The 288,358-nt window shown below is 35.4% G+C and overlaps 1 protein-coding gene, 2 long non-coding RNA genes and 1 pseudogene across 8 annotated transcripts in view; 3 read left to right on the top strand and 1 right to left on the bottom strand.

Moving 5' to 3' along the window:
- Positions 1 to 76,035: 76,035 nt before the first annotated feature.
- On the bottom strand, positions 76,036 to 127,535 carry LOC131383178 (uncharacterized). Its single transcript, XR_009212993.1, has 4 exons — positions 127,465 to 127,535; positions 127,136 to 127,323; positions 79,164 to 79,303; positions 76,036 to 76,474 (listed from the first exon to the last, which is right to left on the bottom strand). It is a non-coding gene; the product is annotated as an uncharacterized LOC131383178 (long non-coding RNA).
- Positions 127,536 to 127,632: 97 nt separating this feature from the next.
- On the top strand, positions 127,633 to 196,913 carry LOC131383404 (uncharacterized). Of its 2 annotated transcripts, none has more exons than XR_009213398.1 (4): positions 127,633 to 127,743; positions 165,985 to 166,123; positions 167,327 to 167,437; positions 196,887 to 196,913. It is a non-coding gene; the product is annotated as an uncharacterized LOC131383404 (long non-coding RNA). The 2 variants fall into 2 exon arrangements; XR_009213399.1 differs by lacking the exon at positions 196,887 to 196,913 and adding an exon at positions 168,504 to 168,662.
- Positions 186,058 to 186,929, top strand: LOC116466442 (small ribosomal subunit protein uS2-like; annotated as a pseudogene).
- Positions 196,914 to 225,879: 28,966 nt separating the features above from the next.
- PCDH9 (protocadherin 9) overlaps positions 225,880 to 288,358 on the top strand; it is a 907,898-nt gene continuing 845,419 nt past the window's right edge. For 4 of the 5 annotated variants that reach the window (XM_032150999.2, XM_032150997.2, XM_032150998.2 and 1 more), the window contains exons 1-2: positions 225,880 to 226,440; positions 227,648 to 230,818. In XM_032150999.2, coding sequence (XP_032006890.1) covers positions 227,783 to 230,818 — 3,036 coding nt within the window. In that variant the 5' untranslated portion in view covers positions 225,880 to 226,440; positions 227,648 to 227,782. Of the gene's footprint in view, positions 226,441 to 227,647; positions 230,819 to 241,568; positions 242,828 to 288,358 lie in introns of those variants that run through there. The other variant, XM_058437968.1, reaches the window with a different exon arrangement.

Raw genomic sequence — 288,358 nt, 5'->3', positions numbered from 1 at the left:
GTTTTCTAGATATACAATCATGTCATCTGCAGACAGGGACAATTTGACTTCCTCTTTTCTGAAGTGAATACCCTTTATTTCTTTCTCTTGCCTGATTGCCCTGGCCAGAACTTCCAACACTATGTTGAATAGGAGTGGTGAGAGAGGGCATCCCTGTCTTGTGCCAGTTTTCAAAGGGAATGCTTCCAGTTTTTGCCCATTCAGTATGATATTGGCTGTGGGTTTGTCATAGAGAGCTCTTATTAGTTTAAGATACATTCAGTCAATACCTAGTTTATTGAGAATTTTTAGCATGAAGCACTATTGAATTTTGTCAAAGGCCTTTTCTGCGTCTATTGAGATAATCGTGTATTTTTTGTCTTTGGTTCTTTTTATGTGATGGATTACATTTATTGATTTGTATATGTTGAACCAGCCTTGCATCCCAGGGATAAAGCCAATGTGATCTTGGTGGATAAGCTTTTTGATGTGCTGCTGGATTCAGTTTGCTGGTATTTTATTGAGGATTTTTGCGTCGATGCTTATCAGGGATATTCGTCTAAAATTCTCTTTTTTTGTTGTGTCTCTGCCAGGCTTTGGTATCAGGATGATGCTGGCCTCATAAAATGAGTTAGGGAGGATTCCCTCTTTTTCTATTGATTGGAATAGTTTCAGAAGGAATGGTACCATCTCCTCTTTGTACCTCTGGTAGAATTCAGCTGTGAATCTGTCTGGTCCTAGATTTTTTTTGGTTGGTAGGCTATTAATTATTGCCTCAATTTCAGAGCCTGTTATTGGTCTATTCAGGGATTCGACTTCTTCCTGGTTTAGTCTTGGGAGAGTGTATGTGTTTAGGAATTTATCCATTTCTTCTAGATTTTCTAGTTTATTTGCATAGAGGTGTTTATAGTATTCTCTGATGGTAGTTTGTATTTCTGTGGGATTGGTGATGATATCCCCTTTATCATTTTTTTATTGCATCTCTTTGATTCTTCTCTCTTTTCTTCTTTATTAGTCTTGCTAGAGGTCTATCTATTTTGTTGATCTTTTCAAAAACCAGCTCCTGGATTCATTGATTTTTTTGAAGGGTTTTTTGTGTCTCTATTTCCTTCGGTTCTGCTCTGATCTTAGTTATTTCTTGCCTTCTGCTAGCTTTTGAATGTGTTTGCTCTTGCTTCTCTAGTTCTTTTAATTGTGATGTTAAGGTGTTGATTTTAGATCTTTCCTGCTTTCTTTGGTGGGCATTTAGTGCTATAAATTTCCCTCTACACACTGCTTTAAATGTGTCCCAGAGATTCTGGTGCATTGTGTCTTTGTTCTCATTGGTTTCAAAGAACAACTTTATTTCTGCCTTCATTTTGTCATTTACCCAGTAGTCATCCAGGAGCAGGTTGTTCAGTTTCCATGTAGTTTTGTGGTTTTGAGTGAGTTTCTTAATCCTGAGTTCTAGTTTGATTGCACTGTGGTCTGAGAGACAGTTTGTTGTGATTTCTGTTCCTTTATATTTGCTGAGGAGTGCTTTACTTCCAACTATGTGTCCAATTTTGGAATAAGTGTGATGTTGTGCTGAGAAGAATGTATATTCTGTTGATTTGGGGTGGAGAGTTCTGTGGATGTCTATTAGGTCCACTTGGTGCAGAGCTGAGATCAAGTCCTGCATATCCTTGTTAACCTTCTGTCCCATTGATCTGTCTAATATTGATAGTGGGGTGTTAAAGTCTCCCAATATTATTGTATGGGAGTCTAAGTCTCTTTGTAGCTCTCTAAGGACTTGCTTTATGAATCTGGATGCTGCTGTATTGGGTGCATATATATTTAGGATAGTTAGCTCTTTTTGTTGAATTGATCCCTTTACATTATGTAGTGGCCTTCTTTGTCTCTTTTGATCTTTGTTGGTTTAAAATTTGTCTTAACAAAGACTAGGATTGCAACCCTGGTTTTTTTTTTTTTTTTTTTTTTTTGGCTTTTCATTTGCTTGGTAGATCTTCCTCCATCCCTTTATTTTGAGCCTATGTGTGTCTCTGCACATGAGATGGGTCTCCTGAATCAGCACCCTGATGGGTCTTGACTCTTTATCCAATCTGCCAGTCTGTGTCTTTTAATTGGAGCATTTAGCCCATTTACACTTAAGGTTAATATTGTTATGTGTGAATTTGATCCTGTCATTATGATGTTAGCTGGTTGTTTTGCCCGTTAGTTGATGCAGTTTCTTTCTAGCATTGATGTTCTTTATAATTTGACATGTTTTTGCAGTGGCTGGTACTGGTTGTTCCTTTCCAAGTTTAGTGCTTCCTTCAGGAGCTCTTGTAAGGCAAGCCTGGTGGTGACAAAATCTATTAGCATTTGCTTGTCTGTAAAGAATTTTGTTTTTCCTTCACTTATGAAGCTTAGTTTGACTGGATATGAAATTCTGGATTGAAAATTCTTTTCTTTGAGAATGTTGAATATTGGCCCCCACTCTCTTTTGGCTTGTAGAGTTTCTGCCGAGAGATCCGCTGTTAGTCTGATGGGCTTCCCTTTGTGGGTAACCCGACCTTTCTCTCTGGCTGCCCTTAACACTTTTTCCTTCATTTCAACCTTGGTGAATCTGACGATTATGTGTCTTGGGGTTGCTCTTTTCAAGGAGTATCTTTGTGGTGTTCTCTGTATTTCCTAGATTTGAATATTGGCCTGCCTTGCTAGATTGGCGAAGTTCTCCTGGATAATATACTGAAGAATGTTTTCCAGCTTGGTTCCATTCTTCCCATCACTTTAAGGTACACTAATCAGACGTAGATTTTGTCTTTTCACATAGTCCCATATTTCTTGGAGGCTTTGTTTATTTCTTTTTACTCTTTCTTTCTCTAAACTTCTCTTCTTTCTTCATTTCGTTAATTTGATCTCCAATCACTGATACCCTTTCTTCCACTTGATCAAATTGACTACTGAAGCTTGTGCATGTGTCATGTTGTCCTTGTGCCACGGTTTTCAGCTCCGTCAGGTCATTTAAGGTCTTCTCTACACGTTTATTCTAGTTAGCCATTCGTCCAAAGTTTTTAGCTTCCTTGCGATGGGTTCAAACATCCTCCTTTAGCTCGGAGGTTTGTTATTACTGACCTGAAGCCTACTTCTGTCAACTCATCAAAGTCGGTCTCCATCCAGCTTTGTTCCATTGCTGGCAAGGAGCTGCAATCCTTTGGAGGAGAAGAGGCGCTCTGGTTTTCAGAATTTTCAGCTTTTCTGCTCGGTTTCTCCCCATCTTTGTGGTTTTATCTACCTTTGGTCTTTGCTGATGGTGACCTACAGATGGAGTTTTGGTGTGGATGTCCTTTTTGTTGATGTTCATGCTATTCCTTTCCATTTGTTAGTTTTCCTTCTAATAGTCAGGTCCCTCAGCTGCAGGTCTGTTGGAGTTTGCTGGAGGTCCACTCCAGATCCTGTTTGCCTGGGTATCACCAGCAGAGGTTGCAGAACAGCAAATATTGCTGCCTGATCCTTCCACTGGAAGCTTTGTCTCAGAAGGGCACCCAGCTGTATGAGGTGTCAGTCAGCCCCCTACTGGGAGGTGTCTCCCAGTTAGGCTACACGAGGGTCAGGGACCCACTTGAGGAGGCAGCCTGTCTATTCTCAGAGCTCAAACACCATGCTGGGAGAACCACTATTCTCTTCAAAGCTGTCAGACAGGAATGTTTAAGTCTGCAGAAGTTTCTGCTGCTTTTTTTTCAGCTATGCCCTGCTCCCAGAAGTGGAGTCTACAGAGACAGGCAGGCCTTGTTGAGCTGGCCTTGTTGAGCTGCGATGGGCTCCACCCAGTTCGAGCTTCCAGGCCTCTTTGTTTACCTACTCAAGCCTCAGCAATGGTGGATGCCCCTCCCCCAGCCAGGCTGCCACCTCGCAGTTTGATCTTGGACTGCTGTGCTAGCAGTGAGCAAGGCTCCATGGGTGTGGGACCCACTGAGCCAGGTGCGGAATATAATCTCCTGGTGTGCCATTTGCTAAGACCGTTGGAAAAGTGCAGTATTTGGGTGGCAATGTCCCAATTTTCCAGGTACAGTCTGTCATGGCTTCCCTTGGCTAGGAAAGGGAAATCCCCTGACCCCTTGCACTTCCTGGGTGAGGCAATGCCCCACCCTGCTTCAGCTCGCCCTGCATGGGCTGCACTGACTGTCCAACCAGTCCTAATGAGATGAACTAGGTACCTCAGTTGGAAATGCAGAAATCACCCATCTTCTGCATTGATCGCACTGGGAGCTGCAGACCAAAGCTGTTCCTATTCGGCCATCTTGGGATGGACCCCTCAAAGTTATAGTTTTGATATACAGTTACACTTTAATATATATTCAGGTAAATATAATATGTATAAAAGTGCACCTATGAATTTTTAAATGTATGTCTACACAGCACCTAAAACATCTTGCATTATTGTATTATAGTAGTTGTGAAGGGAGGTGACTAATTCTTCAGAAACTGATTTCCATGTATTTGAGAAATAATCAGTTAACAGTTTCAGCAGCAATGAAATTTAGTATTTTTTCTCATCCTAATATTAAAAATCATGTAATATCATATTTTAAATTTAATTAATTAATTAATTATTTTTAGGTAGAGTCTCACTTTGTCACCCAGGCTGGAGTGCAGTGGCATGATCTCAACTCACTGCAACCTCTGCCTCCCAGGTTCCAGCGATTCTTGTGCCACAGCCTTCCAAGTAGCTGGAATTACAGACATGGGCCACCATGGCCTGATAATTTTTAATAGAGATGAGGTTTCACCATGTTGGCCAGGCTGGTGTCCAACTACTGGCCTCAAGCAATCCACCCACCTCAGCCTCCCAAAGCTCTGGGGTTACAGGCGTGAACTGTGCCTGGCTCTAAAATTTAATTTTTGATATTTAAAAATCTATGCCCAGGTATGCCCTTTATTTATGCTTATTATTTATCAAATAAGCTTATTCATGCTTTTTATCAAAAGTGTTATCTCTCAGAGGACACAAAATATCTGTGGTTAGCTCATGATATTTAAAAATCTATAGCCAAGTGACAAGTAGAATTTGGTGGATTACCCAATTTTTTCATTACTTATGAATTACCCTTCATTTCAAATGACTTCTAATGTTCTAATCTCTGTCATCATTCACATTCTAATATCTGTCACCACTGATAATATTGTTGAATTAGCAAATGATTCTTAACATCTAGTAATGGAATACAATCCAAATATTTTACCAAATTATCCCAATATGTTTATAAGCTGAAAAGGTCTACCATACGTGACTTAACTTTTCAATAATGGGGGATGGTGGTGGGGTGTGAAATGAACTAGAAACAAGCACATCATGCCATGAAAGAAAGTGGGGACAAATAAATTACATGAAACTATTAAAAACAAAATATTACCAAAAGTGTTCCATAAAGCAAGATTTTTTTAAGTCAACTTAGATATAATTTATATGAAATAAAACTCATCCATTTTAAGTCTGAGATGTTTGGGAAAATGTATGCACCCATGTTAACTACAATTCCAGTCAACAAATATAAATGTTTACATTCAGGTCTAATATCCAGAATTTACAAGGAACTTAAACATATTTACAAGAAAAAAATGAACAACCCCATCAAAAAGTGGGAAAAGGATATGAACAGAGACTTCTCAAAAGAAGACATTTTTGCAGCCAACAAATGTATGAAAAAAAGCTCAACATCACTGATCGTCAGAAAATGCACATCAAAACCACAATGAGATGTCATCTCATGTCAGTCAGAATGGTGATTATTAAAATGTTAGGAAACAATAGATGCTGGCGAGCCTGTGGAGAAATACAAATGCTTTTACATTGTTGATGGGACTGTAAATTAGTTCAACACTTGTGGAAGACAGTACAGTGATTCCTCAGGGATCAAGAACCAGAAATACCTTTTGACCCAGCAATCCCATTACTGGGTATATACTCAAAGGAATAGAAATCATTCTACTATAAGTACACATGCGCATATATGTTTATTGCAGCACTATTTACAATACCAAAGACATGGAACCAACCCAAATGCCCATCAATGATAGACTAGATAAAGAAAATGTGGTACATATATGCCATGGAATACTTTGCAGCCATAAAAAGGAAGATCATGTCCTTTGCAGCAACAAGGATGAAGCTAGAAACCATCATCCTCAGCAAACTAACACAGAAAGAGAAAACCAAACATCACATGTTCTGACTCACAAGTGACAGCTGAACACTGAGATCACATGGACATAGAGAGGGGAACAACACACACTAGGGCCTGTTGCGGGGGTGGGAGGTGAGGGGAGGGAACTCATAGGATGGGTCAATAGGTGCAGCAAACCACCATGGCACACATATACTTATGTGACAAACCTTCATGTTCTGCACAAGGTTTTTTTTAGAAGAAATAAAATAAATAAATAAATAAATAAACAAACAAATAAATGTTTTCTTTCTTCATCCCTTCTCTGTCAAACCTCTCACCTATTGCTACACTTTGTCTGTCCTGGAATTTCACATAAATGAAATTATATAGAATAAAGACTTTGGTGTCTGGTCTTTCATTTTCACCTTAAAGGTTTTGAGATTTACCCACTGTGTTTGCATATCAGGTTAATAATCTATTAACTAACTGCATAGGTTGATAATCTATTTGGACTTAAGTTTTGTATATTTTGTGAGATATAAAAATACAGGCCAGGCGGGGTGGCTCACGCCTGTAATCCCAGCACTTTGGGAGGCCAAGGCAAGTGGATCGCCTGAGGTCAGGAGTTCCAGACCAGCCTGGCCAACGTGTTAAAACCCCATCGCTACTAAAAATACAAAAATTAGCCAGGCATGGTGGCATGCACCTGTAATCCCAGCTACTCAAGAGGCTAAAGCAAGAGAATCGCTTGAACCCAGGAGGCAGAGGTTGCAGTGAGCCAAGATTGCACCATTTCACTCCAGCCTGGGTGAGAAAGCGAGACTCTGTCTCAAAATAAATAATAATAAAATAAAAATACACGCATATGTCTAAAATTAAATCATATGTTTCAAAATTATTTCTTAATTTGAGTGTTCTTTTCCTATTTCATTCCTTAGCACCTTTTCAAAAGTCAATTCATCATATACATAGGAGTGTATTTCTGTGATCTCTGTGTGTCCATCTTATTAGTAGTACCATAATTACCTGTTTATTTTAACTTTGTAGTAAATCTTAAAACTAGGATGTTTAAATTCTCTAACAGTTCTTTGCATTCGAAATTATGCTTGCTGTACTAGTTCATTTTCAAATACTTACAGGTTTAAATAGCATCTTGTACATTTCTACCAAAAAAAAAAAAAGCCCACAGGCATTTTTACTGAGATCACATAAAATATGTAGATTAATTTAAGGATATCATTTCAAGAATATTGAGTATCCCATTCTATGAACATGGTATATATCTTTCTGTGATGGTTAATTTTATGAGTCAACTTGGCTAGACTATGCTGCCTGATCGTTAGTCAAACACCACTGAAGATGTTGCTATAAAGGTATTTTTAAAATGTGATTAATATTAATATAACAGACTTTGAGTAAAGTAGACTAACTTCCATAATGTGTATGCATTTTATCCAATCAGTTGGAGGCCTTAAGAGAGAAGATGGAGGTTCCCTGAAAAGGAAGAACTCAGACTGCTTTCAGACTCGACAGCAACATCAACTCCTCTCAGGACTTCCAAAGAGCTTCCCTACTCTAGAGATTTTGGATATGGCATCCCCCACAACTATGGGAGCCATTTTCTTAAAATTAGTCTCTCTCTTTATTTAAGTACCTTTTATTGGTTCTGTTTCTCTGCAGAACCCTGGCTAACTCATTCTCTCTCATTTTACAACTCCTCTAATTTCTTTTAGAAATATATATATTTTTAGTTTTCACTATAAAATATTGCACATAGAATTTTAAGTTTACCAAGTATTTTATGTTTTGATCTTATTGTAAACCATATGTTTAATTTTATTTTTCATTTGTTTGTTCCTAGCATGTAGTTAAAATTAACTTTTATTACTTTCAACTAAAATTATTCAACTTTTCTAAATTCATATAGTAGTCTAGTGTATTCTAATAGATGCTTTAGGATTATTTATAGACATGAATATTTTATCTGCAAAAGACAGAATTCTTATTTCCAATTTGTACACCTTTAATTGCTTTTTCTTGCCTAATTTCCTTAATCCAGAAAGGAAAGGGTTATAAAAAATTATCAAATTCATATGTTGCTGTGGGAAATGACCTATGGAAATGAAAACAGAATTAATATTGAGGGAGGGAAGAATTGTATTAAAAAACTGATGGCTACATTTGGGTTCTATAAATAATTATGACTTGTTTTCATTTTTTTTGTATACCTAAAATTTTTTTAAAACCACAAATTCAATACATCTGCAATAATTTCAAGCAACTTGATTATATGTTCACATATATTTTAGATATGTATTTTTATCCGTATTAGAAATAAAATATTTACTAACACGAAATATTTACCAAACACAGACAAGCATTCAAAAAAGGTGCTTTTTCAGCTTCTGAGAATGTTCTAAAAATAACGTACCAGTTTGATAAAAGGTGGTTATAAAGAAAGCAAAGTCTTTTCAGGTGTGATTTATTTCCAAAGCTGATCAGTCATTATTACGCATGCAAAAAACACAGGGTGCAACAACTCAAAAAATGACCAATGTTTTAAAAGGGAGGTAATGTTGATTGTGTACTGTGCAGCGTATTCTGGTCTGGGTCCTAGGTGTTGCCTATGTCTTGCCATGGGCAGTATAGCATAAAAGACAATGCCACAAACCCTGGAGGCAAGCAATCTGGGTTCAAATTCTGTCTCACTCTTTGATCACTTTGCGATCTTCATATTTAACTTCTCTGCGCCTCAAGTTTCCTCATCTGTAAAATGCAGATAATTATTGTAGCAGCCTAATGGGATTATTACAAGGATTAAATGAGTCATTATTTGGAAATGATTTATAACTTTGCCAGCCACTTATTAAGCTGTGTGTATGTGTGTGTGTGTGTGTGTGAGAGAGAGAGAGAGAGAAAGAGAGAGAGATAAAATTTTAAACATATTGCACTTAGGGAAGAAGGCATATTATTCACATGCCTCAAGGCAAAAGTATAATAGTTGTCTGAAAAATTATTCCCATGATTAGTTCAAGAAGTTACACATTTAATTGTAAAATAGATTGCAGATTTTACTAAACAGAAAAATTTCTGTGTCCATTTTATATGGTATAATACTTTTTTAAAGCTATTAATATTTTTCATGAGTTAACAAAAAGCTAAGATTCTCCATAATCACTCTATGTTCTCTCTTCCTGTCTCTAGTCATAATTCCTTGGTCTTCAAATGGCAGCTTAAATATGACTTTCTCAGGGAAATCTCCTTTTCTTCTTTCTAGGTTGTATTCCTGATACATGGCTTAATGAACCCTATTTTCTTGCTTTTATAGCACTCATTTGTAATTAAATACTTATTTCTGTGGTTATTCTTTTTATGTCTCTTTCACAATAGGACTTTAAGCAGCTCAAGTATGAGTCTTTCTTATCTGTAACTGCATCTTTTTTTTCTAACAAAGTGTCTGACACAAAGTATCTATAAGTTCTCTGAGAGCAGGAATCTATACATACTCTTTTTATGGCCATCTGTTGAGCATATTCAGGGTGCAATAAATATCTATTTCATGAATGAATGATGAACCGAACATTTAATAAAAATAATAAATTACTATTTTTTGTGTAATAAATCAGTCAAAAATATGTTCCACAAAGTTATGATGTTGATTTTTGGTGCTGCATTCTGAAAATACTACCTAAAGTCACTATGCAGCAATATAATTCTATCAGGTTCTCCTGCATTTTTCGATAGTTTGAGCATGTGTTTGCAATAATGACTAAGTGATGTGCGGAATTGAATGGTGGTCTCTAATATTCTGACACTCTAACTTCTAGTATACACATACCTTCTTCCAGTGATCCAACAAAACACTAATGTAGGTACTACTGTAAAGGGATTTTGCAGATGTAATTAAGGTCCCAACTCAGTTCACTTTGCAATAGAAAGATTATATGGGTGAGCCATATGACCTTTTGAATCTAGGCCTAGAGGTTAGATACAGGGAAAGTCAGAAAAATTTGAAGTGTGAAAGGAAACCCATGCAAGGGAAGTTCTCTGTTGCTGGCTTTGAAGATAATAGACACCAAGTGGCAAAAAGTAAAAACAGCTTCTAGAAGCTGGAAGGGATCCCCAGTGGACAGCCAGCAAGGAAATAGGGACTTGTGTGCTTTTAGTGCAAGTAACTGAAATTAGCCAACCATCTGAATGAGTCTGGAAATATTCTTCCCCGGATGATCAAGACAAGAGCACAGCCTCGCCAACATCTTCAATGGTACCCCTTTTGAGACACTGAGTACAGAACCTAGCCACACTGTAATCAGACTTCTAACCCACAGACTTGTAGCTAATGAGATTTTTTAAATTGTTTTTATTGTTTTGTTTGAGACAGATTCTCACTCTGTTGCCCAGGCTGGAGTGCAGTGGCACGATCTCAGCTCACTGCAACCTCTGCCTCCCTGGTTCAAGCAATTCTCCTGCTTCAGCCTCTTGAATAGCTGGGATTACAGGTGCCCATGACCACACCCAGCTAATTTTTTTTGTGTGTGTGTATTTTTAGTAGAGACAAGGTTTCACCATGTTGGCCAGGGTGGTCTTGAACTCCTGACCTCAAGTGATCCACTGGCCTAGGCATCCCAAATTGGCATGAGCTACCGCGGGCAGCCTAATGAAGTGCTTTTTGAGCTACTAAATTCATGATCATTTGTTACATAGCAATAAAAAAACATATAATTCCGTCTATAGAAACCAGTATACTTGATTTGCATGTCCCAAGAAAAGTTTTATAGGGCTTGAATGAATTTATTTGACCATAACTTTTTAAAATTGTCTAATCATAAAATATAGACAAAACAAAGCAAATGTATTAAATTACCTTATTACAAATGTCCTATAAACAGTCAACAAGACAATGTCAACGGCAATGAAGGAGGTTTTAAACAAGAGTTTTCAAACAGACATTGATATTTGGCAGGGATTTTGCTATTTATGCTTCAGTACAAAACACATGCTGACTTGTTTGTATACGCCAGAGAGATAATCCAGATTTATACATCTCAAGAGTTGGTTTCCTTCAACATCCATTGACCTTCATCACTTCTGTTTCATGTGCTTGTTTGAACCCTGTCACTTCATGTAGAAATCACACAGGGAAGAGAAAAATTACAACCCCCATTGTGTTTGAAGATTAAATCTGCACCATTTCTCTGTGTCCTCCTATTAAAGAAGTGAGCCTGCAACCTTGAGGCCACAATGAGAATAATTTTTCTGTGTTGCTGAAACAATTCATATATTCTCAGGAAAACTGCAAATGGAAGAACCAAGCAGAGAAGAGGCAAGGTGAAGAGGACCTTCTGATGTTTTTCAGTAGTGAGACAGCTGCTACTAGATTGTATACAATTCCCAGCCCTTCTTAGTTCTTCTTCACAATGTGTTGGCAGCAATATTGTGCATTCCTTGATTATCTGAGTCCCTAGTATTACTGTGTCGTGTTGCTTTATTATCATAATAAACTTGTGAATCATAGCAGCTAACTCGGTAGGGCTCCTATGGCAAATTCATTTTCATAACCTCTTTTGTTGTCTCAAATGCCATCCAAAAGTGTGCCAAGTCAGCAGTTCCTTGCTGCATATTAGTGTAGCACATTACAGAGATTCATTTAAAATGTCAACAGATGTAATATAATGAAATACTCTACTTATAATTACAATTATGCTAACAGTTAATAATAATTGGGTCTCTGTGCCTATATTTCACTTTGCTCTAAAGACAATTGGTTCTTTTCAAAAGTAGATAACCCCTTAGCAGGTGTTCTGCTTATAACACCAGCATAATGAAGTGAGCATGAAAAAGTGGTTATGGCATAAGCAACAAGGTGCAACTGAGAGGGTAGAAATTGGAGAGATTTGGAAATTAGTTATTCTTAAAGAGAAAGCAGAATTGCAAAATAAAGGAGGCTTAATGATAGTACATAAACACATGAAAGTACGAAGTAGGGAAAATATGTCTTGATGTGATTAACAAAACATTTTGCCATTAAATTAAAATGTAGGATTATATGTCAAGTCAAACGTAAGCAAGGTGTCATCAATAGCTCATCTGATTCTTGACAGTTTAGTAAAGGCAGTGACTAGAAATATCTCTTCTAGTACTGATTATAATATCTATTTTCTATCATACCATACTTACCTCCATTCTATCTACATACTACCACAAATATAACTGCAACATAAATATTATGCACCAGATACTATGAGACATTTCATAACAAATAATCAAGCTCCCCTGAATACAAAGTATGTGTTTTAGGTCCCATTGACTCGAAAATTCTCCATAATGAAAGGGCTTTGATTTCACATGAAATGTGTAGTTTTAAATGGATTCCACTGAATGTTGCTATCACATCCACATGCTTAATTTTAATTGTAAGTAAATAATTGTGTAAATATAGATGAGTTTTGAATTAATGGTGAAACAAAGGCATAAATAATAAAAAGGTATTTGTAATATAGGTTTTAGGAAAATGTATTTGAAAGTACCCAAGGTTGTGTTTTAATTACAAAAGCTAAGTGATATCTAATAGGAACTAAATAAAGAGTTATAAGCAATTGGATATTCTTCCTTCCTTCAGAGAATTTACAGTCTAGAAAAATACATACAATAAACAAATATCTGACTATAAATTGTGAAAACTGCTGTAGTTGAAATAAAAGTAGCATTGTGGAAGAGAAAAGTCCAGGAGACATAGTTGAGAATGAATGATCTGGAGTGTTATTTCTCACAAGGAACCATTTTAGATGACACCAGATTGCTTAGAAGGATATTTTTGAGTGGAGGGGACGGGATGAGGCTGAAAATATACACCTAAAATGTCTGAGGTGTAGGTCAATGTAAATTAGTAGGCTGTGCGTGTTCCCAGGTAAGTTGATGAAGAATCGTTTAGGGTAAGCTAAGAAACTTGAGATTTTATTTTAACTTCATTGCAAGATCATGAAAGTATTTTAAGTATATGGAGGATGGTGACAAATTAATTTTAATTTTTCAAAACATTCCTTGGATGCTTTGTGGAGAAAGTACTGTGAGTAGGAGACATGAGCTGCAGCGAAGAGATCAATTTGGAAACTACTGCAATCATCTAGGTGAGTGATGATGATGGCTTAGGCTAAGCATTCGAAATTAGGTCTTCGAAAAAATTAAACTCCTGGAGATATCAGAATGATGGCAAAGGCTGGAAAACGTAATGGGGAGGGGAAATAAAGAGGGAAGTGGCTAATGTGGGTAAAAATACTGTTACATAGAAGGAATAAAATATAGTGTTTTGTAGCACAATGTGGTGACTACAGTTAACAATAATTTATTGTATATTTCAAAATAGCTTGAAGAGTGGCATTGGAATGTTCCTAACACAAAGAAATGATAAATGCTTGAAGTGATGGATATTCCAATTGCTCTGATTAGATCATTACACATTGTATGTTTGTATCAAAATATCACAGGTACCCCATAAATATGTACAACTATTATATATCCATAACAATTAAAACTAAAAAAATTTATAAAATTTTGTAATGACAGAAATTAGGCCTTTGGGAATGATAATCATGCATTGAGTCTCTAAAATTTTGTTTTTTGTTTTTTGTTTTTTGAGACAGAGTCTCGCTCTGTGACCCAGGCTGGAGTGCAGTGGCACGCTCTCGGCTCACTACAACCTCTACCTCCCAGGTTCAAGCGGTTCTCCTGCCTCAGCCTCCTGAGTAGCTGGGATTACAGGCACATGCCATCATGCCCGGCTAATTTTTGTATTTTTAATAGAGATGGGGTTTCACCATGTTGGTCAGGCTGGTCTGGAACTCCTGACCTCATGGTCCACTCACCTTGGCCTCCCAAAGTGCTGAGATTACAGGTGTGAGCCACCGCACCAGGTCGAGTCTCTAAAGTTTTACAAGGCACAAAATCATTATCCTGTTAGTGGTTCAGGGTTGTATTTATTCATTTGTTTTCGAGGTTTTTATGCCCCAACTTGTTGCATAAGGTTTTAATGTGTAGTTTTATTAAGGTTACAATTAAATAACTGTAACCTGTGGTGAATCCCAGTAAAATAAATATTGAGCAAAAAGACAAGAGGTAAATAACAAAAGTGAGGTAAATCCATTAAACTGTAAACTATAATAGCTTGTGTATTAACTATAGGAGCCCACAGTTTACTTATCAAATTTCTATACTAATAAAAGAAAGGAAATATAATTTCAGTTAAAAAAAATTCAAACAAGTTAAACTGTTTCTCAGTTGAAATAAAACAATTCCTATACAGATATTCAATGAGATGTATATTCAAATGAAATACCCCACTGTAAATTTTACATATTTTAAAAAAATAACCTCCACAACTCTTTAGTACTTGTTCTGAGGTGCTATGCCCAGGTTGAGGCCAATTCTTTTTGAGACTAAATCTTTGGCTTGTTCCACCTGCTATGTCAAATGCTGGCTGACTCTTAATGCAGCATCAAGTCCAGGCTCTGTGTAAGCTTGCACCTTAGCCTATTACAAGTTCAAGCAAATAATCCAATATTGAGGAAAGGTCATTTAAAAGTATGAACAGAATTATTATTCCAAACAGCTTTTTCCATACTGTACTGAAGAATGTAACTAGTAATTTTTAATGAAATAATCTCATGCAAGCCTATCTGTTAATGAGGTACAACAATGGCCCGAACATCAGAAAGGAAAACTACAGAGGTAAATGGCAGCTGGCCACATTAGAGAGTTCAAGGATTTTGCTCTCAAAGGGTTTGGGTTTGAATGTTGTCACTGTACTGAGCAATGTTTTAAGCTCTCTGAGCTTTACTTACCTGGTTATAAAATTCTGATAGGACTGACTGAACGTAGTCGTTGTGAGGATGAAATGAGATGACACATGAAAAGCATCATTACAGTGTCTGATGCATGATAAGCACTTAACACATCGTGACTATTTTTCTTTACTTGTTTTAAACAGAAAATAAAGCTTATTTAATGTTGCTTCCAAAAGTTTAATGCTTGCAAAAATAATGCCAGTAAAGTTGCTGATCTAATGAAATTTGTATGTGGCAAGATGTTTTATTTCACTATAAAATACCAGGGACCAGGAAGGTATTTTAGACGGTAACTTAGCATATTATATAGAATATACACTGATCACTGCACCAATTTCTGAAAAGCAGCTCTCAAAACAGAAACAATTTCAGCTGTTCTTACCACTAAAGGAAAGTCTGGCAAGGAGATATCCGGCTGTGTGGGGTATGGAGGCCTGTCACGTCAAGGAAGTGACGTCAAGGAAGTGTTAAGGAGGGGACACATAAAAATAGAATAGTGATACTTCATCCACTTTACTAGAAAGCATAGTCTTCATTTCAGATCAAATTATGTGCTAATCGTCTAGCCTGAGAGTGAAATGTCTATTTACAAATCAGCCTTTTACCTTCTTTTTCTTTCTCTGTAGATGTTTTAACATTGATTGAATTTAGATATCTGAGAATTTCATATATTTACCTGTTAATCATATAAAATGAATGTATAAGGTAATAATCATGCTCTATCAAAATATCTTTTGTGAGCATTCTCAACGATCTTGGATCACTTATCATTAGCTCTGAATAACTAAAAGTCCTTGGTCCCAAGAGCTGACAATCAGCTCTCTCAATGTGTCTTATAATCTAGAATACCTGATAACAAATTTTGTAAGATGGTCTCACTCTTCAGTTACCTTTCAGGCTTTCTTTACAAATGTAAAGATATGAAGGATAATGTAACATGGAATTCTTAAATTCCATCTTTCAATGTGTTTTCCTGAAATAGGAGTAATTTGGAAAATATATAAACTAATAGTCCGTAAGTGCATTTGGGAACAATAATCTGAGTGTTGCTTATTCTTTTGCCTGTTATCATCATTTAACTATATGTTATATAATACACAGACATAAATATGGCCTCAATTCTAAGGATTTTTCCCCCAGTCACAATGAGTCAGATAAACATCAAGTATATTAATAATAGACCTTTATACAAGTGTGCATTGTAACATTATTTTTGAAATTAATCTTGTACAGAGAGGACTGGAAGCAAGCGTCTCTAAGAAGATACTTTGATATGAAATAGAGTCTGGCAAGAAGCTATTGGTTTCCAATTTTCTAGTAAATACTCATGGAAAGTCAAAAACATCCAATAAATTGTTTGAATGCAGAACAATAGGATTGGCAGTCAATCTGTTATAATCTGGGACAAAGTTTCTCCAAGTGCAAGGCCTAGAGAACTGGATTGAATAATGTAATAAGGAAAAATTGGTTAGAGGATATTTTTCTAATCCCCTTCTTCTATTCCCTGATTTAGAAGCACAACATAAAAAGTAAGCAAGCACTTCGGCAGCCAACCATTGGTACCTTCCTGGAGGCAACCACACTACTACTGTTATCTCAAATCCCACTCAGAAATTGCTGTTGTCATGCAACAATAGGCCACAATATTTTGGTAGGAAAATTAGAGATGTATATTGAATTCTGAGACGTTTATTGTCCAGATGTAATTTGCTGTTGGCAGACAGAGTGAGAGCTTTGGTAAATTAATCACTGTGATTTCCCATATGCTTTATCCATACCAGGATCAGAGGGGCAAGAAAAATGGGCAGATGAAAAGAATCAGTTTATCAGAGCATTATGTATAAAGTCCTCAGATAGTAGAAATTGAGCCATATGCTGATACATATTGACCTCATGTCCAAAGTTTGGTTTAGAAAGAGGTCTCAATCATCAGCCAAGAGGCTGAGATTTAATCCGAGTGAACACTAAATATTAATTTGGTAAGCACCCTACTGTTTCATATCATTCTCAATTCAAGGATCAGTAAACCAAGAATAACCTATGATTGAAAAATGGGCTCCCATTCTTTGTCTCCGAATTGCATAGCATCGTGCTTGAAGCAATCAGTATCTATGCTGTACTGTCACATTCTCTTAGTGCCCTCTACTGCCTTTCCGGGAAGCTTGGTGACAACAGGTTGGATGACAGCTAAAGGGTATACTTTCAGGTTCCAGAGGCCAGTAAGAGAAAGAAAAAATAGCAAGTGAAGATTTTCTTCTTAGAAGTTTTAATTACTAGAAGACATATTTTTAAGCCATCCTAAGTTCCTTGTAAGAAGTATTTGTCCTTCAGTCTCAGGTCAAAGATCTGACATGAATATTTTTCAGAATATTCTATCCACAGAAATGAAGAGAAATTGTATTTTAATTGGATCATTATTAACTTATTAAGAAAAATGCTTTTTAATATATTAAATAGTCCTTTAATTGATGATGATTTAACAATTGGTAAGTTAAATTATTGCTTTAAAATCTTCACTACATAAAAATGAATTGTTTATACTGCAGATTAGGAACTCAGAAAAGCAGTACTTCCTTCCACTAGTTGTTGACATTGTGATTTTATAAGCCACTAAATGATGCTAAAATGCTTTTACAATTGAGAAAGTCCAGTTCTACAGAAGAAATTGAGAATCATCCTTTTAAATGCCAGTGTTGATAAAGAGAGCAAATTATACAAAATAAAATTTTCAGGAAATTGCAAAGACAAATGAAACAAATGAGAATTGATTTAGAGCAAGGTTCATAAAGTGGTAGCAGACCTTTTTTCACATTACCACAATTACACCTTTAAAAACTCAACTAGTAGGTCTCAGAGGAATCTAGAATGGCATAGCAAAACTGTTTAGAACACAAAAAAAGAAATTATTCTGCACAAATTAGCACAGCATAAATAAATTTTGTACAAAGTTAATATAAAATGGAATTTAAGAGATATCAACATGTAGGTATAAAATTATGTTCATACATTCAGTATCACAAACCAATTTTATAATACAAAAATACATCAGAAGATAGTTTTGCTTTGAAGTTTGTTTTATGTCAAGTCACATTTTGATACTTCTTTTTATAATAAATAAAAGTAAAAACAAATGTCAAAATGAAAAATAATGTATTTTGTACCTGGTTTGTGTTAATAGTGCAAATTGATCAATGAATATTAAAACTAAAAGAAAAAAAAACTACAATTTGTTCTCTTTCCAAAACAGAAACAGCAAATCACGCAAACACATAATTTGTTCTGTTATATATTGTAAAGGTTATGTTTATACTACGAGCTGTGAATAAGATTAATGAGTTTTCTCAGCACAGTAAACCTCGTCCACAGAAACAAAGCTAAATTGCAATAAATCATGGGTTTATGTTCACGTATTTATGGGATAGGAAAGATTTAGAGTTCCTCTGTGGAGAAAACCATCCCAAAGTAAAAGAGAAAATTATGGCTTCCGTAACATAAAGGTAGATAAACTGGGCAAGCTCAAACTTGTGCATTCAATACAATTTAATAACGTCAGTAATTTATTAAAAGTAATTATCATGGCACAGTTTCATGCTCATACTTCACCAGAAGTGACAAAATACTAGTTCAGTATGTTAGTTACCTTCATATAATTATGTATCAAGACCAATTAAATTAGAGCTGTGATTTTTCTACATTTCCTTTAAAACTCAATACCACTTTTTCTTCCAAAGGTGTGTCTGCATTATTACAGATGATACGGTGCAAATCATTCACTATAAAATATCTCATATTATCATTTCAGGCAAGAACTCAATCTTACATCACTTACTAAATATGTTTTTTTTCTTTGATTTTAGGGGAAAAACTACTAATTATATTTGACTCTAGTGAGAGTATAATTCATGCAATTTATTTATATGCATAAAGTAGTTTCAAATACAAATTTTGTGGACAAACAGATCTTGAATAAAATCTAATATCATTTTTAAATGAGTAGTGTCTCTGTCTCTTCTGTTTGTTTCATCTTACTGGAAAAATTAACTAAAGTCAAACGCATAAATACAATTACAGCAACAGTAACCCAGATGCCAGGATCCTTGTAAATGTTCTTCACCCATATCTTTAAATGAAAGATTCATTATGGGAAACAGTAGAGTGGTCTTTCTACTCAATATCTTGAAAAGAAAAAATATATATATAATCTGATATTTTTTGCTTCTGAGGAGTCATTCAATCTGCTTCAATCACAATGTAATGCTAATAAAAAGGGAAATCATATTGTTCAAAAAAATCAAGATTATTTCAAGTGAAAGATTACAAAGTTTTAAAATACCCATGAGAGGATCAAGAAAATAATTTCATTCCCTGCAAATATCAGTACAGTAATGAAGTTGAGCAAATATTGTAAGGTCCAGAATGTCATATTTAGACATTTTAAATGGACTGCCTTTCTCTTCCATCTTCAGAAAGAGAAAGATCAGACAAGCCATGTAGCTATACTTAGATCACTTACGCTTACAAGAGAGTAAAAAGTCTTTGCTAAAATTACACAGCCTCAATTAATTCTTCATGGAAAAGAGACTTTTGATGGAGGAACAAGACATTACTCAGATCTGAGAAATGTAACTTTTCTAACAGATTTTATCAGGTCTTTTGAGAAATGTGTGTCCAGTAGTAGATGAACAATAACTTTCATATTCTTAAAATACTTGAATTCATCCAGTTTAAATATTTCCAAATAATAGATATTTAACGAGCAGTAGTTAACAAAGAACCAGAAGTACAAACATTAACAATGCAAAGTATTACCCTTAAAGGGGTGATGAATAATCCATGGGTAGAAATAAGACAAAATTAATAATGTAATATAATATAATGTAATATAATATAATATAATATATGATATAATATAATATAATATATGATATAATATAATAAAGATTTTGATATCTTCGGGAATAAAGACATAACTTTTTAAAACAATATGCAACTTCAAAAAAAGAGCATACTATAATTTTTAGTGATTTCTAAATGAATAGCAAATTTACAAAAGATAAACTGTTTCTGATTTGGCACCTTTATAGATAGCATGGTGTTATCAAACAGCTCAGTCCATATACAGGTTTAATGAATATCCCTTATCTGAAATGCTTAGGGCCAGAATTGTTTTGGATTTCTGGTTTTCTTCGATTTTGGAATACTTGCATATACATAATGAGATATCTTGGGGGTGGGACCCAAGTCTAAACATAAAATACATTTGTGAATTACACTTATAGCCTGAAGGTGATTTTATAGAATATTCTTAATAATTTTGTGCATGAAACGAAATTTGTGTGAATAATTTTTATCTGGAATTTTCCACTTGTGGTGTCACATCAGTGCTCAAAATGTTTTTGATTTTGGAGCATTTTGGATTTCAGATTTTCAAATTGAGAATGCTCAACTTGTAGTACTGAAATTCTCATATGACACCTTCCGTGTACAGTCTGTGCTCACGTTTTGACCCTTCTAGTGTTGTCAGACTATTCGTTATCAATAATCAGCAAGTAAGATAGATATATTATTTTTATTTCATTACAGAAACCAATAAAGTAATTTGTCTTATTCCTAGACAAATTGCTTCACTTCTATCTGAACATGGGAAACTATAAAAAGGTTAACTGCATTCGCACTGTGTTAACTGTGTTCACACTTCTTCAGAAATTTCGTATTGGTTTGACAGAAATTATATTTTATAAAAAATTATAAAACACCATACTTTAACAAAGTATGCCAATCAATATACTTAAAGTTGTACTATGTAAGATGAGGTTCAGAAGTAAGGGTGTACTAACTTCAGCACTTTCTTAAAACTTACTCATTTACTGCCAGGTGCGGTGGTTCACGCCTGTAATCCCAGCACTTTGGGCTGAGGCGGGCGGATCACCAGGTCAGGAGATCGAGACCATCCTGGCTAATACGGTGAAACTCCATCTCCACTAAAAATACAAAAAACTAGCCAGGCGTGGTGGTGGGCGCCTGTAGTCCCAGCTACTCAGGAGGCTGAGGCAGGAGAATGGCGTGAACCCGGGAGGCGGAGCTTGCAGTGAGGGGAGATAGCGCCACTGCACTCCTGCCTGGGCGACAGAGCAAGACTCCGTCTCAAAAATGAACAAACAAACAAACAAAAACCAAGCAAAAAAGCCCTACTCATTTACAATCAGCTTTATGTATAAACGTTTTAAATCTTTTCAATGTCAAGAAAATTAGTATGTTAAAGAAGTACATAAATTTATTTTGTAATAACGTTAGTGAATAAAATTTTATAAATGAAAATAAAGTTATTCCCACAGCAAAATAACTCTTTCCCCTCATTTATATATGGCACAGAGTCTTGCATAATTAAAAATTAGTTCCAGAATGCAAAAGCTCAGGTTGACTAAAATGTTGTTAATGAAGAGTTGGGGAGAAGCAAACAAATGTTTAACGGGTTCAACATGCATTAAGATCTGTATAACATCCAAAGCTAGTAAAATTATATCAAGTTTAGTGTATAATAAATAGGCAGATAAACCAGACTAACATGAAACTGCTAGTAGAGATATTTATTTTTCATTAACCTTCAAAAGAATTCATATTTTTCAATAACTAAAACTCTAGGCACATAATTCTACTAGTGAAATTTATCAAACATAAAAACAAGAAATAATACTAAATATACTCAAATCTTGCTAAAATATAGAGCAAGTAGAAATATGCTCCAACTTATCTCAGGAGACCAATATAATCTTAATACCTAAACATGAAAACATTACAAAGAAAATTACAGATATCAATAATATAGAGAAAAAAAGCCCTTGAAAATATAAACAAATACAATTAACCAATGTATAATAAAATATAATATAGCACATGTCTAGATTATGTTTACCTCAGGAATGTAGGAATAGTTAACTCAAAAATTAATCAATCACTACAATAACAGAAAAAAATGAGCACAATTATATAATCATCTCAATAGACGTAAAAAACGTGTTCCACAAAATTAAACACCTGCTTTTACTTAAAAGACTCAGCAAATGGCCAGTGGTGGTGGCTCATGCCTGTAATCCCAGAATTTGGGAGACTGAGGTTGGATGATTGCTTGAGGCCAGGAATTAGAGACCGGACTGGACAACATAACAACACCCTGTCTCTACTCATTTAAAAAAAAAAAAAAAAAAAAAAAAACCTCAGTAAATGAGAAATGAATACAGAGCATCTGTAAAAATCTATATCTAACATACTTAATTCTGTAGAACTTATTGCTTTCTCTGAAATATTTTAAACATGGGAAGGAAATACACTGTCAGAATTTCTATTTGAATTTATACTGAGGACCAAGTCAGAATATTAAAAGGCAAAAAAGAAAGAAATAAAAAAACTAAAGGGAAGAAAGACTGTAGTAAAAAAATGTATATAACTGCCTCTATTCACTGACAGAATTGTTTATATAGGCTCCTAATATGTAAAATCCTAAAGAAACTGCAAAATAACTAAAACTGCAAGTGAATACTGAAAGTTTATGAGATACAAAATAAATATACACTAATTTAACTTCTACATATTTTGAGCAAAATTGGCAGTTTGAAACTAATTCACAACAGTGTTAAAAACATAAATATCTTAGGAAAAATCAGGCTGTAGATGGGCAAGTCTTCTATACTGGAATCTATAAAATACTGTTAAGAGGAGTTTTTAAAGACCTGAAAAATGGAGGGAAATATTCATGGAATGGAAAGATTAATATGGTAAAAATGTAACTTCTTCAAGTTGATCTATAATTTCATTTTAATTTCCATCATAATCTCAAAAAAATTTTGGGTTTTCCTTTTGTTTTATTAAATAGTAAATTACAAGCAGGTATTAAAATTTACTTGTAAATATTAAGAGCTTAGTACACTTAGACAAATCTTGAAAAAGAACAAGTTTAAAAGACCTGACTTAAATATTTAGTATAAAGCTAAAGCAAAACCAAATAAATAAATGAAAGAGCAGAGAGCCCAGAAATAGACTCAAGCATTGATTTTTCTACATTGGCACCCAAGCAATTCAATAAATAAGAACAAATATTTTTAACAAATTGTGTTATAAAAACTGAATATATACATATGGGAGGAAATCCTAGACGCCTATCTTTCATCACACACAAAATTATTTTTAAAACTTTGCAACTTTGAGTAAGCAAAGAATTTAGATACAGAAAAAATAAAAATGAAATGATAAAAAGGACAATTAAACGTCACAGAAGTTAAACACTCTTGCTCAGTAAAGTATACTATTAAGAAAATAAACAGAAAAACCACAAACTGGGTGAAAATGTTTACAAAACATGGAAAAAATGGAAAAAAAAGTCTTGTCAGTTCATAAGAAACTTACACATACATCTGTATATGATCCAGCAATTCCACTTATATTTGTCCAAGAGAAATAAACTATTTATATTTACACAAAAACATTGCACAAGAATGTTTATTCCAATTGTATTTATAATAGCCCCAAACTGGAAACAACCTAAATTTTCAACATCAGGAGGATGGAGTAAAGTAATATGATATAATCACACATTGAAATGTTACTAAGCAATAAAAAGGAACAAACCACTGATACTTGCAAACACATTAATAAACCTCATGAATGCTACATAGCCATAGAGATGCATTCAAAATAGCATATACAGTGCAATTTCATTCATAGAAATGCAAAGAAGCCCAGAATTACTTTTTAAAGTGGGGCAGTTACTGTGTATCTTGATAAGGGTATCTGTGTATTTGTTTAAACTTATTGAAATGAGTATGTGTATTTCACAGTAAAAAACTTTTTCTCAAAAAACAATTATTTAATTCCAGCTAATGGGTTTGCTTTTCACAGTGATGTTATTTAGCAATTTTGAAATTACTTCCTTTGTTTTTTAAACTTGAGCAAATGAGTAAATAAATATATCGAGGATAACTGGAGACAGGATTCTAACTATTGGAGAAGAGAGTTACTCATATGAAAAGAGAAAAAGCTACAGTGTTTCTTGTGATAGTGGATTGAAATGTATGTATATATATATGCACATATGTGTATATATAAGTATATGTACTTATATAAAGCAGCAGCAGTTTATTCTTTGTAGTGACTGATTTTATATATAGATATATATATATATACACATCTATATATATAGATAGAGACAGAGACAGATAAAAATAAATATACATATTGTATCTTCTGACAGCCTGTAAACAATTATATCCCAGTAACAAAGGACAAATTGTGCTTAGATTTTTATTTCTAAACATCATCCTCTACTCTAAGGAAACAGGGACTCTTGGAATGAAAGCTTGATTCCAGTGTTCGGGTAGTAGAAGCACAAGGTAAATTGGAAACATCTTGTCTAGGATGTTAGGAAATAAAGAAAGAATGAAGCACAGAAATCACACTGAGGTGGCTCCCACTGGCTAAACCTGGGACAATTTGAGCATGAAAATAATTATCATAATGGATAGATAAATAAGTTACAGTAGAATGCCCAGTAATGAAAAATATATATACAAAGTTAAGGTATCATCAGTAGGTGCTAAAACAAGTAGGTGGCAGGTGAATGAAGAACAGAATAATTACACACTCTCACAATATATCCCCAAGAATTACTTATTAATAGCAAACCAAAAGGAGTTAACTTACTGGAGAAACAGCTTATACCAATTTCAAAAAGTGATCAAATTTAACATTACTAATATTCAGACAAACTGACATCAGGTGCCACCTGATATGAAGCACTGAAAGGTCATCATACCATTTCTGTGGTATTCCTGCCAAAAATGCATAGGATGGCTCTAATAATAAGGAAACATCAATCCCAATTGAGGCACTATGGTCTTCAAAAATGTCAACATCAAGAATAACAAAGGCTGAGCCTATGTTGCAAACATAAGAAATCTGAAGAGAGAGGACAATTAAATACAAGAACACATAATCCTGGATTGAGTTTTGAAGCAAAACAAAATAGCTATGAAAGACATTACTGGGGCAATCGATGAAATTTGAATGTGCACTGGGTAATGCAATACCAATTTTCCAGATTTTGATAACGTCCTTTGGTTATGTAAGACAATGTCCTTATTTTGAAAAAAAGAGACATTAGAATATTTAGGAAAAAAGAATACAACATATTTCAAATGGCCATAAAAATATATGTGTATATAAGAAAGAATAATACTGAAAGAAATGGAGCAAAAAGTAAGCCAGTTGTGAATTGCATAAAGGACACATAGAAATTTCTTTTACTATTTTTGCATATTTTCTCAAATTTAACATATCAAAACAAAAATCATACACATACAAATCTAGGAGCAATATGAGATTGAAAATGGAAATGTTTCGAGGGTGATGTAAGGCTAGGAGATAATACTGCAGAAAATATATAGTTCTTGTTTTAAGAATGCATAATTTCTTCAGTTTTAAAAGACACAATTGTTATCCAGATGAAGGACATTGGAAGAAAGTCTTGGAAAAAACAATGAGAGAAAAAGAAAAAAAAAGAACTCATTAGTGATAGGATAACTGTCTTTACAGGAAGGAACACTTGCTTATGAGTTTTATTAGCAGAATGATGTCTACTAGAAGGACAAAAAATAGAGAATCTCAAAGGCCTAACTTACAAAGGATTTTTTTAATGCCATATGTCACATTCAAAACACAATGACAAAGATTTACTTTTAGTTCTATATATGCTACTTTACTTAGTAGTTGTCTATATGGTGTAAACCCCAAATATCTGAGACAGGTCTGAGTCGATGTAAAAAGTTTATTTTGCCAAGGTTAAGAACGTACCCGTGACATAGCCTCAGAAGGTACTGAAGATATAGGCCCAAGGTCGTCGGGGGTGCAGCTTGCTTTTTTACATTTTAGGGAGATATAATACATCAATCAGTTCATGTAAGATTTATACTGGTTCAGCCAGGTGCAGTGCTCACACCTGTAATCCCTGCACTTTGGGAGACTGAGACGGGCGGATCACGAGGTCAGGAGATGGAGACCATCCTGGCTAACACGGTGAAACCCCGTCTCTACTAAAAATACAAAAAATTAGCCAGGCGTAGTGGTGGGCGCCTGCAGTCCCAGCTACTCAGGAGGCTGAGGCAGGAGAATGGCATAAGTTAACCCAGAAGGCGTAGCTTGCAGTGAGCCGAGATCGCACCACTGCACTCCAGCCTGGGTGACAGAGCGAGACTCCGTCTCAAAAAAAATAATAATAATAAAAAAATAAGATTTATGCTGGTTCAATCTGGAAGGGTGGGACAACTCAAAGCAGGGGGCTTCCAGGCCATAGGTAGATTTAAACATATCCTGATTGGCAATTGGTTGAAAGAGTTATTATCTGTAGAGAGGAATATCTGGATTATGATAAGGGGTTGTGGATACCTAGGTTTTATTATGCCAATGAAGCCTCCAAGTAGCAGGCTTTAGAGAGAATAGACTGTAAATGTTTCTTTTTCAGGCATAAGGTCTGTGTTGATTTTAATGCTGGAGGGGTATAATGAAGCATGTCCAACTCCCTCTTCCCTTCATGGCCTGAACCAGTCTTTCAGGTTAAATTTTAGAGCGCCTGGCTGAAAAGGGAGTTTATTCAGGTGGTTACAGAGGGCCTTTGAATTTTATTTTTGATTTACAATAGTTGAAAGGTATTAATGCTTAAATTTTCTCATTTGTAAAAAAGAAAAAAGCAATGATGATGACCAATTCATGATATTTTTATGAAAATGTAATGTCAATTCTATGAAAAATTTTAAAACACTAAACATATTTAACAATTAATTAAATAATATATGAAAAAATTGTTGTGTACATGTATAAATATAAAAGTTATGCCATTTCTCCATATTAGTAGGTACAAATGATATCATGTTTCACCAGATTCCATATTATGTGCTGTAAATAATTGCAAAAAGGAAATATCAATTGCTAAAGTGAATTTTCAGTAAAAGTTTGGACTTAATGTATGATCTTTGGACATAATATATAATCATTAAGACATATCATCATTATGGGTTTTCTTCTCAGACCGGGCATGTTGGCTCATACTTGTAATTCCAGCACTTTGGGAAGCGGAGGCAGGCAGATCACTTGGGGTCAGGAGTTCTAGACCAGCCTGGCCCACATAGTGAAACCCCGTCTCTACTGAAAATACAAAAATTAGCCGGGTATGGTGGTGGGTGCCAGTCATCCCAGCTACTCAGGAGGCTGAGGCAGGAGAATCATTTAAACTCGGGAGGTGGAGGTTGCAGTGAGCCGAGATCACTCCACTGCACTCCAGCCTGGGTGACAGACTCAGTCTCAAAAAAAAAAAAACCAACAGATTGGAAAAAACTATTTTCCAACTATCCATGTGACAAAGGATTAACAACTAGAATAAATAAGTAGCTCAAACAACTCTATATGAAAAAAATCTAATAATCTGATCAATAAATGGGCAAAACATTTGAATAGACATTCCTCAAAAGATGATCTAAAAATGGTAAACAGGCATATGAAATGGTGCTCAACATAATTGATCATCAGAGAAATGCAAATCAAAACTGCAATGAGATATAATCTCACCCCACTTAAAATGGTTTTTATCCAAAAGACAGGCCATAACAAATGCTGACGAGGATATGGAGAAAAGGGAATTCTCACGCACTGTTGGTTGGAATGTAAATTAGTACAACCACTATTGAGAACAGTTTCAAGATTTCTCAGAAAACTGAAAATAGAGCTATCATATTACCCAGCAATCTCACTGCCGGGTATATACACAGAAGAAAGGAAATCAGTATATTGAAGAATTATCTGCAATCCCTGTGTCTTGCAGCGGTATTCACAATAACTAAGATTTTTGAAATAACCTACATTTCCATTAACAGATAAATAGATAAAGAACATCTGGTGCATATACATGATGGAGTACTATTCAGCCATAAAAAAGAATGAGATCTAGTCATTTGCAACAATATGGATGGAACTGGAGGTCATTATATTAAGTGAAATAAGCCAGGGACAGAAAGACAAACTGCATGTTCTCATTTGTGAAATCTAAGAATCAAAACAATTGAACTCATGGACAGAGAGAGTCGAAAGATGGTTCACAGATGCTGGGAAGGGTAGTGGGGGGTAGTATAGTCAATAATAACTTAATGGCACATTTCAAAATAACTAAATATGTAATTGGATTGTTTGTAACACAAAGGAAAAATGTTTGAGGGGATGGGTCCTCATTCTTCATGTTGTGATTATTTTACACTGCATGCCTATATCAAAACATCTCATATACCCCATAAATATATTCACCTACTAAGTACCCACAAAAACTAAAAATTAAAAATAATCAATTTTTTCTGTCTTTTAGGAATATCTTGTATTTTGAATAGTTCTATCTGTGTTTCACTGGTAAACACAAAATTTTCCAAAAATCAAGCAGCTTCAGCAGATGTTTCTAAAGTTTATCTGAGCTACTGTCTTGGAATCTAGGACATTTCTGATACAATGAGTTGCTACACATACTTTAAATGTCAAGACATGCTCTCAAGATAATACAGGTTTTTCATGAAGTCTAGCTAAGAATACTGTCATATTTTTAATTCTACACACTCTGATTTATGAACAATCCCAGTAGATTTTCTTGACAATTTTTTTCTTACTTTTAAAGTTTGATCTAGCATTTCTATTAAGTACATTTTCTATTGTCTTCATGGGATGCTCACAGTTCTAAAACTAATAAAAATTGCAATCATTACATATATTTGCAAAAGTTATTTAATGTAAAATATTAAAATTGAGTCATGATATTGAATATATAAGCACATTTGTGTATGTAGATATCGTATATGCATACATAATAAAATTCACAAATGTCATACAATTTCAGTAGATTAAGAAAGTCACTTTAGGCCAGATGCAGTGGTTCATGCCTGTAATCTCAGCACTTTGGAAGGCCGAGGCAGGAGGAACACTTGAGACCAGGGATTCAAGACCGCCTAGGCAACATAGAAACACCTCTGTCTCTGTAAAAAATTAACCAAGTGTGATGGCACACACTCCTAGCTACCTGGGAGGCTGAAGTAGGAGGATCACTTGAATGGAGGAGTTTGAGGCTGCCTGTAGTGAGCTATGCTTGTGCCATTGCACTCCAGCCTCAGCAACAGAGCAGGATCCTGTCTCTAAAAAGAGAAAGAAATAAAGAAAGAAAAGAAAGAAAGAAAGAAAAGAAGAAAGAAAGAAAGAAAAAGAAAGAAAGAAAAGAAAGAAAGAAAGAAAAGAAAGAAGGAAAGAAAGAAAGGAAAAGAAAAGAAAGAAATTCACAAAAAAGCTTTATAAATCATTGACGATAATATATCTAGCTTATAACATAAAATGGAATTTCAGAATCAAGCAAATACATATAAAATTTAAAAAAACTTTAAAAATAATGTTCCTTATAATTGTGACAAAGAATACTGACCTAAAATTTCTGGTTTTCAACTTTCTGTATATTCAGAATTAAGTATTTGTTGTCTTAACCTTCTTTGATAATGTATATTATTATCTCATTGTTTTCTCTTTAAAGTCATTGTGTTTATTTGGTAATAGATTTTGACTGTATGATGTAGTTTGGTGGTGTCCCACCCAAATCACATGTTGAATTATAGTTTCCCAAATCCCCACATGTCATGGGAGAGACCTGGTAGGAGGTAACTGAATCATGGGAATGGTTTCCCCAGCTCTGTTCTCATGGTAGTAAGCTCTCACGAGAACTGATGGTTTCATAAGGGGCTTCCCCCTTCCCTTGGCTGTCATTCTTTTTCTTCCTGCCACCATGTGAAGAAGGATATGTTTGCCTGTCCTTCCATCATGATTGTAAGTTTCCTGAGGCCTTCCTAGCCATGCAGAACTGTGGGTCAATTAAACCTCATTTTTAAATAAATTACCCAGTCTCAGGCAGTTCTTTATAGCAGCGCGAGAATGGACTAATACACTATACTATACAACACACACACAAAATCTGTTGATTATTTAAATTAAAGTGACTCACAGAATATGCATTGATATTATGCCTAGGATATTTGTACATGTATCTAATTTTTAAAGGTTAATAAATTTATTTATCATCCCACACTGGCTTTCTCTACTTTCACTTATTCAAATAAAAAATAACCCAAACAAATAATTGAAGGCTGATTCTACAGCTACATATTGTATGTACATTATGCAGATATGCACTATACAATGTAATCTAAGTTTGCAAATAAACAAGAAAGGTAAGGAAAGGAGAAAATAATGAAACCTAAATTTAAAATTGCTAATGATGATGCTAATACAGATATTAGATGAAGTGGATGGGATTGCCTGCATTTTTTAGTGTAATCCAGGAAACCAACACAGTAAAATGATCTTTAATCATCCATCAACTAAATACAAACTACTTACTCATCAGAAGTTTGACTTCTTTTTATTTAAATCAGAATTTTTTTTCTTTTGTCGAAGACATTTTAAAAAGGAATTTGTGATTCCCAAAATAGATCAAATCACCATGCAGTGAAAACGTTTTACAAAGGATCTACTTCTTTGCTCTCATACTCCTGGACCGTTCTCTCTCTTCTTGCCTGTCAGAGAGGTCTTTATAAGATATTAATCAAATCCTTTCTTCCCCAAATCCTCTGATGGTATTTTACAGAAATTGGAATAAAGTCTAACCTCCTGATTTCTACAAGGCCCTATATAAACTAGTCCTTGGCTAAGTCTCAGGTAGCATCTTACAGCTGTAATAGCATCTTCTCTATTTTTCTTACCAGGCTTCTTAAATGCTACCTGGTTTCTGACTTTCCAATGAGCCGAACTCAGTATAGGTTAGTATTGTTGCAAGTGTTTCCTCTTCTTTACTGCGGGATCTTCACATGCATGACTAATTCAGCATATATATATGTGTATATATATATATAATTGATACATACAAAATTGATATATATAAAAAATTGATATATATATAATTGATAAATATATATAGAGAGAGAGAGAGAGAGCAAAAAAGAGAGAGAGGCAGTAGGGGGCAGGGTGGACTGCAGTTCCATATAAGAAGACTTGATTGAATATACATGGTCTCCTCCTCTTTGTTGGAAAGTTAGATGAAGAAGTACAAGCTGGTAGGATCAACTTCTGCTTTCATACTGAGATAAATTATAATTAATGACTCAAATTTCTTCCTCATGTCATGGTATTAGTTAACATTTTCTTCAGGCCATCAGATGATGGATAATCTTTAAGAACTATCATTTCATTTAGTCCTCACAATAATTGTGTGAAAGAGACACTATTATTATTACCATTTTGGAGATAACTCATATAATTTGGCTCTGGAGACCTTGCTCCTGACCAATTTGCTATGATTCAGGCAACATTTTAAAACATTTTTTCACCCAGATAACTAAAGTACTGAACTTGCTTAGTAATTACTAGCTACAAACTTATTAAAAATTTGGACAATAGCTTCTCCAGAAGCTCTCTTTAACTCTAACGTAAATAAGTTAGATACCATATATGATAATTAGTAACAGGAACATTCAATTAATCCAACTGCTATAATTAAGGGAAGTCACAAAAATTTATACATATGCACAAGCATACACACACACTATATATATGTAATCATTTATATATATATGATTACTTTTCAGGATGGCCTACTTAGACATAGTTCTTGGGCAATCTGTAATTTTAAATCATGGAGAAGCACATTAAATAGTATCATCCGACTCACAAGTATTTTTGAAACAATTCATCAAGAGGCAATTCTATAGAACTGCATTCTCGTGGCAGCAAAGAGGGATGTGATTCTAATGATAATCAATAACTGGAAGTCTCTAATGTGTGTGTGGCTATGAGGGTTGCTTTAGTAATATCTGTCTATAAAAACAAGGGCTGAAGAAAGGTCACTCTAAAATGTATTTATGACCAATTTCTCCTGTTAAATACTGGTATGAGAAACTCAGACTTCCACTGAAACCCTAGCATAGATTTTGGATAAAATTATAATAAATCCACATATGTGTAATTTAGATGAGTGATATGAATTTATGTCTCTATTCCCCCAAATTCTATATTTTTCCTAGATATTTTCATAGCCGGAACAAAGAGGATTTCTATAGATCAGGCTACAGCTGAATGGGAATCTCTGCCGAATGCCAGAAGGGTCTTCTGTGACAGCAGAAACTGAAGTGAAGCCAAGAAAGATCAGCTCATAAATTACAGCTGCTGAGGTTTTTAGTTGCAATTGCCAACATATCTAGCAACAACTTGGTGGCCAACAGATAGTCCTAGAGAGAAAGAGGTGCAGATGTCCCCACCCTGCCAAGTACTCTGCTCATCCCCCATCACAAAGCTGCATAAGCCAAGGAGCTCCTCTAATATACCCAAACATTGAAGCAGAATGTATCTAGGGAGGACAAGTGAAAGACAAAGAAATCCAGGATACAACCTTTATTTCCTTTTCATATAAAATTGTTTTAGAAATTAGTTCACTATGTTTCAAACCGTATGAGACTAAAATTTAAATCTTTTTCTTCTAAATGATATTTATGGACTTAGAAAAATGATAAGATTACTTAAGTCAAAAATTTAAAAGCCACGGTTTCTTTGTATAAATAAAAACTTACACTCATCTATTAGATCTTTTATAAGTTCATTTTGCAGTTTTACATTGTGAGTTCAACCTCAAACTTTAACCTGAAATATTTACATTGGTTACGGATATTTTGTAAAACTTTAGTGGAATTTTCAATTCATTTCTGCAGGCCAGTGCCATAACAAAACATAAAAAGTAAAATTAGGTCATACAGAGTGCTTTTCAATGAGTTTAAATTTTTTTGTAATGGACATATAGGAAAGATTTCCTAATACATCTTTCTAATCTTAGGATATTTTATTTATCCTCCAGTTTCCAACACATAAGCCACCAAATATAACATTCATTCTTTTTTATGCGACCAAAAATTTTTAATTTTATATTATATACAAAACACTCTCCTTGTAGCCTGAAAATACAGAAATAAATATAATACTATTATTAATCACAAAGGGGCATATATCACTGGGTATGTGGTTACAAAATCATGTAAATAAGAATAATGAAATGAAATAAGTTTTGCTATAGAGTCAATTTCTAAGTGCCCTGAGAGGAGAATGGGGAATTAATAATATTGCTTTGGCTACTTAGAAGTACTTCAAAATGTAGGTAGTCATTGAGTTGTATCTGAAAGATAAATAATATTTTGTTAATCAAGTAATGGGAACAATTTTATTTCAAGTAATTAGAGAGCTTGTGTAAAGGCACAATACTGTTAAGAAAATGTGTATTTATATCATATTAAATAATTTCAATGTGGCCAATGCAGAGGAGGCATAGTAGTGAGGGACGGAAGACACTACTGGGATGGAATCTGATGATAAGACAGGTCCAGTCATCAAATGATATCAAATAAGGAATTGCCAATTACTTAATACTAAACAAAAAAGTAGCATTATCCCATTGATAGAGAGATTTGCACTCTAATTGGATCTCTAAAGTACCTCCATTCTTTTATAAGTAGGCACTTCGTGAAATAGCTATTAATAATAGGCGCATTTACTCTATATCTTATTACCCTTAGGTGAAAAGTGTCCCCAGACTCCCTAAAACCTAAGAGACAAGTCAATGCTCCTTTGTATGGTATGTAAGACACTTCACAATCTGGCTAGGCTAGCTTTTCCAGCAAACCTCCCACTTTACTTTCTCCCACACATTACACCCCAGCCTTAGGGAAATCTGCTGTTCTTGTCCATGTTTCAACTCAGTCTAATTATCACTTCCTCTTTTAAACCTTTCCCTGGCGCCGTTAGGCAGTCAGTCATAGCCCTCTGTCTGCTCCCATGAAAGGAAGTAATTGGCTGTCCTTCAAGGATCTTATGGAGAATATTCCAGTACTGAGACAGGTGCTAGATTAAATAACCTCAAAGGTCACTCCAACTCTTCATTACTTTTCTACGAACAGTTATGTTTGCATAAACATTACCCACATCAACAAGACCAGTTACAACTGACATTTTTGCATTTAAGGTATTTAAATACGATAAAGCTCTGCCTAATTTACCAACTACATTTTTTTTTCTAGTTTAGAATGTCTTGTGTCTTTCAGAATGGGGGCACTACATTTTATATTAGATAGGTAGATAGATGCATTAGTATATTAGGTAAATACATTACCTATCGTCTGTAGCATGGTATTATACAGTATTTTAATTTGCTAGGGCTGCTAACAAAGTTCCACAAACTGGGTGCCTTAAACAACAGAAATTTATTGTCTCACAGTTCTGGAGGCTTAAAGTCCAAAATCAAAGTATCAGTAGGGTTGGTTCCTTCTAAGGGCTGTGAGGGAGAACCTGTTCCCTCCCTCTCCCAAAGCTTCTGGTAGTATGCTGGCCACCTCTGGCATAATTTCACTTCAAGAAACATCCCCCAATCTCTCCCTTCATTTTCACATAGGATTACCCTTGTGTGCATATTCAGATCCAGATATCCCTTTTTTATAAGTATACCAGTCATACTAGATTAGGAAGCATACTCCAGTAAGACCTCATCTTAAGTAATTACATCGCAATGACCGTATTGCCATATAAGGTCACATTTTGAGGTACTAGGGTTTAGGACTTAAATATAGAAATTTGGGGACACAATTCAACTCATAGCATATAGATATTATTATAATATTGATGTATTGTATTATCCATTATATTATATTGTACAATATTGCAGCTATATTGTATTCTATTATAGATTGTTGTAATCTATTATATTATAATCTATACTATATTATCTATAATATTGTATGTTGCTATATTAGATAGTATATATATTATTGTAACAATATATGCATATAAGTATAATACATAGATAGTATGTACTATACTGTTAGCATGTCGTCATATTAGATAGCTGTATTAATATATTTTATATTACATGAGTAAAAATGTATTATTTATACTGTGTTCTCTTCTTTTTATTGTTAAGGTAATTAACCCTACAATAGCAGTTGGAAATACAGGCACTATGAATCAATATTGTGTCTTATATTAATATGCTTTTCAATATGCTTTTCAGTGTGCATGTGTGGGAGTGTAATTGTCATTTGCTAAAACCTATTTTAGCTTGATATTCAAAAATAACTAGTTACGTGGTAGTTGGTGAAGTAAATAGCACCATCTAAGATAAAATGGGTGTTACAAAGTGACAATGCTTTTAGTGAAACAGCTCTTCTGTGTTATCTTTTTTAATAGGCTGGACTCCTCTCTCCTACTATTACATCCAACAATTCTCTGTTTCAATCAGTTTGGAGAAGTATCTTTGTAGCAGAATCCTCGGTAATTCATACAAGAACAAACCCTTTGTTAACTGAGGCAAGATTTTAATGATTCTCTGGCAAGGTGGCATTAATTGTTTGCAAGGAACATATAGTCATTTCTAAGCTCCAGTCTAGGTTCTAGCTGGGATTCCTGCTATGTCAAGACTGACTGGTTTCTAGTCTATTCTGCTACATATTAACTTCATGCCTCTATCTCTTCATTTATATGAAAGGAAAAATAATATTATTGAGAGTATTAGTAGAACATGTGTCAAACAGTCACTCGTCTCATACTTAGTGTAGGAATTCAATGAGAATTACAATCATCATTATAATTTTCATCATCATCATCATGTTTGAAAGAACATAAGCCAAAGTAATAACAATGTTTTATCTCTATATGTTGGGGTTCAGTCTGATCATTTTATATAATACTTTTAATATGTTTTCCACTACTTCAAAAAACCATGAATCGTAGGAGTAATAAGTAAAACAGTGTTTTAAAGTGAAACTCAAAAAAATCCAACAATATTAACCCAACAGGATTAATAAACTCTGAGTTCTTTATTGTATAAAATAATGTAAGCAAACAGTGTAGTACTGGTACCAAAATAAATATACAGACCAATGGAACAGAACAGAGGCCTCAGGAATAATGCCACACATCTACAACCATCTGATCTTTGACAAACCTGACAAAAGCAAGCAATGGCGAAAAGATTCCCTATTTAATAAATGGTGTTGGGAAAAATGGCTAGCCATATGCAGAAAACTGAAACTGGACACCTTCCTTAAGCCTTATACAGAAACTAACTCAAGATGGATTAAAGACTTAAACATAAGACCTAATACCATAAAAACCCTAGAAGAAAACCTAGGCAATACCATTCAGGACATAGGCATGGGCAAAGACTTCATGACTAAAACACCAAAAGCAATGGCAACAAAAGTCACAATTGACAAATGGGATCTAATTAAACGAGAGAGCTTCTGCACAGCAAAAAAAACTATCATCAGAGCAAACAGGCAACCTACAGAACAGGAGAAAATTTTTGCAGTCTGTCCATCTAACAAAGGGCTAATATCCAGAATCTATAAGGAACTTAAACAAATTTACAAGAAAAAAGCAAACAAACCCATCAAAAAGTGGGCAAAGAATATGAACAGACACTTCTCAAAAGAAGACATTTATGCAGCCAACAAACATATGAAAAAAAGCTCATCATCACTGGTCATTAGAGAAATGCAAATCAAAACCACAATGAGATACCATCTCACACCAGTTAGAATGACAGAATGACGATCATTAGAAAGTCAGGAAACAACAGATGCTGGAGAGGATGAGGAAAAATAGGAACACTTTTACACTGTTGGTGGGACCATAAACTAGTTCAACCATTGTGGAAGACAGTGTGGCGATTCCTCAAGGATCTAGAACCAGAAATACCATTTGACCCAACAATCCCATTACTGGGATATACCCAAAAGATTATAAATCACTCTACTATAAAGATACATGCACACGTATGTTTATTGAGGCACTGTTTACAATAGTAAAGAATTGGAACCAACCCAAATGCCCATCAATGATAGACTGGATGAAGAACATGTGGCACATATACACCATGGAATACTAAGCAGCCATAAAAAAGGATGCTTTCACGTCCTTTCCAGGGACATGGATGAAGCTGGAAACCATAATTCTCAGCAAACTAAGACAGGAACAGAAAACCAAATAATACCACATGTTCTCACTCATAAGTGGGAGTTGAACAATAAGAATACATGGACACAGGGAGGGGAACATCACACACCAGGGCCTGTCGGTGGTAAGAGTCTAGGGGCGGGATTGCATTAGGAGAAGTACCTAATGTAGATGATGGGTTGATGGGTGCAGCAAACCATCATGGCACGTGTACACCTGTGTAACAAACCTGCACGTCCTGCACATGTATCCCAGAACTTAAGGTATAATTTAAAAAAAAACTGGCAAAATGTTAATGATTAGTAAATTTTAAAAAAAGAGTATAAAGAAGTTTTTTTGTATTATCCTACATTTCTGTATATTAGATATGATTTTAAAATTAAGTTTTTGAGTGTCTGCTCTGAAAAAATAAGTAGCTCAAATATCTAAGGAACAGAGAGTTTGTGAGGTCTAGGGTCCTACTCAATTGTGGGAACTTCATCTCAAGTCTCTTTACTTCCTTACCGTTTCTGAAATCATTCTTCAAAGTTGGAAGGCACTCAATAAATGTATAAACACTGAACAAAAAATATTGTAACAATAACTCTATATCAAACCAAACTGTATAAAGTATTTATTACACTAAAACACATATTAATAATTTTAACAAATTTGAAAAGAACACAGACAAACACAAATTGCTACTTGTTTTCATCTCATTTGTTGACAATGGAGACTTAGAGCCATCTAATAGGTTTCAATTGTTATTTTTCATCTCCTTTTAATTTTGTACATTTTGCCCTTTAAAAACATATTTAGGAGAGACTATCTTTGCCCTTTTTTGCACTATTTACCTTGCATTGTCAATCGTCCAAGCTTAACTTTGCTTCACCAGGATTTACAGATAGTATTTTCTGGCTTGCATTTTTCTGTCCCTTTGCATTCAACTTTGTTGTGTCCTCTGATTTAGGTATTTATCTTAAAACAACAGGCCGGGCGTGGTGGCTCACGCTTGTAATCCCAGCACTTTGGGAGGCCGAGGCAGGTGGATCACGAGATCAGGAGATCGAGACCACGGTGAAACCCCGTCTCTACTAAAAAATACAAAAAATTAGCCGGGCGTGGTAGCGGGTGCCTGTAGTCCCAGCTACTCGGAGAGGCTGAGGCAGGAGAATGGCGTGAACCTGGGAGGCGGAGCGTGCAGTGAGCCAAGATTGCACCACTGCAAAACTCTGTCTCAAAAAAAAAAAAAAAAAGGCAATAAAAAACCATACATCTAAATTATAGCTTCTACCTGATCAAAGATGTTTAAATTATCTAATTAGAACTCTTTCATGGTGTTTTGACATAATTATATTTGTTCTTGCCCTCTTTTCTGACTTTTTTAAGTTAATTGATTTTTCTTTATTCCCTTAATTTTCATCTTCAGAGATACATATTACAAATTTCTTTCTAATATTCCCTTTAACTGTTAATATTTAAAAATCTACTTTTTTCCTAAATATGAATCAATGCTGGCTTTTTTATCCAGAACACAACAAATAACATGGTATATTCTAGTTTCTTTGAAATTTTCCTCTCCTGATTCCCATGTTATTGTTGCATAATGTTTAGTAGAAATGTATTAACAATAAACACTCTGTCAATTTTTTCTTTTTCTTATTTCCTATTGTTAATATTTAGTAAATTTATTACTATGCTTACCAATATTCATCCTTGTTAACTTTTTGTCCTTTTTTTGCATTCTTTTTTTTCTTTACTTGCAGAAGCCCATGCTTTGATAGCTCCTTTATGGGAATAATCTAAGAAATATAAATTTCCCTTTTCAGATACTGTAGCCAAAAGAAAACTTTGTTGTCTTGATATTATTCTTCTGTAGATAACCTTACTTTGCATATCTGGTAGATTCCAGGATTTTCTCTCTGCCCAAAGAGCTGCAATTTTACTACAATGTATCCATTCCACACTCAGAGGGCTTCTCAGTTAGACAACTTATAAGTTTCTTCACTTCAGAATAATCTCAGATAATTTTTTTTTCAAATATTGTCTCTCCACCATTACTTTATTTCCTTCTGCTTTTTCTTTTTTGGACAAAATGTTACAGGATTCCTTTGGTGCTGCATTGCCAGCTGGAAATCTCTGTGGCCGTAGCCACCTCTGCTCAGGCCTCACTCAACCCACTGGGCTTGCTCCACTCACTCAGCCCAGCAGGCGGCACTGTGCCCACACTCCAGCCTGGATCCCTCACCTACTGTGGCTCCGAGCTCAGCCCATGGATGGACAGGGCATGCCTCAAGCAGCTTCTACATTGGGTGCAGGTTTCTAGAAGAGAGGAATGTGGTGGCACCCAAAAACTAGGAGATGCCAGCAATTGTGTGGCCCCAAGAGGTGTTACAGCTCTTGCTCGAGGAGTCCTGAGGTCTGAGCCCCCAGGAAATGTTGCAGCTCTTCACTCCCATAGCTCAGCGAGTGGGAGCATCTTACAGCTTCCTCACTCATAGTCTGCGGAGCTGAGCATGTTACAGCTCTTTTATTCCCACTCTCTGCAGCTCAGCAAGCCAGACAGGAGTGTTACAGCTTTTTTCACATCTGCCATTTGGTGGATTCTGGGTTCTTGTCCTGAGACCAAGAGAAATGAGGTATGTGGACACTGGAGAGTGAGCAAGGCAGAGAATAATTTTATCGAGCAACAGAAAAGCTCTTGACAAAGAGAGGGGACCTGAAATGGGTAGCCCTCTGTGTGGCTGAGTCTAGGGTTTTTATGGGTTTAGAATAGGGGAGTGCATGCTGATTGGTCAATGGGTGGTCCTGGAAAAAGCACCATTCCATTGGTTAAAAGGCATCATCCAGAAGGAACCGATTGAGAGAGAGAGTTAGACAGGGATAGAAGTTCTCACTCGGGTCATGGACTCTAACCATAAGCAGCAGCTCAGTTTTCAAGCTTTATATTTGGCTTGAAGATCGGGTGTTTCACCAGGGACCTGTCCCTGTCTGCCTAGGAATTTCTCTGTGTTCTATCACTATCAGTATGCTACAGGGCCTCCTTGTATCTCCATGCCCCCTATTCTCTGTTTCTTGTCTGCCATCTTTTTACCCCTCTGTCTTGCATTTTGGTGCATGCTTTTGCTTTACCTTTTAATTCATTAAGTATTGGCGCAGAAATTTTAATCTTAGTGTTTCCAAGTCTTCATCTCATCATAGAATATATAGAAAACATTAATACTTAGAGGGCACCCTTGAGTAAATGGCAAGTCTGCTCACTCCAGTTGTTTGTTTTAAATTTAGTAGGATAATTTATGTTCTTTCGGTAATGTCTCCAGGATTTATAGCTAGTGTTATCCATCAAGCACGGTCATTAATATCTTCAGATTCACCAGTTTCTAATGAAAATATTTTTTCTTCAACAATCGGTTTTTGTGGTTTATATATATCAACTGACATGTTATCGTTGTAGTTATTAATCATAGTCTTCAGCAACCATATCCTTCTATTTCTCTTGTTTTATTAACATCAAATGATGTTGATAAGTGCCTTACAAGCTAGGTAAGAGAATCATTCTGCACTTATGAATGTTACTTTGTCTTCAGATGTTAGCTGCAAGACATTGTAATTAGCTTATTGAGTTCAGTGTGATTCTTTGGTTATGTCCTCATAAAAGGTTATAGTTTCAATATTATTTCTGCCCATGATGAATATTTTTGTAGTAATTTCTAAGTATAATAGTATAATTCTTAGCGGCATTGCTGATATAACTATTCAATCCATTACATCATTGCTTAATTTTATAAATTTTTGGTAACTTTTTTAGCTTAAGAATAAGAAGAATTATTGAGGCACACTAAAATACACTTGTGTATGTTAATGTTTTTTTTCCCCTTTCTTCCCTCCTTGTTTTTTTTTTTACTTTCTTCATTTTTGTCTCTTTCTTTCATTCTTTCTTCCTTTCTTTCTTTTCTGTTTCTTTATTTTAAAATCATATTTATGTATGACTTTGAGGACTGAAATAAAAAACATCATTTACTATACTTGGACCATAAAGTACGTACATATCAAATTATTTTAAATGTCAAACACTTAAGTACAAACATTTTAACTTCAAAAATCATTTTTTAAATAATGTTTTAAAAATTGCAATGAAAATGTTGGAAAAAATCTAGCGTCTTTTAAATAAAGTAGAGAATATTAAAACAGACATTTTGTTTAATGCAGTAAGTAGAGTCCTATGAAATAATAAAAGTTATATGATAATTTAATAGACAAATGATATAATTATATATAATAATTTATATGTGACAAAGTACTTAGAAAATCAATTTGAAGATGCTTCTTTTATATACTAATAGCTAGTTTTTAAATAAATAATGTTTTCAATTTGTTAAAAAACAGTTCATTATGACATTTCATCAAATTTCAAACTGTGGGTGAGATTAGATGATGAGAATCACAATTTCTAGAAAAATTCAACAATAATCCTAGATTATAGAAAAATATGTACAGAATTAAATATACTTTATATGTTTACAAAACAAGAAATGCCATTGAAAAGGAAAATTGTAATAAATAATCATCTAAGTAGAATATTTAACTACAATGTGGTCTGTATATGTGTGTCCTGCCAAAATTTATATATTGAAAGAAATCACCGATGTGATGGTATTAGGAGATGGGGCCTTTGGGGGATGATTATGTCATGAGAGCAGAGCCTTCAGCAGTGAGATTAGCGCCTCATAGGAAAGGTCCCAGAGCTGTCTTGCCTCTCTTACCATGTGAGAACATGAGAAGGTCCAACCTATGAACCAGGAGGAACACCCATATCAGGCTCTGAATTTGCCAGAAATTTGACTGTGGACTTCTCAGCCTCCAGAACTATGGGAAATAATTTTTTGTTGTTTATAAACCACCCACTTAATGGTACCTTGTCATAGCAGCCAAAACTAAGACAAACTGGAAGGTTGGAGAGGGGATCATGTAATGTGGCCAGTACCAAGCTTTTTCTAGTGGCAGGGACTAAGTATAAAGTCACACAATTATACATGTACATTGAATTCAGAAATTTTAGAAGAGAAACACAAAAATGTTCCACATTAACTTCAACTATAGGCTTTTTAATGGTTTTAAAGTCATTTGAAATTAAAATTTGTGATAATTTATATCTCGCAGTAAACTATAACATACTCAAAGAACAATGGTGTTAGGAAGCTCTGAGCTCCTTTACTCTAAAAATATGACAAATGTTTAAATTAAAATAACCATATTTTTTATTTTCAGATTTTTATAATCTTTTATGGTCATTTCATGGAATCTATGTTTCCCAAAACTTTTTGAATATTAAAAACCACTGGCAGTATCTTAGAGTCAACTTACAAACTCAGATTCTACTAAAACCTCTAAGCATGTCACCTGGATAACTCTAGTTTTCAAACACTTTGCCAAAGATTCTAATAAAGATTAAAAGCCACAATTTCAATACAGACTTTTTACAACCCCTCTCAGCCTGCTATGCATTCTTTACAAACTCTATTGTGAACTGCCATAGCTTGAGTCTGTAGATGGTTTTCCATATATATATATGGTTCCATATATATAGAGAGAGAACATATATATATAGAACATATATATATATATATATGTTCTATAGCTTTTGCTTATTAATTTACCCTCAGCAGTAATCATCTTCCACCTTTTCTCTGTAGGGTGCATCCACTGTTACCCTTTTCTGGTAAATTCCAGACCAGTGCTCACCTATGTGAATCTACAAGAAGTTCAAATGCCATTGTGAATCAAAGTGACTTTTGTCTTAAATTTAACTCCCATTTTCTTTTTGCTAAAGCTGACACCTAGTGAGATTTAGGTTTTTGATCTTTTAATGGTTGATTCTCCTATATTTCAGGTTGGATAGGGTACTATCTTTACCTGAGCCCCAAGAGAGCAGACACATATATTCTGGTCCTTATTCATAGGCAATGTAATACCTTTCTGGCTTCAGGCTTTATTTAGGCTGGTTTTAACGATGAGTTCTCTGTGAGTTTTAAGTCCTGCTTTTTAAGTTTCGTATTTGCTCCTTGTCCTTTTGTGGGCCCTGTGAATTTAACACCTGCTCACAATTCTGGATATCCATACTATTTCTGATCACTTGGAGATTTCCTTTTCTTATTTTTGAATGTGGCTTTCTAGGAAAAATTCAATGAATATTCCTCTACAACAGAAAGTAGGATTTCCTAGATGTCATTAATTCATCATCTTGACTGAAAATCTTAAACAATGACTCTTTAAATATAATAATATACTTCTCTGAAACAATGTTGTTTAGATTAGAAAAATATATATATTTTTATTATATTTTTGAAAGTCATAGCTTTTCTTGACAAATGAACTAAAACCTCAATGTTATCCTAAAAGGGATAAGCCAGATTCTTAATAAAACTGAAAATAAATTAACACATTTTACTCAGAAATATATGTTAATATATTGCTGGAAATTTCAAAACACTACAATGTTCTCCTAAAATGTGATCCAACTTTTATCTAAAGTCCAAAATATAAAATTGGATGTTCTTCACATTTTAATTGTGACTTATTAGTGGTTTAATACAGCAATCAGAAATTTACTAGGCTCTCAGGATACTTCTAACTTTAAATATTTAAGCTTATTTTTATAGTACAAAACAGGCCCTGATATTGCTATAGCAATGGTCAAATGACAACCACAGAAAATGGTATTTTTGAGGCAGAATAACAAAACAGACTTAATTTGCTCAGAATGATTATATTTCCACCTTTGTTCTAGTTAAAAGTCAAATCCTAATTGCTCTATTCCTGTTTGTAAAATATTAGAATAGCCTTAATAATTCTAAATTATAGACTATGTAAAGATTTCAAAAAACTTGACCTGTTAGAATTTTTACTACCAATCTTAAATTAACTTCCATCTTCTTGTTGCTAGAATCTTTTCTGTGCCTTAGGTTATTGTATGTAATACATTTGCAGGTAGTTGAAATCATAAAAATTTTATAAATTTGCCATGAGAATGCTTGTTCCTCTGTATACATTCTCTCTACGAAAGATTTTTGATATTAGTCTTTCTCTCAGAAAGAACTATTCCTAGCCAATACTATTTTCTTTAATTCATAAACCTTTTTCTACCATTGCACAGCCTTGTTTTTTTTACTTTCTATATATGATTTCTTTACACATTTATTATTTTTCTGTGACACAATACTGTACTTCTATCTTCAATATTTCTTCTTCCCAATAATAGAAAGTAAACTTATTCAGCAACAAAGCACTGATAATTTTTAAATGCAAGGGTAATGTTTCAAAAACCAAGTATTAGTTTGAAAATTTAAAACTTGGCAGGCATGCATTATAGTTCTGATATTCTATCAAATTTTAATAGTTTTAATTGCCTAATTATCTGCTCCAGTGCAATAATAAAGCCTTTTAGTATTTCATTTTCTACTACAGAGAAAGGTACTCCAGTCTGTGCTAGAGAAACTTCTAACCCTTTGTTGAATGCTAAGTTGAAGTTCTTTAGTATAATCTTCTACTTTGATAAGCTAGCTCCATCTGTCATCTCACTTTTGTCCTCTCCACCACCCTCCTTATCCAAATGTTACTTGTTTATTCAAAGAACACCTCGTTTTCTTTTTTCTTTCTTTTTCTTTTTAGTTTTTTTTTTGTCAAAAAAACTAAGCAGCTATGCTTTTTTATATCCATTTTTATATTCTTCAATAAATTTCTATTTCTATGTGTGTGTTCTTTAACACAGGCAATAAGTTCATTTCTGAATCTTATATGCCTCTCCATGTCTCTGAATTCTTTTTCTCCCTACTCCCGATCTTGCCATTAGCACCTGCCTTATTCTGCTGGTCTGTGCTGTACTGAATAGTTAGGAGAGAATCAATGCTTCTTTTCAGGCACTGACAGGAAGAACTGCCTTGGGCACACTCAGCAGAACAAGGGACCATGAGGTCAACAACAATAAGAAGATTTAAAGACAACTTCTAGGCACTGAATTCTTACTTAGGAAATTCTGTGATCTATTTTGTGTCTCCTTTATTGAACTGATCAATCTAAAAAGAAATAATACATACGAAAAATGCATTTATTAACAATTTCAAGAATTTACTTCTCATACCATCATCACACAAGACATTCTAGGGTTTTATGCACAGAAATACTGTCATGCATGTTCAAATTAGTACTACTTTTGTATTCAAGATCAGAACACTCTGTTTTTGTTTTCCACACTGATCTCAGCCTTGTAGCCCATCAAGTTGTTCAGCCTTGTTTTTTTATTTTGCTGCTACCTACTCGTTCTGAAATTTTTGACATCTCATAAATGAAAATGTTTAAGTTTAGTTATAAGGTAACAATAGGATTAACCAACAGAAATCAGGGCTTTAACATACTTCAGTGATGATGCTTATCAGCTTGGGAAATACTTAAAATCATTTTCTTTCCCTGGGGAAAAGATGAAGCTCAATCGAGAAAATTGATGGAAAGCCAAAACAGCCAATTTTTGAAAATGATTTATCTCTAATATAGTTTTTTTCTTCATAAAGAAGTCAATTCATTGCAATTCAATGGAAAATATTAAACCTAAAAAAAGTTTTCATGAGTAATACAACTACTCCCATATTAAACACAATGCATTTCAGTAACACATCTATTAGATATTAACTATAACTATCTTCACTTAATTAGTGATTAAGGGGAAAAACCAAAGATACCTTTATGATGTAAGGCAACAAACTGGACTGTAAGACTTATAACGTAAACCCATAATTTGTCTCAAAATTTAATTAGTTTTATGTATAGCAGGAATACAAAATAGAGATTAGATGCCTCCTCAATAATATATCAAAAATCTTTTACAAGAAATAATATTTATATGCTAGCAATATATTAATCTAGGTTTAGATGTTTTTGCACCATATCTGGCCCATCATTTTACAGGTATGTTAGAAACAGGTAAGAATATGTTTCATTTGTTTTTTGAAAACAAAGAAAATCCTTGATGATAATTTTTGTGACATGCTTAAGATGAAAATTATAAATATAAATGATCCAAAATAGAACACCAATCAAATAAAGATTTGGTTGTAAACTGAAGTAAGACATTTGAAGAAGAACCATTTCCATTACAGTTTTAGAGATCACAACTCTTGTTAGTCATATTCATGACACTCATGATATGACCAAAGAATGAAAACCATAAACAATGTATTTTAAAGAATAGCAATGTATAGAGTGTTTTGCATTTTCTTTGAAAATGTTTTAAGTTCATAATCTTCATATAATCTAAACATCTAAACTTTGTTTCCAAACCATATCTCTTCCCCTCACAAACATACAAAAAATTCTGAATTAAAATATTTACTTGTTTAACATGTTTATTGATGTCTTCGTAAGTCACCTTACATATATAGACTATCTTAAGGTGAACCCTTTTAAATCAGTGACAATAAATCTTTTTAAAAAACAATAGGTAGACATTCAATCAATTCTGTAATTATGTATACAGAGCTTTTAGAAATCAAATTTATGAAAAAGAAAATAGAGCTAATATTAAGGAGTAAACTCCATTTATCCTGACAAAAGACATGCCAAATGATTTTTGCAGGTATGTTATTACATTTGTTTGTATGTTCACTTGTATTCCAGTAAGTGTTGCGATAGTTAACTTCACACCTAACCCACAGTGTAAGCTGCAGGGTGGAGTGGTCGCTAAGCAACCTAACCAGGAGAACATTAAGTACCAGACTTTCCTCATTTAAATCTGTTTGAGAGCTAGAGAAGTGAGAGATTTTTATGGGCAGAACTTTTCAAGTTGATTTGGCTAAACTAAGCAGACTGCAATTTGTATGCCTGAAATCTTGTCTGGTTGGCAGAGGCCAAAACAACAGAAATTGCTTTAAGAAAATACTATTACTGCTGTAAGGAGGATTTTTCTTTAAGGAGTAGACTCAGCTGTGTTCTTAAACCAAAAAACATATTTTTCACATACTTTATAAATTTCATATTTGCTATATCTTTATTCCTGTCCCACTTGATGTCTTGAAAATAATTATTTTTAAGGCAATTTATTTTGCCATTAAACTTAACCCAAATCCATCTTAGACATTACTAAATAGAAAATCTTTACTGTGTTTTGTAGATGTAAGCAGAGAAAATTTCAGTTCCTAAAAAGTTCCTGACATGAACTCAAGCTAAGTGGGAAGATGGGGTTGGAAGGAAAGTGTATAGGTCTGTAATTTTAAAAGCCCACAAAATATTGTATGTTTTTCTATTATGTCTTCAAAAATAGTTTCTTGTTTTAATAAATTATTTTTTTCTTTTTTTGAGACAGAGTCCTCACTATGTTGCCCAGGCTGGAGTCCAGTGGCGTGATCTTGGCTCACTGCAACCTCTGCCCCCTGGGTTCAAGCGATTCTCACACACGGCGTCCTGAGTAGCTGGAGTTACAGACATACCTGGCTAATTTTTGTATTTTTAGTAGAGATGGGGTTTTGCCATGTTGGCCAGGCTGGTCTCGAACTCCTGGCCTCCAGCAATCCACCTGCCTCGGCCTCCCAAAGTGCTGGAATTATAGGCCTGTGCCACCACTCCCAGCCTGAATAAATGATTTTATTAACTATATACACATCCTTATAATTACTATACAAACTAATGTAATTATAATTACAAAAAATAGTTTATAATGGTTTATTTTGAGTTTTATATTAATTGAATCATGTCATATATTTATTTATGAATTATATTTTTTCATTACATAGTAAGTTTGGTAAAAACATCTGTGATTTTATGTGAGCTATAGTTTATACATTTTACTATTATGTATTACTTTATTAAAGGAATGAAACCTATATAATTATTTGGGCCACATTAATAAGGAAAACAAATAAATATATTATTTGCCCATTTTATTAATACAAATTTAAGATGTTTTTAATTTAGTAGTATTAAAAATTATTTATTTATACAAAAAATAATTTTGCCACGATATTCCTGTATATGGCTCCTAGAGTACTTGTGATGGTGTTCCACAGGGTATATTCCAAGGAATAGAGGACTAGGTCATAGGGATGCTAAACTTTAACTTTACTAGGTAATAATTGTTTTCCACAGTGTTTTTAGAAATTAACACTGCCACCACGATATATGAGGATCCCGTTAGTTCTTCCAAATCACCAAATTTGTCAGCATCTTTTTTTTTCATTTTTCCAACACAACAAATCAATGTATATTTTACTATGGCTTTGATTGCCTTCTTCATGACTGGTAGTGAGAATGAGTGTCATTTAATATGTTTCTTGTCTGTGACATGCCCCCTGAGAGATTGTATGAATGTTTAAAATCTCCATCCCTTTCTAAGATTGACCTCCAAGTGATATTCCTCCCTGTAGGAGAATTATACTGTTCTGTTCTATGGCACTCAGGAGTGGTCAGTTACTTACTGTCACCAATGAAACATGAGTGGAAAAGGTGTGTGTCATGTCTGTGCACAATATTTAAGAGCCAGTTTGTGAATTTTATGATTCCTTATCATCTGTCCTGAGATCAGTAATATTTCAGATAGGTTTGCTTCAGGAACCTGGTCCCCTAAGTGAGACCACAAAGCAGAGATACAGCCCACCTGTGACAGGCATGCAGTGTGAGTGAGAAGCTAATTTTTGCTGTATTCATACCCTAATAATTTTTAGTGTTACTGCATCAAACTAGGGTCTGTTTGCCCAGTGCAGTAAGGCAAAACATCCATACCACGGTTTTGCAGCAGGAGAAATGAGTGTGTTTATTTGCAGTGTGCCAAGCGAGTAGAATCAGGCAGCTCATGTTTAAGACTCAACCTCTCCAAAGGCTTACAAGCAAGGGTTTTTAAAGGCAGGAGTAAATTTCAGGGAAAAGGATGTTACAGGCAAAATCTTAAATCACTATATGGAGGTTATACATTGGTTTGGCCTAAAAAGGCAGGATACCTTGAAGCAGGGTCTCATAGGCCAGAGGTGGACTAAAAGATTTCCTGATCTGCAATTGGTTAAGGAAGGAAAGCTTTGTCTAAACACTGGGGTCAGTCAAAAGGAATATTAGGCCTGGCCTGTGGGTGTGACTTCCTCCAGGATCCTCAGGAATAAACTTAGAATGAAGAATGGCTGTCAGAATTTACTCCTCAGCTGTCCTGTGTCTGAAGTCTATGTGCTAGAGGATTCCTTTTCGGTAAGGGATCCAAGTTTCTGAAAAACAACTCAGGGACATATGTTAAGATATTATCCTTTGTTTCTGTATGAAACCAAATATTGCATGACTAACTTCTTTGGCTATTGTTTTAAGCTACTATCACCTCTTGCTTATCAAGTGGCTCGTTTACTTCTCAGGGCCAGCTCAGTGCCTAAAATTTCCCTTGAAAAAACTGAAGATTTTCCTTTATGTCCATGTTTTGGGGGAGCCAACAGGCCCCTAAGGATGGTTTCTGCTTCAGAATTCTTAAACTATATTCTGAGCACTAGATTTTGTAAGATTAAAGTGTTGAAAATACTATTCCCTGTGCTATGATTTGTTTTCTATTTTTTCGGTGTTATAGTTTGATGAAAAAAGAATCTTAAATAGAGCTTATGTGAATCTATCAATCTTTGCCCTTTTGGTAAACTCTGTTTAAGAAATCCTTTCTGTCTCCTGAGAACATTATATTCCACAACAATCTAAGTTTTCCTTTAACATTTCAGGAGAACTTCTCTGTGAGCATATGAGGTCTTGGGGTCTGTTGCTTGTTTGTTTTGAGAAATGTTTAACTATTAATTTTTAATTATAGATCTTGCTATAGTGTTTATAGAAATTTGTCTGTAGCAGGAGGAGCCATGGACAAAACCCCTCAGACATCGAGTTAAAGAAGGAAGGGCTTTATTCGGCTGGGAGCATTGGCAAGACTTATATCTCAAAAACCGAGCTCCCCTAGTGAGCAATTCCTGTCCCTCTTAAGGGCTTACAACTCTAAGGGGGTGCTCATGAGAGGGTCATGATCGATTGAGCAAGCAGAGGGTATGTGAGTGGGGGCTGCATGCATCGGTAATTAGAAAAGAACAGAACAGGACAGGGATTTTCACAGTGCTTTTCTATACAATGTCTGTAATCTATAGATAACATAACCGATTAGGTCAGGGATCAATCTTTAACTACCAGGCCAGGGCATGGCACCAGGCTGTCTGCCTGTGGATTTCATTTCTGCCTTTTAGTTTTTATTTCTTCTTTCTTTGGAGGCAGAAATTGGGTATAAGACAATATGAGGGGTGGTCTCCTCCCTTATTCCCCCCACGCTTTGAGAACTTCACTCATTAGTGGGAGTTCTCACTTTCATCCTCATTACCCATGTCTTCTTGCAAGACAGATCGATGGTGATTTATATAGTACACTTTTGCTGAAGCATTTTGGTGAACTAAGGTAGCAATGAAGCTTTTTATCATTTGAAGAAGTACAGGTAGCAAACAAGGGAGCAGTAAACAGGTTCCTATTACTATTATAAGTCCTATTAAAAGAATTTTAAATCCTCCTAGTGCTGGGAACCATTTTCCAAACATGGCCCCAGGATCAAGTTCATGCCACACTTGCACAGGCACATGTGCCAGTTTTGTCATATCTCTATGTCTTCAACTACTTGCCCTTGATTATCTATGTGTAGACAGCAATTAGTAAGGTTACATTTCCCACAGACCCCACCTTCAGCTGCTAGCAAGTAGTCGAGAGCCAATCTATTTTGATAGATAGCATTTCTCATCTGAGTTTCTTGCCAGGCCAGAATAGTCAAGGCTCTGCCAGTTTTATTAGTGATTAGTTCTAAGACAGCTTATAACCGTATGATTTGTTTCATCATGTAAATAGGGGTCTGGTATCCCTACAAGCTGTCTTGTTCCCAAGTAGCAGACCCATAATATTGTATGATTCTCTCAGGGGGCCATTCATCATCTTTCCAATTTCCTATAGCTATACTTCTCTTTTCGGGGGAAGCATAGACAGTGACGCCCAGGAGTTCACCTGCTTTTATGGGCAGTAGGAAGAAACATAGTTTTATAGCGCCAATAACACAACTACCTGCCCACTGGTCGGGTAATGTGGTGTAAGCTCTATGCCCACATATACAAAATAATCCAGTGGGGGCTGTCGAGTCCCAGTGGGACTCCAGGTGGGTCCACACTGTTTGCAACTTTGGGAATTTACTAAATGGATTCCTCTCTGTGTGACTTGAACTCCACCAAGTGACTGTTTATGTGGTACCATTATACAGTTTCTATCCCAGACAACTAAGTTGTCCTGCGGGGTGAGTGAATTATTTTCCTTCTCTAGCTATGTAATATTATCCAATAATTGAGGCTTTTAGGACCAGAAATTATCAGGGTGATTCTTTTGAGCAGAGAATTTGTCAGGAATTGGGTCTGTAGGTACTAATTCTCGGGCTTCCCATGGCCATTGATCTCCCTTTACAGTTCCTCCACATACATAACATGAAGTGACATTGAGAGACTGGGCTACATGCTCGGCTAACTGCAAAAACAAATTTCTTGTTTTTCCTGGAATTTCTGGTACTGGCACATTTAGTTCATCATAGAAAGTTTGAAACACTGGCTCAGGAGAGTGTTTGTAAACTTCTCCTCAAACTAAGATATTTACTCCAGGATCCAGTCCGGCCCCATCGATTCTTAAGGTCACACACTCCCCTTTTTTTCCAGTGAGCATCAAGGGGATTGGTTATCACTAGCTCTAAGGGGTTATATTGTCCCTTAGTACAGGAAGGGCCATTTTTTCCATTCTAAAGGTGGACTGGATCCTTTTCATTTTTTATCCAAGTGGCCCAAATGACACAAGACCAGTATCCACATTCATTTCCACACAGTCCTAATTCATCACAAATGTACTTATTTTCAGTCATGTAGCCTTTTTCGCAATTAAAAAAGCCACATCTCTTTCCTAACTTATTGCTATTAATGACAGCACAGGCATTAAATTTCAAGATTATGCGTTTGGGCACCCCATTTTCTTCTGTTCTGGCTAATACTTTACTTGTATCATTTATGAGTCCCCACCAGTCTTCAGTCCTTAATCTTATTTCAAAAACTGTGGACATGGGAGGCTCAGAGGGGTTATAACACATATCTGGCTGGTCGTTTCCTGGGCTACATACCTTGTACTGAGTGTCATTATATAAACATGTTCCTTTTAAACTTCCTAGGCATTCTGTAACTATAGAACAGAAAGACCGTTTTAACTTGTTGCCCTACCTCGGTAACCTGATGCATACACTGAGAGCAGTCCGTCATGTGGGGAAAATCAGTGGAAGTTTTTACTGTACAAGTCCAAATTATAAGGAAAATGAGTCCCACGATGATCCTCCTCATGCTTCGGCCATGCGTGGACCAGTCAGCTTAGAGGTGTGACTGGAGCAGGGCTTGTCATCCTCCTCAGAGTCACTTTGCAGGGGTTGTCCAGGCTCGGTTTTGCCTCCCAGGTTTCAGCGGCTGCAGATTTCACACGGCTGTGGTGGATCCAGGCGGGGATTCCTTCTACCTTTACAGCCATGAGGGTGGTCAGGATGACGGTCTGAGGTCTTTCTCACCATGGCCGCAAAGGGGTTACGTTCCAGTCCTTGATCCACACGTGATCACCTGGAGAGAAAGGGTGAACTGGGGAGCATAAGCTGATGGGACATCTCTCATTTACCCAAGTTGAGATTATCTGTGTAATTTTTCCTAAAGCCTATAGCTGTTGCTGTAATTCAATTTCACCTAACTCTCGGGGAGTGCCTGGAAGCCTCCGTATGATAGGAGGAGGCCTAACATACAGTATTTCATAAGGGGAGGATCCTGTTTTCTTAGAAGGAGTGCATCTAATTTTAAACAATACCATAAGAAGGGCCTGATCTACTTTAATCCTGTTTCCTGACATACTTTCCCTAAACTATTTTTGATAGTCTGATTCATTCACTCCACCTTTCCAGAACTCTGAGGTCGGCAGGCAGCCTGTAGCTTCCAAGTGATTCCTAATGCCTTTGCTGACTTCTGTACCAAGTCAGCCACAAATGCCGGCCCGTTATCTGAGCCGATTTGTAAGGGCAGTCCAAACCTGGGAATAAGATCTCAGAGAAGCACATGGGTTACCTCGTAGGACTTTTCAGTTCATGTTGGATAAGCCTCCACCCACCCAGAGTAAGTACACACAAGAACGAGCAAATACTTGTTACCTCCACATTTTGGCATTTCTGTGAAATCTACCTGAAGATCCACAAAAGGAGATGCTCCATAAGCTTGTATGCCAGGCAGAACAGAGGTGCCTTGTCTCGCATTGTGCTGTTGGCAAGTAATGCACCATTGTGCTACTGCTTTGGCAAGGACTGAGAAGTGTGAGATGTAGAAGTCCTAGCCTAACAAATTTTCAAGTGACTCAACCTAGATGAGTGGTTTTGTGCATGGCCAATACTATTGTGGCTCCCAGCAACTGCGGCACAGCTACCCTCCCATCTGGCAATCTGATCCATCCTCCTTTTATTACTTGCCCCACTTCTGCGTGGAAGAAATCTTTTTCTTCCTTAGAATAGGTAGGTACCAGGTCAGGTGTTTGAGGGAGTAAGGGGGCTGCTACCAATGCACGGAAAGGGGTAGATGCTGCTTTTCGAGCTTCTGAATCAGCTCGAGAGTTTCCTAAGGCCACTGAGGTGGAGGCTTGCTGGTATCCCCTGCAGTGCATGACTGCCACCTTTTGAGGTTTCCACACTGCCTCTAATAATTGTAGAATTTCTTGTTGATATTTTATGTCCTTTTCCCCCAGAGTTTAACAGGCCCTTTTCCTTATATAATGCTCCATGCACTTGGAGGGTTAGAAAGGCATATCAAGTGTCCGTGTAGATGTTTACAGTCTTACCTTCACTGAATTCTAGAGCCTGAGTTAAAGCAATGAGCTCAGCCTTCTGGGCTGAAGTGCCCTGTGGAAACAGTTTGGCTTCGATGACAGCATCCAAAGTTACCACTGCATATCCTGCACATCTTTCTCCTTGTGGGTTGATGAAGCTGCTCCCGTCCTCGTATAACTCCCAGTCTACTGATGCCCATGGCTGGTCCCGAAGGTCAGGTCTGCTAGAATAAACTGAGTCCAACACCTCTACACAGTTATACTCGACCAGGCTCTCTGATACTGGGAGTAGAGTGGCAGGATTTAGGGTGTTAGAGATTTCAATGGTTATGCAGGGATTTTCACATAGCAAGCTTTGGTACTTGATTAATCTAGCATTTGTTAGCCAATGATGCCCTTTGGTATTCATCAAGGTTACCACAGTCAGGTTTTGCCCAACGTTAGTTTATCTGCTTCTTGTGCTAACAACAGGGCCATTGCTGCCAGGGCCCTTAGACACGAGGCCAGCCTTTGGAAGCCCCGTCTAGTTGTTTTGAGAGATAGGCCACTGGCCTTGGCCAGCGCCTGACAGTCTTGGTTAAAACTCCAACTGCTATTTTTTCTCTTTCTGACACACAGAGTGTAAACGGCTTTGTCAAATCTGACAGTCCTAGGGCTGGGGCCGACATAAGTTTTTCCTTTAACTTACAAAAGGCTTGCTGTTGTAGGGGCCCCCATTCAAAAACCTCCCAGTTGTCCCCCTTTGTACAAAGGTTTGGCTAGTACTGAAAAGTTTGGAATCCATAATCTGCAAAACCGCACAGCTCCTAGGAATTCTTTTACTTGCCTTCTGGTTTTAGGTTCCAGTAGGCTGGAGATGACCTGCTTTCTTTCTGACCCCAGGCTGTGCTCCTCTTTCTGAATAGTGAATCCCAGGTAGCATACCTGCTATCTGCAGATCTGAGCTTTCTTCTTGGACATATTATACCCACAATCCTCAAGGTGCAGAAGCAGGGCATCTGTCCCTCTTGCACACCCTACTGCCATGGAGTGTCCCAGTAGAAGGTCGCCCACATACAGGAGCAAGATGCAGCCTAGGTCTTTAGCAGGAAACTTTTGCAGATCTTGAGCCAGAGCCTTCCTGAAGATAATAGGGGAGTTCTTGAACCCTTGGAGAAGCCGGGTCCAAGTGTACGGAGTAGTGACACCTGACTCTGGGTCTTCCCACTGATAGGCAAACAGCTTCTGGCTCTCAGGATCTAGTCTGATGCTAAAGAAGGCATCTTTTAAGTCCAGACAGGTAAGCCAGCTGTCCTCAGCTGGTAGCAGCCCTAACAATGTGTAAGGGTTAGGAACTGTTGGGTGCAGAGTCACTGTAGCTTGATTGACCAAGCACAAGTCCTATACTGGCCGGTGGTCCTTGGTCCCTGGCTTGGGGGAAGGCAGGAAACGGGTGTTCCATGGAGACTGGCAAGGAACTATAATTCCATAGGCTTTCAAGCACCTGAGATGAACCTGGATTCCTTCAAGAGCTTCTCTGGGAACCGGATACTGCTTTTGTCTAATTGGTTGGGCCCCAGGCTTAACTTCTATAAGTACAGGGTCTTGGTTGACCGCCAGTCCCAGAGCATTATCCTCCGCCCATACTCGGGGCCATTGCTTAGCTAGAGCTGGTTTTATCTCTTGGCCTGGCTCGGTTAGAAAAAGTCTCCATTCTTCTTCCTGGGGGACCGTAAGGGCCATGATAACTCCTGTTCCTGGTAACTTTAGCTGTAAAGAGCCCTGTTTTGTAAAGGAGATGGTGGCTCTCAGCTTTTGCTAAACAAGTCTGTTCCCAGCAAGGCCACGGGACAGTCAAGCCTGTACAAGAACTGGTTAAATATTTCATGTCCCCCCACCGAGCAGGTCCGTGATAGACAGAGAGCCTGCTTAGTGGAAACTCCTGTTGCTCTGATTATATCAATGGTTTCCTTGGATAAGGGGGCGACCAGGGTGGTCACTACTGAATGTTCAGTACCAATATCGACCAAAAACTTAATGTCCTTGCCCCCAGTTGTAAATCTGACCATGAGTTCCTTGGGGGCACTTGAGCCCAGTCCTCTTCAGTCTAATAGCCCTTCAGCCAGATTGAACAGAGCTCCCTCATCTTTATCTGAGGTCTTTTGTTCTGAATTACCTTGCTTTTCCTTCAGATGGCGACACTTATCTTTCCAATGTCCTATTTCCTTACAATAGGCACATTGGTTACATTACAAGCATGGGCGATTAGACTGGGTGTTCTTCCCAGAACCCCCCTTTCCCTCTCCTTTCAGGGGAATTCCCTTAATGGCCATGGCCAGTAAGTCAGCGTTTCACCTGGCCTGGCGTTTGCCTTCCTTATGGCTTTCTCTGTGGCTTGTTGCATCTCTATTCACAAACACTTGCTTGGCTATTTCCAGTAACTGCGAGGTATTCATACCCACAAACCCAGCATATTTCTGCAATTTTCTCCTGATGTCTTCAGTGCTTTGACTAACTAAGGCCATGTTAATCATGTGCTCATTTTCAGGGCTATCTGGATCAAAAGGAGTGTACATATGGTAAGTCTCACACAGTCTTTCATAGAATAGCACTGAACCCTCCTCTTTTCCTTGGATGACCTCAGAAACCGTATTTACATTTGTAGCCTTTTGAACCCCTTATTTCAGACCTTCTATTAATGCCTCACGGTACTGTCTTAGCCTCTCCATGTCTGGTCCCTAATTTGGGTCCCACTGGGGGTCTGTTCCTGGCAGCTGAATTCTTATATATTCTTGTGGGTTTTGGTAATTGGCTGGGACGTGCTCCTCTAACCACTTAGTTGCTGCCTAGAGCACCCTTTGCCTTTCATCTGTTTTAAAGAGGTACATGAGCAGCTGAAGGCAACCAGCCCAAGTAGGATTATGAGTCCGTATAATAGATTGGAGCAAGTCAATTAAAGCTTGAGGCTTTTTGGTGTAAGATGGAGTATTATTTTTCCAATTGAGGAGGTCAGCAGAGGTGAAAGGTTGATACACAAAAGCACACCTTTCCACCATGTGTCCCTCCTCATCTACCCCAGTATATTGCTGCTCTCTCAGGGGCATTTGGATTCCAGTCTTGGGCCATAAGCGAGCTGCCAAAGGAGGAGTTTCGACTATGGCTTCACTTCCTCTTTTGTCTACCCGGGTGGTCTAGGAGTGTGGATATCTGGTGGAGGTGGAGTTGTAGGTGCTGTGGGCTCAGGAATGGGGAGCCCTTCCTCTCGCTAAGGAGGGGGCACTGCTGGTACCAATTCCTGCCATGATTCTTCTAGTGTTGGGTCAGACAGGACTTTTGGTGCCAACTTCCCTTGGCAGGTGAAGCGAGAACTTTCCTTAACTAACTGTCCCTTTGCCACTAGTACTGCTGCTGCCTGTCCTCTTAACCACTGTGGGGGATCTAAAACTAGCTGTAACCAAGAAGCTATATATGGGAACTGATCTGGGTGCCCTGGCTTACAGGCTACCCTGTGCCATACCTTTGAGACAAGGGACCTGTCCAGACTTCCTTCTGATGGCCAACCCACCTCTAATGCTGGCTGGTCTATCTCACACAAAGTTCTAAGTTTTCCTGGAGTCATAGTAACTCCATAGTCTCCCTTAAATCCCCTTTTGAAATTTTTCAACACAGTTCCTAGTAGGGTGGGCTTACTTTGTGCCTGACCCACGTTTCCTTGAGAAAAAAACACCACACTCTCACCACATGCACACCACAAAACAAAGAACGGGTAAAGAGGGCACATACACACTTTTATAGTTTACACCAAACCAGAATCAAAACCAAAATCAGAGTATCCAGAAATCCAAGCCAGATCAAAAGCAAAACCAAAGTATCAAGCAATCCAAGTCAAGTCAAAAACAAAAACCAAAGTGCTGGTACAGGCACGTTGTGGGTGATCAGGCCAAACTTCCACTCAAATGGAGTGGGCAAGTTCCAAAGACCAGTCTTCCAAGTTTCAGATATCTGGACTCCAGGTGCCAGTTTCTTCCCAGTGTCCAGCCACGGCCTTGATCTTCCATGGGGGCCTTCCATTCGCTGCTCTGGCAAGGCGTTCCACCGGGGCAGTTGCCTACCTGGGAGCACTCTTAGGATCTGTGTCACTCAAGCTGGCCAGAGTCCCCTGCAGGGATGCTCCACAGGGCAGGTCTAAGTCACCTAACGGGCTGCCTCGACCCTCCATTAATCACCTTGCTTCCCGGTCAGGGAACTAAGAAATGTAGCAGGATGAGCTGCAGACAAAATCCCTCAGACATCGAGTTAAAGAAGGAAGGGTTTTATTCTGCTGGGAGCATCAGCAAGACTCACGTCTCAAAAACCAAGCTCCCTGGGTGAGCAATTCCTGTCGATCTTAAGGGCTTACAACTCTAAAGGGGTCCATGTGAGAGGGTCGTGATCAATTGAACAAGCAGGGGGTACGTGACTGGGGGCTGCATGCACCAGTAATTAGAATGGAACAGAACAGGACAGGAATTTTCACAGTGCTTTTCTATACAATGTCTGTAATCTATAGATAACATAACCGATTAGGTCAGGGATCAATCTTTAACTACCAAACCCAGGTTGTGGCACCAGGCTGTCTGCCTGTGGATTTCATTTCTGCCTTTTAGTTTTTACTTCTTCTTTCATTGGGCATAAGACAATGTGAGGAGTGGTCTCCTCTCTTATTCTGACATTTTTCAATTTATAGGCATAAAATTATTTTATATCATTCAGCATTTTTACATGTGAAATATCTATAGTTTGTTAAATGTATTTGTGTTTTCCATATTTTTATATCAATTTTACTATGTGTATCATTCTTATTAGATGTTTGCATAATCAAATGTCTCTTTGTCAATAAGTCTTTGCATACTTTTTAATTAATTTCTGCTTTTATGTTTACCATCCTTTTCATTTTAAATTTAATGGTGATTGATGTTCTTTTTCTTATAGCTTAAAATGAATTCTAAGCTATTAATTGTCAATTTTATTCCTTCTCCATTTAAGTAGTTATATCTCTACTTACAAGTTTTATGTATAATATTTTCAGTATAATTCAGTTTTAAATAATACTTTTTTTAATTTTGAGGGTTTTTTCTAACACATGAGTCATTTAGAGGCAAATTTACTCATTGTCAACATTTTTTATTCTTTTGGCTAGTACTTGATAGTTTTTTAGCATTTGGTAACAAAATTTCAGTTACTTGAAACATTTTACATGGACAATATCTGGTCAAATTTGGGAAATATTCAAGGAGCACTTAAGTAAATATTTATTACACATTTGTGTGCAAGGACAATATAGATGAATTGATACATAAATCAATTTCTATTACTTCGTGAGTCTTATTGTTCAAAATATCCATATTTCCTGGCATTTTTTGCGTGTTCTGCCAATTATTGATAATAGTACTGATAATAGTATATTACAATTTTCAATACTAAATTGATATCTGTTTATTTCTTTTTATATTTCTCTCAATGTTCATTTCATTTATTTCAATGCTATATTATTAGTTTCATTATTAGGTGTAAAATCTCTTATTAGTTCTCTAGATGTTCTGTCTTAAAATTTGTTTTCAAATATTACTACCCTAATCACTTATAAAAGAAAAAATTAATATGGCAGCATGCATGCCAAAAATAATAATGAAATAACATTTTATAAGTTCAAAAGTGTAAAATTGTCAGCCTAGGATTGAATACAGAGCAAAGCAATTATTCATGAATATCAACACAAAACTTTGAGAGTTTACCATCAAGAGACCTTCACTAAGGAATTATTAAGGTTTTAATTAAAGACTAAGGAAAGCGAACCAAGATAGTAGAAAGTAGGTGAAAAAATTGAAGAGGTAATGATAAAAAATAGCAAATACGTAGGCAACTTTTACAAATTAACAATCTCTAATTCATAGCATTAAAACACAATTTTTCATTTAAATTAATATTGTTATACATGTTCTTTTATCTTTACCTCCTACTAGCTTATACATAGTAGTAGCTCAAAACTATCCCCTGAATTTATTGAGAAAGCGGATGGCAATAATATCTTTCTTTCAGTACAATAAGTTTTGTTGTGATGTAGTAGTTGCTTAATTTTGTGAGCTCTTCACACACACACAAAACATATACATATACACACACTCCTTATGTTTCTCACAACTAAGCTTTTTCTGACGTGCAGCGTGTTCTTCATGGCTATTTGAATAAATGAGTGATTTAACAAATGAAGTATAACTGTACATTCTTGGCCCAGGGATTTGCAGTTTACTCCCTCCAAAATGCACACATTTATAAGATGCCTTCTGTAACAACCCATGCAACATGAAGAAGGCTAGGACACAGCAGTGAGGCTGCCAACCAGGGAATACAGATTCTTCAAATAGAGAAAGGCTGAAGGCATAATATCACACACATAGTAAGTGAGATAATGCCTGGCAATAACTATCAGAATCTTGTTTTGCTTTTTTTTTTTTTTAGGCGGAGTCTTGCTCTGTCGCCCAGGCTGGAGTGCAGTGGCACAATCTAGGCTCACTGCAAGCTCCGCCTCCTGGGTTCACGCCATTCTCCTACCTCAGCCTCCCAAGGAGCTGACAGTACAGGCGCCCGCCACCACTCCCAGCTAATTTTTTTATATTTTTAGTAGAGACGGGATTTCACCGTGTTAGACAGGATGGTCTCGATCTCCTGACCTCATGATCTGCCCGCCTCGGCCTCCCGAAGTGCTGGGATTACGGGAGTGAGCCACCGTGCCCAGCCAACTATCAGAATCTTTTGGTGTACTTATTGGAAAGATGCAAAAGTCACTCAGCCAAGTACTTGATAAAAATCCCATACTTAAGGCAATCTTGAGATAAGAACAGAAGCAAAGCTTGAAAATATTAATCCTGAACAAAAGGGGTTAACCTTTCCTGTATGGAATGAGTTTAAGCAAAATATCATGAAGGCAAAAGAAGTTTATCAGTATCTGGAAGACTCAAGATTGTAAGAGAAACCAAACCAAGACAGAAAAGAGAAAGCTCAGAAATTCTAAATATCCTGATATAAGATTTCTTCCAGTATCTAGTGAAATGGTATAAGAAATACATACTGGAAATCCATTGTATATTAATGATTGCTCCTTAAATTAACTCTAGAGAACATGATTTTCACTTACCCATTCATTTATTCTTTCAGTGAAATTCTATTTTATGAACCCTTACTAAGTGCTAGGCAGTAAGAAAACGAGGTTTTTAATCTCTCAATGCCTCAGTTTTATCACCATAAAGTAGAGATAATAACATATTTTACTCATTGAGTTATCTTAAAGATTAAATGAGTTGCTCTATCTGTGAGACAGCTCCTAGTACATAGTAAGCACTCAAAAAAATACCAGCCAATATTAATAATATTTATTTGCCAGAGAAGTAAGTGACAAACTAAGGAATAGCAATGACCATGTAAGAACATTTTTTTCCATAAATCTCTTTTTCTGTCTTGCCATGTCAAATGGCAGTTAAAAATGGAAAACTAATGGCTGATAATTATTAATAAAAGGGCAAGGTAAAAGAAAAGCATTTCAGCCCATTCTTCCTATCTATTTTTCTTTTTTTAATTCTCTTTTCATGGGACAGTGTCCCCATGATGGAGGAGTACTGTCAGCCATCTAAGTAGATATCAGCTAAGGAACTCTCTAATTGTGCTCAAAATATTTTCATTTCTGGAGAAATCATGATCAAACACTTCAGGTTTAATTTCACAAAGCTGTGAAGAATAAGAGAATATGCTGGGAGAAGACTAGGAATAATAATTCCAAGAGGAAAATAAATGCTTCACAAGCAAGAGAGATTCAACATGGGATTCTGGTCAGCAGATAATTATGTACAGCACTCCACAGGCTTAGAAACAAAAGAACAGGGGTCATGCACTTTATGAACAGGTAGGCCTTTGAGTTTGTCTTCTTTATAGTTTTTAGTGAGATAAAAAATCAAAATAGCACAGGTTTCCCTTGAGCAAGTAAGTGTACGTTCTTGCTAATAAAGTGCTAAAGTCAAATGGCCCCTCTTCCAGAAATAAAAAAAGTGGAAAGGAAAAGAAAGTGAAAATGGATATAGCATTTATGATTAATTTCTGTGATTATTGCTAAGATTAATGGTGAATTCAGCTATAGTGATGAAATTTTTAGCAGTGATAATTTTTGAATCATGAATTTTAATATATTTTTAGAAAAACCTATGTTAGACTATTGTTTAGAACATATATTTTAAAAAGCATATTAAGAGAGGTAGATGGTCATAGTCATGCTCTTTATTTTGGAATGCCTCCTCCACTCATCACTTAGAGAATTTCGTTATATAGCTGCAACAAGTGTTTGATATGACCCCAGACAAAATATACAACCGGCCTCACTTCTTTTGCCTGACATTCGTTCGAGCAGAGCTTTCAGATTCTAGCCTGGAACAAGGTCATGTTGCTGTTTCAAATTCTAAGCTGCATTTTTAAAAAGTAAAGAATATTTATAATCTTTCTTAAGTAAATATATACGTAGACATGACCAGCTTACATACACTTAGGCTCTTAGGTGTATCTACAATGCTTGAAGAGAACTGTGGTCATCTTGTCATCCTGGGGAGAAAGGACTAGTTATCTCCTGTTATGACCACACACCAGCCCTGTGGAAGCCCCACCAAATTATGAGTCAAGGGCAACCTACAGTTATAAACTAGACAAGGTGCACATTCCCTAGCCTTCAAGTTACAATGTGAAATATTTAAGAATTGAAACGAAGCGGAGGCTAGAGTTTGGGGAAATAAACCAGTTACGATGTAAGAGGTAATAAAGCCTGAATGTTGGTGGCATTTATGAAAATAAGGGAAATGGTTGGGTTCCACAGATTTAAGGAGTTCAAAAATTGATTTACGGACAATAAAGAGACAAAAGGAAATATATTAGCCATATGTTAGTCCCAAATGACTAAGGAGAAACTGGAACACTAAAAAGAGCAATTGGTAGTCTAGGAAAATTACAAGCTGGAATTGGACAAGAATATTTTTATTTTTGCTTATACTTTATCTGGTATGGATTTAATATATTTTTAAAAAGCCAAAATTTCTTTAAATGGAATGGAAATATGGAAAGCAATGAAACTGGAAAAAAAGCCCCTTCTGGTTTCAAAACCATGGGTGGCTATCAAGTAATAAAAGTGGTCATTTTATAAAACATAAAGTAGCTTGGAAGATTCACAGAAAACATTCTGTAGAAGTTTTAAGCACCAATAATGTTATTGAAGTAAATGATGCCCTTCCAAAATAACTATTTTAAAGAATTACCATTTGAATATAGAAGTTCTAGTGTATACACTAAGAAAAATAAGTTCTGTGCTTTTTGCCAATCTTCACGTATATATGTGTTTGTGTGTGCGTGTTTTGCTTTACTGTGTATTTAAATACAGATATTTAATGTGTTAATATGTGTGTGGTATGTATATACACACATACTTTTTTTAAATGAAGGTTATTAAAAGCACTCTCAAACTTTGATGGCTGTCTTTTTTATGACAGCAGGTTACTAAAATTGATGGCAGTGTAATACTAGAGAGAATTCATGGTAACTTAATGAAGCAGGAGTAATAACAAAAAAATTGAATTAAATATATTTAAAGCTCAAATTTATCTTCCTGAATACTATTCCTATGAGTACATAAATCCTGAGTAAGTCTAGCTTTAGAAAATAATAGTTAGAAATATATATAAAGAAAGAAATGTTGTTCATATTTGGAGAGCAAGCACTCTAATCTGGAAAAATAGATAATTTTTTAAAATAACATGTCCTATTAATGAGTTGTGACAAGAGAATTAACCAAAAGTAGATCTGTTCAAACTCAAAAATGATATTCATCCTGAGTTAGAAGCAGTACATAGCACGGAAAGGCCTCCTAGGTTCACCAGCAAAGTGAAAACACAACATTTTATTTTTTTCAAAAACAATCATGGTAATTTCACAGTCACAAAGTGGATGAGGGATAAAAGCAGAAACTTAAGCTCTGCATGCTAGCTACATGGGGAAGAGTAGGTTACCTTGTCTGCCATAATCACAGGTTTTACTCTGTTGGTACCTGATATATTCAAGCATACCTAATAGGGATAAAATAATAGCAGATGACCTCCTGTGGAATTCTGTGCACAGAAAATGGAGGATGAATCAGCCTCAATTGAATTGTGTTTCTCTCTCCCACAGATAAATATTGCATATTAAATCAGTTTCAGTGTACTTGCATTGCCTTCTGTTTAGTTTAATATATGCAGTGTCAAGTTATTTCAAACTGAGTACCATTTGACTCTATATACACAGTTTGTCTAAGGTAAAAATTGGAAACAGTTAAAACCAAGTATAACAAAATTCTTTTCCCACTCCCACAGTTTTTCAGGAAATAGTGAGAAAAATCTATGAGCTGGAACATCGACTTAACTGGCATTTCTAATACTATTTAGTGGCATGAAAAACTCATACCTTTCAATGTCTAAAAGAACTAAATAGATTGTTTCTTTCACAGACTTCTTCAAACTAAGACTTTTCTTTAGTCACTGTCAGGCAATTGGAATAAATCAAGTTAGTTTATGTTTTCCAAGGAGACCTTTTTATAAGATTACAATATTCCTGAAAACATTGTCATCTACACATCTTGTTAGAGATATACTTTTGGGGCAGAACTGTTTTCTCTATCTCTGAAGTGTATGTGTGTGTATGTGCAGGTGATATATGCACAGTGTCATTCATACGCAGGTGAGGAATGCTGGATATCAAATTCTTGAACAGAGGCATAGTAGAAATATAATATTACCTGCTCTGCTGTCTTTTCTCCAGCAAACAATTCCACCAGCACCTAAACGAAAGACGTGGGACAGGCAGGGAAAATAATTTGTGATAACTGATACAGAGAACTACACCGTAGATTCAGTCTACTTGTATTACTTAGGACACTGGATGTGCTGCTTTAGCAAAGGCCCGGGTTGTCCAGACACTGTGGCTCATGCCTGTAATCCTGGCATTTTGGGAGACTGAGGTGGGAGGATCACTTGAGCCCAGGAGTTCAAGACAAGGCTGGGCAACATAGTAAGACTCCATCACTACAAAAAAAATTTCTTTAATTAGCCAGGCATGGTGGTGTGTGCCTGTAATCCCAGCTATTTGAGGGGCTGAGGTGGGAGGATCACTTGAGCCTGGGAGGTCAAGGCCGTTATGAGCCATGATCACACCACTGCACTCCAGTCTGGACAATGAAGTGGGATCTTGTCTCAAAAAACAAACAAACCTGAGTAACAGCTATTTAAAGAAAATAGACAATTATTTATCTCTAATGTAAATCATGGTTAATATGGAGACTCTGACATGAGTCTGTCTATGATGCCAGTGCCTTCTGTTTTTTTGTAAAACATTCCTCTTGGGATGACCTGACTTCAGAGTTTAAGATGACTCACCACCATGTGTACACTGTACCCACTGGGGAAGGGGAAAGGCGAAAAGAGAAAAAGCATGTATAACTCGGTCATATTTTTCTTTAAGCATACAACCTTGAAGGTTAACAAATTTTTTTAAGTTACATTTAACATCACACTAGTCAGAAATTAGTCACATGCCCCATCTACATTCAAGGATGATGGGAAATGTAGTCTTCATTCCAAGCAACCTTGACCCTGGCCAAACTTAATGTTGGATGATTACAGATACTAGAGGATGGTTAGCACTTTGCCATTTTACTGTAAGTTGAATACTAACATTTATAGTAATTAATCTTAGCAGCCTAATAAAAATGCCTATGTCATAGTTCCCTGTTCTCCTCATTCTTTTAAGACATATATATATGATAAGAAAAGATATGATACAGCTGTCTAGAAAATCACTTCTGAAAATATATGTCCTTTGATTAAATCCTGGTTCTACTCCTTTCTTGCTATTCTTCTGTATCTCACTTTCTTCATCTGTTAAATGGAAATGAACTTCATTAGGTTACTATAAATATTTATTATGTTTTTGGATGCACTCACTTGGAAGACTATTTGGTACATAAGATCTTAATAAAGTTAGCCCAGAGAATTATGTGGCTGCTTTTCCTCTGGAATAATGAATTTCAAAATAAAGTATTTATTACTCTTTCATATGTTTTTCTTTCGATGCCTATTTATAGACTTGTATTTTATTTTCTTAAAACCTACATTGTTCGGTGATACCTAATGTAAAACTAAATCAAGCCTCTATAAGTGTTTTTTTTAAGATGGAGGCTTTATTACAACTTCTAACAAAAGATGTGTGTGTGTGTGTGTGTATGTGTTTTAAATTTTATATTCACTTTTATAAGAGATGGCTTCATTAATTGGCTAAATAGGTTTATCAATTGGCCAATTCTTATTTTTAAAATGCCTAAAAATAATGTTACATTTTAAAACTCTGTGTATTATTAAAAAGCAAAAACAGACTGTTTTAGACAAGTAGAAACTAATAACAATTTAATCTTTCACTCCAAGCATATAGCAATAATAAAGATTTGTGAGTGCCTACCAGAGCAAAACACAGCTTGAGGAATACAGCTGAGAACGTTGAAGGCATTCTGATGAAAAACAGTCAGATAAAATGTAAGAAATTATGTGGAGAATAAATTATAAGCAAGCATTAAACACAACAAAACCATGGCAAGTAGCTGATGTTCTGCATAAGTACAGGGTTAGGCAGTAGTAATAGAGTGTGCAGTTCGTGCTTGAGCATGTGGATGTACTAGGATCAAAGGGAAAACACATTACTCCCCCTCATGATGGATCAACAGTGAATGGATTTTATGTCTTAAGACAGAAGACACAGAGGGGAAAAAAACAAACATTGGTAGAGAGCAAAGAGACGAAGGAAAGGAAAAGAAGAGAATAAAATATTAAAGGAATCAAGTTTGATATAAAAATTTTGGATCTGAACGAGGAAAACAGGACTAGCAACAGAAATAAGGAGAGAGAGAGAGAAGAGAGCAGAGAGAGACAGAGAGGATGTCAAGAAGAAAAACAAGAATAGAAACTCTCACTCTCAAAATCCAGGCCTGAAAAGAGAGGCTAAGATGCAAGGCAGAACACATACACCAATGACCAGGTCTCTCCAGATCAGCCTTCTACTGACATTCCAGGAGTGAACAGGTCTTCTTGAAGTTTTTTCCAGTATGTCTTCACAACATGAGGCCTATAGCATTTCACAGACTTGACGCCACTCTTCCCTCTGCATATATACCTCAGCACTTCGGTGACCATTGCTACTTAAGAAACCAGTGGACCTGAAATCATAGCACTACATACATATTTCTTTGGCCATAGGCAGGTAGATCTAAATGGAAGCTAGGAATAGTTATTTCAAAGACAATAGTATCGATAGTCTAAAACTACCCTAGTATTTAAAATTTGGAACTGTATCGTCTAGTATGTTAGCCACCAGCCACATTTGGCTATTGAACACTGGTACAAATTGAGATGTTCTGGTAAGTCCAAAACACACAGCAAATTTGGAAGACTTAGTACCAAAAATATGTAAAATACTTCACAAACATTTTAAAATTGATATGTTGAAATAATGTTATTTGTTAAGACTTTGTTATATATAATAAAAAATGATTTTTTTTTTACCCTTTTCAATGTGAGTACTAGAAAAATTGAAATTACATATGTGGTTCAAATTGCATTTCTGTTGGACTAAGCTCATCTAGAACTTACCCACTATATGACAAAATAATTTGCCTTTCTGATAATTCACAAAATAGGCTCCATACTGAGCGGAGATGATAAGCCTTATAATTATAGAGCATAATCTGGTGCATGGCCCCAATCTTCAAGGTCAAATGATTTTCCTGGCCATCTATAACACCTGTGTCTCTCTTTTACCTGAGTCCTTTAGAATATACGCAGTCCAGCCAATTAAATCAGTCACTACTTTTTATGCCTCTAAAATCACATTTATATATTCTTTCTTAGTACTAATAAAGAAGAATATAAAAGGCAGAATGAAAATTATTATTTATGCTGTATACATTGAAAGTCAGGATAAAATAAGTTATATTCATTGAAAAATTATGGTAGCTGACATGTGTATTAAAATGGAGGCTAGAAACTAATGCATCAATTCAACATTAAATATCTGGGAAGTCAGTACTTGACAGCCATATCATTCAGTAGCAGGAAATCTATACAGTTATAGGTCAAGCCTTGCATTTCGTCAATTATAAGTTGCATAGTTTTTTCCACATTTTAACATTTTTAAAGTCAAGATGCATCTATGATTGATGAAATCTTATAATGTCTGTCCACCAAATAGCATTAAACAACAAAGATAGTACTTTGTCAAGGATTTTTGCATCTATGTTCATCAAGGCTATTGGCCTGAAGTTGCCTTTTTTGTTGTGCCTCTGCCAGGTTTTGGTATGATGCTGACCTCATAGAATGAGTAGGGGAAGAATCTCTCCTTCTCAATTATTTAGAATAGTTTCAGTAGAAATGGTACCAGCTCTTCTTTATACATCTTGTGGAATTCAGCTGTGAATCCTTCTGGTCCTGGACTTCTTTTGGTTGGTAGGTTTTCTATTACCAATTTAATTTCAGAACTTGTTATTGGTCTGTTCAGGAATTTAATTTCTTCCTAGTTCAGTCTTGGGAGATTGTATGTGTCCAGGAATTTATCAGTTTCCTCTAGATTTTCTAGTTTGAATGCATAGAGGTGTTTATAGTTATCTCCGATAGTTTTTTTGTATTTCTGTGGGGTCAGTAGTAACATCTCTTTTATCATTTTTAATTGTGTTTATATGTAACTTCTGCATTTTTTAATTAGTCTAGCTAGTGGTCTATCTATGTTATTAATTTTCCAAAGAACCAACTCTTGGGTTCATTGATTTTTGTATAGTTTTTCATGTCTCAATTTTGTTCATTTCAGCTCTGATTTTGGTTATTGCTTGTCTTCTGCTAAGTTTGAGGTTGGTTTGTTCTTGTTTCCCTAGTTCTTCTAGCTGTGATATTAGTATGTTAATTTGAGATCTTTCCAACTCTTTGATGTGGGCATTTAGTGCTATAAACTTTCCTCTTAACACTGCCTTAGCTGTGTCCAGAGATTCTACTACTTTGTGTCTTTGTTTTCATTAGTTCTAAAGAACTTCTTGATTTCTTCCTTAATTTCATTATTTAACCAAAAGTCATTCAAGAGCAGGTTATTTAATTGTCATGTAATTGTACAGTTTTGAGTGATCTTCTCAGTATTGGTTTATATTTTTATTGTACAGTGGTCCAAGAGTGTGGTTGGTATAATTTGAGAGTTTTTTGAATTTGCCAAGTATTGTTTTATGTCTGATTATATGGTTAATTTTAGAGTATTTGCCATGTAGTGATGAGAAGAATGTTTATTCTGTTGTTTGGAGACAGAGAGTTCTGTAGATGTCTATTAAGTACATTTGATCAGGTGTTGAGTTCAGATCCTGAATATCTTTGTGAATTTTCTGCCTTGATGATCTGTCTACTACTGTCAGTGGGGTGTTGAAGTCTCCCACTATATTGTGTGAGAATTTCTAAGTCTCTTTGTAGGTCTCTAAGAATTTGCTTTATGAATCTTGGTACTACTGTGTTGGGTGCGTGTATGATTAGGGCAGTGAGGTCTTCTTGTTGAATTGAACCCTGTATCATTATATAAGGCCCTTTTTGTATTTTAAAAAATAAATTGTTGGTTTGAAGTCTGTTTGTCTGAAATTAGGATTGCAACAACCTCTGCTTTTATCTGTTTTTCATTTGCTTGACTGATTTATCTCCATTTCCTTATTTTGAGCCTATGGAGTGTAAATTAGTTCAGCCATTGGGAAAAGCAATACAGTGATTCCTCAAATAACTTAAAACAGGATTACCATTCTACCAATTAATGTCATTATTGAGTATATACCCCCAAAAATATAAATCATTCTACCATAGAGACACATGTACTACTATGTTCATCGCATAACTGTTTACAATAGCAAACATGTGGAATTAACCTAAATGACCATCAACAGTAGACTTGGATAAAGAAAATGTACATATTCACCATGGAATACTATGCAGCCATAAAAAAGAGAATGAGATCATGTCCTTTACAGCAACATGGATGGAGCTGGAGGCCATTATCCTAAGGAAACTAACACAGGAACAGAAAACCAAATACTACATATTCTCATTTATAAGTGGGAGCTAAATAATGGGAACACACATGGACATATAGAGGAAAACAACAGACACTGGGGCCTATTAAAGGATGGAGTTTGGGAGGAAGGAGAGGATCAGGAAAAATATCTACAGTGTACTATGCTTACTACGTGTGTGATGAAATAATCTGAAAATCAAACTCCCAAGACACACAGTTTACCTATATAACAGATCCGCCCATGTACCCCTAAACCCACAATAAAAGTTTTAAAAAATTAAAAATAAATACATGACAAATATATCACTGCTTGAACATCAGCAGATGTCATTGTTTTTTGTGACATTATAATACAACTGATAGATCAAGATTTCCATCAACAAACTATTTGAGAACTACCTAAGAAAGGAATATGAGTTGTTCATATTTCAAAAAATCTTACACAGACACACACTAGTAAGACAAATGGAGTATGAGCAACAAACCTTGTAGAATCAGTGTCCATCTCATAGAAGAAAGTTCTGGAGACACAGCAGAGCAATATTTGAAGAAAATTATGTACCTTTAACTCTCTTGTCAGTGCAATAGAGAATATATTTTGGGAAAAAAAACACAGACATTAGTAAAACCGAGAGGAACAGTGATTCAATCTCTTCATATAAAAAACTTTAAAAATACCTAAACCAATTTATTTCACTTATGTTTTTCATTCAGTTATTCACTATGGTGATGTATGCTTAAAAATAATCTCTCTCCATATATATATGTAAGTCTGACAGAACTCTTTCAAAGTATAAAATTAAAATTTTAAATTTTAGTAATGAATTAAAACAGTTTAATTTGCAGCATTTTCTTTTTTGAGTTTGTAAAAAATCATACTTTTGATTTGCACCATCTTAAATGTAATGAACTAGGGAAACAAAACGGTAAAATTTAAAAAGTAGCCCATTCAGTGAGCTACTTTATTCAGTGATAAAATATCCAGGACCTTACTGAGTTCACTAACTTTTACCATTTATGCTTTTAGGTCATTTTAGAGCTATCAAGAAAATATCAAAATATTAAATATTATGCCTATACTTTGTCTACTTATTTGATTGTATTTAGATAAAATGTATTGATCCCCCAACATAAGAGTATTAGAGAATATGTCCTGCCTGTTGTAATTCCTTCCAAATTAGCCTCCAGATTTTTGTTTCTGTTCATTAGTTTGTCTTTCACCTGACTATATATATATACATAAAACTCATCCTTGATGTGTTAATTATAGAAAGTATTTATTGAAACTCTATACGTGGTTCATGTCTCCTAGTGTCTCCTGATTTATGTTGAATATACTGTTCTTTTACATTATTCAAGTTTATAGTATTCGCATGCTTCAACTACAGTTCAGTCTATTTTTTTTTCTGTATGTTGATTGAACAAACTGAAAAGCAATATACAAGATTCACAATATTAGGCTTAAGTAACTACTTTTTACTTCAAGTTCAAATTATATAATTGAACTCATAAAGAAAAAAACAAAATTATGTCAGTAAGTGTATGTTTCTTGATTGCTTAAAAGTTGCACTACATTTTTTGGCATAGATGGAATAAAGCTTTTTGAACAGCTTTTATTTTAGTTAGAGTTTTAGATTACTTTTTCACCTTATTTATAGAAAATATTTTATTTGTAGTCATCATAAAATTATAAATTTCCTTGAACTGTAATACAGCACACTTTTGGCAATATTTTTTTCAGACCTCTTATTTTCTGCCACCTTTTAACATTCCACATTTAAAAAACTTCTACTCCTGGGTTTGGTTTAATGTTGCTTTAATTCCAGAACTTCCTCCCCCTTTTGTTGTTTACCTTTTAAGGTTTTTTTTTTTTGATATATGTATATCATCAAGTAATTTTTTCTTTAGGCATAGTCTGTGAAACGTAGATTTTCTGAGTTTTTGTGTGTGTCTGAAATTGTCTTTATTTATTTTTTTTTTTTTTGCCTTAAATCTAATTCGGTTTTTCCAAAGAGTATGACGGGTTTACTTAATACTCTTTCCCAGCTCCGGGTTTCCTTGTCAGCCTCTAATACAAAGCCTTAGGAGAGTGAAATTCAGTCTCAGCACTCCATTCTCAGCTTCCTGACAGCTATGAATGGCTATGAAACACAGTCGCGTCTGGTGAACCTAAGTGAAATTCTGCTAACCGAAGGACAGATCAAGAAAAAAAAAATGTCTCCTGAAGACATGCAAATTAAAAAAAAAGAACTCAGCTGATGTCATGTAAGCTGCCCTATGCAACCCCCTTAATCTCTTTACATTAATTGTGAAACTGTCAGAAGCAGTTAAAGCCATCATGTGACCATGAGGCAACAAGAATGAGGACAGAAGCCAATATACATAGAGCAAAGACTGAAACAAACAAACAGAAAATGGCTGGAAGCGGTGGCTCACGCCTGTAATCACAGCACTTCCGGAGGCCGAGGCGGGCGGATCCCAAGATCGGGAGTTTGAGACCAGCCTGACCAACATAGTGAAATCTAAAATTTAGTCTCTACTAAAAATACAAAAATTAGCTGGGAGTGGTGCACGCCTGTAATCACAGCTACTCAGGTGGCTGAGGCAGGAGAATCACTTGAACCTGGGAGACGGAGGTTGCAGTGAGCTGAGATCATGCCACTACACTCCAACCTGGGCGACAGAGAGAGACTCCATCTCAAAAAAAAAGAAAAAAGAAAAAAAAGAAAAGAAAGGAATTAAACAGTGAGCCTGCATCTCTTTTAACATTACTCAGATGCTAGACTTCTATTTGCAAGTGGCTAAGCAGAAAATGTGCTAACTCTGACATAGCTGCTAAAGATTGGCTTGCCACACTCTCATGGATTTGGTCAGTAAAATGACAATTAGCCCAAATGGGTTTGGGCAGTTTATAACTTACACAGACAACATAGCAAGATCAGTGTCGTGTTGGCTTCCTACATTCCACAGGATTACTCTGAACCAGAGGGGCCAGATGGCAGATGAGACCAAGAAGTTAGTAAGGGAGGTTTTCAGCTAAATGATGGATATAGTGGAATGTTCCATATCTGACGAGAAACAGGAAGGCATACGTAAAACATCTGTGTACATCTCCTGGGAAGACTGCTCAGATCGCCATATTCCAGGAAGCAACACACGGTGTTCTGCCAAGAGATGGGGAAGCCTGTGGCTTAGCTGTGCCTATATGGCAGATGTGAAGACATGCATGATGGCTAAGGAAGCGCCATTTTCCAACAGGTATATGCTATGTGATAATAATAAAACTTTGTACATGTAAGCTTATTTTAGCCTGGTTACCTTTTATTTATTGCTAAACTTTCCCTATGATTTTCATGAGTATAACATTTTAGATTCAAAAGCATGATCCCTCTCAACTGTGAAGCTACTGCTCAATTGTCTTCCTAAATTCTTTGTGACTAAAGCTTCCTGATGACAATTTAACTTTCGTTCCATTTAGATAATGTGTGTTTTCTTTAAGAAAGATTTTAAGATCTTTCTCTGTGGATGGTCCTCTGAGATCCTTTTATGTCATTGGATTTTTTTCATTCAAACTGATTGGCACTGAATTGCCCTTTCAATTCAAACAACTCTATTTTAATTTTGCTTTTGAAAAGTTCTTCATGAATTTCTTTAATAATTTCCTTGCTTAATTCTTTCTGAAAATTTTATTGAATTCTTTAAAGTCATCGTAAAAACAATTAACTGTATCTCTTAATTTTCTCTCAACTTTTTCATCTAATTTTTTTCTTATATTCTGGAATATATACATGGGTCTCTCTTTCAATCTTGCAAATAGCTAATTCAATCATCATATTCTTTTTTTTTTTTTTTTTTTTTTGAGACCACATCTCACTCTGTCACCCAGGCTGGTGTGCAATGGCGTGATCTCAGCTCACTGCAATCTCCCCCTCCCGGGTTCAAGTGATTCTCCTGCCTCAGCCTCCCAAGTAGCTGGGACTACAGGCGCCTGCCACCACACCCAGCTAATTTTTATATTTTTAATAGAGACAGGGTTTCACCATGTTGGCCAGGATGGTCTCGATTTCTTGACATCATGATCTGCCCGCCTGGGCCTCCCAAAGTGCTGGGATTACAGGCGTGAGCCACTGCGCCCGGCCCAATCATCATATTCTTAATTGATTTTAAGTTTTAATTTTAGCAATCATAATTTTAACTTATTCATATTACTCCTGTTCAATTCTTGATTTTTGAATATATTTTAGAATATCTCTAAGATCAGTAACTATAATTTTAAAATATGCATTTCTTTGAGTAAATGTTCTGTTTACTCACCTTAGGCTTTTTCTTTTTTGCTATTAGCTGTCTTCAAATGTCTTATAACTCATTGTTTATTTTTGAAATTTAGGTATAATCTTAGTTGTGTGAACCCAAATATCTTAGACAGGTCTCAGTTAATTTAGAAAGTTTGTTTTGCCAAGGTTGAGGACATGTGCCCATGATACAGCCTCAGGAAGTCCTCAGACCTGTGCCCAGGGTTGTTGGGGCACAGCTTGGTTTTATACATTTTAGAGAGTCATGAGACATCAATCAATATATGTAAGATGTACATTGGCTCTGTCCATAAAGGCCGGACAACTTGAAACAGGGAGGGGGCTTCCAGGTCACAGGTAGGTGAGAGATAAACAGTAGCATTCTTTTGATTTTCTGATTAGCCTTTCCAAAGGAGGCAATTAGATACGTATTTATCTCATTTGAGCAGAGGAATGACTTTGAATAAATGGGAGACGGGTTTGCTCTAAGCAGTTCTTGGCTTGACTTTCCCTTTAGCTTAATGATTTGGGGGCCCCAAGATTTACTTTCCTTTCACTTTTGCAATGCATTATTTTGTTGAATTTTCATTGTACTTTCTGGATGAATATGTACTGAACTGTAGGTTCAGTGCAAATGGAGATAGCTTATTAACAGATAGGCTTCCTTTTGGGATTATGAATTGGAAATAAGTAAACATGCTTTTGATCCACATAATTATCTCCTAAGTAATGATAATGTTTCTCCTGGTAGAGTATTTTAATAGTTTTTATGCCTTATAAAGTTATATACATCTATATTATTTTGGATATTGGAAGTGTAGAGTCACCCAAGCTATATTTTGCCTTTCTCTTCTCCAGCATTAAAGATACGGACTTTTTACAGGAGAATTTCCACTATTTTCAGAAAGTTCTAGTCTATGTAACCTCCTGTATTCTGGTAAAAAACTGGCTTACATAGCAGGTTTTTTTCTTTTTTAAGAATACTGTAACATATATGTTTTAATATCTTTTTGAATCTTTTAATGTGAGCTAGTGAAATGGAAGAGTTCCCTAATTCCCCTTGCATGCGTGCCTATTCTGTCACCCCGCTGCTCAAACCTCTTGCAGGAAGGGAAGCATGCAGATGGGCAGGTGCAGAGGCTGGGGCAAGCGCTCTGGGCTCCAGCCCCATGGTAGTGTCTAGGGGTGGGTGCCTGCAATCCCAGTGTTACAAAGCTTTTTTTTTTTTTTTTTTTGAGTTTTTTTTTTGTGTGTATGTGAGAAGGTGTCTTGCTCTGTCACCCAGGCTGGAGTGCAATGGCGTGATCTCGACCCACTGCAACCTCTGCCTCCCTGATTCAAGCGATTCTCCTGCGTCAGCCTCCTGAGTAGCTCGGATTGCACACTACCATGCCCAGCTAATTTCTGTATTTTTAGTAGAGACGGGGTTTCACCATGTTGGCCAGGCTGGTCTCAAACTCCTGACCTCGTGATCCACCTGCCTCGGCCTCCCAAAGTGATAGGATTACAGGAGTGAGCCACAAAGCTCTTTCAGCTTTGTTGTCTGCAGATGGCTTGAGTGTTAATCAGCTCAATGGACTCTCTGCCTTTTCACAAGGGCAGAGGGCCAGAGTGACAGCTTTCTGTATCCGAGCTCTTGTCCAGTGCCTTGGAAAAATCAGGTCACACACGGACTCCAAGGATGAATGGCAGGTTTTATTGAGTGGTGGAGGTGGCTTTCAGCAGGATGGATGGGCAGGCGGAGGAGGGGGATGGAGTGGAAAGATGATCCTCCCCTGGGTTCCGGCTGCCCAGTGGCTGGACTCCTCTCTGACTGCCCCCAGCTGAACTCCTCTCGGCATTCAGATGTTCCTCCTCTTCTCCCTTTCTCTGCCACATCGTTCCTCCGTCCTTCTGCTGGTCTGCAGGCTTGCTGGTCTGCTTCTGGAGTCTGGGGTTCAGGATTCATATGGGTGCAGGACAGGGGGGTGTGGCGGGCCAAAAGACAACTTTTGGAGCATGAACACAGAAATGCCTGTTTTCATTTAGGACAGCAGGTATCCAGGCTTGAGGGTGAGGCTTTGCCAGGGAACTGCCCTCTTCTACCCAGTATTTCCGTCTCCTGTCCAGATCACTAGGAGGAAGAGAAGGCAAAGACTAAGGAAAGGCTAAGTCTGTCACCTTGAAAAGTAATCTTCATTCCTTTTAAAAATGAGAAAACTGAGGCTTAGAGTGCATGGAGAATTTAAGTAAATTATTGACTCAAGTCCCTTTTTGCACATTAGTACTCTATATTGTTCCTTTCATATAGGCATATATATTAAATGAATAGACATACACATTTAATGCTTAAAATAAGTAATAGTGGTTACTTAAGTAACCATTAAATTAACTGTAATAAAAGTAAAATCTATGATGTTATATACAAGCAATCACATAATTAATGGCATTTGAGTAGCTTTTCCAAAAATACTAGGAAGACAGTATATGTGTATTTGTTTAAATGTTGTTGAGGCAGTAATAAAACAAGCCTACAAGCTAAGGAATTTTATTTGCAGAAAATGAGGGATTTATAAAATGTGTCTATTATCTTATCATAATACTTGGCTGTCAACAACATAAATTGCATTCTGTTTAATCCAATAATTAAACTTTAAGAATTGAATTTATAGATACATTTCCTTGTGAATAAAGATATATAAACAAAAATATTTACTGTTAAAACATTTATAATAGCAAATTACTGTAAAAGACCTTAATGTCCATCATTACAAATCAGTTTAAATAAAGTATGTTATCCAGTCTGGGTAACATTTTTATTTTATTCGACCAAAAGAGAAAAAAAAATTAGCCAGTCATGGTGGCTTGTGCCTATAGACTTAGCCACTCAGAAGGCTGAAGCAGGAGGATCCCCTGAGCCTGGGAGATTGAGGCTGCAGTGAGTTATGATTACACACTGTGCTCTAGACTGGGCAACAGGGTGAGACCCTGTCTCTCCCAATAATAATAATAAAGTATGCTATATTAATGTACTGGCATATTATGCAGTAATTCAGAATAATAGAATTATATGTGCTTATATGGAAAGATCTTCAAGACACACATCGAGTGAAGAAAAATCAAGGCCCACAACTGGGCATACCGTTACTTAATTTCTGTAAGATATTTTAGGTACATATGCATATATGTTCAGAGACAATATTTTGAAAAGTAACTCTTAATAGTAGTTCTCTCTGGGAACAGAAGTTCCCAAGAAGACCGATCATAATCTAAAGTCTAGTTCTCAGAGAGATCAAAGGCTAAGGTGCAGTGATATTCACAAAACAAAAACAGATAGTACCACTGCTAATTATAAAAACAAAATACTGAGTACTTTCTATGTGAAAATTCTTATTGAAAGCTATATATATATACATATATAATTTACTTCTAATTTGGATATACAGATATTATTATCCCCTTTTACAGATGAGGTAAATGAAAATGAAAGAGATTGAGTTGTTTACAAAAGATGATACAATTGTAGTTGTTTTGTTGTGGTTTCATGTGTAGCACTTAATACCATGCTAAACCAGTAGAGAGGGCTTTGGTGAGTGAGGATAAACAGAGATTCGATCCAACTATGGAACAAAATATTCTAATGTGTTGCATGGAAAAGCAATAATGCAAGCAATAATCTCTAATGTTGCTTAGGAAATACACCAAAATATTGTTTGATGTTTATCTAAAATACAAATTGTAGTAAACAATTTTCTATTATTATCTGAAATTCAAATTAAATAGACGGTTGATTGGTTGGTTTGCTAAATTTGACAATATTAATATTAGGTTAAACACAAGCACACACACTACATACACTTAGAAGTGTGGTCCAGAGAGGAAAAAGAGTACCACTGTGTTTCCAATGGTAATTGAGATCATACCCAATTAAAAAAAAATACTATGAAACAAAATGGAATGGACTAAGTGGGTGTGAGTGTTCACTTCTGTGGTGTGTCAGCTCTAAGAACCTTTCAAAAGCTTGAGCTTTGGGAGAAGTTGAAGCAGGAAGGGGTTTGAGTGAAGAGAAGAAGAGAAAAATCAAGGGATCCAACGGCAATACTCAAAACTTTTAGTTCAGCAGTGGGAAGTAAAAGTGCTCCACAAGTAGGTTTTTGCATTAGAAATGTATGTGAAAGAAAACACTCCATTTGTCTGACTTTTTTTTTATTTTTGAAGATCCTTTTTATCAAGGGAGAGGTAATAATATGTACTCGAACATATACAAAAAAAAAAAAAAAAGGGAAATAAAGAACAGTAGGAATCAGTGATGTTGAACGTGATAAATAAGAAAACATTTGTCTCCCAGAAAAGTAAAACAAAAACATGAACCCACTAGATAGCTCCTGAGAAGGGAGAAAGGGCTGGGACAATTTTTTTTCTAGTTATAAATAACCAGTCTAATCCTCTTGAATTTGTGACATCTAGCCCCAGAAAATCAAATTCTGTTAATCTTTCATTCCAAGTATAGGTATATACATATATACCTAAACCTGGTTGGAATGAAAGATTAACAGAATTACACACACACACACACATATATATGTGTGTGTGTGTGTGTGTGATCACGTGTTTCTGTGTGTGGGAGTGGGGGAGGGCATGCCCAAACATGAACATACATGTGCACACATTTGTATGCAAGCACATGCATGCTTTAGGTTGGGTAAACATTAATTCTACATATAATTAAACTGTATACACATATACACAGTACATATGGTCAAGCCTTATAAACCCTGTATTAGGGTTTTAAAGAAAGAAATTTTTATACAAAACGATGTTACCTTAAACCACAGCATTCCTTCCTCTTCTAAACAACATTTAAAAATGAGGATATATGAAACATCTTCAGAAGAATGACCCTTTGTTTTGCAGTGAAAGAAAATCTTCAGGGTTACCAACCTTGTGCAAAATATCACAGAGTCTGTGAAATAAGAAAGTCAATATGTATTAGACAAAGAGAAGAGACCAGTGTATAGAGGGAACAGGAAACCAGCGATGAGAAAAGCAGTAGGGGGTTACCTGTTGAGCCCTGTGACCTTTATTCCGATTACACTGAAGATCGTGTAAATCACACACACACAAAAATGTTTCTTTAATTCTTTAGTTTTCTATATACAGGTAATGATTTTTCTCTCCACTATTTTCTTTTTAACTTTAGTAATTTTCCCCATTAAAGTTATTATACTTGTAAATTCAACTCAGTGTAACTTAAATAGGAGAAAATAATAAGTATCTTGAAGTTTTCCCTAATACTATTTATAAAACTTTCCAAAAATGGATAGCATCCTTCCCCTATCAAGTAATACTATATGCACCAAGGGAAATGAAACAGATCTTAGAGTGAGCCCTGCAGCCTATTAAACATTTAATAAGTAATAAGGATCCATCAAAATGTGGACTATTTTTTACATATTACAACTGCAGACAGTCGTTCTCCAATTTGAGTTATAGAAGTGAGGAGGATAGCCATTGTGACAGAAGAATCAAATATAAAGTGACTAGAAATAGATGATTGATTGTATTGTTCATTTTGTAATACAAACTTTCAAGGACTGAGTCATGAATACAGACAATTTTGTGCCATTATCAATGTACATGTGTCTCTGGCTTAATATCTCAAAATATTGAGATCCTATTTCTTTTCCAATGTCATCATAACTATTTTGATACATTCATTAGTCAAATCCCTGGATTGCAATTTGTCTTGTCTTGTGATATCAGGTAGTAACACCAATATAGGACATATTCAATATAATTTGGTAATTCAGCATGCCTTTCATATTCTGATTGTCAAGACTGGCTAATTTTACAAAGTCAAAGTAGTACACTTCAGTGATAGCAGGCTTAGAGTGTCTACTTCATGGAGAACATGTCATTTGTTTCTTTTTCATTCCCCTTCCAAATGTAGCCTATTCTCATAGCCTTATGTGAATAAGACACATTTGTCACCATCCTCTACTGTTCAAATCAAGTGACCCTGCATATGTGACTCTAGACACATAGACATACATGAATAATTAGGAAGACAGCAATACTTGTAACATTTGGTTAGGTGGCGTTTTAAATGTGAAAACTCCACCACTTAGATGAAGATTTTCCATGAATAAGATTCTAGAAACTAAAAAAAAAACAAAAAAAAAAAAGAAAAAGAAAATCTACTTTTACTCTAGCAAGCACAAACATACTGTAAAGGAGCTGCAAATGGATAATGTGGAGAGGGTAATGAGACTTAAGTATAGAACTAAGATCAATTATATAAAAACTGAGAAATTTTCTACGACAATTAGCAGATCATTTTTACTTGACAAAATGTTACTTTTCCCCCAAGAAAATGTCTTTTTCTCAGAGAGAAATTCAATTAGAGGCTTAGCATTCCCACTGTCTAAGTAGCAGTCATATATACCTTGTCTCTGTCACAGTGCTTGATATTATCTACAAGTGAGTGACAGAAAAGTCCAGGACTAACAAAGGCTCACTCTGTTCCTGTCAGGAAGCTCCAGTGTATCTTTCTTATTAGAAGTACCCAGGAGTTTTCTCTGCAGAAGTGGAGTCCTAGAGTAGGTAATAGCTTTATCTTCTTTTTAACCATTTGTATTCCTGAATCGAAACAGATCTCTCATTTTATCACGGAAATATATGCCCCCTTTAGACCCAAAACCAGCAATTTAATTCACACTGAGGAGACACAAAACATAATGGCTCTCTTTCCCCACCCTCTTCTCTCTTAAGTTATCCAGAGGGCAATTCTCAAAGTAAAGAAAAATTAATTATGATGCCAAATTTCAGTCTCAAGGAAACTTCTGTGTTTTGTTATGCAAAGGGAAGACTTGGGAAAGTGTATATAATTTTAGTTTCTGGACAAAAGGAGAAAGAAAGGTCTTTGTTCAAAGAAGTTCAAGTTTAAACTTGCTTGTCATCAGCCATCATAAATGTATTACTTCTTGGAATCAAATAATTGCCATTATAACAATAATGGAATTATAAGGTTAAATAAGATTACAAGAAAAATAAAAAACATTCAGTCTGTATCAATTGTTAACTTATTATTAATTCTAACATTGTGATCAGGGATTACTATTGTGTGAAAAAATGTAGCGCAGAATATAAAGAACAAGAAATATCCAAGGGCAAAAATAGCTGATTCAATCATTAACGTGGATAATCAAGGAATGTCAACAAAGTTAAAGTTTTGGCAGAAAAATAGAATGACTTAAAGTGAGTGTCAGGTTGTTCAAATACTAACCTTTGATTCTGTGATTAGGAATGAGAATTAGGTCACAGTTCCTGTGGCAGGGAGGGGGGAAAAAACATTTCTTGGCTTTGCCCTGAAAAGGTGATTATTTAATCAAGAATGACATTGGATTTATTTGCTTTTTGTGGTACATCGAGAGCTTACACTGAGATTAGATGGCATATCATTTCTTTTGGAGACAGACTGAAAAAGAAATGGGAATTATTTTCTTAAAAAGGACTGCCAGAAAACCCTATACGTGTTGACAAAGCCATATTATTTTATTTAGTAATTTATTTGATCAGATTTAGTAAACAAAAAGCAACATTTTCTTGAGTCTTTCTTATCCCAAGAACTCTTCATCCACTTGCTCTTGGTTTTGTTTTTCTGGTGTTCATATGAAATTCCAATTTATATTTATTTGACAGCATTGTTCATTATTGCAAAATACCACACATACACACACAAACACACTTTCTCTTTCACACACACCTATGCTCAGAAAGAGTCTCTCTTGAAGGAGCTGAATTCTTTCTCCTCATTCTATTTTATGAAGAGTAACACTACGAGGAACTGATAAAGATAGCAAGGATGGCCATAATATTTCCCTCAGCTTGACTAAACATTGGGTAAGCTTCTTCCTGAGCCTAGGTCCTGATCTCCATTTTTAAGGGCATTTAATGTTAGAAAACTTGGAATTGAAAATTCATTTTTGCCTCTGAGATGTAAATCAGAAAAAAAAAAAAAAAAAGCCTCTCAGAGGATTTACAACCCATGGATGTCTTTCTCAAAGACCTGGGAGCCATCCCTTTGAAATATATTCATCAAGGAAGAAAGGGGCCGGGCGTGGTGGCTCAAGCCTGTAATCCCAGCACTTTGGGAGGCCAAGGCGGGCAGATCACGAGGTCAGGAGATCGAGACCATCCTGGCTAACACAGTGAAGCTCCGTCTCTACTAAAAATACAAAAACGAAATTAGCCCGGCGTGGTGGCGGGCGCCTGTAGTCCCAGCTACTAGGGAGGCTGAGGCAGGAGAATGGCGTGAACCCAGGAGGCGGAGCTTGCAGTGAGGCAAGATCGCGCCACTGCACTCCAGCCTGGGCGACAGAGCGAGACTCCTCTCAAAAAAAAAAAAAAGAAAGAAAAAAAAGAAAGAAAGTGCTCCCATCTCCCAGTTTCTGTGGACGAGTAGAAGCTTAACGTCAGTAAGTGGCCTTGCTTTAAGTTGTAAAATTACCTCCCTTCACGAAGATAAGAGAAAGCTTGCTTTTTCTTTAGGTAAGGCCAATTAGCAAAAATAGTTGTCCTGAAATTCCTCCTCCACTCCAGCTCTTAAAACCTTTCCCACATTTGTTTTGGTGGGGTTTTCTGTCTCTCTCCCCTATTTCAATGGGAAAATAAAGAATAAAGCCTGCTTAATTTAGGCTAGGCCAATGTTTGCTTTGACAGAGCCAAATTTATGATGTTATGGATTTTTCTTTGTGTGATGTGGGGTGATATTGCAATTTTTTGTTCAAATTTTCAGTCCGTAACCTCTTTCTGAGAGTATCTTTCAATCATACCTAGGTATTTTTCTTGGCCTTTATCCCTTTTTGAGTTTATTCTCCCATGTGGACCAAGATTAGGATGTGAAAGTAGAACAGGAATTTTTAAACTTCTTTGTTCTGTAAACCCCTTCAAGAGTTTGGAGCAGCCTATAAACCTCTTAGAATATTCCATTTAAATCCATAAAATAAAATACGCAGGATTAAAAAGGAAGCCAGTTATATTAAAATATACTTATCAAAATAATTTTTAAATTATGGTATATATTTGTTTCTTTAACATATTAAATAATAAGATATAGTTACTGGTTTAATATCAACCATGACATCAAAATGGTGATAAATGATATTTTGGGATATCTATAACAACTGGAAAAAATATATAATATCTATTTGTAAATATAGACAGATTTGCTGATACAGCTCTGGGTTTTTTTGTGCAGTCATAATTGAAGGAAGTGTTAAATTTCACCTGGTGATAAGTGAAAAAATATGTTTTTTTTTCATTCAAGTAAAGAATGGCATGGCCTAGAATAAAAAGAGCAGAAGAGTGCTTTGATTCTAAATCAGGGCTACAAAAGAAAACTTATGTCCATAATGGTACATTCTAGCTTTTCATCATTGACGACTTTGTGTAGGAGATTGTGGCTAAATCCCTATAGAAATAAACTATAAATGCTCTTCATATATCTGCCTTATAAACCCGAAGCAGTGCTAGGATGGAAATTCAAGAGGTTGGAATTCCAGCATGATTTCATCACTTTATTTTTATTAACCTCTAACTGCATACATAAAATGTATTTACTCATCTCACTATGCTAAGTTCAAAAGCCATAGGGACAAGCTGTTCCCTTTCAGTCGTATTTTTGTAGTGTGAGATAGGAAAGAGCCCCGAGACAAAGAATTTTTTAGTAATGGTAGTGATGCTAGAGAGATTATTCACTTACGAAGTGTTCTGTAACCTCTTGAATATATAAACTTACACAAAAACTCTTCTACTGTAAAAAGCTGAGTTTGTTTATATATTGAAATGGCATTACACATTTCTCTCAAATGCTGGTTTCTCTCAAATACAAATTCTCTCAAATTCCCATATTGTATAGATTTTTACAATCATAATTTTGAATAGACTTTGAGATGAAAAGATAAACAGAAATACAGTTGATAAAGTGGGTAGCTATGAAAAAAGTATTGCATTTTACAGACATTTCTAACTGACTGATTATACTCTACAATTTATGTTTTGTCCTGATATTTAGGAGCTGTCAATCTAATTGAAAGCTACATAGCTAGGAATTTAAAACCAAAAAGAACACGAGAACAAAATCAAGGTAGAAGTACAAAGTCCTGAATAGAGACTTAATCAATACTATAATTGGGTGGGGGAATGATAATGATAATTAATATTACACTAAATACATTTAAATTCTATGTAAACTTTTACTATTATAAACCGGAACATGTTTTTTCTCTGTACTGAGTGTTTAGTGCTTCCCGGGTAATTCATTAGTTTTATAATCATATCCAAGATTTTTAAAAAATTCCTTTCAACATTTCTAAAAGATGTAATGTAAGGTAATAATTTAATCCATGTTTACATTTATTATACAAAGCAGGTAAGCCTACCTCATGCCTTCCCAGAAGGTAATGCCTATGATTATTTTCTGAAAATGGAGTCATTTGGAAAAATAAGATCATCAAGGTAGGCCACAGACCATTGTTACATATTAGGACCATGGACAATAAAAGGATTTGGCCAGCAGATTTGACCAGTTTGCCACCTCTCCTTGATATGCACAAAGTACATTTGAGTAAGAAAGGGAAACTGAGGTGACAGTGTGGCTCCACAGCCAGCTCCTTGACCAAGAACACTTCAGTCTTTGTGTGGGGAGATGAAGGAAGACTATAAGCAGGTTGATTGGATAGCCTCTCAGATTATCTCCTGATCTAACTCCATTCAATCAAATGCGAGAGAAAGAGAGGTTATTATAAAGAACAAGGCAAATCAAAGCTACATCACTGTTCTTTGTGTAGATAAGATCCAGCTCCACATTGTGACTTCAGTGCAACAATAGGAACTAAATAAAGGAGAAATATTTCAGGTGCATAATATTTGCATATAACCTATGCACATCCTCCCACATACTTTAAATTATCTTTAGATTTCTTAATTTCTTATAATATCCTAATACAATAAATCCATGCCAATTAGTCCACCACTTAATTTGCATGGATTTAATGTAGTAATAAGTGCATTGCAAATTAAAGTTCTGCTTTTAGAACTTTGTGGAATTTATTTTTTTCCAAATATTTTTTATCCATGGTTGGTTGAATTAGCAGATGTGGAACCACAGATACAGAGGGCAGACTGTATATACTTGTCTGACTTCTTCTAATATATTATGAACTTTTTGAAAGTTATAATAATATTTATAAAATATTATAATATTTATATTTATAAAATTTGACCAAATGCAAAATAATTTCAACTGCATTATTTCATTTGACTTAGAAAAAATTGATGAAGCAGGTGTTATTGCTATCCCCATTTATATGGTGATAACTTGAGACTCAAAGTGATAAAAATGACTTATTCCATTCTATATTTTATTAAACATTATTAAATTAAAAGCCCATTGTTTAAGTTCACATTATGTTGTTTGCTTCTCATGTTCTTTGTGGTTTGTTTTGTAAACCCAGGAACACAAACCACTGGGTGGTTTGCATACAATATTTTTTAGTGAATGAATGAAAGAATACATTAGTAATCTATTAATAAATGGAAATTTCACATTTTTGTTAAATAGTTACAATTGTTTTGTAAAAAGTTACAATTGTTGGAATAATACAAAACAAAATAGAGTGCATTTATAGTTTTGTGGTAGCTTGCACTGTATGCGAGAAAGTTAATAGTATTGTGGATTGAATTTTGCATAAAATAGTACTTGATTTATTTTTTTATTTTTTCTGATGAGATCAAGAATATGAGGAAAATAGTAAGTGTAATATAAGATGTAGAACTTTGTTCAATTTTGTTTAATTTAGAAGGTTTAAAATTAGTTTGAAAGTTTATATATCAGTTTCAACCTTCCTTAATATTCAGAAATATTTTAAAACAACTTGCAATTAATCTTTCAGAGTTTTTCCATTTTAAATTGATTTTACATTGAAAATAATAGCGATTTAAGGCTTAACAGCTCTGTAAAGAGCTATGAATCACACCTGCTTTTGTATATCTCTGCTCATGTAAATGTGAATGCAAATTATGAGAATGAGAAAATTATAGGCAATTTACATTTGTTGTAGCCTTGTTTCTATGGCAATGGGAGAAGATGACCATAATCTGTCGTCCTGGTAACTAGAAATGCACATAGTATCATAAGGGGCTGCCCAAAGTGCTTCTCTTCAATTCTTAGTGAGAGAATAAGTAGGACAATAGAATCAGCTTTAAAATATCTTCAAAAACATGGCAAGATTTGATCATTCTTAAAACTATTGTCCCTAACACTTCTCTTGAGCTTCTGCATGGCACTCACTGTTGCTGAAATTAACAATAAAAAGGGAAAGGAAAAAAAACAGAAAAATCAAAGGCTTTCTCATTTTTAAATTATGCCTTGAGACAGATTAAGCTGATCACATTTTTAAAAATAATGTAATAGAAAGAAAGAAAAGAAGAATAAAAGAAAAATATTAAGAATTACCACGCTCATTAGTTTACAAAGGTATCTTGGAATTTTAATTAAAAATTACTTGATTTAATGGGAAGAAACAATATTAAGTATTTCCCCCTAAGTATACATTCTTTAAAAAATGCTTCTGATTTCAGTACTCAAAATTATAGTCTGCTCTATTATCAAAATGTCTTAAAGGATTTAGAATCATTAATATATTTTAAATCTGCTCTCCAAGAAAAAAGTATCCATTTCATAAAGTTGTGCACATCTGTGCACACACAGAAAAGAGACAGGATTAAATGGTATATATAAGCATTTCAGAAATAGTAACTCCAAAAAACAGTTAACAATAAGTTTTAAAATATATTATGAAAATTTGCATTCATATTTCATTGGCTATAAATGAAAAGTTTTTGATTGGATGGCTTAAAGTTCATACTGTGCAAAAAGGTGGTAAATTAGATACAGTTGGAGCATGGCCAAATATACATGCAGTTACTGCTTTTATAAGTGGAGGGCTCTGAAAACATGTACACAGTCAGCTGATAAAAAAAATATAATTCTTATTTCTTGCTTAAATCACACGAGAAATCACTGAATAGAATTTTCCTTTGCTGTCTATTTTATGTTGGAAATAAGACCACACTGAGGAAGTGTCCAGCCATTCCCGAGGATACTATCAACTAGTATGCATGGCATATTATTCCATTCTTGTATGTTAATAATGGGTGACTTCGTATATTTTTCTAACTCATTCCTTTAGGAAATTTACTTCTCCAACAGGTCTATGTTAGAGGGATCCATACATCCTAGTCCTTAACCACCAGGCTGGATCAATTCTATGGAGAGTTGGCTTCTTTATATTGACTCCAGTTCCATTAGGTGATAACATACGTGCTTGATTCTTTTCTTTAGCACCAAGTATAGTTAAAAAAAAAATCTGTGATCTCAAAAGTTTTCTATCTATAGGCTCCATTTTTAATTCACCTCATTGGAACTCAAGGCACTCTGGAACCGAGAAACTATATTCACCCATAAGCTTCTGTGTATAACTTCAGTCCCATTTCTAATAGTTTGCTAAAATGACTCTGAGTTCACTTTTTCTACCTACACTGTGTAAAATCTAGCTAAGAATCTAATTCATAACATTTACTCATAGAATACCTTTTTCTATTCTAATACGTAAATTGTTTGAATTAGAATTAACAGATATTAATTATAATCGAATAGCTAAACATCTAAGAAACAATATACCTTTTACTTCACATAAACTTCTACTGTAATAAATCCCAGTGGAACAAAACAAATTCTAAAATTATCCATACTTATCTTGACCTACAGTAATTCATGAACGACACCTCGCATCACAGATATGTAGTTGTTCTCAAGTTTTTTCATTATTATCCATCGCATCTTGAAATATTTCCTCTCTTGACATTCCTCACTACTTGCCATACGATTTGCAGCCTTTGGTCAACATTTTAATCTCATTTCCTCTAATTTGCTTCTGCACTTTAAAGCAGTGTTGGACAAAATCATAAGGCTCTACTGAATGGGTCACTATAATCTTTGCTATCAAACCATAATTTATATCAAACCCTTATTTTTACTTATCAATCATTTTCTTTTATTACTTCGTGGATTCATTTAGGCTGCCTTATGGCAGGTCTTTCCAAGTTTCCAGATCTCCTTCTGCTTTCAATATTATCTCTGCTTGTCTCCTTCAGCAGGTGACATTGCTTCTTCATTCTCTGGTAAGACTAAAATCATTAGACGTGATTTTCACAATTTTCTTACTCCAGACAAACCCAACACCTGTCAACACATACTTCTCTCAATTCTAATACATAGCTATCTCTTCATATATCACTCCTCTTAGGCCAGAGGAAGCCCTTGATCCCAGACCCTCTTTCTTTCTGCTCTAGCAAATATCTTCTCTGTCCATTCCTCTTCCATTCAACAAGGAATGTATTCTGTAATACCACGTGGGACTTAAATGCCATATCAAAGAGGGAGATAGCAATAACTTATCAATATTACTATTATTACTATCACCATTTACTTAATTCCTGTTCCAGGATTTTTTTTTTTTTTTTTAGACGGAGCTTCACTGTTGGTGCCCAGGCTGGAGTGCAATGGAGCGATCTTGGCTCATCGCAACCTCCGCCCCCCAGGTTCAAGTGATTGTCCTGCCTCAGCCTCCTGAGTAGCTGGGATTACAGGCATGCACCACCACAACCAGCTAATTTTGTATTTTTAGTAGAGACGAGGTTTCTCCATGTTGGCCAGGCTGGTCTCAAACTCATGACCTCGGGTGATCTGCTCGCCCCAGCCTCCAAAAATGCTGGGATTGCAGGAGTGAGTCACCACTCCTGGCCTTCAGGATATAAAAAAAAAATTATTTTGAGGTCATCATGTACTATAGAAAATTCATCCAGGCATTTTCAAGGAGCTGTTATACAAGTCCACCCAGGAAAGTCTGTTACTCAGAATACAGAAACTGGAAAGAGCAAACACATCTTATAGTTCAAATTTTGTTGCAAAGATAACATGTTCAAAATTCAATTTGCTATAATATGAGTAATTATATGTGTAAGTCTTAACAAATAGTCCTTAAAGAGCATTTAATATATACTTTTCAGTTAGGTAATAATATATTATTTAGATAAAAAGTTATAGGTGAACTACTACTGTCACTTGATACTTCCAAAATTTCACATTTTGATTGGATGACAAACATGCATTTTTTCTTTTAATATAACTCCCTGTGTCAACTCCTAATGTCCTTTACTCTTTCTCCCCATTATAGTATTTAATTATTTCCCAATGTCCAAACATTATCATAATTTTCCAACATAATTCTAATGTGATTTGTTATCTTATAAAGCCCAAACCCATAATATATTCACACTCAGAGATATTGCTTTATATCTTTTGTGCACATTTACTGATGGCCAAACCTGAGTAAGTCCATTATATTTTTTATTTAATTCTGGTTGAGGATTTGAAGCCTTACTGGAGAAAGTATGGTAATTGTATTAATAGGCTTCTGTACATCTTCAATTCACTTTTGTTCAACAAATACTTATTCATTGCCTATTTTGATCAGTGCCTATCACATGGTTGGGCAATGGGAAAGAAAATGAGATAATTCTCTTTTCTGAAAAGCATTGCTCATGCTGGCTCTTAGAGATGTGTGCTAAAATAAAAAGTCAATAACATTTGATGAATGCTAAGACAGAAAGAAAAAAGAGTGTGCATGGTCTGATGGGGGCACAGATAAGGGGCACTTCATCCAGCCTAGAGTGAGCTTAGGAAGTGTCATAAGAATATATGGATTCCAGGTAGAATGATGACTGCAACCAGAGAAAGGAGATATGAAATAGTCTAATGTATTTAAGTAATTATAAATATCTTTGGTCTATTGTAGGAATTGAGGCAAGGCAGATAGAATAAAGATTGGTAAGACAGAAATTTGTGTATCACAACTTAAGGAACGAAGGAGTGTCAGCTTGATTCTAAGAGGAGGGATTAAGACTGTTGATATCATGAGTTTGATTAAGAACTTGCAATGTAGGTTCATGCCTGACAGTGAAATATACAGTTTTGAAACTTAGGATAGATATCTGAGTAGAAAATATGTATCTGAAAAACATCTTTATATAAGAATGAATGAATGTATGGTTATAGATGAGATCACTCATCTGTTAGAAGTCAAACTAGAAGAGTGAGTCAAAGGTAGAACCTCAAGGAACAGCAGCAGAATGCAAAAGAGTAGACTAGGAAGGCAGAATCTTGAAGCCTCTTAGTGAAGGGCTAGAAAATTAAGAAGATAGCTGTGATGGTTAATATTGAGTGTCAACTGATTGGATTGAAGGATGCAAAGTATTGTTCCTGGGTGTGTCTGTGAGGGTGTTGCCAAAGGATATTAACATTTGAGTCAGTGGACTGGGAAAGGCAGACCCACCCTCAATCTGGGTGGCACAATCTAATCAGCTGTCAGCATGGCCAGAATAAAAGCAGGCAGAAGAACGTGGAAAGACTAGACTAGCTGAGTCTTCCAGCCTGCATCTTTCTCCCCCAGTGCTGGATGCTTCCTGTCCTCGAACATTAAACTCCAAGTTCTTCAGCTTTGGGACTCTTGAACCTTTGACCACAGACTGACGGCTGCACTATTGGCTTCCTGACTTTTGAGATTTTGGGACTCGAACTGGCTTCCTTGCTCCTCAGCTTGCCTATAGTGGGACCTCACCTTGTGATCACATGAGTTAATGCTTCTTAATAAACTCCTATATATATATATCCCATTAGTTCTGTCCCTTTAGAGAACCCTGACTAATACAATAACCTAAAGCTGATAGTATCTGATATGGTTTGGATCTGTGTCCCCACCCAAATCTTAAGTCAAATTTTAATCCTCAGTGTTGGAGTTGGGGCCTGCTGGGAGATGATTGGATACTGAGGGTGGATCCTTCATGAATGGCTTAGCACCATCCCTTTGGTGCTGTTCTGGTGATAGAGGTATCATGAGATCTGGTTGTTTAAAAGTGTGTGGCACCTCGCCTCCTCTCCCTCCCGCTCTGGCTATGTGAAGTGCTGGCCTCCCCATTCACCTTTCTCTGTGATTGTAAGTTTCCTGAGACCTCTCAGAAGCCAAGCTGATGCCAGCATCGTGCTTCTTGTACAGCCTGTGGAACCTAATTACCAGGACCTGTTAATATGATACCTTACATGTCAAAAAGAAATTAAGATTGCCAAACAACTGAGATAATTCTAGTGATTAGGATTTTGACATTTTGGGGGTGGGGGAAGAATCATTCTACTTACCACACCACAGACTGGTTTCATATTACTTCATCTAATCTCTGTGTACTGAAGCAAAATGAAAGACTTCAGGTTATTCTCAAGGAGCAACCGTTGGTTGGGCTTAAATAACTTTAGTCTTGCCAACTCGTTTAGGACCCTAAATAGACTTTTAGAAAGGAGGTATAGGAAAGTTAAGTGGAATCATATAAATGGATATGCTGACAAGGAATTCGCTATTTGGGTGGGGAACTTTGGGAAGAGAGACAGATTTTAAAAGGAGTATGTTGTGTTATATATGATGTTATGCAGTTTCCATCGACCCAAAAACTTTAGCTGAATATCTTTAGCACTTTTGCAGTCATATTTTTTTATACTGGATTTAATCAAACGTTAATGTTATGAAATGGAAGGAAGAATGATGCCTAGTAAAAATCCAGTGTATTTTGGTTACAAATGTAAATGTGACTTACGTTATTTAGCTTTATTTTATTTTATTTTATTTTTGAGACTGAGTTCTGCTCTGTTACCCAGGCTGGAGTACAGTGGTGTAACCTCGGCTCACTGCAACCTCTGCCTCCCGGGTTCAAGCAATTCTCCTGCCTCAGCCTCCCAAATAGCTGAGATTATAGGTGCACACCACCATGTCCTGCTAATTTTTTTGTATTTTTAGTAGAGAGGGGGTTTCGCCATGTTGGCCAGGCTGGTCTCGAACTCCTGACCTCAGGTGATGTGCCCGCTTTGGACTACTTTCAAGCTTTTGATCCTAAATGCTTTCTAAGATGTGATTCATAACCTGTATATGTTTATTTGCTTATGGTTGCTCTATATGCCACCCAACTTGTTTCTGAGGTCATGAGAAGACTTATTTGTGATAATGTCATTGGCATCCATACAGAAACTTCTATGTAACCTATTTCATATTCACTTATTATCTCTTTGGTTTATTATATATTCACTGGTTCTCTAAGACATTTTTGTCTTTCAAAAATCTCAATCTTTAGAACTCCTCAGGGTATTATTACATATAAATATCTATTCTTGATGAACTGTCACTCAATATTAAAAAAATATATCTGGTGTGCAGGTTAGTAGTAGCTATTAGATAAGAGGATCATACTAATACTAATTTCTGGCAGCATAGGTTACACATCTCATTAAATTAAGTGTAAGTCTATGACTTGGGAGCCTGCTCAGATATATACCATTTCTAAATATGGATTGATATTAAAACATATTAGCATGCCACATTAATAAGTCAGTTTAAGTCAATAGCTTATTGTAGTTAATAAAAATATAAGTATTTTCCTAGATCATTGATATGATATCACTCCATAGAGAAATCATAATATAAAGACCCCCCCAATTGAGATATATATACACATTATGACTACAGTATTATCTATATTATGCATACCTAATAGAATTGTGATTAGTGTTACTTTCAGTATTTTAATGGGTTGCTAGAATAGTATACCACATTTTAATATAATTTCATATTTTCAATAAATTATTTCACTTGAATCTTCTTAATGAATCTTTACATCTTTTAAAAAAGTTATCAAATCTAAAATGGAATATTTTTGTTAAAACACTAAACATATAAACAATATAGCACAGGGCATAACTACTTCATAATTAATTTCTTCATATGCAACCAGATGAATATGCCCTTTTTCCTATCTCCCAAATAAGCTCAAAGGTGATTTTATCTCATTGTATAATAGATAAGACAAATCACTTTAAAAGAATAAATGTGTAAACTGTTTGGAAAGGGAAGATGCTTATGGCAGAAAGGATAGCATTCATGCTGGGCAGGTGAACAGGTTTGCGTATTTAATAGTTATACTGTTATTAAAGGCCATAAAGTTATAAAAATAAGTTCTACTTATTTGCCTATGGATCTCTAAATAAAATACTCAAATGTTCTGATGCCTTATACTTTCTATTAATGTTAATCAATATCTTTATATAGAATTATTTTGGTAAAGTCACTCTCCTGCTGGAGGCTTTAGTATTTTATCTAACATAGTACTTGAAAATAGCAATTGTAAAATCCAAAGAAGACTGCACTGGGATCTTTACCCATTCCTTTATGCACTAGTGTGCTGTGTGTGATATTCCATTGCAAAAACTGAAACTCAACACAACTCTAGTAACTAAAAATGAATGCAGAAGATCAAAAAGATCTCTTCAATAGCAGTGTTCTAGGAAATGCATGCTTTTTGCACTTGGAACAATATATTATGATATTAATTACTTAAAAGACATCAAAGCACAAACAAAAGCATTGAATCATTTTAATTCTTACAAAATTCTGAGCTACAAGTTCATTATTTCACTGTTATTTATTTACTTATTCATCTATAACAGTCAAATACTCATATTAATATGAATCATTGGCAAAATTAACTGTTTCATATCCTGATTTATTTGTTAGGAAGACATGGATTGTCACTATTTGCATCCAGTGATATCAGAGATAAGGAGTAAGAAAAATCACAAGGTGCCATACTTAGGTCATTGACTTGCTTATCAACCCAATACCCCTTTCTCACACCTTCTCAACGTAACTTGGATTTTAATAATTGATTTTAGAACAGTTTACATTAAAAGGAATAAAGCAAACCCAAAATCCAGTGGTAGAAAATAGTTCAATAACGTGCTTCTCATGCTTCTTTAACATTTGGTGTGTCTGCATGTTTCCCCTCTCGGTGGGTGTGAAACAAGGGTTTTCTAGAATATATGCTCTACATATCAGTGATTAGACTCTAAGAAAAGAAGTTCAGAGAAACATTGAACAATGTCATAGTCAAAACCAAGTGTTGTACATCAACATTGGTCTTATTTTTTACTAGTTATATAATTATGCCAAAAGAAGTTGCAGCTGTTTTTCATTTGGCAATTATAGTTACCAAGAATAAGTAGGTAACTGAGGGAACCAAGTGAAAAAGACAGAAACAGAGAGACAGAGAAAGAATAAATCCTTGTAAATTTAATCAGCACAGAGAAAATTGTAAATTTGAATTAAATTATGACTATATACTTGAAAAGATAAATTCCCACCTGATATAAACGTGCTATTTATCTGTCTGTTTTCCATTGAACTTTGCAGTAGCAGAATTATTAAAGATTCACACAGTGGTCTACTATGTAGAGCTAGTGTTGAACCCAATGGGTGTTCAATAAGTATTAATTATTGCTGCTGCTTTGGTACTCTAAGGTAGCCTTGGAACATTGTGTAATCAATGAAAAGAAATTACAAATTGCATTAATGGATTGCTTTTTTATCATCTCAGGGTAAGGATGGCAAGGATTAAATAGAACAGATACCTACTTACCCAGAGTGGTTAAAGAGTACTTTCAGAACAGCTTGCCCAAAATGTCTATCCCATACTCTAGAAGTTACCACCTTTCCCTGAACATCTCTTGTCTGAAGTAATCCTAGCCTGTCTCCAGGGCACACAGGCAAATTCAAGCTCTTATTTTATTTTCTCTAATAATACCATGAGATCGTTAAAACAAATATGAAAAAAATATATTAAATTAAAAGAAAGATTTTAAAAATGGAAGGAAGGAAGGAGGAAAGAGAAGAAGGAAGGAAGGGAGATAATTAGAGAAACATGCCTTTGTAATCTCAGTGTGTTTGGGGAAGAGGCAGACTACTGGCTGTGGGTTAGGAGCAATGACTCTCTCTGCCTCCACCAGTGACATGAGTCACTACAAAAAACAAAACTGCCTATAAACATTTATAAATACACCCAAATGGATGATACCTCCCAGCTGGAGAACTACTGCAAGACTTTGTAGGTCTTGTTAAATCAAAAATAACATCACGAATGTATGGGACACTACACCGGTGGCTCTCAGTTTTGGCTGCACGTTAGGATAATACAGGGGGCTCTTAATATTCCCAATGCCCAACACAGCACCCAGCTCAATTATATCAGAATCTGTGGAGGTGAGACCCACACATCAATATTTTTCAAAGCTCCCCTTCTCCCTGCCTGTGATTTTAATGTAATCAAAACTCTTTTCCTGCTTAACACCTTTAAAATAGATATGTTGACTTAATAACAAAATCAAAACCATTGCACATCTCTTGTCCAAGGATCTGGGACTAGGATTTTAGCAGATGTAACAAAAGATGTTAACCACTTACTGGAAGCCTAGTATTTATCAGGATCATGTTCATTTACATATGTAGAATCTTAATCCTTAATGCAACTCTACAAGCACAAATTATCCTTCTTTTTTTATCTTAATAAAGAAACAGGCCGGGCGCGGTGGCTCACGCCTGTAATCCCAGCACTTTGGGAGGCCGAGGCAGGCGGATCACGAGGTCAGGAGATCGAGACCATCCTGGCCAACACTGTGAAACCCCATCTCTACTAAAAAAATACAAAAAAAAATTAGCCGGGCGTGGTGGCGGGCGCCTGTAGTCCCAGCTACTCGGAGAGGCTGAGGCAGGAGAATGGCGTAAACCCGAGAGGCGGAGCTTGCAGTGAGCCGAGATTGCACCACTGCACTCCAGCCTGGGCGACAGAGAGAGACTCCGTCTCAAAAAAAAAAAAAAAAGAAAGAAAGAAACAGTAGAGGTGGCAGCCTGCTATGGCCAGGATCTGTCTCTGGATCAACAACAACTTACATTTAAATTTGGTTTGCACTGTCAGATTTCAGTAGTCAAAGACTAGCGGGCACTGAAATATAAAAATAATGGAACATGAACATGAACACTTTAGAGTTCATGAAAGGCAAAGTTTGGGAGTGAGGATGAGGCAGTATGAGTGCAGTGGTACAAATTTAATTTTTTAGCACTTTCTATTTAGAGCCAGGGTTTATAATATGCAAAGCATAATTCAAAACCCGGATAGAATTACTGAATAAAAAGGAAATCACGAGGTTTCTAATTTTCTTATCCCAAAATGAAAGAGACACATACACTATGTAAATGTCATGACTACAGTGGTCAAAATAGAAGATGAGTTATTAAGGGAATGCATCACCATGAAAATAAAGTCCCTGAGGAGCGTAGTTCCAAATACTATAAATATAAATTTCATTTTCATCCATTTTATTGAGGCAAAGGAAAAATGACATGCAGAGAGAAGGAATAAAGACTTGTAACATTCACCCACATAAAAGAAAGTGAAAAATCCACAGAAAACTTTTAATTATTTTGCTGTAGAATATCACCTCACAATACAAAATGTGTTCTGTTTCTTTATTAATTAGAATAGAAAACTACATGCCATATTTTGTTTTTTTTGAATTATATGTATTCTAGGTTTAAAGGCTGTTTTATTTTTTCCAAAATATAGATAATAAATACGGTAAAAAACCACAACAAGTGTCACATATTCATACCAATCTGTTTTGAATTCATGCATTTGAGGAAGAATATAATTAAAATTTAAACAGTTATATTTTCTAAAGCATAAGGAAAATTGTATTTCACTATTTAGTTCCTTTCCTTTTTGTTTTGTTTCCTTGTCTAAAAATTATTTTAGAATACTGTAAATAAACATATAAAAAAGAATTATGGGTTTTAAATTACAAAAAAGCCACATTTGTTCAATATTTTCTTATTATCATGTTATGTAAGAGCTGGAGTGACTAAGAATTTAAATTTCTAGTTACAAGCATATTTTGCTTAACTTAAAATATTCTCAAATATTTTAAGCAACATATTTTAAAAATCTACAAGACAGTAGTTGAGAAAATAAATGACCTACAAGGACCAGCTACAGGGTTGGTAATCAAATCTGTAATATTGTGTCTTGGAAAGGAATCATGGGGCTGCATACTAAATACCTAACATTATTTCCCCTACTCCCAAAGAGAATATGACTTTCCTCTGCAAAACATTTAAATTGTAGTTTGTATCCAGTGCTCTCAGACGCTCAAATTGTTTAAGACTTTAAAATTTAATCAAGGGATTTCTTAATGGAAGCTAGGAAGAGCAACATCAGAAATACATTTGACAAAAGGGTAACAAATTTCTACTTAATTATTTACAATGACCATATACGGCTACACAGAGACACAAAAGTAGTCAGACTCCGTGCATCAAGCTCAGCCGTCTGAGAGAACAAGGGCATCAATTCGTCCTCACACCATGCAGTTTTCAAGATTGCATCTTGTTGGCCTTGATGAAATTACAAAACTGGGATCTGAAGCTTCGTTCTGGTAATTTATGGCCACAGGTCACTCTGAATTGAATGTTTTCAGGAGATAGAGAGCCTTCTTGTCATTTACATGCACCTCATTTTGTCACCTAAAACATGCTATTCATAATTGCTAAAAACCAGTTCTTTTTACTTTTTTTCTTCTAGCTTTCTCTTTCTCTTTCTTCTGTATGTATCCCTATCTCTATATATCCTTGTTTCCAGAATAAAGCAGACGTGATTTCCACTAACTCCAACATTATAATAAACACCAATGTAAAAATAATAGGTTAAAACAATTTAAACTATTAAGGTTAGGTCAGGGGTTTTCTTTTTTACCATTTACTGAGCTAGAATTAGAGTGAAATCAAATATTTCAGTTGTATTGTTCCTAGAGAAAAAAAAAACTTTATAGCATTTTGGATTATGCATTTGTTTACTTTGTTCTCCATAAATAATTGTCCAGTTTTTTTTTCTGAGAAATAAGTTACATTTTCAAACCAATATGTGCTGTCTTTGAAACTGCTTGTATATAATATACTGGCTTTAACATTTTAAACTTTCAAGTTGTAATATACATTAGATTTTTTAAAACTTTATTTGGAGTAATTGCATGTTTCTTCAAGGAATGTCATTATAAATCAATTAGCTCTAAAAAACTAATTTCTTAAAGAGATTGTACCAGTTTTTTTTTACAGTTTAAAGACAAAAAGAATGAATAATTAGGATGCAACCTTATGAGTTGCAGACTACATTTAGATGAGTTAAGCTTTCCGAACACATAAGGTTTTAGAAAGTTATGTAAAACCAATGCATATTATTCCTGAAATGCCCCAGTATATCTCAACTCTTACTTTAGTTTTTAGCATATGTAAGCAATGAAACTGAAGAATATTGTGTCACAATGAATGCAAGATGATTCCAATTGAGAATTAATTTACAGGAATATAAAATATAACCATGCAATTAAAATTTTGTTACAAAAAACACAAAATTAGAAGTATTTGTATATATTTTTAAAAATTTCTTACAGTTGTAAAAATATTAGGTCTTAGAGTTGGAAGGAACCTGATGATATATTTCTGTAATTAAAAAAAAAAAACCTTTTACCACATCCTACACAAATAGTCACTGGGCCATTGAGACATTAGATATAAAAATGTAACTCAGATCAATAACCCAACCCCTTTTATTGCATATTATATACTTTGGATTACTTACAGTAGTTAAAAACATTTAGCTTCTTACTAAAACAAAAGTAATAGAAGTTTCCTTAGGATCTCCCTAATTTTTGACTAGGGCATAAATGTATATGAAGTAGAAAACTTACATTTCCAATAGTTATGCACTATATTTTAGTATTGATCTTTGTTCATTATAGATTGTTTTACTGGATTCAGCATCTTATGTACAAAAATGTGAATAATAATTAATTACTTTTTAAAAATTTAAGCTAATTTAAGGAGGTCAGAATTATTTTATCATGTTGCACTCTCCTTTACCAGATTAATCATCTCAGAAAATTCTCTTATGCTTTTGGAAATTTAATACAATAGAAAATTTGAAAGACAACTAGTATAGTATGATTAAGAAACATTTCCACTTACGATACATTTTTATCCACTTCCACGAGCATTCATAAGCCCTTCTATTACTGGAGGAACTCTCAGAAAGTTCTATAAGAATGTGTGGTAGTGACAGACAATAAAAACATATGCTTCCCAAGAAATGAAAGTAAAAGAAGAGTCATTTTACATTTCAAGAACTGTGCTGGGTCTGAGATTTTACCCTGATTGCAAGATAACACTTTTCTAGATGATGACAGAAGACATGAAGCTCCTGGATTAGAGAAAAAGGAGTTTATTACTCTATTATGCAGCACAGAGCAGGCAATGCATCAGTTCCTCTTACCCACCAAGTTCCACGGAGTTGAGCTGAGCTGGGCTCAGGGGGATTTGCACACAGTTGAGTTATGTCACAGCTGAAGAACTCTGAGCTTAAGAAACACTGATCTTTTAAAAATGACTATTAGCAAACCTGTCCACATTTTTTTTCTTTTTTGGAGAAAGACATTATTTCTTCTAAACTGGCCAGTAAACAAATTTGTCCTCTGTTCTGGAGAGAGACTCTATTTCTGTCTTCCAAAGCTGCTTGCTATATAAACATACTTGGAATTTAGTACAGGAAAAAAGCTGATACAAAATGCAGAAATGACATGTCATGGAGAGTTATCTTCTAACCTTAATATGTGACACTGCACTGCATTATGACTTTGGGACTTCAAAACGATTACAAGCAGCCAGGCCTGGCGAAAAATGTTACCATAATCCAAAGAAAGCCAAATACTTCACGTGTATTTGTCACTAAGGCTAGTGGAAGCTTTCTGTTGAATTTATCTGAATTTTTGTTTTTATCATCATTTTTCCCAGTCAAACACTTGTAAGAAAATAAAAGGATCAGCATAACTGTTAGATGAATCTTCTAATTGAAACATTCATATATTTTGCGTGAAATCCAGCATCGTTATAATTAAATTTGTCCTAACAGTTTCAGAAATTGGTAGATAGTTTTAGTTTTTAAATGTCATCTGTCTATTTCTTTCTCATACTCGTTTGACTATAATAACTTTCCTGTCACCATCAAATCCATCAAAATGTTTTTCCCATTCTCCTGCATCTCAGGAGGAGATGCTATAACCAGAACTTGAGATCCTTGTGTCCTTCCCTAGATTCTAGTGTCCTCAACTGATAACCACAAAGTAGGGATGATATTTTTCCACCTATGCAAGTTAAACTGCTCAGTAATCTACAGACTTATCCTGCTTTGGACTGTCAAAGTCTTTATGGAAAAAGCACTTTTATTTAATTGTTTGCAGTCTGTCTGATCAGGGATTATTTTTAAAGTAAGTGTAGGCAACATAAAGAAGGAAAAAATAGCATGGACATGTTGGGAAAATGTTTCTCGTCTAATCAACAAAGGAATAATTGACATAAAAGTTAAAAGATACTAAAAATTGAAAAGTAAAACACAAGTTAATAGAGAAATGGGAAAAAGTTATAAACAAACATATCAGAAGATAACAGTGGTCAAACACATTTGACAATATGCTCGGCCTTAGATATCAGAAAATTTATAGTTGAAACTACATTAAAATAATATTTCATATCACAATTTGGCATAAATTCGAATTTATAAGACTGTAAAATGTTGGTTGGATGTTTGTGGTGCTCAGGAACTCCATACAGTACCTGTGAGTTTGTAAGTTGGTATAATTACTCTGGAAAGTAATTTAGTGGCATCTTATACACGTAGAAACAACCTAATGACTACTAAGAGAATGGATAACTAAATTTTCAAGGAATTAATACTTGTATAATACTTGTATAGAGATGAAAATGATTGCATTATAGCAATGAGCATTGAAATTTTACAAATAGAAAATGCATACATATGAAAATATTTTAATAAGACAAAGCAGAAAACTCCAAGTTAAACTGTGGTATACATATAGATAATAAATATGTTGCAAAAATAAAATAAATGTTAAATAAATTTGGAAACAGTGTGTTTCTGTGTGTGTGTGTGTGTGTGTGTGTGTGTGTGTCTGATAGAAAGGCAAAAATATGGGATGGTAAAAAAATCTACAAGAGAAATGGCTATGTTCCCTTTATTTAAATGGAGAATATGTTCACAGATATTTATTTAATTATTTACTGTTATGCTTCATAGTTTAGGCATGCATCTAACACTTTGTATGTACCAACTATTTCACAATAAAAATGGAGTAGAATCAGCCTGAATATGTAAACCTGCTAAAGGAATGGTAGATATCTTATCACACACATGCACATACAGGAGAAAGAGAAAGAAAGACAGACAGATTAAGAGATACATTATTTTTGTTTGTTTGGGTTTTAGGGGTGGGTGCATTCCCATCCACTGTTTTCATAGAATGCCTGACAAATCTTCCATAGTTATTCTAATTTAAAGAAAAAAAATCTGTGGAGTTTCTTATATTAATTGTCCTTGTCTATGAGCCTAAACTCTCTGTTTTCTTAAGATGTATTTTTTTTCCTAAGAGGCTTTCCCACTTTTATGATATTAAAATTTCACTCTGTTAACTCTCTTATTTTTGTATGAATTCTGGAAAAAATGAAGCATAAAATTGAGGTTAGCCGGTAGATTTCAATGCTAATTTCTTTGAAATTGACTCTAGTGACCATACGACCACATTTGAAGCAACTGGCAAGCTGGAAAAATTACTACACCTCATACTCCCATATGTTTTACTTGCATCATTGTATGTTTATTTGCTGGAAACAAGTTACTATTTTGAGTACAAAACGTCTTTTCTTTAAATCGAAATGCATTTTTGTAATATTCATTTTCCCTAAGATATCTCCATGCAACATTAGCTTTTAAAAAGGAATAAGAGAATGAATGGAGACTTTAAATTTCAGAATGCTATCAATACAAATAAGAGTGCTTTAACTATTTTTCCAATTTGTAAAAAAAAATAGCAGTTTAGATCAATTCAATTTTTCAAGTAAATTTGTTATAGTGTTGATACTATTGTGTAATACATCTGTTTTATAGACTAATCAATTATTAATCACTGAATTTTAAAATGAGACTTTTGCAAAACTTCATCAATATTTCATGAAACTTTGCTGAATTTCATGGTTTATAAATACATCTGTTAGTTTCTGTGAGTTTCAGTAGTGATTGTTTTAAAAATCCCTATTTTACACCAATACTAGACAAATAAGACCCAAATCATGAGTGAACTCCCATTCACAATTACTACTAAGAGAACAAAATACCTAGGAATACAACTTACAAGGGATGTGAAGGACCTCTTCTAGGAGAACTACAAACCACTGCTCAAGGAAATAAGAGAGGACACAAACAAATGGAAAAACATTCCATGCTCATGGATAGGAAGAATCAATATTGTGAAAATGGCCATATTGCCCAAAGTAATTTATAGATTCAATGATATTCCCATCAAGCTACCATTGACTTTCTTAACAGAATTAGAAAAAACTACATTAAATGTCATATGAAACCCAAAAATAGCCCATATAGCCAAGACAATTCTAAGCAAAAAGAACAAAGCTAGAGGCATCATGCTTCTTGACTTCAAAATATACTACAAGGCTACAGTAACCAAAACAGCATAGTACTGGTACCAAAACAGATATACAGACCAATGGAACAGAACAGAGGCCTCAGAAGTAATCCCACATATCTACAACCATCTGATCTTTGACTAACCTGACAAAAACAAGCAATGGAGAACGGATTCCCTATTTAATAAATGGTGTTGGGAAAACTGGCTAGCCATATGCAGAAAACTGAAACTGGATCCCTTCCTTACACCTTATACAAAAATTAACTCAAGATGTATTAAAGACTTAAACTTAAGACCTAAAACCATAAAAGCCCTAGAAGAAAACCTAGGCAATACCATTTAGGACATAGGCATGGGCAAAGACTTCATGACTAAAACACCAAAAGCAATGGCAATGAAAGCCAAAATAGACAAATGGGATCTAATTAAATGAAAGAGCTTCTACACAGCAAAAGAAACTATCATCAGAGTGAACAGGTAACCTACAGAACAGGAGAAAATTTTTGCAGTCTGTCCATCTAACAAAGGGCTAATATCCAGAATCTATAAGGAACTTAAACAAATTTACAAGAAAAAAAAAACAACCCCATCAAAAAGTGGTTGAATCATGTGAACAGACACTTCTCAAAAGAAGACATTTATGCAGCTAACAAACATATGAAAAAAAAAGCTCATCATCACTGGTCATTAGAGAAATGCAAATAAAAACCACAATGAGATACCATCTCACATCAGTTAGAATTAAAAATTCAGGAAACAACAGATGCTGGAGAGGATGTGGAGAAACAGGAACACTTTTACACTGTTGGTGGGACTGTAAATGAGTTCAACCATTGTGGAAGACAGTGTGGTGATTCCTCAAGGATCTAGAGCCAGAAACACCATTTGACCCAGCAATCCCATTACTGGGTATATGCCCAAAGGATTATAAGTCATTCTACTATAAAGACACATGCACATGTATGTTTATTGTGGCACTCTTAACAATAGCAAAGACATGGAACCAACCAAAATACCCATCAATGATAGACTGGATAAAGAAAATGTGGCACATATACATCATGGAAAACCATGCAGCCACAGAAAAGGATGTGTTCATGTCCTTTGCAGGGACATGGATGAAGCTGGAAACCATCATTCTCAGCAAACTAACACAGGAACAGCAAACCAAACACTGCATGTTCTCACTCATAAGTGGGAGTTGATCAATGAGAATACATGGACACAGGGAGGGGAACATCACACACTGGAGCCTGTCATGGGGTGTGGAGCTAGGGGAGGGATAGCATTAGGAGAAATACCTAATGTAGATGATGGGTTAATGAGTGCAGCAAACCACCATGGCACATGTATACCTATATAACAAACCTGCACGTTCTGCACATGTATCCCAGAACTTAAAGTATAATTTTAAAAAATCCCTATTTTAAGTTTTGTGTGTATCTTAATATAAAACATCACAAGATTGGATAATCTGGGGCTCAATATTCCATATTAATGGAAATTTTCTAAATTGTGGAATTCAATGAACTGTGATTACAGACTTAAAACTAGAGAGAATATATAAATCTTAATATCTTGTAAAAATACATTCTCAACATTGTCATAAATAATATAAAGCGCATAGTATCTTTATTCTGATTTACTCATTTATCTCCAGATCTTAAAATAAAGTGAAGAACTATGTTACTTTTGAGAATAGGCTCTATCTTTAAAACTATTTCATACTAGTAATTTGTGATTATGCCTTAGATTTTCAGTCAAAATTATAATTTAAGTGCCTTTGTAGAGGGTATCTACACATGTATTTGCAAAGAGCATATTTAAAAAACCTCACAATGAAAATATAATTATTTTCTGATGATAAAATTTTTAACATTTGTAGCTGTGAAATAAAATATATGTACTGTTTATTAATTATGAGGTAAGTCAAGAAATTGTATTTATTCTTATGCTTTTTTTCAGAATTATAAAAACATGGGGTTCAGTTTGAATGTAGAAAAAAATCACTGAAATTTTTCTCCATTTTTATTTAATTACTATTTTCCCCAAGTGCACTAGGCAGTACTTGTGGTGCAATGAAAGTATAAGCCATGTTTTTCATACTTAAAAATATATGTGTATTTGGATATCTGTATATTTTATATTTATGGGTGTAAGAAAACATTTAATGGTCCATTTTCAAGGCATGGTACATCCGAGTACTGGCAACCAGCCTGTGGGTGTGGCAAACCGCACAGCTCACGCACCTAAAAAGTCATGATAAGCAACCAGGATGTAGTGGAGTCGTCAGTCCATAAAAGAAAATAAAGTGTCGTTACTGGGAAATCGAAACTTAAGTGGGGAAGGGGACCAGGGTATGACCTTATAAGAAAATAACGAAACTTAGCCAACATCCGGCATGATTATAACCCCATAGTACTCGACCAGTGAGGAACTAGGGGAGCGACTTGCATGCTAGGAAATACATTGCCTGCTGCAACTGCCCCATGTGTGCCTGCCTACCAGACACCCGATCTTGCAAGATTGTTATTAAAAGTCTCACCGCTGTTCTTTGCATCTCTGAGTGCATTTTTTGGGTTTGGATGGGTGAATGTGTTTCTCACAAACTTGGGGGTTTGTCTGGGATCTCTGTATCTGCATAGAATGGTTCTCCAGCTGAAAGAAGAGACGCATCCCTACCCAATTTTAGGTGGCACGTTGTGTCCCAGCGTCCTGGCTACCCGCAGAGGACATAGACATACCCAAGACTGTTATTCAGGAGGCAGCGGAGGCAACACAGAGAGAAAAAGCAGGCACTGTGGCAACCAAGCAACCTCGTGCATGAGCCAAGGCAGGAAAATTGGACTATAGGTACTGCCTTGGTGGTTGGGCATTTTCGGAGGTCAAGTGTGTGTGACTGAGACACATCCTAGATACAAAGCGAATACGGAGTCCCAATCCACGGTTCCATTCTCCCACAAGGGAAATGACTGGAGACAGACGAAGAGATTCTCTGGGTGTGCAAGAAACCTCCAGTGTGGGGGGTTAAGTACATAGGGAAAAACTCAGATACAGAGACTAGCCAGAAATGGGAAACAGAAATTCTAGGCCTAGGGGACAAACGAAAGAGGGAGCCAAGGAGAGTCTCTCTGACATTCCCTCAGATAGTCCTTTGGGGAGCATGCTACAGGTTTGGAGGGACAATGCTTGAACCTGTAAACAAAGGAAAGCAAAAGATGGTAAAGCATTGCTGTTTCATCTGTCCCAAAGACCCCATCTGTAAGCCTTTGGTCTTTTGGCCTAAGTTTGGCTCAGATGAGGATTGGGTATGCCAAGCTTTAATTCTGTATGTAAATGATAAAACCCCATCCTCACAAGAAGAGATAGGTTACACTGTCTGCTGGATCAAATAATTAAACCCCACTTCTAGGTCTAAGGAGCCTAGTGAAAAGGCCTGGCCCAGTAAAAAGCCCTGGGACCCCCTATCATGCTTGCCCCCTCCATACAGCCACCAAAATAGAGAACAAGAGGATCAAGGGGCAGCAAGCGTGTTAGAGGAAGAAAGACCTGGAGACCATGGGAAAGCCAAACCAACTGCTCCTTTAGATCCTTATCCAAATTTAAGAAAAGAATTAGAACAGTGTAAGAAGGATATTGAGGGCTTTCCTATCCCCTCCAAACAGCAGACATCTAGCATATTCTCTCTTAGGGAAGTTTCCATGGGACAGGGAGAGCTTGGCTTTGTAAATGTTCCTCTTACAAGTGGAAATGAAAACACTCCTAGAAGATCCCCTCGGTTTAGCAGATCAGCTGGACCAATTCCTAGGATGCAGCTTTTATACCTGAGCTAAAATGATGTCTATTATGAATATCCTGTTCACAGGAGAAGAAAGGGGAATGATTAGGAGAGCAGCCATGACCATCTGGGATAGGCAACACCCTCCTGGGCAAGGAGTCTCACCAGCCAAACAAAAATTTCTGAATGTCGACCTTGAATGGGAAAATAACGATCTGCATTCGAGATCAACAGGAAAATGAAGAAATTCCCTCTGCATTCTTGCAGAGCCTCTCAGAGATCAAATGAGGAAATACTCGGATTAGATCCAGAAGACCCAGTAAAGCAAGGCCTTTTGAAGGTTAACTTTGTAACTAAAAGCTGGCCTGACATTACTAAGAAACTACAGACGATTGATGAGTGGAATGAGAAACTGATTGAAGAGTTACTGAGGGAAAGTCAGAAGGCTTTTGTAAGGAGAGAGGAAGAGAAGCAGAAACAAAAAGCGAAAATCATGGTTTCCACTGTAGAAGAGGTAGTCAGGAAAAGATTAGATCAAGACCCCTCCTGGAGGAGATGAGAGAATACTAACTTATTTCAACAAAAAGATAAGAGGGAGATACAGGGAAAAACTCCTAAGACTGTAAGTGGATGTTACAAATGTGGAAAATCAGGACATATTAAAAAGAGAATGCCCAGAGTAGAAAAAAGAGGAGAATTTAATCCCCTTTATGATTTTTGATGAAGATTATGGGGGTCAGGGCTTCCTTCTGAGTAGGTCCCACCAGGAACCCTGGATAAATTTGAGGGTTGGGGAAGGGGAAGATATGACATTTTTGGTTGACCCTGGAGTGGCTTGCTCCTCTCTAATACACCAACCAAGGTGCACAGAACACTAAGGAAAAGTTAATAGTATCAGGGGTAAAAAGAGAGGGATTTCAGGTTCCAATATTCAAGAAAATGTTAATTAGATTGAGACCAGAACAAATTGAGGGGTCATTCTTATATGTTCTTGAAGCAGGAACTAACATCCTTGGTTGGGACTTGATTGTAAGGTTGGGTTTAGGATTAGGAATAGAAGAGGGACAAATAAAAGTAATGATGAGCCATCTAACAGAGGAGGAAGAAAGAAAAATTGATTTCCTTGTGTGGGTTAGGGAAGGCAACAGGGAGGGTTAAATATCACACCCTTACAGATTGTACTAAAACCACCAGAAGTAGTTTGCAGAAAGCAATATCTCATTCTCATTGAAGAAAGGAGAAATCTCTAATCGGTAATAGAGGGATTGATTAAAAATGGACTCTTGGAACCTTGCATGTCACCATATAATACGCCAATCCTCCCAGTCAAGAAGCCTGATGGTTCATATACATTGGTGCAAGACCTAAAGGCTATAAATCAAATTGTCCAAACCCACCATCATGCGGTGCCTAACCCCTACACCCTCCTTGGTAAGATACCCTATGAACATAAGTGGTTCAGTGTGGTGGATCTGAAAGATGCATTCTGGGCGTGTCTCCTTGACTTTAGAAGTAGGGACCTCTTTGCCTTTGAAAGGGAGAATCCGATAATTAGAAGAAAACAACAGAACTGCTGGACTGTGCTGCCACAAGGTTTCATGGAGGCCTCAAGCTTATTTGGTCAAGTCTTAGAAAAAGTCCTGCAGGAATTCCAACCCTCCAGGTGAACCCAGTTATTACAATATGTAGATGATCTTTTAATTTCTGGGGAGAGGAGGGCCAAGGTATTAGAAACCACCATAGGCTTGCTTAATTTCCTAGGGGAGAGGGGATTGCAAGTCTGCAAGAAAAAAATTGCAATTTGTGGAAAAAGAAGTTAAATATTTAAGACACCTGATTAGTGAAGGCATGTGGAGAATAAACCCAGAAAGAATATTGGGAATAGTGGGTCTGCCTTTGCCTGAGACAAAGAGAGAACTCTGAAATTTTTCAGGTTTAACTGGCTACTGTAGGTTATGGATTGATTCATATGCTCAAAAGGCAAGAATTCTATATCTCAAGTTACTAGAAGAGGAACCCAATCCCTTGCAATGGCCCCCAGATGAAATTCAGTCAATGGAAGAGCTAAATCAGGCCCTCATTATAGTCCCAGTCCTAGCCCTCCCTTCTTTGGTGAAGCCATTCCACCTGTTGTGACAGTAGGCCAGGGTGTGGCCCTTGGGTGCTCACCCAGACTTTAGGAGGAAAAAGATAACTGTTGCTTTTGTTTCCAAACTCCTTGATCCTGTCTCTTGAGGATAGCTTGAGTGTTTGCAGGCAGTGGCTGCTACTTCCCTACTGGTAGAAGAGAGCAGGAAGCTGACTTTTGCAGGGTCTTGATAGTGAGCACTCTGCATCAGGTCATCAGTATACAAAATCAAAGGGCCCGTAGATGATGAACAGACTCCCAAATTCTAAAATATGAAGCCATATTATTAGAAAGAGACTATGTGGTTTTGACAACAGATACTTGCCTAAATCCAGCCAGTTTTCTGTAGAAGGGAGAGGAGAGTCAAGAGGCATCAGATCATAACTGCCTAGACATTATAGAATACCAAACCAAAGTCAGACCAGACTTAAGAGAGGTCCCACTACATAATGGAATAAGGCTGTTCCTGGATGGATCGTCCCAGGTGATAGAAGGCAAAAGACATAATGGTTATACAATCTTTGATGGAGACAAACAGTCTCATTGTGAAGGAGGTAGGTTACCTAATGGCTGGTCAGCCGAAATCTATGAATTATATGCACTTAGCCAGGCCCTAAAGCTCCTTGAAGGCCAGGAAAGCACTATATATACCAATTCCAAATATGCCTATGAGGTGGTACACACTTTTGGAAAAGTCTGGACAGAGCAGGGCCTGATAAATAGCAGGGGAAATGAATTGGTACACAGGGAACTGGTCAAACAGGTTTTAGAAAGCCATCTGCTTCCAGCAGAGGTAGCCATAGTTCATGTAAATGGCCATGAGAAAGGGAACACTATAGAAGCTGTAGGAAACAGGCTTACAGATGAAGCTGCTAAGCAAGCCTCCCTAAAGGAAGAAATTACACTATTTAGCCAGATCCCATACATCCCCAAGATAGTATTAAGGGGTAAGTTTACTAGAGAGGAGAAAGAAGAATTAGACAAGACAGGGGCCCCTCAAACTAAAGATGGGAAGATGGGTACTTCCTGATGGGAGAGAAATAATAAGTAAGCCCATGATGACAGAACCAATGTCCATACTGCACCAGGGAAGTCAATGGGTCCCCAGGCTATGTGTGATGCAATACTCAAAAATTATGGGTGTATAGGAATTTATACCCTTGCTAAACACGTGTGTGGGGGTTGTATGACCTGTCAAAGAATAAACAAAAAGGTGATTAGAAAGCAGCCTACAGGAGGAAGACCTCCTGGGCTAAGACCATGTCAGAGCATTCAAGTATATTTTACAGAAATGCCCAGAATAGGGAGACTAAAATATTTACTGGTAATGGTAGACCACTCACCTCTCCGGCTGGGTGGAGGCCTTCCCCCTCCTGACTCCTTCCACCAGGAATGTGGGCAAAATAATGTTAGAGCAGATTATCCCCAGATTTGGCCTGGTAGAAAATATTGGTTCAGACAATGGGAGCCACTTTACCTCAAGGGTGCTAAAGAGAATTATGGAAGATTTACACGTTAAATGGGATTATCACACCCTTTGGCATCCCCTTTCCTCTGGAAAAGTATAAAGAATGAATGAAACTCTCAAAAAGCATATTACTAAACTCATCTTAAAAACTAAAAAGCCTTGGAGCAAATGTCTCCCAATAGTACTCCTTAGGATTAGGACAGCCCCAAAGAAAGACTTGGGACTGTTCCCCTATGAGTTATTATATGGACTCTCATATTTGGGCAGAGCTACAGATCTTCCTGCTATGGAAACCAAGGACCAAGTCTTAAGAAATTATGTACTGGCCATATCCTTCACCCTGTCACCCCTTAGGTTAAAAGGACTTCTGGCTCAAACTTTACCTCTTTGGTTTGCGGTTCATCACTTCTATCCTGGTGACTTGGAACTGATTAAGGCTTGGAAAGAAGACAAGCTCCACCCAAGCTGGGAAGGTCTCTATCAAGTGCTCCTGACCACCAAGACAGCCGTGCAAACAGCTGAATAGGGGTGGACTCACTATACTTGAGTCAAGGGGCTTGTAAAAAAGACCCTGGAAGGGAGAGAAAAAGACGAGTGGAAAGTGCATGGGTCACGTGAGGAATCCTTAAAGTTAACTCTGAGAAAAACCTAAAAGGCAAACTTGGGCTGGCCTCATCTCTGGAAATTAATATGGTTGGTATGGGTTACTATACAAAGAGCAGAAGGTCAGAATGGAAATTGGCAGGGGAATCCTCCCTACCCAATCAGATTAGTGATTAATGTAACTAAGATGGTAACACCCCAGACTGTAAGATTTGATGCCTGCCAGATTTTACCTTGTGGAAATTTAGAAAATCAGAGAGAGACAGCTCTTGAAGGCAGATAAATATCTTTTTCCTGAACAAGATACAGGTTACAGTAGGACATCACCCTGCCCCAACTGGGATAATGTATGGTGAACTACCCAATTCCAGGGTTAGACAGTAAACACGGGTTGGGTAACTCCGAGCTGGATACCCTTGAAGAATAAACTACGTCGTCCAAGGGCTCCCTGCCAAATAACTGCCAGAATTTAGAATGTAATCCTATACTCATCACCATTGATAATCCAGCCATTCTAGACCAAGAACCAAAAGTAGCATCTCAAGTATATGTGTTAGGAGCAGATAGCACAGGGAAAGACTTCCTAAGGTGATTTATTCTCAAATTGATCAAGAACTCAACCTCCCATTTGCCTGAGATTACTCCAACCCCAGATCCTAATAAACACTTTAGTGCACTAAATAACGACCCTAAAAGAGTAGAAATAACTGAAGTAAAAGATTTAAGGCAAACCTTAGAAATTGAGACAGGTACAGATATGTGAATGCCTGGGTCGAATGGGTCAAATTTTTGGTACAAGCCGTTAACAAGAGTAACTGCTACACTTGTGCTGCAGAACAACCTCAGGTAGAAAATATTGATTCATTCACTGGGAGCCACTTTGGGATGCCTAGCATGGAATACATATCCTGAAGGAATGTGTTGCATGTTGACTGTATACCAGGACAAGGATGCATGGGGAAATGAGACTTGTAAGAGTCTGTCATTGCTCTTTCCCACATTGCAGAAGTCAAATCCCAGAGCAATACCCTTGTTCTCTATAGGGAATGTGAATCACTCGTCTTGCCTCTCTAGGCAGGGGAAAGAGTTCAATAAACCCATGGGAGAACTCTCAACTTGCACCCACATCATAAACGTCACTGGTGAGTCAGGCAATGGCAATTACTCAGCTCTCCATATACCCCAGGCTGATATCTGATGGTATTGTGGGAAGAGGAACCTCTGCAACCTGTTACCATCCAATTGGACCAGGACTTGCGCTTTAGTTCAATTGGCCATTCCCTTCACCCTGGCATTCCATAAGATACCCGAAAATACACATGGCCATTGAAACTGTAGAGATTCGACAAATTCTTTTGATCCCAATATATGTGTTGACTCAAAAGGAGTCGCTAGGGGGTGCCTAATGAATTTAAGGCCGGCAGCCAAATAGCTGCTGGGTTTGAGTCAGCACTCTTCTGGTGGTTAACTGTTAATAAAAATGTGGTGTCGATTAATTACATCTACTATAATCAACAGAGATTCATCAATTACACTCGGTACACCTTCAAAGGGGTGGCTTGCCAGTTAGAGGCCACCAGCTGAATAGCCTGGGAAAACAGGCTTGCACTAGACAAGATATTAGCAGAAAAGGGGGGCGTATGTGTTATGCTGGGTGAGAAATGTTATACTTTCATTCCCAACAATACTGCCCCAGATAGAAGCATCACAAAAGTGTTACAAGAATTAACAACTTTAGCCAATGAACTGGCAGAAAATGCTAGAATTGATGACCCATTTACTAATTGGCTAGAAGGTTGGTTTGGGAAATGGAAAGGCATGGTCGCTTCAATCCTTACATCTCTCATAATTGTAGTAGGGGTCTTAACAGCAGGGGGATGTTGTATTTATCACTTGTATAAGGGGACTAGCACAAAGGTTAATCGAAACAGCTATTAACAAACAAATGCCCGTGACCTACCAGCAAAGTAACTTACTGCTGTTAGACACCAAACCAGACTATGAAGAAGAAAATAGTCCTAAAATGACTTGAGGACCAAAAAACACAAAGATTAAAATGAAAACGAGACCCAAAGATTAAAAAAAAGTGGGGGAGGAATTCACAAGAAACCATTTAATGCTCCATTTTCAGAGCATGATAAATCTAAGTACTGGCAACCAGCCTGCAAACGTGACAAACTGCATGGCTCATGCACCTAGAAAGTCATGATAAGCAACAGGGTTTAGAGGAGGGGTCAGCCCATAAAAGGGAATAAAATGTCATTACTGGGAAATTGAAACTTAAATGGGGAAAGGGAACAGGATATGACCTTATAAGAGAATAATGAAACTTAGCCAAAGTCCAGGAAGATTGTATACGCATAGTACTTGAGCAATGAGAAACTGGGGGAGGGACTTGTGTGCTAGGAAATAAATTGTCTGCTGTAACTGCCCTGGGTTTTTCTACCTACCAGACACCTGATCTTGCAAGACTGCCATTAAAACTCTTGTTCCTGAACTGAGATCGTGCCGCAGCACCCCACCCTGGGTGACAGAGCAAGACTCCATCTTGGAAAAGAAAAACAAAAATAAAAAAAAAAATAAAAGTAAAATAAGTCTTGCTTCTGCTGTTCTTTGTGTCTCTGAGTTCATTCTTTGGGTTTGGATGGGTGAATGTGTTTTCACAGTGGGTACATATGTATGTAGGCATGCATATGATGCATATGTATGTATGTTTATATATCCATATGTATGTGGATAGATACAGAGAAACATAAATACATAGATACATAGATGATAGACAGAAAAGCAAAGAGATAGATATATACAAACATATAAAGATTTACTTATGATTAACATGATCTAAACCAGGGATTCCTGAGATGAATTACTGTGGCACAAAATCATGAAAAATCCTATCATTAATGTTTAACCACATATGTTTTAATAATTTCAAGAGTTCTGCCTAGATCACTACATTATGTTTTCCCATAATCCAATGATGAGGCAAATACAGGAAATAAAATGTGAAAATGTAGGCTTTACTATGATATTCTCATTCATGTCAAACACTGTTACCAACTCAAACTTTTCACTCTCTTTCAACCATAGAAAATCCGTTCTAAATTACAAAAATGGCCCCTAGTATCCCTGCTATGGGACTAAGTCTTTCAGTATCATGCTCAAAGTTTTTCAATGGACACACTAAGCTCTTTCCCGCATTGCGGAAGTCAAATCCGCCCTACTCTCCAGAAGTACATCACAGTCTCCTCTGATTTGGACAAGACACTTCCAAGCTGTGCTGTAGCTTTGACTTTCTATGTGTATCCAGTATAGTCAATGCACTTATTGTGGTGTCTATCAAGTTCCTTTCAAATATTTTCTTGTTCTTACATTATATATGTCTTCTTGAAGACCTAAATGCTTTTCCAAATTGAATTTAGGTTTTCTTACATATCACCTGTTTATTTTATTACAGAATTATAAAATTAGGAATAAAATACTTACTTTTCTGCCCTATAATTACTGCAAACGTTAAGCCCAATTTTTTTGTCTCTTGAGGTATTAAATGGTCTCTGCCCCTAATTTCATCATACTGTCACTTAATTGATTTTTTTTCTAAAACACAAGCCTAATCATATTACTCTTCTTAAAATCCTGCAATGGTTCCATTGCCAAAAAGCTAATATCCACATATTTCAGTATGATTTAAAGGCAGTCCATGTCAAGTACAAATCTTCCTGCACATTTCTTTCCAATTATTTCCTGACTACACTCTCTACATTTGTTCTTCCCTCTGAGCAGAATGCCCATTTTGTTCCTCTTATTTCTCTTTCAAGCTCTTGCTCAAGCATTACATCTACAAAATATTTCTGTGATCCTCCTAAGAAAGAGATAGTCTGCTTTTCTTTTTTCTAAAACCTCAAATTTATAACATTCACGTAGCTACCACTATGCTGTGTTCATATTTTTATTTGTCAAACTTTAATATCATTATTTGTTATTTTTAACAAACCTCTTTTATTAGATTCAAAGTCTCTTTAGTGAAAGGTTCTATTCATCTTTGTATTATCAAACAGTAAATGACTGAAACATAGTAGGCTCTCAACTAACAGCTATTTAAAAAGAGAATAAAGTGAAACACTCACACCAAAATATTAAAAATAGAAGGTGTATTAGTCAGGGTTGTCTAGAGAGATAGAACTAATAGGATATATAGATATTAGCTTGATATATATGTCAAACTCCCCTTGATATATAGATAGATAGATCGATAGATAGATAGATAGATAGATGATAGATAGATAGATGATAGATAGATAGATATGTATATATAGAGAGAGATATCCAGGATATATATATATGATACATAGATATCTGTGATATAGGATATCATAAATAGGATATATAGATATCCTAGGTATCTATATATCATATATATATCCTAGATATCTCTATCTATCTATCTATCTATCTATCTATCTATCTATCTATATCTATCTATCTAGCTCTATCAAAGGGAGTTTATTAAGTATTAAGTATTAACTCACAGGATCACAAGGTCCCACAATAGGCCATCTGCAAGCTGAGGAGTAAGGAAAGCCAGTCCGAGTTCCAAAACTGAAGAACTTGGACTCCGATGTTCAAGGGCAGGAAGCATCCAGTATGGGAGAAAAGTGTAGGCTGGGAGGTTAGGCCAGTCTATTCTTTTCAAGTTTTTCTGCCTGCTTTATATTCTAGCCACACTGGCAGCTAATTAAATGGTGTCTGCCCAGATTAAGAGTGGGTCTGCCTTTCCCCGCCCACTGACTCAAATGCTAATCTCTTTTGGCAACACTCTCACAGACACATCCAGAATCAATACTTTGCATCCTTCAATCTAATCAAGTTGACACTCAGTATTAACCATCACAGGAGGTAAATTAAAATTATGGATTCTGCAAATAAAATTTAATTTTATGGAATACTATGCAGCCATAAAAAAGATGAGTTCATGTAGTTTGCAGGGACATGGATGAAACCGGAAACCATCATTCTCAGCAAACTAACACAAGAACAGAAAACCAAACACCACATGGTCTCACTCGTAAGTGGGAGTTGAACAATGAGAACACATAGACAAAGGGAGGGGAACATCACACACCAGGGCCTGTCAAGGGATGAGGACTAGGAGAAGGATAGCAATAGGAGAAATACCTAATGTAGATGACGGATTGATGGGTGCAGCAAATCACCATGGCACGTGTGTACCTATGTAACAAACCTGCACATTCTGCACATGTATCCCAGAACTTAAAGTATAATTTTAAAAAAATTAAAAAAAATTTAATTTTACATATTTATGTAAATTTACACATGTATTCATACACTTACATAAAAACCAGAGATGGTTAAAAAGCACCGAGTTTTTCTAAGTGTGTGTCAAAGTGCAGATTCCTAGGCACCACAGATTTAAGAAATCAAAATTTCTGACCCTTGGGCCTCTGAGGTTTACAATTTTTGCTAACTCACAACTTGATTCCTATACATATTAAAGTATGAGGGTAAATTCTTATGAAATATTATAAGAAAAAGGGGATATTTTGTTTTCTGTTGATTTTAGAAAAAGTTGGTTTAGATTACAGACTGACATGTGAGGCAAAGACACATTTTTGTTTTCATGGTGAGCAGATTTCAATTACATTTTTCAGCAGCCAGAATTGCTTAGTTGTTTCAACATTAAAAATGTTCAAGTGAGATACCCTTTCCTACATTACATCCCTGTTAGCAGAATTTACTGGAGGACAAAAGTTCACATATTCATTTTTCTCAATATCATACATATAATGGATATATAAATCTATATATGTATACACACATAAACACACTTAATTTAACTGTCATAAGTTACAGTAATCAGAAGATAAGTGATGAAGCTAAAATATCTCTGAAACTTGCAGTATAGTATATGAAATATATAGTATACTTCAGCCATACTTACTGTAATGTTTACATCTAATCAATATTTTTAAATATAATTATTGTATAATTGATGTAAGGAGATAATATAGATATGCATTGTTTTCTTCACTTATTTAGCCTTCCCCTCTCAGGAACATATATAATTTGCAAAAGGGTGTGTATGTGTGTATAAACACACATACACACAAATTTCTTAAGTGCCATATGTTCTCTTTTTAAATCTTTTGTCTTCCAGATTGTATAGACTTTTACTATTGATTTGGCTTATCTAACTCATTTTCAGAAGTGAAATGAGATTTCTGATTAACTTGACTCATTCTTAAATGTATAGATTAAATGTCCCTTAATGTGTCTGCTCACATCTGGTATTCCAGATGTTTGCTATAATAATCATATGAAAGTCAACACAGCATTTCAAGGGCCATAAAAATCACTGAAGAATGGATAAAGGCAGAATTGTCTCCCTTTCTGCATATTATTTCCCAAATATTGGGCATTTTGTTCTGTAACTATTCAAATACAACTTATAAAAACACCAAAACCTAAACAGCCCTAAGCCAGCCTTAAATAAATTGGAATCCTAAATAGCATGAAATATATTTCCCATTTGAAACTTCTCCTGAGTAAAGAAATTTTACTTTCAAAATTCCTCAAAAGGGAATCTTCAAATATTTTCTTTATTTTGATTTTTTTAAAAAATCAGAACTGGGGTTTGATGAGCTGTGGTACAGTTCAAGCCAGATGACCATGACCAGGTTAGACAGCCACATAGAAGCAGAATGTACAGGAAGGTCCAGGTTGCAGGTATTAAGAGAAAGGTGGATGACAGTGCCATTTCAGGGGTGGTTGATATCAGACAATAGGTTGGGACACTGATCAATGTGGCATGATATATGTTTCTGGGTGAGTCACAGTGAGATGCTGTATTAGAGCTCTCTAAAGGGACAGAACTAATAGGATAGATATTTATATAAAAGAGAGTTGATTAAGGAGTATTGACTAACACGATCTCAAGGTGAGGTCCCACAGTAGGCTGTCTGCAAGCTAAAGAACAAGGAAGCCAGTCCGAGTTCCAAAACCTCCAAAGTCATGAAGCCGACAGTGCAGTCTTCAGTCTGTGTTCAAAGGCCCAAGAGGGCCAAAGCTGAAGAACTTGGAGTACGATGTTCAAGGGCAGGAAGCATCCAGCTCAGGAGAAAGATGTAGGCAGGAGAGTAAGCCAGTCTAGTGTTTTCACATTCTTCTGCCTACTTTTATTTTAGCTGTGCTGGCAGCTGATTAGATTATGCCACCCAGATTGAGGGTGGGTCTGCCTTTCCCAGTCCACTGACTCAAATGTTAATCTCCTTTGGCAACACCCTCACAGACACACCCAGGATCAATATTGTATCCTTCAATCCAATCAAGTTGACACTCAATATTAACCATCACATATGCTTTAGTATCTGAATGTGGTAGAAGCATTTTCAGTGCATCCTTTTATTATGGAAAACCAATCGGAGGCAAAGAGTTTTTTTTTCAACTCACCTGAATTAAAAACTGCAATTCTCAATATGAATGCTAGCAAGAACTTCTGAGTTCATGTTTCTATACTGGGAGATCCAGATGAAAGCTATGAGATAATTTTATATTTATTCTTCGTTCAATAATGGCCCTTTGCACAAAGCCAAAGTAGGGAGTACATATAAAAATGTAATTCAATTATTTTAATTTCAGTATTCTAACATACTGAAATGTTGGTCAGAAATAATAAAGATAAAACGAATAATTAATGATGAAGACTTCAATGATGGTTAGAATAAATTCAGAGAGGTAACTACCGAATGAGGAAAACACAATCTCACAAAAATATCAATTGAAATAATGTTATCTCAATATGAATTGGTATTCATTTGATGCCTCAAAATCTAACAACTTTAAAATATCTATTAAAAGATTTATGGTTTTTAAGTGGAGTAATATCCCACCATGTTCTACATATCTTTTGTTCAATTCTGAACATCTGTTTTACAAAGAACATTGGCAAACAATTTTAGATTAAAGAGAGCAACCAGTACTATTCAGTTTAACACCTATTACCATGCTGATTATTTGTCAATCAGTTTGCTAGGTGTAAGAGAGGGCTTAGAAATCATGTTACAGAAAATATTATTTGTATGAGTGATATAGCACTTGTCTGAAAAAGGGAAAAGTTTTAGATGGAATGAAGTTGGAAGGAATACTTTACATTGCATCCTTTTTGGGTGTATAAAAGAGTGAGTGCCCAGGAAATGACACCCATTAATGGACTATTTTGGGAGGCAACAATTTTCCTATTAATATACATGCTCAAGCAGAAGATTGGTGTCATGTTTTGGCACCCTGAATAAAAGATGGAGTTCCAGCTTATATTTGGTGAAAACCTCGCAATTCAAAATTGTGTTTCTTCCCAGCTGAATGTGCAGAAATAAAATCTAAGGATCGTGTCTTTTTTTTTTCCCAATATACTTCTGGATGATATTAACTAGTCTGCTTCACTTCCTTCAGCAGTAGATAATGCATTATAGCCACTTTATATCAGAAAAGAATGGGCTGTGAGATGTTGCTCCACCGATGTGCACTGTGTTTTGGGGAATGTCAACATAATATCTTTTCTTTTCCAGAAAGATGGAAAATTGTATTCCTGGTGTGAAGGATCACGAGGAATTTGAAGAAAGGGTTATTATATAAAACCTAACTTTGAAAAATGAAACATTTATTTACTATTTAAAAATGATTCACGGTTATGTGATTTCCGGTGTCCTTGGACATAATAACTATATTATAACTCTATTTTCTTTTTAAATTTATACTGTAATACAAAAATTACTTTTTAAATCTCTTCTGTGTTGAAAGGATAATTTGGGTTGATAGTTTAATAAAACATAACCTGTTTTCTTCTTATTTAGCTTGACAACAATGCAATATATGAACCCATGATCTGAGTATAATATACTTGTTTGTTTTTTTAATAATGTGAGGGTTTAATGTGTCCTAGATAAGATTCTAGTTTTTCTCATTTTAGTAGGTTTCAACTTCACAATATAATAGTACTTTGATCAATATTGAGAAAAAACTCTATTTTCAACTAGTGAACGTACCGAGTTAATTAATCACTGTTCATAACCCCAAGTAGGTGCAAGGTAATATAGCACTTCATAATAAATTTAAGATAGTTCTTGACACAAGTAGCTTAATATCTTCCCAAGAGATGGAGGCTATATCCACAAAACCATATTCACCTTAAGGTATCCTTGAAAGTGACCAAAGTAAAGGCACTTTTCACCAACCTTCATGTGATTGCAAAAGACAGGTTTTAAGAAAAATCTGGATAATCAAAATACTTTTGAATGTGAAACATCTCAACTGTACTTGAACAATGCATATTCTTTTTACACCAGTTTTCTCTGCTTAAGCCTATGTTTTATATGACAATTTGGACAACCTACAATGTCTCTGACCAAGAAAGATGTCCCAGCTAGCACTAGTAACTATTTTGTTTACAGTAGGCTGATGTCAAATTATATGGGAAGCATGAATAAAAGCTCTGTGAGGCTGCATAGTATTCCATGGTGTATATGTGCCACATTTTCTTAATCCAGTCTGTCATTGTTGGACATTTGGGTTGGTTCCAAGTCTTTGCTATTGTGAATAGTGCCGCAATAAACATTGTGGGGTGGGGTAGGGGGAGAGGGGAGGGATAGCATTTGGAGATATACCTAATGTTAAATGACGAGTTACTGGGTGCAGCACACCAACATGGCACATGTATACATATGTAACTAACCTGCACGTTGTACACATGTACCCTAAAACTTAAAGTATAATAATAAAAAAAAAAAAGCTCGGCGAGGCCTCCCCTGAAGCCAAGTAGATGCCCACCGCATGCTTATACGGCCTGTAGAACCATGAGCCCATTAAACCTCTTTTCTTTATAAATTGAAACATATGTACACACATGTATATAATATGGCTGGGAAAGAATTCCAAGCAGTTCAAACCTGAGGACATCAGTAACCAAATATAGAAGAAATGCTTAGGCAGACAGACAGTCTGGAAGCCTGTATCTCTACCCACTAGGTAACACTTAGTGTCTAATTTGTTTTTGCAAACAGAAATGATATTTTTCAAGTGGCACATTGCCTACCTGAGAGAGAACTTCTAAAGTAGTTCTTTTTTTATTCCTAAATAACTGCACACAAGTCATGGTTTTTGCATAATTGGCTGTAAAATGGACAACTATAGAATTTCAAGCTTAAAAAAATAAAAATGCTCAATCTGTTGTCAGTTCAAGTTTTTGTATATTTCATATTTAAAATCATTGTCAAAAAGTATTTTAGAAAATGAAGCTAAAATTGATTAATTTTATCCTAGAAACTATTTATTCTAAAATGGGTAAAAAACATGAGAAAAAATATAAACTGTTATGAATCAGCCAAATTTGGCTACAGAGAAGATATAGTTTTCATTAGCCACTTTTATATTCTAAATGCAACATATATTTTGGGAAATAATTTACAACCAGTAAACTTATGTCCCCAAGTCATATTGTGTATTCTCCATTGTTTGTATGAGCATGATTTATTAGTACACAAATAAACACTGAAATACACAAGCTTTCCTAGTTGACAATTACATCATTTGCCAAAACTTAGTTAAGTGAAGCAAGATGGAAAAGAAAATATAGAAGTATGTTCATGATTTAAATGTAGTAGAAAGCACATTCGACCTCTGTTAAATATCTGAGTTTCAATCAGGCAAATAAGTTAAATTTTTATGTTAGAATCTTCATCTGTAAAATATAGAACATAATATCTACCATACATAACTCACGGTGCTATGGGATGTTTAAAGGTGATTGTAAAATAAAATTGTTACAAACTATAAGAAGGCATATAATTAAGTAATAAGTAAATTAAGAGAGATTAAAAAGGTTAGTTTGCTTGAAAGCTGTGGCTTTATGGGTGTCTTAATACTATTTGAATGGTAGGTACATCTTAAAGGAGGCAGATTTCTTTTTTTCTCTTGCATTAATATATAACAATTTACATATTTATGAAGCACATGTATTTGTTACACACGTAGAATGTGTAATGATCAAGTCAGGGTGTTTGGGGTATCTTGAGTGCTTATCATTTGTATTTGTTGGAATCATTTCAAGGCCTCTATTCTAGTTACTTTGAAATATACATATTATTGTCAGTATAGTCACCTTAGTCTGCTGTTAAATATTAGAACCTATTTCTTCTACCTAACTGTATGTTTATACCTATAACAAACTGGTATCTGGCACTCTAAGCAGCCCACAGTTGTTAGTTGTGAGCAAATGATCTAAAATTGGAGACTCTTAATCTCTTGCCCAAGGCTTTAAATCTAAAACAAGTGGCTCCAAAGGGAAGGGGGAGATCTCAGTTTGTTTTCCTAGCCTCAGTGTCTGGAGGTTGTGGTGGAGATTCTGGTGCTAGAGCAGAGGCTGGGGCGAGAGGCACACCAATGATGCTGGCAAAAGATGCCATCCCTGAGGTGTGACCCTGGCTCTGGTTCCTACAGCCCTGTGTCTCCCGGTTTCTGCCCATCATCTGAGTCAGGTTCTCCATCCTTCTGTGGTTTCTGAGAACCATCTAACATCCTTCCAAAATGTATTTATTTTCTGCCTAAGAGAATCAGGGTGGTTTTTTGCTGTTGGCTGTAAAAACAAACAAAAAAACTGATTGTATTATATAAATGAATTCACCAGGAGTTTGTTTTGATATGCAACATGGCTACAGTAATATAATTGATACTCTCTTTTTAGGACTAACCATATGGCTGCTGATTTGATGAGCTCTTTTTTTGTTCCTGGAAAATCCTGCTTTCCTTCTATCACTCTGCTCTTTCAGATATGTTAACAGTATCTTCTGGTGGTATGAGATGTCTTCTGGGATGCCTTACCTGAAACAACCTTAGTCATTACACACTCCATCATTCCTTTTATAGCTCAGATCTCTATCAGAAACTAAATTATATTATGGCAATCACTGCCCTAAAAAGAGCCAGTTAGAAGGGATATGTACCAAAATAAGGGTACTTATACACTAGTAATGTATACTTTAGTGTCTACAGTTGATCTACTTTTCACTAAAAATACAGTGTTTCATATGCTTCATTTTGTGTAATGGAATTGATGGTGTATTTCTCAGGACTGATTTATTTGGCTTAGTTTATATAAATTGATTCATTTCAGAATATTTGACAGAATAGTTGGTATCAAAATAATGCTGTATACAGAACACATAAACACACTATTGAATGAAGAATGAACTGAAAGGTCACGAGTTCTCAAAGATGATGCTCACAGGAAGAGAATTAAATTGCATAAAATTCAAGTCACTACTCTGAAATACACAGTGCAATAAAAGCTGGTGAGAAAAAAATGTAAGATGAACTCAATTTCTCAGCCATTGCCATGAGTCTAGATGCACATCCTGCTGTTATGTGAACAATTACCATGCCTGGAGGGAACTGAATGAATGCTGGCACCTATTGGTAGATGGAATAAAAAACCTAAGCTCATTCTCCTATCATGATACGCTCACATGCCATATGCTACAAACTAATACATTAAATCGACATAATGAGGAAGATAATGCATTTTTACCACTGCTTGCTTACGTTGCAAAAACTGTAACACCATTACATAAATTGCCTGTAATTCATTGAATTTCTTTGTTTTTGCAAATCTTAAAAATTTAGAAGGACACAAGTCATATAGAAAATATTCCAGTGGATTTTTTTGTTAAAAGGTATAAGGTAAATTAAATTTTGACCTAAATATTATTTTCTCCATATTCTCTTGATTCTTCCAAGTTTAACATGCTGTACATTTGCCATTGAGTGCTATATAATCTATTAATCTTTTTAATTAAAATAGAATAATTCATAGAAAATATGCAAGTATGATACTGATAAGCTTATTTTTATTAGATGGATTATTCTTATAAATATGTTTTAATTGTATAACATTGACTTCTGTGTTAACTGTTTTTACTCTGTTCCCTGTATAATTGATATGTAAAATAGTTAGCAAAGTTTAGAGTTTGAGTCAAGGGACCAGTGAATGCTTGACAATTGATTGACAATTGATACATAGAATGCTTAGAAAAAAAAGTCTGCAGAACCACATATCTTTAGATATGATTTTTAAAAAGTGTAGATGATTTTTAAAAAGTGTAGATGGAGTAGAGAATGAAAAATTGTCTCCAATGAAGGGTGCACATTTAGTCTTTCTTTTCAATTACTCCCAGCAAAAACTCCGTGGATATGTCTGAAAAGAAAAATGGGCAGGTTAAGGTGAGGCAGGTCAAAGTGAGGTCGCCTGGAGTGAAAAAAGTGATATGCAAGTGATGATTGTATCCCTAGACCTCTCGTCAAATCAGCCAGTCAGTAACATGTTCTGCATTTGGCCATGCACTGTGGAATATCCAAATAAATATAGGACACAGCCTTTCTGCTCAAAGAGCTTAAAGTTCAAGTCACATGCCAACATATATAGCATTAAAATATGAACAATAATAACTTAAGAGAAAAATAGGATGTAATTCAAATGGAATGGACCAAATTACTGTAAAACTCCTGAAAAGTTTCAGGGCTTCCTGCAGAAGATTGACATTGATCTGGTTCATAAAGGATGTTAAGAATACAGATAGATAAAGAAAAGGTGTTAGAGACTACCATGGAAAGACAGGCCAGAATAAGCAAAGCTGTTACGTTAGCAATGAGTATGCCTTGTCTTTAGAAGAAAGGAGGAATATGGCCTGATGAAATGTCATGGAATAATTTGATAAATGTTTGGCTAAGAAGGAGTAGATGGCTCATGGAAAATATTGAAAAAGTGCAGATGTTTGGACTTGATCTGTTAGATAATAAGGAAATACTGAAGAAAATACAATTTCATACAGAGCTAATACATATTAATGTAATTCCCAGCTACTGCCTGGCCATTGCGCAGGATGTTATCTCGCTAAAACAATTTCCCCTGCTTTATAGTTTTGAAGGAAGAGGAAGTCTCTCGGAGTTATATTATCTAGGATTACCTACATATTATTAATGTTATGCTTTGGTAAAATATTCTAGGTGTATCAGCTAGTATCAGTATGTTATTTCTTCATTGTGAAATGCTTTCTGCTTTGCTTAAAAGTTTAATTTTAGACATTAAAAAAGAGAAAAATAAAATATGGAATTTCTGTTTACAATGATTTATAAATTGACACTTTGAAATTTTTATTTCTCTTACACCTTGCTGCCTTAAAAAAAGTATGATAGATAGATAGATGATAGATATAAAATGTGTATAAGTTAGCATAAAATAAGGAGCAAAGTTATGGCTTATTTGAAATTAAGGTTCTGGGGAGTATATAGGTAAAGACTCAATTTAAGACCAGGGTCTAAAACAGTCCACCTCTGATTTGAGATCTGGATTTGCAATATCCCTAGTGTGCCTTAGTCCATACAGGCTGCCATAAATAAAATAGGTAGCTTATAAATAGCATAAACTTATTTCTCAGAGTTTTGGGAGCTTATAAACAACATAAACTTATTTCTGAGTTTTGGAGGTTGGGAAGTTCAAGGCAAATTCAGTGTCTGATGAGGGCCTGCATTTTGGATTATAGGCAGTCTTTTTCTCACTCTAACCTTATATGGTAAGATAGGTGCCAGAACTCTCTAGGATCTCTTTTATCAGGTACTAATTCCATTCATAAGGAATCCATCCTTATGACCTAATTACTTCCCAAGGGCCCACCTCCTAATATCATCACCTTGAGGGTTAGGATTTTAACTTATGGATTTTGTGGAGGACATGAACATTCAGGCCACACTACCATCTATCATTGTAGAAAGGAGCTCCAAGCTGCTACTGTGAGAATTGACTCTGGATTGGGGGTTTCATGAGTTAGGTGAAGGCATTAAAAAATATGCAAGATGGATTATGAGAAAGAGACAGAAAGAGAATGAATCACTGTTCTTGTCCCTGCCATATACCACTCAAGATGACCTAAAAAGTTGAAATTTCAATTAGCACAAAGATTAGAGAATAAAACAGTATTTGAAATGAATTTCTTCAGATGAAATAAGAATAATGTGATAATATGCAAAAAACATAAAAATTATTTTTAATATCATAGATATAAATGAAATAACACTCAAAAATTTATTTCTGCCAAAAAATGTGCAGAAATGAGGTAATATCAGATGGCTATTAAAAATCTATTAGAAATATTTGAAAAATATTAATATTGAGAACAAAACCCAGGATAAACTCTAGAGTATTTAGCACTATGGTCCATCATGTTAATTAGACCTAATGGCAGAGGCAAATACAATATTTGCTTTGGAAAGATGCACAAGTGCCAGAAAATGAGAGTTAAAGTCCTCAAAAACAGAAGCTTCAGTGAAATGTTTAGTATTTAAATAGGCTTTGGCATGCCAGGATATAATTTTAAGCCAGTGGTTCTCAAGCTTGTATGTTCATTAGAATCATCCTCAGATAAACAGATCTAAGGTGAAGTTCAAGAATTCGTAGTTCTAAAAAATTTCCAAATAATGTAAAGTCACACCATCTGCATCAGAAATCAACTCAAAAAGCAGCTCCTTATAATATATTAAGCACTAGCTCAGGCTGAATGCCTGACTGTGTGACATCAATGAGAGGATATTATTACAAAGAAACTTAAGGTCAGACGGATACAATAATAATTCACAATGCCATGGAAATGATAAACTTACAAATAGCCCTAGAAGATTCAGAGAACATAGTAAGGTGCATGAACAAGAAGCCAAGGCTTAATTTTCATCTACTTTGTTTCACTTCTGCCTTGTCCTCAATTTTACAACTGACTTTCTGGAGGGTTCCCAAAGACTCACTGACAAAGGTGGATACAAATTCAGCTCTGATTTATGGGCAAATAAGTTGTTATTAGAGGAAAATGGACTGCTTCCAAACTACAGTCTTTTTCAAGGCTGGCCCCGTATAAAGCAGCCGGAGGAAATAATCTCCTAATGGAAAGAGCTCAATGCCGTGCACTTGGTTATTTACTTTGGAAAGATGGGGATGAGTGTAAGTGTAGATTTACACCAACTCCTAGGCAGGCATGAATGGCCTATTTGCTCCAGATATATAAAGACAAAGACAGGAAAATTAGAGTCAAACAGTTTAGCAAAGAGTCAAGTGAATAGTACTGAGATTTGTTGCAAAATACGCACATCTTTGTGTCTCATATTAATACTCACTAGAGAGCAATGTTGGAGACTCTTAACAGCAAGGCGGACAGGGTTATCTTCCTAGCAGATGTCCACCAGCCTCTCTTCTCATCAACTCCGGTTTTTCCACAATGGGTCCGAGAAGAGAGTGTACATGGTAGCATGGCTATAAACTATGTATGGGCTTAAGAAATTGTTTCCCTTCGCCACCCATAAACCTGCCAACAGAAGAGAACAACTCTGAATCCTTTATCTTGGTGCTATTCCTCAAAAAGACCTCTTGGTGTCAAGTTGAATATATTGGACCCTTTCCATCCTGGAAGGTATAGCAATTTATTCTTGCTGGAATTGGCACATACCTCAGATAGGAGTTTATCTTCTTTGCCTGCTGCAGTGCCTCTGAAGCATTACCATCTTAGGACAAAGAGAGTCCCTGATTAAATGGCATAGGGTTCTATACTTCATTACATCATAAAAGGGGATCAATTTTGTGGCAAAAGAGGTGTGACAAGGAGCTCCTAATCATAGAACTCACATCTTTTACAATATATTGCATCACAAACACCCTACTTTCCTCATAGAATGATGGAATGGATATTACAGTCACCATTAAGAAACAGCAGAGATTAATATATATGGTAAGTTTGAAGTTCTATTTTCCAGCATACACATTGAACCAATAGTTCATGTACAGTGATAGATTCTCAGCAGCTAGAATGCTCAGGTCTGGGAACCATGTTTTGGAAATAAGGTTGGTCTATCTAACCATTCATCCCAGAGACCTACTTGGAAAACAAAACGGCATGAATTGTGAAGTAGATCTTTAAGAATAAATGTGAGAAGACTCACTCTACCTGATATTAAGGCGGTATACTACCCTTAAAGGACTGAGAAGATAGCATATATATATAATATATATATTAAATGACAAATTTGGCTTATAAAGCAGTAAAGACTGAACTCTTTATGTAGTGAAGGATGATTGGTTGTTTGTATGAAAAATATGAAATTGGATTCTTTCCACACATTAAACCACAAAACTTCATTCCAGATAGAATGTAATTTAAATGTAAAAAGCAAAATGCTAAAACTCTAAAAGAAAAAAATAAGAAGATACGATCTCAGAATAAGCAATGACATCTTAAAGAAGATAAAAAGAACACAAAATGTACAGAAAAATATTTATAAATTTGATAATAATTAAACTTTGTCTAACTAGAGACATGATAAAGTGAAAAGACCAATCATAATCTAAAAGAAGATATTTACTGGGTATACATAAAGCAATAAATTATTTGATAAGAACATCTCCAATAATAATAAACCCATAACAAAATGACAACCCAATGAGAAAATTTACAACAATAAAAACGATTAACACAGAGGATATCTGAATGAGCAGTGAGCACAGAAAATCTGTTTAACGTAGCTAGTAATCACAGAGATGAAAATTAAAATACAATTAGATGCCATTCTCACTACTGAACGGGCAAGAACTTTAAAATGTTTGAAAGTGCCAAGAACCAGCAAAGACGTAGAAAAATAAAACTTGAAAATATCTCATGTTCCTGATGAAAGAGTAAAATAGCAGCATTTTGTGAGCAATTTGCAATATCTAACAAAGCTGAAGAGGCACTGTATCATTAAAATGAATCTGGCCGCCACCCCATCTTCCGCCTGCGCCCTCACCATCACACTACATTAAAATGAAACAGTGGTATAAGTAACTGTAAACAAGATTACAATGGCTTAATCAAGAAAGAGGTTTATCTCAGACGTGAAAATAAAAATTATCCTGGCAGGCATCCCAGGGCTGGAGCAGAGGCTAACAATGGCCTCAAGGGATCAGACCTACTTTGTCACTCTGCCTTCCTTAATGTGTGGCTGCTGCGCCTCCAGGATCATCATAATTCTGGACAAGAAAAAGGTTGGGACCATTGAGTTGGCATCAGCAGTTTATGCTTGTACTGCATTGGCCAGAACTATCTCATAGATAGCTGAAAAAGGGATTGAGATTCACAGTAGTTTGCTTTTCAACCTTAAGATAGCCAAATGTAATGGGCTTTGAGAAGGGTTGAAAGAACCAGCCTACCATACCCACTTCATCGGTATACTTCACATGTCAATGTGTATGTGTATGAAGTATACCCACTTCAGCACCAGGTGAATGTACACACACATTCACATGTGAAGTATACCTATGAATGTGTATATACACATTCACATGGTACTTAAGTATACCTATGAAGGGGTATACTTCACATGTATATGATAGTGACTTGCTGCCTTCTAGTGTGTTTTGTGTTCAGGGGACAAGCAGCAGAGGCATCACTAAGAAACTTTTTAAAAATGCGTAATCTCGGGATCCACTCAAGATCTACCGAATCAAGATCTGCAGTTTAACTGGTGTCTTGGGTGGTTCTACATGCAAATTAAAGTTTATGAAGCACCACTCTAGAGAAAGCCTGCACATGTAACAGTGTATGTTATATCTCAAAAGGAAATAATCTAAATAAATGCCCATTAATAACAGAACACAGGAATATATATTTATTCAATAGAATAGTTTACAGGGCACTTAAAATGAATAAATAGATTGACTGATGTTAATCTGGACAAATGCTGAAAATATAACATTGATTTTAAAAGAAAATGAAAAGTTAAGTCAATAGTACAATACAGTTTGTGTACATTTTTAAGTGTACAAAACAATATTTCATCAGGATATATATATATATACTTCTTAAAATATTTAAAAATGCATGGATGGAGAATAATCACTGACCTCATACTGATTAACTTGGGGTAGAGAGGGAAGAAAACGTGATTGAAAAAGGGACAAAGTGGTTTCAACTGTATCTATTATATTTTACTTCTTAAAAATCTGAAGTAAATATGGTAAAATGTTAAGATGCATGCATATGTATTTACTTCGGTATCTTCAAAATTATGCTCTAAACATTTTATATGTTTAAGATATTTCATAAAATATTTTTAAAGATGAAATGAATACAACTAATTTTTTGAAAGGATAATAACGGTGTAACTCTTCACACTGACAATTTGTTTTTAAATGATTTAGCAATGGCTGGTAAAATGAATACATTATATATGGAGATTAAGTAAGTTGGCATTAGAGTAACATTTGTAACTGATTTTTATGATACTGAGTACAGAATATTTCAATGAATTCGAAGCTCTCTCCTGGTAATAACAGTTAGGAAACTGACGAATATATCTAAATACATGCACCCATATTTATAGCAAGCATGCTTCAAAACTGCTAAAGATAAATGAAAAAAAATGCCTTGAACTTGAAAATTATGCCTGTTTTTGAAAGCAAGATGAACACCCTTGGAAACTATATGACAATTCTCCCAAGTTCTAGTTGCCTACCTCTCAACCACTTGCTTTGACTTTATCAGTGATGTTTATTATATGTTTGTTCCTTTCAAAACATTCTATCTGTTTGGAAAATTTGCATTCTGGTTCTTGTCATAATATTTGCTTTATTTTTAATATACAACTTTTTCTGTGTTTTTAATGCTTAACATTAATACTAGAAACCACACACTGTTTTACACTGTAAGATGCTATTTTTTGGCATATAATACTCCTAGATAGAAACATGCCTTGTTAAGAAAAATAGTGTTCACTGAACTTCTTTGCTATGTGTATCATTTTTGTGTTTATTCGCCATCAGATAAGAAAACAAACAAGGAGAAAAATTAAATGCCATACTGTGAGGACACACAATGAAGATTGGAAGGAACAGAGTTTGAAACAATCTCACATGCTTTCCACTCTGTTCTCTTTGAATCTTTCACTGTTTTAACAATATACATTAAATAAAAACAGAAACTTGTGGTTTCCTACTAAGATATAAAAATTTATTCTGATATTGGTCTCAAGTATTATTTCTTATCTTCTCCTACAATAGATGCCAAGATGGTTTATTATTATAAGAAGCTGATCCATGGCTACTTGGCACGCACAAGTGTCTGAAGCAGGAAGATCCAGAGAGTAATTATATATCTAGAGCTGGCAAACTTTTAAAATGGTGAACCAAGAAGGAAAAAACTAAATTGTCATTAGTTGCACATAATATATTTCTACTCCTAGTAAATGCAGAAGGACCACTTAAGAACCAATAACACTAATGAGTATTCAGTGAAATAGCCAGATACAAGGAAACATACCAAAATAATAGCTTTTTCAAATACCAGCAATAATAATCCAGGAACACACACACAATTTAAAATAGGAAAAAAAAAAACCCAACTAAATATTTAGGAGTAAACTTCACAAATTTGAGAAAGATATGATTGAAAAAAATTAACAAAACAGTAAAGTATTTATAAAGATACTATACTCTTGAGTAGACAGAATCAATAATACAAATATGCCAATCATCCTATAATTAACATGAAATTTCAGTGTAATATTCTTCTAACTTGTAATATGGAGAAAATATACATGTACTGACATGGAAATATGTTCAACCTATATTATTACTTGGAAAACATCAAAATCTAGAATAATGTCTGCTTCTTTATTAATCATCTATATTTGTAAATGCATAGAGTACATAGAATGTGCATATGTTTTTCTTCCTTTCTCTTTATGAAAAAATGAATAATTCACATTGAACTTTTAAGATTGGTCATTGCTGGGAAGCAAGTGACAAAGGCAGCTTTATATATTATATATTTCTGTGTTGCTTGAAATTTTTATGAAGGCCATATATTGATATTGAAAAAGAAAAAAGAATAAATCAATAAAAAAACAAAATGAAGATATGTCATATGGGGGACATAAAAGAATCCTTTTTGGAAAACTCTAGTTGCCTTATGAAATTATTTCAAGAAGGATGCTCGCTTACTTGTGGAATCTAAAAATTGGAACTTATAGGAACAGAGAGAAAAATGATGATTACCAGGTGCTGGAGGAGGATGGGGGATTGGGAAGATGTTGGTCAAAGGACACAAAATTTTAGTTGCACATTATAAATAAACATTCAAAGGATCTATTGTATATCGTGGTGACTATAGTTAATAACAATAAATGTATACTTGAAAATAGCTAACAAGCTAGATTTTAAGTGTTCTCACCAAAAAAGTATGTGAGGTAATGCATATGTTAAATAGCTTAACTTAGCCATTTCACAATCTATACATACATTTCACATCTATACATAGATGAAAATATCATATTATTCACCATAAATATGTATAGTTTTTACTTGCCAGTGTAAATAAAAACAAGGGTGATAAGATATGATGAATAATGGTCCCAAAGATGTCCCTGTAAGAATCTCCGAAACCTGTAAATGTGTTACCTTTCATGGTAAAGGGGACATTACAAATGCGATTAATGTAAGGATTTTGAGATGGGAATGTTATCCTTGATTACATGGTGGGCCCAATATAATCAGAAGGGTACTTACAAGGAAACGAAGAAGATTTGACTACAGAGAGGTGAAGGGGAGGTGAAGACAGAAGCAGACATTGTGATATGGCCACGAGTCGAAGCATGCCAGTGCCCTCTAAAAGTTGAAAAAAGAAACAGATTCTCTCCTGGAGCCTCCCGAAGGAGATGGTTCTGCCAACATCTTGATTTTAGTCCTGTAATAGTGTTTTGAAACTTCTGTCTTCCAGAACTCTAAGAAGATAAATTCATTTTATTTTAAGCTACTAAGTATGTGATTATGTGTTACAGCAGCAACAAAAAAAAAAATGCAGGTAGAAAAATTGTATGAGACTACTCCAACATGCATTACAGTAACCAGGTACCCTATGTGGAAGACAATCTATAGCTTGATGCAGCACTGCAGAGCAAGAGGGAAAATGGAATGAGAATCACCATGATATGGTTAGGGCTAAAATTTAAAACACTAACAGAAAATTTAAATGAAAACCTGGGATAACACTGAGTTAAAAGTGAAGGACCAAGATGTCGTCAGATCAATCCAGCCATGTGATTAATAAACAGGTATTGAGTGTGTATTATGTACAAGCCTTAGGATGGAAGTGTAATGAGAAATGAACTGTGTCTTTTCAGAATTTGCAACCAAGGAAGACAAATAAACCACTGAGTAAATTTAGATAGATGTGTGGTATGGTTGCTTGCTTTGTAAATGATTACTCTGGCATCATTGATGGAGGTTGGATTAAAAAGACAAGGAAAGCAGAAGCCTATGTTCCATGTGCAAGTCACAGGTAAGCCAAGATGAGAAGAGAAAAGAGACTAAGTCAGAGCAACTAGATGGGTTACAGGTCAAATGAACAAACTGTGCCTCTCATATCTCTTCTGAAATCCAAAGCCCTCTCAAAAGATGACCAGGGGCTTTGCTCTGGAGAGGAAGACACGGAGTGGCAGGTATTCCAGAAAGAATGACACTTTCCTCCCTAGATAATATTTAATATGAGAAAAAAAAATAAAAAATTACATTGAACATATGAAACTAATATTCATAGCTAAGCTAATGCCAGTTTGCTTCTGATTATGCCTGTAACAATGCCATTGATCTATTTCTAACCTGCGTAATGGAGAGATGAAGAAAAATGTATAGACACACACACACATTTGCATACTTGTTTTGTACAAGATTAGGTATTCTATTAAGGTTATGGAAAGAAAATCTATTATTCAATGCTCACGTTTGTTTTCATCCTGTACTATTGGTTTTAGAATATAATTTTTTTGAGATAAGGGTGCTGTGGTCTTGTTAATCTGCTCCAAAGCCATTTTGGTGTCATGCACACATTATACACTAATTGGATTCCTGATGCATCTTTAAAAACTAATTTCAAAACACTAGGTAATCAGAGGCTTTGTCTTCAATACAAGACATTGCATCAGCAAAAAGTGTTTATTACTCAGCCACCTGTGCTCTGCACAAAGCAATTTAAGCAGACTCAGTCCCTGCCCTGAGGAACTGTCTAAAGCCAGTGCCATTGTAACATTCAAAGACAGTCAGACAACTGCACTAATGACAAACACAAGCCACTAACATTATTAAAAAACAAAAGAACCCACTCCATAATGTTATTTGAGTCACAAGATGAACTAGTATTTTATTTTGGAAAAAAAAATGACATGAGAACTTGCTGAATATTCAATAAACAGTTGTTGAATTAAATAATGCACGCAGCAATCATATTTAGAATTTAAAGATAGAAAAATTAAAATGTAAAGTTTGGTTTCTTGATTAGAGTAGATAGGGCACACTCCATAAGAAGTGGACTTGTAGATAGTTTACTTAACTGAGAATTATGTTCACATGTGCTTTTCTGCAAATTCCATGAGATTGTGACCTATTTGAAAGTGAGAACCAAGAGATACTACTATTTGTGTATCAGTTTCACCACAGCGTCTGGCAAAAGTACAGACTTTACTGAAATGTTTAGGGTGACTAATAATGAAAAACATAAAACAATATTGGAACAGGTTTTCTACAAGTAGTGAAGTTCCTGCCTATGTCTTACTAGGACTGATATTTAATAATTGTGGAGGATTATGAATGTATTCATTCCCTTCAGTAACATGGAGATATTAGATCACCTCAGGTTTTTCTGTAACACTTCCCCTTAATGCAGATTTCCCTGTTTGCTTTGTAAGCTCCACTATCAAATTCAATTACAAAAAAAAAAAAAAAAGAATTTCCAGTTTAAAGCAGTTGAGTCCATTTTGCAAGCCCATTAGATACGGCAGCTCTGGATATGCCACATGACTCCAGGTGCACCATTTACATAGACACATAAATGTAATTGAGAATGATACCCCAGGAGTTGTGCATTGTGGTAGCCGTGAGTGAGTTAAAATGGCATAGATGATTCTCGATATAAACTATGATCCTTCACACAAACTGATGTGTGCAGACACTACCCATTAAAGCAATTTTTTTACTAGAAAACTCAGCCTTTCCGATACCATTCAGGACATAGGCATAAGCAAAGATTTCAGAACAAAAACTCCAAAAGAAATTGCAACAAAAGCAAAAATTAACAAATGGAATCTAATTAAACTAAGGAGGTTTCACACAGCCAAAGAAACTATCATCAGAGTGAACAGACAACCTACAGAATGAGAGAAAAATTTTGCAATATATCCACCTGTCCAAGGTCTAATATCCAGAGTCTACAAGGAACTTAAATAAACTTACAAGAAAAAAACAAACAACCCCATTAAAAAGTGAGCAAAGGACATGAACTGACACTTCTTAAAAGAAGACATACAGGCGGCCAACAAACATATGAAAAAAAGCTCAACATCTCTGATCATTAGGAAAATGCAAATCAAAACCACAATAAGATACCACCTCACACCAGTCACAATGACAATTATTAAAAAGTAAAAAGAAAACAAATGCTGGTGAGGTTATGTGCTGGTGATGTCGTGGAGAAAAAGGAACACTTTTCCACTGTTGGTGAGAGTGTAAATTAGTTCAACGATTGTGGAAGACAGTGTGGCAATTTTTCAAAGATCTAGAGGCAGAAATACCATTTGACCCAGCAATCCCTTTACTGGGTATATACCCAAAGGAATATAAATTATTCTATTTCTATATATATATATATATGCATGTATATGTTCATTGCAGCACTATTAACAATAGCAAAGACATGGAATCAAGCCAAATGCCCATCAATGATAGACTGGATAAAGAAAATGTGGTATATATACACAATGGAATGCCATATAGCCATAAAAACAAATGAGATCATGTCCTTTGCAGGGACATGGATGGAGCTGGAAGCTATTGTTCTCATCAAACTAATGCAGGAACAGAAAACCAAACACTGCATATTCTGACTTATAAGTAGGAGCTGAACAATGAGAACACATGGTGGGGAACATTACACACTGGGGCTGTTGGGGGTAATAAAGCAGGGGGAGAGAGAGAGCATCAGGAATAATAGCTAATAGATGCTGGGCTGAATACCTAGGTGATGGGCTGATCTGTGCAGCAAACCACCATGGCGCACATTTACCTATGTAACAACAAACGTTCACATCCTGCACATGTACCTCTGAACTTAAAATAAAAGTTGAAGAAAAGAGAAAAAAAAAGAACACTTGGCCTCTCTTCCACTATAAAAGTGTTTTCCCAAAATACAAGCTTTTTTTTTCTTCTAGTGGAGAAGAAATAGATTAACAGAAGAACCTACAACATTAAAATCCTAAAAATCTACAGCATTCTCATAAATCTGTTCTAGGAAAAATGAATTACTTTTGTCAAGCCATGAAATAGCTTTATTTGATAAATTTTGAGGCCAGAACTCATCAAATTAAATTTAAATGTTCAAGTCAATTTTTAAATACTGATCATCTATAATCAGATGTGTTCTTTGATACAAGCTTATGAAATATTCTAACCAGAAAAATATTCTAAGCAGTTTCTGCCTTGAAAGAGTTTTCTGGGGAAATGAGAATGACAAAGTGTATATAGTGAGGTCAGATCTTTTGCTATTAAGACACATAAGGAAATAATTCTTACAAAACATGTAAGAGAGATTTTTGTATAATCAGGTTACCTTAAATTCATATCTTGTGTCATCATTTTCAAAGTGTATTAAAGATAGAAAAACAGAGAGAAAAAGAGAGAGTGATGCTTTAGAGAAAGAGAGGAAAACAATCAATGTGTAAAGGAAATAAACATTTCATTTCAAACTTACTGTAGTAAGCTAATGGTTCCTGTGTCAGGTCATAATCCACAGAATCTGTGAATGTTACCATATTTGAAAAAGCATCTTTGTAGGTATGGTTAAATTGAGGATGTTAAGATGGAGAGATTATCCTAGATTATTAGGATGGATTATTAGGATGGTCCCTAAATGCAATCACATGCATCTCTGTAAGAGGAATACAGCGAGAGAGAAAGGAGATAAATGAGAAAAAGACGTAAGAACAAAACAGAGATTTGAAGATGCTGAGCTGCTGATCTGAACAATGAAGGAGAGAGCATGAGTGAAGGAATGCGACCTTAGAGTTTGGAAAAGGCAAGGAAACATTTTCTTTCCTACAGTCTCTGAAAATATAGCCACCCCACCAAAACCTAGGTTTCTGCCCAGTGAAATATACTTTTAGACTTCTGACCCCCAGAACTGTAGATGAATAAATGTGTGTTGTTTTAGGTCACTAAGTTTGTGGTAATTTGTTACATCAGCCATGGGAAACTAATATACCTACTTTGAAATATAGAACTAGAGTCTTTTAACACTCTCCTGATGATATGCCTTTCTCTTTTCTTTAAAATAATTTCAAACACAAACACCTTTATGAAGGTTTAGTAAATTAATCAAATAATATTTAACTATATTTTTCTGTTCATTTGCTCTACTTTGTTTCTATTTATTGGATATTCCTTTAACTCTAGTCTTACACTTAAATTCTAGTACCATTATGTATCAATATGTTTTACATTGCCATAAAGGAATTCCTGAGGCTGGGTAATTTATGAAGAAAGGAGGTTTATTGGGCTCACAGTTGTGCAGGCTAGTCAGGAAGCATAGCACCAGCATCTGCTTCTGGTGAGGACCTCAGGAAGCTTTTGCTCATGGAAAGCAAGGGGACCTAGTGTGTCACATGCTGAGAGAAGGAGCAAGAGAGTAAGGAGAGGAGTGCCATGCTCTTTTAAACAATCAGCCCTCCATGAACTGCTAAGGGGAGAACTCACTTATTAACACGGGAAAGCACCTAGCTAGTCATAAGGGATCCACACCCTCCAGACCTAAACATCTCCCACCAGGCCTCACTTCCAATATTGGGGGTCACATTTCAACATGAGATTTGGAGGAGACAAATATCCAAATTGTATCACATGTGATATACACATTTGACACATCTTGACAATTCATTTGATTGTTCAACATTTCTCTGCTTTTTCCTACGTTGTCTCCTAATATAAATTATAGATATTTTAATTTTAATGTTGTGCTACCAGAATTTAAAATCCTACTGTATTAATATGATATTCTATTGCCGATGGAACAAATTTTCACAAACTTGGTGGCTTAAACAATACACATTTACCACCTTTCAATTTGTAGTTCCTAAATTAGACTTGGATCTCGCTGGAATAAAATTGAAGTGTCGGTCGACCTATGTTCCTTTATGAAGGTTCTAGGAAAAATTCTGTTTCACTTTTCAGATTCTAGAGACTTTCCACATTCCTTGGCAGGGGCCGCTATCTCCACCTTCAAAGCCAGCAATTGTGGTTCCCGTTCTTCTCATGCCACTGTCTTTCAATTCTCTGCCCTCAACCGGGAAAGGTTCTCTGCTTTTAAAATCTCATGTGATTGAAAACGTCCTCACAGAGTTGACAGGAAATCCACTCTGGGTTCTGGACAGAAATATAGCTATAATTAGGCATTAATCAGGCTGAACTTTGGCCCACTTCCTTGTTGCTAAAAATCACATAGCACTAGATACTGAACATTTGCATCCCCATTGATCCTATAGACACGATCTCTGACATTAGAGTCACAAAGCTTTTGTTTAAGGATCACTTAAGATGTTGTTCAGACCCTGAATTCCAGCAACCAATTTGAAGACTCCCACAGAGGAGTACATCAGGCAATCAACTTATTACGTTTACATTATTTGATTGGGTGCATCTGTATATTCGAGGATAATCTCTCATCTCAAAATCTGTGCCACCCTTAACCATATTGGCAAAGACACTTTTTCCTGTAAGGCAACATTGTCACAAGTTTTGGTAATTATGCTTGGACATCTCTGGGAGCTATTATTCTGCCACCACACCAATCTACTATCCACATGTATTATTTATACTATTAAAATCTAAAATATGTTGATTGATAGATATTTTAAATAATAATGGCAGCCGTTTTAAACATTACTCTTTGCAAATTTTTTGTATTTTATTCTTGAAACAAATTGTAGATGATGAACAGAAGAAATCAGAAAGGGTAGAGATGACATGGCCATTTTACACATGAAATATTGGTGTGAATTGTGTTATTTCATTCATGAATATCAGATTTTCATTATTATATTATGATATGCTCATGTTTGAGTCATAAGATCTGAATTTTAAAGATTCTAGACAGGTTTGGATATACTTTCAGGTGGGAAGATAAAGAAAGCCTCTATCTTATAAAGATAAACCTGAAGAAACGAAGAGAAATAGTGGATCTCAGAGACAAGTAAACTTAAATTTGAAGTCGAGTCAATGGTGGTTCCAAGGAGTAGCCTGGACTTTTATAGCTCTCCCTGTTGCTCAACACTAATGGCTATAACATTCCTCAAAACCTGTAACACAAAGAGTTTATTTCCTTTGCTATACAAATGTAGCTCGATATGCACATGCAACTTCAAAATCAGTATGTTCTTCAAAACGTAGCACTTTAAACAACTCCTGTATAGGTTTCTTTTATTACAATGAAGTTATATTACCCAGTTGCATAAGACTGCTTATGTTCATATTTGTTTCTTACCTTCACACACTGGTACTCAAGTTATTATTATTATTTTTTTACATTCTAAATTATAATTTCTGGCCTTTGTATATGTCTTATAATCAATGTCAAGAGAAATGTGCCAGATGAAAATCAGATTCAAAGTTTGAGGTTCACCATCAATTTTACTATCTACCCGGGGCAAACCTAGTCATAGGCCTTACTTGTTTATCTTTTTGTCAACTTATTTATTTGCCAGTACAACACAGCAGAGATTTAAATTTTAACTTAAATTGAGATCCCTGAACATTTTTAAAAATGTCTTCAAAATAATAGCACTGTGATCTAGCACAAAAAGATTTTTATTTTCCAACACAGAAAGTGGCCTGTCACATACCAGGAAATGTAATCAAAGGTGGTAGAAATTGCCAGATTTCTCAGTGTAGAATAAATCTTTTCAAAGCTAGAAGTTCACGGTGAATGGATTCATACATGATGAAGAATATGACACAGATGCCATCAGCTTTCAAAAGAAAAATGTGTTGGCAGATTTTCAGGAAGAGCTAGTTAACTTTCAACAATATTTAATTTAATTATGATAAAAACAAAACAAAAATTTAGACAAATAGAAAATGCAGACAGAATTATGAGTCTTTCATATAGCTAGAATTTACATACTGAGGCTTAAAGATGCTTATATACTGAAGCTTAAAATATCATTAAAAATTAGAAGTGTGTCACAATGATGCAATAATTGTCAATTACCTGAGGTGATTTCACAAAAATATTTGTACTCTGAAGTTGAATTAGGTATAGACTTGAATTCTCATTGTGATATTTAAGAGAGAAAGTGGGTAAGAATTGAAAACATGGCATTACCGATTTTTGATTCATTAAAAGAAATGTTTTTTGTTTGTTTGTTTTTTGAGATGTAGTCTCGCCCTGTCACCCAAGGTGGAGTGCAGTGGTACAATCTCAGCTCACTGCAACTTCCTCCTCCTGGATTCAAGCGATTCTCCCATCTCAGCGTCCCGAGTAGCTGGGATTACTGGTGTGCACCTTCATGCCCAGCTAATTTTTGTATTTTTAGTAGAGACGGGGTTTTATCATGTTGGCCAGGCTGGTCTCAAACTCCTGACCCCAAGTGATCTGCCTGCCTTGGCCTCCCAAAGTGCTGGGATTACAGGAATGAGCCACCACGCCCAGCCAAAAAAATATATGTTTTTAATAGGGTAAATTATCAAAAAGTTGATTGTAAGTTTTCTAACTAGATTAGGTGTTAGCTTCCAGAAAATATGACAGTAAAGTCATGATTAAATGCCCTAGCTATGTTTCAGTTGTGTTCCAAGGAATTAGGGGGCCACAATTCACTGGGTTCATTCTGGTGCTGCTATGAAAATTAGTGAGGTTGGGTGCAGTGGCTGTAATCCCAGCATTTGGGAGGCCGAGGTGAGTGGACCGCCTGAAGTCAGAAGTTCGAGATTAGCCTGGCCAACATGGCGAAACCCTGTCTCCACTAAAGATACAAAAAAAATTAGCCAGGTGTGGTGGCCCTTGCCTGTAACCCAAGCTATTTGGGAAGCTGAGACAGGAGAATGTCTTGAACCTGGGAGGTAGAGGTTGCAGTGAACCAAGATCACCTCATTGCACTCCAGCCTGGCAAGACTCTGTCTCAAAAAGAAAATAATAATAATAATAAAGAAAATTAGTGAGAGCATGTCAAGAGAAAGATGGTTTCATAAAAAAAGAGTCAAGACTATGAGTTTTGACCATCACTCCTCCTATCATCAATTTTCAAGGATTGTTTTAGTTTTATTAAAAAAATTTCCCTTGAGTTATTCAATTAATAAATGGTCATATGATTCCAAACCTTAAGCTCAAGCCCCTCAGGATACTGAATTTTAAGTTTCTAATTTAATTATTTCAATTCCATAGTTAAAGACATTATGTTAGAAATTATGAAACATGGACTGAAATATATATATATATATATTCAGGATGGCTCTGAGAAAGATACTAAAGTGGTTTTTTGACTCAAGTCATCAGGAAAATAAATGTTGTTCTTCAAGTGCATTCACTCTACCCAGTTGTCTATGTGTCTGGAAAGGAACACTTTTTAAACTATGGACTTTACAAACACATCAGATAATTAGTTGTGAAAGAGTCCACACTGTGGAATGAGAGGAGATACATAGGCCCACACAACAAGACTGCTTTCAGTAATCTATATTAGGTTACTATATTAACTATATATATTCTATATATAAAAAATTCTATATCATATTATCTATATAGTCTATATTAATTCTATATAGATTCTATATTAATTATCATGAACTCTTAAATAAATATTTATTAGAACATTTAGGCAAGTATGAATAAGAACGAATATCTTGGCTGGTCTCTATTCATCATTGAAGAGCTGCATTGTCCTTTATTTGGTTATTGCATGTCCCATGCTGTTTTACCTTGGCAAGATTATTTCTTTGAAGCTGGATACTTATTACTTACTGCTTCCCCAATTTCCCATTTTCAACCAAAAATGAGTCCCCTAGACATAGTGTAACTGACATAAGCATCCACACTCACTATATTCCAATCCTATACCTCCATGTCAACTGAAGCAATGTATATGCACAGTTACTCCAGCAGTTCTCTACTATGCAGCAAGAATGTTAAATGTCCGGTATAATAGTCCAGGTTGATATTTCTTGTCCACAAGAACCTTGTCACCTCCTCTAGATCCTTCTCTCTCCATACTTTCCATAATATAAAAAATCTATATTTTTTATAAATAGCTCAAAGAATATGTATAATATTTACCAATCCTTACCACCTTGTTTTCACACTCCTTGAAGCCATGGGAGCCTCTTCCTTTTGTTGGTATATGAGCCCCCTGCCAAAGATCATCCTGTATATTTTTGTCTTTTCTTTCTCTGTTCCCTTTTCTCTGAAAATTGTTTTATTTTTAGCAAAATAGTACATGTCCATGGATTTGCAATCAGAGACGTAGGAAACTTGTTATGAAAAATCAGGTGTGCCTCGTCTTTCTTTATATGCCATGCCTATTCCCCAGAGGCGGCAATTTTCATGTCATCTTTTATTCCGTAACTTTATACACATTTCATCTTGATTTTTTTAGTCATAGATATTATATATCTAACTTATTTTTTTAACTATTACCTATGAAATTATATCTTTGGATATTTGGGGCTTATCTTCCTTACCTTCAAACACCCACCATAACCCTCCTACCTACATTAATCCAAAACAGACATTCCCCAAATGATGCTATCCTTTCAATGTAGCTAGAAGAAAATATTGGGTAATATGCTCTTTATTATTTCTATTAACATTTTCCTTTAATTTTTGACTATGATCTGCAGCTGAATTATGTGATATATTGGTATACTATTTCTTTTCTTGTACAATTTCTTTCCCCCTCATAATTATAGTACTGCATAGTTATTTATAACTAATGAGAGGTGTTTTTGTGTACTTTAATTTATCCTCAAACTCACCCATAGAAGTAAATATCTCCTTTAAAACAAATACATCAGTATTTCTATTAGTTTCTTTTTTTGGAGAAAGTGTTACTGGAATTCTCAGTTCTCCTGCTCCAATATAAATAGTCTCCTCTATATGTCAGCTGCGTGACTGTCATTCTGGGTGTTTCATTTGTGATAGTCTCTTTTTCTCATATTAACCATTCTCCACAGATGTCTCACATTCCTTACCTCTCAGCTCCTGTTGAGGAATGAGGCACAAGTAATCCTCTGCACTGAGTTGATTAGCTGTTGATTATTATTGGGACCCATCAGCCTAGTTGAGAATGTGTAGCTCTTTGCTCTTAAGTTTCCAGGTTTTTCTTCCTCAGAAAGAATAGTTCTAATCTGAAAATGTCTGCCCCAATCTACAAGCAAATTCAAGAAGGAGGTGAGGAATCACCTGTTAAGCATGTAAAAATCTCACTTACTCCTGTTTTTATTCCATCAGTACCATCTTCAGGTGTATTTCTGCAGAGTCCTCTAATTCAACTTCTTCAGAGAGGAATTTATAGAATACTCACCAGCATTGCCTGGCTGTGCATGAGGGACAAGAGAATCTTTGATAACCTTTTATAACAAACTTTCAAACAATCTTCTGGCTTCTAACCAAAGCAGCACACCTTTTTATAATATACTCCCATTCCTGAGACTTTTCATAATTTCTAAAGTATTTCTTAACCATCTCCCTGAAAGCTTAACTATCAACTTTCTCAGCCCTGCTGAGTTTCACCCACATTTCAAACTTGTTGACATATATACTATCTTCTTAACTCTCCTTTCTTGATGTTTATATGTTTATAACTTTTTAAAATTCTTCATTGTTACATTGACAGTTTCCAGAGAATGTGTAGACAGAAACATGGGTTCAACCCACCATGTTTAACTGGATCTCTGCTTCTTTTTCAATCAATTTCTCATTAGTGAAAGTTTCACCTAACTGTTGTCCTCATTAGACTGCAATGTTCTTCATTTCTCGCTTATTATAAAGTCATGGAGGTTTCATCTCCTAGGAGATGGACAATATCTCTGTGCAAGTTTCACTATCTTCAGCACCAATTACGTAGCTGACTGTAAAGTAAACTGGAGTTAGCAGTGTTTCTACCAGCAGCCATCAAACGAGAACTCTAAGTAATACCGAAACCGTCCTCACATGTTCACTAACTGGAAACAATTTTTTTTTAATCTCAGTTTGTAATGGCTGAAAGTTAATTCTTTAAATACACAGACTCCACGGGCTATTTTTCTATGGAACTTCTGCTTCCCTAAAACATGTTCTGTTGTCTCTCTGTTGGCACTTTATTTTTCCAATTTGTACAAATTTGATGCTTTTTTTCTCTCTGAGAAGCTTAGTGCTGCTGCTTTTTAGAAATAAGATACTCAGAGTACTATAATGAGGCACACAACTTTAACCTGAAACATGGCATCCGAATTCCTCCTTGATAACTAATGATTGTTGTTCTGCAAATTACATCACCAAAGAGGGAAAAAAAGAAATTTTAGGCTCAGGATTTTATGAAAAATGATGATGTAATCGAAATACTCTGCATGAGTCAAAGAGAGAAACTTGTTTTGACTGAAGTCACAGAAGATCAGGACACTTTGGAAAAAAGGCCAGGAAAGTAGTGATTACTTTGTATTAATTTCAACATAAAAAATTCACATACTCTTGACTCTGAATTCTTGGAAAAGAAGACAAAAATGGCATAAAACAAAGATACAAAGAGCTTTAATTATATTTTTAATGTTTTATTTCTCAAAAACAAATCTAAACGAAATATGGAAAAATGTTAGGATATATTACACTATGTGGTAAGCACATAAACATTTATAATATTTCTTTCTATATGTTTATATATGCTTAAAATACTTCATAATTTAAGAAAAGGCAATAACAAAGGAATAGTATAAATTTGAAAATCATATCTGTGATTGTGATATTAGAGACATGACTGTGACTTAGAGAACAAAATCTATGGTTGGAAGTTTATAAATATCAGCTAGATTAGCATTTTCCCCAATCTATGGGACTTAGGTCTAGGATTTCTTCAAAATTTGTCCAAATTTGATCTTTTATCTGAGAGGTAAATTAAGAAGAGAAAGGGATTAGGAAAGTAAAAAGAAGTAGCAATTATCTTTCACAATGAAAAGAAAAAGCAGAATTATCAAAGATGAAATACAGAACCGACCCCCCAAAATGAAATGTTCTTTCCATTGTACCATACTCCTCTGTGAAGGCAGATTCCAAACTTCTGTTGCCTTTCCCCCACCCCCTAATTGTGCCTCATTTTTTTGGTTAGTTTTTATGTTATGCCTTATTTCTGGATATATATATATATATTTACATGTCTTATATCCTAATTAAGACCATACAGTTTACAGCATTATCATTTAATATCAATTCTGACTTGTCTGTTAACATAGCATTATCTAAACTTAATTGAGGGTTGGAGGAGCTTTTTATTTTTTAAACATGGAGTCCCTATTGTCATATGGCAGTTACTAGTATCCCATGGAATACACCTTGAAAATGATGAATTAGATGAATCCCTAAGGTGCATTCAAGGGCTAATATTAAATGATTCCATCATTTCCTTGAAATATTGCCCCTTTTAGTGCTGCTGGTGGATGTTGTGCTGCAGCTTATTAAACAGCAGATGCTTAGGTATCCTACTGTCATCCAGGGAGCAGGTTTATTTTGTAGCAAGTGACACTTCCAGATGGTGAACTGGATGCAGTCTAGCAAGCTGTTGATGAAATGGCTCAGGAAGTGGTGTAAGGCATTTGTGGGCAGTCCAAAATTCATTCAAAATTAGATATTAACACCGTGCTTTACGCATTCAAATGGCTTGGAACTTACTGCTAATGTTCAACCTTGTCCATTAAGGTCACAAATGTCATACTTTATTATTAAACTCTATGCTTTTACTCTGTTAGAGTGTTGTATCAGTAACCATTTTGTAAAGAGTTTCCAGTTCTGTCTTACAAATAAAAATTATCGTATCTAATTCATTAATAGATATATGACATCGTTTTCAAGCGTAAATACATGCAGTATTTGTATGCTTTAAAATCTAGCAAAATAAGTTATATTTTTTATTTCTCATTTTTATTATTGTATATTTTCAAATAAAATTAATTATTCATTAACTGTTTTCTCAAATGATTTTTAAGATATTATTTTAAGAATTAGGGATCAAGTGCTATTAATTTATTCAAGTAAGTGTTGGTATTAATATACAGATCTAGAAAAATAGAGAACAAGAAGTATAAATACTCCTAAACTGGAGAAAACATTAAATAAGTGAAATCACTACATGATATATAAAAGCACATAAAGAACTTTTTTTAGAATTTATGTGTGTTATTCTGAAATAAATACCATAGCATTAGCATAGTTTTCCACTTTCTCCCTACTTGCTTCACAAAAATAGTATTCTCAGTTGTCTCACAGCAATCACTTCTCTAAATTATTTATGTTAGTATACGCCTATGCTTTCACTAATTATATTATTTTAGTTTCATAGATCCAGCAGGATTCATATCAATGTAATTAATTTTATCTGAGAATTTAACTTGAGAATTTAGCTTTGTAAATATCATGATTCAGGCACATAGTGTCATCTACATGCAAAGCATCCTGTTTTCAGAAAAATAAACTATGAAAAAAACGAGCTCTATCTCTATGGAAAACTAAAAGAAAATCCAAAACTTACTAAAACATCTGTGTTAGTTATCTATTATCACATAACAAATTACTCTAAATTTAACAGCTTAAAAAACATTTTATTCTACAGTTCTTGTGGGTCAGGATTCTAATTATAGTCTAACGTGGTCTTCTGGCTTACAGTCCCAACGGGATGAAATCAAACTGTTGGCAGAGCTGCAGCCTCATGTGAAGGCTCATGTGGTTGTTGGCAAGTCTTGGATCCTCACCATAGAGCTTCCTCATGACATGGCAGCTGGCTTCTGCCAGGGTTAATGATCTAACAGAGAGCAAGATGGAGTACCCAAGAGAAAAGCCATAGTCTTTTTATAACCTAAACTTGAAAGTGACATCCCATTGCGTTTGACATACTCTATTCCTCAGAAGAAAGTTTAAGAAGTCCCATTCACACTCCAGAGGGGATTACAGAAGAGCACAAATGCCAGAAGGAATGGTCATTGGGGACTACCTTAGACAATGACTACCACAGTATTTTCATTTCTTAAGTGATTAAAGTAAGTACAATGTTGACTGCTTGTGTTTCTAAAACAAAAATTATCAAGACAGAATAAAGTTATTTAGCTCTTACAAATATGGAGTTAATACCCAAGAAATTATAAAAAAAACAGAAGTCTCATTGAGGCAATTTTCCATTTCTTATATAAATACATCTGGCTATAATGTTAGTTGATAACTGGCCTCATATAATTCTACACTAGAAAGGGTAAATTGCTCCATCTGAAAGAAGATGTGACTGAGTCCTATGGGAAATATTTATGCATATGGACAATATATGTGGACATATATCCTATGACAAGTTACAGTAACTCTATTTGATAAAATAATCTTGTGTACTTTCTAAAAGTAACTATTAATTTTAATGCCATGAAGCAAAACAAAATTATTATAATACTGTAAGAGGTTAATGTCTTTTGAACAGGCATTTAAAAATATTTTTATAATTTTAATAGTTCTTAACAATTTTAAGATTCATATCAGTAAATCATTTTATTTACAGTAGAAGAAAATATTTCTGTTCCTCTGAACAAGGAACAATGAAAAATGGGCAATTTAAACCTACCTCTGTTACATAAAAAGCCATGGACATATTGGCAGGGGAACAACATACATTGGGGCCTCTCAGAAAGCTGGCAGGAGGGAGAGCATCAGGAAGAATAGCTAATGGATGCTGGGCTTAATACCTAGGTGATGGGTTGATCTGTGTAGCAAGCCACTATGGCACACATTTAGCTATGTAACAAACTTGCACATCCTGCACATGTATCCTGAACTAAAGTAAAAGTTGATGAAAAAAAAAAAAAGGCAACAATGAACTGGGAATGAGAAGGATACTTGCCTTCCTCTCCTTTAGATAATATTTTCTCTATTAGGTTTATAATTTCTACCCAAATTGTAACTGATATTTTATACCATTTAAGGACCCTAATATAAAGCTATTTATATGCAAGTGAAAGTTCAGGTCATCTATTAATTATTATGTTTTCAGTTAATAAAATCTATACTATGAAAGCATTCAACAGATTGATTCATTAGAAATGTGTAGAAAATATCTGCTGCTTTACCAAGTCATTCTCCAAAATCAATATAGCCTCCCACACTACAGATTAACACTCACCCTTTTTTCAAATAATCCTACTTGCCGTCTCATATCTAGGCATTAAAAAAGTAGCCTATTTTGATCAATATTTCATGATGGAAAGCTTTAATGATAGCTATCCATATCTCACAGCTTTTGTTTATTAAGCTGACACAGAAAATTAGCTCAGCTTTTTCTTGCTTATGATTTGCACTTGCGCAGGAACGAGATGGCAGTAAGAATCAGATAAAAGAATAATAAACTTAAGCTAGAGAAATTGAGATTGCTTGAAACAACATATCATTTCAAAGTATAAAAACCCTGACGGTTAAATCCTTTTCCTTTTGCTCCTTGCCTGAGCTGTCTAATGCATTTATTTCCATCTACCTTTATTGGAGAATCTGTCCATTAAATTAAACCACGGAAATACAGAGCAGATGAGTCTTCGTTCGGGGAACTAATAAGCCCACTTAGTCATGAACAGCACATCAGATGAGCTGTAGTTTTTCACCTTTCTTACACACCTGGGAGGCATTAGACAATTTTTGCTCTAAAGGGGACTTTTTTCCTTGTCCACTGGAAATACTTTTCTTACACAGACTCTAAATAATGAGCCACTTTAAGGTAACTCTGCGTAGAGGGACTTATACAGCAGAAGTACATCACAGGATGTATGTTATTAGAAACCCAGGCTTATTACTTTGATGTGCCAAACGATGCCACAATTCAAAAATTCCTAAAGTTCTATCTGTTTGGCATGCAATGAGGGAAGAAAGTGACAAATAAAGATGTTTTAATACAACCTTGCTTCCTTCACATCAAGGCCTGTATGAAACAGAAATCTGCCTCTCATAAGAAAAAAAAAATCTTTGGGCTACTTGCTTGAGCATACATCCACAGGGAAATAATAAATATGTCCTTACTGTACAAGGAGTTGGATTTAATGGCAGATTAAACGTAGTTAATTAAAAAGTTATTCCAACAATGTATAAAAAGAACATAGGAGATTGAACCGGTGAATGAAGAAGAGCAAGAGATGAAAAGTCAAATAATAATGAAACAAGCAGAGATACTCAAATATGTGTCAGTATAATATAACCTATGTATCTGCATGACTCAAATACCAATAAAATAAAATGAAAAAAATGTAGAAATTTTATTATTTCTAAATTGCTTAGGTGGACATCTTGGTAAATTAGCCATCTCTGTATCATTCCATAATTCTGGGAGGGTGAGAAAATTCAGTGTGTGCCTGTGAGTTTTGAAAACAAATAAACGTTTTGAGTATGAACTATAGTACATTGGAATTGCCAAAAAGCCATTTGGTAATGAAATTTGATTTTGTGACACTATTTGAACTGACAATTTGGCATAATTATGGAAAATGATTCTAATATTTTTATTAATAAATAAATAAAGCAAGTTGAAATAGCTAAAGGGGTAGGATAAGCTATGTATGAATACTTTATTAGTGATTGTGGATGTCTTTCGTGTGAAGAATAATAAATTCTAATTCTTTTTCTCACTTATGATTTATGATTTATTTTTTTCTTGCTTGTGATAGAAGAAAGAAGGCCAATAGATAATCATAATCACACTACTGCAGTCTACATATTTCCATTTCTTCTATGATAATTGACTTCTATTCTTATTATTAATAATAATCACTTTTAATAAAGCAACTATGAAAAGATAATACTGATGGATATCATCCTGAATTGGTTTGGATCAAATCAACATGCATTTGACAGAGTTAAAGATTTAAATTTTTCCACAAGTAATTAGCTTATTTTTTTAACTAAATTTCAAAATTCTGTAAATAAAAATAAATAAAACTTTCTCCCCACAAATAAACTAAATTCAGTGCTCCTCAGTACCTTAAGAGTTTAGTGCAATGTAAGCAACAATGAAAACCCCTGTTGTTAATCATTTTTTAATGTTTAATACACAGCTTGAATAAGGAAAATCTTTAAAGTGCCACTATGCCTACCAGTTTATAAAATTGAACATCATTTGAATTATATTAATAGTTGCCCCAGTCTGACACCGTAATTCATCAACCTTCTGATGGATTACAAACTACTTTCTAAATTTTGATTAGTGTAACGTATAGGTACAGGCAGCCCTTGGGGAAAAGTGGCCCTGAAATGGAGAATGGGAGACTACCTGAATAACATGAATGGTATCTCTGGGCTCTCAGTAAATTATAGAGTGTAGAGAAATAGATGGTAATATGGAAGTTTAATCACTGGATGCTAATGAGTAATATATTTACTCACTCATTAGTTGCTTTTCAAAAAATGTTTAAAGTATGCTTTGGTGCAAAAAAAAAAAAAAAAATCAGGTTGTCAATGTCACCTGCCGTTGTGCCCCAGACAACAGATAAACTGTTGGTGAACCTATGAACTTAAATCAGAACAAAGGACAGATCTAACCAACTGCTTTAATGGAGTTGAATTCTTAAATTTCAATAAAGATATCTGAATTTCTTAATGTTTGTTGTCTCATTTAGGAGTTTTTGTTGTTCATTTCAAAAAAAAGAGAGTAAAATAGTCATATGATCATAGTTTTAGTGTTAATGCTTAAGGACTTGCAGATGTATCCAATATGTGAGATCAAGATTGAGGAATTGATTATGAGTTTGTACATTTGGAAAATCTAAAATCGGAAGAACAGAATTATGAAAGAATTCTAAAATTCTGAAGAACAGAATTTAGCAATTGAAGAAAAGTCTTTTTGAATTGCAAGACGTCTATGCAACCGATATTATTTTTTCTTGTGACAATATTTGTATATACCAACTGTCTACTGTACTTTATTGAAAATTATGTCATATTATGTCAAAATACTTTTGCCATAATGAGAGAAAACAACTTTTGGCAAAATTAATACTTCATGTAGCAATAATCTATAGTTGTTTATGTAGTTAATCATGACAAACTATGCCTGTTTATAACTCCTTATTATAGAAAAAAAAAACAATAAAACTTGTCCAAAAGTTAAACTGCTGGTATATATGAGTTGCAGTAAAGACTTGGATTTTAAAAATAAATAAATTGTAAAACCCAAAATATAGTGGATTAAATAAACTGAATATATTTTTTCTTTCTCATGACAGTCTAGAAATGAGTGGCAGGTCAGATGACCCTACTCCAGGAAATAAGTAGAGTTCCAAGTTCATTTTATATTTTTTGCTTTGCCATTACCAAAACATTATTCTCATCTGCATTGCTGAAAATAAGTCAACACTTTTCCATATTGTATCCTGTGAGGAGAGAAAAGGCAATTTAAAAAATTCGTTTAATGAATGAGTTGGATGGTCATTCATTTTAACATTCCATTGAAAAAAAAAATCAGTCATAACTTACTGCAAGGGAGGTTGGAAGATGTCTCAGCAGTCATATGCTCAGCAAAAATCTACTGTAATAAAAGAATGGATTTGGAGCAACTGGAAACAAATGAAACCAAACACATATGTCCTTCCTTATTCTCACATGTAGATTCATTCCACCAGTTATCATGCCTTACTGAAAGTTTGGAATCTCTTAGTCAAGCATCATCCTCTCCATCCAAGCCTAAATATAACCTTTGAAATTTGGTAACCTATAAACTAATACACATTTTATATCACTACTCCTCACTCAATACGTAATCGAAAACTATATCATTCTATCTAGGCAAATAACTGGCATTGGTGGGCTAGGCATTTGGTTTGGTTTCCTTGGAAATAAAATTATCTCAACAAAACAAGAGGTTTTCACCTTATTTTCCTCCAGTCAGTCCTCTGTTAAAATCACAATACTCAAAGATTTCTTCTAGACATACACCTCGAGCCTCCCAACTCTTCTCTTTTATTTACTTATTCTGGGCAGACACATCCACTCTCCAATGATAGGCAGCTAAATTGAAAATACCCTGAAACAATACAGTTAGGTGGGAAAGTAACATCCTCCATCACAATTTTACCAGAGACTGGCTCCCTGTTCTGTCTAAAAAGTTTAATTTGGAGGCCCTAAAGATAGGCTGCAAGTGACAATCTCATCTTCTGCTATTTAGGATAAAAAAGCTGTTGGTATTTTAATGCTTTTTGAGCCTAGATTATTGGTTTCTCCATCAATATAATTGCATATTGGAGACAGAGAGTGCCTCTCTTAGCAATGCTATATTTTCTTCCATATAGGGCTTCAAAAATTGTCAGTTCTTGCCTAATCTCAGCTCTCTTTTCTAGTAATTTTGCTAAAACAGCAAAGAGCCGCCAAAACACATCGTTAGTCTGAATTTCTCTAACATTCTAGTAAAACTACAGACTTGGTAAGCATATGCTCTGCCATTGAAGTTTTCACGGGTGATAGCTTTACAACTGTTTTGCCAGGTCCAACATGAGTCATCATCTTTCCAGCTAGAACTCTCATGCCATCTCTTTTCATCTTATAGCAATACCAGTGCCACATAAATTGGGGTTTTGTTTATAGCAGCCCACATCCGGATATTCTTTTCTGTATTAATTAAAGACTAAGTTGGTTACAAATAGACCACAAAATACAGTGGTTTAAATATGAGTTATTTTTCTCACATATGCAGTTTGGGTGTGGTCCAGACTTGAAGACATCATGCCTCTGTCAAGTCCTGTCCATGAAGGAACTCAAGTTCCTTCTATTTTGTTGCTCTTTCCTTCCCTAGGTATTGATTTCATCTGTATGTCTCTAAATGGGTCATTTTCAATGCATTGTTCAGCCTACGGAAACAGAAACAATCACAGTGAGGACAGGCTACTTCCTTTTGAGCAAGAGGCTCAAATATTGCACAGATTACTTCAACTGCCCATATTCTATTACAGAGAACTTAGTCACTTGGCCACACTTAGCTGGAGAACATTCCAGACAGACTCCTCTTTAATGAATAACTCATTGAAGTAGACATAGTTCAGCTGTCAGTCCTTTTAAGTATGGCTTCAATTTCACAGAGTCTCCTGGCCTAAGGACAAGCCCCATCCCAGAGCAGTCTAATCACAATGACAAATCCAAGTGGGGATACAGAGGTTTGGTTTGCTCACCAAAATCAAGGACAACTCTGAAATCCCATTCAAGTTCTAGAGCCACCCTACTTTGGGAACATGTCTCCCTGGTTCAAAGGAAAAGTCATTCCTGTGTCCTCTGGCAACCCACTTTTTGTCATCCCCTCATCATTTGTCATTAATTGGCTCATCCATGGCTGGGTTGGAGTGTGACTTCTCTCTCTGTCCAATGTTTTCTTCCTTCCTTGCTTCAGCAGTTATTGATCCCAAAAGTCCTCCCTAAAACATCTTGCACACCAAACTTCATCTCAGAGTCAGCTTCTTAAGGAACCCAATAATCAACAATGATAAGTTATTTCATTTAGTTAACACATATATAAATGTATCTTTTTATAATTTAGCTAGCCACAGTAAGACAAATGTTAAGATAATCAATGTCTCTATGGATACTTTTCACACAATTTAAACTCACATCAATATAAACAATATTTCTAAATAAGGAAGCCATCCTCTACTCTCATCCGTGTGACCACAGTATCAAATGCATAATGAGAATGAAAAAAATATGTTGCTTTAATAATTTCAGTGTATGTTCCCATACCTCCTTAACAATACACTTACAATATCTGTATCCAAAAGCTACTACCTGATAGAAATAGCCAAGATGTTCCTCCTCACTTCATTCCAAATTCATGTTAATTTAGTAGGCAGTGGTGATACTCCTTCCCTCTCTGCTTTTATTTATAACAACTAACTTTTGTTTAAATGGCTCATGCCGAAGCCAGTACCTCATACACCCCTAGAAACTAAATAAGGGAGTCATTGGTCAGCCTAATAAGCAATGCTTGTAAAAGGGAGAAATGCATATAAAAGAAGGAACACGAAGTCTATGAGGGTTTCACAAGAGCAGAAAGACTTAATGTGCTTCTTCCCCATCTTAACGACAAATGAAAAAGGGAGAACAAAAAGGAGGTTGCCAGTGGGCACAGGAATGACTTTTCCTTTGAACCAGGGGAGAGACGTTCCCGAAGTAGAGAAATAAACAAAGGTGAAAATTTTCTGCCAATTAGAAGATAAGATTTCACTCTGAATAGACTGTGCCATTTCTATTGTGCCATTGCGCTTTTTTCTTGAGTCAAATGAAGGCCAAAATTTTAATACATTCTACATTACATAAATTACCATAGTGTGTTTTGCTGTTTTGACCTTTTCAGCATTCCTTCTATAATTTGATTGGGCAGCCATTATACTCGCTTTCTGTTTACAACATTTAACCTGAAAGGAAGAGAGATATTGAACCAAACAAGCAAAATACTAAAATAACACAGAGACTTAATTAGAGGTATAATGTGCTGCAAGTCAGGGGACCAAAATGCCAGTAAGTCTGGAACTGCTTTGTGAATTCCTTGAGTGACAGAAGCAGCAAGAGAAGTGAAAGTGATAAGTAAAGTGAGGACAATTAAAACCAATTTTTGGTAGTATTTAAAGGTCATTTACATGAAAATTTCCTCTAGTATATTAGATGTAATAATTAAAATCTTTTCAGAATAAATTCACAATCAAGAAATGTGAAATGTGTCAAACGTACAATAATAGTATTGCTTGGATAAATAGGATTTGGCAAAACAAATCCATCAAGTGGCATTTCTTGAGTGCCTAGAATTTACAAATTATTGGGTTAGAAACTGAGTACAAATAAATATAATACCTGTTTCAAACAGCTTACAATCTCCATTTGAGGTTGCAGACAATGAATGTGTACTGACACAAATCCATACAATTGAAGAATTTCTCCCAAGAGCATTCAGGAACCTGAATGAAGAAGTAGAGGCAGTGGACAGTTGATTGATTGAGGGTTTTTAACTTTGCCAGATCATGTAACAGAAAGATTAAGGGACAACGAAGTTGTGGTTGTTTGTAAGATTGTGTTTTTAGTGAGTTCTAAGAGCATGATGAATGGAATAGACTATGTGATGAAGAGGAAGAAAGACACAGTGAATAGTAAAGTGAATGTACAGCTTTGGAAAGGATGAAACGAATTAGGAATGAGTGTAATAAAAATGCCATGAAACTAGCACCTACATTTCTGGCATTGAACAAGAAAGGCAGGGACTTGAGCCACAATATAATTAGCTGATTTTAGCTTTGTTAGTAAAAGAAAGAGACATATGAAGAGGGTAAATACAACAGAGTACAGTAGTCCCCCTTTATTCACTGGGGATACATCCCAAGACCCCCAGTGGATGTCTGAAACTGCAGATACCATCAAACCCTAAATGTACTATGCATGAATATTTTTTCTTCTTCACACTTTCATGGAAAGAATATTCATTCTTATTATAGATATCAACCTCAGCACATGATTTCTTCTTTATTAAGATAATACATTTTACCTTTTCATTTAAAGGAAGCAATTTATGGCTCCTCTTTGGCATATCTGAAAGACCAGCATCACTACTTTTGGGCTTTGGGACCATTATTAAGTGAAATAAGGATTAACTTGAATACAAGCCCTGCAATACCACAACAGTCAATCTGACAACCAAAAAGACTACTAAATGACTAATTGGGTGTGTGTGTGGTGGGATGCACGTGGTGTATACAGTGTAAATATGCTGGACCATGGGACGATTCACATCCCAAGTGGGATAATGTGAGAGGGCATGAGATTTTGTCACACTACTCAGAAGAGTATACAATTAAAAACTTATGAATTGTTTTTTCTGAAAATTTTTATTTAATATTACTGAGCCACAATTAACCTCAGATAACTGAAACCTCATACAGCCAAATCTCAATTACTGTATGTGAATCTCGATTTTTGAAGGATAATTTAAAACACAAACTAATTTTTAAAAACCACCTTTAATCTATCCAGAAGTCTTAGTCATATTTTATTAACTAATTAGATAAAACATATTTTGAAATTGTTATGGTTCATTGGATGTGTAATCCCTACTGCTGTGACATGATAATCCTAATAGTATAAATATAATTATGAAACTAATTACCAACCATGTACCAGTGTCCATACATTTCACTTAGTATTACTTTTTAAAGTAGCCTTGAGTCTAGTTTCACAGTGGTGATGGTTGAATGGTTTTGAATTTCCTTGTTTGATGATATTTCTGGATCATTGATTTATAATTCTCAAAAAGTAATATAGGACACATTAAAAAAACAAATAGCAAAATAAGACATGAAGATAAGTCACTCTCTAGATTTAACTGCTGGAAAAGTTCAATTTTCCGCACCTCTGAAAATATGCCAAAATATATTTTGGCATTTTATCATGATGGTAGTAAAGGTACCCTGAAAGGACTTTAAAAAACAAACAAACAAACAAAAAGCAGCTGACAAAAATTTAAAATTTAATGTGCTTGTAAGTTCTCAAGAAGTGTGAGAAATCTCTGTGAATCCTTATTTCAAAAACGAGGAATTGAGACTTCACTTCTAGGAAGATGGGGTAGACATACATTTACCAATTTTTCCTTCCTAAGTACAGTGAAAAACCCTGGTCATTGTAGTAAAACAAACATAAGGAGACTTGGAAAAAAGTAGAGAGAATATGGCAGACCGTCCAGGAAACTGGAGACCTAAGAAACAAGTTGATGAGTTCCCTAGGTTTTTGTTTTGTTTTTTTGCTTCAGATATTCAAGACTTGGAGATGAAGTAGCCAGCAACTCTGAATCCAATGGGGGCAGAAAAACAAACAAACAACAACAACAAATAATAATAATAAAAACAGATGTCTATTTTCTCTAGCTAGGAAAGCAAGAAAAGTGCAGCGTAGCAAGACATACACTTTTAGATATTAACTGCTTTGTCTCACCCTAACACCAGACACACACACAAAACCTGTTGCCCCCACCCCTAAGAACAATGTTTAATAGACGATCTAGACTTTCACCCTTGGCAAGATTAACAAAGCACCCTACCCTCTTTCCTAGGGTGATGTCAGTTAAAGCCAACTAGGGAGCCAGAACTATTCTTCCTTACAGTCCCTAACATCCACCCTTTCCTGTTATTATCAAGGTCCCACTCCTTCTCCCTGCTAGGAAAAATTAAATGGGAATTTCAGAACTTCAACACAATATGGGAGCCAAAACCTGAATGGATAGACTCAATAGCGAAAACATAGAGAAAAATCAGTGAATTTGAAAAAAGAACATAGAGAAAAATCAGTGAACGTAAAGAAAAATCAGTGAACATAAAGAAAAATCAGTGAATTTGAAAATAGAACAATGAAAATTATCCAATCTACAAAACAAAACATAAACTGAAAGGAAAATCAAAAAGCCCTCATAGACCTGTGCTACTATAACAGACAATATATTTTTATCTAATAGTCTAATATGTATGTCGTCAACTCCCAGAAGGCAAGGAGAAAGAAGGTAAGACTAAAAAAGAACTTGAAGAAATAATGGCTCGAAACTCAAATTTGACAAAAAATGTAAACTTACTGACACAAGAAGCTGAGTGAACCACACAAAAATAAATAAGTAAACCTAAATAAATCCAAACCAAGACACAGCATGAGAAAACTTTGAAAACTAAAGGTAAAGAAAAAGATCTTGAAAACAGAGTGAAACAACACCTCAGTTTATGTGTAAGGGCAAAATAATTACAATATTGTGTATATTTCATGCAATACCAAAGAGTATACACAAAACACAAAACAATCTATCACCAATATATGAGAGTTCTAGTTGCTCCATATTTGTCATCTACTAGTATGTGTTGCCCTTTAATTTTAGCCACTGTAGTGGGTGTGAAATTGTTCTCATTGTGGTTTTAGTTTTAATTGGCTAATAACTAATTACATAAGTCTATGTCTTGCCTTTTTATTTTCTTTATTGCATGTTTTCATGAGCAGGGATAGTTTTATTCCAGTTTATTGTTTTAACTTTTTATTCTTTTCTGGTTTTGGGGTTTTATTTAAGAAATCATTGCCTACTGTAAGGTTACAAAGATAGTCTCCTGTGTTTTCTTCTACAAGCTTTGTAGTTTTTAGCTTTTATGTGTATGCCAATTAATTCAAACCTGAATTATTATGTATGATATGTGGAGATCAAAATTCATTTTACTACATTCATCAAATTGTTCCAGAAACATTTGTTTAAAATATATCATTTTCTCCATGAAATTGCTTTGGCACTGATGTTGAAAATGAATTTAATCTAATCAACTTTCCATTCCGTTCTAACTATTTTTCAATCCTAAAACAATACCAAATTGTTTAGAATACTGAACTTTTACAATAAATATTGAAATAAGGTAGTGTGAGTCTTTCAGCTTTGTTGCTTTAGTGAACATTCTTTGCTTTCTAGAACCTTTGAATTTCACATAAATTTTAAAACCCACTTGTCAATGTGTCCAAACAGAGGTGTTGAGATTTTGATTGAGGCTGTATTTGTTTCAGAATTATTTTGTATTGAATCCACATTTTAACAATACTGAATCTTCCAAGCAATTAATATTGTATATTTTTTCACTTACTTAGATCTCCTTAATTTGTCTCAGCATGTTTTGTTTGGTTGATTTGGTCAAAATTAGAAGTCTGGCACATTTCTTGTTAAATTATTTTCTAAATATTTTAAGATGTATCATGCTATTGTACCTTAGTCAATCATCAAAATAATAGCAGTATCGACTCAAGAACAAAACTATTTAAAAACAAATATCTAATAGTTATTGAGTTAGGAATTTGCTGTAGAAATATTTTTTAAGGATTATCCCACTAATTTACACTCCATGATGATGTATTAGTGTGAACAAATTCAGAGAAAAACCTACTTTATTACAAATAATGCTGTTGATAGTTCAGGAAAAACAATTCCAGGAGAATGTTGCTTTGGGAAAACAAATATTCATGAAATTTATAGCACAGCCAAAATTATATTATAAGAAGGAACTGGGCCGGGCGCGGTGGCTCACGCTTGTAATCCCAGCACTTTGGGAGGCCGAGGCAGGCGGATCACGAGGTCAGGAGATCGAGACCACGGTGAGACCCCGTCTCTACTAAAAATACAAAAAATTAGCCGGGCGTGGTGGCGGGCACCTGTAGTCCCAGCTACTCGGAGAGGCTGAGGCAGGAGAATGGTGTGAACCCGGGAGGCGGAGCTTGCAGTGAGCCGAGATTGCGCCACTGCACTCCAGCCTGGGTGACAGAGCGAGACTCTGTCTCAAAAAAAATAAATAAATAAATAAAAAATAAAAGAAGGAACTGGCCTATTTAATGGTCAGAAGATCAATGTTCTGGCCTATGCTGTTTCACTAGCTGCATGACCTTGAGCAAGTTATATAAGGTCTCTTTTCTCTTAACTCTTAACTTCTTTTCTTCATCTTTGAAATAAAAAGGATAAGGTAAATAATACCCAAGTCATTCTCATTTCTAAAGGTATTCTATTTTCAAAGGTTATTCAAACATTTCACTGCTCGAAAAGTGGTTATTGCCATTTAGAAGTCCAGGGAAATTACATATATGTTTGATCTATAGAGGTGGTGTGGCATACTGGAAACACATGTTTTAGTGAAAGGTTTGTGGTTTGAACTGTTTCCTCCATAGAAGATATGATGAAGTCCTAACCAACAGTACTTAACCACCAATAATAAAGATGAGATAATACTGGAATAGGGTGAGCCCCTAATTTAATATGACTTGTGACTTTATAAGAAGACAGTAGTATGCAACAAAAAGCTAGCAAAAGGCAAGAAAGGATTCCACCGCAGATGTCAGAAGGATCGTGGCCCTACAGATACATTGATTTGGGAATTGTGTAAAACAAGAAATTTCTCTTGTTTTACACCTGGTTTATGTTACTTTGTTATGAGATCTCTAGGAAACTAATTCATATAGGATAACATTTTTATACAAGTTCCAGAATTTCTATTTTGTATGACCACAGTATTTAACCTGTATGAGCTTTAGTTTCCTCTGATGTGAATTTTGGATAATGAAGTCTGCCTTATAGGTTTATTCTGTGAGTAAAATAAAAGCACATAGAAAAATGTCTCACACATTCTCTCACCATGTTAGGCATTCAATAATTGTATGCCTTATCATGTATATCATTGGTGCCCAAACTTGAACTGTAAGGGAAGTTTTATGAAATGTAGATTCTTTAGTTGCACCCAACTCTATGAGCTAAAATTTGTAGGAGTGGTTTTTATGAATCTATATTTTAAGTTGTTTCTTCAGGTGACCATTTTATACTGACAGCCAACCATCATCCTATATAGATCTATTTTGGAGAGTTATATGGTTTTTATCCGTGTGCCCATCCAAATCTCATGTTGAATTGTAGTCCCCAGTGTTGGAGGAAGGGCCTGATGAGAGGTGATTGGATCCTGGGGCAGACTTCTCCCTTGCTGTTCTCATGATACGGAGTTACCACGAGATCTAGTTGTTTAAAAGTATGTAGCACATCCCCATTCCTTCTCTCTCTCTTGCTCTGCCATGGTAAGACATGCCTGCTTTTCCTTCCCCTTCCGCCATGATTGTAAGTTTTCTGTGGCCTCCTCAGCCATGCTTCCTGTACAGCCTGTAGAACTGTGAGTCAATTAAACCTCTGTTCTTTGTAAATTACCCAGTCTTAGGGTGTTCCTTATAGTAATGTGAGAACAAACTAATAGAAAGAGCTACTTATTTAAGTGACAACAGTTTCATTGTTGACCTAATAAAAATTTTACATCTGTAAAATGAAATTATTGCTTTCAAATTTGAAGCACTCCTGAGAGTATAACTGGTTAAGTTCTTTGTTATCCTTTAAGAAGAAAAGCTATCTTCCCTTCTGAAAAGTAGTTTGTATACATATTTTGTAAGTTAGAATTTTGACAAAAATTCTAAAGCTTCCATATTCAAATAAAAATACGTATATATGTGTATATATATGTGTGTGTGTGTTTGTGTATATATATATATATGTATATATACATAAAAAATATCAAAGTCTCTGACAGTCTGTCAAAAGATCCACAATTAGTTTAATTATTTCAAGGAGCTATAAAATAATTTTGGTCACATGCATTTCACAAATTTGAATTTCAAACTTTATTAATATTTTCTCAAAATTATTATTACAATCATAATGGTCTTATAGTCTTAATGGCTTTTACTATGCTTCCTGGGCTTTAATTTTCCTTTGTCTTACTGAACATTCATTATCATGTTACTAAATAGTTTCACCTGAGACAGAGGGGGTTAAGTCACTGTACATGTTGAAATTATATTTTTTAAATTCTCATTTTTATTGAATCATAAAAAAGCATATATAGTGAGAGCTCAAAATCAATTATTGAAAGGATAAAAGTTATGATGAAAATAGTCATACAAATATTACAATCTGTACTTGTGATAAATAAGTAGTGAGATGCATACCAGTACTAATGTAGATTATGAATCCGTATGAGATAGACTAAATAAAATTGCAAGTGTGATGATTTTATATAAATAGATAAAAATGACTTAAAATCATAGAACTGGAAAATGGGTTGTAGTGAACTAGAAATTCATTACCTCAAGTATTCAATATGTTACTCTTTATAAAAATGTATTTTTCCAAAGCAATGTTCTATTTCTAAACCAATCACGTTTCTCTAGAACAATGTCTCAGTATTAATTTCAATATCAACTTTACACAATTTGTTATTAAACAAAGTACCAAAACTATGAAAATATCAAAGATTTATTCCTATAGGAAATCATGAATAATAAAATTTAAGACACATTATTTCAGATAATTAAGTACAAGTATTATATTGGAGAGAACACCGAATAGGGTCTTAGCAAAATTCCTTTATCAATTGAAATATATACGATAGCAGGTATTTTAGCAGATATTTTAGCTGTACAGATGTGGTTATTTTGTGAAAGTATCTTGCCATTTAATATGGAAGGTTGAGTACATGAGTTTTTACTGCTCCTCAGACTCACTAAAATAATAGTTAAGAAAGGTATACTGATAGAGAAAGAGAATAAAAGAGAAGACAAGATTTGTGAACAAAATATTGGGAGATTGAATGTATATGATGAATGGTAAAGTTTTAAAGAAGAGAAAGCCACAATTATCAGAAGTAGTAAACACAAACTGTATCCACATTCCTCCTTTCAATAATACATCCCCTCTCTCTTACCTGGACACATGACTGCTCAGATCTGACTCCATTTCTAAGCATCTCTCGCAGCTATATTACATGTTTACTAAGATACAGGGAATGGAATGTGAATTAAAGTAGTTTGCGTGACTCTCAGAACATGTCCTTTGGCCGGGCATGGTGGCTCACACCTGTAATCCCTTGACTTTTGGAGGTCAAGGTGGGTGGATCACCTGAGGTAAGGAGTTCGAGACCAACCTGGCCAGCAGGGTGAAAACCTGTCTCTACTAAAAAAAAATACACAAATTAGCTGGGTGTGGTGGTGAGTGCCTGTAATCCCAGGTACTTAAGAGGCTGAGGCAGGAGAATAGCTTGAACCCAGCAGGTGGGGGTTGCAGTGAACCGAGATCATGCCATTGCACTCCAGCCTTGGTGACAGAGCCAGCCTGGGTGACACAGCGAGACTCCATTTCAAAACAAACAAACAAACAAAAACAAAACAAAACAAAACATGTCCTTTAAGAACAAAGCTATTTGCCCTCCACTCATGTTTTTCTCCACATCCTTCTGGCTTCAACTTGGACCAGTGCTGGCATTCCAGCCTTCACAGGTAGATGAATGCAATACTATAGATGAGGAGAGAACAATAAAATACAAGGAACCTGGGTCTCTGGAAAATTCCTAGGAAGAGTTGCTACTCATTTTAGAGTTTTCTTGTTACTAGCCATCTATGAAAGGCAGGTGAGGGATAAGACTGAAGTTAGTAGGATCTCTAGATCACTTTCTCCATGCCAGCAGAAGACAGGAGGTTTATTCTCTTAAGAGACTGCATCAGAGATACTCTGCATAAGACAAACCATGGCTTAGCTGAAGGCAAGGTTGGGAAGCACCACCAAAAAAACAACACATATTAACTAACATTTTCCAACTTAAAACTGTAGAACCCAAGCCTCTTTCCCCAGCTTTACAGCAGTCTTCCCATACAGAAAATTTGAAGATTTGACTCCTCTCTGAGGAAAATAGTAAATCAAAAAGTAAATCTATAAATATTGATAGGTAAGTTTCTCTCAGAAAAAGGGAAAAGTTTTAAAACAATGTAGGGAAATGTAGGAACAGTACTAAGCTTTTAGTTAACTTTTTAGTGTCTCAATCATAAATATAAACTGGCCATCAAGGAAAAGAATACCATAAACAGGGGATAATAAAACAAGCAAAAACACAAAAACAGAACTCATAAAATATCAGAAAAACATTCAGAAAGAAAACTATCATTCCTAATCTGAAATTAATAGTATCTATATTAGTTATCTAGTTCTGATTAACAGACTATCCCAAACAGTGGTTTAAAATAACAATGAACCAGCCAGGCACGGTGGCTCATGCCCGTAATCCCAGTACTTTGGGAGGCTGAGGCAGGCGCATCATGAGGTCAGGAGTTCGAGACCAGCCTGGCTAACATGGTGAACGCCGTCTCTACTAAAGATACAAAAAATTAGCTGAGTGTGGTGGCAGGAGCCTGTAATCCCAGCTACTTGGGAGGGTGAGGCAGGAGAATCACTTGAACTCGAGAGGTAGAGGTTGCAGTGAGCTGAGATTGCACCAATGCACTACAGCCTGGGCAACAGAGGAAGACTGTGTCTCAAAATAATAATAATAACAATGAACCTCTATTCCTCCCATGGTTTTTTATGGGTCAGGAATTTGGGAGCAATTTAGTAATGTGCTTCAGGCTTAGAGTTTCTCATGGTGTAACAGTCAAGATGTCTGAAACTTCAGCCATATGAAAGATTGACTGGGGTGGAGGACCAGCTTCCAAGGCAACTCTTTTACATACTTGATGGGCTGGTACTGATTTTTAACCAGAGGCCTCAGTTCTTCCCCATGTAGGACCTTTTCTAGGGCTACTTGAGTGTCCCCTTTTCATCAATAGCTGGTATCCCCAGAGCAAGTGATTCAAGAAAACCCAATAAAGAAATGACAATGTCTTTTATGATCTAGCGTCAGAAGTCTTACTGTCACTATTGGCCACCATGGCCAAACATTATTCATTGTGGTAGGGGCCACAAGGGTGAGGATACTAGGAGATGAGGACCATCACGGTTCATTTTGAAGAATGTCTACTGCATCATCTGTAAAAGAAAAAATCAAATATTAAGTTGGAGAAACAATAACGCCATATTCCAAAACAGGAACTTTCTAAAAGTACAAACCCATTATTAAACATTTAAATAAATATAATAGGAGATTAGGCAAAAAGGATAGTACAAGTTCACGTGCCGGGCTCTCTGTTTAACTTTGCTTTCCCTAGAAAATTTTGCTCTCTTTGTTCTTTCCCTAAAAGGAGGTGTATATTACTTCCAATACTATATTTTAGTAGCTTTACCATATTTCAGTTTTTAAAATTCATTTTTTTGATTTCTCAGCTTTCATTTCCATTTCAGTTTGTACCTGAAGGAGAGAAGCATGGATTGAATTTGCCTGGGTTTTCTGAATTTCATAATATAAATTTAAAACTCAGAAGTGGGAGGAATACAGGCCTTGATTAGTGAATTTCAAGCTCAGTTCTCCAGGTGAAGGACAAGGTTAATTCTACTCTAAATAATCCTACCGTTCAGAAAACCTGATATGTCTAAGGAAGAAAAAACAGGCTGTGACTACAAACCTAAAAGTAAAGGCAAACAACTGCCAGACAGAGGCAGGAAAGTGGGGGAGAGCCCTTGGTAAATATTGCATGCCTCCTGGGGCCCCCATGGGCTTTGACTCAAGGGGGAGATGAAGGGAATTTGTTAAAGAAAGAAGACAACTGGAACAGACAAAAGCTTCCGGCACAGGAAGTTAGTTCGACTAAGGATACCGAAATGTAGGAATTTGAATGGGTTCCTGGGTGTGAGGTTGAAGTGAAACTTGATTGAAAAGAAGCTGCTGGTGGTGAGTCTCTCCTTAAGCTATTCCTGGCTTCTGGGTAGTTGGTGTAAACTCTGTGGTCCTCGAATAAAGTGTCCTTGAGAATTTTAGAAGGTTAAAAAAAAAAAAAAACATTTAAATTTCATGTCAAGTATTAAAAATTCAGTAAAAATGTAAAAAATAAACCCCAGAAATTAAAATATTAAAAATTTCTAGACATTAAATCTGAAAGACAAAGAATTGGCAAATTTGAAAAAAAAAAGGAGTATTGTGATAAATTATCTAGAGTTGGATGCCAAGAATTTCTTTCCTTCCTATATTGTTGCATACACATGCAACTTGTTCTATCGCATGATGGAGTCTATTTCTACTCATTTTAAATCTGACCTGGGTCTGGGACTTACTTTGATCAATAGAATTTGGGGAGCAAAATGTTCATTTCCAAGCTTGCAAGATTTGCAATAAGTAATACTCAGTTGCTTATTTATACATGACATTTGAAGAGGCATGTGAAATGACCACACTTATATGGAACACTGAGTGAAGGAAGAGTAATTATTTATCTGCTAACTCCTCTCTATCTCCTATCTTTCAGTGCTTAAAGTTCATCGCATGAAGTATTAACTATCCTACAGTGCTAAGCTGTATTAATTCTGATGGACAGTTACTTAGGGAAGTCAAATGCCCCACCACCATCATTCAGCAAAGAGGTGCATTATATGAGCCTGAAAGTGGTGAGGACTGAGAATGTCTATGGTTTCACTAACATGGGGCCTGGCTAGGATAGACGCTCTGCTCTCTCCATAGGAGATGCAGTAGTGGCCAGGTTATCACTTCAAGGAAGTCTGTCTGATATAGCTAGAGGTGCTAGGGGTTAGACAATTGTGGCAGCCATGGATCTCCATTTAGGAAGCATCCCAGCTCAGGAGACAGGTAGGACTCAGCAAATCTGTTGGAGGAGCACAACAATTATATTTCATATAGTCCATTCCATATGTCAGTCAGATCTGCTCACATTCTCCAATAATATCTAATGTACTCTAATAAGAAAATAAGATTGCACCACTTATTTACCAAGAATGGAGGCACAAATTTAACCATTTAAAGTCTAAGCCAGTTGAAGACTTCTAAAAAAGTATTGCTGAGGGTTAGCAAACCGTATTACAGTTCCTGTTACCGCAGCTGCTACTGAGACATATGATTGATATTCCTCTGACAACCAATTTAGATTGACCACCCCTACTCTCTTTGACTAATATTTCACCTTCCTTGATGGAGTAAGGAAGCGACCAAGATCTATATATGCAAAGGTTCTGAGTGTAGTTTCCCTTCTCATGTCAGGCTCAGTTTGTTGCATACAAACACCAGGAAATGTCACATTAAAATTCATTCATTTAGTACATATTCCTTCCTGCAACCATTGTGCAGAAGCACTCCCCGTTTCTCCTGGTCATCAAAGTTATCAATACCAGGCAGTCAAGTATTTCTTTCTTTGCCTGCTAACTCTCCAGAATGAGGATCCCAATATGGCCTAGTGATATTAGCAACTTCCATTTCCGTAAATCTTACACTTTCCTCTGGTGGAAGTGATCTCCATTAAAAATGAGATAATCGATGATGATGAGAGAGTCTGTCCTACTTCTCCCATTTGTTCCTTGAACCCATATATCAGCCATTGGATCAGCTCGTATACTACCTCCAGGAGGATGATGCATTTGAATTAATTGTATTTTCCAAAGTGGCCATAATATCTTTCATGTCATATGCTCTTATGCAATGTAACTTTGTCAGTCTTATATGTCATTAGACTCTACCTCCTTAATCTGAGCTGACCTCAGTGAGTACCTTGACCAAAAATAATGTCAATAATGATATTATGGATCAGATTCTAAGAAGTTTTGCAGCTCCAACTTGTCTCTTGGAATCCCTGTTTTTAGAATGTTCCTGTTAAGAATCCGGCCATCAAGCCCGAGCTACATGGAGAGGTCATGTTTGGACACCTCAATTAGCCCCAGCTGAGTTCCTAGCATTAACTACCAGTCATGTGGGTGAGTTGTCCTCCCTATTCAGCCTCAGTCTCAGCCCCATTCTTCTGGCCACAGTCAACTAAAAACTTCCAACAAGGACATTCCAGCTGAAACTAGTCAATCAACAGAAGGGTGAGAGATAATAGTAATTCATTTAAGCTACTTAGTTTAAGGATGATTCATTGTGTAGCAATAGATGACCAAAAGAGTAGTCCAAACACCTTGAGATGTTGCTTCCAAGCTGATACCTTAGCAGACTTCAACAGGCCGTTTCATAGTTCTATGGAAGCAGTCATTTTGGATAAATGGAAAGCATGGTAAGATCAGAAAATCTCATGGTCATTTACCCATTATCAAAAATTATTCCCATTATATGGCTCCTTTAATTCGAGGTAGTGCTGTGTGGGATATGTTATTGGATCAAGCATTCTAACAGTCATCAAAAGGTGAGGCTGGCAGAAGTATGGAAGGCAAATTGAGTGTGTATCAATTTCAGTGAAAGGCAGCTTTGTTCCTTCCAAAGCTGAAGGTGCGTAATATAATCTACTTGCAACTGTACGTTTCCACTGGGAAACAGTGCCGTGTTCAAGAGCCAGCACTCATCTTTACTTCAGTGGTTGGACATTCTGCAGTAGCTATTTCAGCCTTCACAATAGGCAACCCATAATTTTTGACAAGTACAGTGCTTCCAGCTATGACAGCATAGTGATTCTGTTCATAGGCCCATTTGACAGGTAATGGGATGGCTGAGGAAAGAGGCTTGCTGATACGCATTGTATAGGTCACCTTGTCCACCTAGTTTTTGAGAGCCTGCTATGTGATAGAAGGTCACTGGTTGGCATTAATATGAAACAAAGAAATCTGCATGCTTGGTACCCTCTCCCATAAGTTTATCCATATAACTCTTCTTTAGACCTCCTTATCCCCAGTCCTCCCTTCTTATTTCTTCTCAGCCATTATCCAGTACACAGAATTTCATGTTTATCCATATATTATATGACATATCATTCTGTGCAAAGTAGATGAATGAGTAGTTCGCTTACACATTCACCCTCTGATATGACTTGATTTCATTATTGTCTTTCAGAGCAACCTATGAATGGGGATGTAATGTGGCAGCAGTTCTTTTGCTGATAATGCCAACATATTGTGGTGTTTTATCTGTGAGCCAGGTCTCTGTCTTTTCTCCCTTTGTTGATTGGTCAAAAGTTACCCTCCGTAAGGACATAGTTGTGAGTTTGAGGATAAGCATCAAATAAACAGAAGTAAGTGACAAGGCAGTCTGGGCCATCTGTTCATTTAATTTACTTGTGCTTTCTGGATCTGCTTCAGCCTACTTCTAAATGTGTCACTTCTATCAAATATTCAATTGCTATACCACCTGCCTAACCTTATGAGTAGCTGAATTCAAAATAATTTAGTTTATGGTGGAAAGTTTTGGTTATACAAGCTCTTGGTGCTCCTTAGGTGCTCAGATAAAAGCACTTACTGACATACCCAAACAAACTATATTTTACAAAGGTAGGGTAATTATCTGCCTTGGTGGGTGTGGCCACAGGACCCCATATGACTATCTCATAACCAGAGAGTGAACTCAGCATCGTTATCTGCTACAGATTCCTCTAGAATAAATGGGTCGGTGAATGAAATGGTTATAAAAGCAGGGCAGCCTGCACTGAATACTGGATCTTTGAACCTCATTCGAAACAGATAACATTCAGAATCTCCTGATCAGTGGTTTGGGGTTATATTTTCAAGTGATGTGCCTGGCGCATCCATAATGCAAAAGCCATATCAAGCGCAATGGCTCCTTGTGGTAGATAATGCTATGAGCAACAACTTTAATTTAATGCAGGATATTCTGGAATTCCCCACATCTCTGAACTCACCAAACCTTCACTAATCTGTCAGGTACCTGGATTTTTTACTGTCTTCTGTCAATATTTCTCTGTCCTAAACCTCAGTTGGATATAAGACACCTGTTAAGGCAACAGATTAGTCTATTTTGCGATTCAATTCTATAATCAGATCTTTGGTCTGATTTCCAACAGAATCTATCTTATAACTACAGAAGATAAAAGTCTCCTTAAATTATACAATAGAGACTCCTTGGCTTTCACAGCCTATCTTATATTGGTAATTAGCTTTATAGAAAGTCTTCAAAGTCATAGAAAAGTTATACCACATTATTAAGTGTTTAACTCTAATTGGCCTTATACTGATCAACTGTACTTGCCTTAGAGTTACACTTCAAATGAAAAAAGGACTATGATGTCATTGAATACAAGGAACTATCAGCACCCCACTTAGCATAAGAAACATGGCCTTATTTCATTCAGCATGAACTCTCCTGTAAAATCCCACCCTTCAGGTTGACTTTCCAGGGTCTGTTTTTGTCTGTTGTTTCAACTCAAGTCGCCTTGAAAATGTGGCTTTAGATAAAGCTTGCATGCCAATTCTTAGTTGGTGAATGAAGTTCCAGGTGATAAGAGGGAGGGAAAAATGAACGTGCTGCAAGGATGAAGAGGAAGCCAATATAAGGCTTGTTACTAAACAGGCTCAGCTTTACTCAGCATCATATCTAGGCTTGGACTTTGGAGCTACTGCAACTCCCACCACATTGGAAATAACGGAAACTGCCTAGTCCTTAGCCCATGAGAGATGAAACAGCCAGCAATGTTTAGATGTTTAGTGATGAGGCAGAGGAAGTTGCTGTGGTCATAGTCTTCTATTGATCAGACAACAGAGAAGGAAAATGAGAATAAGTGAATCTAGATGGGTACTTAAATTGGGTCTGATAACATAAATTACACAATGTAAATATAAATTCTGAACAGTGGACAAATTTTACTTTCATAGTATATTTTGGGTTTTATTCTTAAATTACTCTAATCATACCTGGATTAACAGTAGCAATTCATATTATTTTCTTTAGATAATTTGCACACTAGCAGTTAACAAACATTTGATTTCATTTTTTACTACAACTATAATACACATTTTCTCCAGTTTAGAGAGACAGTAACTGAAACTAAGATGAAATAACATTCATTATCAGACAATTAGTCTTTTTAGTCCAAACTAGGTCTGTTTGAGTCTAAAGGTCCTTCTTTTCCTACTACAGAATGACAAATCCATTAACATAAAAAGAAATTGCTGCTGGGCACTGTGGCTCATGCCTATAATACTAGCACTTTGGGAAGCTGAGGTGGGAGGATCACTTGAGCTCAGGAGTTTAAGACCAGCCTGGGCAACATAGCAAGACCTCATCTCTACCAAAAATAATTTAAAAAAAAATAGCTTGGCATGATGGCTTTCCCCTGTAGCCTCAGCTCCTTGGGAGGCTAAGGTAGGAGGATGGAGGTCTAGGCTGCAGTGAGCCATGATCACACCACTGCACTACAGCTTGGTGACAGAGGGAGACACTGTTTTCAAAAAAAACCACATTGCTTTGTAGTTTTTAAAAAAAGTGAATGTGTATTTTGTTCTTTTAATATTTGTAGAATAATATGGCATAAGTTATTCCTCTTACTTGACAAGTAAGAAACCTGAAGCTCTGAGATTCTAAACTTCATACCCAAGTTGACGTTCCTGGGAAGCAGAAAATTAAGGAAATACCTCTATCACCGATCTGGAAATTCAGTAGGCCACCATAAGGACTCCAGGACTTTATATCATGCATCATATTTCACCAGTAATCATTTCTCACTTCTGCCTACTAATTTGGTTATTTTTTCGTATTAAAAAGAAAGACAAAACTCTATGAAGGGTTGTTATAATATAGACTTTATTCAGAAAGCATTTTTACTGATAAGAGAAGAGAAAAATACAGTAACTCACAATATCAAAGAGAAGGGAGTCTCTGTAAATTATTTTGCAATGATTAATAAGTCAGTTTTCTCTTCCTGTATTAGTAGAAAGTTCTAGATGTAACAGGGTAGTCCATAGTAATAATAAAGGTGCTTTTTGGGTTTGCAGTGAAGCATTCAAGTATGAATATGTACACCAGAGGCAGACAGACCTTATACAGCCATTTAATAACTACAAGACAAAGGAGGAAGTTAATGAGACTTTCTGCTCTCGGTTTTCTAATGTGTAAAATAGAGACATTTAACTTGCGTGTAAAATAGAAATATTCAACCTGTGTCAATGAGAGGTAACCTTTGCCGTGGGCTTGGTAGGTGCCTACTGTAGACTTCTTAATACCTATCAGCCCTGTGGTTTAGTTTCAATATTTTGAATTCCTATTTTATTCTTTATATATTTTTAAAAGCAGAATTTTCCTTTGTTTTACCGTCAGTCCTCATATATTCCCACAAAGCTGGGCAGTAATAAGGTTAACTCTCAGTTGCTAGCTAATTAATCTGAAAATGCTAAATACCCACGTGAATTAAATCCTTGTTTTTATCATGAGTCACTCACGAAAAATGAAGAGCTGTTTAAGGTTGTGTAAAACATTGATTAATTATCTATCACAAATAAGAATCCAGGGATATTTAAACTCTTTGCATCTCAGTAGCAGAGTATTTAACTCAAATCACTAAACTAAGTCATTTTATGATTGAGGATGAAAAAAGATGAGTTCTTGACTGTGAGAAAGGGGTAACAGGACACAGGAGAATGGCCCTAGTCCCCATTTTTGCAGCAGCATGTGAAGTGCGTTGCTGTGAAGTGAATGAACAAAATCACATATGGGGAGAGGCAACAGCTGTCTCCATAAAGTCTCTGGCCTCCTGCTGCCCTCAGTCCTAGAGGCAGACATTGTGGTTGATGGCTGCCCACCATGCTATACTTTATTGCTTCATTGACTGCTGCAAATGCTGACAACAGTTTACCAGCCACAAAGAAATTATTTGATTTACTCAAGTTCCTTTGCTACCATTTCAAAGTTTTGCATGTCCTTGGTTAAATAGTGCCCTTATAAAATTGCAAGGCAAAAAATAAACTGTTTTCCCCTTAACCAAATAGATATAGTGCTGTGATGTGAAATTACTGAAAAAAAAACTGTGATTTGGGGAAATTACAGTTCCTTGTTTTGTATGTATTGTGCATGCCCTACAGCCTTCCCTAACCAGTAGCTCCCAATTTCATTTAAATTGTAATGATTTCCTTTAAGGACAATTAAGTTGCCTAAGAGCAGTGCATGCATACTAATGTGGCAGAGGCAAGGCACAGTGTAGAAGAGAGTAATAACTGTTTATTAATATGATAATTAAGTGTTAATGCTTAGCAACCTAATGATATCTGTTAAATAACTAACATTTTGGAGTCAAATCCAGGCAAATGAAATTCTATTAAAAATAACAAAATGCAGCAAATATGAAAATAAATGATGCTAATCTGTCACTAAATCACATATATTTTCCGATTTGCATCTCATATGAGAGAAGTTTCCTGTTCTCTCGTTTCCACCAAATACGCCAAACCAGTGTAATTATCTATGCCCATTTCAAAGAGTTTTTTTGCTTGTGGATATTTATATATATTTACAACGAAAGAGAAGTAATAAAAGGTAGAGATGAAGATAAATACCTTTTTGGAAGATCTTTTCAAGCTACTATTTTGAAAATATACATAATCTTGATTTTCAAAAAAATGTCTAATATGAGAAAATAAAATATCCAGAATGTGGTATTCAAAAGTTTAACACTTTCTGTGAGTCCTCATTCTCCAGCCTCAAATTTTCTTTCACCCTCTCATAAGCTATTCCGTAAATAATGGATACTTCCAATTGTCCCAGTATTATCTGAATTTTTTCTCTTTTTAAAATTTACTTGTAAATTTTAAAACATATATTCTTAATCCTTCATCATTTTTACATCTTTAGTGATTGTATATTTGACAGTGTCACTATGCATTCTTAATTTGATAGAGTTCTAGCCAAAGTTAAATGCTGGGAGAACAAATAGAAACTGTGGCGTTCTCACAAAACAGGTAATGGAAGGTTTGCTCTACAAGTGTGATGTTACACTTCTACAAATTTAATGAATAAGCCATTTCTGTGTTGATATGTTGCTCCCCTTTGGACGTGTTTAAACTACTTCCGAGGTTGAAATGAGATACAGCAGTATCTTATTCATTACGTGATTTTTGCTCTCTGCAATAATCTGAACCTACCAATAAGAAGAGGAAATTATCCCAATGAAAGATGTATTTCTGAAATTCCAGTTTTTTACCACTCTATTCGACTTCTCCCCCATCACTGTTCTGTTGCCCAATTGTACAAACTAAGTAGAGTCCTTTGGAGAAGACAAAATGCCTAGTGAAGTTCTCTTCAGAGAGTCACGTGTATGAATGTATACAGAAGCAAAGCAGTCAAATGCTTAGTGGATTCAATTAAAATGAGGACTAGAAGTACTTTTTTGAATTTAATCACAAAAAAATTTTATAATGACCTCAAAAAGGGCAATATTCTCAGAGTATTAGGAGCTATATTATATTGCAATGGGCTGAAATGTTAACTGGGTTAAATCACAAAGAAATTAAAACAAAAATGATTAATTTTCACGAGGCTTGGCTATAAAGGAAGGGAGAGATGGGGTACTAGCTAGAGAGGCAATATAGAATTAAACACTATTTTAAAGACAGAGTATGTTTACTTAATATCATTAGATGTTAAAGGAATAGATAAAAGAGAGTGGTTTAAGATTCATAGGAAAGGAGTAAGAAATGATGAAATAAGACCCCTGAAGCAGGAGAAGAGAAGACTCAGCACAAATGGAGATACTGGCCTTCAACCCTATAAAAGCACTTGTCTCTGAAACTGAAAGAAAGCAGGTTAGGTGGTTGGGAAGCAGGATATTTCCCTGACCCCTTCATGGGCAGGAACTGGAGTGCATGGGCACTAGAATCACCTGGCCACTTTTGTGCCAGCAGCGGGGCAGACTCCACTGACTCCTTCCCCCTGTGTTCCACCCCTCATTGGAGGGGGAGCACAGGTGAGCAGGTGCAGGAGTTGCCTCCTTTTGGGCACTGTCAGGAGCAAAATTCCATGTGGGCCCCGTGGCAGTGTCTACAGGGGTGCATGCAACCCCTGAAGCCCCAAAAGGAGTGTTAGAGTGCTCTTTTATCTCTGCCATCATGAATGGCTTAAGTGTTAGCAGCTCAGTGAAGGGTCAGTGTGACAGTCTTTTTCACCTGCACTCTTGGCACCTGAGTTCTTGTCTGGCATTCAGGAGGAATGAGGTTGCTCTAATGAGTTGAACGTGGTAAATGTGGTGGATTTTATTGTCGTTGAAAGTGGCTCTCATCAGGAAGGGAAGCTGAAAAGGGGTCAGAGCAGGAAGGTAATCTTCCCCTGGGGTCCGGGCAGGGATGGACTCTTCTCTGAAACTACGCTGTCAAGTTGTCCCTCTGAAGTCAAGCCTCTTCTCTTTGATGTCCAACCATAGTTTCCAACGTCCAGCCGCTTCTCCTCTCTGCCAGCTGCATTCTGGGCTTTTTATAGGCACAGGATGGGGAGCGAGTGGGCCGTGGGTGGTTTCGAAAAGGCAACATTTGAGTGGGAAAATAGGAATGTAAGTTCTCACTTTGGGCCATGGTTCCAGGATTTTGGGCTTGAGGGTGAGGGCCTCAGTGGAACCTGCTGTCTTTGGCCCAGAATTTCCCTGCCTTGTATTTGTAGTTGTGAAAGCAGAACTCTCATGCCGAATTGCTTTAAATTTCTCAATGAAATAAAAAAGCATCGTTATCGAACCCTTTCTTTACTACAAGTAGTTTTATGTTTGGTGCATTTCTCCTCAAAATAATAAGCAGTGGAATTTTAAAAATGCAGACTTTCACAGCACACTCATCATTACTCTCCTTTAGTCTGTAGACCTCTCAACCTCGAAGGCTGTAGCTTGTCTAGTTATTCATTCCTATGTCTAACGTCTGACTCAAGTTATTGTCTTGGGTCTTTCTTTCAGTCTCTAGGGTAGTGAAGAATTCTTTCCTGTTTGGCCCCAAGTTCATCCCTTTGGCTTCTGGTCAAAATTATGCTGATACACTGTCTACCTCCTTGCAAACTTGGCTGATATCCATAATGTAACTTGAGAAGGCTTCTGTCTCCTGGCTAACTCTTCTATTCAGACAGGGATATAAGTCCTGCTCCCTGCCTTAAGGCCTGTTAGATGCTCAGTTTTTCTACTTTTTTGGCCATACAAAAATGAGACATACATCTTATCTTTTATAACACATTATAAAGAAGGAAAATGTAGATAGAAAAAAATTGGTTTTACTGTAAATGCTAGTAGACATTTAGGTTCATGAGTTTGAACTTTTCATTAATATTCCAGGAGCTTGGAAGATTTTTGTTGTTTAATGCTTGTCTCCTGAGCAACAAGCTAAGGAATAAGATTCATATCTCTAGAAATGGAGAATAATAACTTGACTGACTTGGAGTATAAATGGCTTCTTACTTGATTTCATGACCAAATAGGCAGAATAAAATTTGTGTATAATGTTTGGCCACGTGGAAGTAAAAATATTTACACAGAAAGTTATGTTTGGGGACAAACTCAGCTCAGTAAAAGCTAGAAAGCTAAGAGGTAAGAATGGAAACACAACACATCACCAAAAGTTTTCCTTGTGAGGCTAATGGAGAAACACATATGTCAGTGGTTAGTCATGAGGTAAATGGCTATTCAATAGGTGAGTTTACTAAGGGATTCTAAGTGTGCTCAAGAAACTTATCCCTCAATGCTAGATGTTTGTTATATTTATTATACTTTTGCTTAATTGGCTTTCCTATTATTACTTTGTGTCAGAGTGCTCGTAAGAAATTGTATGCACTGCCTAGTCCAATGAGGTGACTTACTGTAAGTGCACTACATTGTAAAGGAGACCATAAGACCAAAGCTTGATATGGGTAGGCTTTGTGTCCCCAACCAAATCTCATATTGACTCGTAATCCCCATTAACTCCATAATCCCTACACGTCAAGGGGGAGACAAGTGGAAGTAATTGAATCATGGGGGCCGTTTCCCCCATGCTGTTCTGGTGATAGTGAGTTCTCACAAGATCTGATGGTTTTATAAGGGTTCTTCCCCCTTTTCTCACACCTCTCCTTCCTCCTGCCTTGTGAAGAAGTTACTTGCTTCCCCTTTGCCTTCTGTTATGATTGTAAGTTTCCTGAGGCCTCCCCAGCCGTGCTGAACTGTGAGTCAATTAAATCTCTTTGCTTTTAAATTACCATCTTGGGTATCTTCGTAGCAGTGTGAGAATGAACTAATACAGATACTAAGTCAAAAAGCTTCATGTTAGTGGAAGCATTATGGATGCTTTACTTTTTGAAAAGGAAACAAACACAATAAACTATTGATTTCAAGATACCTAATTGAGCCCAAGTATTTACATTTGCTCCCTTTAGGTATAATAGAAATTATCAAGTAAATGTGACACATTTTATAGCAGAGTTAGAAAAAAAAGAATCAGTGCCATCAATAGAACAAAACTTGAATTAATTTTTGTAATAGAGGAACCAAATGCAATTGGATTAAGGAAAAAGCCAATTAGATTTACACATCACTTGACTGCACACATCATAAGAGGACAAACAGAAGCAAGTGGACTTTTCCTCTTTTCCAAAAACATCACTAGTTTGAATTTGAGAGGAGTCAATATAACATGTAAGCATATGCCTGTATCTTTGTGTGTGTGTGTGTGTGTATGTGTGTGTGCATGTGTGTCTATGTGTGTGTGCGTATACATACCTGTTTGTGAATTTTGTAGGTGGTAGGTATTAAAGAAATCTGGAAACTTCACCAGGACCAAAATTGGTTGTGACTTACATTATTACACCTGGTGACTCCACTGGACAGTCCAAGATGGAGACTCTACTACAAAATGGCAGGGAAGCAGTTCCCCAGTTAAATGCTGGAGTGTGGCTACCCAATAATTACAGAAGAAGAAAAATCTTTGGTAAGCAGTGAGATCTCCAGATCAAAATAGTCTCTATGTTAACTCCTTTCCTATGTCCTGCTCATTAATAACTGTATTTAGACTGAAAGACATTCTCACTACTCCACAGGCAGAAGATGAAAGAGTGTAGAGATTGTTGAGTGAGGCACAGAAATTAGATCGAAGCCTTGAGGAACCTATTAGTAATCTTCACTGAGCCCAGTCGGATACTGCATTCTTCCTCAGGGAATGTGCTGGAGTGAACTTTATCCACCAGCTTCTATTATCAGAGGTTTCTGCCCCACCCTAGGAGTCATTGGGAGAATTCTTCAAGCATAGAAGAGTTCAGTGATGACTAGCCAAAAAATTCACTATGTTACTAGCATCCTTGATACCAAAAATCAAATCAAAACAAAATAAACCTCAAAATCTATAGTCCAAAGTCATAAATGTCACATTTTCTGAACCCATTGCAATAAAACTAGAAATTAACAACAAACAGCCAAACAAAATAAAACAACTAACCACTTAAAAAGTTAACAGCACTGCTTAATAAATCTGGAATTAAAAACTAATTCAAAAATTGAACTGCAGAAGTACTCTACGAGGGATCTACAGCAGCAATGGGAGCCAATATATCCTTCAAATCTCCAGGGAGGCACTGAGCTGTAAGTCAGCACTTAGTATGGAGGGCCCAAGTAAGAAGCAGAGTTGAAAAACAAGAGGATTAACTGAAGGTCTCTAAAAGAAACAACTGTGCACATTGTATGCCACCATCCCACCACTCTATACACACACACATGCATGCACCTGCACACAGAGCTCAATTTCTGGCCAGAAGATAAGGAGTTCTTCTCTAAAGAAGTTGAAATACTAATAAAATGAAAGCGAATGTTTTTAATAGAGTGTTGCAGCCTCAGAGTAAAACCCCCTCTGTTCTCGGGATTTGAGAGTCCTTATCTGATAGCCCATCTGTTCACCCTAAAGTGAAGAACTCCAGTGAAATCTAACGTTCCCCTCCACACTGAGGTCTCTGCAAACTTCCCAGTCAGGGAAGGTGAGAAATCATTCATATATACATCAGAAGAAGAAGCCGCCCACACTACCTTCTCAGTGCTTAATTATTAAAACACAAAGATAATCAGAGATTACCAGATAGATATTTTTAGAAAACTAGTGGTGGTAAAAGGTAACAACAAAGAACAACAAAACAAAAGCTGATTTCTAGAGAAATATGTAATTTAAAAGAGGGTATTAAAAATATATAATTGGTATATCTAAGGAGATTAAGGAAAAGTTACATCTTTCTTAAAAATTTTATTTTTAAGTGACATGTAATAATTGTACACATTTATGGGGTATAGTGTGATGTTTCCATACATGTATACAATGTATAATTATCAAATCAAGGTAATTGGGACATCTGTCACTTCAAACATATATCATTTGTGTAAGGAACATTCAAAATCTTTTCTTCTAGCTACTTGAAAATATACAATAAGTTCCTGTGAACTATAGTCACACCATAGTACTATATAACTCTAGAACTTATTTCTCCTATTAAGCTGTGATTTTGTGTTGTGTAACTAACCTCTTCCTATTCCTCCTCTCCCCTACCCTTCCCAGCCTCTGGAAATCACTATTCTACTCTCTACTTCTATGAGCTCAACTTTTTTAGCTCACACATATGAGTGAAAATATGTAGGTTTTATCTTTCAGTGACTTACTTATTTCACTTAACAAATGTCCTCTGGGATCATCCATTTGGCCATGAATGAAAGGATTTCATTCTTTTTTATGGCTAAGTAGTATTCCATTGTGTATATATACCAGATTTTCTTTATACATTCATCTGTTGATGGACAGAAAGCTGCATGTTTAACACAAAAATAAGACACCAAGAAGGAGAAAGGGGAAAGACCAGAGAACAAACCAACTAACCATATGAAAATATGGGCTCTGTATGTAAAACATTATATATGTGTTATTTCATTCATTCAACAATGATGTATGAAATGTCTGCTATGGGCCAGTGAGTCAGGCATTTTCTCCTCATGCTGTCCTACATTTTGAAAGTTATTAGCTAAAGGCCATTCCAAAATTTAAGGCTTGAAATGCTACTATCACAAAGAGATGAAAAAAAATCCAGAATACTCAATAATGTAGAAATGATAAAAATCAAAATTTTACCTGAGAGAAGCTGAGCACTAGAGGGTGTAGACGGGGCACAATCTTGAGGCAAAATGGTAGAAATAAAATAAAGAAGGATACTGGATACTAAAGAAATTTAAGTAGGCCAAGTAGCTTGTGAGCTGGCTGTGAGGGATTAGTTTGAGGTGTCAGCAAGCCTGTTTCACCACACCTGGGGAGGGTCTTCTAAATATCTCACCCCAGCCTCTGTCCCAGGTGTGCTGAAACAGAACCTTCCCTTTAGGGATAAGGCCCTAGCAAAAAACTCGGCTCCAATCAGGAGCTGAGGAAAGGAAGAGAGAGTGGGTGGGTGCGCAGACGTGCAAGCACTCGAAATGTACACCCGGAGGAATAAGAGGGAATTCAGCTCCTGGAAAGTGAGTTTTTTGGACCTCCGGGGAGCCTCAGACTTGGATGCTCTCTGTGTTGTGGGTAGGCTTCTCTGTCTCTCCCCTACCTCTTCTGTTCTCTCTTAGAGTATTAGTTTCTCAAAATTTGAAATGCAAACTCTACAAAAGAAGGACCTGATTGATGTAATTTCAGATCACTCACCTTGCTTCTCTGACCCTCTGTCTCTTTGTTAACATGGAGATACTAATAGCTATCATGTGGTGCTATTGTAAATATTTACTAACATGGCAATAGGAAGAAGACCACGCATAGTGCTTTAGTGCATACTGAGAGCTCACTAGAGGAGTTATTAATGCTGGTGAATTTTTAGCTCCTACTGACACATATTATAGCCATTTGTATTTTCCTCTACAAATATTAATCACATTACCTTTTTCCTAAAAATATTTAAAAATACTATTATCAGTACAAATGCAACAGGTACTGTTTTTATTGTTAATATTACACGTAGGTCTCTAGTCAGTTATTGATGTGGAAACAATTTCTAGAACAAAACACTTAGCACACCATCCTAATTAAGAAATTTTTTTAAATCAGTAAGAGAAATTGTAAGACAATGGTTGACAACATTTGGATTGTACAAAAAGCACCAGAAAATTTTGTTAAAGAATGCAGATTCCTCTCTCAGGGTTTCTGAATTGGGCCTTCAAGTGATTCATGCAGAACCTACAGTTCCCTGATTCTGTACTTGGGCAATCATTCCTTGCATAGGAATTGTTGAGAAATTAAAATATCTTTGTCTGTCTCTGAGTCAGCTATTTCGGGTTGAGTCATTTATTACATTTTAAACTATTAATAGAGTTTAATATCCCTATCTTTACTCTTACTTTAATTCAGAAGGAAGAGAGTTCTGCTGCAGGGAAGTCAATTAAACCACTCATTACTATAAATATGATGAAGGTAGAAAATTTTATATTACCATAACTCCTGTAAGGTAATTGCCGGCAGATTTAAGAGAATGCTTAGCAGAATATTTATGTTGCATCCAACCTCACAGGTGTAAACTGTGAGTAAATCTGCAGTTGGGGTATTTGATTAGTGCTAGTCCTGTGGTGCAATGGCTCAATACACAAAGACGGGTTTGAATAAATTGAGATGGGAAAAAGGGTTGAATGTAGTCAAGCTGCCATTTCACATTCTTGTTTAGGGATCTATAAAAGCAATCATTTATTTTAACTTCCAATTGGTTGTTTTGTTATCCAAATGTCTTTAGTTAATTTTTGCTTATTCAATAAATAACTACTAAGCACCTACCATGTGTCAAGGAACACGCATGTATAAAAGGATGGTCTATTTTATTCTTTCCTTCACAAAGGCTTTTATTGAAAACTTGAAGTTCAATTTTTTCATAATCTGAGAGAATAACATTGTTTTTTGAAGGTAAAACTCAGTAGAACTATTTTCATTTGAAAGTTATTTCAAATTTTCTCTGCACATTTGTCCCCAGGGAAAGGTGAGTAGGCTGGTTCTTGGGTTTTTCATTGATGAACCTCAGTCAGTTACACGCAGATTATCAATTCATCAGCACATAGAGCCACACAAATGATCTCATACAAATCTATATTTAGATTTGCTTATCAAAAGATTCACTCTGTTTTAAAGCCTCAGTGTTCCTTTAGTTCTTCACAGGTATCTTATAGCAGGCTCCAGGAAAAATAAAGTCCCCTCAAACATGTCCATTATAATTACTTACCAAAAGAAAAATAACATTACGGAAGGCTTTCACCTAGTAAAAGTATTTCTTTCCTCTTTATTTTTTTCAAACTATGTCTGGAATTAAGATTTAACTATGGCAGAATGTGATACTAAGTCAATACCACGTAATATATTTAGTAAAATTATATGATTGATAAGCTTGTTCTGCTAATACATTTGAAAGAATTTAGCATTCAGATTTCAAAAACATTATTCATACTAGCTTAAATATAAAATATATGGGCGTTTCTTTTAAAAATTCAGTGCTGTGCCTCTCTGTCAGAAATATTTTACCATTATTTCTGTAGGAAAATCAGATTTGATTTATATCATTTTAACTTAAGATACCATTTATGGGTCTGTAACCCACCTTATGTGTCAAGACTACTTCTTGCCTCTCCCCCCACTTTTTTGTGTAAATCCAACTTGACATTTTTTTCCCAAGGATATCAATGTCACAAGAACTATATCATCCAAGAAAAAAAAAAAACGGAAAGGAAATGTTGAAATGACCTGAAAAGATGACAATGACTATCTGAAAACAGTGAAGTGCAAGAAATCAAGCTGATAAAAGAAATAAAACTGATGTATATTTATAGTAATCTGTTAATGGGAAAATAAATAAGCTCAAGGAAGATTTAGGAGAGACAATGGGAAGCAGATCATCCAGAGAGAAAGCTATTTTAATGACAAGTTGATTCTGGTAATTAAAAATTCTGATACTGAAAAAAAGCCATCAGATATAAACAAGGAAATGATGGCAGCTTGAGGGCTATGTGGACCCTAAAATGTCACTTTCTTGATTATACAATATTCTAAATAACCACCCTATTTCCCAGAACCTAGGATTAAAATGAGAAAGGAATTATGGAAAGAGTTAATGTAAAGAATGCAAAAAATTTGGATACCCAAATGGGTGAGAACTTTTCCAAAAATAGAAATATCCCAAACCAAGAGAATAGAGGATGAAAGAGCAAAATGAAAATACTGTAATAGGTTTAGCACTTTAGAGAGCTGTACATTTTTCAACCTTTTTCATCTGACCTGACATCCACCAAATAAGAGAAGTGAGGATAATATAATCTTCATTATCCACGAGAAGGCTTAGGCTTAAAGAGGCTACCATTTTTCAGACTGTCTGTTTTTCTCTGCTACACTCATGACTGCCAGCATCTCTTGTCTTATTACTTTCCTCTGATAGTAAGTATCATAATGATATGATGATGATATATTCTCTGTGGTCTCTTATGCTTTCCTTCCAGTAGCAGGTCCTAAGTTTTCTACTGACACACGGGGGTGCAGAAGACTCCTAGACAACAGTTACATGCCTTGTTGTCTCTGAGCTGCTTCCTCTCTGCACGTTGCACTCCCTTTCTTCTAAATTTTGAGCTGTAAGAGTTTTGTTGTGGTTGTTGTTGTTGTTGTTTTCACTTAACTTTTATTGCGGGATTGAGATCACCAATAAATTATTCTCTCCCACTTATTTCTAAGCTAATTGAGAGATGTGAAATTGTGGTGTTCAAGATGAATATGTTGTCACCAGCAGACATGTTGGAGAAAGCAGTTCAAGGTGACCCTGAATCCACCTAGTCCACAGTTTTGGCAAAACCCACTGGAGGATAAATGTGAGTCTGTAGAGCCAAAGCATTTACGTAACCCATTGTCTCTCTCTGGCCCTGGATAGGGAGGAAAGGAAAGTACAACCTTCCACTTAGGAACTTTACTAAATTGGTACACCCAATTAAATGAAAGGATTAAAATAGGAAGATAGGAATGTTTCACTGATTGATATCCTTTTACATCAAGAATGGGATTATTTTCAGCTGTGAAAGAATCCAAACAATGGAAGTTAAAACATGATAGAAGCTTAAATTTTTGCTATATCTTTTGTGTAGTATGGGATTATATGGCAGCTCAAGGATCATGAGGGATCCAATCTTTTTTTAACTTGAATCCTCTTTTTGGTATCCACATTCCACGTTGTGATTCAAGAGCACTCCAGCTTCAGCCACTGCATCCACTAGCCAGCAGAAATGAGGACAGGGGAAGGAAGATTATGTACCCTTCCTTCAAGGATGCCTACCTACAATCACACGCAACAATTCATTCCACAGCACATTGGTCAAAACTAAATCACTTCCAATACGTACTTGCAAAAAGACTTGAAAATGTAATCTTTTATCCTATGTGTTTGTGTTCCAAGCCAAAATTGGAATCTCTAATACAAGAAAAAGAAAGAAAGAATGTATAATGGGGACAGCCAGTATTTTTTTTTTTTTTTTTTTTTTTTTTTTTTTTGAGACGAAGTTTTGCTCTTTGTTGTCCAGGCTGGAGTGCAGTGGCGCAATCTCAGCTCAGCTTCCCGAGTAGCTAGTATTACAGGCGTCTGCCACCATGCCCAGCAAATTTTTGTATTTTTAGTAGAGACAGGGTTTCACTATGTTGGCCAGGCTGGTCTTGAACCCCTGACCTCAGGTGATCCGCCCACCTGGGCCTCCCAAAGTGCTGGGATTACGGGCGTGAGCCACCATGCCCAGCCATACAGCCAGTAATTTCTACTCCACTCACCAATTTCTTACACACCAATGTGCTTTTGGAGGAGTAGAGTAACATTCATATATTTAATCACTGGTTTTCTTGCTGTGGTCAATGATTTTCCAACTACCTGATATAAGTTTTTACTCTTTCCTAGTTTGATTAATGTTAGCATGTTTTGTTTGCTTGTTTGTTTGTTTCTGCTGCTTTTCTTTTTATTTCTTTGCTTGTTTGTTTCATTAGATGTGGCAACAGGAATGTTTTGACCCTGTTATTATCTTGTTTATCTTGTCTTTGTCAGCTTTCTTTGATTTAGATTATTGTGTACCCTCAGGGTACTTTCTATTCTTTCGGCTATGTGAAATCTTCTGTCAGCCTATACTTTTAAGAAAAGATGTACACATATAATAAATAGACTCATACCTACTCTCTTATATTACCATTTCAGCTGTGTTGTCAGTTATAGAAAAAGAACATAATTTTTTATATTTGTCAATTGATTTGTAATTAAGCTTTAAAATTTAAGTGTCTTTTTGACCAGGCACAATGGCTCATGTCTGTAATCCCAGCACTTTGGGAGGCCGAGGTGGACGGATCACCTGAGGTCAGGAGTTCCAGACTAGCCTGGCCAACGCAGTGAAATCCCATCTCTACTAAAAATACAAACAGTAGCCAGGCTTGATGGCGAGTGCCTGTAATCCCAGCTACTTGGGAGGCTGAGGCAGGAGAATCGCTTGAACCCGGGAGGTGGAGTTTGCAGTGAGCCAAGGTTGCTCCATTGCACTCCAGCCTGGGTGACAGAGCAAGACTCTGTCTCAAAAAATAAAATAAAATAAAATAAAAATATATGTGGTTTTTTACTCTTACTGAATTAAAAGCTCTGTGTGACTCATTTGTGTATTTTTCTTTTTTTGACCACTTTATTGAAGTATAATTCATATACAAAATGCTGTACATATTTAATATGTGTAACTTGGTGAGTTTTGAGATAAGTACATACCCATGAAACTGTCAACACAATCTATGCCATATACCTCTCCATCACTTCTAAAAGCTTCCTTCTGCCCTCTTACTTATTACCATTGTGTATGCAGTAAGACCATTCAATCTAAGTCTACCTCCTTAGCAAATTTTTAAGTACACAATACAGTATTGTTAACTATAGTCACTATGCTGTACAGTGGATCTCTAGGAATTATTCATCTTGTGTAACACTTTATATCCTTTGCCTAATACCTCCCTCTTTCTCCCTTCTCCAAGTCCCTAGCATTATACTCTCTACTTCCATGAGTCTCACCATTTCAGGATCATAAATAGTATCATATAATATCTTTCCTTCTGTGCTGGCTTATTTCACTTAGCATAAAATACTTCAAGATCACTGATGTCATCACAAATGACATGATTTTCTCTTTTCTTAAGGTTGGATCATATTCCATTGTATGTATATGCCACATTTTCTTTGTCTGTTCATCTACAGATGGACATTAAGGTTGTTTCCGTGTCCTGATTATTGTGAATAATGCTGCAGTGAGTATGTGAGTGCAGATATCTCTTCGAAATTCTGATTTTAAATCCTCTGGATATATACCAAAGAGTGGGATTGCTGAATTATATGGTAGTTCTGTTTTTATTTTTTTGAAGATTCTCCTACTGCTTTCCCTAGTGGCTGCATCAACATATGTTCCCACCAACAATATACAAGAGTTCCCCTTTTCTCATATTTTCACAAATACTTGTTTTCTTTTGTAGCTTTATTTTGTTTTGATAGTAGCCATCCTAACAAGTATAATGTGATATAGCTCTATAATTTTAATTTGCATTTCCCTGATAATTAGAAGTTTCGAGTTCTGCCTTCCCACGCTACCTACAGAAGGGTCCATACAGTGTTGTTCTGGATTCCCATCATAACTTAAAGGGAAATTTTCACAATGTCCGGAGCCCTTGATGTCCTGCAAATGAAGGACGATGATGTCCTTACGTTCCTTGCAGCAGGAACCCACTTAGGTGGCACCAATCTTGACTTCCAGACGGAACAGTACATCTATAAAAGGAAAAGTGATGGCATCTACGTCATAAATCTGAAGAGGACCTGGCAGAAGCTTCCGCTGGCAGCTCGTGCCATTGTTGCCATTGAAAACCCTGCAGATGTCAGTGTCATATCCTCCAGGAATACTGGCCCGAGGGCCATGCTGAAGTTTGCTGCTGCCACTGGAGCAAACTCCAATTGCTGGCCACTTCATTCCTGGAAACTTCACTAACCGGATCCAGGCAGCCTTCCAGGAGCCACGGCTTCTTGTGGTTACTGACCCCAGGGCCGACCGCCAGCCTCTCACAGAGGCATCTTATGTTAACCTGCCCACCATTGCTCTGTGTAACACAGATTCTCCTCTGCGCTATGTGGACATTACCGTCCCATGCAACAACAAGGGATCTCACTCAGTGGGTTTAATGTGGTGGATGCTGGCTCAGGAAGTTCTGCACATGTGTGGCACCATTTCCTGTGAACACCCATGGAGGTCATGCCTGATCTCTACTTCTACAGAGATCCTGAAGAGATTGAAAAAGAAGAGCAGGCTGTTGCTGAAAAGGCCGTGACCGAGGAGGAATTTCAGGTGAATGTACTGCTCCAGCTCCTGAGTTCACTGCTACTCAGCCTGAGATTGCAGACTGGTCTGAAGGCGTGCAGGTGACTTCTGTGCCTACTGAAGATTGGAGCGCTCAGCCTGCCACGGAAGACCGCTCTGCAGCTCCCACCGCTCAGGCCACTGAATGGGTAGGAGCAACCACTGAATGGTCTTAAGCTGTTGTTCTTGCATGGGCTCATAAGCAACATGGAAATAAATAAGGTTGATGGAAAATAAACAACAGTTTCAAAAAAAAAGAAATGTTGTGCACCTTTACAAATACCTATTGGTCATTTGTATGTCTTCCTTGGAGATACATTTGTTTAGTTCCTTCACCCATTTTTTAATTGGGTTATTTGTTATTGAGTCATAGGGATTCCCTATACATGCAAATATTAACCTCTTATCATACACGGTTTGTAAATATTTTCTGCCATTTCATAGGTTGTGTTTTTATTGTGTTGAATGCCTTCTTTGCTGTACGGAAGATATTTGTTTGAAATCCCACTTTTGTTGCCTTTGCTTTTGGTGTCGAATCTGAAAAATTATTGCCAAGGCCAGGGTCAAGAAGCTTTTTTTCTAACTTTTAATTCTAGGAGTTTTACAGTTTCAGGTCTTATGCATAAATCTTCAATCCATGTTGAGTTATTCTTTGTGTGTAGCATAAGGGTCCAATTTCATTTTATTTTTGCATGTGGATACCCAGTTTTTCCAATGCCACTTGTTGAAAAGGCTATCCTTTTCCTAGTTTTTATTTTTGGCTCCCTTGTTGAAGATCAGTTAACTATTTATGCATGAGTTTTCCTGGGATCTCTTTTCTGTTCCATTTGCCTATATGTCTGTTTTTATGCTCATATCATAATGTTTTGATTACTGGAGCTTTGTAATATGTTTGGAAAGCAATAAGCATGATGCCTCTAGTATTGTCCTTCTTGCTTAAAATTGCTTTGGCTATTTGGGGTCTTTTATCTTTCCATATGAATGTTAAGATTATTTTCTGTTTTAAAAAAAAGCCACTGGAATTTTAATAAATATCACATTGACTCTGTAGATTGCTTTGAGTATTATAGTTTAACAATATTCATTTTTCCAATCCATGAACACAGGATATCTCTCCATTTATTTATGTCTCCTTTAATTTGTTTCAGTGTTTTATAGTTCTTGGTGTACAAGTCTTTCACCTTCTTGATTAAGTTTATTCTTAAGTATTTTATTCTTTTTTGATGCTATTGTAAATAAGATTGCTTTCTTAATTTCCTCTTGGACAATCTGTTGTTAGTTTATAGAAATGCAAATGATTTTCTATATTGATTTACATATTTTTCTTAAAATGTACATGATTACATAAATATAAGATATAAACAAAGGTTTGTGAAAATTTTTTAAAAAGAATAACCAAAAAGATGGAAAAGAAGGTTCAGGTAAAAAGGTAGACAAAGAAGACAATGGTGACATGGGTGAATTATTTATGCTCAATTTCATAAAATAGAAATACGTGGAACATAGGTAAGTACAAATTCGAATACTTGGGAATCAATTGAAAAAATTATGCTCAGTGCTAATTTTAGAGTATATTACACATCAATTCATCATTATTCAATACATATAATTGAAAACATTACTAAACACATAAAGTGGGCAGAAAAACAAAAAGAAAACATTTTTATTTACTGGATTTCATAGCTGCCATTCATTAGTTGATATATAAAATAATTGAATATTGCTCTTGTATGCTTTTTTTTTAATGTAAGTAAAACAACTCTCATGCTTTCATGAAAAGAACAAACCAAATGCTACTGAAAATAGTATCTTGTATCTTAATAATAAATGACAAACCTCTGGACAACACTACTAGCAGATACACATTATTTAGGACATTCGTGGTTTAATGAACTCTAAGGCTCATGACTGACATTGCATGTGGTTGATCTTAGCAAACTAAGCATACTTATAATCAAAATATTGATATCTCAAAACAAATATTTTATCAATGCTGTCATGACTCCTTAGTATTTGTTTTTCTCCATGAAACTGAGGATACTATGTAATAAAAAGACCTCTGCTTTTTGTGGTGTATGAGCATGAAAAGGCTATAAAAAGATAAGAGATTTGGGCTCTGTACCTAGCTGAATTTTTCAACATAGTTAAGGATAACTCTGAGAAATAGCATAGATAAAGTTAATAATTTCTTTGGGAAGTGATATCAGGCAAATGAGTTTTGCTCAAACCATCATATCCACATTTTCATTCTAAAATAATAAATTATCAATTTTTCTTCATGTAAATGTAATTGCCCATTGTATGTGTTGGATACCTATGTTATCAATTATTACCATCATATCATATTTGAGTGCTACTTGACACAGGGTAGCCTAGATGCCATCCTTAGTGTTCTGAGTCTTTGCTACTAAATAGAAATAACATAGTCCATGAAGGCATAATAGATAAGACTGGCACTATTAATTAAACTATACCTAGTTTTTGTGTTTGTGTATTTAAAAGCTATATATACGTGTGTGTGTATATATATATAATATAATATATATTGTATATTATATATCGTATATTTATCATATATATTATATATACACATGCACACACACACACATATATATACATGCTACATAGTGTTATACATGCATTTTGTTTTTCTATACCCAGTACCATACCTACAATAGTTTCAGAGTCAATGAAATAAGATAGAGTATCTGGACACACTTTTAATTCTATTTAGGCATGATAGAATTGCTTTGAACCTAGAATTAGGTTAGCTTTTTGAGAATTATGCAGTGGTAGGTAGGATGCAAGCAGAGTGATTGTGAGGCTGATGGAAGATACATGGTACAGCCATCGGTATCTTACTGGAAGTTCAGATTGGTGGCATAATTGTTCACTTGGACTGAAGGCTGTATAAAACTTGTTATCTAGATCATGGAAAACATGAAAAAACGTATTTGTAAAGACTAGTTGCAGAAGTATATTAAGGTACAGTAGAAATGCAGACCACATACTTTAAGGTTCATCTAATATTAGACAATGGTAACAACATGTTTTCTATGAGCAAGCTCAGTATCCAGAGTTCACATAGCCATGGAAGGCAGATCTCAACATTATAGCATTGTGGGGTAGAACAAAGCTTCAGCCAGAGAACAGACTTAAGACTGATCTTGGAGTGAAACTAGAATTCTAAGACGCCGCCAGTTCTGATTACAAAGTTACCACTGTGAGAGAAGTAGAAAACTGACCTGGGAGCAAACGGAGTCCTACATGTTCATTCATGAGGTTCTAATGTAGGAGTAGGTGTGAGCCGAGAAGGCTAAAGAGTTCATCAGTAACATTGTCAGTCAAGAAAGCAGTCCTAGAGCATCAATAGTTCTAGGTGGGGGAGGCTGAGGGAAGCATGTCCAGAGAAAATAAGTTGAAAAGCTAAAAGGTGGGAGAAGATGATCAATTCTTGTCATTTTCTTTTGCATTAACTAAGGATGACCAACATAATACAAGTTGAAATGAGAAATGAAGGAAGTTTTCTAATTTAACAGAAATGGTATAGGGAAATATGCAGAACAATTATACTAAACATAGGATTTTTTTAGACCAAGAATAAACAATTTAAAGTGGAGTGACCAAAATGAAATTATGATATACTTTGTAATTCTTACAGAATTAGGATATGCTAATCATCATGTAGGGGCCATGGTATGTGATATGCAAAACACACTGACATGAATATGTCAGGAAATTTAGGGCTGTTTCCAACGTGTAAATTGCAATTAGAGGCAAGACTAATAAAGATTTTGTATAAGTGATATAGGAATAGCCTGTTTATAAGTAACGGTTGGCTTAGAACTATTTAGGAACTATAGGTTTTAATTTTCATTACAACTTAGCAATCTAAATATCTTTTTCTACTCCAATAAGAAGTTAATCTTCTATATTTATCCAGCCCTGCTCATCGTCTTTAGCTATATTCAGACTTTCTGAGCTGAGGAAATCTCAGCTTTATAGTCATTAATGATCATTATCCTTAAATGAAAATGTACTGGAAATAACTTTGATATCATTCTTAGTGGGTAATTTAAGGAATAGAATGGGAATATTAATGTTGAAAAAGTACAGTGTAATAGCCACGAAGCCTGCTGAAGAGAATACCAAGCTATAAGGATCACCAGGGAAGAAGGTGTTCTTGTCTGATACATCACATTAGACTGCTACTATTCCACTGCCCTTGCCAGAGTGGGGAAAGAGCAAAGAAATGGGGAGAGAAAAAGAAGGAGGTTAAAAAGACCTTATCCCTGCCTTCCAAAGCAAAGAGAAAGAATGTCAACCAACACAACCTAAGACTAATGTGGTGATCTTACTTCCCGATGACTTAAAATACTCGCATTCTGAGATTATCAGATTAAATTACTTACTACTAATTCATTCTGGACCTCTCTATTTTAATCTGACAATTTAATATAACTTTTACTCTGTCTTGAGGAAACATTCATGAACATAAAGTCCCACTTGGCAGATACTACCTTTATACTCTTTAGTGGAAACAGAACACTCAAGAGCACTGTACCTTTGTAGCACCACTGAGACTTTGTCTCAACAGTAGATAGGACTCAGCAAGGCTAGGCTTAAGCAGCAGGAGAAGCAACAACACCCTGGTGAGCCCTGAATACAGGAAGAAGAATAAGCCACTCATCACTCTTCCACTTAAGACTATACAGCTTCTACTGAGGCAATGCCACATGCCAATTCAAGCTACTCCCTCAGTCACAGCCACAGACATTCCACTGATTTCCTTCAGGCTTCTGGTGTGGCATTTAATATCCATAGGCTGATTCCATCTATATCTCTCATAGCCACAGTTCCTGAAGATACCATATTTTACTTATCCATTGCTTTCATGACTTTATTAATATACAGCTTTCTATTCCTTCTACCATATTGTACAATCCAACTTCTTTGCATTTCCAAAAAAGTTCACTGTATTTATAGTCTATTTGTAGAAACTTCTATTTGTTTCCACAGACTGAAACTTGTATTTCTCTCCACGATTGGACACTGGTCCTTCTCTCACCTCACATTATGTCCATGAAGTCTGGAGACAGAGCCCTGACCCATTCTTCTAACCATGTTTTTCAAAGCTTGATCATTTTTTTCTCCCTCATATAAAACACTCTCCTTTTCTCAAATGTATACTCTCTTCCTCTTCTTTGTCATTAATATATCTTGATGGGTCATTTGCTCCTATTCATTCAGGAGTTCAATTGAACTAAAGTCTCCTTCATTGTTACCCCAACTCCTGCCATTAGACTGAAAATATGCATGTCTATTTAGATATCCATCAATCTACCATTTTAAAAATTTTTCTCCATTGAGTGACCTCCACTGCCACTCTATTTTGGCATCTCACTCTCAAGAGTACATCTTAAACTTCTAAAAACAAAAAAGAATTCATTTTCCTAGTTTATCACCACAACTGTCTATTCTTCTATAATATCATTTATTAAATATGATGCCTGTTATAGAAAGAACGGTTTAAAATATTTGATTTTTTTCAATGGGGATAAAAAGATGAAAATCTTCTAGAACTTTGAAAGGAATATAAATGTCAGAGTAAATTTTTTGAAGTTGTACAGAGAAGATATAAGAAAGATAATTTTTTGAAAGTTTTAATAGAGAAGAACAAAATTCCAAAAGTCTATTTATAAAGTTGAATAAAACAGAAATATCACTGAGTATTAATCAAGAAAAACACAAAAGACATAATTAAAGGGAGATGTGATTGTACATAAAAATTAAATGTATGAAATGTATGAAGATCATAAAACATACAAATAAATCAAAATCTTAGAAAAGCGAGCAATTTCTTGAATACTGCTTAACAAAACTGAGAAAGTTAAAGAGAAACTGAAATGACTATAATCATTATTGAAATAGTATCAGTAGCTGAAAATTTATATCCTGAACACAAAACACACACACTAGACCCCGATAGCTTGCATTGCTCCTTATCATGCTGTTGATTTTCAAGCTTTTAAATAAGGTATTTTTTGAAATAAAATTTTAAGGTTACATATTACTCCTTAAATTGTTTTTATTTTTCAACAAAAATGCTCCTGTGGGCTGGGCATGGTGGCTCACCCCTGTAATCCCAGCATTTTGGGAGGCCAAGGCTGGCAGATCACCTGAGGTCAGGAGTTCGAGACCAGCCTGGCCAACATGGCAAAACCCTGTCTCTACTAAAAATACAAAAATTAGCCGGGCAGGGTGGTGGGTGCCTGTAATCCCAGCTACTCAGGAAGCTGAGGCAGGAGAATTGCTTGAACCAGAGAGGAGAGGTTGCGGTGAGCCGAGATCGCACTGTTGCACTCTAGCCTGGGTGACAGCGGGAGACTCTGTCTCAAGAAAAAAAAAAATGTTCCTGTGAAAACAAAAGTCTTCCTTCTTCACAAATGAAGAAACAGAAAGTTAGGATGAGGAACCATACAGACAAGGTAGTGGCAATCTCCCTAACTATTCCTGTTACCATAGCTGCAAAACAAACTATACTAGAACTCAGGGACTTAACGCAACATTTGTTTTGCTCATGAATCTGCTACCGAGGAGGAACATCAGAGAATTTATAGACATGTTTTAAAGACATCAAAGTAACCAAAGTCTGGTGTTTCTAAAAGACATGAATGGAGAGAAGTTAAGATGGAGACTTACAATTAAGACTACCCCAAAAAGAATTACCTAAAATGACTGATAAACTGAAAGAGTTTCACCCTCAGTGAAAGCATAAACTAAGAAAGCTCAACTGAGAGAGGGAGAGAAGATAGATGAATGTGTCTTGGCCAGGATTCTTGAGACAAAAACAGGCCAACTTTCTGTTCAAGAATTCAGGATCGCTGATCCAGCCCTGACTTGAGTTCGCAGTTTGATGCTAGTAAACCTTACCTCATAGTCTGAAACTGTGAAATACATACTGAAAAACAGCTACATGGATGAAAGTAAGAAGTGGCCCCCAAATTTTCCAGAGAGTACTAGTAAGAAAAAAAAAAAGATACCCATCTCATTTTATAAGATTAATATTACAATGATAAAGTAAAAGCAATGTACCTAGGTAAGGAAACATATTCTTCAATCTCCCTACAGACAGTGGTAGACATGGGACTGTTTTGTCCAAATCCACATTGGTGGTTTAGGATTCTGAGAGGACTTCTTACCAGAGGGCTGACTCAATTTCACATGCCCTTTTCACCTTTTCTCTTGTTTTACTTCCTGCCTATGTCAGAGGCAGTTACGCCAGAGCAACTGCATCTCGAATAGGAGCTGGGTAAAATGAGCCTGAAACCTACTGGGTTGGATTCCCACATGGTTAAGGTATTCTAAGTCACAGGATGAGATAGGAGGTCAGCACAAAATACAGTTCATAAACAGCTTGCTGATGAAACAGTTTACAGTAAAGAAGCTAGACAAATCCCACCAAAACCCAGATGGCGACGAGAGTGGCCTCTGGTCGTCCTCACTGCTACACTCCCACCAGCACCATGACAGGTTACAAATGTCATGGCAATGTCAGGAAGTTACCCTATATGCCCTAAAAAGGTGGGGGGGGGGAGGGCATGAATAATCCACCCCTTGTTTAGCATATTAAGAAAATAACAACAACAACATAACAATGGGCAACCAGCGGCCCTCGGGGCTGCTCTGTCTGTGGAGTAGCCATTCTTCTATTCCTTTACTGTCCTAATAAACTTGCTTTCCCTTTACTCTGTGGACTCACCCTGAATTCCTTCTTGCACGAGATCCAAGAACTCTCTCTTGTGGCCTGGATCGAGACCCCTTTCTGGTAACACCTAGACTCCAGAAAGTGATTTTGTTATAACTAGAACTCTTGAAGTCATTTTTGGAGACTGAAGATAGGATTTATAATTATTTGCCTACTTTAAAATCTCCCATTTCATCTTTCTAAACAACATAGATTTACTGTCATCTCTCCTCTTCCTCTTCTCTTTCTTTTTTTCTTGTGTTCAACACTTGTATAAGGGGAAAAAATACAACAAGATTGTAAAAGTGATTTATTTTTGCCATGTAATAAGAAACCCAGTACTATGGCAGTGGCCTTAAGATGTCTTTGATGCTTCAGGCACCATCTACCTATGGGGCCTGCAATCTTTGAAATGTGACTTTTATCCTCAATTGCAACATGGCATCTGCACTCCTATGCATCACAAAGACATTCCACAAGATAAAAGTGGAAAGGGGAAGTAAAGGGAATGGCAGCTAAATCTGTCTCTTTTAATCCAAGAATACACAGCTCTCCTGGGTGCCTTGCCCAACATTGTTCTACTTACATCTTATTGGCCAGAAATGTGTCATTAGGCCACACCTAGATGGGCAGCAGCTGGGGAAATCAAGTGTTTAGCTGGGAACAACATTAAACCACACAGAATTGGGTTTCAGTTAGTAAAAATGAAAGGCAGAATGAATATTTAGGGACAGCCAGCACTGTACAGTGTATATCTTCTTTCCTCGACATTCCCATCTCTATTTGTTTAATTTTATGTAGCAAGCTAAAGTGACTGGAATATTTAATATTTAGTCCAAATTAGACAAATGGATATAATATTCAAGACAAAAAAAAAGTCATGGAATTTCATTAATGGTTTTAATTATTGTTACATACATACATACATACATACATTAATGGTTTTAATTATTGTTACATACATTTGGCAAATCTTTTAAAGAAATTATATTGGTGTGCATGGCAGCATTCAGACTGTTATATTTATTTAGCTTTAAATTAGCATTCTGCTTCAATTTATTAAAAGAAAACTGGGATAACTTTTTCTAACTTCCCAGTGAAATCTTTTGAATATTATTAGATGCCTAACCCAAATGTCCTTACTATATTTCCCTCAGGCATTTAGCCATTTTGTTACATCTTACAACAGCAATAATTCTCTATTCCATAAAAAATGGAATTTTACAAGCAGGACAAACGGCTCCATAAATTAACAGAAATACCTACCTATGCTGAAACAACACATTTCTTTCTTATTCATACTTTTGTGATGTATTTGTCTCGAAGTTACACTCTCATTTTTCTGAAACTTACAGCTTCTTTTTATGGGTTGAAAATCCAGTGAAAAATTGGTTGACACCTAGAATATCAAGAAGAAAGGAATTTATAAGAAAAATGCGTATTTCAGATATAAATGTATTCTCAAAACATGTATCTCATCCTAAAATGTTCCTGAATGTATTCAGTAGAGTAAGATTTTTCTCCCAACACACTTGAATAATAGTATGTGTGTAAATTCCCATGCAGTTGAGAATCTTTCATTGCATTTCTAGATGAAATAACCTTATCGATAATATATTCCTTCTGTTTAAGAGTGTGTCTACTAGTACTAATCCTGTTCTATGCATGACTATTGATGAAGGAAACTAATTTGTAAAAACAATAGTATAGCAATAATAGCTTATACTTTACATTTCAAAGAACTTACATATTTCATACAATTTTTTTCTTACATGTTACAAATGAGACCCTGTATCAGAACAAGTAAGCATTTTCATATTTTTATATTTGAATTATGTAGTCATTGATAGAGTAAGGAGTGGAACCCAAATGCATTCCATAAGCCAGACACTTCCATAAGCCATGCAAAGACTGAAAATAACATTTGTAGAAGTATGACTTTCTAACATTTCTTTTCCCTCTTATAAAAGTGCCTATTAAATATCAAGAAAAAGTATAAAAATCCTAACATTACTAAATTACTTCAAAACATATGTGACTTAAGAATGTTAACTTCAAGATTATGAAATATTTCTTTTAGGATACTCAGAGAAAAATCTCTTGACAAAAGCCTATATTAATTTATATTTTATAGATGTATAATTAATATCTCTGGACTTGTATAGTTTCTCTGCAACTGCATCAGACTTCATTCATAAATATGCATTAAGCAACTACTATATGCTGGGATCCATACTTCTTCGAAAAAAGTTTCTCAGTTTATAAACTTTCATAAAGGTTTGCAGGAGGAAAAAGTTAAAGCTAAAATTAGTTATGCATTTATCCTACATGACTCTTGAAAACTAAAACATTCAATATTTTATTTCTATTTCTATTTCTATTGCAGATTAAATACAGAGCAAAGATTGCAGAGAACACTTGGAAAGCCATTCCAGTATTAGAGAATTACGAGTTCTCTACATTCAACAAGTATTACTAAAAGTCTACTGGAAACATCTGGACGATTAAGCAGATACAAGAATAAAAAAGACATATGCTTTGTCCTCAATCACTTAACATTTAGCAGGCAAAAACATAACTATAGTTCAAATGGGAAGTGAAATTTGTTTCTCACAGGTGTTCAGTGGAGAAAGAGAGAAGGAATGTTATCTTTGGGATATCCAAGAAGTGTTTTCCATATTTAATCTTCATGACAGACTTGCAAAAGTAGACATTCTTTTTTCCATTCTATTGTTAAACAAATGTGAAGAAATTAAATTTGCAGTCTCTGTCAGCCTATGTCTCAGAGATCTTGTGAATCACAGTAATCCCACTACCCCCTCTACCCCTCCATGACCTGCATTAATCATAAAGTATTTGCAAGAAATAGAACTTGGTGGGTTATGTCACTTCAATTTTGGAGCTGTCTGTTGCTGTAACACAACCTAGGATATCCTCAGTCAAAGTCTTTCTGAGTAAAAGAGCAATAAATGTAAATGTTTTAGTGAGTATAACAAGAATGTAAAATGGTGACAAATTTATTTTGGCTAGAGTATACCACCTGTGTAGGGTGGCAATGGGGGATTAGATTGCAAAGGCCGGTTGGGACTGTTATGGAAGTCCTTTAATGCCAGGTAGAAAGCAATTATTCTCAATATAGTAGGTGTAATTCAGTATTTAAATAGCAGGCTCATTCTGATCACATGAAGGTTAATCACCAGCAAGTAATGCATAGAATAAAAATGATTTCTAATCTAAAGAATCAATTATACTACATGTTAAAGTTGTTCTCTGTGTAAAATAGATATAAACAATCCTTCTCTAAAAGGGTTTTGAGATAAGCTAAAAATAATCATTTTGGAATAATAACAGTTAAATATGTTAGCTACATTTAGTGGAAAACCAGTAGACGGCATTGACATTGTTAATACAAATATTTTCTACTAAGTCAGACATAGCAGCTATTTAACTAACAGGTACTGGAAACCTTTTTTCGGTGGAGATTTAGTTGTTTTCCCTTAAAGTATTGCTAGGGTTATTGTCATTGTTCAAAAAATGCCTTCTCAGAGTTTGAATCTCATCATCAGTGACTGATGAATCTCATCAGCAGTGACTGGTTACTGTCTGTAGTGTAATATATATTAAAGGTTGGCTATCACTCAATGTAGAGCCACATATAGGGGTGGATATTGGGCTGGGAGAAACTGATGCTACTACAAGAAATGTGGAGCCTGGAAGTAAAAACAGACAGAAATGGTGTCCAGTAGTTTGTAGCAATCACAAATATCAGTGCAGCCAAAGTGAGTGTCCAAACCACAGTAGAAAATATGGATGAGGGCATTTTGAAACTCACGGAATGATAGTGCACACTCAGGAAGTCTGAAGAAAGGTAGAAGATCCCTTTACCACACCTGCCCTCCACGTCTCCATGTGCTAGCATTATTAACAGAATGATAATCTGTGGGTGTTGCAAGAAAAAGAGAAAATAAAGTTTCTTCCAGGTCTATGGAGATGCTTTAAAAGTGACCAGAAGACGACTGTGGAAAGAAGACAATAGCAGAGCTAGTAGAAGTAGAATGTGATGTAGTGTCTAACATGCATTTCCCTCAGCCCTAGCATCTCCCCTGCACAAATAATTGAAATATACATACAGTCTTTGCAGATTTGAACTTCCCGATATGCCGTACACTATTTGAAGCCCTCTGTAATAATACATGATCAAGAAGAATTATTGTTGCCAGGCGTGATGATTCACAACTATAATCCTGACACTTTGGGAGGCTAAGGTGGGAGGATCACTTGAGTCCAGAAGTTCAAGACCAGCCTGAGCAACACAGCGAGACCTCATCTCTACAAAATACATATAATATATTAGATGGGCTTTGTGGTGCACACCTGTCATCTCAGCTACTCAGGAAGCTAAGGCAGGAGGATCACTTGAGCTCAGGAGTTCAAGGTCACAGTAAGCTATGATTGCACCATTGCACTCCAGCCTGGGTGACAGAGAGAGACCCTGTCTCAAACAAACAAACAAACAAAAACATTGTTGTCATTGTTGTAATAGTCTAAATTACAAAGGGTATCCATATTTTTTTGGTACATTTGATTTAGTTTGAAATTAGGAAGATGAACCATGAAATCGATTTCTTTTTTTGTTTGTTTCGTTTGTACATTTGACTAAATTTGATCCTAATCAAATCAAAAGATATTAATTGATTTTGGAATCAAAAGACATTAATCCATTTTCCCAGAATAGCAGATCTTTATTCAAATGCGCTTTGGAATTGCTTTATAATCAACTCCTCTCCTGTAGCTTCATAACATAACCAGGATATTAAAGTTTCTAAAATGTCCCACAGTAATAAAACATCTTTAACTTGATCTGAGTTAAATAAATATTTATCCTCAGGGGAAGATTTTCTTCATTGTTTCTTTGAAAACTACCTAGTAACATCCCTTTAATAGTAATTTGAGAAGTGCTAGACCAGAATGCTTTAGCTAGTGTTTCTCAAACTTGGCATTATGGATACAGTGGATGGGCCTGTGTGTGTTTTATACTACAGCATAACGAATCAAATTTTGTGACTTTAAACATCTGTTTCTTAGCTCATAGCTCAAGATAGTGTGGCCAGGATCTTTGCTCTGGCTTGGACTACATTCTCCTCTAGTGACTCAAGGTACTCTCTGAGCCTATTCCTGTTATGGGCAGAATTCAGTTTCTTGTTGTTGTAAAATTGAAGTCTCTGTTTCCTTGCTGGATGTCAGCCAATGACTTCTCTTGGCTCCTAGAGGCTCCTCTCAGATCCCTGATCAATGGATCCTTAAATCTCCACAACAACCTCCCTTGTGTTGAATCCCTCCCATGCTCTGATTCTCTCTCATTTCCACTTTGGTGACAATCAGGAGAAAACTATCCTCTTTTAAAGGGCTCATACCTGTTTATCTCCCTACCTTAAACTCAACTGTGCCACAACAATCAGAGGCATGAAATCTCATTATATTCACAGTTCAGGGATTATGCAGGGTGTGAACACTGGGAGGGGGATGTAAATCTTCAGAGGCACCTTAGAATCCTGCCTACTACGGGACCAGACAATTCTTTGCTGTAGGTGCCATTTCATGCATTGTAGGATATTTAGCAGCGTCTCTTGGCCTCTACCCACTAGATAAGTTGTCACAATAAAAAATGTCTTCGGAACGCGTCAAATGTCCCTTGGGGTGCAAAATTTCTCCAGATTAAGGGTAATTATTTGGTTAAAATCCTATCCTATTATCATAAAACTCATTGCAAAAAATATATATATTCATAGCCTTGTCTTTTAAAAAGTTCAGTAAGATGTAGATTGCATTAATTTATTAATATAATTGCATTAATAACTTGAGCTGATCATTAAGCATTCATTCCAGCATTAGTATAATATACATTTTTACTCACGTGGAACTGCAGCATTGGTTTAGCTTTTCTACCTGAACAGCAACTGTGATAAACTTCAGTTTTTTTGTTTGTTTGTTTTTGTTTTTTTTTAAGTAGGTAGGAGGCAGAGAATTGGGAGTTCTGGAACTTCAAAGAAATTGGACTCTACTTAAAATATTGAGATACTTCATTAATACAAATTACAGTTCAGACCCACATCTGCCTTCGAGTCCTAGTTTCCCTTCAATTTGTTAGGGGTTTTCCACCTGTGGCATTTTCTCTAACCTCTTCAGATTCATTTAGATCTTCAAAACGAAGCATTTTCAGGGTTTTAAGTCCCAAAGTTTTACAACTAACTCTATAAAGTAGAAGTATCTTTTATTAGTTCTAAACAGTATCTTTTGTGAGTTTCTGGGGACAGCCTCTTCAAACATTCTCAGATTACTGAAAATTTTCATGTCCGTCCTCTCATAATATTTTTTAATTTATGGATTTTATAACATTTCTTCTTTGTTTTTATTTCTCCAGGTTGAAGAATCCTAATTTATTTTTTAAAATTATTACTTATATAGAAATGCTTTCACCTCCATAATTCATGAGACTTCAAGGTTTTGTGATGAGAGGACTCTGCTTTTTGAAGCCTTGGGATCCCTTGTGTGGAGGGAAGATCAGTGATCTGATGCTGGCGGGGCACACACTCAGGAGCTGTGTGACTTCACACAACTGAAAGGTGGATTCTGATAGTCTTTACCCTAACCTAGGAATTATATCACATGCCTTTTAGAATTGCTTTAAAAAGTGCAAGGTATAATGCACAAGGGCCTAATATAGTGTTTAGCTCATAGAAGTATTTAGTAATTTATTCATTCATGTAACAAATACATTTTGAAAACTAGTCTGTAGTAATGCTAACTATTTAGGAGTTGAAAACACACGCACAAACGCGCATGCACACACACACACACACACACACACGCTAGGCAGGGCCCTGGTCCTCACTGGTCCAGTAATTTTTGTATGCCTATGAAGAGAAGGGAGAGCAGGACTAAGGTGCTGGGTATGATGTTCTCACTCCATTTGTTCAAACTTTAACAGAACTACTAGTAAGCAATAGATTAGTCATTTATATCCTGTGATTATCTTCTGTGGGGAACTTTATAAAATACAGACATCTAAGCTAAGTCCACACTGCAGGATACTCTAATACATTAGGTTTCTAGTGGGGGATACTATCTGAATTTTCAAAAAGGGCCACAGGGATGTTTGCTCCATAATCAAAGTTCAGAAGTTATGGCCTTGTGGGCAGTGATTTAGGGATGCTTAGAACATCATCTATTGACCAGTTGGGGGCTGCTGCTTTAATAATTTTATTGCATTGTTATGGATTTTCTCAATGTAGTAATTTCTTGCCTGAAGTGCAGTTTCCAGAAATGCATATCTCAAGTCTGAGGGTATTTTATACAAGTGTAGAATAATATTGTAGTTTTGCGCTCACTTCTCTCCATCTAGGATTCTCAAATATGCCAGCATATTGTGTTATTTTATTGTGATATATTTAAAGCAAAGCACATAATGACACTTTATCCTGGAATAAGAGTGACTTATAAAGAATCAAATTAAAACTGAAGTCATTTTCTTATATCTAGTACAGGTATTTATGTTATCTACTGTGAAGTTCATATACTTCTCTTCCCTCCATACAATCTCTCATGATAATCTTTAGATTTTGCTACTCATTCTGTCACTTCATTCTTCTGAAGATTTAATGACACCTAAAAATCCAGCAGGCTTACTAATCACTTTAGAAATCTTATTATTTCTAATAATAAGAAATAATAATCTTATTATTAAGATAAGTAAATGATAATGGTCTCATAAGCAATTTTTAGAAACTCTTTTGTTCACAGCTTTTTTCAAAGATATTGCAATGCTGTAGGTCTAACTGTATCCCTGTTCCTAAAAAAAAAGTAAATGAACAACAACCAAACCAAAATTCTAATAATTAACCAAAGTGATTTCCACTTACAAAAGTTTTGCTTTCTTTTCCATAATATATACAGTTCAATAAGTGTCCCCTAATCCTACTTTTTATTGCATCCTAACAAACAGAAATCTGTATGCAAATGAGACTTAATTCATTTGCTCCTCTCAGGATAAGTTTAATTAGTATTCTTCAAGGAAGTATTTGTTAATTGTGTGGTATTATATTTTAATAATTTTATCCTTGCATTTTTTTCTCCAAATTCTTGGTAACTGCCTATTTGGTAATCTCTAATGTTACCTTAAAATACTGTCTTTTCAGATTTTTTTTATATCACAGTTATCAAAGAGCTATATATTTTACCTGGTGACTGAAAAAATATCCACCACAATGGATGATGACCCAGAGGCATTTTTCCAACCTGCACACTTTTCTCCACTTTTCATAGAACACAGTAGTCCCATTTGGGGTTAATCCAATGTGCATCCATGCATGTATGTCTTTGAGCTCCTCATTGAGTTAGAACTTGAGGTTCCAGAGCTGGATTTGATTTGCTTTGTAAAAAGGAAGTAGGGTCCAGGAGCAGTTAATACCTATTGCAAATGTAATTTGTAGTGGTTCTTCACGTTCTTCTAGTATTGTTGTTTCATAATGATCCTGAAATTCACCATCCTTTCTAGAAATTAGAGATTAGGCTCTATAATGGAAAGTGGATGTGATTTGTGCTTTTGTAGTCTTCTAGAACAGGTACATGTGTTGATGTGTTGCCCCATTACAGTGATGGACACAGTCCTAGAAAAAGGCTTTTAAGTGTGGTAAATTTCACATTTTTTTTTTAAGTTGAGAAGTAGGGTTATTTGCCTGTGACAATTTGCCAAAGGCGCTAAAAATCATTTTTCTACAAAGATTATTCAAGGCAAAAATAGTTTGGAATTTTCTCCTTTAAATATACAAAGTCTCCGCGGTTTTTTCTGGGATGATGATGAGTCGCTTCCAAAAATACATACTTTTGAGTTGCAATGTCTTACACTTGAAGAAAGCCTAAAGGCAAGAAAGCTTAGATATTTGAAATTGCCAAGTTAAATATGCTAACTTATATTATCAACTGATATATATGTTTAGTTAAGAATGTAAATGTTGGTAAAAGATTCTTACACAGAGGTTTTCTCTCAACTTCCAGGAATATTACATTTACATTTAAAGTTAAAAAAAGGACTCATAAAATTAAGTTGACCAGCACAAAAGATAATACCCATGAAATTAAAATAAGTTATAGGAATGAGAGACACAGAAGTGAGGCAAGAATATCACTATCCAGAGATTAAATATTTGATGAATTATTTCATTAAACAAACTATAGTAAAGACTCCAACATATTTTTAATCTACTTATGCTGTATCATCACAGGATACCATTTTTGAATAAGAGACAATGAATATATAGAGAGAAAGAACAAAGAAGTCATTAAAGTACATGTAAAAATTAAAACTAGGAAACAAAAAACTAGCTGTAAGTATTCAGAACTGTGAAGTTCTTTTTAGGTAGTATTTTGGTTTATACAGCTGTTGACAAGTCTTATAAAGTAATAAATATATATATCTTAAGCACAGTCCACACAGTTTTAAACATTTTCTAAATGGAACAACTACACTAAAAAAATTAAAACTAAAAACTTAGAATTTAACAAGTAAACTAAGTATAATATATTGAATTGATTGCTACAGATTGGCAAGGCAGTCTGTTTTAGAGAAATAGACTGAGCTTTGAAGAGAACCCTATTTTAAATTCCTGCTCTGTCACAAACAAGCTGCATAAATCTGTCATATCATTTAACCCCTCTAAATATGATTGCTCATCTGCAAAATGAAGATGTAAGTTCCTAGAGCTGGGAAGAGGATTACCTGAGAGATGACATTTGTAAAGTATTTAGTAGAGTGCCTAGCATGTACCAGGCATTCAGTAAGTGGTCGCTATTGTGTTCAATGGTGAATTGTTTTTCCCAAGGGTGGAGAGAGTGAGAAGGCATGTAAAGAAAGGTTTCTTTGAGAAGATACTGTTGGAACTTGACCGCAGGCTTGTCTTTTGTTTGTATGTGTGTATGGTTTTGTTTCTGTTTTAGAAACAGGATTGTGTAATGATTCCCAGGCTGAACCTGAACACCTAGCCTCAAGTGATCTTCCTGTACCAGCCTCCCAAATAGCGGGTGTGAGCCACTGAGGCTGGCTAAGAATCACTTTTATATGTGCCCAACAATTTGTTCTAAACTTGTGTGTGTCCCTGACCTTATGAGCCTTTATATTTTTAAAAAGGGTACAGCAAAAAGAAAATAAAAACCTACAATTAGATTTATTTTAAAATTCGATGTGCATCATGGAGATTGAAATATGATGACCAAGAGCAGCTTTTTCAAAATACAAGGCATGACATTGTATTAACTACATTCAACATATCTAAGTCCTAGCACCTTTGCATCACACATTACATTAAATTAACAATTATTGACTTGATAAATTTTGCTAGGAATCAGGACAATTTCACCTATGGCTTAACAGCTTTCCTGAAAGTGTCCCTTAATATTTCCAGTGAGAAAGAGATTACTCAGGGTGAAAATAGGAAAATGAAGCCAATTTCCAGGTTAAAAATAGGGAAACTAAGTGATGGTGGCCCTGCCACTTTGAAGAATTACAGACCTTCAAGCTCTCATGTCATTCTGAGACCTTGTTACTTTACCCTTTTCTTCACAGGCATGGGAAGAAACAATCGGAATAAGAACAGTGGTTATCATTGTGGTTTTGAGTTGTGGTTAGAAGTAAGTGAAACTGTTAAGAAAGCCTGAAATCAGAAAAGTAATATGAATGACTGAACAGGTCCTAATCATTGGTTCCATTTTCCATGTAAGTCTTCAAGTTTGCTGTGCAAATATTTCGGAGTGTTTACATTATTCAGAAAATCATTTGTCCACCACATAATTACTTAGTGCCTGTTAGGTAACCAGGACTATGATGGGAACCACAGAGAATCCAAAAAGAAAAGAAGAAAACACAGGACTCTCTCCATATCCTTAAGAACTTCATTTATTGGGTCAAAGAAAATGCATATTACGTATTGATAATTATGTATAGAGGCCATTCAGTGAGACAGAAGAAGACAGAATGACGAGAGGATATGTGTGACCAAAGAAACTGGTGGGGAAAAAGAGAATGGTTCTTGGGGAAGATTGAAGACTTTCTGGATGAAGGGATGCTTCAGGTGAGGGTTCCTTGCCATGGAAAATTAAAGAAATAAGGAAAGGGAAAATAGCATTGCAGGAAAAAAATGCAAGCTTAGGGTGAGAGAGACACAGCTGCTATAGAGTTGAAGTTTGAAGTATTAAGTAAATGGTAAAATGTCCATTCTTAAATAAGAAAAGACTGAGGTACTTTTAATTGACAAATTTTATCCCTATCTGCCTTCTAATCTTATCACTATATATCACAATGTGATACAATACAGTGGGGATTAGAAGACTAACTTTAGATCAAACATGGAAAGGAAGAATCCGTAATTCTTGCTCAACTGAAAGTACTGAGTTAATCTGGACCGCCATTTCATGGGCACAGAAATACGCATATACAGTGCAAGTGCTGGGCTCCTGTGCCTTTCCCAGCCCTTCTGTTCCTCTAGGTCCACAGAGCAGTTTAAGAGTGCTCTGCACAGTTGAATAGAGAAGGCTGGTCAGGTGGGGTAGTTCAGATAGGCTGAGCAAAGATTCAGACTCAAAGGTCATCAAACCCACCGAACTTTTAGGAGAAGATAGGCTACTATAAAAAACAAGTTATACTTCTGGACAAAGGAGCAGATAAAGTAGTTCCCTGGCTGTGGGATTACACGTGGTATTCACTCACATAGTGAAAGACTGATTACCTGCTCGGCTTCCACCCAGCTGCCTGGCGCTGGGGAGAAGTGGTGATTAATCACTTGAAGCTGGTGTAGACTTTTTAATTTTTATTTATTTATTTATTTTTTTTAAGATAGGGTTTGGTGCAATCATAGCTTACAGCAACCTCAACCTCCTGGGTTCAAGTGATCTTCCTGCCTCAGCATCCTGAGTAGCTGGAACTACAGGTCCACACTACCACGCTCAGCTAATTAATTCTTCATTTTTTGTAGAGATGAGGTCTCACTATGTTGTTCCGGCTGGCCTCAAACTCCTGACTCAAGTGATCCACCCCACTCAGCCTCCAAAGTGCTGAGATTAGATGTGTGAGCCACTGCGCCTGGCTTGGCATAGACTTTTGAGTGATGATTCCACTTGTTCTCACATAGAAGACCCTGCGGACTTCTATAGCTTAGCTCTGAAATCCAAGCTTTTGGAACTCATCTTTTGTTTCTCTCAAATTAATGCCTTTGAGATGAATATTAAAGCATGTGTTGAACTTTTCCATTGCTGGAGCCTAGTAGTGTAGAAAGTAATGATTTCCTAGATTGGAGGATAATCAGTTTAATATAAAGACATACATGAACATACAAACACACATATATAATGTACACATGTGCATGCATATATACACATACATGCAATATGTTAATTATATATTATAAATATAATATAGGTATTATTTTTTGAAACACTATTTTTAGTTGCCGCCTCTTTGTAAAAATGCTCCATCAATAAATAAATTTGGGAAACATACTTTGTTTTTTGTGGTTTTGGTACTTAATAAAACATATTACCATATGAAATATTACACAAAGCTCATATATTATATAAAACTCAATTATAAAACATATATATATATATAATTCAAAATGTATTTGACAATAGAACCCATTTCTCTTGATGTTTACCCTCTGATGAGTGCTGAAGAATACTTTATGGAAAATACTACTAGAAGACATAGAAATTACCATTTTACAGAAGGCTTTTCTTCTCTCTCCCGTTATCTACCTTTATCCTTCAGAGGATGGAAATATTATGTTATTTGTTCTGGATTCTCAATATCTGGCATGTTATATAAGTTTGACTTGGATGCAATATCAGCTTTTTTCAAAATCTCTGATAATTTGGAAAGTTTATTTCTGGTAAAAATGTATGAAGAACATTCCTTACTAGGACATACAAGTTTAAAATCTGGATTTTATTATTGCCGTATTCAATAAAGATGAAAGAAAATGAATACAAATATGTTTAAAAGCCTGTAACCTGTTTAACTAGTAAATCAAAAAAAAAATGATCTTGAGATGCATAAGGCTTTTGTAGCTATGAGCTGAAACTCAGGATTAGAAGAAAACACAATTTTGATTTGGTTATATATAAATTTAAGCTATTACAAAGATATATCAAAGATGAAAAGGAAATAAGAGACAAAAATAGTTGCATTATCAGACAGTATTACTATTTAAAATGTTATTTTCTATATTTCAGCTAAACATATATAAACATATAGAAAAATGGCAACTACCAAAAGAAATACAAATAATAATACGCATCATTTATAAATCTCTAATTATCAAATAAATAAAAAGTTAAAAAAAATTTGCCCATCAGACATAAAAATTAAGAAAGATTGATCATACTCAATGTTACAAAAGATTTGAGTGTACCCTATTAGTACATCTCTAAATTGGTATCTATCTGGAAGGCAATTTGGAAGTGTTTATCAATATATCATATGCATTTCCTTTGGCCTAACAATTTCTGTGCTAGATGTTTATCCCCTAAGAGACAAAGAGAACAAAGATGTATGCATTATGATGGTCAACACGACATGGATTTTTAGAAAAAATTAAAGTACATGAGAATGAATTTCTTCTAAAAAAGTTTTCCAACATTACTGGGATACAATTTACAAATAAAATTTTATACAATGCCCCCGCCAATATTTGTAAAGTTGGATTCTAAGCATTTCCATACAAAGTTGTCCATTTAAAATACCTATGAATATCTATATGCACATTTATGTGTGTTCAAGTGTTCGGTGGAGAAGCGGAGAGCCTAGGAGAGTCTAGCTTTATTATACACCAATCTGTTGGCAGGTGAGGTGGATTATATGGAAAAGAGAGCGTGAGAGGAGTCACTCCACTCTCTGCATTATACTGTTAAGATTTTCTTTTTCCCTAAGGAGTTCATATAGCTTTTATAATTTAAGAAGATATTTCAACTGTGAAAAACATTTTCATATATGAATACCTCATTTTGGAGGAGAAAAAGAATATTAAAAACAAGATTAAAAGTGAGATTTAATCACTAACATGAAAAGGCAACAATACTTTTCATATCATACTAAATTGAGTAATCATGTTAGTATCCTGGATTTATTAAAATGTTCACAACACACTTGCTTGAGTTATTTGGAGAAAATATTCACTAATTTTCAGCCATTGAAAGCAAATTATTAGGGGTTTGAATTTAAACAGGCATATAATATAAATTAAAAACAAAGTGGCAAATGAATTTGTTGGAGTCATACAAATTATTAGAGTTGCAAACAGCAAATATAACTCATACTGACATTTTACAATATAAAAAATAAAAATACCTTAAAAACAAAATCGGTGAAAATTGGAAAACAGAAAAATCAATGTAATTGTCCAATGTGAATATTCTTAAGAATGAATTGATACTTGGCAATTCCTCTGTACATGTCTTAAACTACAAAGTCTTAGTAATAAGCATATTTTAAATTACATTTTTTTCAAGTATACATAATTTCCTGGGTTCTTTTTCTATAACTTTAAAAGGACTTTTAGAGAAAAATAAACCATGTTCATGCTGGGTGATTTATATTTCATAAAAGGTTAATAGAATGCTAGAAACCGGATCAATGTATGCATTTATTTTACTATTTTACCCAACAGAGTTGTATTAAGTTTCTAATTTTGTGTTGCAAGAGTGTGGCTTATACACCTGCTGGCTACTGTATGGCAATGTCACATGTGTCTTGAATTGGGACCCAATCCTGAAACCTAAGAAAAACATCAGCACTAGGCATCAGAGCAGGCTGGTGACAATCCTTCAAGCTGTAAGTAAGCTTGTCTACAATGCACTCTGGACTTCTAGCTTTGCTTGTTTGTTTAAAGTATACAAATTTATCTTTCTTAAGTGATAAAATTAAAAGGAAAGAATCCCTTGAACTAAAAGGCAAGGAATCTGAGAAATATCTGTGCAGTAAATTTAAACACCAAATGATAATTGCCTTAAATGAACTGGAAAACCATGACCACTCTGTCTTAGTTCGTTTGGGCTGCTATAACAAACTCCCACAGATTGAGTGGCTAATCAACAACAGCCACTTATTTCTCACAGTTTTGCAGGCTGAGAAGTCCAAAATCAAGGCACTGGCAGATTTGATGGATCGGGGGGCCTGTTTCTCCACGGGTGGCAGTCTTTTTGCTGTAACATCACATGGCAGAAAAGACAAGGGAGCTCTCTGGTGTCTGTTTTATAATAAGCAATTCCATTCACGAAGGCACTGCCCTCAATGATTCAATCATCTCTCCAAAGCCCTACCTCCTAACACCACCATCTTGGGGTTAGGATTTCATTACATGGATTTGGAGCAGTGCGGTGCATAGACATACAGCGCATTGGAAACCCCAATCCATTTTTTTAAATTTAATATTCATGAAGAAGAGAGGAAAGAGAAAAGAAGGAAAAAGATGGAAGGAAGTTGAAGGTATGTCTGGCAGGCATCTCGGACAGCAGACAGCACACATATCTGAAGTTCAGTCTGGTTGTAGTAACGATTCTGGTCGGGCGTGGTAACTCACGCCTATAATCCCAGCACCTTGGGAGGCCAAGGTGGGTGGATCACCTGAGGTCAGGAGTTCGAGACCAGCCTGGCCAACATGGCAAAACTCCGTCTCTACTAAAAATACAAAAATTAGCCAGGTGTGGTGGCGCATGCCTGTAGTCCCAGCTACCGGGGAAGTTGAGGCAGGAGAATCGCTTGAACCCAGGAGGTGTAGGTTGTAGTGAGCCGAGATAGCGCCACTGCACTCCAGCATGGGTCACAGAGTGAGACACTATCTCAAAAAAAAAAAAAAAAAAAAAAGAAAAGAAATAATTCCCCAGGAAGCACAGAAGTATAAATGGGTACGAAGAGGGTAAGCAGTACATGTTAATATCCAAGGCAAATTGATGAATTCAAGTCCAAATCAAAATACACAAGAAACACGATCAGTCAAGTAAAATAATTGTTTATTTCCTGGATGGCAATGTTTCTCAATATCAGGCCAGTGACAGTATTTGACTTCTCTGTTTCTGTATCTATTAAGACTGACTCCAAAATGGTGGGGTAGGAACGAGAAGAGACCCTAACATCAGGAGAAGATGGTTCAGGGTGTCTGCCAAGCTGGCTGGAATTCCTCACAGGCTTCAGAACAAGTAGGGGACTGAAAGAAAAACCAGCACACACATTGGACTAGGTAAGCAGAGGCAGAAACATCAGAGGAGGTTGGGGCTCCATGAGAGTTCATGCTGAGACCTCACCCTGTCATTGAAGATGACTCTCAGATTGGTTGCAAACTCACCTCCCAGTGGGCTGTACTCCCAATTTACTAAAGGAAATATTGATTCAGGACTGGGTGAGCTGCCTCTAACATGGCAGGGCTGAACTTAGAAGGAACACCACCCCTTCAGGGGAAACCTAACACCCTCCCTGACACTTCTGACCCTGGGGTGGGGAGTATCTGTTTGTTTAATTTGTTTCCGTTGCTCTCTTTTCTTCAAGTTTGTCTTTGCATATATGAGCAATGATTATAGCCTTTTCAGCACAGAGTAAAAAAGCTCTAGCAACTGAAATGGAGCCACAGAGATTCCTTTTCTTGAGGCTCTTCCTTAAATGGCTTTGCAAACATAGAAACTTACCTTGAAGTGAATTCACTAGCTCAATTACAAGGTGGTGGTCTTTCTTTTAAGAATTAATTTCTGCTGAACAGCAAAGCAAGGAAAAAAGTCTCTAATCTCCTATACTATGACTGAGGAGTACTTTTCCTGCCAAACAACAGGCTGAATATTACTTTTCATCCAAGGGAAATGGGATGCACAATAGCTCTGGAGAGAGAACAAGGAGCTATGACAGAGCAATGAGAAGTGAGATTTTAAAGTGTTTTCTCTGGTCCATGCATTCTACATGCAAAAACAACAAAGAAAATTGTATGCTGAATTTATCATCTTAAGGCAGAAATAATCAGATGACTGGAGGCTGTTCCAAGGGCAACCAGCACAGGTGATACTGTATTCATTTTAATGTAATTGAAGCAACTCATTTCTGGAATTTATTTATTTATTTATTTTTATTTTTAATTTTTTTTTTGAAACTGAGTTTCAGTCTTGTTGCCCAGGCTGGAGTGCAATGGGGCAGTCTTGGCTCACCACAACCTCCAACTCCCGGGTTCAAGCTATTCTCCTGCCTCAGCCTCCCAAGTAGCTAGGATTACAGGCACACACCACCACGCCTGGCTAATTTTTTTGTATTTTTAGTAGAGACAGTTTCACCATGTTGGCCAGGCTGGTCTCGAACTCCTGACCTCAGGTGATCCACCTGCTTCAGCCCCCCAAAGTGCTGGGCTTACAGTTGTGAGCCACCACACTCAGCCCATTTCTGGGATATGTTTATTCAGATTATATATGTGGATGTGCATGTCTCTGTGCACATATAAAACTTACTTTCTCAGGTAGAAGAATGATTTCATGTTTGTTTTAACTCTTTCAAAAAAAACCCTCTCACAATTACAGTAAAGCAAAAGCCACAAGAATGAAGAGTACAAAAGTCAATAAGTAGATCTGAAGCTTCAATTAATTTACAGGATCAAAAAACTAAGCTTATATACAGACAAAGCAAATAAAACTATAGTTCAGAGTACGGGAAGTTTGGGAGTAAACCTAGAATAACCCAAGACTCACACCTTGGAGAGTAGGAAAGACTATATGTGACTTTAGGTGATGCTAGCTGATGTGTATGAGAGAAACTTGAAATCTCAGTCTGACAATAAAGAAGTCCCTTCCTTAACGGGTACTCCTGATCAGGGATTGGCTCCCCTCCCAGGCATGAGTTCTGGATCCTGGCTGCCTCTATCCTGAGCCTGGACCATGTTCATAAAGTGAGTTCAAAATTAAACAAAACCAAGAACTATCTAGTACACTCAGAATAATTTGAGGAAAATTTACATTCAAGAAAAAGGATACTATGGAAAAGAAACCCTCAGAAAATAGAAAGGAGTATTTGGAATTTAAAAATCTGGTTATTTGGGAATTTTTAAAAAGCAAGGATAAGAGAAAAAGAGAAAGAGGAAAGCTTTTTTCTACAAAGAGTGACACCTAGTAAAAGAAGGAAGCCAGACCACACTTTGGGGAGGCAAGGTAAAACATCCTTGAGGCCAGAATTCAAACCACCTGGCAAATAGGAGATCCTTCTAAAAAAATTTAACTAAAAAAAAGTTAGCCATGGTGGTGCATGCCTATAATCCCAGGTACCCTGGAGGCTGAGGTGGGAGGGTCGCTTGAGCCTAGGAGTTCAGTGAGCTATGATTGTGCCACTGCATGTCAGCCTTGGTGACAGAGCAAGATCCTGTCTCAAAAAATAAAACTAAAGAAGGAAAAATAGGATTAGGAAATCTTTATTTTGGCACACATAATGTAATTATCAATTCAGGGGCTCATATGAAGGTCATCAATGGATGTCAGAATTAATTGGTGCCAGTTTGTCCAGTGACAGAATATTTGGAATCAATGCAGCATCCCACAAATCATTTATTCACTGAAAGGTGGAAAGGTCCTCTACAATACAAGGAATTGCAGTTATTTCCTTCATAAAATGACCATACGTCACATCATGAACAGTGAAACAATCTGGCATCATGAGTCCCCTGGTGTAATTGAATATGAAGAATACAACCTCACCTATGAACTATTATCACCCAGAATATTCAGTTGTAATCTAATTAAGACCTAGTCTTGTTGATAGGCAACATGGTAGTCATATGATTTGTGACTAGTCCAAATTAAAATGTACTATGACGGTAAAATACACATCACATTTTGTAAATATAGTACTTTTAAAAAAGAAAGTTAAACATATCAAATTTTTATATTAGTTACATAATATGAAATGATGTATTTTGGATATATTGGATTGAATGAAATACATTATTAAAATAGTTTTACACCTTGTTTTTTGAAAGTGGCTATTAAAATATTTAAAATTATGTAAGTAATGCAAATATATTTTTTTTCTTTTTTGAGACTCATTTTCGCTCTTGTCACCCAGGCTGGAGTGCAGTGGGATGATCTTGGCTCACTGCAACCCCTGCCTCCAAGTGATTCTCCTGCCTCGGTCTCCCAAGTAGCTGGGATTACAGGCCCCCGCCACCACGCCCGGCTAATTTTTGTATTTTTAGTAGAGACAGGGTTTTACCACGTTGGCCAGGCTTGATCAAACTCCTGACCTCAGGTGATCCTCTTGCCTCAGCCTCCCAAAGGGCTGGGATTACAGGCGTGAGCCACGGCACTCAGCCACAAATGATATTTTTATTGGCTAGCCCCGCTTAAGATCTAATTTCTAGTTGACAAAAATACAGGTCACAGAGAAGCAAGTTAATATCCTAAGAAGAAGCAATTAAGCAAATCCAGATTGTGAAAGAGTCTACCCTACAACTTTTCTAAACTCATCAGAAATTCAAAGTCATGGGGAAAAAAACGGAGGGAACTGTTTTAAACTAAGAAACTAAGGAGAAAAACAAAGGCAATGTGATCAGACTAGATTGGATTTAGAAGAAAAAAAACACCAATGTCTATCAACTTCTTGGAAATAAATTTCTAAACATTTAAAATACTGTAGATATGGCCGGGCGCGGTGGCTCACGCTTGTAATCCCAGCACTTTGGGAGGCCGAGCAGGAGATTGAGACCACGATGAAACCCCGTCTCTACTAAAAATACAAAAAAATCAGCCGGGCGTGGTGGCGGGCGCCTGTAGTCCCAGCTACTCGGAGAGGCTGAGGCAGGAGAATGGCGTGAACCCGGGAAGCAGAGCTTGCAGTGAGCCGAGATCGCGCCACTGCACTCCAGCCTGGGCGACAGAGCGAGACTCCATCTCAAAAAAAAAAAAAAAATACTGTAGATGTAAGATGATGTTTATGTAATTATTATTACTTCCTTAAATGTGCTAATAATATCATGGTTATGTAGGCAATGATCCTTACTTTTCGGAGATTTATTTTGAATGATTTTGTGGTAATATGATCTATACTTTACCTTTTTTTTTTTTTTTTTGGGGGGGGAGTCTTGCTCTGTCGCCCAGGCCGGAGTGCAGTGGCGCCATCTCGGCTCACTGCAAGTTCCGCCCCCCAGGTTCACGCCATTCTCCTGCCTCAGCCTCCCGAGTAGCTGGCATTACAGGCGCGCCCGCCATTTTGTTTGTATTTTTAGTAGAGACGGGATTTCACCGTGTTAGCCAGGATCCTCTCCATCTCCTGACCTCGTGATCCGCCTGCCTCGGCCTCCCAAAGTACTGGGATTACAGGCCTGAGCCACGAAGCCCGGCCTATAATTTACTTTCAAATGTTGGAGCAAATATGTGAAAGAGGAATCAAAGAAATTGGACAAAATATTTAAAATTGTTGAATCTAGAGAGAAGATTTTACTATTTCTCTACACATGAAAGTTTTCTTAGTAAAAAAGCAAGCAAGGATCAAATTTAAGGAGTTTTCAGAGATGTTTAAAAATTTTACATTTTCTACTCCTTTTATAGCCTATTTTCTTCCATATATATTTTCCACAGTGATCATACATGTATATTATATATATGTATGATAAAAATAATACAAAACTATGTCTCTAATAAAACAGAAGTTATTATAGGTATGTTCATTGATAATGATTTAATTCATTCCTTTCTCCTCAGTAATCATTTACAACTGAAACACCAGATTCAATACGATGATGATTATACTAGTCAAAATTCCATCACTGTCATCAACTCTGTAATTCTTACTCACATAAATGTGAAATTATAATCGAATAAAATTGTGTCAGATTCTTACGGATATTCATTGTAATTAAAACATCAAATTATGAGAAGAAAAATTACTTTAACTTGTCAGAGATTTCACCCTTAAATAGGCATCTCCACAGCTTTATAGCAAATTGACAGAATTACATTTTAATGCTACATATCCATCTTATTTGAATTGATTTGAAATTTACACTATACTTTCTAAGCACAGAATTAAATTTGTAATCTCTAGCTCTTTAAGTGCAGGGCTACCATAAAAAGATACTAAAACTAAAATAAAATCCTAGTCATCTAAAAAAACTGCAAATACACATAACACTTGTTACAATTCATAAGAAGTAGACTGTTTCACAAATTTCACTAGTTATGAAATTTAGGGAACATGTAAAAATAAATTTGATTAGGCAATATTTCTATAATTTTTTACTATAAATGTGTCTAATATTCACTTAACTTAAAAATAGATACTACTGGTCCCTGGAAAATTTGTTATAGAAAAAAATATGTTTTTTCCTATTCACTGATTTTTGACAATGGAAACTGTATATGTGCTAGTATTTCTATTTAAACAGGAAACAAACATAGCAAGGTACCTCTCTTTTAACACCTTTGTGGGTCCTGAGTAACCCCACAGAGGCCCAGCCACCACCTTGGAAATCAGCACATTATGTAAGTTAATGTAACAAGACTGAAAAATATTCACATCAAAAGAGGAAAGATAGGAAGAAATAACAAGAATAGTACAGGTAATTTAGTTGCTTTTACGAAAGAAATATTTATTATTATATATACATATAAACATGATTGTATTTCTGGTTTTTCCAGCTATTAACTTTTATTTATCTCTCACAAGAATATGACTATATATCTTATCTGATAGTTTGTTTATAATATCAAAATTAGATTACTGACAAGTATAACTTAACATCATGATTAATAAAAAAATTTCAAATAATTTTTTGACAATGTATTAGTATTGATACTCTAAATCATAGTAAATAATTCCTTAATGAATTAGTGTTGCAGTTAAGCTAATTACTTGAAATATATAATTTTGTCACATTTGAGAAATGTATTAAAAAAACAAAACTACAGTACAGGCCTGTACATTTCCCACTTTTGGATATTTTTGTTTTGCTCTGCATTACAATAAAAGTCCTCTAGATGGCAGTGTTTACCATAGTTAGAATTATTTTGGCACTAAAAATGACACTCAATAGAGCTAAATACTATATAGTTAAAAACTAATTTTTCTTCTATTCAGTATTTCTTTAGGATTCTTGTTTTTCTCTGAATGCATATTTAACCTAATTCAACAAGTTTTTGCTCATTTTTAGGTTGTTATTGCAATTTAATTTGCTAGTTTTCAGGAGAAATTAAGTTGACCCAAAATCTTTAAAATATAATATACATGTGCTCTGTATTCTTTGGAGGAATTAAAGTAAGTTACTGAGACTGTGGTAACCAGAATAGAAGACATCTTAGCAACTAACCACATAAATTACATTTTTTTCATGCTTGTTTATAACCACAGATTTGAAGGACATTATAGATGCTTTATTAGAACCAAGGGGGATTTTCACCTTCTATTTGAAGTAATCGTAGTTTTAATCTTCTCAGCTGATGAATATTCCAAATGAGTCACAGGTGTATAACAATATAGAGCAATCATATTTTGTCAGAAAATTTGTAGGTGGGTTAAGTTATTTTTAACTACTAAATTGTAGAAATGAGAAAGGTATAATATACATTTGAATTTTATACTGAATATACTGCATGTTATCATAAAACATAAAAGTGCTAATATACACATTGATGAATCTCATCTTTTCTGAAAATAAGACTGGACAGAAATGATCAAGTTCAGGACAAATGGTTGATTTACAGTTTCCCTGTGCCTTCCATAAAGATAAAACATTTGTCACTAAGGGCTGGAAAAGAGATTTATTTCTTCAATTTTTAAGTTGTACTTTGAAAAAATAAATTGTAACATATTTTGTACAGACATATTCCTCTAGGTCTGTACAAATAAACTCCAGGGATATTTTAATTTTTGATTTGGCAATTTAGGGACTTCGACATAAATTTGCTTAAATAAGTAATATATATATTTGTGTATATATTGTGTATATATATGGTATATATATGGTATATCTATATATAGTGTATATGTGGTATATCTATATATGGTATATATGTGGTATATCTATATATAGTGTATATATGGTATATCTATATATTGTGTATATATATGGTATATCTATATATATAGTGTGTATATATATGGTGTGTGTATATATATATATATATATACACGGGGTGTGTGTGTATATATGTGTGTGTGTGTGTGTGTGTATATACATATACACACACACTTAGAATATATATATATTCCAAAGAATATATATATTCCAAAGAAGGAAAAACTCTCATGAGCTTTGGAGATAACCCAAATGTGTCCACCACGTATTCTATTACCTCCTGTTGACACCTTCCACCCCCATTTAATCTGGCACCCCACATTGCTCAGCAAGTGCCCTAAGGCCTATTGGTCTGTTCTATGTAATTTGCTTTCCTCTGAAGAGTACCAGGCTCCAAACAGACCTCTTCCTCACTCCTAGTTCAAAGTAATACTAAAATTTAGCTCTAGATATCTGATATATATGTATATACAAATTCTATTCTCTTAAGCAGTGTTCCTCAATTTCAGCACTACCGCCAGCTTGGGTCAGATAATTCTTTGTTGTGTTTGTACATTTGTGTATTGCAGGAGGTTGAAGTTCTGTGCATTATAGAATGTTTAGCATCATCTCTAGTCTTTAGTCACTAGATGCAAGTACCAACCCATCTCTCCTTCTCCCATGAAGATTCCCTTCCATGTTCCAGTTGGGGCAATCAGAATGTCTCCAGACATTGCCAAATGCCCCTAAAGGAGCCAAATCACCCCCCAGGTGATAAGCCACTAAAATGTAAACGTTTTATTTTTTTCAACTTTTCTTATTCTTTACAAATATAAACTGCCAATAAAGTAGCTCTTAAAAATTAGTGGCAGGGATGTGACTGAACAACAATAATGAACTTGAACCAGGTATTTACCCACCATTAGGAGTTCCCTATCTCTGATTCCTTCTGTGCATCATTTTTGTTTTTCTTATTCTTTCACTCTCAAGCTTCCTTCGGTATTCTGGTCTATGTAAAAAAAAAACTACTGCTTCTAATCACTCCTGAGTATACACCACTTACTGTTAACAGAATAATTAGATTGATTTTAGAATATACATCTTACAGGGCCAGGTTCTTCAGAGAATGGAATCATTGGTCCATGTTGAATTGAGTGTCTTTGCAAATTCAATCAAGTGTTGGCAGAGTAAGGTGGATCCATCAATTCCAGGGATTGTGGCATGAGTCCACATAATGTGAAGATAGATGCTTTGATTATAGCCATGTGGATGGAATATAGGGAAAGACATTTCCAAAGAAGGAAGAACTCTCATGAGCTTTGGAGATGACCCAAATGTGTCCACTATTACCTCCTGTTGACACTTTCCATCCCCATCTGACCTGGTACCCCACATTGCTCAGCAAGTGCCCTAAGGCTTATTGGTCTGTTCTATGTAATTTGCCTTCCTCTGAAGAATACCAGGCTCCAAACAGACCTCTTCGTCACTCCTAGTTCAAAGTAAAACTAAAATTTAGCTCTAGATGTCTAATCTCTGAGAGAAAGAAACAACCTAAATTAAATTAATATGTGGATGATATATACATTCCTTGACCCTCTGAGCAGTACTAGCATCAAAAGAATGCTTGGTAACAAAACTAACCTTTGTATGATAAAATGGTAGGGATGATTATTTCTCTAACCTTCTGCTTTTGCTTCCCACTCTCACCCTTTAGCCATGATACTATTTAACATGCCTTTTGGGTCCTTGCTACTTTATCTGTGGTCCACAGATCAATAGCATTCGTATCCCCTGGGAACTTTTAGAAATATAGGACCTGAGCTCCCATTGAAGAGCTAATATATCAGAACTTACATTTTAATTTAACAAGATCTCTGGGCTATTTTACTCACATTAAAGTTTGAGAAACATGGAACCAGGTTCAGTAAATACCCTAGAATGTTATTTAAATCAAGAAGAAGTCAACTTTAGCATAATGTCATTCTTATAATAATAAACCCAATAAACAATCTGAACCAATATAAAGATTAAAAATAACTAGATTGGTAGTACATTTATGTAATCAAGAACTTACTTGCTAGTGAGCATTCAAACTATTAAGATTAATGTAACAAGCAAAATATTTAAAATCTAAAACATAAAAGAGATATTGTGATGGGTATTCACAAAGTAGAAAATATTCTCAGGGTAGTAAGATTTTTTTCAATATAGCACATATCTTTAATTTTTTTAATATAGTAGGTCATTTAAAATAGGTTTTTGAATAAGCTGATTAATGTATTTTTTAACAATGGATTTCTCCCTTACATGCTTTGCAATTATTTTATATAATTCTCACTTCTACGTTTTTCAACTAATTGTGGTATATACCTGAAGTTTCACCTGGTCTTTAGAATCTACTTATCTGTTATAATACACTGAAAAGTTGGCCACATCCCCTGGTGAGGGACAAATATTCAAAAATAATGTAATTACTCTCTTTTAGCATAGCCATTAAGGACAGCTACATTGGTATAGTTGTAACGTGTAGAAATTACACAAGTAATCTGCGACTAATCCATAGATGTTAAACAAGGTACTTATTTGTTCTTTAAAATCAAAACATTATGTGAATTTCTTTGTGACATCAGGAAACATTTATAATCTTTTCAATGTTATTATTACTGGTACTTATTGTTTGTCTTATATTTTACAAGTGATATTTTTGCAAGGATAATGTTTTAAATTAGAGTTTCTAATAAGCTCCACATATAATGCTTCTTATGACATACAGTTTTTAAAAAAATGGATCTTTTTTATGATACATTCTGGCTTGCTTACCAACCCCATTCTCTGAAGCCAAGAAGTTTCTTGGACGTTCTCTTAATTCTTTCTGAATGTTTTACCAATCTGTGGCTGGAGAACAGTAAATTCATAAGCATGGGAATGAAAAGACATGATACATTGTAGGACTATTTAAAGGCTTTTATTACAGGGCACTACAGAATAGGATTTTCATTTAAGAAAAAAATTATTCTAAAGAACATATGTGTACAAACACACAAAGACATGTAATTTTTGTAAGCAGAGTAATATTAACTTAATTCTCATAAAAAGCATAACAGTATCTTTTAAAGGCTTAGCAATCCCCATTTCCATTACTTTGGTGTTATCAGTGATATGGAGTTAAGCCAGGGCTGCAGAAGTCAACAATATACATTGTCTCCCTGACTCATCCTAATTCAATTAGAGGGGGACTGTGGGGGGAATTTGGTTCCTAAGAGGAGACTATAAGAGAAAAATGAGGCTTATCCATCCTGCCCTATATTAGTAAGTCTATTTATGTGCACATTATGTAACAAATTGGACTTCTAGAAGAATATCATGTGAGTTTATTTAAAAAAAAAAGACAAAAAACATCATAAGAGTGAAGAAGAGAGGACTGAAGAAATACGGAATGAAAGTTCCCAAAAGAATGTTATTTCAGGTAACACAAAGTCCTGTTTTAGGGAACATACTATTTTGAATAAGAATGTAATGAAAGAGAATTTTTAAAACACTGTAATATGTTTATTAATTCTTAAAACTTCTCATACCTTTTTAAAAAACTGTTTCCTGAATTATTTTTGGGCAAATGCTATTGTGCTTGAAATGTGTTCTTGTCTCAACATTATCTTGTCTCTATTTTTAAGCTTAAACAGAGGTGCTTCCAAAAAATATGCAAGCTTTTCTTACGTCTTTAGACATTTATCACTTTATAAGTGTAATTTGAATAGCTAATAGTCTATATTTCAATCTAACAGTTCTTACCTTGCAGATTACAGAAATAAATGTCATAAAGACCCAAGAAATAAAAAGATTTTCACATATTTCACTGGAAATTACATTACTTTAAAGTAATCAACTTATTTAAGATTAAACATGATGTACATTTATTCTGTTTACTATCTTAAAGCTTTCTTCTATGTTTTCCTACATGATTGCGTGAGCCCTACATGTGATGTGGAAAAAATCTTTTACGAAAGCTATGCCTATAAAGAATCTGAAATTTTAAAGAAGTAATAACAAAACTTGAGAATTCAATATTTTCTTTATTTAAATAGTAATCATGATAAAATAGTGGCACTGGAAAATGTCAGTTTATATTGTGATAACTGTTAGAGCTACAAACCTGACATTTATAATCCTTGTCAGTCATAAAAATATGGCAAATTGGGATAAATTTAGTTCAGTCATTCAAAAAGAATGAAGGTTGTCACCTGCTTTCCTTTGTGATTTGATTATCTTGGTCTAGGTTTTTCTAGAAAAGAAAAGATAAAAAGATTTTTAAAAAGGTATTCAAAATGAAAGAGCTAATAATAAATAGTGAAGCAACAGAATTATTCAAGGAGCTTACTATACTTTGCAGTTTGCATAGCCTTAAAAGGTGTTAATTTTCTTTTTGCGGTGTTAAAATTCTGCATTGTCATTTTCTAAACAGTGATAATATAAATAACCCTGAGCATTTTTAGCACAATTTTCCCCAGAAGTACTGTAGAATAGTCTAGTCTTTTTTGTGAAATGGGGACAATAATGCCTGCTGTGACATAAGAGCCCCTGTGATTGATTGATTAATGTCCCTTAGACACAATAAGACACCTGGATTAAAGGAGCCTTAGAAGTACAGGCCACAAAAGTATTTTTTATATTATGTTTAACTATGATTGGAATATAGAACTAGTATATTAGAGTTAAAAATACTAGTCTTGAAGTCCTTGTGGAGGTCATTTGATCATTCTGAATATTACAGTCTGTCTTTTCTCTAAATGTAACTTACAGAAACAGCCTTTGCAATCTCCATGTGAAATGTAATTTTAAAATGCTGAGTGGTAACTAGAAAATCCTAGATGAAAATCCAATTAACAAACTGAGCTGCTTGATAATTTAGGTTATTAAATGCCATTACATGGAAATCATTGTTTAAATATATAAATAGAACAATATTAAACTTGTGGAACACAAAATAATTTTATTAACTCCACATCTGTTTGTGTTTAAATCTGCAAAAGCATTTGAGTCTTCAGTTAGCTGGCTGAAGGTGACTTAGCTTCACAAGTATCCCATGACCTATATAACCAGCAGAAAACACTAAAGCAATTTTACTATAGCTCAAATGGCGTAATTCCCATTAGTATCCTGATGCTACTAATCAGGTACAACACAGGTGAAAACATCATTAATTCCTTGAAGTAGAAAATACGCTTTGACAAAGATGAATAAGGGTTAACTAAAGAGAGCTAATTAAAAGTCTAATATATATACTGGAAGATCGATATTGGAAATCTAACATTTTATTAAATTCACTAAGGAAAAACAATGATAAAACACAGCATAAAAACAAATAGGTGTTCCCTTAAAAAAACTGAAATTAAGAATATTTCCCTGATTCATAATTACACAGACCTAACTTAAAAAATTAATATTGGAGAGGTGGATTATGAACAGCTCTCATTATGAAAATGATTTATATAGTGTTTTGGGAAGAAACCTTAAGTTGTGATAACACAGGATTAGGAATATGACCCTTTATATTTAATTTTCCTCTAGGAATATTAATAAGATCTCTAATAATAGTTCTCATTTTAGAGTTTAGAAGTCAGATTATTATAAGGCAAACCAGCCTCAACTATTCTAGATTTAAGAGGTAAAACTGAGACCATTAAGGAATCTCATTTAGATAATGCCAAATAAACACCTAAAGGATATAATGCCCTGAGTCCATAGCTCCATTTGTCTCTTAAACTCCATCTTCTTTGAAAAGAATCTAGACATATTTCATTCTGGGGCTTTGACCTATGGTTTTCTTTAACTGAAGTCTCATAGTCATTAATTGAATCATGTGATGATTTTTTTTTTCTCTTCTCTAACCTTCATCTTGTGTTCAAACTTTCATTTATGAGCACGAGGTAATAATGCGTTCTGCCAACACGTGAAGCTATCCTTAGCAAAGAGAAACAATTCTGTTTAATAATGATGTTAAATAATTATTGCTAAGCTATGTGTTGCGACTACAACATGACTTTGAAATGACTATGGTATGATTAGAATAAGAATATGATATAACTGTGGTGCTTATGAAATGAAATGGAAAGTGGCTGTGCTGCTATGTTTATTGTAAATGTATCACAATGATGGTTCATTTATTTTTTTTTGATGGTTTATTTATTTAAAAACAGTGCAGTGCATAAAATAGGTGACAGTTGGAACAATACTAGCTTTAATTGTAGATTTTGTGAATGGTAAAATGATCGTTTACTGTGGTAAGATAAAAGAATCATCCTTCAATTCACCGACATTATTCTGTGAGGCAATATTTTTCTTTTGACTTTGGGATACTTGTAAGTCCTTTCTATTCTTGAATTTTATATATTCTAATCATACAAAATATTACTATAATAAAAGTTGCTTTGCTATTTAAAAAATATCAGTCTATTATCTGCAAGGAAAGTATTTTATATTTTACATATAAGGGATTAATGGATTTTACAGTGGGCTTTTAGACACTGCAGTTGAACTGTGAATATTAACTCAAAGAAAAGTTTGAATTAAAAAGAGCTTACAATTTCATGTTGGAAAATTGTGATGTCAAATTAGTTGGTTAAATCATGTCATTATTTATTCAATATATGGTTTAGTAGGCTTGATTCGTTTTTTTTTTTTAATTTTAATTTAAACGTCTAAAAACAAATGTTATTTAAAAAAGAAAAAAGAAGATTGTACTCAAAAACAAGAGGTAATCTCCAACACGCCCTCATAGTGCTTAAGTATGTCAAGAGCCTTTAATGCCTAGGCAGCCCATTATAGAATGGGGAACACACAGGTTTAAAATAAATGCCCTTTATTCTTCCTGCAAGTTAGACCAAGTTATTCAATCATGTACTAAGTAAGACCTTCTCAGACAACCTTTATAGGTCATTCAGAAAATAAATTTTTGTTCCAAGTGAACTGTTTCTATGTTAATGCTTCAAACTTTACTCAGGTATCAGGTGTTGTTAAGTAGAAGCCATTACACAAACCTTTGTGGTTTACTGACTTTAAAAGATCAATCAAATATATTACTAGATAGTGCTTTGGGGGTCAGTATTTGAGAAATAAAGCTGTATTTATTCGGGAGTCATTCCATCCAGTTCCTGTATGAAAATGAGAAACTTGTGAGGATCTAGTACAGAGCTGGAGTCAGAGAAATGAAATGCACGAGAAAAGACAAGGATCACAGGAAAGAAAGTTGGAATCAGCAGAAAGTGCCTAGGGGAAAGGAAGTGTTCCACAGCTTGGGAAACAGCTGCCTGGGACTCCTTCCAGCCCCTCGGAAGCAAAGTTTGCAGTGAGGTGGGATGGAAGCGGGTTTTGCAGCAGCCGCCGAGTCCGGGCGAGCTCAGGTTCTCAGGTTTCCAGGCGCGGCTGGAGCAGAAGTGCAGGGATCGCCACGATCCACTGCCGCGGCCGGTCCCGCTCCGCTACAGGAGACTTCGGATGCGCAGCCGACTGGCCCGGGCTGACCGAGGGGACCCCAGACGCTGCCACTTTCTCTTTCCAAGGCAGTTTCCGTGGCTCTGCATGTAGGAAGTGCTCCGATTAATTTTCTTTCCGGTCTCCGCAGAGATTCCAAATTCTGCGGTCCCCATCTTTCGCTGTACTCCCTCTCCGCTCTTCTTTCCAATGTCCCTGCCAGCAAAAGCCTCTATTTGCAGCACCGGGCATGTTGTCCGTTTAACGCGCTCCGGGGATCTGTTGGCTCGTGCTCCCAACCCAGGGGTGGCTATACGTCTCGCGCCTCTGATCCTGGGTAGACTCCTCCATCTGTGCATTTTGGCCCCTTCACTTAGCAAAGAGATGTGCGAAGTGTGCGCCTAGAGACGAGCCGCCTCGGTGACCCCTATCCGCCCGCAGCGGTGGCCCCGGTTCCCCGGATCCGCGCCCGCGCCCTGCGGGGCTTCCGCACCGCCCTTGCCCGCCGGACCGCCCGGGCTCGGAGGTTCGCTCCCTGTCAGGGCTTGCGAGCGCCGCTTCCGCGCGGGCCTAGGGAGCGCCGGCGAGTCCCTCCCGATGCCTGACCCTGCTGAGCATGCTCAGTGCACCTCATGGAACCCGGCTCTCCTGAGGCCAGGATCAGATTTCCGGGTTTTCGCTGCTGCCGAGGGGGCGCGGAGGAGGGGAGGCTGGGAGACAGTCAGCGCCTTGTTCCGCGCCCCCTCCCTCGCGCCTGGCTGCGGCCGCCCGCACCGCAAGATGCAGGCCAATCAGAGCCCGGGGGCGGGGCCTGGGCAGTCACGCCCTCCCTCTGGGCTTATTGAGAGTTATATCAAGAAATTCAGTTCAGAGAGAGGAGAGGAGAGGGAGGAGAGAGGGGCCGAGGAGAAGGGAGAGAGGGAGAGCACGCGAGACGGAAAGGAGCGCCTCAGAGTTTCTGAAGCACGCAAGAGATAACCAATTAGGAATTTTTCGGGCAACTGTCACCCGGATAGCCGTCAGAGAATCACCATCACCGCAACTCTGACGTTTCCTACCAGAAGTTAGAGACTTAAGCAGTATTGGCATCGGATGGAAATGGTATGCATGATGCTGTGGAAAATATCCCTGAGCTGAAGAAGTGCAACTGGATGTTGTGTGTGTGCTAAATACCCAGAAGAACCCAGACCCAGGGGGTAAGAGAGACGAAATGTGGAGAGAATGACTAACGACAAATCCGTGTATTTGTTCTCTGGAGTTGCTAATTTGCCAGCCCGAAGCAACACATTTTACAAGGAGGAAACGTTTTGCTGCTTCTGATTTCTCCCCAAACTGGTGCTACCAGATGCATGGCTTTCTGTGTGTTGGAACAAATCATTCCTAACTGCAGCATACTGGGAAAGGGGAAAGGTTGAGGCAACTAACGTAAGTGTAAAGTTTCGCATGCACAATTGTAAATTCTGTGTTTAGATGTGTCCTCAGTGTAGACGAAAGATGCTTGTAATTGGGTAGACGGTTGGGGCAGAGCTCACCTACTCGGCTGTATCTGCATCCCTACCTGCATCACTCTGCCGGAACTAATCGCGGGCATCAGCTACTGTGCAGCCTAATGCAGATAAGATTAGAGCCTGAGAACTGACCAGTCCTACTCAAGTAGGTAGCTGCCTGGAGCCTTGCACCCATTTAAATTGCAGTTACGGGAGCATCTAAGCAGAAGCCTTTTCACCTGCATGATTGGGTTGCAGTATTTATGTGTGGCAAATGTTACTAATATTCTAACCAGAGATCAGGATTAAGAAATTGCATTTTTTTCTCTTTTATGTTCAGTAGAAAATATTGTGATGTTACATGGGAATGTTAGCTGCGTTTCACTTATATCTCGGCACTCTCTTCCACCTCTAGGAAAAGGAATCCTATATTATTATACATTTTTAAAAGTTTTAATGTGTTTATGAATCCTAATGAGGATAATTTGTCAATATGGAGAAAGGAGAGCAAGCTGTGGGCAAGGAATCTGAAGTCTTGGTGTTGTGCTTTTAGGCAATGAGGATGTGTAGTGGCTGGTGACTACTGCTTCTGATGCTGCAGCAGCATGTCCGGATGCTTGTTTCCCAGTAAGATTGTATTAGAAGGCAGTTGAAAAACTGGGAGGAAAGAAAAAGATAGCCGTTTTAGAAAAAATAGGTGACTTAGTGGGGCAGAGAAGAAAACACATTTGACATGTGACAAAGCAATTAGCAGGAACCATAGCTAAATACTTAGGGTTTTTCACTTGCACCTAAATAGACTGAGGGAAGTGGGTTAGAGGCTAGGAGGAGGGTGAGACAGGGGGAGGGGAAGAGGAGAACAAGAATGCATTTTTGAATTAAACAGTATTCTGAAAAACAGCGTGCGTGAATATAGGTAAAAATAGCAGCTGTCCTTAATTCAAAAGTAGAAAATTTTATTTTCTCCCGGCAAATGCAACAAGCAGGAGATATTTAGTGTTTTTCTCCACAGAGTAAACTTGCAAACAGTGGCAGAGCAAACTGCCATGTTTACTAATGTTCAGGGGAAAATGTGTGGTGATATTTTGTGACGGTGTGTTTTTATTTACTGAAGAATAATATTGTCTATACGATTGTGTTGACAGTGGCTGTCTCCAAATAAGTGATGAAATATAATGCATCCTCCAGTCCATGCACGCTTCCTCTTGCAATTTGTGCATCATTCCTCAGTGGAAACCTTTAAACCCTAAAATCCAGGAAAAGAAAATAAATACATTATCATGGACCTGAGGGATTTTTACCTGTTGGCTGCTCTGATTGCCTGTTTAAGACTGGATTCCGCAATAGCTCAAGAACTTATTTACACTATTAGAGAGGAATTGCCTGAAAATGTGCCCATAGGAAACATACCAAAGGATCTGAACATTTCTCACATCAATGCTGCCACAGGGACCAGCGCCAGCCTTGTCTACAGACTGGTTTCTAAAGCTGGGGATGCCCCTTTGGTGAAAGTATCCAGCAGCACTGGGGAAATTTTCACAACCTCCAACAGAATAGACAGAGAAAAACTCTGTGCTGGCGCCTCATATGCTGAGGAGAATGAGTGTTTCTTTGAACTTGAGGTGGTGATCCTCCCCAATGATTTCTTCAGGCTGATTAAAATAAAAATAATTGTCAAGGATACCAATGATAATGCCCCCATGTTTCCATCTCCTGTCATCAATATTTCCATTCCAGAAAACACTTTGATCAACAGCCGCTTTCCAATTCCATCAGCAACAGATCCTGACACAGGCTTCAATGGTGTACAGCATTATGAATTGTTAAATGGGCAGAGTGTTTTTGGACTGGATATCGTGGAAACTCCGGAGGGAGAGAAGTGGCCACAATTGATTGTTCAGCAAAACTTGGATAGAGAACAGAAAGATACCTATGTGATGAAAATCAAAGTAGAGGATGGAGGCACTCCACAGAAATCCAGTACGGCCATACTGCAGGTCACAGTAAGTGATGTAAATGACAACAGGCCGGTGTTTAAAGAGGGTCAAGTGGAGGTGCATATTCCAGAGAATGCTCCCGTAGGTACCTCTGTAATTCAGCTCCATGCCACTGATGCAGATATAGGCAGTAATGCTGAAATCCGATACATTTTTGGTGCCCAGGTCGCCCCTGCAACCAAAAGACTCTTTGCTTTAAATAATACTACTGGGCTGATTACAGTTCAGAGGTCCTTAGATAGAGAGGAGACAGCCATTCACAAAGTGACAGTGCTGGCTAGTGACGGCAGCTCCACTCCTGCTCGAGCAACGGTTACCATCAATGTCACCGATGTAAATGATAACCCTCCTAATATAGACCTCAGGTACATTATAAGTCCCATCAATGGCACCGTGTATTTATCTGAGAAAGATCCTGTCAATACAAAGATTGCCCTAATTACAGTTTCAGATAAGGACACAGATGTGAATGGCAAAGTGATCTGTTTTATTGAAAGAGAGGTCCCATTTCATTTGAAGGCAGTATATGACAACCAATATTTGTTAGAGACCTCTTCTTTGTTGGACTATGAGGGCACCAAAGAATTCAGCTTTAAAATTGTTGCCTCTGATTCTGGGAAGCCCAGTTTAAATCAGACTGCCCTGGTAAGGGTTAAGCTTGAGGATGAAAATGACAACCCACCAATTTTCAACCAGCCTGTAATTGAGCTGTCAGTTTCTGAAAACAACCGACGTGGGTTATACTTAACAACTATTAGTGCCACAGATGAAGACAGTGGGAAAAATGCAGACATTGTTTATCAGCTTGGACCGAATGCCTCCTTCTTTGATCTGGACCGAAAAACAGGAGTTTTGACAGCCTCCAGAGTCTTTGACAGAGAAGAACAAGAACGATTCATTTTTACAGTAACTGCCAGGGACAATGGGACCCCTCCCCTCCAAAGCCAAGCGGCTGTGATAGTTACTGTTCTGGATGAGAATGACAATAGCCCCAAGTTTACTCATAATCATTTTCAATTTTTTGTGTCTGAGAATCTGCCAAAGTATAGTACTGTGGGGGTAATCACAGTGACAGATGCAGATGCTGGAGAGAATAAAGCTGTGACTCTTTCCATTCTAAATGACAACGATAATTTTGTGTTGGATCCCTATTCTGGAGTCATAAAGTCAAATGTCTCATTTGATAGAGAGCAGCAGAGTTCCTACACTTTTGATGTCAAAGCCACTGATGGAGGACAACCACCTCGTTCCTCTACTGCAAAAGTAACTATCAACGTCATGGATGTCAATGACAACAGCCCAGTTGTCATTTCTCCACCGTCTAATACTTCCTTTAAGTTGGTGCCCCTCTCAGCCATTCCTGGTTCCGTGGTAGCAGAAGTTTTTGCAGTGGATGTTGACACTGGAATGAACGCTGAACTGAAGTATACTATAGTGAGTGGAAACAATAAAGGCTTATTTCGGATTGATCCAGTAACAGGTAACATTACTCTGGAAGAAAAACCAGCACCTACTGATGTGGGATTGCATCGTTTGGTGGTCAACATAAGTGACCTGGGGTACCCTAAGTCTTTGCACACGCTTGTGCTTGTATTCCTTTACGTTAACGACACTGCTGGAAATGCCTCCTATATCTATGACTTGATCCGCAGGACTATGGAGACCCCGTTGGACAGGAACATAGGGGATAGTAGCCAACCCTATCAAAATGAGGACTATCTAACCATCATGATTGCCATCATCGCCGGTGCCATGGTGGTCATCGTTGTGATCTTCGTCACCGTTCTGGTGCGCTGTCGCCATGCATCAAGGTTCAAAGCAGCTCAGAGGAGCAAGCAAGGTGCCGAATGGATGTCCCCAAACCAGGAGAACAAACAAAACAAGAAAAAGAAAAGAAAGAAAAGGAAGTCTCCCAAAAGCTCTCTTTTGAACTTTGTTACTATCGAAGAGTCCAAACCCGATGATGCAGTTCATGAACCTATCAATGGGACAATAAGCCTGCCGGCTGAACTGGAGGAGCAAAGTATAGGAAGATTTGACTGGGGCCCGGCACCTCCAACAACGTTCAAGCCTAACAGTCCTGACCTGGCCAAGCACTACAAATCTGCTTCTCCACAGCCTGCTTTTCATCTCAAACCAGACACTCCAGTTTCCGTGAAAAAGCACCATGTGATTCAGGAACTCCCTTTGGACAACACCTTTGTCGGGGGTTGTGACACCCTTTCTAAACGCTCTTCCACTAGTTCAGATCACTTCAGTGCCTCAGAGTGCAGTTCCCAAGGAGGCTTCAAGACAAAGGGCCCCTTACACACCAGACAGGTAAACGAGCACTTTTACTGGTCTATAAGTACTGCATACAAGTGCCCAGTCAACCAGTATTAACGTGCCAGTATGTCTATTGTTTTGGTCTAACTTTAGCTTAGTTAGAAAGAGGTAAAAAAAAACTTGACCCCTTTTCTATTCCTCTGGGGCTCAGTCAAGAATTTTTAGAACAGCTTTGAAATTTCTGAGTTCCGAGAATATTTTCACCTCTCAGTTTCCTTCAAATGGCAAAAGTTGAAAAGAGAAAATTATTCCAAAATGTCCCAAGATAATGTTTGCTGAAGAAGAAAAAACCTGTCCTGATATGCCAAATTCTGCTCCTGGGGGTTTCCAAATTGACTGCTTCAAGATTTTCACCTTACCTTTTGTTCTAAAAAGTCACCTTCAAATCTCAAGTTTTCAATGACTTTTGAAGGTGTGACTGCAATTATGTTGGAGCTGTGGTTGCTAAAGGGGTTAATTTTTTTTTAGTCTCTAAATAGGATAGTATAATATTAAATGTACATCAGCTGTGAAGCACATGATCGTTGATAGATTGCAACTAAGCCATATAGAAAGTCTTCTCTTTGATTTCAAATTATTTTATTGTAATATATTAAATTCGGTACTTAATAGAAAGATTTTTGTGTCCACAGTGGCCAAATACTCTTTCAAAAAAAAAATGCTTGCTGCCTAATATAACTGATTTAAAAAGAAAAGAATGAATCCATTGTAAATATTCTCTCATCTTAGTAATGCATAAGTGATCTGTCATAACTCATTTTAAACTGTGAAATATGCCATATGAAGAGGGATTAAGAGGCTGAGAAACTCATATTTCAACCAAATCCAGAATTAGTTTTTCTTAGGTCTAATAATTCCTTGTTAATAAAGATTTAAATGCAGCGCTGTCTAATTTATTTCACTGGTGCTTGTCTGTTGCCACAAAGTTTGAATATCGATAATAGCCTGTAGATGGCACTAGGGTATCATGTCGCTTGTGCTGGCCAGGTGCCAATCCCGCAGTAGCGAGGAGAAGGGGGAGGGAAGGATCAAGCTGGTAGTACAGCCAAAGATACCTTTTATTTAATGATAGTTGCTCTGGAGCAACTAGCATTTAAGTTCATTCGCTTGCTCTTTTGTGATTAGCTCTCAGCACACCAACTTTCTAGGATTTCATAATGCTAGTTCTGTCTTTGTTGATATGGAGTTCACCTATGGTGACGGCCCATCTGTACTTGTTTATAAATAAGGAACACATAGATTTTAGAAAATCAAGTAAAGCAAAATTAATTTGCAGAACAGTATCGACAATGATCATTGATTAGTCTTTGGAGAATCAAGAGTTTTCATTTTCTGAGGGTGGGGTGAAGTAGGATGTTTTATTGAAACAGTTGGTAAAACTGTCATTTATTGCTCTGGAATGACTTAAGGCTTCATGGTAATAAAATATTTATAAGAGTAATTTTGACAATGAGTCACACAGATACTCCCAGAACATCAAGTATAATACATATTACCATACAACTAAAATCTCCATTCTTAAAGTAAAATATTAAACAGTAGAGCGTTTTAAAAGTACAAATATTTAGAGCTTAAATACACAGGAAGAAAGGACTTTAATCAGTATAGAATTTTAAAGGAGACTATGAGATTATTACATATAAGTCAAAGTTGGAACGACTTAATTTTTGTGTTAACTTTGTTAGCATTTGAAAAGAGGTTGATGTTTTAAAATTTTAAAAATGTTCAGGCTTAGTAAAGGTTTTTAAAAGTTAAATAGTTAACTATGATAAGAAAAGTAATTTAGGAAACTAAATGAATTTGATTAAAAAGTTGCTCTTTTAATGAAGAGAAAGAAAAAATTTTTAATTATTTACTTCTGTTGTGAAGGTTACTCACAATACACATGGTATTTTATGATATGCATGATTATGTTGAGAAACTAATATGACTTAAAATTTTTCATGTAAAATCTGACATTTTCTTTCCAAAGAAATGTGCTGATATACTGCCAGCGTCATCTTTTTTTCTGTCTATGCGTGGTGATAGTAGCATTGATGTATAGAATCACTTTTTCTGACCTCCCCAAAAGTTGAACCTATATATAGTGTAGTGACATAAATGTTAAGTGCATTTCAGCAAAGTATGCAAAAGATCTTTTGTTGAGGCTTAGTCATAAAATTCTTTGTTTGTATGATGTAATCTTTCAAATAGGATACTGAGTAATTCTCTAACTGGAACTAAAGTGCATTTTAGAAATTCCTTGTGACCATGTGTCACTTTGCAGTTCTCCTATGGGTATTCCAATGTTCATATGGAACTAGGTACTTCACTATTACGATAAAGAGCTATTAAAATGGCTTTGCTTACACCTTTTAAAAGTTTTCATGCTGAAAAAGAAATAGTGTGATGTTGGAGAAAAGAGATAGAAGCCAGTGGAGAAGTGGTAGTGATATACAAAGTAATATGTACATTTTTGTGTGTAAAAGAAGCATATTTCCTATGAATGAACATCAAATATATACTACCCTTTAAAAATTTGTTTTCACTGAACTGTGTAATTGCTATCTGCAGATGTTCTAGTTAAGCTAAAAAGTAAAAACTTTTTTAACTAGTGGCTTTTATATAAAATGTGCTCCTGAAGCTACACAATTTTGAAAGAGTAACATTTCTTACTACAAAAACGTTCAAATGAATTTATTTAAAAAAATACAATCTGTTGAAGATTTTAGTTGTGTGAGGACTATTGCTCACACCATCTTTTCATTTTATGCTATTAATTGATATGTGGGTAAAATGCAAGATTCTTGGTTAAAAGGTTACCAAACTTAAATTTCACTCATTTATACTGTGTGTATAATGAAAACATAACGTCTGATGTTTTCATCATGAATTTGTTTGTGGTACATCAATTCGTATATCGTCCGATGTTTTTCCCCTTGCTGTTTTCCCTTGTGTTAACCTGCAAAGAATGTAGGAAACACTGTAAATCATATTCCTCATTCACTCTATTTTATAAAGCTTTCATGTGTCACTAAATTTTTCACAGATTATTTCTTACAAATTTTTGGAAGTGCCATTAGCCTTTATAGGTTAAGAATTTACCTTTTTTTTTTTTGGCAAAAGATCATGCCTTGGTATTTATTTGTAAAAAAACAACAACAAAGTTCACCGCCAAAAGGTTAAGAGGATGAAAACGACAACATTATCCATTCCAATAAGGGTTTCAATGATAAAATTCATTGGTATATTTGCCTAAAAGAAAAACAGTTTTGTTGACAGATATTGTTTTAAAATATGATACTGATTCTCCCTGTGGAATGTCTGGGATCATTTGGAGCACTACTTAAAACATGGATTGTTGGGTTCTACCCCAGAGGCTCTGATTTCGTACCACTGGGGTCAGGACTGAAAATATACATTGCTAACAAGTTCCTAGGTGATACTGATGCTGCTAGTCCAGGGCCAACACTTTGAGAACCACTACCTTAGCATATTGAAACAGGGAGTGTCAATCTCTTTCCCTCTCATATTATCATATCCAGAGAACCTGTTTTTGCACAGCCCAACTCTCAGCCCACTTATTGACAGCTGTTTTATTGTAGCTGGAGGCTTTACAGTAAGCTGTTTATTGCTGTTTCCCAACCCAGTTGACAGCATTTGGGGAATTAATTTTCTTGGCCCCTGTGTGCTTTTCGGGGGGTGGGAAGAGGGAAGATAAATGAAAATGTTAAAGTAAAAGAAATAGTCACCCATTTACATTTGACAACTTCTTCAAGTAGTAAAACAGTCTGTAAGAGTTGCACTAGACTTTGGTTCTGGGTAAACAGTCATTTAATTTTGTAAAGGAAACACTCATTTTAGAGCTTTAAACATCCCGACTTTTCACAATCTAGAGTATTTGCTCATATATATTTGTCTATATATTGAGGAATGTATACACTGAAAATGTGTATGCATGCTGTACTTAAGTGTATACGTGTATTTTTACAGTGTAAAGGGGATTTCTTCTATTCCAAACCATTTAGAGATACTATATTACATTTATGATTACTTTTCATTTTTGAATAATCTACTACAACCACTACTGAAATGTTATTATATTGTGTAAAATGCAGAAGGCAGTCATAGAATTGATATATAGAACAGCTAGGAAAAAAATGCAATTGAAAGTGAAGGGAGCAAATGTTAACTAATGTGAAGCTAGCCAAAATCTTTAAGATATTTTCCATTATTAAATTTTGGAATATATATATATATAGTGACACTTGAACACGGGTGACAATTGATCCCCCAAATGCAAATCATTTTTAAAATGTTATCAGTTGTGATTTTTATTTCTATGGTTCTTTAGCTAAGTGCCCTACGGTCATGAAGTCAGTTTTCATATGTATGAGGTAGAAGATACCCAGAGCCCTTGGATATTAACACGGGATTTTGAAATTAGGATAGGCCATCCATTCAAACTGGCTGTCTTTCCAGTTGGGTTTGTAAGACGAATATTTGACTATTTTTCTTTCCATCTTGATATTCCTAAGCTATAAAATTCGAGATGCATTTTGGCCTTCCATTGCTAATGACCTTAAGCAAAATCTTATTATTAATTTTTTGTTGCCATTAATTGTAGATATAGAAACAAGGAACATTAATATTCTCCTTAGTTTCAGATCAGTCATCCTTATGGTGAGACAGGACAGGCTTTGGTATCATTGAAATTACTTTGAAAATATTGTACTTATAATAACATGTTACATTCTTATGGTGTAAACATATTCTTATTATTTAAATAATTGCAAGCTATCATTTATCTTCTTATGATTTCATACATTAAATGAAAATATGTGAAATAGTAAAATAGAGGGAATTTAGACTTACAGAAAAGCCTCAAATCTAAAATCAAATTTTCTCATAATTAACTATGATTTATATTGAACCTTGAGGTTTCATTTTCATATTGATGTATGTAAAATATCTATAAATTATACTTATATTATTAGATATGGCATTGTAATGCATCCTTTTTCATATTACATAATTTTACACTACAGTACTGAGGTATGAAAATGACACCTTTAAATCATTTTGTTTTCTGTAATCTTATTTCCACAACAATTTTTGTTGTGTGTTTAGATTGTTTTTATTTCTTTCTTTTTTTTTTTTTTGGTTGGGGGAATTCAGAAATCCACCAAATGCTGAAAGTTACAGTTGTAGCCTTGGTCCCACTATACCAGTCTGGGTGTTTACAGGGTTTCAGGGCCAAGTCAGATGTCTGTATTGCTCTCTTACAATACTTGTCAGTTTGACTTTGTAAAAGGTGAACTCTTAGCTTGTATATAGTTAAAAACATAACAAAACTGGAAATCCAGTGGATTGTTTACTACTTTGACTTAAAATCCTTGGTGCAAGCTTTCTTTGAATTTAGTTTGGTGTTTTCTTGGAGGTAATTCTTTATTATAACTAGAAATTACTCTCTTAATATTAGTAAATCATTTAATATCTTATATATTTCACTGAGTTGGAAAGTACAAATTAGTTAATTCAGATTTTTAAAGGTTTGGCCTTTTTCACACCAAACTTCACATTTAATATTTTTTCCATAATTTATTACATATAAGGACCCTAAAATTTATATCAGATTTGTTAAAATATGACTCTAATCACAGGCCAGGTATTAGTGAAAATTTGGAAATGCAAGTCAGGAAGAGGCATAGAAGTCAGACTCTTGCGTAAGTAATAATGCTAATGTCTTATAGCCTTTGACATAGTCAGTGACCCCCAAATCTACATTATACTACAGAATTAAAGACAAATGTAGAAATAGGATCTCTCATGTACATAAGGAGATGTACTCTGTTGTTTAAGATTTCATTGGTTGTTATTTAAGAAAACTGTCAAATCTGTCAAACATTTCATTTAGAAAGGAACACATGCTTTTTGCCTTTGTTTGATACAAACCTATTGGGCTGTCAGTCATCAGAAACATAGAACAAAAAAGATTTATTACCATGATTGACATTTTGCTTTTGATTTATATTCTTTTTTTTTGTAAGCCAAGACTCATTAAATTTTCAAATTCCTAAATAAGTCAAACAACTGTCCTTTTTTAACAGTAAAGAGTGATACAGAAATAAAGTGGAAAAACAACCCATATTTTGGTCTTTCTCATTCATATTTTTGTCGTATAGACAGTTTGTCTCTGATAGACAAGAATAGTGGCAGAATCAGTAGAATTTTCTGAGGCATAGCATATAAATATAAGAAATGCAGAACTCAAAGTCATTCATTAGGGATCTGTTTTTACATATTTATTCATTATTTAAATGGCATATGAAAATATTTTCCCTTGATCTTTTACAGTTTGATTGATTAGAGTGCCATAAGCACATATCACGTTTAAAATGATGGGCTTGAGACCACCTGTACAGCTAAGAATGGCAAAGATAGAAGCACAGTCAAGCACAGTCTTTGAGGAATATTTGATTGATTCTTTCTATCATTTTATACTAATTATTCCGGATCCTTGAGAAAATATATGAAATGAACTTATCTGTTCTTGAAAGGAGTCTGCTATGTGCAGCTTCACCACTTAGTAATTTATGTGGATTTTTAATTGTGTGGGCTGTAGGAAAGAATGGAAATGTGATCAATTTTATCATGTTTGTTAATATCTTGTATTTTAACATTTTTCTATAGTTTGTCTCTCTATCCAACCATCTCTGCATTTGAGTATTACACTGCTTTGTTAATATCCACTCTCTGGGCCTTTTTCAGCCTGTTAGCAGTTGATTAAGAAACACTCTAATCCCTTTCAGGATATTGAGGAGCTAATGGATTGCAGAGTATTTAGATCTTTAAGCTTCTATTGTAAACGGTATGAAGAATTGTCATTGAGCTGATATTTGCATATATCTCTCCCAGTGCTAGTTACTTTGCCTCCTTTTTTGTCCTCTTAATCTTCAGCTTTCATTCTGAGAATATTTATTTTAGTCGGAAATAAGCATGCCAGTGATAGAAATTTGGGATTCACCTCCAAATGAATGCCATCACAGACAGGGAAGCTCTGGCACATTTTGCATAGATCTGTATGAACACAGTGAACCCTTCATAAGCTCTTAGATTGCAGGAAATCAGTGCTGAAAATTAAGTGGGGTTTTAAAGATTTGCAAAGTAGAGAGCTTTGTATAATGCTGGTATTGCAGGTGCCTATTAAATATGAAGTAAAGGCTTTGTAATACAACTAGCTAACACATTTCCCTCCACATTAGAGTGATTTATAGCCTAGGGAATTAGTCTTGCCTATTTTTTCCAAATGCAGAAACACTGGATGTGACTGAAAGAATAAAAATCTCAAAATACATGCCTTACAATGGACTGATTTGCTGTTTGATGATTCTAATTATTCAAGATAGATGATGCAGGCTTGCTTGTACTTCCTTGTGGTATCTCTGATGCCCATGATCTGGCCTTCATTTCCCCTAAGAAGAAACTCTCAATTCTGTGTGCAGACTCTCTTCTGAACATAAATCAGATTAACACCCTAGGTGTCTATAAGACTATATAGCATTACCATAATGAAGAGGCCTGGGTACCAAGTGAATGCTTCCATCCTCATAGGAATTGCGATTGAATCATTTCTCAAACTGTATTTTTAGAATTCATCTTTGCTGCATTTGTAAATATGGTGTGTATTTGTAGCACAGCATTTTGTTCTAGACATACATGGATTTCAATATATTTACCTTCATGACAATGTTCAGTAAAATCCCTTGCAGTTCTTTAATGCTTAATGTCTTTGACTAGCCCTGTTAGATGTAAATTGGAGCAAATAGCCATGCATATTTTAAAATGATTCTATAAATCCTATATTTTCACCTATTAGAAAAAGTGTATAATCCATATGCAGCCCACAGTAGGCACAGGGGCCTGTGAGAGTCATAATAGATGACTGATTTAGAAAAGAAAACAGTTTTTGTGCAAGACAATAGCAACTGCAATTCAGTGAATTAGGTTTTTTTTTCTCATTAAACAAACCTCAATAAAGAAAAGAATGGAAACACAGAAGGACTTATGAAATGAAGCTGTATCTTTTATAGAAGGAGAATGTCTTCTGCTGACAGTAGTAGTTCTATAGTAGACATTTTCTGGAAAGAAAAATACTGGTGGTTTTTTGGATTTGGTGGATGCAACCAATCTGTGCCTCTGTGTGATAGCAGCTGCATGCTGAGGACTTTCAAATACACAGCAACATAGGATTTGGCAGGAAACTTTTTGTAGAAGGTGCAAATGACAAATGGAGACAAAATGGAGTGAGTTCTGAGTTGTGAGTTGATACCTTCCGTGTCATATATTCATGTCATTGAACCGATTTTCACATTGGATGTCTGGAATTACAATAGCCTTCCTTCTGTGTCAGCTGGGAACACACCTGGACTGGCTACTTTTCTTTGCTCCATTTCTTGTCATTCACTAGGTGGACTATATTCATGTATGTTGTTAATACATCTGATTTCTTAGTTTCTTGATGGATTTTAAAGTGATGTAAAATTATTTCTGCATAATCTTCTCCATATATATATTTCCATATATATATATGTATCTCCATATATATATATATGTTGCTTAAGACAACCATAAAGTGTGAAATAAAATCTATGATGTGTCCTTTCTTACTAGAAATAGTAAATTCATATTTATTCTGACTTATGGTCTCAGATAATATATTTTCCTTTGCTGTTTTTTGAATTGAGTTTTTCTTACTGATGCCTTTTTCCAAGTTAAGGAATAATGTTAGATTTAGCTATATAGAGTAATAATATTTCAATGCATTCTCAACCCATTCAAATTTCCAGCATAAAAGAGATGGTAGAATTTATACAAAATCATCATTTTTTGCCTCAAAACTTAAATAGGTATCAAAATTGCATTACATCATAGCAAAAATTGACACAATTTTTAGGATATTTTAGTATGACATAAACTCATTTTCATTCTTGGTCTTAAATAGCAAGATTTTCTGCCATGCAGTGGTAGCAAAATATGTTGAATTCATTGATTGATTTTTAAGCATGATAATTATTAAGTAAAAGCTTCTTGACACCTAACGTCTCTGTTTTAGACAATTAAATTCTGCTTTAGCTAAGGGTTATTGACTTCTGTATGATACTGGGAGCAACACTCCTTAGGGTTTAAACTATTCCTGCAGGACCATCTGTTATTCGCAGGGACTGTGCATCCTCTCCAGCTGATACTGTGTCAACTCAGGAGTATTTCAGGATTGTTCCTAACATGACCCTGGTTCCTGATGATCTTTTTGGTCTCAAATGGCAACTCAGTAAAACAAAATACTGGTATGCCATTACTTAAAGCATAATAATCTTAGAGAATATAAGAAAGTTCCTCAAAGTAAGAGACTGTGTCTTACTTACCTTTGTATTTCTAACACTGAACCCACAGCAGTGCTGAAAAGAGTGAACTTAGTAGGCATTCAGTAAATTTTGATGTAACCTGAAGATCAGTGATCTTGAAATTATATTTTTTTATATATAATATTTTCCACTGATTTAATCTTTACAACAATCATTCAAGAAAGACATCATTTATGTTCAAAATACATTCTTCCATCCCTTAGCGATGTCTGTGGGTCCCATTTTCTCTGTAATTTTGGACATATCATGATGTCTGCCCACCATATCATGGTTTTTCATATTAGGAAATAATGAGAAGGCAAGAGGTGAGCTAAATAAACAGGATCAGATTCCTTCACTTCCAAGCCTCTTCACCCCAACCTTTTATTTAAACCTTTCAGTACTTAGATCATGGATTTATTACTTCTAAACATAATGATCAATATACGTACTTTGATAGGTGCTTGACAGAGATACATGTTTGTAAGAAAAATACAGTATCACATTAAAGTTTTCTTAATAGACTTTTGAGCCATCCAGACAGTATGCCAGAATCAAGTATAAATTCTATAAAAAGAAGCAAAATAATAACTGAATAGTGATTAATGCAGTGTCTAGCTACTATATTAATTTTAGAAAGATAAATTTGGTGTCTAATAGAACTCATAGAATAGTTACACATTCTCAAGTCTCCAATGCACCTTTGGGATTATTTGGCCTATTTAATTCTTTTTCTGACTGAAGAAATGGAGACTAGAGAACTAATTTGATATTGGGAGTAAGAAAAACTGACTTGGTGAACTACTACGTAAAGACTGTGACACTGGGCACATCATTTGAATGCACTAGTCCTTGCTTTCCTTGTCTGCAAAATGGGTGTAATCATGCTGAATCCATATAAAGTTGTCCTGAGATTAAGTGAATATATATATATATATATCTGGCCTGCAATAGTCAGACACTCAGAAAATGTTACCTGTTTTTCTACCTCCCCTCCAAGAATACCAGCTTGCCATTGACAGAGGTTTACCCATTCATTTAGTGAATGCTTTCTTGATTTTGTTTTTGGTTGTTTTCTTGAATCTGAGTTCTATCTTTTTCACGAGTCACCTGTGTTAATCTGCTATTGTGTTAAAACACTATCTGGTTTCGGATTATTTAGGACTTTTGAAAAGTTGATCTTCATAACAGTATCTCAATATAGCATATTTGATGTTGTTTTTTATCTTAATCCCTGTTGTTTCACATTTGTATAATTGCTTCGTCTTTCATTTTGAGTATTTTACCTATTTCATTTGCATGTCATGTTTTAAAATTATTCTGTTTCTTTTAGTGTTTGTAATGAATTTACTTCCCCATAGATTACCCAGAAGCTCCACCCGTCTGGGAATTTTCACCGTATACATCACTCCTATTACAAAATCACATATAAGAGAGAATCTGTTTCACAGTCAGTACTTAACACAGCTGGAATCATTTGAAACCTGCTGGTTCTTGCTTCCAATTATTCCATAGACTGGAAAGCATCCCTGTTGAAGTAATGGCATCCGTGGTGTAATCAAACTAGCTAAAATGCCTGAAAGTATATGGATCATATTTCTGAGATTCATCGAATTCATGGTAGAAGCATAATCACCAACAGCTTTTACTATTTTTCTTAATTTAACCTATATTCATTTTATAAGTAAGTTTTTCATGTCTGAATATACAAGTTTGTAAGGTTTGAGTATGTGAGTGACATAATAACATAAACGAGACACAACAAATAAAAAATTACACACTCTGATAGTACCCCAAAAATACCTTTCGATAGTATCCTGGGGCCAAAATCATCTCCTTTTGTTGGAACAGCTGAAACCATCACGATAAAGTTACTGATTTGTATTTGGAGCAGATGTAGTGGAGATTTGTTACTAGCTCAATTAACTTTATCAACTAAATAAGAGGTAGATATAGTCAAATTTCAATTGGCTTTATTGTGATTTTGATGGAATAAATTAAATATAGAACTTCTTGTTGAACTTAACCACCCTCTCAGTGCAATATAATTGTTTTTGGATTGGTCTTTTGGTTTAGTTCTAGTTTTATATAAGAAGACGATTTCATAAGAAGGAAAGAATTTAAAACAAAACAAACTTAAAATAAAAGTACTCATTCTTTGCGCTTAGAAAGCTTAATCAGACATATAAAACCTGGAAAACTGGTGTGATTTTCTTTAGGCTTCTGCTTGTTTTATGCTAAGATGTGATATCCATTTTATAGCACTGGGATACCGAACAGGGCAGGGACATAGTGTGGATATTATCTTGAATATCAGACCTCTTAGGGTTGTTACAAGGATTGTAGCATGGCATATAGTACCTGTTTGGTAAATTCTATTTAATCCCACCACATAGGCAGACATGGATCTAATCAGGCAAAATGTTAAACACATTTTAAATGGTTAAAATCAGGCTTTAAGGATTTGGATTCATTGTTTTATTTGAAATATTTAGCATTCTCATGGTATTATGTATACATGTATACTATATGAAGCTATATATTTATTATATACAGCTAAATGTATATTCAGAAGCCTACCATTTTACGTTTTTCATATCAGTCGTTTCTTCTATTAGCTTTTTTTTTTTTTTTTTTTTTTTTTTTTTTGAGACGGAGTCTCTCTCTGTCATCCAGGCTGGAGTGCAGTGGCGCGATCTCGGCTCACTGCAAGCTCTGCCTCCCGGGTTCACGCCATTCTCCTGCCTCAGTCTCCCAAGTAGCTGGGACTACGGGCGCCCACCAACACACCTGGCTAATTTTTTATATTTTTAGTAGAGACGGGGTTTCACCGTCTTAGCCAGGATGGTCTCGATCTCCTGACCTCGTGATCTGTCCACCTCAGCCTCCCAAAGTGCTGGGATTACAGCAGTGAGCCACCGGGTCCGGCCTTCTATTAGCTTTTATAATGGAGAGGTAACTGTCCTAGAAAGTCTTTGTAAATTCCAGTTCAGATAATGAACAACTACTTATTCTATGAAGACATTTATATTTCCTGGACTGTACCTTTCACATCTTTCCCTATGTGAATGGGTTCCCTGAAGAACTTTTTCTGCCTGCTGAACACTTACTTTGAGGTAAGTCTAACAATTAGATGATATCCAAACTTATCACTAGACTACTGAACCATATTCTATTTTCCCTAATGGATACCAATGCTTATTCCAGAACTATATTCTATAGTTTTAAATTTTCATGCTTTCAAAAGTATCTGACATTTAGCTGTGAAATTTTCTGCTGCCAAAGACCTTGTCATATGATCCACGGACAGATACACAGTTAGACTTATTTAAATTTTGTATTAATTCTGTTATTCAACACACATCTAATAAATAACTGTTATGATCCAGGAACAGCATTAGACAATGGGAATTTTTTTTTAAGATAAAAAAATTGTCTTTGGTTTAAAATATTCCATTAAATTTTAAGCACAATACTTTTTTTTCCTGGGAATTTCCTTATTAAAAAAAATATGAGTTCGCTCTCAATTTTAAATAGATGTCATCATTTCCTTGAAATATATTTTTTAAAGTCTCTCTCACGTTTTTTTTTAACTACTGCTGGAGACTTGATCTTTCAATGGGGTAATAAGATTCTAAGATCTATTACTCTAATTATAAGACTGCCAGGTTTAAATTTATCCTTTGGTTAATTTGGAGGGAAACGTACTTTTTCATTCTTAAAATCACACTCCTTCTACAGGCAAAGGTGTTAATAAAATATAGTAGCAAATAAAACTTCTTTTTTTTACCACATGAGATTAGCATATTTGCTATATTAAAAATTACTTTAAAAACATGGCACACATTAATAATGTTGAATGACAACCCAAGCTAAAGTAGTGGTTCTCTGAAAATGGAATTTCACTTGTAGAGGCATCCATTTTGAAAGCGCTATTTCAAGTCATGATATTTTGAAAAAATGTTTTAGCTTCGTCCGTTGAAAGGACATGTTTAACATAGATATGGAACATAGATATTAAACTCTGACTGGAATAAGTGTTTGCTTTAATTGACTTTTGCCTCCAGATGGTTCTGATTTTAGCGAGTCCATTTTCTTATGAATATTTATCACAGTACTTCAAGGAACCAATGCAATGATATAAATGTTGAAAACAAGAGACCTTTATTATATATATATATGTTTTCCTAAATTAAGAAACATACATATCCTGAAAATTTGGTTTTCTTTCATCATAGAAGAAAACGTCATAATTGGGCTTTACTTTACAGGCAAGACAGACTATGTTTTTTTAAGTCAATTATTTCTAAAACACTAACTTACATATGGATAAATGTTTATATAGGCAGGTCATCCCCATATTTCAAAATTATATTTAAGCCAAAAATTCATATTTTAAAAAATAATGCATATAATGCCTCACCTGCACATTCTTGTACAAACATATTTTAGGAGATAAATCTTTATTGCCAGAAAACATACTATTTTAATTGCAATTAGACTTCTGTGATAACCATCAAGCTGGTGCCTAACTCTAAAAGGATCTTTCCAACTGTTCTGTGGATGCTTAGGCTTAGGCAACTATCACCAAGTAATTACTATAATTTAAATGAACTACAAAATCGAAACCTGCTAAAATATGTAGACCTCAGGAATCAAATGTGTATTAACACTTGTTAATTAAATATTATTGGTTAAAATTATTTTAGAAATTATTATTGGGTTGATATGACCAACCAAAAAACTATATGTAAATCACTTCTTAATACTATGAAAATATGAACAATTTGGTAAACTAATTTAGAACCAAGCAACAGGATATATTAAGCTTAGGAAGATACAGACATTTAAATAAAGGTTGGTATAGAAGTCACATGATAGTTGCTCTGTCTGTAGTAACCAATTTCTGCATAAAATCAAAAATGTGGCATTCTCACCACTTTTCACAGTGACAATTAACTTGGTGTTTTTACATAGTTTGAATTCCTTGCTTACTCTAATTTTTGTAAGTGACTATGCAATGCATTACCATATAAAATAAAACAGTAGTGGTTATTAAAATCAGTACTTAAATTTTCCCATTTTAAAAAGTGTAGAATACATTATTTTCTCTCTTTTGGGCTATAATAATGTCTATTCAACACCATTTATACTTTGCTAGAATTACACTTAGCATCTTGAGAATTCAGTTTTCTCCTCTGAAAATTAGATAATTGGACTCAGTTTTTTTATTTCTATTATTAAAAATTGAACTACAGCTTTTGTTAATTACTTAGGGAAACGTTACTCCTTGGCAGGTTTTCTCTTGCCACCCAACATCCATCTGGCCTACTTTTTCTATTATCAGTTTGATATATGTTCTAATAGTGCACATCAGTGTTAACATTGGCTCGAGAAAAACAATTACAAAATAAATCACATGGTTCAGTCTCTCCTGACAATGAATGATTTGCAATATTCCCATTGTTTGTATGATCTATGTTATCACTCTCTTGCATTAGTGTTGATAACACAGTATTGCCTCTGTCTTTTTTGAGGTTGCTATGTGATTAATTTTCCCCTTCTGAACTAGAAAATTAACTTTTTTCTCTTGAATTAGAAATCAAAAACAGAACTACAAAACCTCGAGCAGATTGCTGGCATTTATTGTTTGATTGGAAAACCGTGAACTTAAAATCATTATGTAGCTGCCATATTTTTATCAGTAATATTACTCTTATAATGTTTGATTTTATTGTCTATAGTAACACATTAAGGTGACTTTAGCATATTTCAACTTTTGTTAATGTTGGAGAATTACTCTTAGTTTTGCAATAATGTGTAAATATAATAAAAATATCAAACAGTGGTAATTTTGACTAATAATGTTAGTTATCAGGACAAGTCTTAGAAAAGCTAATTTGATCAAATGGTGCCCACTGATTTTATAGGCAGTTTCTTCATTCAAAGTAAAAGTGATGTTAAATTAAAGAAATTGTCAATCTCATGCTGAAGGAAAATCAGCTTTGGGATTAGAAAAACCAAACTGCAAATTAGATGAAATAGTACTCAAATATACCACATTAATGTAAAAAAAAAGTGTTATTTGGTTACATGGACATAAAATAAAAATGGTTTTGCCATCAATGAGTCTAACACATTTTCTTCAGAACACTGCAGAAATAAGAACCCACAGGATGGTTCTGAATCTTGAACAGCAGTGTAGGAATACTTACTTGTCTAATAACTCAATTTGCTTGCATTTATTACTACTTACTGCATTATACCCTTTCATCTTCTAACAAGTTTAGGAAGACCAAATTCTTTTGGTGTTTTTGTTAGAGATATGATAAAGAGACTATTTTACACTGTAGGTGGATCAGTCTAGGAGTCACTTTGCAAGTTTGGAAAGTTGACATCGATGGAGGAGATGTATTAAATAGTTCCAGAAATGCCACATTTTGGATGCAAGACAATTTTTAATCATATTAAGCAGTCTCTTTAATGCTCACACCCTGAATGCCTTCCTTAAAATGTTCTAAACACTTCCAATTTGAAGAGGAGTTAAAATATAAATGTGGTAAACAAATCACAGAAAGAATATACATTCTTAAGGAATTGTTCTTCTTATGTTATGGTCCTCCAAGTGTGCCAATGACATATCTGAAATATGTGGTGCTAAGGTGAGGCATTCTGTGTAATGGCTTAGTTGCAGGACTCAAGTACTGGGAATTCAGTCAATTCTGCTCTTGTAATACATTGTGTTGGCTTTCAGAACAATACTCCAGTGTTTTTCAGGGGAAGATATGAGTGTTTCCCTAATAGAAGAGCAGATGTTATAGCCAATACTAAGAGGTAGGAAAGATATATAATACTTACACAATCTAAAGTTTCACCTAAAGTTAAAATAAAGTTTGTTTAGTAATCATCAGTGTTTGTTGTCTGTAATGACCAACTTCAACGTAAAATCAGAGAGGTGGCAATGTCAACATCACAAACAGTGGCAGCAAACATGGTGCTATTCTAAATACAGATTGTGTGTCCCAAGCCCTTTGCTTTTTTTCTATGGATATTCCTCCAACTACTCGTATCAGAGATCTATGTTCTAGTAAAGCCTTCTGTATTGACAGCTCCTGCTGCTTTTCTGTCATATTCAAACATGACCGACAGCAAATGTACTTACATTTTTTCATCCAATTCTTTCTTATTTCTAGTGACAGTAGTAAATTTACTTATAGCAGTAAAGAAAATATGAGAAATACTTTTCTGTAGTGCCAAATGTTTTAATCACTGCCTATGTCAGCCTAATTGTTTCCTAATCAAAAATTGCGAGAATCTAATTTTTGGTCAAAATTGTTTATTATGGAGATTTTGCACACATAGGAAAAAAGTGACATAAATATTATTAATACTAAGTGACATTAATATGTCATTGGGGAATAACCATATGGCTCTCTGAACATGATATGCTTTCTAAGTATTCATCCAACAAATATATGGTCATTTGGAGGCCACTAAAAATAAAGCCCATCAATTTTTTAATGTTGATGATGCCTCTGACAGGAAATTTTAAGGAATATGAAAGTAAAACAAAAAAATGGTTTGTGTCAAATGAACACGCAAGGATTTTTGCATAAGACACACATTAGCTATTTAGGGCATTGATTGATTAATGAAATATTAGCAGTATCTGGCAAGGTTAGAAGATGGACAGATAAAGAAAATTCTGTGAGTTCACAGAGCATTGTCAGAGTGAGCATTCCAGGGACAATACAGTGTGAATTACAGCTATTTAATTAATCGAATCAGTTCTCTATTGTAAAAGTACAAAGAGATGGTGTCACTGGAATTTGATTTGGAATTGGATGCTTGTAGATTAATAAACTGGTATAGACTGTGCTTTCCAATATTTTGCCTCAAAAAAGAATAAATTCATTAGGAATTTGAACAAAAGCAATGTTACATAACCTTTGTAGTGTTAGAGTAGTCTATGTAGGGAAAAAGCTAATAATAAAAAGTAATCAATTCATTATTCTCAATGGTTTGCTATTGGCATTGAAACTAATTATTGATTGCATTGACGTGATTAGTCATAGCTTTATTACTAAAAATGTGAACATGCTTTTAAACATGTGTAAAACTAACTGGCCAAAATAATCCACAGTTAATTTCAGCTAAATAGCTAACAATTTCACAGGAAAAGTGGAAGATATTTGAGGCTTTGTAAAGAGAAGATCACAGCGTTCACCTTGGTACCATTATCTTTTGATTTCTAGAAACTCAGTTTGGAAAGCCTTGAAAGTAGATGTCAAACACCAGATAATGATAATAACTGATATTTATTGAGTACTCCGTGTGCCTGAAGTTCCTCTCAGCACTTTACGTGTATTAACTCAAATAGAACCAACTACTTTTTGAGGCGGATACTATTATTATTGACCGTATTTTACAGCTGAGGAGAAGTTGAATGATTTGCTTCAGGTCACAGTTCTAGTCAGGGGAGAATAGTTTACGGTTCCAACCCTAGCAGTCTTAGACACTGCACTCTCTTAGCTGCTAATTAATACTGTCTCTATCATGGAACTTTTATACAAAACATAAACTTATAGTTAATCAGCAAAAGTAAATTTTGCCAAAAAGAAATTTGTTTAAAGCTTAAAAAAAAAAAGATCACCAAAGTCTAATTTAATCTTCTTTTTTTTTTTTTGCTTCATTATTATACAAATTTTGCCACTGAGCCCATAGCATTATGATAGAACTATTCCCAAGACATGGGGAGATACTTTACAGTTTACAATGAACATTCACAGACAGTATATGTGAAAAGTAGAAATTAGCATTTGTATCTTTTAGGCAGTAGGATTCTAGATATTTTTCACAAACAGTGAATTTTAGTCATTAATTTAAATTTGCTCGTCTCAAAGCAGAGTTTTGTGATTATTCTTATTTCATACAATGCCTCATATCAGATAAGAAAAGATCTAGAAGAGGGGAAAGTCAAACTCTAATGATAACAAGTGTATCTCAGTCCTAGATTACTTGACTGGAATGATGCTTTCCTTTCTTTTTTCTTTTTAAATCTTTATTCCAGCCCCTGCGCCTGACTGGTTCAGAAGCAACCACCAGGCATCTCTGCACAAATTTGCCAGCTAAGATCAGTATGGGCCCTCCCTCAACTTACCTGTAATGCACTGGGAGAATATATCTTCATATCTACTTAGAAATATGCATATAATAATATTTTAATACTATTTATACAATTTTAGCCTTTTCCTAGAGTAGGTTTTCCACTTTCATCACCCACAGCTACAAAATTATTCAGTTATTCTCTACAGTTTTACAAATATTACGAGCTGCTTAATATCTTCCTTGTTTAAGACTTTAACAATATCAGCTGGGCGTGGTGGCTCACGCCTGTAATCCCAGCACTTTGGGAGGCGGGCAGATCATGAGGTCAGGAGTTCGAGACCAGCCTGGCTACTATGGTGAAACCCTGTCTCTACTAAAAATACAAAAATTAGTTGGGCATAGTGGTGCGCACCTGTATTTCCAGCTACTCGGGAGGCTGAGGCAGAAGAATCGCTTGAACCCAGGAGGCGGAGCTTGCAGTGAGCCAAGATCATGCCACTGCACTCCAGCCTGGGCTACAGAGTGAGACTCTGTCTCAAAACAAACAAACAAACAAAAAACTTTAACAATATTTTGTAAATGCCAGTGTGGTGGCTTACACCTTTAATCCCAGCACTTTGTGAGGCCGAGGCGGATGGATCACTTGAGTTCAGGAGTTTGAGAGCTGCCTAGACAACATAGCGAGACCGCATCTCTACAAAAAATACAAAAAATATCCAGGCGTGGTGACGCCTTGGCACTAGAGCAAGACCCTGTCTAAAAAAATAAAAAAATAAAATAAAATAAAATTCATCAACCGCATGTTGAATTCTCAAGATTCCCCTTAAACCTGAGAACTGGAGAGAGCCATTTCAGCTATATAGTAAAATTAAATTTGTTTATCATGGATTATTATAATGGATGTATATTGATAAAATGTCTAGGTGAGAATTTTACAGTTGTAATTGGAGGTCCATTTAAAGGTTAAAATGAAATAAAGAGTTATGGATGCACAGCTTTCCATATTGTGTTTGGCAAAGGAAATTGATTCTCGGAATGATATGCTACCCTTTTTGTCCACTGTGTGTAGTGCATATGGATGATGGAATCACTTTCATGAATACAGTTCTTATTTAGAACATACATTCCGAGGCCGGGTGCGGTGGCTCACGCTTGTAATCTCAGCACTTTGGGAGGCCGAGGTGGGCGGATCACGAGGTCAGGAGATCGAGACCACGGTGAAACCCCATCTCTACTAAAAATACAAAAAAATTAGCCGGGCGTGGTGGCGGGCGCCTGTAGTCCCAGCTACTCGGAGAGGCTGAGGCAGGAGAATGGCGTGAACCCGGGAGGCGGAGCTTGCAGTGAGCCGAGATTGCGCCACTGCACTCCAGCCTGGGTGACAGAGCGAGACTCCGTCTCAAAAAAAAAAAAAAAAAAAAGAACATACATTCCGTAATATTTCTAGAAAATAAAAAAGATTTGTGTGTTCAAAAAGAGTTTCTTGGTATGAGACAAGCAGACTGACTTTCAATTACAAACACTTAGAATTCTGAACCTTGCATTTTTATTGCGAGAACTCATTTATTTTCCAAAGCTTGGTTTGAGAGCTATTTTCAGGCAGCAGCTTTTTCTTGAAGTCCCTTACTGATTAGTATAGTAAGCATAAATATTCCAATTACTCTAATTAAAAAGCAGTATTCAACATGTTGACTGAAGGTGGAGTTTATGTTCTTCACCAGACAATAAGAAATTGGGGAGGGAATATTTTAGATCATTGATGTGAAAGTTAAAATCACCTGTTAATTTGTCAATAAACTAGAGCAGCAGGGTTTCCTTTGTTAAAATATTAAGATAATATATTGGAAATGCATAATTCTTAGACATGAACTCAAAGACATGCAGGCAGGTTTACTTTTAGCTCAGTGGCATATGCAAAGATAGGCATCAATTTGTGGTGAGGATATGAGGAAGTTTTTATCTGTACATTTGTTTAAAGAGTCATGTTTAGAGAAGCATTTTTTTAAAAAAATAGATACTCTTTTCAATGGAATTCATATTTAATTAGACCAAACATAAAAGCAAACACTTTAAGTAATCTCTTTTTAGCAGATTTTCATGGAAGAGTGCCAAATTGTTTTGGTTTCATTATAGGTTTACAGTCTTCTGATAGAATTCCCAGTTGGGATTTGAAAACCAAACTGTGTCATTACAGACATGAATACAGTGGCCTAACATGATGTGTTGAATTAGCTTTCTAGATGACTTAAAATATAGCTGGGGTTTTCCTTTATCCAGGGACTAACATTCAAGGTTTTGCGAAAAAGAAAATTAATTTTGCATTGACATTCTGGATGTTGGTGATAATTTGTAGTGACATTATGCCTATTGGTTATGAGTGTGACAGGCAGGCAGACTGGATCCAAATGGACATTGCAAGAGCCGAATTAAATAGTCTGAGCATTGGAAATTTCTGCCTTGAGGAAAGCAGAAGCTTTTCAGCATGCACTTTGTTTTCTACCTCCACAATTATGGATTAATATACATCAATTCTAGGCAGTTGAGGAATGACATGAGAGGATTAATGGAACTGGAAAACATTATGCAAGTGAAGTGAAAATTCTGTAATGATTTTTCTGCGGTGATGTGGTAGACAAGGCAAATGAGCATCAGCTCCTAGCCTTTGTACCTTTAGAATTTCAAGAAAATGAATGAAAAGAGAAGTGGAAAACAACTATCTAGCTAAAGCTGGCATAATAATTTTTCTCATCAAATACATACATTATTTTTCACAAATAAGGAGAAGTTATTCAACTGAGAAGCCAGTACTGTGTGCAGTGTATGATTTTATCCAAAAATTGTGGCCACTTTTATCTCTTAAAACTGTTTAGAGAAAAATTGTGCTTAGTGCGTATCCACAATAAGAAAAACGGATTAGATGCAAAAATAAATATACATAACCAACCTTATATGTAATCATACTCATTTTACTTTATGAAATATCTCTGAGGGGAAAATATTTTTTCCATGCCTTTTTGAAGTTTTAATAAGATGTTTTAACCCCAATATGTCGAGCTGCCCTAATGCCTACTATTTATTTTTTTCTCTTCTACAAAGTTTACCTATCATATCATATTTATGGCAATATTTTCTGCTACTAGGACTGTGGTTTTTTTTCCAAGTTATCTGAAAACTTGACTGTCATTATTGCAAATTGATTATTTCCATAGAGGTGCTTTAATAAAATTTCTGTTCTTAGACTTTAATTTGGTAAGCTCTTACACATATTTATACATAATTTATGATAGGAGTGTTAATCTTTAGGTTTTTACAATGTGATTTTCTCATATCTATTCAGTGGAAGAGGTAGACCTCTTTTCTTTAATTGCATGCATTTTATCGTTTAAACACAAAATGTGTTTAAAAGCTATGCAAGAATTAGCAAAAGTAAACTACAGCAATATTAAAATGACTTATTTGGTATCACCTTTACAGACCCAGCTCACTTAGGCAATGGTATTCTAGTAAATTACAGTATTTTTTAAAGCATGTTTTTTTTTTTTTGTTACCTCTTGAAATAGTGATTTTAAAGCCAAAAGGGTCAAGAATATACCAAATTTAAGATGATTATTTGGAAAAGAGAGATATCACCAACTTAAGTATGCTGTATTTAAGATGATTGTAAATGAGTTTTTTTATATACATGATGGCATTAAAACAGAATTACAAAGTCTATTAACTATAATGATGGAGTTCAAGATGCAGATAAAATTAAATGACTGTCTTTAAGCTTTCAATAAATTTGTTAGCCAATTTAAGAATAATTGCAGCTTATGAAACTTTGTTTATATTTATCTAATTTCAAAAATTAAGAAACAATTAAAGGATATTAGAAGTTCTTATTATGTAGTTTCTAACATTGTGAGAGAATGGTCAAAAGACTGGTATGTCTTATTTAGTGTGAATGTGTACATACTTTACAGTTAAAGGAATTATTGCTTTGCTACCATCAAGGTCTTAAAACCCTGTATCAAAGCAACCTAGAGATTTGCTTCATTAATTCCTGTTCATTTCGCAGGGCAAGAAATAAGATCCTCTTTGGCAATCACGTGTTACCTGAATTATATTTAATCTCTTTATTACCCTGGAAATATACCAAGACACTCACCTATTCACATACACACAGCACACACACATAACAACCCTGATGAAAATATGGACAAAATGAACACCCTCACTTATACATCAGTCCGTTTCTTCCCCTCATAAATTGAATGTGAATAGCTCTGATGGCGTTTCTCTCTGACTGAAAAGTAAAGTGCCATGCTTACTCCATGCAAAGCCCCTGTTTTACAGTTTTATGGCCCTCACTAAAAATAGATAAATCTGCATTTGTGTGTGTCCTCTACTAAGCCTCCCTCATGCCACCTGACTTCTTGAAGAAGGTGTATATGCTTTTCATTCTGACCAATAAGAGGCAACTTGGTGAGTTATAGCGATTGACTGGGTGCTTGACATGTGGTGCTGCTCCATTAAAACAGTGGGCAATTGGTACTGGGGAGGTTTAGGAGAATTTAAGTTGTCTTTATTGTTATTAGATGTGCTCTTAGATGTGGTAATATTCCAATATTCTATTAAAAAATATAAAAATGCAACTTCAGTTCACATTATAATAGGTTTTCTCATATTGCTTTTGTGGTCCAGATGTGAAACATAACAATAATAATATGTAATTCTATAATCATCTTCTAATGTTACCAGGTAGTTTTGGTAGACAGAGCCAGATAACCACATTGCTCATTATTTAAGCGCAAAGTACATTTTTTCAATCATTATTGCCTAAGAAATTTTTAGGAGATGATGGTTGAATGGTTCTTCTCCTCACCTCACCTCACCACACCAAGATAGGTTGGTATGTGTGTTTGTATTTCCTTGCTTTCACTTTTTAAAGAATCCTATAGAAAATAACAGTATTGTTTCAATTTAAAAAAAAACTTGATAATTTATATTCCATTTTATTCCTGAAAAATAGCCACATTTTTACATACCCCAAATAAATTGCCATGTGTAACTATATACAAAAAATAATTGAATGTGGCTGAAAACTATCTCACTTGTTGTACTGTAATGTATGAATAATAATAAATGTAAAACCCTTGAAATCACATTTTCTTATAATACTATTAGTCTATAGGTAACACTTACAGTACAGTATATTAAATTGGTACTTTATGAAATGAATTCTTGAGATACTTAGTAAGGCACTACACAAAGCATTATTATTAAAGAATTATAGGGGAAATGTTCCCAGTTGAAAATTGATAATTAAAGGTATTTAAATTATGTATGTTGCAGAGCAGATAAGAAGCTCAATGTAGCAATATATTTCTATTTTGATTTGAAATTAAGTTTTAATTACACAAAAACAAATTGGCTCAAGAACTAGGTGATACATTTTAGAAAAATTAAAATAGCCAAAATAATGTTGAAATATGTTATATGGATAATTTATCAATAAAAATTATTACTGTTAAAAATTTGTAGAATTCTTTCTTCCCTGTGATAAATGATTTAAGTTGAACGGGAATTTAGTAACATACAGGGATGCATCTTAATACCTATATTTGCTCGACAGTGGTAAACACACAATTAAAACTTGTCCTCATTAAAATGGACTTTTGTACACTATAATTTGAATTAAGTAATGAATATATAAAGTATTTAAAGAGTTGTATACCAAAATGTATAACGTTCCATTTTTGGCTATATTTTGTAAAACATTTTTGGTGTAATCAGTATGACTATCACATATGTCAAATCAAGTATTCTACTATTTATTTAAACGGATATATACCTAATGTATTTGAAAGCTTATTGCACTCATAAAATTGTATATATTGTGGCTTCAAAAGTCTGTACTTATTCTTGCTTTAAAAAACTAGTATGTGCATTTCTTTCCAATTTATTTTTAATTAATTATATTAAGGATAACATTCTTTACTAAATGTACTTTAAAATTCACAATAAAGTTTCAGAAATTGTTTTGTACAGTGTTGAGACTTTGTGTTGAATTTGTTCGTGAAAACTTTTTGAAATTTTGCTCTGGTCTTCTAATAAGGATTTCCTGACCTTAATCTTATTGGTAAAATGAGGAGTGAAAACAGGTGGTTTGGCTAACAGCTGTAGCCCTTGTGTAAATAGGAGGTCGTTCTCCTAAGTGATGAATTGCTCACACATGTGGAACCTTAGGCTAAAGGAAATAGGCTGGGCTTCCCCCCTCACTCTCCCAACCCCTAGGTACTCATTATATCCACTCTTCAGCATCGAAATGTCAAGCAATTTGCACTTTGAGTATTCTAGACTGCAGAGAAGCAGTTACAAGGAGATGACGTGGAGAAAATATATGCAGGTCTGTTAAACCCTTTTGTGCTCAATTTACAAATGTATTTAAGACATTTAATAGTAAAAGTTTGCAATACATTACTTTTGGCATGCTGTTGAAAAAAGGTAAAGCTGGACTCTCAAATATAGTCAATATAAATCTACAGACTTGGTTTAGGTTTGCTCACTAGAGGATTGGTTCACTTATTTTGCTAAGAAAATTTAGATTCCTGGGTTGAGCACAAACCCTATACCATCATGAGTCACCACAGTATTTAATACCACCTTATGAAACCTGCTGGGATACAACCACCTGGCTATTACCACAGAGAAACACATGTACCTCTACACTGCTGTGTAGGGATGCATTTGCTTTAGCTATGTGTTTTATATTTTGATTCCCTACAATAGAAGTGGGAAATTCAATTAAATTTATGTAGAAAATAACTCTCCCAGTTTGTGGATTATTTTATTTATATACTAATTGAAAACAAACAAATAAAAAATCATTGATGCCATTTAAAAGTCCCAGCATGTTTCATTTGAAAAGGGTCCCATTTTATAAGGATATTCATTGAAAGAGCAGAGGTGAAAAATTACTAATCATAAATGTAGAATGCATGTTCCAAAATTGCTTTTAGTCTTAAAGTTATATTTATTTTAACCAGAGGCGTTTAGCCCATTCTGCCTTATTTGCTAGTTTTGTTTTGTTTTTGCCAGTGGTTTTTCATAAAGGAATTTATTCAGGTCCATATGGAAAATCTAGTTGAATGAAAATACTGTCAGCTTGCTTTGAGGTTCTGATGCTGCACACAAAACAGTGCATGTTTTCACGTCCCACCCATAAATAGAAATATTTTGCATAATGAAGTAGTGAAATGTGACGATAAACAAGAACTGAGCAAGTGGCTTGTTGGTATCTTAGTTAAATGTTTAAAAGTCCAAGATAACAAATGCTTTTCTATAAAAAAAGAAGTGATTTCAAATAATATTTTCTCCTTTGATTAGTTCCCTGAAATTGTTTCCTATTTTAATGGTTTCCAGCAGTTCTATCCATTCCTTTATTCTTTAATATTTTTTCATGAGCTGTAATTCCTTACAAAGATTTTGCCCACATGTTTATTTACAAGTAGTACATATTTTGTCAAAACACATTGATCAATACATTATCCAAATAATGTTCATCACTTAATTTCACTTCAAAGATGTATTTTGCTATTAAATTGGATATTAATATTCTGGTACATATTAACTAAATATGTATTATTGGTCATTTTAGAAGCAAGTGATTTTTAAGTGAGAAGAATAGAGTGCAGGAGAAGGAAAAAAATTATGACTAACCAACAGCATATTTTTATAAACAATACAACTAATTTAGTTTATCCTCAATTTAATTATCTGATCACCAGAAATATAGTGCTTAATCTTAGAGATGTAGTTGTATATGATATATGTTCATACATTTATACACCCAGATATAAATAAATTATAATACATATTCACTTAGATATAGAATATATTTATACATAAGTTCAGATAGATTGAAAATGATCCAAGCATCAATTCTTCTATACTGAAAAAACCTACAGTTTGTTTATTAAATATGATCAGTTTAGTTATCTTTTATACAATCAGATTTTAAGACATGTTAATGTGATAATTACTTTTGATGTTATTTGAATAAGTATCACATTTCTGTTTTAAATTTTTGAATAGAAATAGCTTTTGAAATTAACATTAATGAGTATTCTTTTTTTTTAATTATACTTTAAGTTTTAGGTAATAACCTAAGTATCATAAGCAGAGGTCATTATTTCTCCTATAGCCACTTATGCTATTTAAATATTTCTTAAAGCACAACTACCAACATTTAGTTTTTGAAAATATGAGAGTAACTATTTGTTCATATGAACATATAAATAAATTCAGAATTATCAAGTTAGTTTAAATGAGTCATTATTTTAGCTTTTTTGTATCACATTAAAATACTATGACTGTCCCCCATAAAGGGTAATTCCACACTTCATTTATGTAATGAGTTTTTATAGATTACCTAGGTTATGGTATGTGTGTTTTGTTAAGTGGATCATTAGCATATTTATGATTTGCTGTGTTTCACATGCCACACTCAGCAACCATCCTAATAGATTTTTAAGGTGACTGTTTGTTGTGGTGGAAGAAAGGATAAAATTAGAAGTTGTGTATGCCAAATGGGATTTAATAAATTGCTGCAAATTCAAAAGAAACCTGGCAGAATTTCTGGTACACAGTAGGAGTTCAATAAATACTTTTTGAATAAATGAAAGGAGATTCCTTAGGATTTATTTCTTCTTAAAATATGTATTAGTAATAATAATTTGCACTTTTATTTACAAATAAAATTGTAGATAATCCTTGTTATAGGTTAAGATGCATACTAATGTAAATTTTAGCATTTTAGTTCATTTATTTTTAGAATATTTTAGATAATCCCTATGGAGGGACAGGACAAAGGTATTTTTTCCTGTTCAACTTCTCGTTTCCAACCTAGACTTTGCCTAACATTCTCTTTCTTCTTACAAATAAACTGGTAAAGAGAGTACATTTCTTTTTTGCCTGTAGCCATATTTATAATTTCACATGAAACAATGTTTGAAAATGTGCACATTTTGTTTCTATCCCCATTTCTGTGAAAATTAAAGCTTGGTATTTAAGCGTTTTTCAAGGTCACAAGAGCTCCAGTTTGGCTTAGGTAGGATTTTGGGTTTTTTGGTAATCTAACACTCATCCCAAGAATCAGGATTGATTTGAAAAAGAGACAAAAATATGCATTTAAAAGGCAATGAATGAAACAGTTACACAATTGTACATTAAAATGCACTTGCCCAGTATTCATTTTTGGAACACGTACAAAACTTTGTTATCTATAATATTTAATAGTATTTGTCATATACGCAGAGATGCTTTTCTCCATACATTTACACTGTAAGTAGTTTTCTCTAACTCATGATCAAAGACATTTCGAACTTGATGAATTAGTATGTTTTTGTTGTTTTGTTTTTCCGTGTATTTTCTGTCAGAATTGTGAGATGGAAGAAGTTTTTCTTACGACTCAGGAGTAAAACATCCTGGATGAAATTTATAATCAATACACATTTATGTTCATATTCCAAGTACCATTCTCTCTCAGTCCGTTTCTTTAGGATGTATTTCTTTATTCCTCTCAATTACAATTCCTCTTTAGTTTTCGGCTGATTCATATCCCTATTAGAGCTACTGTACCTGGTACTTGTATTGCACCAAGTACATTCCACATATTCTTTTTTTGTGGATTATTTTTAACCTTCAAAACAGCTCTATTAGGTAAATGTTATTTTTATCCTCATTTCCTTGATGAAGAAACTCGAGTTTCAGAGATATTAAGTGATGTATCCAAAGAGTTTATTTACACTTCACAACAAACTATCACCGATTAAGTGACCACTTCATTGTCACCTCTCCTTTAAAAGTTAGTGATCCCTTTATTTTTTACAACTTAAGGTACATTTTACATATCATATAAGTCACTCATTTAAAGTTTAAAATTCCATGATGTTTAGTAAACGTATCAAGTTGAGCAACCATTCCTATAAACCAGTTTTAAAACATTTTTATCACTCCAGTGAGATCCCTTGTACTCATTTATTGTTAATATTTGTTCCCATATACATGGAGTCAGCTGTCTCTATAAAATAGACCTTTTTGGTTATTTCATATATATGGAGTCATGCTGTATGTAATATCTTGTATCTTGCTTTTTAGTGATCATTTTTCTTATTACTTTTAAGGGAATATACCTTTAAATATCATTATAATTATCAATATTGTAAAAATATAATAATTCTTTCTTATATCCCCAGAAATATGAATAATTTCTCCCCAAAGCATTCTAGTTGGCACAAATCTTTATTTTGCTCAAAAAGTTCTGGTAAAGTCAAATAACTTGTCTTAAGAGTAACGAATTATTTTTATTGCTTTCAAACTGGTATTTCCATCCTTTGGTACCTATTAAGGAAGAGAGATTAAGTAGTTACTTTTAAAGATCTCAAAATGTACCCGGTGGCTCACGCCTATAATCCCAGCACTTTGGGAGGCCGAGGCGGGTGGATCACGAGGTCAGGAGATCGAGACCATCCTGTCTAACACGATGAAACGCCGTCTCCACTAAAATACAAATAATTAGCCGGGCTTGGTGGCGGGCGCCTGTAGTCCCAGTTACTCGGAGGCTGAGGCAGGAGAATGACATGAACCCAGGAGGCGGAGCTTGCAGTGAGCTGAGATCCCGCCACTGAACTCCAGCCTAGGCGACAGAATGAGACTCCGTCTCAAAAAAATAAAAAAAAATAAAAATAAAAATAAGAAAAGTATGAAAACGATAGTCAAGACATTATTAATTGTCCCAGGAGACTGTATTGACTGGTATTTTCATGCGCATTGTTTTGTCAGTGGTTTAGAGGGATAACATTCTCTTATGGAAATTTCTCAGTTTTCACAACTGATCCATGTTCCCATTCTCAATCAAGCCAGTAATTCTTCCTCGACACAAAACACATCCATTGTAATTACAAATGACTTTTTTTGATAAACGGTCTCATATTTATATTAATGATGATGTCTCTTTGTTATTTGTTTGAAACATTTTGGTTTTATTTTGTTTTGTTCCTATATTTCGACATCTACTCTAACTGCTGAGTAGTTCCAACTGTGCCCCTCATGTCAAAAAGTTGCAAAACTTTTCAGTTCTCCCAGAGTAAATTAAATGAGCAGAAATAAATGCTCTCCATTTCCTGGCAATTCTATAGAAGGCATCAGAAACCTCAAATTGCAAATTTTAAATGTTGGTAAACCTAATACAATAATAAATATGAATATTATTGTATATAGGAAGCAAAGGTATTTACATTGCAAAATATAGCACATGATCCGACTTTTATTTGCTTTTAAACTTAAGCTGCCATTCCTCAGTTTTTAGTAGCAAATTAAATTCTGCAATTATAAATTTTGAGCAAATATTAAGCTAGTTTTATTCTCCGAACAAATATTAAACAGCTAATTTGAGGAGATGGCCAGAAATGGTCAATAACAGTGTAGTTTATTGAAGAGTCATTATACCTCTGGAAAATCAAATACAAAAAAAAAAGATAAAAGTTAAAAAGCTTATTTCAGTTTTCCATAGTCAGATTGAATTTTTGTCCCCCATGTTTTTATTTGGAGACAATGATTTTATGAGTGAATCAACATTAGTAAAACAGAGAAATATTGAATGTTTTATAATTTCTGTAGTGCTTATATGAGTTCAGTAATTGACAAGTCAATATTTGAAAGCACTTAGAAAAGTATCTGGCACAAAATTGGCATCATTAAGTGTTTGATAAGTAAGATTGATAAGATTCCCCAAACAAAGTTTTCTTCTCAATTTAACTTTGAAAACTGTTTTTGCTTTGATAGTCTTCTATCCAATCAGCTTTTTAAAAATTCCTCTTGATTTATGTAATAGAAAAAGTGTAAATAATCTATAGGTATACAATTTGAAAGGTACATTGTTTCTTGTTTCTATGTACGTATATATGTGTAACTTAAATATTAGTGACACTGAAGTTAAATGTTAGCCTCGTTTGTATAATAAAATCTGACTTAACAGGAATATTTAAAACTGGTTTCACTTCCATAGAAATATGGACAGAATTAGTAAAAGGTCGTTTCCATGGGGATTTCAGGAGACTTTCAAATAGAAAAATTAAAAGAACCTTTATTTGAAGCTTCCATAGATTCATAACTATAAGATTCTCTTTAAATATTACTTGTAAGTAAAGATCCCCTCTTCCCTTAGAAGGAAGTAATTAAGAATATACATCCAAGGTAATCTATAGTAACATAGGCTCTGCACAAGGCATTATTTATTTATATGACATTTATTTCAGAAAAAGTCATGTTTTAGAGTTTAACAGATAGGTACTCTAGTTGAGATTCGTGTTCTTTCCTTAATTTCAGGCAAGATTTGAGACATTGTGCCTACTTTCCTGAATTTATTTTTATTGTGTTAAATGTAATGAAACCTGATTAGAGAAAAAAATAGATAAAAGACTGCAAAAAATATTGTGTTACAAGGGAAGAGTGCCAGATATTGATTTTTTTCTCCTATGTTGTGTGTGTGTGTGTGTGTGTGTGTGTGTGTGTGTGTGTGTGTTTTAATCTCCAGTAGCGCAAAGCACAAATCTTCATATGCAGTTGACCAAGAGCTGAACCTTCAAGGAAAGGGAAGATCTTATGACACTGTCATTTTTGGTATGGCATTTACTTAATTTGTCAGACATCTTTATTTCACTAGGCTGAGGAAATTTGTCCTGGGTACAGTCAAGACCTAGCATGTCACTGGATATTTATTGGATTCCAAACCAATGTGACTTTAGTCTGGTACATTTGAACATAGTATTAATTTTAACTTTTTGCTATAATAGGGGTTTCATATACATATTTCCAGCTTATCTTTTTAGAGTTTACAGAAGCAATTAGGTGTTGATGGACAGAAAAGGAACAACAGGACTAAGGTGCTTGCCAGCAGAATTGGTCAGAGGGACAGTTCCTGTTAAACAGTTTTCCCTTTCTGCTACTCGTTGAAAGATAATAGTATCTTACGTGAACCGTCCTTATAAAAACAGAGGTTACATGTGCTTCTGGCAAAGATTCAAGGGACCAAGTATTTAAATTGAGTGGTTTCAAAGGTGCAGCTTTGGACATAAATGTAAGGAAAGGACTATCCCTCTTACAGGTTACCTGTGTTATTTGATCCACATCTCTTCAGGAATCTACTCCATTCGCTATGATTTCCACCTTTCTGAGTTTAGCCACCAGTGCTTAGTTATTCAGCCTTCCTTCTATTTTATGAGATAACCCAGATCCTTTCTAATACATTTCTAACACCCCCCCCCAATTTTGAATTCACTTTTGTTCAGTCAGAATGAATATGTTCTTGTTATCTGAAATCCAACTATCTTAAAAGGATTTTATAAAAGCACTCATAAGCCTATGGGTTTTATATGTATAATATAAGGCAATATATATGCAGCCAAAAAGTGCTATAGAAATGGAAGCTATTATTTCTGACTGGGATCGTCAGAGAAACCTTTAGAGGAGAGATTAAACCTCTGAAGAAGTGTCTCAAATAAGTTTAAGTCAATAACTAATATTTGTTTGATTTTTTTGTTATTTCATATTATTTTAACACTTTTCACTTAATTATTCACAAAAATATAGTAGGTTCGGAAAATCACATTTTTTTCACATCTTAACATTGACAAAATTAATGTCAATGAATTGCATAGTGGAAGAATATGTATTATATTCTTTTTGTTTTTCCCCATCCCCAATATATATTATATTTTTAATATGCACTAGGAACTGTGTTCATCTCTTTTTACATCTTCCAGCAATTCTTTTAATTATAGACTGATTTACCCCAATTTTTAAAATTTATTAATTGACAAATTAAACTTGTCCCTATTTATCATGTACAACATGTTTTTTTTTTTTCTGAAATAGGTATCATTGTGGAATTTCTACTCAAGCTAATTTTAATGTGTTGATTTACTCCAATTTTTACAAATAAGAAATCGGAGTACCAAAGTGGCTTGTTTAGGATCATACTGAAAGCAAGTGGTTCAGTTTCAGTAAGGACTCTTCATCTTTGAGTTAGTTCAATTTCTTTCTTTCATATAGTTTCTTGAAAGAGGATTAGCAGAGTTTTAACAGAAAGGAGACAGACGGAGAATGCTCTTGGGAGGGACCTGAGACAGGGCAGGTAGAGAAGAGAGAATGGCGTTCAGAAGAATATAAGGCAAGCCCAGGTGGGGGTGCTAATGGCTTGACCAGGGCAGAGATTTGTGCAGGAAAGTGGTTAGAGAAACACCTGAAGTGGCAGGCTAGTGTTAACTTATGGTGAGCACAATACCTTTCTTGATATTTTAGTTGTTTCCAGTGTTTTCAAACTGAAATGTAAGAATGTGTTCCTAACTTTATGCGAGATTATGTAATAGTTTCCTTTAAAAGGGTTGAAATAATTATACCCATTAGGAAGCAATTCAAGATAGAGAGCAGGAGAGGGATGTGAACAAAGTAGTGATTTATAGAGATAAATTCTTCAAATTTATTCAAATTTTTATCAAGTATTTATTGAGAGCCAATAATATGTTAGTACCTGGGGTAAACAAAATGAACAAGATAACCTCCCTATTTTCCAGGAATTTATATTTTCAAGGAATGTACATTCTCCAAAGAATTTATGTTGAAACAGAGAAATGTGCTAAACAGATAAAGTAGTTATAAAATTATGTGATAAGAATATATTTGTATTACTTGTGGAATGAGAATTTAGCCTATAGTAAAACTTAAAAGCTCAGAGAGTGAATTGTTTTCTTTTTTAAAAGAAGAGGGATATCTTCAAGACATTCATCAAAAGATAAGTGGATATTCAAGCACTAAAAACATGTTTCATTGCATTGAGAACTACAGTCTTAGTAGATTACATATGAAGAGTACGGAGGTCAAGACCTTGAGAACTTCTTGTGCAATAATTTGTTAGTGTTTTTCAGTAAGACAAAAAATAAAAATTAACAATTTGACTATTTTCCCATTGTGTACTTATCCATAAGAAGGTCAAATGAAAAATGTGCTTTCATCTGACATTTTTAGATATTATTGGAAATGATCAAGAACTTAAAGCACATAGAACATAAACAGTCAATGCGTATTCTTTCTGGGAGTTAGAAGGGTTTTGCTATGTTTTAAAAATATATTATTCGAAAATTACAGAAAAGCTTGAGTTATAGTAAAAGTATTCTTGGTTTTGAAATCCTTGTTGACAAATCTATATTATTAGTGTATTTGGGCACTTCTCTATTCTACAATTTAATTACTAATTTACATTAACAGCTTTTCACTGGATTCTGACCACCCAGCATTTTCAAAGCAGAAATCCAAAGTTCTACCTTAGAAAGTACATTCTTCAATTTGCTAGTTTATCTCTCTCAAAAATGGTTCATTAATTGCTCAGTTTCCTCTCTATTTTGAATTAATTATAAACAAAACAAAATATTTCCTCTTAATTTAAGATATCAAAGTCTAGGTGAAATTACCATAAAGAAGTCTAGCAGACTCTGATTTTGGAAAAGTAAAAATTAGCCCTACAATGATTCATACATTTATTTACTTAACAAACATTGATATTCTGTTCACAATGTGTCCTTACCTGTCCTGTTTTCTGCATCTCTAATGTTTTGATGCCATTAGAGATATGAAGCATAGCACCCATAGTATAGTAAGATGAACTGGGTATCAAAGGGCTAGTGACAGGAATCAGGTAATATCTTTAAGCCTCAGTGTCTTTGTCTGTATAATAAGGAATTTAGAGTAGAATTTCTAAGATTCTTTGCATATTTAAAATTCTATTTTAATAGACCTTCACAAAACTTTTTTAATATTATAAGCCTTACAAAATGAGACCGGCAAGTAAGATTTCAACTGATCAATTTTAATGTCAAGAAGGGCATAAATATTTGATGTGCCTTTGGTAGACTATCTAATTTTGTATTATTTTTAATAACTATCTCAAGAATTTGTTTTATTTTGTTTAAAAACTGCATTCACTACTTGTATTTATATAAGTAAATTAAAACATCACATTTTTTTTTCTTGAAGACAAAGCACTTTTTCCTTGAAGCATTAGCCTAAGTAACTTCTTTTTTTTAATTTATTTTTATTTTTTTATTATTATACTTTAGGTTTTAGGGTACATGTGCACAATGTGCAGGTTTCTTACATATGTATCCATGTGCCATGTTGTTTTGCTGCACCCATTAACTCGTCATTTAGCATTAGGTATATCTCCTAATGCTGTCTCTCCCCCCTCCCCCCACCCCACAACAGTCCCCGGAGTGTGATGTTCCCCTTCCTGTGTCCATGAGTTCTCACTGTTCAATTCCCACCTGTGAGTGAGAACATGCGGTGTTTGGTTTTTTGTCCTTGTGATAGTTTACTGAGAGTGATGTTTTCCAGTTTCATCCATGTCCCTACAAAGGACATGAACTCATCATTTTTTATGGCTGCATAGTATTCCATGGTGTATATGTGCCACATTTTCTTAATCCAGTCTATCGTTGTTGGACATTTGGGTTGGTTCCAAGTCTTTGCTATTGTGAATAGTGCCGCAATAAACATACGTGTGCATGTGTCTTTATAGCAGCATGATTTATATTCCTTTGGGTATATACCCAGTAATGGGATGGCTGGGTCAAATGGTATTTCTAGTTCTAGATCCCTGAGGAATCGCCACACTGACTTGCACAATGGTTGAACTAGTTTACAGTCCCACCAACAGTGTAAAAGTGTTCCTATTTCTCCACATCCTCTCCAGCACCTGTTGTTTCCTGACTTTTGAATGATGGCCATTCTAACTGGTGTGAGATGGTATCTCACTGTGGTTTTGATTTCCATTTCTCTGATGGCCAGTGATGATGAGCATTTTTTCATGTGTTTTTTGGCTGCATAGATGTCTTCTTTTGAGAAGTGTCTGTTCATGTCCTTTGCCCACTTTTTTGATGGGGTTGTTTGTTTTTTTCTTGTAAATTTGCTTGAGTTCATTGTAGATTCTGGTTATTAGCCGTTTGTCAGATGAGTAGGTTGCAAAAATTTTCTCCCATTCTGTAGGTTGCCTGTTCACTCTGATGGTAGTTTCTTTTGCTGTGCAGAAGCTCTTTAGTTTAATTAGATCCCATTTGTCAATTTTGGCTTTTGTTGCCATTGCTTTTGGTGTTTTAGACATGAAGTCCTTGCCCACGCCTATGTCCTGAATGGTATTGCCTAGGTTTTCTTGTAGGATTTTAATGGTTTTAGGTCTAACATTTAAGTCTTTAATCCATCTTGAATTAATTTTTGTATAAGGTGTAAGGAAGGGATCCAGTTTCAGCTTTCTACATATGGCTAGCCAGTTTTCCCAGCACCATTTATTAAATAGGGAATCCTTTCCCCATTGCTTGTTTTTGTCAGGTTTGTCAAAGATCAGATAGTTGTAGCTATGTGGCATCATTTCTGAGGGCTCTGTTCTGTTCCATTGATCTATGTCTCTGTTGTGGTACCAGTACCATGCTGTTTTGGTTACTGTAGCCTTGTAGTATAGTTTGAAGTCAGGTAACGTGATGCCTCCAGCTTTGTTCTTTTGGCTTAGGATTGACTTGGCGATGCGGGCTCTTTTTTGGTTCCATATGAACTTTAAAGTAGTTTTTTCCAATTCTGTGAAGAAAGTCATTGGTAGCTTGATGGGGATGGCATTGAATCTATAAACTACCTTGGGCAGTATGGCCATTTTCACAATATTGATTCTTCCAAACCATGAGCATGGCATGTTCTTCCGTTTGTTTGTATCCTCTTTTATTTCATTGAGCAGTGGTTTGTAGTTCTCCTTGAAGAGGTTCCTCACATCCCTTGTAAGTTGGATTCCTAGATATTTTATTCTCTTTGAAGCAATTGTGAATGGGAGTTCACTCATGATTTGGCTCTCTGTTTGTCTGTGATTGGTGTACAAGAATGCTTGTGATTTTTGTACATTGATTTTGTATCCTGAGACTTTGCTGAAGTTGCTAATCAGCTTAAGGAGATTTTGGGCTGAGATGATGGGGTTTTCTAGATATACAATCATGTCATCTGCAAACAGGGACAATTTGACTTCCTCTTTTCCTAATTGAATACCCTTTATTTCCTTCTCCTGCCTGATTGCTCTGGCCAGAACTTCCAGCACTATGTTGAATAGGAGTGGTGAGAGAGGGCATCCCTGTCTTGTGCCAGTTTTCAAAGGGAATGCTTCCAGTTTTTGCCCATTCAGTATGTTAATGGCTGTGGGTTTGTCATAGATAGCTCTGATTATTTTGAGATACGTCCCATCAATATCTAATTTATTGAGAGTTTTTAGCATGAAGGGTTGTTGAATTTTGTCAAAGGCCTTTTCTGCATCTATTGAGATAATCACGTGGTTTTTGTCTTTGGTTCTGTTTATATGCTGGATTACATTTATTGATTTGCGTAGGTTGAACCAGCCTTGCATCCCAGGGATGAAGCCCACTTGATCATGATGTATAAGCTTTTTGATGTGCTGCTGGATTTGGTTTGCCAGTATTTTATTGAGGATTTTTGCATCAATGTTCATCAAGGATATTGGTCTGAAATTCTCTTTTTTGGTTATGTCTCTGCCAGGCTTTGGTATCAGGACGATGCTGGCTTCATAAAATGTGTTAGGGAGGATTCCCTCTTTTTCTACCGATTGGAATAGTTTCAGAAGGAATGGTACCAGTTCCTCCTTGTACCTCTGATAGAATTTGGCTGTGAATCCATCAGGTCCTGGACTCTTTTTGGTTGATAAGCTATTGATTATTGCCACAATTTCAGAACCTGTTATTGGTCTATTCAGAGATTCAACTTCTTCCTGGTTTAGTCTTGGGAGGGTGTATTTGTCGAGGAATTTATCCATTTCTTCTAGATTTTCTAGTTTATTTGCATAGAGGTGTTTGTAGTATTCTCTGATGGTAGATTGTATTTCTGTGGGATCGGTGGTGATATCCCCTTTTTCATTTTTTATTGCATCTATTTGATTCTTCTCTCTTTTCTTCTTTATTAATCTTGCTACCGGTCTATCAATTTTGTTGCTCTTTTCAAAAATCCAAGTAACTTCTTATTCTCTTGCTAAGTTTTCTCTCTATCTGGAATGATCTTTTGCAGATTGTCAGATGGCTTTCTCCTTTATCCAGTTATGGCTCCTTTCAGTACTGCCTCGTTAATGCTTTATATACTTTTTCATTTACTTTTTTTATCTCTTTTCTCATCATGGCACTTATCACTGCATGACTTTACATTGTTCATTTATTTTTTAATTGTATATATTTTTATAACTAATTAGAAAGAAATTTTATCAGGCAGGTTTCTTTACTTGCAGTTAAGCCGTATCCTTGTTGCCTATATTTACTATGCTATCCAAAGAAGTAGACACTAACCACATGTAACAATTTAAATTTAGAATTAAAAGTAAATGGTATAAGAAAAATATTTCTTCAGTCAAACTAGCCACATTTCAGTGCTTGCTAGTTACATGCATCTGTGTTTAATGGACAGTACTACAGTGACTATCATATAATTGGTGCATAATAAATAAAACAATGAATGAGTAAAAATATAAAAAATCTTAAAAGTTACAGTATGCTTTTTAAATTAAGATATTTCTCCAAATGTCCATCAATCAATGAGTGGACAAAGAAATTGTGAGACATATACACACACACATTATATATGTATATGTATATATGTATATGTGTGTGTGTATATATGTATATATATGTGTGTATATATATACGTATATATATGTGTGTGTGTATATATATACGTATATATATATACGTATATATATATATATATATATATATATATGAAGGAATTAATGGCATTCTTAGCAACCTGGATGGGATTGGAGACTATTATTCTAAGTGAAGTAGCTCGGGAATGGAAAACCAAACATCGTATGTTCTCAGTCATAAGTGGGAGCTAAGCTATGAGGATGAAAAGGCATAAGAATGACACAATGGACTTTGGAGACTCAGGGGAAAAGGGTGGTGGGAAGTGGGTGAGGGATAAAAGACTACAAATCAGGTTTGGTATATACTCCTTGGGTGATGGATGCACAGAAATCTCACAAATCACCACTAAAGAACTTACTCATGTAACCAAATACCACCTGTTCCCCTAAAACCTACAGAAATTAAAAAAAATTAAAGTTATATTACAGCTGCTCTTATAAAAAGGAACTTTCAGTTTTGTTTTTAAAAAATAGAATTATTCCCATGCAGTTATAGATATTATAAGAGTGAGAACATAAATCCTATTTCTCAGGATTTTATTCACCAGTAAAGTAAAAGTTTTCCAGGGCAAATCACTAGGATAATTTTTTTCTCTTTTCAAATGTGATTCCAAATATTTCATTAAAAGGAAATGTACATGTTTTATAGATAAATAACTTATTGAAATTAACAGAAAATTTCCATTAGTAAAATAGAATTAGTGTTAATACACAAGATTACATGAGGAATTATACCTCCCATGCCAATTAAAAATAACTTTAAGATTATTTTCTATGATTTCAAAAATAAAAACATCGTCAAGATAAAAGTACCAAAACATGTTTTGAAAAACATCTTTAATTTGCTTCACATTTTTAGATTCAATAAAGATTAGGACGTTTAGATGTTAGAAATTGACAGGGTTGCATTTGACATAAAATATCTTTTATAATAATACTTGTATAGCACTGCTGACGTAGCAAGGTAAGCGACTTGCCATTTCAGTAAACTCAGAAATCTCACATAGATACACAGAAATTAGCATGATAAGCATATGACACAGGTTTTTTCCAACTTCTCCTTAAAGCTCTATTAGTCAACTGTAACATATAAATTGTCTTGTTGGTTCTATTACTGTATATTTCTCATGAAATTTTTACAATTCTATTATACTCTTGAAATTCATTAGGAGGAGTGAGATCTAGTGTTCAGTAGCAACTATGGTCACAATGATTACAGTACGGGGTGACTATAGTTAACAATAATTTATTGTTTATTTCAAAATAACTAAACAATTAAAATTGGAATATTCCTATCACAAAAAATTGTAAATGCTAGAGGTGATGGATATCTCAATTACCCCATTGGATTGTTATACATTGTACGCTTGTATCAAAATATCACAGGTACCTCATAAATGTGTACAACTGTTATGTATCTATAATAATTAAAAATTAAACATTAAAAAAATTCACTTTGTCCTCTGGAGAACTTGGGCTTTAAAATCTCTATATTGTGAATATAGTTGCTTTTTCTCATCTACATTAAAAATATAAATAAATATGATTTCTAAATTTTATTACAATCAATAATCATAGAACTGTGATAATATTTGTGATTATGCATATTTAGGTATAGAGTTGTATAAAATGTAGGATGCAGCTTAATACGAGCATTAGTTGATTAGTTGTATTTTAGAAAAATAGCATTTTGTAGCTGTACCATTTAAAGATGTTAGAAGGTCTTCTACTGGAAATAGAAACTGTCTTTAAGGAAACCCACTATCTAATCCTCTCAGGTTATAGCAAGCCATACCATATAAATCAAATCCATTCGCGGACACTTTGGTGCACATTTCTATCCTTTGCCTTTCCTCTATCCCTAGAGGTTCAACAAGACCCGGGGAAAGACAGGTATGATTGTTTTCTGTTACTGAAGAAAGAGGCTTTTATATTTACTAGGAGGATCAGAGAGGCATCCTGCAACCTGGAGAGCTCCCTTGACTCCAAGTTTAAAGTCGTTGGGTGTGTTTGTTCTTTTGTTTGTCTTTCACGGCATCATGGAACAGCATGAACATCATGTTCAGCTTTGATGCCTGTGGGGGATAGGTTAGATATAAGACACAGTACAGAGAAAGACTTGATGCATTTGTATTGAAAAGTTTAGAGGAAAAATGTGAAATTGTTTGGGTCCACATAAATTGAAAGAAACAAACCAACAAAATATTTGTAAGTTGTTGTTAAAGTAAATGATGGCTCCCTCTCTTTAAAGACTCATTGAAAATGGTCTTAATATTTCTGTTTTTGCTTTATAATATTGTCTTTTGTGTAGGTGTTAACAGCTGAGCCTTATAAAGCCCATGAATTTTCCATATCTGAAGCTTAATGGTCAGTTAATGTGTATATTTATTTTAAGGGTATAGCAGAACAATATGTTAAAAAATAAACATTAGTATATCTAATGAATTACACATTAATTTGTTAGATTCAAAAGAGAATGGGATATGTAATAATGGGATATGTAATATTATTATCCAGATGATTTTTTACCAGTGGAAAATAATTTTCCCTTTCCTCCTTACTTTAATCATCGCAGTCTTCTTCTTGTGGTAGATCATTAAACATTAACTAATTCTATTTAAGGACTTGCTACTCAAAATGCAGTCTACCCATGAGCCAGAAGCATTTGCATTACCTGGGTGCTTGTTACAAATGGAAAATCCCCATACCTGCTGGATCAGAATCTGCATTTTAACAAGATTTCCAGGTGATTACGATGTACATTAAAGCTTAAGAAGCAGTTCTTTATTATAGTATGGATTATTTTGCTATAGACATTTCCTCATCCCCTACATACATTTTTGGTTCCTGAAATGAAATTGTGCTTTTCTAGTATGTAAAACAATCAATTCACGAGTTTTCAACTTTAGAATAACTCAACATATTCAAAGGTGAATCAATATAAATTATTTTTGGATTATCCTTATCCTTTAAGATTATATATTTAATAAAAGTATATACTCTTATGATTCAAAAGAGAATGGGATATGTAATTCTTCCCAACAGCTGATTGTTTCATATTTATTGGTAACCTCTTTATATTTATACATATAAATATTTTACGCCAGAACAAGTTTTCACTTTTGAACAATCTTAAATGCTTATTAAAGATGCTTGCAGGGCCAGGCACGGTGACTCACGCCTGTAATCCCAGGACTTTGGGAGGACAAGGCAGGCGGATCACCTGAGGTCGGGAGTTTGAGACCAGCCTGACCAACATGGAGAAAGCATGTCTCTACTAAAAATACAAAATTAGCCGGGTGTGGTGGCACATGCCTGTAATCCCAGCTACTTAGGAGGCTGAGGCAGGAGAATTGCTTGAATCCAGGAGGCAGAGATTGCAGTGAGCTGAGATTGTGCCATTGCACTCCAGCCTGGGCAACAAGAGTGAAACTCCATCTCAAAACAAAAACAAAAACAGAGAAATCTTCCATGCATTTAACTATTTTTAATTCCAGAAAATAATTTGGAAAGGAATTCCATTTAAACTTGTGTGTCAAAAGATGTATCATTAAAGATAAAAACTAATATATTGAACAAACATTTCTTTTTAGCTTAACCAATTAATCTATTTCTGGATCATACATTTTTAACCCTACAGTAGAGAAGCATTGGATTTTGAAAGTAAAATATAGGATTAAATAGAGTTTTTCAAAATGTTATCAAATTCTTCTTAAGAAACCTATTATGTATATTACACAAAGTAACTTATAGCCCTATATTTTAAAATTTCTTACATGTAGCTACTTGTTACAGCATAGTGCAATATAAATGCATTTTATTAAATTCTGTGCAAAGAAAAATAGCATAATTTTGAAGTTGCTATTTCCTCATGTACAGTTGTTGATGATTTTTAACTACTCTTCACTAAACAAATAAAATGAAAGAATACCTAAAATTAAGCAATGAGAGTAAAAATCTACATTGCAGAAATATTGTTAAACAAAGTGTAACATAAGTATATAACAAAACATAATATCCTTGATGGTGATGATATTTTCTTTCCTTCTTTTCTAATGGACTACAAACAATATATTTATTTTAATTGCCAGGCTCTCTAGTAGATCAAATATTAGTGTAACATTCACTCACTGCTCTCCAGGGCATTGCTAGGTATAGGAGTTACATGAATGGTAGACAAGCAATTCTCATCAAAGGTAATATGTGACAAGTCTTGCCTATGTAGTATGGAGATTCTGTGAAAGAAGTTATTGCAGTCAACAGAAAGGACCAAAAAGGGTGTATTAAGATGAGGTTTGAAGGATGAATAACCTTTTGACAGGTCAGAAAAGGTCACTCCTCATGAATAGAAAATAGTGAAAAACTGCACTATTTATAGAATTTTTGGTTTTATTTACTAAGATCCAATACATCAATACCCCTCACCCTGCCCTTAGGGTTTTATTTGTTTGTTTGTTTGTTTGTTTGTTTTTAGACAGGGTCTCACTTTTTCACCCAGGCTGGAATGCAGTGGTGCGATCTCAGCTCGCTGCAGCCTCAGCCTCCTAGGTTCAAGCAATCCTCCTGCCTCAGCCCCCCAAGTAGCCGGGACAACAGTTGTGTGCCTCTAAGCCCCATTAATTTTTGTTATTTTTTATAGAGACGGGGTTTCACCATATTGTCCTGGCTGGTCTTGAATTTCTGAGCTCAAGGAGACTGCCCTCCTTAGCCTCCCAAAGTTCTGTGATTACAAGCATGAATCACCATGCCTGGACCCTACCCTTAGTTTTTAAAACCTGTACCTCCGTAAATTCACAGAGATCTGAATGCGGATCTAGTAAGATTATCACGTGGTCAAAAGGCAAACATCGTTCAGAATTAGCACAGAATTTTTTGCATGAAAAGGAACTTACCTCCTTTTCTTTCATTATAACCTTCACCTTCACAAGTTTTGTTGTTAAAGAAGCTGTATGCCTTAATTTCCGGTGTTGTTCCCTGGGTCATTTGATAGGATGGTTCAGACACCAAGCATCTGAAGGAAGTTATAACCTACATTTTTACTAATCAGGTGGTAGTGAAGTAAAGACTAAGGAAAGAGACACTATTCTCTTTATTTTTGGGGCATGAAACATAGAAAATTTATACCACAAACACTAGATGTTTTAAAAGACGCAAATGCAACATTCAGGATACTAGTTTTTCTCATAAACATACATTTAACAGAAGAATCAATGAATGCATCATAGAACGATTTGCAAATATGTCTGAAAAGTTGCTGCAAATCTGCATCTTAATATGCCTAGTGTTCCATTATTGGAATGCCACATAACTCACCAAAGGGACATACTATTTTTTTCTTTTCAAATTCTTGTTCCTTGAATTTTTCTAGGTAACACATGTGAATTTCATGCAAAAATTCAAAACATTGCAACCTCAGTCGTAAACAGGTTAAATCTTATTTTCTAATCATTGAAAGTGTTTTTCCAACTTTTCTTAAATTATTATCTGAAAATATAACAGTGATCTTTCATTATAAAAGTAAAAAAAATCAGCATTGCTTAAACACCGTTGGTCCTTTACCTTAAACATCATTCATCATATCTCATTTGGTTTTTTGGTTTTGAATTTTTTAAAAAAATGTATAATATACAAAAGTGTTATTGTAATTAAACTGATTGTCTTTATTCACGTTTTTCTGAGCTACTCTGCTTTAACCATGTCTCAAAGACCCAAGGGAAACATAATAAAAATAGCAGCTGAGATATTTGGAGTTACAGACAAATTCGGAGTCATAGTTTGAAGTTATAGATTCAAAAGAAAAGACAGGAAGCAGACTTGTGAATGCAGGAACTTGAAAGGGAGCCAGTTCATAGCAGACTTTTTCAAAAATGTATTTACCTACACTACCCCACATTCCACTTCACATACTTAGTTTTGTGTTTTTTTTTCTTAATAGTTGGGAGTCCAGGGTTGAACGTGGTAGAAATAGATTTGATTCCTGACAGCTGCTTACTTTCTAGTTTGGGGCAAAACTTTAGGCTCTCTGATCCTTAGTTTTTGCAGTGTTTGGTAGTGAAGTTCAAAAGTACTTAAAGTGCCAGGCATAAAATAGTAACAAATATTATGATTATTTTATTATCATTGATAATGGCTATAGTAGTAGTAACAGCCATAGAAATCCTTACAATCTATAGATTAATTAATTACAATTATTCCTTCCAACACCTAGCTAAGAAAATTGCACTGAGGTAATAGGGCCATTCTTGTTCATTTTCCTTTTTCAGGAGATTGAAAAGATAGTGATTTTAGAATTTAGATCCTTCCTACATTGATCCTTCCAACATTCCATGGAAATTAGGAATAGTAGTGAGGAATTTATGGCATAATGAGAACACTTGGGGACAGGCAGAGTGGCACGTAAAGGAAGAGGGTACCCCAGAATAAATTTTATCCATCTCTTAATTTTTCCAGGAAGAATTAGTAAACACTATTCTACTTCCTTCATCCAATGTCTTCTTAGTCTAGGCGGTAACAATTTACTGTCAGTGTAAATTTTTCAACAGAAATCAGTTGATTTAATCAGTAAAGATTTATATTGCATCCTGAGTGGGAAGAAAAGTGACTTACAGTTTTCAGCAGACAGATACCTTAATCTGACCTATGATTTTCATTTTTTTTATTTTTAGAGAACATTTCGATTACTATGTGTAGAACTGACTTTAGTGAGGAAAGAGTGAAATAAGAATACATATAATGATAGTTTGGACTAAGATATAGTGAAAAAAGGTGGTAAAGAATGGTGAGATTTTGGATATGTACTGCATATATGTTACAGCCCATATGGCCTGTTGACAGATTAGATGTTGGGGTGTGAAGGAAAGAGATTTGTGTCTAACCTCTCAACTGCATGTTTTTTCACTTTAATGACAGGGGAAATAGGGAAATTTAGGTCTGGAATATATTCAGGTAAAAAACTGAGAGTCCTGTTTTAGGCAGGATGATTAACATGCCCACTAGACTTCTAAATAGAAATATTACGGAGGTAGTTTAATTTATGAGTCCTGAGAAGGAGGTTGTATCAGGAGATGCATATTTGAGACCCATCACTGTGTTGTTTAAATGCCCTGAAACTTGAAACTGATGTTGGTAGCAAGTGAAAGAAGAGATCCAGGGGCAGAGCCTTGAGCCATGGCCACATTCAGAGGAAGGAGGAGAGGAACCACCAAAGGACACAAAGGACTAGTCAATCAGGCGAAGGCCAAACTGGGGACTGTAGTGTCCTAGAAATTAAGTGAAGAAAATGTTCCTGAAAAGAAGGTGATTTGCTGTTTAAATGCTGCTGAGGAGGCACAAGGGTGTTAGAAGCGAATAAACCATTGGAAGATAGGTATTGCTTGTATCTTGAGGAGAATAGTTGTAGAAACAACTTATTTTGTAGTGGTGTTTTTTATGGCTTTTTAGTCACTTTTGTGTCCCTTTGGTAATTTTTAAATAAATAGCTCTATTACATTGTCCCTCCTTCTTTCCAAGATTCACTCACTTTGCTTTGATTTCATATCCACTTACAGAGCTGGCATCCACTGAAATTCTTTCTGCGTTTAGGATATGTGCACAGAACTTTGTATCACTTCCAATACACTGTACCTACAAAGCATTATTATGCCATACCATCTTAGCAAGTTATAAAATAATTTAACCTTCCATGCTTTCTAGTTGTCTTGATATTCATTTCACAAACATATTTTGAAAATGTTCTATGTGATTTTTCTACCCATTCGTCTCTCCTCTCTCTCCTAAACCTCCTGTGATATGAATTTCCTCTACAGCTTATGAAATCGCTCTGCTTAATGACACCAATGATTTCCTAAACACTGAAACCGGTAGCTTCTTACGATTATTCTCCCTATGCAGCTGCTTTAAGTAGAAAGTTGAAAAAAAATTATTTGCACTATATGCAAGTTTGATTTACCATGACTTAAATTTCAATAATAAATCCCCAGGAACTCCTCTTTTGACTTAAGCTTTTCACAGACACTGGTTTGAAAGCCACTGATCTAGAAAACCAGCATTATGTTAATGTCTTTTATAGCGGGCCGCACCTAAGGTAAAGGCCAAGCTGATTGTCTCTGGGTTCCGACACATCTCCCACTGTTAAATTTCACATTAATTTGAAATTGATTTTTAGTAATTAAAATCACAGTTATATTAGCCTCTTGACACAGATTTAAAATGAAGAGCTTTAACTTTATAAACGATAATGCTTATTGCAGTTGATGGTGCTAAAAGGTAACAATACAACTCTGTAAATACATTTGGATTCCTATCCCTGAACATGAGCCAGCATCATAATCTGCTTATCAGTGAGAAATGTTCAAGGAGTGTGAAATTCAACAAGACAAGCCAAAGAAAATTAATTCAGACTTGCCTCAGAAATGCCAATTGACCTAATCTTCCCAATCTATTAATTCTGAAGGTAGAAGGAGCAATAGATAGAAAAGCCTAGGGGGTAATCACAATGCCACAAGACTTAGGAGCAGCTCACAAAGTTGGCTCCGCTCATGAAGACCAACCAGGGAATTTTGAATAGTTATTTTAAATGGACATAGGCCATGCAGAGTCTTATAGGTCAAAAGCAAAATCCAAAAATCAATAACAAAAAGTGAATTAGGGAACTTGAAGACATAAATAATGTGATGGTTTGATTTAATACAAGTGACTCCTGGAGTGGGAGGCATCTTATAAATAACAGAAGAACCATGTCTTTCAGTGAGCCATACGGGAGCCCAACAGTGAGCTTCACTGGCAGATCTGGAGAGAATAAAAGTTTTGACTCATAATACTTATAAAATGGTGTAAGTATAAAAAAAATCCTCAAAATTGGCACTAGCGACGTAGCCTACAGATTGCATTTGTGAGTTAAAACTTGCAGGTTTCAAGCTCTGCAGCCAGTCTATTCTTTCATTTTCCATTACATACAATAAAGCAGAAAGTATACATAACTAAGGAGATAAAACTGATCTTCTAGGAAATATTACAGATTGTTGAAAAGCATCTCACTGTATCACACTTAAATAAAATAGTCATTAGCTCTTTCATCTACCTTCCAAGGCAATCAAATTTTGTAGAAAAAATTCTAAGAGATATTTTCTACTGGTCATTTGGTGATTTAAAAGTTCTAATCTAGATGAAGAATTGACTATAAATATATGCAAAAGTGCATAAACTTTAGTTTGGAGTTACCCTGGGTACCTGAAATACAGATCATAGATTTCTTAGCCAACTATAGTTTTGAGTCTATATTGCAATCAATATTTGCCCTTCTGTTCTACCTCTCTTTTCCCTTACCCTTAACCTTGACTTTGAAATAGTTTTAAAGATGAAATTCCCAAGAGAAGTAATGATAACACACCCAAGAAATTGAACAGAAAAATGGTGTAGCCTAGGTGATTTTTTAAATAATTTCTCTCCAAAATAACAACCCTTATTTACAGATAATCTGTACAATATTTACTTCATAAATGATGACCTTATGAAAACTTCTCCTATTTCTAGCTTCGATTCTAATAGAGTATGACAGGCATAAAAACTAGATTTAATGCCAGTAATTATTATAAATTAAATAAAAAGTGGTTAACACTAGAAATCTGTTTTTGCTTAACCTGGTTTGTTAGGATATAGTCCCTGTAGTCTTGATTTGACCTATAATCTAGTTACTCTAGTAATGCACTTCATAATCATTGAGCAATTGTGTACAGAATATGTATTGGCTGGTGGTCTGTGAATACATTGCTATGGATCAATCACAGCCACTGACTCTGTGACAAGCACCTTTAACTACTTGTCTGAATGATCCCATCACAAAGATTAGTTGTGCAGATGTTTAAATTAAAAAGAATAAAATTTCTACATGGAACGTTGGGTCTGACAATTCTGAAAATGAACACTGGCTCTGACAACTACCATGGGCATTGAACAATAACTAGGTGACCTCTCTAAACCTCAGTTTCCACCTCTGTAAAACAGAAATTTTACTGTCTAACTCCGAGTGGCTAAAAAATATGCCAACCCAACACAATGCCTAAGACATAGTAATATAATCAACTATGTAGCCACACTCTTCAAATGTTTATTGAGCAACTATTATGTTCCACAACTGTGTTTAATTGGGGGATATAAGCATAAATGCACAAGTTTATATTTAACATTTTTGTCCTCATGGACTTTATAGTAGAACCGGAAGGAAAATCAAGTAAACCTTTGCATTGTTTTATTTTTGGTAAGTATAGGGTATCAAGAGTTTTTATAGCCAGGATACTGATTTGTCATTCTGTTTGAGCTCAGGAAAGTCTTTCTCCTGGATGAGGTGGTGTTGAGGAATTTAAAAATGAAATTATTTGTGTAAATCTTTACTCGATGTTTGGCACAAAATCCTCATACAGCAAATGTTTCCTAGCATTAACGTGTTTAAGATGAGATCTAAAAGTTCTAAATCCAGTAGAACTTAAATGACAAAGAAAAGGGGAAAGTGATTCAGGAAAATGCAACAGCATATGCAGAGACCTGGGGTGAATGAGAGTGGCACTTCAGAGGAGTTTAAAACGTTGGATGTGCCTGCTACTACATACACAGACAAAAATGAACACAGTATTCAAGGCTCAAGTTACGAAGAGGCAAATTATAAACTAAGAAAATGTAGACATTTTTCTAAGTTGCAGTGGGAACACACCAACATTATTATTGTAAACAGTTGACATAATCAAATGCAGAAATCACAATAAGAAGAAATAGTTTTTGGATGTTAGATAAATAGTTATTGTGTGCTAAGTATCTCATTTATGCTTTCCAATATATTATTGACCCTCATTTTACAGTTGAAAGACGTGAGACATAAAGAAGTAAGTGATTTGCCAAAGATCGTACAACTGCAGGGTGAAAATGGAATTCTAACATATTTTGGTTTGACCTTTAACTTTCATAGTATCTTTTCCCCCATCTTAGTGATCTTAGCAAGATGTCTCTTGGTATACAGATAGGTAAGGTAGGAGATGGGAGCAGTAAGAATTCAAGACATAATATCATCTGCAGTAAGTGAGGCAGAGAAAAAAAGGACAACCTTGAGAGATACTTAAAGTCAATAGCATTTCGTACCTGTTTGTATAGTGTGTCAGAGTGAGATGGATGTTTCAAAGATCTTTTCCATGCCGGGCTTGGGCAATTGGGCAGGTATTTCTTTCCCTTATTGAGCAGGGCAACATACGCAGAAGATTGATTTTAGGAGTGGAGGTTAGAAATTATGGGTTCAATTTTGGACATTTTGAAAAAAATTGTGTAGTCATTAGCCTTCAAATGTTTATTGAGCAATTATTATATGTCATGGGCTCAATTTGGGACACGTTGAGATTGAAGCAACTGGCATATATCGAAGTTGAAAGGTCCAGTGTTAGCAAAGTAGTATGTTTTACTGTCTGAAAACAGAGATTTCAGGACCATCAGTGGTAACTGGTAACAAATAGTATTTGAATGCTTGCCTGCAAGATGTTATGAGAAGACAATAGAGAGAGACACCAACATAGGGGAAGCAACACCAATATTCAAGCATTATGCACAGAAGTAAGATTGTAAGGTTGTATCTTCAGAGATGGACAGAAGAATGGGGTGGGGAGTGAAATGGAGAGACAGTGTTATCAAAGAGATCAACAAAGGAAAGAGGGTCAAAGTGTCAAAAGCTGTCAAGATACAAGTAAAGTAAAGGCTGATAAATTAACTCGATTTGGTAGAGAGACTCTTGGGAGATAAATTTCAACAAAGTGGCAAAATCCAGCTGGCATACAGCCAATTGAACAGAAAATTGGAGCGAAAGAAATAGAGAAGGAACGAAGAGTTTTTTCAAGAAAATCAATTCTGAAAGGGAGGAAAAGATATGGAAGCTTGGAGGAATGACAGGTGGCAGGGGGGTTTCATTTAAAGAGAGAAAATGTGAATTATTTAATAACAAGAACTGATAGGTATTTTCAATTTAATTTTTAATAAAGTGAATCCAAATCCTGAAAGTGGTAGATCAATATTAGAAATCTTGTATTATTTCTAAGTAGTCATAGAAATAATTAAGGTACTTTATTGAATACTTGCCATGGGCTGGACCCAGTGTTCCTTATTCACAATAGATACTTTAATTTTCATAACAGCCAAGGTAGCAACGCTTATTGCTTCCATTGTTTGAAAAGAAGAAATTATGACCAAGAGAGATCACACATTTAGTACCGAAGGCAACTCAACTGTTGTACTTGTCTTTCTTACCCAACAGCAAATCCCTACAGCATATATTCTTAATTACTTTGTAATAAGATCACAGGCATACTACCTTTATTATATTAGATAAATGAAAGTAGGATAGATTTTTAAAGGGAGGGTTGATAAAAGTATCCTCACATGACTTAAAAAAAGAGAATGCCTATGTCTGTGACAAAAAATGTCCCATAAAAGAGCCAGGTGGGTATTGGGATGGGTACAATTACATAAAGGGGGGGAAATAATGTATTCTTACTTGATGTTCTATTATAGATAATATGTATTCATTTTCACTTTGTCTAAAAATATTAGTACTACAGGAAAAGTGAAGCTATGTGAGACATTAGTTGAAGCATTTCTAAATATGTTTCTTTGTCCTAATAGAGACTCTTTGTTTTTTTTTTGTTTGTTTATTTTTATTTTTGAAAACCATTCAAAGGGTGCTTTAATAAGTGTTTTTATAGTAGAATGATTTTAGCCAGAAACCTTAACACTGAATGGGGAGTATCTTTTAGTTCAAGAGGAAACAAATGAAGAGAGTGGGGTAAAATGCATGTGCACAGACCCAGGCAGATCATCTGGTTAAGCATGGGGGATTGAACCTGAAAAGATTTATGGGACCCTGGGCAATTTGCTTTATGCTGGTAATAATTGCAACACCACTTATTCTCTACTTCCGTTATTAACTTTCTCTGCATCACCGCTCTTTTTGAGTTCATCTGTCTTAATGAAATATCCATCTTCTGTCTTTCTTTCTTGCTTTACATTTTAGGCCTTATAAAGGATTGAAACTAGTTTTCCCAGTTGGACACATTCACTAGCCAGAGGCCAACTTTGCTTCTAAGTTAGACTCAATGCAATTTTCCCCATTAGGCATTTGTTTCATTGTCTACATGAGAGTAATAAAACTTATCAGCTAGCTTAATCAAACACATCAGCTGGAAACATCTTCTTGCTGTGAATGAACAGACCAGTTTTTTTTTTTTTTTAATGGCTTACTTGGATTGTGTTGTTAGAACAGTCTGGATCTGTTATTTGAATATTAGACACATTCTCTACGTCTGAATTTTTGTGCATCTGTAAAATCTAAAGAGTGCTGCATTTTATAGAGGTAAGTAGATCATAATTCTCTTTAGAACTAGTTAAGGGAGACAGAATTGGAGGTATGAGTTTTAGGTGAGTTTAGACAATTATAGAAATAACTATATTCTATCTGTAACCAATTTGAACAATGATTTAGTTTTCATTTCTCTTTCTCATCCTAAGGGAAAATGTATTTATGAAGCCTTTTTCATTCATCTAAGATGCTCCCCAAATCCTGAATGGGAAGGACTAATGTATGGGTAGTGCAGTAAGCAAGTGTGAGGTGGAAATAGGTGAGGAAATAAGAAGCCAAATCTCACCCAACACAAACATCCCCATATGTATACATGGGTATAGACCTGCTGTTTATTTGAACTTTTTACCATTGTATAGCCCCTGTTTGTTCCAGGCCCTGCATATAGTGTTTCTGTAGGTAATTAAGGTGGCTTATGTGTGAGAATATTGATTGAGGAAGAAGTTTATAATTACTTTCACATAAGATGCTTTATTTGTTATAATTTTTAGATTGTGATGGGTAGAAAGCAACCAAGTTTCCTTTATTTCTGGGATTACAAAAATTACTTTCCTATTACAGTAACTACTTTTAGTCACTAGAAAGCTACTTTCTCTGAAGAATATCATAAGTCTCTCAGGAATAAACACATAATTGTCCAGAGCTTGGAGAGGATCCTCAAAAACATTTTTTATTTCATTTTTTAGAGACAGGATCTCTCTCTGTCACCCAGGCTGGAGTGTGGTGGCATGATTAGGATTCACTGCATGCTCCACCTTCCGGGCTCAAGCAATCCTCCCATCTCAGCCTCCCAAGTAGCTGGGACTACAGGCTTGCACCATCACTCTGGGCTAATTTTTTTTTGGTAGAGACGAGGTCTCACAATATGGCCCAATCTCAAACTCCGGGCTCAAGCAATCCTCCAGCCTCAGCCTCCCAAAGTGGTGAGTTTTAAAGACATATTGAATTTAATTTAACAAAGAAAGTTTGCTTCTATCCATATCTAGATATATAATGCAAAATTTATCTGCAACCTTTCGATTTGATAAAGAAACAACACTTTATGAAAGAACATTTAGCATTGTTTAGTTCAAAGTCAGTGAATAAGTCTTTCTCCTGACACAAAAGAGGCTTTGGTTCTTTATAAATTTACCATGACTCATTAAACATCAATTTGACATTAAAACAAAATAAGTAAATTGAAAGCTAGTTTAAGAAGAAGGTAAGAAACCAGGATGGATGCATCAGCCTTGTATTAATGCTATGGGAGCTCCCACACGTAATCTTATCTCACTTCACTTGTGCTTACCTGACGAATGCAGCTTTAGCTCTCAGTTCAATGAACAGATAAATTTGCTATAAACAGTGTTTATAATCAACACTGTTTATAATCTATAATAAAAGCAGCACAGACTTCTTAACTGAGCTTTCTGTAAACAGGAGCATTTTAATAAGCGATAAATTTTTCTTCCCTCCCTTCGTCTATATGTCTCTATCTATCTATCTATCTATCTATCTATCTATCTATCTATCTATCTATTATCTATCTATCTATTATCTATCTATCTATAATCTGCCTATCTGCTATAAGTAATATATTTCAAAATTAATATTTTAAACCGAAATACTAAGGACACATCCTATGTATATGTGGAATGTAGGGGTACTTAAGAGGGATTTTTAATTTCCCCACAAATAATCTTGTTAATCCAATCAATGTTTTATGCCAACCGTACTGTCTATGAAAAAATGAAGACGCTTTAAAACTTTTCTTACATCTAGAAAATAAAATAATAATATGAATAGATTAATTATAAACTTTAATATCATATGGATTGGTATGGTTTTTGACCCTTTTTCATGGATACTTTCATTTGAGAAGCAAAACCTGTCCCTAAGTTGTTGAAAAGAGTTAGCTTTTGATTTTGTGCAAAATGCTCTTTTTAAAACACAAATAATTCATGCATGCAACTCTATAGATCAAGTCTCTTGAGGGAGGTTTATGGTTTGATAAGAGGGTGGTGGGATTCTGTTTTATTTTTGTCTTTTAGCTGGAGGCATAAAACAGCATTTTCTGCCTGTAAAGAATACTTAGAATTCGAAATTCAAAACATATCGAGGCACACACTTCCTGCTGCCTTGCTAACCTATTTTCCAGGGTAATTTTCTTTCAAGTGCAGTTAAAATTTTTCTCTGTGGAACTGAAGTGTATACCAGAGGCTCTTGGGATTTGAGTTCACCATTCCAGACTTTTATCTAGAGCAGGTAGCCTAAGTGAATTTTCCATCTTGTGAAACTCCTGCAGTGAGGCCACAGAGGGGAAAATGGAGCTAAGTACTGACAGATGAGCCACAAGTCTCTGTATCGTGAATCAGGGTTGTAATTGGAAAAAATATATATAATTTGCTGATCTTAAAGGATATATCTTTCAAGGGACTAAGTTATTCACCCCTACATTTTCTGATTTAATACTTCTCACAGGAAGGTGGATTCAATACCTGTACCTCTCAGGTGGTAGAGTTCCCCACTCTCTTCTCCGACTTCCAGTTATTTTATCTAACAAATGTCAAATTCTATTTATTCAAGATTACTACAGGGAAAATTATCTTAATGTGGATAACCTTCAATCCTCCCTCCTCTTGTTTTATTTTTGTTGTTGTTTATTTCTATAAGGTAACGAAGATTGTCTAAATTTCCCTTCCTTTGATTTATGCTTAAACAAAGATTTTTTTAAATTATTATTTTGAGTTTCTGGAGCTGTAAGAAATAGAGTTCCAGAGAGTTGAGTGACTCCCTGGTTTTTAGACTTTAGCTGTTTGGGGTTGCAAAGTCATGTTTCTGCGTTATTTTAATTAGTCCTGCAATATTTAAGACTTTAAAAAATGTTAACTTCTCTTGAATGTTTGGATAAACTGCCATCCTCTTTTTTTTTTTTTTTTTTTTTTTGATATGGAGTGTCGCTCTGTCTCCCAGGCTGGACTGCAGTGGCATGATCTCGCCTCACCGCACCCTACAGCTCCCGGGCTCAAGCAATTCTCTTGCCTCAGCCTCTGGAGTAGCTGGGATTATAGGCACGTGCCACCACACCCAGCTAATTTTTGTATTTTTAGTAGAGATGGGGTTTCCCCTTTTTGGCCAGGCTGGTGTCCAACTCCAGACCTCAGGTGATCCTCCCACCTCGGTCTCCCATAGTGCTAGGATTACAGGCATGAGCCACCTCGCCCGGCCAACACCATCCATTCTTGAGTGGCCACAAAAGCCCTTTGAAGTTGAACCCCTGTTATCACTTTAATTCTCAGGTTCCCTCAAATTTGAATAGTCCCAAAAGCAGCTGTCATCTTATTATTTGAAGCCAACTCTCTGTTACCATTCTTCATCTTACTCCCCATTTAGTTATAATTATATACTTTAACTGCCTGTACACTGAAGTCATTTAAGTTTGCTTATCTTTCTATAGGAAGGGCATAGACATTACACGTTTTCTGAAACTCTTATTAGTATGTGCTACCTGGAGAGGTGTGTTTAGAATGATGCTGGGGCTCTGCCTTGGCTCAGCAGAAAAGTGTGCCTTCCAACGTTCTGCTGTCTCCCAGGGGATGCCGTGAGAACAATCATGCTAGATATAGTTAACATTTACTTGAGATTTGAAGGACAGTAATGGTGCCTGAAATAGTACCATGACAACAATTGGAAGAGAAGCTGATGTATACTGAGCATATCTCTTTTGGTCAGAGATTAATATACATTCATGGATTTAGACTGCATAAGGTTCAAAAGTTTCATCCAATGTGATAAAACTAGTAAGTGGTGGTCTTAAATTGTGACTGTACAGCTCTATTATATTGTGCTCTCTTAGTGTTTTTAATACTTTCACATCTTTGAGAGCAGGCAATGTAAGGCAGATACCTCTAGCAGTAAGGCCCTTTACGGAAATAAATGACACTGCTCTCATTTTGAGGGCTTACAGTGTGCTCTGCTGTTAGGAACTTTGCATAGGTCATTTCATTTACTGCTACATTTTCCCACTTTGTAGGAAAGTCTTATAATCACTACTTTATAGGAGAGGAAACTCAGGTTCAATAGCCTCAAACAGGTCTCCAAGGTCACAGAACCAATAAGTCACTGAGGCAGAATTCAAATCCTGGGGGATAATTTCTTAAATTTGTAGTTTATACGCACTGCACCATTGAAGGTGTTGATAGAAATGCATAATAAAAATAAAGGTATAACATAACCAGAGATAAATAACTACAGTCACAATTTTGCCTGAGTCTAGTTCTCAAGAGTTTTAATGAAATCATAGATAGCTCAATGGTTTGGTTCAAGGCTTCCAATTTTAATTCTGACACATATGGAAGAAGTATACCAACTGGCAGCAGTATTGACAGAATGTGATCTTCCCAGAGAGTGAGGGTTAATGATTGGTGACAATCTAGTCCTCCAAAAGCATCTGCTGTTAATGAGGTTAGACCTCCAATGCCACCCTTAACTGGAAAAGTCAACTGTTACCCTGATTTTTAAATTCTACCCCAACTCATATATATTTATGATTGCTTTTACTTACTGCAGATACCCTATTTTCAATTTTCTCTTTTAAGTATTGTTTGGGTTACAGTACATATAATTAATAAGAAAAATTATTCCTTGTGGGAAAATTTACTTGGAAAAACAAAATTAAAATGACAGAAATCTCTCAATGAGAATGTGGCACCAGTTCATTGTAAATGGGTTTTGGTATGCTATGTTTCATCTAGGAGATAGAAATCATTTCGGCCAGGAGTTGCCAAACTTTATGACATCACCCTTTGACAGCTCCAGGGATAGGATGACCATATTTTTCTCTGAGTTATGATTTCATGCAACTTTTTAATTCTCTCCATGGTTCTCACTTTTTTGTTTGTTTTTGTTTTGGAGACAGAGTCTTTGTCTGTCACCGAGGCTGGAGTGCAGTGGCGCCATCTTTGCTCAAGGCAACCTCCACCTCCTGGGTTCAATTGATTCTTGTGCCTCAGCCTCCCGAATAGATGGGATTACAGGAGTGCACCACCATGCCTGGCTAATTTTTGTATTTTTAGTAGAGACAGGGTTTCACCATGTTGCCCAGGCTGGTCTTGAAGTCTTGGCCTCAAGCATTCCGTCGGCCTGGACCTCCCAACATTCTGGGATTACAGGCCTGAGCTACCATGCCTGGCCAGTTCTCACTTCTTACTTCTGATAAGTATAGGAAAATATGTAATTCCCATTGTTATTATATCATTCTAATGATATGTGGCAAAAGTTTAATTCTTATAGGATGGTCTTTCATAGAATCTCCTTTGCTATTGCAAATCGAATGGTATTACTCACTTTATACTTCTGGTCATGTTTTCGAGACAGCCATTCTCCTTATCTGGTATAGAAATAATCCTTTTACCATAGAGTTTACTCAATTTTTGAGTAACTTGTAACAAACACATTTTGAAACTTTATGCGAAATTTATTTCTCAGTGTTAGAAAAATAATTATTATCTCCATTCACAAGCAAACAGGTGTTATCTACAGTTATATTATATGAGCTGCCATTTCTTTAAGTTTGGTCATTGGCATACATGACCATATTAGTTTTAAATTTTCTTAATGAAGCATTACATTCAAATACAAATACCAAATAGAGCTTTGCTAAAGACCATAAATAAAAGTAATCTGATGGTTTCATAATGCTATAGCCTGATACCTGTGAATAACATAAAGCTGTTTTTCTTCTCAAAGAACAGATCACTTAGAATGAGACAGACCCACCTGCAAATAGGCAGGTATCTATGATTTAAGAAATAATATAAAAAAGGAGGAAGAGAAGCAGGATTATAATCGGATGCTCTACAACCATATAGAGACATACTTAACTGGTTCCAGAGATTTGAGGAGCTGGATGT

This window comes from Hylobates moloch, unplaced genomic scaffold (genome assembly GCF_009828535.3).
Source record: "Hylobates moloch isolate HMO894 unplaced genomic scaffold, HMol_V3 SCAFFOLD_4, whole genome shotgun sequence".
Lineage (NCBI taxonomy): Eukaryota > Metazoa > Chordata > Mammalia > Primates > Hylobatidae > Hylobates > Hylobates moloch.
Note: the sequence above shows the minus strand (reverse complement) of the source record. Positions and strands in the feature narration are given on the sequence as shown.